At 41.5% G+C, this 288,358-nt stretch overlaps 7 protein-coding genes and 1 long non-coding RNA gene across 16 annotated transcripts; 4 read left to right on the top strand and 4 right to left on the bottom strand.

Moving 5' to 3' along the window:
* Positions 1-62,862: 62,862 nt before the first annotated feature.
* Positions 62,863-67,666, bottom strand: S1PR1 (sphingosine-1-phosphate receptor 1). Of its 2 annotated transcripts, none has more exons than XM_075422223.1 (2): positions 67,591-67,666; positions 62,863-65,578 (listed from the first exon to the last, which is right to left on the bottom strand). In XM_075422223.1, the coding sequence occupies exon 2, from the start codon at positions 65,443-65,445 to the stop codon at positions 64,306-64,308; it is 1,140 nt and encodes a 379-aa protein (XP_075278338.1). In that variant the 5' UTR covers positions 65,446-65,578; positions 67,591-67,666; the 3' UTR covers positions 62,863-64,305. The 2 variants fall into 2 exon arrangements, with proteins under 2 accessions (XP_075278338.1, XP_075278337.1); XM_075422222.1 differs by lacking the exon at positions 67,591-67,666 and adding an exon at positions 66,857-67,007.
* An 8,978-nt stretch (positions 67,667-76,644) lies between these two features.
* LOC104332581 (putative oxidoreductase YtbE) lies at positions 76,645-126,092 on the bottom strand. The gene is given in 12 exon segments (XM_075424093.1): positions 76,645-76,740; positions 78,901-78,960; positions 79,477-79,659; positions 84,751-84,777; positions 84,779-84,843; positions 99,073-99,129; positions 99,132-99,173; positions 108,009-108,128; positions 108,131-108,253; positions 112,471-112,508; positions 125,690-125,904; positions 125,967-126,092. Coding segments are annotated over 12 exon segments (1,152 nt in total).
* Positions 125,803-147,899, top strand: DPH5 (diphthamide biosynthesis 5). Its single transcript, XM_075422221.1, has 8 exons — positions 125,803-125,886; positions 126,040-126,225; positions 128,734-128,858; positions 132,441-132,549; positions 142,560-142,680; positions 144,782-144,821; positions 145,836-145,939; positions 146,856-147,899. Exons 2-8 carry the CDS (start codon positions 126,091-126,093, stop codon positions 147,077-147,079), a joined length of 858 nt encoding a protein of 285 aa, XP_075278336.1. The 5' UTR covers positions 125,803-125,886; positions 126,040-126,090; the 3' UTR covers positions 147,080-147,899.
* Position 147,900: 1 nt separating this feature from the next.
* Positions 147,901-189,326, bottom strand: SLC30A7 (solute carrier family 30 member 7). Of its 2 annotated transcripts, XM_075422212.1 has the most exons (11): positions 188,696-189,324; positions 188,408-188,509; positions 177,019-177,132; positions 175,482-175,569; positions 173,700-173,826; positions 172,642-172,788; positions 171,039-171,089; positions 168,736-168,871; positions 157,118-157,208; positions 155,962-156,111; positions 147,901-153,163 (listed from the first exon to the last, which is right to left on the bottom strand). In XM_075422212.1, exons 1-11 carry the CDS (start codon positions 188,773-188,775, stop codon positions 153,116-153,118), a joined length of 1,134 nt encoding a protein of 377 aa, XP_075278327.1. In that variant the 5' UTR covers positions 188,776-189,324; the 3' UTR covers positions 147,901-153,115. The 2 variants fall into 2 exon arrangements, with proteins under 2 accessions (XP_075278327.1, XP_075278326.1); XM_075422211.1 differs by lacking the exon at positions 147,901-153,163 and having other exon boundaries at positions 154,268-156,111; positions 188,696-189,326.
* EXTL2 (exostosin like glycosyltransferase 2) lies at positions 188,901-197,549 on the top strand. Of its 7 annotated transcripts, XM_075422214.1 has the most exons (6): positions 188,901-189,518; positions 189,932-189,973; positions 191,179-191,248; positions 192,521-192,948; positions 194,357-194,427; positions 195,022-197,549. In XM_075422214.1, the coding sequence occupies exons 2-6, from the start codon at positions 189,940-189,942 to the stop codon at positions 195,511-195,513; spliced, it is 1,095 nt and encodes a 364-aa protein (XP_075278329.1). In that variant the 5' UTR covers positions 188,901-189,518; positions 189,932-189,939; the 3' UTR covers positions 195,514-197,549. The 7 variants fall into 7 exon arrangements, with proteins under 7 accessions (XP_075278329.1, XP_075278330.1, XP_075278335.1 ...); XM_075422215.1 differs by lacking the exon at positions 189,932-189,973 and having other exon boundaries at positions 188,902-189,518; positions 195,022-197,548; XM_075422220.1 differs by lacking the exons at positions 188,901-189,518; positions 189,932-189,973 and adding an exon at positions 189,763-189,786.
* Positions 189,961-201,833, bottom strand: LOC142361565 (uncharacterized). The gene is made up of 3 exons (XR_012764176.1): positions 201,673-201,833; positions 199,110-199,164; positions 189,961-190,220 (listed from the first exon to the last, which is right to left on the bottom strand). It is a non-coding gene; the product is annotated as an uncharacterized LOC142361565 (long non-coding RNA).
* Positions 201,182-270,139, top strand: CDC14A (cell division cycle 14A). The gene is given in 16 exon segments (XM_075422210.1): positions 201,182-201,494; positions 202,028-202,118; positions 212,816-212,891; positions 219,763-219,855; positions 225,914-225,993; positions 232,431-232,497; positions 234,592-234,654; positions 237,802-237,889; positions 250,987-251,217; positions 253,462-253,600; positions 255,850-256,006; positions 258,380-258,492; positions 259,091-259,138; positions 260,799-260,927; positions 262,372-262,629; positions 262,631-270,139. Coding segments are annotated over 16 exon segments (1,812 nt in total). The 5' UTR covers positions 201,182-201,388; the 3' UTR covers positions 262,704-270,139.
* Positions 270,140-275,300: 5,161 nt separating this feature from the next.
* On the top strand, positions 275,301-276,526 carry GPR88 (G protein-coupled receptor 88). Its single transcript, XM_009937999.2, has one exon. It carries the CDS (start codon positions 275,453-275,455, stop codon positions 276,524-276,526), a length of 1,074 nt encoding a protein of 357 aa, XP_009936301.2. The 5' UTR covers positions 275,301-275,452.
* Positions 276,527-288,358: the final 11,832 nt, after the last annotated feature.

Here is a 288,358-nt window from a genome sequence, read left to right as displayed (position 1 = left end):
CATGTGGCCATGGCAGAGCTTCCACAGGCCCATAGAGTCTACGGCTGTGTGCTCTCCTTGCCACATAAAAATTCGATCATAGCATCTGGATGTCTACTGGACACATGCTTTCAGTGCTGCCCCAAATGTATGAATGTCGCCGGATAGCTTCCACCCAGAAGGGGCTAGCCTGGAAACCTGTTGCTCAGCCTCCTCTGCCCATGGCACTACTCGCACATGTGCACAGAGACTGGGGCTGGTTGCTCGCCTTGCCACATCAAACTTAATGGCTGGGGGGTCCCTGCCAGAAACCTCCCACAGCCCTGCTCCGAAAATGGCAACGCCTCAGGATATCTCTTACCAAGAAGGGGCTAGCCTGGAAAGCTGTTGCTCAGCCTCCTCTGCCCATGGCTCTGCTTGCACAGGTGCACAGACAATGGGGCTGCTTGCTTGCTTTACCCCCCTCAACCTTCAAAGATATCATCAGGGTCTCTGCCTTGCGGTTGCAGGAGCTTGCCTTGAAAGTGAAAAGGTCTCCCGACAGCTGCCACACAGAACGGGTTGCCTGGGTAAGTTCTTACTCAGCATCATCTGTCCGTGGCACTACTTTCACTCACACAAAGACTCTAGGGCTGCGCACTTGACTTATCCCCTCAAACTTCAATCATCTCATCTGGGGTTGTGCCCTGCACCTGCAGCAGCCCTGCCCAGAAAGTGCAGAGGTCTCCAGATAAGTCTCACACAGAAGGGGCTGGCCTGGAAAGCTCATTCGCAGCCTCATCTGCCCATTGTAATGCTTCCAGAGGCACAAAGAGTCCGAGGCTGTGCGGGCACCTTTGCACGTCAAACATAGCATCTGGGTATCTGCCGGATGCTTGCAGTCGCTTCTACCCTGTATGTGCGAGCGTCTCCAGATAGCTCCCACAGAGAAGCGGCTAGACTTGAAATCCTTTACTCAGCTTCATCAGCCCATAGCACTACTTTCACATACACAACGATTCTGGGGCTGTGCACTTGCCTTACCCTCGCAAACTTCAATCATCTCATCTGGGTTTGTGCCCTGCACCTGCAACAGCCCTGCCCCATGCCAAGTTTCAGCATCCGTGAAAGGATGGGAACGACTCTCACACGCATTGGTACGATGCACAGTCGGATACTTTTTTCCCCCCGCTTGTGCGGTTATATACATTTACCATATCTGTACACACGATTACGCTTATATTGGATAGGCTACAGAAATAAATCACACACTGTTCACACGCCCCACATTCCCTTATAATTGGTAACTATGCACTAACGCCAATAGCAACAGACTGCCTCCACGTCCTTGAACACATCTTGTTTTTGCTAACCCACACCATGTGCACTATCAGAACTTCCTCAATTGCTATTCTTAGCTGTCTTTTCCAGAAGCCTGTTAAATTATGCTGTTTTGCTTAAGTGGCCTAGTCATGCTAATTCTCAAGCTACATTGACCCCAACATCTCCCCCTTTTTCTTTTCAAAAAAGCTAAGATATCTTATCATTACCTTAAAAACATTTGCTCAATTTGTGTTAGTTGCATCACAAAAATTTTCTTCAGTTACCTCTAGTGCCTTTTGTGTTATGCGTATTATACATGAGACCGACATAATCACTGCCATAATCATTACAACAATAAGCAATAACATTTTGATTAGTGACATTAACCAGCCAGAAATTCCCCATCTGTTTCCTGCTGCATGAAATACTTCTGCAACCCCAATAAATCAGAATGCAGATACAATAGTCTAAAGGCAGAACCGGAAAACTTACCAAACCAGAAGATGCAAAGGCAGTTACTTAGTCCAGACAAATCCATTAGATCACAAAACCCAAATAAATCCATCAGAACACAGAATTACAAACACTATGACAACAAACACATAAAATCACACATTTATGGTCGCGACCACACACAAACACACACACACACACAGGCACACCAAGTTTTCAACATAAATCCAAGTATTACAAAGACTTATGAACAGACAGCAGGCAGGCAACAAAAGTGATACTGGAATAATGCCTTTGTCTTATTAATAGTCCCTGCTCAGAACTTTTTGGTCCAGTGATCAGAGGTTCTCCCCGAGAATCCCTCAGTGCCGGCTGGAGGTCCTGTGATCCCTGGGACTGTGGAGTCCTGGCTGGACGAGAGGGGACATATTTTGGTGCCGTTGAGCAACCCAGGCTTTGTATCAGAGATAGGCCTTGAAAGCAGCGAACACGGAACACTGCTGCAGAAGTAAAGCGTCAAACACGGAATGCTGGCGCAGGGGGACTGCCACGTCGCCGCTTCCTGCCACGTCGCTGCTTCCTGCCACATCGCCGCTTCCTGCCTTGTTGTCGCTTCCGCATGGAGATGACGCTCTGCACCAATCGCAGCGAGTTATAGCAATTTTGCCTATATATGGTTAAGGGTATCTAACCAATCAGAGGTTGTCATTGTTTTGCTATATAAGCCCTGTTTTGCTGACTAATAAAGGAGAACGACCATATTCATATTGAGATTACATCGTTACTTCCGATCCGTCTCCCACTCCAACATGGGACCATTGATGTTCAAGAGCAGGGTCCTACCTGGGTACCCAAACTCTACTACCAGAAATAAGCAAAATAATTCACTCTCCAAAACTTAACCCCAGAGCACTAGAAAGCAGGCACTCATATTGACACTCATCAGATAGTACAGATAACAGCTATACATTGTTAGGATGTAGCGCCTTCAACCATGTGGTTAGCACCTTTGTTAACCCGGCCCACTGTCTTTTTATCACCTCCCCTTCTTCTTCCGTGTTCATTCAAGATGGGTTTGATCCATTTTGCCGGCACCCACTCCGTCTGTCCATTATCTGTAGAAATACAAGCATATCCCCTCCCCCAAGTGAGTAGTTGTACTGGACCTTCCCAAACCCCTTTATCCGGGCGGAATACTGTTACTAACACCACATCATTGTCATAGACATTTTTGTTTATTCCCCTGTGCCGAACAGCTGGGGGGGTCACTATGACCTCCTCTAACATTCAACCAATTCAGGGCAAAAAGGGTTTTGTGTAGACAGTCTATCGGGGATTGCTCTCCCCCCTTTTTTAAAATATTTAAATGATCTTTTAGTAAGCGATGGGAACGCTCAACAATAGCTTGACCGGTGGAGTTGTATGGGATGCCCCATATATGCTTAACACCCCACTGCTGAAGGAAACGGGCCACCACCTGAGACCTGTAGGCTGGGCCATTATCAGTTTTAATTTGTTCAGGTACTCCCAACACAGCAAAGGCTTGCGCCCAATGTCGTTGGGTTGCTTTGGCATTGGTAGAAGTAGCTGCTGTTGCCCAGATGGCAGCCGAACACGTATCGACAGAGACATGGATGTGCTTCAAACGCCCAAACTGGGGGAACTCAGTCACATCGGTTTGCCAAAGTTGTCTGGGCTGTAGACCTCGAGGATTTACACCACCATCCTGTATAGGAGTCAGTCTCGCACAGTCAGGGCAGGCTGCAACAATAGCACGCGCATCTGCTTTAGATAATGAAAACTGTCTGATGGAAAAAATCATGCGCTGCTTGTGCAGCATCAAAGCTCGTGGACAGTTGTACGGGAGTGGCTGTCACTAGTTGGTCCGCACGGTGGTTACCTTCTGTTAGGCCCCCAGCAATGGAAGTATGACTTCTAATATGAGCTACAAATAGTGGTTCTTGCCGCTGTTGAAGCATGTGCCATAACTGAGTTATGGCACTGAACAGCAATGGGTTTTGTATCCTACCGATAAATGCAAAATGTAACCTTTGTACGATACCAACGACATATAGTGAGTCAATCACAATATTAAGAGGTTGTTGAGGCCACCATTTCAATACTTCCACTACTGCTAAAAGTTCCAAAATTTGAGCAGATCCTTCTGCCACAAGGGTGTGCGAGTACCAGTAGCCATGTAGTTGCCTCACAAACCCAGCACGGTTCGATTTGCTGCTCGCATCCGTAAACACTGTCAATGACTCTAGCGGGCAATCAGTCACAATATTCTGTGGCAACAACCGTAAACATGTCTTAAACAATGGGTGATGTGGGTAGTGATGATCTATTACAAACGGTTGGTTCAATACGGCCGTTGCAAATTCATCATTGGTTTGACAAAACTGTGCGACCAATTGGGATGTAAGTGGCATTATCACTTGGTGTGGTACAGCTCCAGCAATAATTTTTGCTCATTGGCATCCTTTATGGATTATAGCCGCAATAGCCTCAATCCTTGTGGTCACAGTTCATTTGAAATGGCTAGGACCGAAAATCTATTCCAGGATGCATAATGGGTCTGATTGTTGCTCCCGCCATTGAGCCAATATCCCAATGATCTCTTCCCAAGAGTCATAGATATATAACTGGATCAGGGAGCCTTCAGGTATCCGGGAGACAGAACCGTGTGAAATCTTCTTCACGATAATTTGAAGTGGTGCCTCTGCTGGTTGTGTTAATTGGCGTGGTTCGTGAGGATCCTTTCCGTCCTGCAATAGTTCATACAGGGGCTGCAAATCCGTATTGGTTATTCCACAAACGTTCCGAATCCATTGAAGGTCTCCCACCAACTGTTTTGGTTTCGGCTGCCGCCGGCAACAAAAGCGCCACGCAGCCGCCCCTCCCCTCGCCGGCGTGCGGAGGAGAATGAAAAGAAAGAGGCAGAAACCAGTGGGTCGGGATAAGGGCAGTTTAACAGAACAGCAAACAGAGGGAAAACAGGAACAACAACGATACAAATAAGGAGAAAACACAACAACGAACCGTCCGGCCCAGACAGCCACTCTCCCGAAACAGGACCAGCGCTGCACGCCCCCAAGCCGCGAGTGCCTTCCCGCCGCGCCGCCCCCCCCCACCGGAAGCCCGCGTGACGTCACATGGTATGGAATACCAGGCTCTGTTTGGCCAGGTGGGGTCAGCCCCCACCCCCCGGCTGTGCCCCTTCCTGGATTCTGGTGAAAATTAACCCTGTTCTGGCCAAACCCAGGACATTATCCACCCCTTATTCCATACCATCTACGTCATGCCCAGGTCCCCCATTGTCCGGTTGATCACCACCACTTCTCCTGTCTCCAGATATCATTCCCTTAGTCTATGGATCATCACTCTAAAGTGTCCCTTGAGTTCATTTAATCCATGACTTCAGGCTCCATCTGTAGTAATGGTCTTCCGTGGCAGGAGAGGTGATGTGTGGTGATGGGCGGTCACTTGCTGCATCCGGAGCTCACGGCTGATGTATCTGGTGCGGCCCGTGCCCACAGTCTGCAGGAGATGTTGATCTTGATGAAGTTGCTGGATGCCAGTTGTTGAAAACCAGGTCCAGTTCCATCATTGCTGTGCTCTGCTAGGTTTTCATCGAAAAAGTCCATCCTTCTTTAATCTGGAGAATTCTTACTATGCTACTACTGGTACAAAATATAACAATTATAACAGTGATAACGGACAGTGACAGGGTTATTTAACAACTAACTTTATACAATTTATTTATGGACTATTCTCGCCCAAAATTAAATCCCCATGAGGTACACATCGGACTTCCCCATCCTTCCGCATTACCCACCAGGTACACCCAGGTCCTTGAGCAAAAGCAATCCCACGGACAGGCTTGCCTTTGCCCGAGGCAGGACTAACCCAAACCGTCTTCCCTAACATGTTCCGCATGTGCACTACAGGGACTTTATCCCCTTCTACGGGGCGCTGAGGTTTTGACTGGGCAGGACCAGCCCGGTTGGTGGACCCTCTGGTGTTAACCAACCAGGTGGCCTTTGCTAAATGGGTATCCCAATTTTTGAAAGTCCCACCCCCCATTGCCCTCAAAGTGGTTTTTAGCAGCCCATTGTAACGTTCGATCTTTCCCGAGGCTGGTGCATGGTAGGGGATGTGATACACCCACTCAATACCGTGTTCTTTGGCCCAGGTGTCTATGAGGCTGTTGCGAAAGTGAGTCCCGTTGTCCGACTCGATTCTTTCAGGAGTGCCATGTCGCCACAGGACTTGTTTTTCCAGGCCCAGGATGGTATTCCGGGCGGTGGCATGGGGCACAGGGTAGGTTTCCAGCCATCCAGTGGTGGCCTCCACCATTGTGAGCACATAGCGCTTGCCTTGGCGGGTTTGTGGCAGTGTGATGTAGTCAATCTGCCAAGCCTCCCCATATTTATATTTTAGCCATCATCCTCCATACCACTGAGGCTTTACCCGCTTCGCTTGCTTGATTGCAGCGCATGTCTCACATTCATGGATAACCTGTGCGATAGTGTCCATGGTCAAGTCCACCCCTCGGTCACGAGCCCATCTGTATGTCGCGTCTCTTCCTTGGTGGCCCGAGGTGTCATGGGCCCACCGAGCTATAAAGAGTTCACCCTTATGTTGCCAGTCCAGATCCACCTGAGCCACTTCAATCTTAGCAGCCTGATCTACCTGGTGGTTGTTTTGATGTTCTTCAGTGGCCCGACTCTTAGGGACGTGGGCGTCCACGTGACGGACTTTTACAGACAACTGCTCTAGCCGGGCAGCAATATCTTGCCACAATGGGGCAGCCCAGGTAGGTTTGCCTCTGCGCTGCCAGTTGTTCTTCTTCCATTGCTGCAGCCCCCCCCACAAGGCATTGGCCACCATCCAAGAGTCAGTGTAAAGATAGAGCACTGGCCACTTCTCTCGACTGGCAATGTCTAAAGCCAGCTGGATGGCTTTCACCTCTGCAAACTGGCTGGACTCACCTTCTCCCTCGGCAGTTTCCGCGACTTGTCGTGTAGGGCTCCATACAGCAGCCTTCCACCTCCGCTGCTTCCCCACAATGCGACAGGACCCATCTGTGAACAGGGCATACTGTTTCTTATCTTCTGGCAGCTGGTTATACAGTGGGGCCTCTTCAGCACATGTCACCTCCTCCTCTGGCAATGCTCCAAAATCTTTGCCTTCTGGCCAGTCCATGATGACCTCCAGAATTCCTGGGCGACTGGGGTTTCCCATTCGGGCGCGCTGGGTGATCAGCGCGACCCACTTACTCCACGTAGCATCGGTGGCATGATGCGTAGAGGGGACCCTCTCTTTGAACATCCAGCCCAGGACCGGCAATCGTGGAGCTAGGAGGAGCTGTGCTTCAGTGCCGACCACTTCTGAAGCAGCTCGAACGCCTTCATATGCTGCCAGAATCTCTTTTTCAGTGGGAGTATAGCGGGCCTCGGATCCTTTGTATCCCCGGCTCCAAAACCCTAGGGGTCGACCTCGAGTCTCCCCTGGTGCTTTCTGCCAGAGACTCCAGGTTGGGCCATTCTCCCCGGCTGCAGTGTAGAGCACGTTTTTAACATCTTGCCCTGACCGGACTGGACCAAGGGCTACAGCATGAACTATCTCCCGTTTAATCTGTTCAAATGCCTGTCGTTGCTCAGGGCCCCATTCAAAATCATTCTTCTTCCGGGTCACGTGGTACAGAGGACTCACAATTTGGCTGTAATTTGGGATGTGCATCCTCCAAAAACCCACAACACCCAGGAAGGCCTGTGCTTCCTTTTTGCTGGTTGGTGGAGACATAGCTGCTATTTTGTTGATGACATCCATTGGGATTTGACGGCGCCCATCCTGCCATTTTATTCCCAAAAACTGGATCTCTTGCGCAGGTCCCTTGACTTTACTTCGCTTAATGGCGAAACCGGCTTTCAGAAGGATCTGAACTATTTTCTCCCCTTTCTCGAAAATCTCCTCCGCTGTGTCGCCCCATATAATGATGTCATCGATGTACTGCAGATGTTCTGGAGCTTCACCCTTTTCCAGTGCAGTCTGGATTAGTCCATGGCAAATGGTGGGACTGTGTTTCCACCCCTGGGGCAGTCGATTCCAGGTGTACTGGATGCCCCTCCAGGTGAAAGCAAACTGTGGCCTGCACTCTGCTGCCAAAGGGATGGAGAAGAATGCATTAGCGATGTCAATTGTAGCATACCACTTGGCTGCCTTTGACTCCAGCTGATATTGAAGTTCTAGCATGTCTGGCACAGCAGCACTCAGCAGTGGTGTGACTTCATTCAGGCCACGGTAGTCTATTGTCAGTCTCCACTCTCCAGTAGATTTTCTCACTGGCCATATGGGACTATTAAAGGGTGAGCGAGTTTTGCTGATCACTCCTTGACTCTCCAGCTGGCGGATCAGCTGATGAATGGGGAGAAGGGAGTCTTGGTTGGTACAATACTGTCGCCGGTGCACCGTTGTGGTTGCGATTGGCACCTGTTGTTCTTCCACCCTCAGCAACCCCACAACGGAAGGATCCTCCGAGAGAGCAGGCAAAATGGACAGTTGTTTAATTTCTTCCGTCTCCACAGCAGCTATGCCAAAAGCCCACCGATACCCCTTTGGGTCCTTGAAATAGCCTCTCCTAAGATAGTCTATCCCAAGGATGCACGGCGCCTCGGGGCCAGTTACAATGGGGTGCTTCTGCCACTCCTGCCCAGTGAGGCTCACTTCAGCCTCCAGTACACTCAGCTCTTGGGACCCCCCTGTCACTCCAGAAATGCAAATGGACTCTGACCCTTTGAACTCTGATGGCATTAAAGTACACTGTGCACCAGTGTCCACTAGAGCTTTATACTCTTGTGGATCTGACGTGCCAGGCCACCGAATCCACACCGTCCAATAGACACGGTTGTCCCTTTCCTCCACCTGGCTGGAGGCAGGGCCCCTCTAATCCTCGTCAGAGAATTTGCTGCTCACCTGCTGTAAAAATGACTTGGAGGTCCCCTCCAGAGGATCGGAATCAAGGTCAAACTGTCTACCTGGTCTGGAGAGTTGGCTTCTGGAAACTGGAGTGGCACTTTTCCTAACAGAATCCCCTTTGGTGATTGTTTTACCTCGCAACTCACGGACTCGTGCCTCTAGACTTGAGGTGGGTTTTCCATCCCACTTCCTCATGTCCTCTCCGTGGTCACGCAGGTAGAACCACAGGGTGCCCCGGGGTGTACAGCCTCTGTATTCCCTCTCCTGAGCAGAGAAACGCCTGCCCCTAATAGCTGAGACACTGGCCCGTACAGGTGGGGAGTAGGACATATTCCTGTCTAGTCGCTTGACCTTCTGGGACAATTTATTTACAGCTGAGACAAGGGAGGAAGAGAGACTTTCCTCATATTGGCGGAGTCTGACAGCCACCTCATCCACTGTTGGTGCCTCTTTACCTTTCCAGTTTACAACTGCCAGTGAGTTGGCATGCGAGGAGGGTGCACTCCGCACAAACTTCCTCCACATGGATTGTGTGCACTGGACTTCATCTGGGTCTGTGGGTACCTGCTCATCGTCTGGTTCATAGTAAACCAGCTCCCGCACAGCTAATTCCCTCAAGTACTGAATACCCCTTTCCATATTGGTCCACTTGCCAGGACAGCATACAAAATCGTCACTGAAGGGGTATCTCTCCCTCACACCTGACAGAAGTCTCCTCCAGAGGCTGAGGACTTGTTCCTTTTTCCCAATGGCCTTGTCAATGCCCCCGTCCCTGGCCAGGGATCCCAGCTGCTTGGCTTCCTTGCCCTCTAACTCCAAGCTGCTGGCCCCATTATCCCAGCACCGCAGCAGCCAGGTGGCAATGTGCTCGCCTGGGTGGTGGCTGAAATCTTTCCGCATGTCTCGCAGCTCACCCAGGGACAGGGACCGGGTGATGATCTCTGTCTCTATCTCCCGTGATGACCCTGGCTCATCATCATCCCTCCCGGAGCGATCTGCTCTCTTTGCATCTTTCTTTAGTTTTACGGGGGCAACTGCTACCTGCACAGGTTGGTCATTGGGCTCAGTCACTGTGCCTGTGGCTGGAGCTGGGGCTGGAGCAGCTGCTGTGCCCGCTGGGGAAATCGAGGCAGACCCTACAGCTGTGGCTGCAGCAGCCGTGGTGCAGGTCGGGGGGGCTGGGACTGCCTGCTGGGCTGGAGGGGCTGCAGGGCCGGCTGGGGGGGCAGCGCCAGCTGCAGTGCCTGCCGCTTCGTTTCCCCCCCTTTCCCCCTTAAGGCACTGAACAGTGTTGAACAGGGCTCGGTAGGCGTGGGCCAGACCCCAGCACGTTGCTGTGATCTGTGTCTCTCTGGAGTTCCCAGGGTGGCAGCACACTTTTTGCAGATACTTTACTAGTTTGTCTGGATCCTGTACTTCCTCAGGGGTGAGTTTAAAAAACACCGGAGGTGCCCACTGCCCTAGGTACTTGCCCATGCTGTCCCACACACCCAGCCACTCACAGCTATCCAGCCCCGGGGCAGGTCTCTGCACGATGTTCTTAACGACTTGCTTAACCCTAAACAAAAACCAAAACCCATTCAGGAGGCATAACAAAAGGAGAGTGCTGCCCTGAGCATCCCACGGGTACTCGAAATTATCAAAAGCCGTTAGAACTGGCCTGAAGGAGAGAGGGGGGGGCGAAAGAGTGGGGGAGGGTATCCCCTTCGGTTTTCCCCACAGACTGGGTTTGATTATTCACAAATTCTAAGACGCAGGATCCGAGGTACGGAAATGACCGCAGTGCCGCATGCAAATACAAGACTAATTTCATGCACAGTGATGTTATCATATCATAAGTCGATATCGTACAGTACAGCAAAATCATCATCTTAATCCTTTTCCCAGTGATGATGAACAGCATGGCAGTAAACACATACTGCAAATAAGGGTTCAAAAACCACACCCATCTAAACAAAGTCAGCAACATTTTTACCGGCGACTATTTAACTAACACAGAAAAATGCCTGTAACAAAATTTAACAAAATCTAAGAAAGCAGTTTTAACACCCGCTGCTCAGCCCTGCCGTTATCCCCGCCCCACGTTGGGCGCCAATTAATGTTTTGGTTTCGGCTGCCGCCGGCAACAAAAGCGCCACGCGGCCGCCCCTCCCCCTGCCGGCGTGCGGAGGAGAATGAAAAGAAAGAGGCAGAAACCGGTGGGTCGGGATAAGGGCAGTTTAACAGAACAGCAAACAGAGGGAAAACAGGAACAACAACGATACAAATAAGGAGAAAACACAACAACGAACCGTCCGGCCCAGACAGCCGCTCTCCCGAAACAGGACCAGCGCTGCGCGCCCCCAAGCCGCGAGTGCCTTCCCGCCGCGCCGCTCCCCCCCCACCGGAACCCCGCGTGACGTCACATGGTATGGAATACCAGGCTCTGTTTGGCCAGGTGGGGTCAGCCCCCACCCCCCGGCTGTGCCCCTTCCTGGATTCCGGTGAAAATTAACCCTGTTCTGGCCAAACCCAGGACACCAACTTTTGGACATCATTAAGGGTTTTGACGTTGTCAGCACGTATAGTCAACTTTTGCGGCCTAATCACAGTTTCAGTTAAAGTCATGCCCAAATATTTCCATGGGGTTTGTCGTTGAATCTTTTCAGGAGCCACCACTAAACCCCAATCTTCCAACATCCCCTTTAATTCAAGAACAATGTCATCTTGGATTGGACATCGTGAGGCCAATAATAAGTCATCCATGTAATGATACAAAATTAGTTCCTGATGAGATCGTTGGAAAGGCTGCAGTGCCAAATCCACATACCATTGGCACATTGTTGGTGAGTTTTTCATACCTTGTGGTAGCACTACCCATTGGTACCGCTTCGTGGGTGATGCTCTGTTAATGGCGGGTACTGTAAATGCAAACTTTTCACAATCATCCGGATGTAACGGGATGGTAAAAAAACATTCCTTCAAATCTAGGATCAGGATATCCCATTGTTCAGGTATCATAGCTGGCGACGGTAGTCCGGGTTGTAGTGGCCCCATATCCTGCATTACTGCATTAAGTGCTCTTAGGTCTTGTAAGAGTCTCCATTTTCCGGACTTTTTCTGAATGGTAAACACAGGAGTATTCCAAAGACTAGTGGACAGGACCAAGTGCCCCAACTTCACTTGTTCATCCACCAATTCTTGGAGATGGGCGAGCTTTTCAGTAGACAGCGGCCATTGGTCCACCCAGATCGGCTTTTTTGTCAACCATGTGAGCTCCAGTGTAGGCCTGGATGCACTCGCTTCAATGGCCGCTGTCAAAAAGGCATCTGAATGACACAACCCCATTGTGATAATACGTCTCTGCCTAATAGCCAAATAGTAGTATTCAAGACATAAGGGCGTGCTTGTGCCAGCAACTTACCATCTTGGTCTACAAAGGTAATGAACTCAGTACTCATTTGTGTCGCTGTTGCACCACTGATTCCTGTCACCATGCCTGACACTACCATCAATGGCCATGACTCTGGCCATTGGGCCCTCGGGATTATAGTAACATCTGCTCCGGAGTCTAACAACATTTTCTGGTCTTTTAGTACAATGCCGTTCGGTCCTTTAATAGTGATCTTTCTTATGGGCTGTTCTGTGGAAAGAGGTTGTACGAATGCCACCAAGGGTGGTCCACTTGAGCCAAAGGTGTCACTTCCCCTATAGTTAGGGTCAGTTAGGGGGACTTGAGCAATAAAAGGAATCAGTTGGGCAACCTTGCTGCCTCGTTTGATGGTTAATGGTGGCGTGAATACCTTTAACATAATCCCTATTGGGCCTGTGAAATCTGCATCAATTACCCTTGGTAGGACAAAAATTCCCTGACTAGATGCAGAGGATCGCCCCACCAACAATGCACTCAGCCCATGACCTAAAGGTCCTGTGGCTACCGAGGGGACGACATGCACCTTACCATCTTCTATAGTGATGTCTTGTCCCACGGCCAGATCGACTCCTGCAGAGCCGCTTGTGGCGGCTCGGAGCTCGTCGAGACAGCCACAGCTGTGGGGAACTTTCTTGTCCTCGCGCCCCCCGTCCTGGCGCTGCTCTGCCCGTTTCCCGACAGGGGGGTACCATCCTTTATAAACTGCGACCTGCATTGAGCTGCTTTATGCCCGAACTTGTCAAATCTATGGCATGTCCCTACAAATTCGTCAGCCACCACCTTTTGCTTCTTGATCTGAGGACAGTTTCTTTTGTAATGGTCTTCCTCTCCGCAAATAAGACAATCAGTTTTTGCTTTAACACCTCGATCCCCTTTCCCCGTTTGCATGGCAGGTCGTAAAACAGTGGCCATAGCAGCCACAGGTATTCTGGCCTTCTCTCTTTCCTCTGCTAAGCGAGGTAATCAGGAACAAGCCTCCACATACCGACTAAGGGTAGACCCACTAGGTAGGGATGTAATTATCTGTTGACATTGAGTGTTGGCATTTTGAAAAGCTAAATCCTTTCCTACTGCACCTTTTGCTTCACTTGGCAGATTTGGTGCCGCATCTAATGCTTCCTTTAATCGGTCTATAAAGTGCATGTACGGCTCATCAGGACCCTGACGAATCTACGTATAAGGTAATACAGGCTTTCCAATCTGTGGTAACTCAGTTAAAGCGACCAGGGCTAAGCTCTGTGACTGTTGCAATATTCGAGGGTGTAGCACTGCTTGAGCCACCCTGTCGTGGAAAGTGCCGGTACCCATGAGCTGGTCTAGTGTAACTACACATAAAGGATCATCGTCACCTAGGTGAAGGTTTTGCATCATTGCAACCTCACATTTATCCCGCCACTTATCCTTCCACAACATACAGGCAGTGGGGGGCAACATCAATTCTAACAAGGCTCGGGCATCAGCTGGCACTAATATCTGATTTTTGAAAAAGGTGGTAACCAGCGTCATAGCTTGCTTGTTATCCAAAACATAGTTCATTACGGTTTTTTGTAACTGACTCACTGTTTTCCAGTCAAAAGGAGCCCATATCCGTTGATTCCCCTGCGTAAACACCGGGAATGCTGTTAAAATGTTTGGTAGTGTTTGTCCTTCAATTACAGCATTTTCTATTACCCCCCTCCATCGTTGTCGCATATTAAAATTAGGGTCGCTTATCGGGGACGTCCCGTCTCCACTCCGACCTCCAGCGGTCACACCACCCCCCTCTGTACCGCCGGGTCCCTGCAGACCACACCCACCGCACGCGCAATCAAGCTTTTGAACACCGGATGCCCCCCCTCCTTGCTCTCTCCACTTCACGCCCCTCTTCCACGCCTCACGTTCATCATCCCCCACCCCCTTACCGTATTTACTGCGTAAATAGTGATCAGCGTCAGCTAAGCTCATTTCCCCGTCTTCCAGCATGAGCCTAACCCAGCGCCGCTGCGAATGCTCTGGTGGTGAGCTTTTGTTAATGCTTCCATTATTTGACCCCCTTGAAATCACCTCCCCCATCCCGTCTGACTCCCCACATATCTGCTGCTCGACCGCTCGCAAACCGTCCGTTATGGCTTGGTGAGCCTTTCGATATGCCTGTTCAATCGTGGTGTTACGGAATCCTTTATCTAGTTGTTGCATCTCGTCCAGCAGCTTTGTCATTTGATCCTGTTGCTTTCTCAATGTGTCCGTAAGTTCACTTTTATGAATCTTTGGGTATAATAGTGATGTTGCTCCTTCGGGCAAGTCAGTATCCATTTCTTGAAAATCAGAGTCCGGGAGTGGCACATTCTCCAGCAGTGGTGGGGCTGTAGGTGGCGCTGGTGCCCAGTCTCCCAGTTCTATACACCGTCTTTCCCAAAACTCAGTTTCACTAGGACGGACGGGATACACGTGGGGCGCCGTACAGGGATCTCGATACTCTCCCGCTGGTTGACTGATTGCATAAACAGCTCTCGCGGCGGCTGCAGCCACAGTAGCATCGTCCTTCATATCGGCAATCATATTTTTAACAGTTCGGAAAACAGGGGCTAATTGCCATGCCTCTTTGTTTCTGACCTGCACAGAGTCCCACAGGTCCATCCCAACTCCGTGCCACGCATCTGGATCGAACGGCTGATCCATTGTTATCAGCTTTCGGCGGCAGCACCACAATAATAGTCCCGATACGTCTCCTTCAGTTAAGTTAGCATTGTTTCGATCCGCCAATTCCAACAGGCTTTTCAGAGCCGTGTTTCCAACACTGATACAGTGGAACCAATGCTGCCGATGTTCATGCCCCCCCCCGGTGTGCCGCGGATCCGCTCCTGCCTTTATTAGGCAGCCCAGCTTACCTCGCCAGCTGGCAGTCCTGTGCCTTTTTTTTTGGCTGCGATAAATCCGTACGGTCACCACAATGCTGAGTTTCAGCATCCATGAAAGGACGGGAACGAGTCTCACATGCATTGGTACGATGCACAGTTGGATCATTTATTCCCCCGCTTGTGCGGTTATATACATTTACCATATCTGTACACACGATTACGCTTATATTGGATAGGCTACGGACATAAATCACACACTGTTCACACGCCCCACATTCCCTTATGATTGGTAACTATGCACTAACGCCAATAGCAACAGACTGCCTCCACGTCCTTGAACACATCTTGTTTTTGCTAACCCACACCATGTGCACTATCAGAACTTCCTCAATTGCTATTCTTAGCTGTCTTTTCCAGCAGCCTGTCAAATTATGCTGTTTTGCTTAAGTGGCCTAGTCGTGCTAATTCTCAAGCTACATCAACCCAAACACCCCAAAAGTGAAAATGTCTCCACACAGCTCCCACACAGTAGGGGCCAGCCTGCAAAGCTTATTCGCAGCCTCCTCTGCCCATTGTAATGCTTCCAGAGGCACAAAGAGTCCGAGGCTGCGCAGGCATCTTTTCACTTCAAACATCAAACATAGCATTTTGTTGTCTGCCAGATGCTTACAGTCGGTGCTACCCTGAATGTGCGAACGTCTCCAGATAGCTCCCACAGAGAAGTGGCTAGCCTGGAAAACTCTTGCTCAGCCTCATATGTCCATGGCACTACTTACATTGGACCACAGATGCTGGAGCTGTGCACTTTCCTTGCCAACTGTAACTTCCAAGAGGCATTTGGGTGTATGCCGGATACTTGCAGCCGGTGCTGCCCTGAAAGTGCGAACATGTTCGCATAGCTCCCACTCCGAAGGGGCTAGCCTGGAAAGCTCAGCCTCGTCTGCCCATGGCACTGCTCGCACAGAGGCACAGACTGGGGCTGCTTGCCTGCCTTGCCACCTCAAACTTCACACCTAGCGTAGGGGTCCCTACAGGGCGCCTCAGGCAGCCCTGCTCCGAAAGTGCGAACGTCCCCAGGTAGTTCCCATGCAGAAGGGGCTAGCCTGGAAAGCTGTTGCTCAGCCTCCTCTGCCCATTGTAATGCTTCCAGAGGCACAAAGAGTCCGAGGCTGTGCGGGCACCTATTCACTTCAAACATCAAACATAGCATCTGGGTATCTGCCGGATGATTGCAGTTGGTGCTACACCGATTGTGTGAACGTCTCCAGACAGCTCCCACAGAGAAGTGGCTAGCCTGGAAAACTCTTGCTCAGCCTCATATGTCCATGGCACTACTTACATTGGACCACTGATGCTGGAGCTGTGTGCTTTCCTTGTCAACTGTTACTTCCAAGAGGCATTTGGGTGTATGCCAGATACTTGGAGCCAGTGCTGTCCTGAAAGTGCGACGTCCCCAGATAGCTCCCATGGAGAAGGGGCTAGCCTGGAAAGCTGTTGCTCAGCCTCATCTGCCCATGGCACTGCTCGCACAGAGGCACAGAGACTGGGGCTGCTTGCTTGCCTTGGCACCTCAAACTTCAAACGTAGTCCGGAGGTCCCTGCCGGGCTCCTTTCACGACCCTGCTCCAAAAATGCGGAAGTCTCCAGATAGCTTGCACCCAGAAGGGGCTAGCCTGGAAAGATCAGCCTCCTCCGTCCATGGCACTGCTCGCACAGAGGCACAGAGACTGGGGCTGCTTGCTTGCCTTGCCACCTCAAACTTCAAACGTAGTCCGGAGGTCCCTGCCGGGCTCCTTTCACGACCCTGCTCCAAAAATGCGGAAGTCTCCAGATAGCTCGCACCCAGAAGGGGCTAGCCTGGAAATATCAGCCTCCTCCGTCCATGGCACTGCTCACACAGAGGCACAGAAACTGGGGCTGCTTGCTTGCCTTTCCACATCAAACTTCAAACCTAGCCTAGGGCTCCTTGCTGGCCGCCTCAGGCAGCCCTGCTTCGAAAATGCAAAAGTCTCCAGATAGCTCGCACCCAGAAGGGGCTAGCCTGGCAAGCTGTTGCTCAGCCTCCTCTGCCCATGGCACTGCTTGCACAGAGGCACAGAGACTGGGGCTGCTTGCTTGCCTTGCCACCTCAAACTTCAAACGTAGCCTGGAGGTCCCTGCCGGGCGCCTCCAGCAGCCCTGCTCCGAAAGTGCGAACATGCCCAGATAGCTCACAGCCAGAAGGGGCTAGCCTGGAAAGCTGTTGCTCAGCCTCATCTGCCCATTGTAATGCTTCCAGAGGCACAAAGAGTCCGAGGCTGTGCGGGCACCTGTTCACTTCAAACATCAAACATTGCATCTGGGTGTCTGCCGGATGCTTGCAGTCGATGCTACCCCAAATGTGCGAACATCTCCAGAGAGCTCCCATACAGAAGGGCCTAGCCTGGATAGATGTTGCTCAGCCTCATCTGCCCATGGCCCTGCTCGCACAGAGGCACAGAGACTGGGGCTGCTTGCTTGTCTTGCCACCTCAAACTTCAAACGTAGCCCGGGGGTCCCTGCTGACCGACTCCAGCAACCCTGCTCCGAAAATGCAAACGTCTCCAGATAGCTCGCAGCCAGAAGGGGCTAGCCTGGAAAGCTGTTGCTCAGCCTCCTCTGCCCATGGCACTGCTCGAACAGAGGCACAGAGACTGGGGCTGCTTGCTTCTCTTGCCACCTCAAACTTCAAACGTAGCCCGGGGGTCCCTGCCTGGGGGACTCCAGCAGCCCTGCTCCAAAAGTGCGAACGTCTCCAGATAGCTCGCAGCCAGAAGGGGCTAGCCTGGAAAGCTGTTGCTCAGCCTCATCTGCCCATGGCCCTGCTCGGACAGAGGCACAGAGACTGGGGCCGCTTGCTTGTCTTGCCACATCATACTTCAAATGTGGCCCAGTGGTCCCTTACGTGCAACATTCCGCAGCCCTGCTCCGAAAGTGCGAACGTCCCCAGATAGCGCCCACCCAGAAGGGGCTAGCCTGGAAAGCTCAGCCTCCTCTGCCCATGGCCCTGCTCGCACAGAGGCACAGAGACTGGGGCTGCTTGCTTGCCATACCCCCCTCAAACTTCAAAGATATCATCAGGGTCTCTGCCTTGCGGTTGCAGGACCTTGCCTTGAAAGTGAAAAGGTCTCCCGACGGCTGCCACACAGAACAGGTTGCCTGGGTAAGCTCTTACTCAGCACCATCTGCCCGTGGCACTACTTTCACTCACACAAAGTCTCTAAGGCTGTGCACTTGCCTTACCCTCGCAAACTTCAATCATCTCATCTGGGTTTGGGCCCTGCACTTGCAACAGCCCTGCCCCAAAAGTGAAAATGTCTCCAGACAGCTCCCACACAGAAGAGGCCAGCCTGCAAAGCTTATTCACAGCCTCCTCTGCCCATTGTAATGCTTCCAGAGGCACAAAGAGTCCGAGGCTGCGTGGGCACCTTTTCACTTCAAATTTCAAACATTGCATCTGGGTATCGGCTGGATGCTTGCAGTTGGTGCTACACCGATTGTGCGAATGTCTCCAGACAGCTCCCACAGAGAAGTGGCTAGCCTGGAAAACTCTTGCTCAGCCTCATATGTCCATGGCACTACTTACATTGGACCACAGATGCTGGAGCTGTGCACTTTCCTTGCCAACTGTAACTTCCAAGAGGCATTTGGGTGTATGCCGGATACTTGCAGCCGGTGCTGCCCTGAAAGTGCGAACATGTTCGCATAGCTCCCACTCCGAAGGGGCTAGCCTGGAAAGCTCAGCCTCGTCTGCCCATGGCACTGCTCGCACAGAGGCACAGACTGGGGCTGCTTGCCTGCCTTGCCACCTCAAACTTCACACCTAGCGTAGGGGTCCCTACAGGGCGCCTCAGGCAGCCCTGCTCCGAAAGTGCGAACGTCCCCAGGTAGTTCCCATGCAGAAGGGGCTAGCCTGGAAAGCTGTTGCTCAGCCTCCTCTGCCCATTGTAATGCTTCCAGAGGCACAAAGAGTCCGAGGCTGTGCGGGCACCTATTCACTTCAAACATCAAACATAGCATCTGGGTATCTGCCGGATGATTGCAGTTGGTGCTACACCGATTGTGTGAACGTCTCCAGACAGCTCCCACAGAGAAGTGGCTAGCCTGGAAAACTCTTGCTCAGCCTCATATGTCCATGGCACTACTTACATTGGACCACTGATGCTGGAGCTGTGTGCTTTCCTTGTCAACTGTTACTTCCAAGAGGCATTTGGGTGTATGCCAGATACTTGGAGCCAGTGCTGTCCTGAAAGTGCGACGTCCCCAGATAGCTCCCATGGAGAAGGGGCTAGCCTGGAAAGCTGTTGCTCAGCCTCATCTGCCCATGGCACTGCTCGCACAGAGGCACAGAGACTGGGGCTGCTTGCTTGCCTTGGCACCTCAAACTTCAAACGTAGTCCGGAGGTCCCTGCCGGGCTCCTTTCACGACCCTGCTCCAAAAATGCGGAAGTCTCCAGATAGCTTGCACCCAGAAGGGGCTAGCCTGGAAAGATCAGCCTCCTCCGTCCATGGCACTGCTCGCACAGAGGCACAGAGACTGGGGCTGCTTGCTTGCCTTGCCACCTCAAACTTCAAACGTAGTCCGGAGGTCCCTGCCGGGCTCCTTTCACGACCCTGCTCCAAAAATGCGGAAGTCTCCAGATAGCTCGCACCCAGAAGGGGCTAGCCTGGAAATATCAGCCTCCTCCGTCCATGGCACTGCTCACACAGAGGCACAGAAACTGGGGCTGCTTGCTTGCCTTTCCACATCAAACTTCAAACCTAGCCTAGGGCTCCTTGCTGGCCGCCTCAGGCAGCCCTGCTTCGAAAATGCAAAAGTCTCCAGATAGCTCGCACCCAGAAGGGGCTAGCCTGGCAAGCTGTTGCTCAGCCTCCTCTGCCCATGGCACTGTTTGCACAGAGGCACAGAGACTGGGGCTGCTTGCTTGCCTTGCCACCTCAAACTTCAAACGTAGCCTGGAGGTCCCTGCCGGGCGCCTCCAGCAGCCCTGCTCCGAAAGTGCGAACATGCCCAGATAGCTCGCAGCCAGAAGGGGCTAGCCTGGAAAGCTGTTGCTCAGCCTCATCTGCCCATTGTAATGCTTCCAGAGGCACAAAGAGTCCGAGGCTGTGCGGGCACCTGTTCACTTCAAACATCAAACATTGCATCTGGGTGTCTGCCGGATGCTTGCAGTCGATGCTACCCCAAATGTGCGAACATCTCCAGAGAGCTCCCATACAGAAGGGCCTAGCCTGGATAGATGTTGCTCAGCCTCATCTGCCCATGGCCCTGCTCGCACAGAGGCACAGAGACTGGGGCTGCTTGCTTGTCTTGCCACCTCAAACTTCAAACGTAGCCCGGGGGTCCCTGCTGACCGACTCCAGCAACCCTGCTCCGAAAATGCAAACGTCTCCAGATAGCTCGCAGCCAGAAGGGGCTAGCCTGGAAAGCTGTTGCTCAGCCTCCTCTGCCCATGGCACTGCTCGAACAGAGGCACAGAGACTGGGGCTGCTTGCTTCTCTTGCCACCTCAAACTTCAAACGTAGCCCGGGGGTCCCTGCCTGGGGGACTCCAGCAGCCCTGCTCCAAAAGTGCGAACGTCTCCAGATAGCTCGCAGCCAGAAGGGGCTAGCCTGGAAAGCTGTTGCTCAGCCTCATCTGCCCATGGCCCTGCTCGGACAGAGGCACAGAGACTGGGGCCGCTTGCTTGTCTTGCCACATCATACTTCAAATGTGGCCCAGTGGTCCCTTACGTGCAACATTCCGCAGCCCTGCTCCGAAAGTGCGAACGTCCCCAGATAGCGCCCACCCAGAAGGGGCTAGCCTGGAAAGCTCAGCCTCCTCTGCCCATGGCCCTGCTCGCACAGAGGCACAGAGACTGGGGCTGCTTGCTTGCCATACCCCCCTCAAACTTCAAAGATATCATCAGGGTCTCTGCCTTGCGGTTGCAGGACCTTGCCTTGAAAGTGAAAAGGTCTCCCGACGGCTGCCACACAGAACAGGTTGCCTGGGTAAGCTCTTACTCAGCACCATCTGCCCGTGGCACTACTTTCACTCACACAAAGTCTCTAAGGCTGTGCACTTGCCTTACCCTCGCAAACTTCAATCATCTCATCTGGGTTTGGGCCCTGCACTTGCAACAGCCCTGCCCCAAAAGTGAAAATGTCTCCAGACAGCTCCCACACAGAAGAGGCCAGCCTGCAAAGCTTATTCACAGCCTCCTCTGCCCATTGTAATGCTTCCAGAGGCACAAAGAGTCCGAGGCTGCGTGGGCACCTTTTCACTTCAAATTTCAAACATTGCATCTGGGTATCGGCTGGATGCTTGCAGTTGGTGCTACACCGATTGTGCGAATGTCTCCAGACAGCTCCCACAGAGAAGTGGCTAGCCTGGAAAACTCTTGCTCAGCCTCATATGTCCATGGCACTACTTACATTGGACCACAGATGCTGGAGCTGTGCACTTTCCTTGCCAACTGTAACTTCCAAGAGGCATTTGGGTGTATGCCGGATACTTGCAGCCGGTGCTGCCCTGAAAGTGCGAACATGTTCGCATAGCTCCCACTCCGAAGGGGCTAGCCTGGAAAGCTCAGCCTCGTCTGCCCATGGCACTGCTCGCACAGAGGCACAGAGACTGGGGCTGCTTGCTTGCCTTGCCACCTCAAACTTCACACCTAGCGTAGGGGTCCCTACAGGGCGCCTCAGGCAGCCCTGCTCCGAAAGTGCGAACGTCCCCAGGTAGTTCCCATGCAGAAGGGGCTAGCCTGGAAAGCTGTTGCTCAGCCTCCTCTGCCCATTGTAATGCTTCCAGAGGCACAAAGAGTCCGAGGCTGTGCGGGCACCTATTCACTTCAAACATCAAACATAGCATCTGGGTATCTGCCGGATGATTGCAGTTGGTGCTACACCGATTGTGTGAACGTCTCCAGACAGCTCCCACAGAGAAGTGGCTAGCCTGGAAAACTCTTGCTCAGCCTCATATGTCCATGGCACTACTTACATTGGACCACTGATGCTGGAGCTGTGTGCTTTCCTTGTCAACTGTTACTTCCAAGAGGCATTTGGGTGTATGCCAGATACTTGGAGCCAGTGCTGTCCTGAAAGTGCGACGTCCCCAGATAGCTCCCATGGAGAAGGGGCTAGCCTGGAAAGCTGTTGCTCAGCCTCATCTGCCCATGGCACTGCTCGCACAGAGGCACAGAGACTGGGGCTGCTTGCTTGCCTTGGCACCTCAAACTTCAAACGTAGTCCGGAGGTCCCTGCCGGGCTCCTTTCACGACCCTGCTCCAAAAATGCGGAAGTCTCCAGATAGCTTGCACCCAGAAGGGGCTAGCCTGGAAAGATCAGCCTCCTCCGTCCATGGCACTGCTCGCACAGAGGCACAGAGACTGGGGCTGCTTGCTTGCCTTGCCACCTCAAACTTCAAACGTAGTCCGGAGGTCCCTGCCGGGCTCCTTTCACGACCCTGCTCCAAAAATGCGGAAGTCTCCAGATAGCTCGCACCCAGAAGGGGCTAGCCTGGAAATATCAGCCTCCTCCGTCCATGGCACTGCTCACACAGAGGCACAGAAACTGGGGCTGCTTGCTTGCCTTTCCACATCAAACTTCAAACCTAGCCTAGGGCTCCTTGCTGGCCGCCTCAGGCAGCCCTGCTTCGAAAATGCAAAAGTCTCCAGATAGCTCGCACCCAGAAGGGGCTAGCCTGGCAAGCTGTTGCTCAGCCTCCTCTGCCCATGGCACTGCTTGCACAGAGGCACAGAGACTGGGGCTGCTTGCTTGCCTTGCCACCTCAAACTTCAAACGTAGCCTGGAGGTCCCTGCCGGGCGCCTCCAGCAGCCCTGCTCCGAAAGTGCGAACATGCCCAGATAGCTCGCAGCTAGAAGGGGCTAGCCTGAAAAGCTGTTGCTCAGCCTCATCTGCCCATTGTAATGCTTCCAGAGGCACAAAGAGTCCGAGGCTGTGCGGGCACCTGTTCACTTCAAACATCAAACATTGCATCTGGGTGTCTGCCGGATGCTTGCAGTCGATGCTACCTCAAATGTGCGAACATCTCCAGAGAGCTCCCATACAGAAGGGCCTAGCCTGGATAGATGTTGCTCAGCCTCATCTGCCCATGGCCCTGCTCGCACAGAGGCACAGAGACTGGGGCTGCTTGCTTGTCTTGCCACCTCAAACTTCAAACGTAGCCCGGGGGTCCCTGCTGACCGACTCCAGCAACCCTGCTCCGAAAATGCAAACGTCTCCAGATAGCTCGCAGCCAGAAGGGGCTAGCCTGGAAAGCTGTTGCTCAGCCTCATCTGCCCATGGCCCTGCTCGGACAGAGGCACAGAGACTGGGGCCGCTTGCTTGTCTTGCCACATCATACTTCAAATGTGGCCCAGTGGTCCCTTACGTGCAACATTCCGCAGCCCTGCTCCGAAAGTGCGAACGTCCCCAGATAGTGCCCACCCAGAAGGGGCTAGCCTGGAAAGCTCAGCCTCCTCTGCCCATGGCTCTGCTCGCACAGAGGCACAGAGACTGGGGCTGCTTGCTTGCCATACCCCCCTCAAACTTCAAAGATATCATCAGGGTCTCTGCCTTGCGGTTGCAGGACCTTGCCTTGAAAGTGAAAAGGTCTCCCGACGGCTGCCACACAGAACAGGTTGCCTGGGTAAGCTCTTACTCAGCACCATCTGCCCGTGGCACTACTTTCACTCACACAAAGTCTCTAAGGCTGTGCACTTGCCTTACCCTCGCAAACTTCAATCATCTCATCTGGGTTTGGGCCCTGCACTTGCAACAGCCCTGCCCCAAAAGTGAAAATGTCTCCAGACAGCTCCCACACAGAAGAGGCCAGCCTGCAAAGCTTATTCACAGCCTCCTCTGTCCATTGTAATGCTTCCAGAGGCACAAAGAGTCCGAGGCTGCATGGGCACCTTTTCACTTCAAATTTCAAACATTGCATCTGGGTATCGGCTGGATGCTTGCAGTTGGTGCTACACCGATTGTGCGAATGTCTCCAGACAGCTCCCACAGAGAAGTGGCTAGCCTGGAAAACTCTTGCTCAGACTCATATGTCCATGGCACTACTTACATTGGACCACTGATGCTGGAGCTGTGGGCTTTCCTTGCCAACTATAACTTCCAAGAGGCATTTGGGTGTATGCCAGATACTTGCAGCTGGTGCTGCGCTGAAAGTGCGAACGTCCCCAGATAGCTCCCACTCCGAAGGGGCTAGCCTGGAAAGCTGTTGCTCAGCCTCCTCTGTCCATGGCACTGCTCGCACAGAGGCACAGAGACTGGGGCTGCTTGCTTGCCTTGCCACCTCAAACTTCAAACGTAGTCCGGAGGTCCCTGCCGGGCTCCTTTCACGACCCTGCTCCAAAAATGCGGAAGTCTCCAGATAGCTCGCACCCAGAAGGGGCTAGCCTGGAAATATCAGCCTCCTCCGTCCATGGCACTGCTCACACAGAGGCACAGAAACTGGGGCTGCTTGCTTGCCTTTCCACATCAAACTTCAAACCTAGCCTAGGGCTCCTTGCTGGCCGCCTCAGGCAGCCCTGCTTCGAAAATGCAAAAGTCTCCAGATAGCTCGCACCCAGAAGGGGCTAGCCTGGCAAGCTGTTGCTCAGCCTCCTCTGCCCATGGCACTGCTTGCACAGAGGCACAGAGACTGGGGCTGCTTGCTTGCCTTGCCACCTCAAACTTCAAACGTAGCCTGGAGGTCCCTGCCGGGCGCCTCCAGCAGCCCTGCTCCGAAAGTGCGAACATGCCCAGATAGCTCACAGCCAGAAGGGGCTAGCCTGGAAAGCTGTTGCTCAGCCTCATCTGCCCATTGTAATGCTTCCAGAGGCACAAAGAGTCCGAGGCTGTGCGGGCACCTGTTCACTTCAAACATCAAACATTGCATCTGGGTGTCTGCCGGATGCTTGCAGTCGATGCTACCCCAAATGTGCGAACATCTCCAGAGAGCTCCCATACAGAAGGGCCTAGCCTGGATAGATGTTGCTCAGCCTCATCTGCCCATGGCCCTGCTCGCACAGAGGCACAGAGACTGGGGCTGCTTGCTTGTCTTGCCACCTCAAACTTCAAACGTAGCCCGGGGGTCCCTGCTGACCGACTCCAGCAACCCTGCTCCGAAAATGCAAACGTCTCCAGATAGCTCGCAGCCAGAAGGGGCTAGCCTGGAAAGCTGTTGCTCAGCCTCCTCTGCCCATGGCACTGCTCGAACAGAGGCACAGAGACTGGGGCTGCTTGCTTCTCTTGCCACCTCAAACTTCAAACGTAGCCCGGGGGTCCCTGCCTGGGGGACTCCAGCAGCCCTGCTCCAAAAGTGCGAACGTCTCCAGATAGCTCGCAGCCAGAAGGGGCTAGCCTGGAAAGCTGTTGCTCAGCCTCATCTGCCCATGGCCCTGCTCGGACAGAGGCACAGAGACTGGGGCCGCTTGCTTGTCTTGCCACATCATACTTCAAATGTGGCCCAGTGGTCCCTTACGTGCAACATTCCGCAGCCCTGCTCCGAAAGTGCGAACGTCCCCAGATAGCGCCCACCCAGAAGGGGCTAGCCTGGAAAGCTCAGCCTCCTCTGCCCATGGCCCTGCTCGCACAGAGGCACAGAGACTGGGGCTGCTTGCTTGCCATACCCCCCTCAAACTTCAAAGATATCATCAGGGTCTCTGCCTTGCGGTTGCAGGACCTTGCCTTGAAAGTGAAAAGGTCTCCCGACGGCTGCCACACAGAACAGGTTGCCTGGGTAAGCTCTTACTCAGCACCATCTGCCCGTGGCACTACTTTCACTCACACAAAGTCTCTAAGGCTGTGCACTTGCCTTACCCTCGCAAACTTCAATCATCTCATCTGGGTTTGGGCCCTGCACTTGCAACAGCCCTGCCCCAAAAGTGAAAATGTCTCCAGACAGCTCCCACACAGAAGAGGCCAGCCTGCAAAGCTTATTCACAGCCTCCTCTGCCCATTGTAATGCTTCCAGAGGCACAAAGAGTCCGAGGCTGCGTGGGCACCTTTTCACTTCAAATTTCAAACATTGCATCTGGGTATCGGCTGGATGCTTGCAGTTGGTGCTACACCGATTGTGCGAATGTCTCCAGACAGCTCCCACAGAGAAGTGGCTAGCCTGGAAAACTCTTGCTCAGCCTCATATGTCCATGGCACTACTTACATTGGACCACAGATGCTGGAGCTGTGCACTTTCCTTGCCAACTGTAACTTCCAAGAGGCATTTGGGTGTATGCCGGATACTTGCAGCCGGTGCTGCCCTGAAAGTGCGAACATGTTCGCATAGCTCCCACTCCGAAGGGGCTAGCCTGGAAAGCTCAGCCTCGTCTGCCCATGGCACTGCTCGCACAGAGGCACAGACTGGGGCTGCTTGCCTGCCTTGCCACCTCAAACTTCACACCTAGCGTAGGGGTCCCTACAGGGCGCCTCAGGCAGCCCTGCTCCGAAAGTGCGAACGTCCCCAGGTAGTTCCCATGCAGAAGGGGCTAGCCTGGAAAGCTGTTGCTCAGCCTCCTCTGCCCATTGTAATGCTTCCAGAGGCACAAAGAGTCCGAGGCTGTGCGGGCACCTATTCACTTCAAACATCAAACATAGCATCTGGGTATCTGCCGGATGATTGCAGTTGGTGCTACACCGATTGTGTGAACGTCTCCAGACAGCTCCCACAGAGAAGTGGCTAGCCTGGAAAACTCTTGCTCAGCCTCATATGTCCATGGCACTACTTACATTGGACCACTGATGCTGGAGCTGTGTGCTTTCCTTGTCAACTGTTACTTCCAAGAGGCATTTGGGTGTATGCCAGATACTTGGAGCCAGTGCTGTCCTGAAAGTGCGACGTCCCCAGATAGCTCCCATGGAGAAGGGGCTAGCCTGGAAAGCTGTTGCTCAGCCTCATCTGCCCATGGCACTGCTCGCACAGAGGCACAGAGACTGGGGCTGCTTGCTTGCCTTGGCACCTCAAACTTCAAACGTAGTCCGGAGGTCCCTGCCGGGCTCCTTTCACGACCCTGCTCCAAAAATGCGGAAGTCTCCAGATAGCTTGCACCCAGAAGGGGCTAGCCTGGAAAGATCAGCCTCCTCCGTCCATGGCACTGCTCGCACAGAGGCACAGAGACTGGGGCTGCTTGCTTGCCTTGCCACCTCAAACTTCAAACGTAGTCCGGAGGTCCCTGCCGGGCTCCTTTCACGACCCTGCTCCAAAAATGCGGAAGTCTCCAGATAGCTCGCACCCAGAAGGGGCTAGCCTGGAAATATCAGCCTCCTCCGTCCATGGCACTGCTCACACAGAGGCACAGAAACTGGGGCTGCTTGCTTGCCTTTCCACATCAAACTTCAAACCTAGCCTAGGGCTCCTTGCTGGCCGCCTCAGGCAGCCCTGCTTCGAAAATGCAAAAGTCTCCAGATAGCTCGCACCCAGAAGGGGCTAGCCTGGCAAGCTGTTGCTCAGCCTCCTCTGCCCATGGCACTGTTTGCACAGAGGCACAGAGACTGGGGCTGCTTGCTTGCCTTGCCACCTCAAACTTCAAACGTAGCCTGGAGGTCCCTGCCGGGCGCCTCCAGCAGCCCTGCTCCGAAAGTGCGAACATGCCCAGATAGCTCGCAGCCAGAAGGGGCTAGCCTGGAAAGCTGTTGCTCAGCCTCATCTGCCCATTGTAATGCTTCCAGAGGCACAAAGAGTCCGAGGCTGTGCGGGCACCTGTTCACTTCAAACATCAAACATTGCATCTGGGTGTCTGCCGGATGCTTGCAGTCGATGCTACCCCAAATGTGCGAACATCTCCAGAGAGCTCCCATACAGAAGGGCCTAGCCTGGATAGATGTTGCTCAGCCTCATCTGCCCATGGCCCTGCTCGCACAGAGGCACAGAGACTGGGGCTGCTTGCTTGTCTTGCCACCTCAAACTTCAAACGTAGCCCGGGGGTCCCTGCTGACCGACTCCAGCAACCCTGCTCCGAAAATGCAAACGTCTCCAGATAGCTCGCAGCCAGAAGGGGCTAGCCTGGAAAGCTGTTGCTCAGCCTCCTCTGCCCATGGCACTGCTCGAACAGAGGCACAGAGACTGGGGCTGCTTGCTTCTCTTGCCACCTCAAACTTCAAACGTAGCCCGGGGGTCCCTGCCTGGGGGACTCCAGCAGCCCTGCTCCAAAAGTGCGAACGTCTCCAGATAGCTCGCAGCCAGAAGGGGCTAGCCTGGAAAGCTGTTGCTCAGCCTCATCTGCCCATGGCCCTGCTCGGACAGAGGCACAGAGACTGGGGCCGCTTGCTTGTCTTGCCACATCATACTTCAAATGTGGCCCAGTGGTCCCTTACGTGCAACATTCCGCAGCCCTGCTCCGAAAGTGCGAACGTCCCCAGATAGCGCCCACCCAGAAGGGGCTAGCCTGGAAAGCTCAGCCTCCTCTGCCCATGGCCCTGCTCGCACAGAGGCACAGAGACTGGGGCTGCTTGCTTGCCATACCCCCCTCAAACTTCAAAGATATCATCAGGGTCTCTGCCTTGCGGTTGCAGGACCTTGCCTTGAAAGTGAAAAGGTCTCCCGACGGCTGCCACACAGAACAGGTTGCCTGGGTAAGCTCTTACTCAGCACCATCTGCCCGTGGCACTACTTTCACTCACACAAAGTCTCTAAGGCTGTGCACTTGCCTTACCCTCGCAAACTTCAATCATCTCATCTGGGTTTGGGCCCTGCACTTGCAACAGCCCTGCCCCAAAAGTGAAAATGTCTCCAGACAGCTCCCACACAGAAGAGGCCAGCCTGCAAAGCTTATTCACAGCCTCCTCTGCCCATTGTAATGCTTCCAGAGGCACAAAGAGTCCGAGGCTGCGTGGGCACCTTTTCACTTCAAATTTCAAACATTGCATCTGGGTATCGGCTGGATGCTTGCAGTTGGTGCTACACCGATTGTGCGAATGTCTCCAGACAGCTCCCACAGAGAAGTGGCTAGCCTGGAAAACTCTTGCTCAGCCTCATATGTCCATGGCACTACTTACATTGGACCACAGATGCTGGAGCTGTGCACTTTCCTTGCCAACTGTAACTTCCAAGAGGCATTTGGGTGTATGCCGGATACTTGCAGCCGGTGCTGCCCTGAAAGTGCGAACATGTTCGCATAGCTCCCACTCCGAAGGGGCTAGCCTGGAAAGCTCAGCCTCGTCTGCCCATGGCACTGCTCGCACAGAGGCACAGAGACTGGGGCTGCTTGCTTGCCTTGCCACCTCAAACTTCACACCTAGCGTAGGGGTCCCTACAGGGCGCCTCAGGCAGCCCTGCTCCGAAAGTGCGAACGTCCCCAGGTAGTTCCCATGCAGAAGGGGCTAGCCTGGAAAGCTGTTGCTCAGCCTCCTCTGCCCATTGTAATGCTTCCAGAGGCACAAAGAGTCCGAGGCTGTGCGGGCACCTATTCACTTCAAACATCAAACATAGCATCTGGGTATCTGCCGGATGATTGCAGTTGGTGCTACACCGATTGTGTGAACGTCTCCAGACAGCTCCCACAGAGAAGTGGCTAGCCTGGAAAACTCTTGCTCAGCCTCATATGTCCATGGCACTACTTACATTGGACCACTGATGCTGGAGCTGTGTGCTTTCCTTGTCAACTGTTACTTCCAAGAGGCATTTGGGTGTATGCCAGATACTTGGAGCCAGTGCTGTCCTGAAAGTGCGACGTCCCCAGATAGCTCCCATGGAGAAGGGGCTAGCCTGGAAAGCTGTTGCTCAGCCTCATCTGCCCATGGCACTGCTCGCACAGAGGCACAGAGACTGGGGCTGCTTGCTTGCCTTGGCACCTCAAACTTCAAACGTAGTCCGGAGGTCCCTGCCGGGCTCCTTTCACGACCCTGCTCCAAAAATGCGGAAGTCTCCAGATAGCTTGCACCCAGAAGGGGCTAGCCTGGAAAGATCAGCCTCCTCCGTCCATGGCACTGCTCGCACAGAGGCACAGAGACTGGGGCTGCTTGCTTGCCTTGCCACCTCAAACTTCAAACGTAGTCCGGAGGTCCCTGCCGGGCTCCTTTCACGACCCTGCTCCAAAAATGCGGAAGTCTCCAGATAGCTCGCACCCAGAAGGGGCTAGCCTGGAAATATCAGCCTCCTCCGTCCATGGCACTGCTCACACAGAGGCACAGAAACTGGGGCTGCTTGCTTGCCTTTCCACATCAAACTTCAAACCTAGCCTAGGGCTCCTTGCTGGCCGCCTCAGGCAGCCCTGCTTCGAAAATGCAAAAGTCTCCAGATAGCTCGCACCCAGAAGGGGCTAGCCTGGCAAGCTGTTGCTCAGCCTCCTCTGCCCATGGCACTGCTTGCACAGAGGCACAGAGACTGGGGCTGCTTGCTTGCCTTGCCACCTCAAACTTCAAACGTAGCCTGGAGGTCCCTGCCGGGCGCCTCCAGCAGCCCTGCTCCGAAAGTGCGAACATGCCCAGATAGCTCGCAGCTAGAAGGGGCTAGCCTGAAAAGCTGTTGCTCAGCCTCATCTGCCCATTGTAATGCTTCCAGAGGCACAAAGAGTCCGAGGCTGTGCGGGCACCTGTTCACTTCAAACATCAAACATTGCATCTGGGTGTCTGCCGGATGCTTGCAGTCGATGCTACCTCAAATGTGCGAACATCTCCAGAGAGCTCCCATACAGAAGGGCCTAGCCTGGATAGATGTTGCTCAGCCTCATCTGCCCATGGCCCTGCTCGCACAGAGGCACAGAGACTGGGGCTGCTTGCTTGTCTTGCCACCTCAAACTTCAAACGTAGCCCGGGGGTCCCTGCTGACCGACTCCAGCAACCCTGCTCCGAAAATGCAAACGTCTCCAGATAGCTCGCAGCCAGAAGGGGCTAGCCTGGAAAGCTGTTGCTCAGCCTCATCTGCCCATGGCCCTGCTCGGACAGAGGCACAGAGACTGGGGCCGCTTGCTTGTCTTGCCACATCATACTTCAAATGTGGCCCAGTGGTCCCTTACGTGCAACATTCCGCAGCCCTGCTCCGAAAGTGCGAACGTCCCCAGATAGTGCCCACCCAGAAGGGGCTAGCCTGGAAAGCTCAGCCTCCTCTGCCCATGGCTCTGCTCGCACAGAGGCACAGAGACTGGGGCTGCTTGCTTGCCATACCCCCCTCAAACTTCAAAGATATCATCAGGGTCTCTGCCTTGCGGTTGCAGGACCTTGCCTTGAAAGTGAAAAGGTCTCCCGACGGCTGCCACACAGAACAGGTTGCCTGGGTAAGCTCTTACTCAGCACCATCTGCCCGTGGCACTACTTTCACTCACACAAAGTCTCTAAGGCTGTGCACTTGCCTTACCCTCGCAAACTTCAATCATCTCATCTGGGTTTGGGCCCTGCACTTGCAACAGCCCTGCCCCAAAAGTGAAAATGTCTCCAGACAGCTCCCACACAGAAGAGGCCAGCCTGCAAAGCTTATTCACAGCCTCCTCTGTCCATTGTAATGCTTCCAGAGGCACAAAGAGTCCGAGGCTGCATGGGCACCTTTTCACTTCAAATTTCAAACATTGCATCTGGGTATCGGCTGGATGCTTGCAGTTGGTGCTACACCGATTGTGCGAATGTCTCCAGACAGCTCCCACAGAGAAGTGGCTAGCCTGGAAAACTCTTGCTCAGACTCATATGTCCATGGCACTACTTACATTGGACCACTGATGCTGGAGCTGTGGGCTTTCCTTGCCAACTATAACTTCCAAGAGGCATTTGGGTGTATGCCAGATACTTGCAGCTGGTGCTGCGCTGAAAGTGCGAACGTCCCCAGATAGCTCCCACTCCGAAGGGGCTAGCCTGGAAAGCTGTTGCTCAGCCTCCTCTGTCCATGGCACTGCTCGCACAGAGGCACAGAGACTGGGACTGCTTACTTGCTTTACCCCCCTCAAACTTCAAAGATATCATCAGGGTCTCTGCCTTGCGGTTGCAGGAGCTTGCCTTGAAAGTGAAAAGGTCTCCCGACAGCTGCCACACAGAACGGGTTGCCTGGGTAAGTTCTTACTCAGCATCATCTGTTCGTGGCACTACTTTCACTCACACAAAGACTCTAGGGCTGCGCACTTGACTTATCCCCTCAAACTTCAATCATCTCATCTGGGGTTGTGCCCTGCACCTGCAGCAGCCCTGCCCAGAAAGTGCAGAGGTCTCCAGATAAGTCTCACACAGAAGGGGCTGGCCTGGAAAGCTCATTCGCAGCCTCATCTGCCCATTGTAATGCTTCCAGAGGCACAAAGAGTCCGAGGCTGTGCGGGCACCTTTGCACGTCAAACATAGCATCTGGGTATCTGCCGGATGCTTGCAGTCGCTTCTACCCTGTATGTGCGAGCGTCTCCAGATAGCTCCCACAGAGAAGCGGCTAGACTTGAAAGTTCTTACTCAGCTTTATCAGCCCATAGCACTACTTTCACATACACAACGATTTTGGGGCTGTGCACTTGCCTTACCCTCGCAAACTTCAATCATCTCATCTGGGTTTGGGCACTGCACTTGCAACAGCCCTGCCCCAAAAGTGAAAATGTCTCCACACAGCTCCCACACAGTAGGGGCCAGCCTGCAAAGCTTATTCGCAGCCTCCTCTGCCCATTGTAATGCTTCCAGAGGCACAAAGGATCAGAGGCTGCGCAGGCATCTTTTCACTTCAAACATCAAACATAGCATTTTGTTGTCTGCCAGATGCTTATAGTTGGTGCTACCCTGACTGTGCGAACGTCTCCAGATAGCTCCCACAGAGAAGTGGCTAGCCTGGAAAACTCTTGCTCAGACTCATATGTCCATGGCACTACTTACATTGGACCACAGATGCTGGAGCTGTGCGCTTTCCTTGCCAACTGTAACTTCCAAGAGGCATTTGGGTGTATGCCGGATACTTGCAGCCAGTGCTGCCCTGAAAGTGCGAACATGTTCGCATAGCTCCCACCCCAAAGGGGCTAGCTTGGAAAGCTCAGCCTCCTCTGCCCATGGCACTGCTCGCACAGAGGCACAGAGACTGGGGCTGCTTGCTTGCCTTGCCACCTCAAACTTCAAACCTAGAGTAGGGGTCCCTACAGGGCGCCTCAGGCAGCCCTGCTCCGAAAGTGCGAACGTCCCCAAGTAGTTCCCATGCAGAAGGGGCTAGCCTGGAAAGCTGTTGCTCAGCCTCCTCTGCCCATTGTAATGCTTCCAGAGGCACAAAGAGTCCGAGGCTGTGCGGGCACCTATTCACTTCAAACATCAAACATAGCATCTGGGTATCTGCCGGATGATTGCAGTTGGTGCTACACCGAATGTGTGAACGTCTCCAGACAGCTCCCACAGAGAAGTGGCTAGCCTGGAAAACTCTTGCTCAGCCTCATATGTCCATGGCACTACTTACATTGGACCACTGATGCTGGAGCTGTGCGCTTTCCTTGTCAACTGTTACTTCCAAGAGGCATTTGGGTGTATGCCAGATACTTGCAGCTGGTGCTGCCCTGAAAGTGCGAACATATAGAGATAGCTGCCACCCAGAAGGTGCTAGCCTGGAAAGCTGTTGCTCAGCCTCCTCTTTGCACGTTCTGGCCAGGGCACAGACCCAGATGAGATGTTTGATGTTCGGGGAAAGGCAACTGCACAGCCCAAGACTCCTTGTCCTCTGCCATGGGCAGAGGAAGCTGAGTAAAAGTTTACCCAGGCTATACACTTCTGTGAGGGAGCTGTCCACAGACATTTTCACTTTCAGGGCAGAGCTTGTCGCAGGTCCAAAGCACAGAGTCAGATGAAACGTTTGAAGTTTGGGGGGGTAAGGCAAGCAAGTACCCCCAGTCTCTTTGTGCCTGTGCGAGCAGAGCCATTGCCAGAGGAGGCTGAGCAAAGCTTTCCAGGCTAGCCCCTTCTGTGTGGGAGCCATCTAGAGATATTTGCACTTCCGGGGCAGGGCTGCAGGAGGCGCCCAGCAGAACCCCCCAGCTATTGTTTCAAGTTTGATGTGGCAAGGCAAGCAAGCAGCCCCAGTCTCTGTGCACCTGTGCGAGCAGGGCCATGGGCAGAGGAGGCTGAGCATACCATACCATGTACCATCATGCCGGGTTTTGGTGGGGGAGCTGTGTGGCGGGAACACACTCGCGGCTTGGCAGCAGACAGCAGCAGGAGCGCCTCTCTGGGTTGTGCAGTTTGTGTTGTGTATTCTCCTCATCTGTATTGTTGTTGTTACTGTTCCCTTTGTTTACTGTTCTGCTAAACTGCCCTTATCTCGACCCACCAGTTTCTGCCTGTTTGTTTCCATTCTCCTCTGCATCCCGGCGGGTGGAGGGGCAGCTGCGTGGTGCTTCTGTTGCCGGCTGCAGCCAAACCATAACATTAAATTTGGTGCCCAAGCGTGGGGTGGGGATAATGCAGGGCTGAGGAGCGGGTGTTGAAAGAGCTTTCTTAGATTTTGTTAAATTCTGTTATACGCATATACGGTGTTAGTTACTCACCGGTAAAAAATGTTTCTGTCTTTGATCAAATGGCTGAATTATTTGAATCCGTACTTGCATTATGTGTTCATTACCATGCTGTTCATCATCACTGGGAAAATGATAAGGATGATGATTTTGCTCTACTGTACGATATCGACTTATGACATGATAACATCACTGTGCATGTAATTAGGTTTGTATTTGCTTGTGGCACTGCGGTCATTTCCATACCTCAGATCCTATGTCTTAGAATTTGTTAAAAATCAAACCCAATCTGTGGGGAAAACAGGAGGGGATATCTTCTCCCACTCTTTCGCCCCCCCTTCTCTCCTTCAGGCTGGACCTAACAGCTTTTGAGAATTTCGAGTACCCGTGGGATGCTCAGGCCAGCACTCTCCTATTGTTATGCCTCCTGAATGGGTTTCAAGTTTTGTTTAGGGTTAAACAAGCAGTTAACAACATCGTGCAGAGACCTGCCCCGGGGCTGGACAGCTCTGAGCGTGGGTGCGTGGGATGGCAAGGGCAAGTAACCAGGGCTGCGGGCACCCCCAGTGTTTCTGAAACCCACTCCTGAGCAAGTGCAGAATCCGGACAAACTAGTAAAATATCTGCAAAAAGTGTGCTGCCACCCTGGGAACTCCAGAGAGACAGAAATCACCGCAACATGCTGGGATATGGCCCACGCCTACCGAGCCATGTTCAACACTGTTCAGTGCCCTAAAGGGGAAAGGGGGGGAAACGAAGCTGTAGGAACTGCAACTGGCGCTGCCCCCCAGCCAGCCCTGCAGTCCCTCCAGCCCAGCAGGCAGTCACAGTCCCCCTGACAGGCACCACAGCTGCCACTGCCATTGTCACCGACAATCTGGGCATAAAACCTCATAACACCAATGTAGTGTTAAAAGGCAGGCATTCTTTATCGCAGTGCTGCATGCACGGGGGATAATTCCACCGAACATGCATACCTCATACCTTTTCCGCGCAGTTTACATAGATCAAAAATATACATATCTATTTTATTCGTGCATATTCAGTGTTATTCTCTTTGGCAATTGGTGTAAACTTTTCTCGCTTCTTACGTAGATTGTTGCGCAGACTCAGTTATCCTCTTCTATTGTTCCTTTTTGAGTAGGTGGTATTACCTGAGTAGGGGGGTCTGTGAGTCGGTGGTCGCGATCTCCCCCTGCTGGAATTACCTTTTGCCCACTAGGCTTGCATTCTTGGCAAACCTGGTCAGTTTCTTCAGTCCGCTTCACAGAACCACACTCCATCATTTCTCATGACATAAACACAATTACCCACTATGGTTAGTGTTACTGGTTACCTAGAGAATAGACCCTCCGTTCCTAGACCTAATGTCCAGGTGGGTCGGGCTGTACCAGGAACGTAGCAGCATTGTTCATGTTTATGGTTAACTGATTCTGTCTCCTTGGTTACATTTCCCCCCTTTGGAAGTTTTGAAATAATAATTTTTTCAATACTTCCATCCTAAATTAAATTATATTTTAGTTATACACTAATTCAATACTCTACTGTCAATAATGATCTTATAACAATTCAATTATCTGCTATCCACTATATGATGATGGGAGCGTCGTGACCGAATCACTTAAATTTTGTCTTTTGGCTACTGTCTGAATAATCATTCGATTGAAGGCCGTTTTATTGGTGAGTTCCTTTTTAAACAATAATAAGTAATATCACTAAAAATACGATTAACAAATGTAGCTCAGTATTAATTAAGGATTTTACCCAGGAACTTAGATTTTACCCCAATCTATTGAAAATTTTGTCAAGCCAATTTTCTTCCAGAGTTCTTTGGATGTATATTAACTGTTCCACTTCTATTGACAGTGGATCCTTACTTCTTGTTTTCACAAGTCAACTTCTGAGCTTCTTGAATTAGCAATACCATTGCTGCCACAGTACGTAAACATCCCGGCCATCCTTTACTCACGTTGTCAAGTTGTTTAGAGAAGTATCCTACTGGTCGCTTCCAGGATCCCAGACGTTGTGTCAGCACTCCAAGGGCCAGATGTTGCCTCTCATGGACAAACGGCTCAAAAGGTTTGGTTAGATCAGTTAAATCCAAGGCAGGGGCCATCATCAATGCCTTCTTAAGTTGAACAATGTTCCTTTTTCCTGGTTCTGTTTCTTCCATATTTCTAATTCTTTTGCCAACTGATTCTCAGATATTGTGGGGCTATTTTTGAATCTTTGTGGAAGTACAGTCCGTGTTAATTGCATCTTTCGTCCTGTAGCAGGGCTCTCCCATTCAAAAGCAAATATACTTTGACTTTGTATATCCAGAGGTATGCAAAAGAAGGCATCCTTTAAATCTAGTACAGTAAACCATTTATGTTCCTCTTCCAGAGATATCAGTAAAGTATAGGGATTGGCTACTACTGGGTGTATATCTTGAACTCTCTGATTTATAGCTCTTAAATCCTGGACTAGTCAATATTCTTTTCCTCCAGATTTCCTTACCGGTAATATAGCAGTGTTATATTCTGACTCGCAATCTACCAAAAGTACATATTCCAAAAATTTCGTGATTAACCCCTCCAATCCTTTTCGAGCCTCCCACTTAATAGGATATTGTTTTTGTCTTGCCGGCTTGGATCCAGGTTTTAAGGTCACTTTTACCGGTTCTGCCAATTTGGATCATCCCAGAACTCCATTTGCCCAAACCAAGGGGATTACTGCATTTTCCACCTCTTCTGGAATTTGTTCCTCCTTAAAAGAATCCCGTAACATAAACACTCTCGCCTCTACGGCTGCTGATTCTGGTATCAATAATTCAATTTCCCCATTTTTAAAAGTTATTTGTGCCTCTAATTTGCTTAATAAATCTCGTTCTAACAAAGGCAACGGACATTCAGGCATATATAGAAAATGGTGAGTTACCCCCTATTTTTTTCCCAATCTAAAGTTCAACAGCTTTAAGAAAGGTTAATTTTCTTGTTGCCCTGTCGCACCAACAACATCTACTGATTTATGACTAAATTTCCCTTTACACGTGTTCAATACTGAGTAAGTGGTCCCTGTATCTACTAAAAGTTCTACTTCCTCATTCCCTAGCTTCTTGGAGAGGGGCTTGGAAGGGAGTTGGTTCAGCCACCCCCCGCCATCCTTCCCCGTGTCCTTCCTGAAACCGGGCTGAATCCCCCTGTCCCCCCTTCCATAGGAGAAGCAGAAGGACTATCAGCCTCCAGGTTTCGATCCTCTTGATCAGCTCCCCATCTCTGGCAAGGTGCAATCATTAACTTAACATTGTCTTCCTCAAGTCCACATTTCAAACACCTTTTACCAATACTACCAGCAGAATAACACTTTTAAAAATCCTCTTCAGATTTCCCTTTGTTTAAAACCATCACCATAGAATCGTGTGGATGTATCCCACACTGCTTTCTGCCACTCCGGATGATTTCTCAGTGTGAAAAACAGATCTGCATATATTATGTCATTTACCTTCCCTTTTACAAAACAACATTAATTGTAAGATAGTGTTATGACGCAGTGCCCCATTCTCTGGCCATCTCTCCCCACCATCCAGAGTATACATCGGCCACCAATGACTGCAGTATTCAATCAATTGCTTCCAAGTCAAAGGATCACCCCCCCCCAGATCCTTCCAATGTTTCAGAATACATCCGAAAGGTGTACCCCTTGGGATGGGCTTTTTACTCAGAAATGTGCCCATCTCCCAAACAACCAGTGGCTGTGATTGTGCACTATATCACAGGCACTAGTCAGAGGGACCCCAACTCTTGTGGGAGCTCCCTCTCGGATCCCAGCTCCCTGCTGGAATCTTGGAGACTTCAACCCCCCCCCCGTTGAAGACCGCCCCCCCTTGGGCCCCACTCCACCGGCTTTCACCGAGCAGAGACTTTCCAACAGAGGTACCTCTTTTAGCCCAACCCTGCGCGGCTTTCACCGCGACTTACAAGCAGGCTTTAACCCACGTTACTTATTAAAAGAATGCCTTAATTAAATTCCAGGGGACTTACTTGGAATCCTTCGGTCCGGGGATCAGAGGTTCTCCTTGAGAATCCCTCGATGCCAGCTGGAGGTCCCATGATCCCGCGGATCCGTCGGTATTCACAAGCAGGTTCCCATCTGGGTCACCAGAAACTGTCACCGAAAATCCAGGAATGAAACCTCGTAACACCAATGTAGTGTTAAAAGGCAGGCATGCTTTATTGCAGTGCTGCATGCACAGGGGACAATTCCACTGAACGTGCATACCTCACACCTTTTCCGCGCAGTTTACATAGATCAAAAATATACATATCTATTTTATTCATGCATATTCAGTGTTATTCTCTTTGGCAATTGGTGTAAACTTTTCTCGCTTCTTACGTAGATTGTTGTGCAGACTCAGTTACCCTCTTCTATTGTTCCTTTTTGAGTAGGTGGTATTACCTGAGTAGGGGGGTCTGTGTCGGTGGTCGCGATCTCCCCCTGCTGGAATTACCTTTTGTCCACTAGGCTTGCATTCTTGGCAAACCTGGTCAGTTTCTTCAGTCCGCTTCACAGAACCACACTCCATCATTTCTCATGACATAAACACAATTACCCACTATGGTTAGTGTTACTGGTTACCTAGAGAATAGACGCTCCATTCCTAGACCTAATGTCCAGGTGGGTCGGGCTGTACCAGGAACGTAGCAGCATTGTTCATGTTTATGGTTAACTGATTCTATCTCCCTGGTTACACCATGGCCGCAGCGGCGGCCCTGGTTGCCCTGGTGGGCATGGCAGCAGCTCCAGCCCCAGCTCCAGCCACAGGCACAGTGACTGAGCCCAATGACCAACCTGTGCCAGTAGCAGTTGCCCCTGTAAAACTAAACAAAGACGCAAACAAAGCAGATCGCTCTGGGAGGGATGACGATGAGCCAGGGTCATTGCGGGAGATAGAGACAGAGATCATCACCCGGTCCCTGTCCCTGGGCGAGCTGCAAGACATGCGGAAAGATTTCAGCCGCCACCCAGGCGAGCACATTGCCACCTGGCTGCTGCGGTGCTGGGATAACGGGGCCAGCAGCTTGGAATTAGAGGGCAAGGAAGCCATGCAGCTGAGATCCCTGGCCAGGGATGGGGGCATTGACAAGGCCATTGGGAAAAAGGAACACGTCCTCAGCCTCTGGAGAAGACTTCTGTCAGCCGTGAGGGAGAGGTACCCCTTCAGTGACAATTTTGTATGCTATCCTGGCAAGTGGACCAATATGGAGAGGAGTATTCAGTACCTGAGGGAATTAGCTGTGCGGGAGCTGGTTTACTATGAACCAGACGATGAGCAGTAACCCACAGACCCAGATGAAGTCCAGTGCACACAATCCATGTGGAGGAAGTTTGTGCGGAGCGCACCATCCTCATATGCCAACTCACTGGCAGTAGTAGACTGGAAAGGTAAAGAGGCATCAACAGTAGATGAGGTGGCTGTCAGACTCCAGCAATATGAGGAACGTCTCTCTTCCTCCCTTGTCTCAGCTGTGGAGAAACTGGTCAAGTGACTCAGAAAGAATATGTCCTACTCCCCACCTGTATGGGCCAGTGTCTCAGCTGTTAGGGGCAGGTGTTTCTCTGCTCAGCAGAGAAGATACAGAGGCTACACACCACAGGGCACCTTGTGGTTTTACCTGTGTGACCACAGAGAGGACATGAGGAAGTGGGATGGAAAACACACCTCAAAGACTAGAGGCACAAGTGCGTGAGCTGCAAGGTAAAACAATCACCAAAGGGGATTCTGTTAGGAAAAATGCTGCTCCAGTTTCACAGAATCACAGAATCACAGAATCTTCAGGGTTGGAAGGGACCTCTGTGGGTCATCTAGTCCAACCCCCCTGCCAAAACAGGGTCACCTACAGCAGGCTGCACCGAACCTTGTCCCCGCGGGTCTTGAATATCTCCAGAGAAGGAGACTCCACAACCTCCCAGGGCAGCCTGTTCCAGTGCTCCGTCACCCTCAGAGTGAAGAAGTTCTTCCTCATGTTCAGACGGAGCTTCCTCTGCTTCAGTTTGTGCCCGTTGCCCCTTGTCCTGTCACTGGGCACCACTGAAAAGAGTCTGGCCCCGTCCTCCTGACACCCACCCTTCAGATATTTATAAGCATGTATAAGGTCCCATCTCAGCCTTCTCTTCTTCAGGCTGAACAAGCCCAGCTCCCTCAGCCTTTCCTTGTAGGAGAGATGCTCCAGTCCCCTCATCATCCTCGTAGCCCTCCGCTGGACTCTCTCCAGTAGTTCCTCATCTTTCTTGAACTGGGGAGCCCAGAACTGGACACAGTACTGCCGATGGGGCCTCACTAGGGCAGAGTAGAGGGGAAGGAGAACCTCCCTCGACCTGCTGGCCACACTCCTCTTGATGCACCCCAGGATCCCATTGGCTTTCTTGGCAACCATGGCACACTGCTGGCTCATGGTTAACCTGTCATCCACCAGGACACCCAGGTCCCTCTCTGCAGAGCTGCTCTCCAGCAGGTCCACCCCAAGCCTGTACTGGTGCATGGGGTTGTTCCTGCCCAGGTGCAGGACCCTGCACTTGCCCTTGTTGAACTTCATCAGGTTCCTCTGCGCCCAACTCTCCAGCCTGTCCAGGTCTCGCTGAATGGCAGCACAGCCTTCCGCTGTATCTACCACTCCTCCCCGTTTTGTGTCATCAGCAAATGTGCTGAGGGTACACTCTGTCTCTTCATCCAGGTCATTGATGAAGAAGTTGAGTAAGACTCAACTGTACTGACCCCTGGGGAACACCACTAGTTACAGGCCTCCAACTAGACTCAGCGCCGCTGATGACAACCCTCTGAGCTCTGCCATTCAGCCAGTTCTCAATCCATCTCACTGACCACTCCTCCAGCCCACACTTCCTGAGCTTCCCTAGGAGGATGTTCTGGGAGACAGTGTCGAAAGCCTTGCTGAAGTCGATGCAGACAACATCCACTGCTCTCCCCTCATCTACCAGTCATGCCATTGTAGACAGCTGTCAGATTGGTCAGGCATGATTTCCCCTTGGTGACTCCATGTCGACTACTCCTGACAACCTTCTTTTCCTCCACTTGCTTAATGATGACCTCTAGAATGAGCTGCTGCATCATCTTTCCCGGGATGGAGGTGAGGCTTCCTGCCCTCCAGCTCCTCAGGGCCTCCGCAACAGCTCTTCCCCTCAGGGCCCTCGGCTGCCCCGATGCCCCTAAAGGCACCCCACCACCACAGCCCCTCGGAGTCTTTCTCCAGGTTCCACAACCCCGTCCCCTCAGGATCTCCCCCCAGCCCGGCAGAGCTGCCCCGTAGCAGCACAGCACTGAAGGAGCTCCATAGGAGCCAGCTAATATGGCGCCTCGGACCCCCCAACATTGCAGCCAGCAACACACGGGCAGGAAAGACGTGGCGGTTCATGGCTGGGATTTCATATTCCCAACTCGGGCTGAAAGACAGCGCTTTCAGAGAAGAGCTGTCCTCTGGGCAGGGAGCGGCCAGGAGCCCCCTGGCCTTCCCCGCGCGCTCAGGTGGCCCCAGCAGATGCTGCTCCCGGGATGAGCTCTAAGATGCAGAGCTGCCGCAGCAGATCCAGGGACTGAGGCGGAGAGAAGGCCACCTCCTCCACGCCCTGCGGAGCTGCTCTAGCAGCCCCAGCAGCCGGGGTCTGGAGGAAGGAGTCCTCTCTGGAGCTCTGAGCCGCAGCAGGGTTTCAGCTGCCAGCTTGGAGACGTGGGGGCTGACGTCATTTGCCGTGCCTTGGAGGGCCTCGCAGATGATCTGGAGCCTCTCGTCCTGCTGACCCCTCACGCGCTGCCCAGCCAGCCCTAGGAACACGCAGCCCCACAAGCCAGCTCTCCAGACCAGGCAGGCAGTTTGATCTTGATTCCAATCCTCTGGAAGGGACCTTCAAGTCATTTTTACAGCAGGCGAGCAGCAAATTCTCTGACCAGGATTAGAGGGGCCCTGCCTCCAGCCAGGTGGAGGAAAGGGCCCTAACCGGGTTTATTGGACAGTGTGGATTCGGTGGCCTGGCACGTCAGATCCACAAGAGTATAAAGCTCTAGTGGACACTGATGCACAGTGTACGTTAATGCCATCAGATTTCAAAGGGTCAGAGTCCATTTGCATTTCTGGAGTGACAGGGGGGTCCCAAGAGCTGAGTGTGTTGGAGGCTGAAGTGAGCCTCACTGGGCAGGAGTGGCAGAAGCACCCCATTGTAACTGGCCCCGAGGTGCCGTGCATCCTTGGGATAGACTATCTTAGGAGAGGGTATTTCAAGCACCCAAAGGGGTATCGGTGAGATTTTGGCATAGCTGCTTTGGAGACGGAAGAAATTAAACGGCTGTCCATTTTGCCTGCTCTCTCGGAGGATCCTTCTTTTGTGGGGTTGCTGAGGGCTGAAGAACAACAGGTGCCAATCGCGACCACAACGGTGCACCAGCGACAGTATTGTACCAACCAAGACTCCCTTCTCCCCATTCATCAGCTGATCCGCCAGCTGGAAAGTCAAGGAGTGATCAGCAAAACTCGCTCACCCTTTAATAGTCCCATATGGCCAGTGAGAAAATCTACTGGAGAGTGGAGACTGACAATAGACTGCCATGGTCTGAATGAAGTCACACCACCGCTGAGTGCTGCCGTGCCAGACATGCTAGAACTTCAATATCAGCTGGAGTCAAAGGTAGGCAAGTGGTACGCTACAATTGACATCGCTAATGCATTCTTCTCCATCCCTTTGGCAGCAGAGTGCAGGCCACAGTTTGCTTTCACCTGGAGGGGCATCCAGTACACCTGGAATCAACTGCCCCAGGGGTGGAAACACAGTCCCACCATTTGCCATGGACTAATCCAGACTGCACTGGAAAAGGGTGAAGCTCCAGAACATCTGCAGTACATCGATGACATCATTGTATGGGGTGACACAGCAGAGGAAGTTTTTGAGAAAGGGGAGAAAATAGTTCAGATCCTTCTGAAAGCCGGTTTCGCCATTAAGCGAAGCAAAGTCAAGGGACCTGCGCAAGAGATCCAGTTTTTAGGAATAAAATGGCAGGATGGGCGCCATCAAATCCCAATGGATGTCGTCAACAAAATAGCAGCTATGTCTCCACCAACCAGCAAAAAGGAAGCACAAGCCTTCTTAGGTGTTGTGGGTTTTTGGAGGATGCACATCCCAAATTACAGCTGGATTGTAAGTCGTCTGTATCACGTGACCCGGAAGAATGATTTTGAATGGGGCCCTGAGCAACGACAGGCATTTGAACAAATTAAATGGGAGATACTTCATGCTGTAGCCCTTGGTCCAGTCCGGTCAGGGCAAGATGTTAAAAACGTGCTCTACACCGCAGCCGGGGAGAATGGCCCAACCTGGAGTCTCTGGCAGAAAGCACCAGGGGAGACTCGAGGTCGACCCCTGGGGTTTTGGAGCCAGGGATATAAAGGATCCGAGGCCCGCTATACTCCCACTGAAAAAGAGATTCTGGCAGCATATGAAGGGATTCGAGCTGCTTCAGAAGTGGTCGGCACTGAAGCACAGCTCCTCCTAGCACCATGATTGCCGGTCCTGGGCTGGATGTTCAAAGAGAGGGTCCCCTCTACGCATCATGCCACCGATGCTACGTGGAGTAAGTGGGTCGCGCTGATCACCCAGCGCGCCCGAATGGGAAACCCCAGTCGCCCAGGAATTCTGGAGGTAATCATGAACTGGCCAGAAGGCAAAGATTTTGGAGCATCACCAGAGCAGGAGGTGACACATGCTGAAGAGGCCCCACTGTATAACCAGCTGCCAGAAGATAAGAAACAGTATGCCCTGTTCACGGATGGGTCCTGTCGCATTGTGGGGAAGCAGCGGAGGTGGAAGGCTGCTGTATGGAGCCCTACACGACAAGTCGCAGAAACTGCAGAAGGAGAAGGTGAGTCAAGCCAGTTTGCAGAGGTGAAAGCCATCCAGCTGGCTTTAGACATTGCCAGTCAAGAGAAGTGGCCAGTGCTCTATCTTTACACCGACTCCTGGATGGTGGCCAATGCCTTGTGGGGGGGGCTGCAGCAATGGAAGAACAACTGGCAGCGCAGAGGCAAACCTACCTGGGCTGCCCCATTGTGGCAAGATATTGCTGCCCATCTGGAGCAGCTGGTTGTAAAAGTTCATCATGTGGACGTCCACGTCCCTAAGAGCCGGGCCAGTGAGGAACATCAAAACAACCACCAGGTAGATCAGGCTGCTAAGATTGAAGTGGCTCAGGTGGATCTGGACTGGCAACATAAGGGTGAACTCTTTATAGCTCGGTGGGCCCATGACACCTCGGGCCACCAAGGAAGAGACGCGACATACAGATGGGCTCGTGACCGAGGGGTGGACTTGATCATGGACACTATCGCACAGGTCATCCATGAATGTGAAACATGCACTGCAATCAAGCAAGCCAAGAGGGTAAAGCCTCAGTGATATGGAGGATGATGGCTAAAATATAAATATGGGGAGGCTTGGCAGATTGACTACATCACACTGCCACAAACCCGCCAAGGCAAGCGCTATGTGCTCACAATGGTGGAGGCCACCACTGGATGGCTGGAAACCTACCCTGTGCCCCATGCCATCGCCCAGAATACCATCCTGGGCCTTGAAAAACAAGTCCTGTGGTGACATGGCACTCCCGAAAGAATCGAGTGAGACAACAGGACTCACTTTCCTAACAGCCTCATAGACACCTGGGCCAAAGAACATGGTATTGAGTGGGTGTATCACATCCCCTACCATGCACCAGCCTCTGAAAAGATCGAACGGTACAATGGGCTGCTAAAAACCACCTTCCTAACAATGGGGGGTGGGACTTTCAAAAACTGGGATACTCATTTAGCAAAGGCCACCTGGTTGGTAGAGGATCCACCAACCGGGCTGGTCCTGCCCAGTCAAACCTCAGCACCCTGTAGAAGGGGATAAAGTCCCTGTAGTGCACATGCGGAACATGTTAGGGAAGACAGTTTGGGTTAGTCCTGCCTCGGGCAAAGGCAAGCCTGTCCGTGGGATTGCTTTTGCTCAAGGATCTGGGTGCACCTGGTGAGTAATGCAGAAGGATGGGGAAGTCCGATGTGTACCTCATGGGGATTTGATTTTGGGTGAGAATAGTCCATAAATAAATTGTATAAAGTTACTTGTTAAATAACCCTGTCACTGTCTGTTATCACTGTTATAATTGTTATGTGTTAGACCAGTGGTATCATAGTAAGAATCACCCAGACTGAAGAAGGATGGACTTTTTGATGAAAACTGGCAGAGCACAGCGATGACGGAACTGGACCTGGTTTTCAACAACTGGCACCCAGCAACTTCATCAAGATCAACATCTCCTGCAGACTGTGGATACAGGCCGCACCGGATACATCAGCCGTGAGCTCCAGATGCAGCAAGTGACCACCCATCACCTCTCCTGCCACGGAAGACCATTACGACAGATGGAGCCCAAAGTCATGTATCAAATGAACTCAATGGACACTTTAGAGTGATGACCCATAGACTAAGGGAATGATATCTGGAGGCAGGAGAAGTGGTGGTGATCACCTGGACAATGGGGGACCTGGGCATGACGTAGATGGTATGGAATAAGGGGTGGATAATGTCCTGGGTTTGGCCAGGACAGGGTTAATTTTCACCGGAATCCAGGAAGGGACACAGCCGGGCAGGCTGACCCAACCTGGCCAAATGGAGCAGGGTATTCCATACCATGTGCTGTCATGCTGGGTTCCGGTGGGGGGGAGCTGGGCGGCGGGAACTCACTCACAGCTCGGGAGCGCGCAGCGGCGATGGTTCAGGAGAGCAGCTCTGTTGTGCGGTCTGTGTTGTTTTGTGTACTCCCCTTTTCTGTATCAGTGTTGTTGCTGTTCCCTTTGTTTGCTGTTCTGTTAAACTGCCCTTATCCCGACCCACCAGTTTCTGCCTGTTTCTTTCCATTCTCCTCTGCACCCCAGCGGTTTCACACAGACGGAGGGGCGGCCGCCTGGCGCTTTTGTTGCCGGCCGCAGCCAAACCATAACAATTAACCAACAAAATGCAATCCAAACCCTATCTTTTTCTCTGCAACCAAGCAAGATATGACTGATGGGTGAAGCTCAGCAGAAGATCTGGGGTCTAGTGGGGATTTATTCCATTAGGAAAATACTGTTTATGATAGCAGTACATTTCTAAGCTATTGACAAGGATGTCTGGGCCAATCAAATTACATAAATAAATCACAACAAGCAGCCAACCTATGACTTGACAATTTTGGACCAAAGTGAGCATATGAGGTTTACAGGCTGATTGTGTCCAAGAGGGGAAGGAAGGAAAATTTTCTTTTAAGTAATGGTGAGTGAGGCAGAAGTCATACCCTTTCAATTAATGATCATCTGACAAAATCTGATGGCACAACATACAACCAAGTATCATTAATCCCAGCCAGTTACGCTCTGTATTTTAACCATTACTGCTGTTCCAAAAGGAAAGTTAAATAAAACCTAGAGGGAAATGGATTTTTGTAATGGCTTATACAGCTTCAGTTGACACAAACCCTGTGCAGCATACTTCTAGAAACTTAACATCTTACAGACAAAACCATAGATGATAAGGATGGATGATATCTGCTAAGCCATCTGTTCTATTTCATTGCCAAGGCAAAACTGCATATTTATTTGACTTTTACATTAGTTTTAAATACTCCGGTGGATGGAGCTTGCACTATTCCCCTAGGGAGGTTGGGCTCACTACAGAATACTTTTCACTGGCAAGGTATTTTTCCTGGTATTCAGCTTAAACCTCCCCTTTTTAATTTCATCGTGCATGTGCATGATCTATCTGTGCATGTGCAAGTTTCCATGTTTCAGTACACAGGGAAAAGAAGCTGTACACATCAAGGACTGTTATGTAAATAGGTTTTAAGAGAGTAAAGAGTGCATACACAGAAGGTCTCGGAGAGAACAGCATCTATTCTCCTACTAGAGAATGTCAAGACAGTGAAGTCTTATGTTTCTCAGGTACTGACTATAATTATTGCAGTGTTATCCAAAATCTCTAGTAGGAGGGGACAGACAACATTTTCAGGACACCAACAGTTTCTTTCATCCATATGATAGCAGCAGCAGCCACTTGTTTCTCGACCAGAAGCTCTGCAGAGACACGGTAGGCAACATGCCTCCAGTTCTCCTCTGTGGAGGATGGAGCCAGGGAGGCTACAGAGACAGAGGAGAGCTGGATGCAGTCTCCCCAGTCATCAGCCAACCTTGACTTAGCATAGACTAACATTGACCCAGTGTCACACTTTCCACCTGATGCTCAGACAGGTTCAGAACCACACAGCAAGCCTAGCATAATTGCTAGTCTGTGTGAAACTCTCAGGCTAGCAGTTTAGTGTACCCTTTTTGTTTTCGTTTCCTAAGATTTCGATTGTTACATGATTCCTTGAATTTGGAGTGCTGGTGGAAGGAGATTGTGTATAGGACTTTGTACTGCTGTGTATCTGTCCTGAGTACATTTTGCTCTCCTCAAAACCGATTCAGATCTGACATCTTTAATGCTTTGCTTCATTATTCGCCTTTAGCATCTTTCTCTATGCATAGGTTGTCCTCCAATGTAAAAGACTGCTTGTTCGGTAATTAGGTTAACAACGGGGTTTTTTTCACTTAATCAGCCTCCTACACCCTTACTAATTTGGAGATCAGGTTAATTGAAGTTAATCGAAGTCAATCCATTACAAAAGTCTATTTTTGCTCTGTTTTTAATAAGAGTTGAAGAACCCTTCTCTGTAGTTAAATCTCATTGAACTTGTAAATCTAAGTAACATTTAAAAGCAACTTGTTCATAATTGGTAACTTTTCTACATAGCTTAAGGTTTGTGTGTTCTGTTTTGTTGGTTTTTTTTTTCCCCAGCAGATGAAGCTGACAAACTTAATTTCAGACAATTTCACTACAAATTGCCCCCTTCACTATTTCTCACTGTTTCCAGTGGGAATATAACTTGTTTTCAAGGAAGACAGTAGCCCATAGCAATACTGAGAAATATCATCAGCAGAGGCATAAAGCTGATACATACATTTTTAACAGTTTACCACTGCATCTAGGTACCATATACAGAGTCTCCATAAAAATGCTGGGAATCTGGGACAATTATTGTCTCTGATGAGATGCCATAAGATTCAGTGGCATATTCTGACTAGAAATAGATTTGAAGTCACAACCCCACAACTCATTTATAAAAACTATTGTCTCAACTTTTCTATTCCCTTTACAAACAAATTTCTCGTAACAGCATCCTCACTTCTGTTCACATCCTCCTCTTTTCCTGACTAGTTCAGAATAGTCTGAATAACAGAAATGTTAAATACTGTAAGTCCAAGAACAGAAGTCTGCAACCATCCCCTATGACAAATGACATTTTATGACCTATCAACTATTTTTAAATCCTTTCACTGCACACATTTGATTTTGTATCACACTGCTTTCTTTACCAAAGTATCACACAGGACCAAGTCATGGACCAAGTCTACCTAATTCCTTGCCCATAGCATTAATAGTACTAGGTTACATGAATCAGGAGAAGGAAAAGTTTAAAAACTCCCGTATCCAACAACTAGTTCAGCAAGCACCCAGCCACGAAAGTGAAATATGGCAGCTGAAGGCAGCTCGCCGTGCCCCACCAGGCAGGCCACCGCTAGGGGGCCGCTGCTGTGCCCCGATTGGCAGCGAAGCCCTCGGCAGCCCGGACCCGAGCACCCTCAGGCTGAACTGCCACTCCCTCGTCACGGGTCTGGAAGTTTGTTTAAAGGCAAAGCGATCACCACTGCCTCTCATATATATAGCTGGAAGTTGGCACAGTGTACTGCGAAGTATCCCAAAACACTTCTGCTCGCACACGGTTCCCTCAGCTCCAGCATCCGACTGGCCCAACGACACAGCATGGCCTCTGCCCCGGCTCTGTTGGGTCACTCCGATGCACGGCTGGAAGTTGAGCCTTCTCGCTCCTCCCTGTCACTGCTGCCATGGTGACAGTTTGTTTGCAACACTATGACCAAAACACCCAAGATCTGTAAGTGATATTAACTTGGAAGTGAACTAATTCATCCAGTAATCACTTATTACCTGATTACACATTACCTAATCACAGGCTCAATAATTAACAGTTCTTTTTGTCTGGGTGTATAAATTGTCCAGTTGGTATGTAGGTAAGGTCAAACTAAACACTGCATCTAGACAGAACTCGGGAGGCATGGGAGGATAAACCAGGGATACAACTGACATGGGCAAGGACCAATGATAACTGCTTAAGGCTCATGGGAATATGAACTTTTAGGGAAGGACCCTTTTCCCCTCTCCACTTCCCTTCTATTTTTCCCCCCAAATCAATGCTGTAAGCATCCTTGCCTGGCAGCTCTCTTCTGCCATACAAAGCAAGCACTTTCTAATGGAAAATGAGAAGCAGAACAGACTAGAAGCAGAGGGGTGAGCACAGGCAGGTGGTGAAGGTGGGAGGAACAGGAAGACCCTGAAGCAGTGGGGTTTTCCAGGGTTCTCACTATTGCTGGATGCTGGAGGAGCCCTCTGCCTAACCTGGTTGCCACAGGGACACTGAGATGTCAGGGAGGCGGTAACAAAGATGAGGGTAGCTGAAATGACTGCGTTGGGCAGGCAGAGACCACACGCGTAGGAAAACACATTCCATTGCCCTCAGCAGTCACAGATGAATGGAGTTTAAAATCAGATTTTGGGGCATAGAACAATGAAGACAGGAAAAGTTCCATTCGTTAAGTTGCCATAAACTGAGCTGACTGAACAAGTTCTCTGAAATCTTTAGAGGTGACAGACTGCAAGCAAAACACCAAATAAGAGAGGTGATTCACTTAGGAAATGCTGTGCTAGTGTTTCAGTAGCAAGTACCAAGAAGAACAAGGTGACCCTTTAAGAGAGCATCTGTACACAAACCCAAATGCAGTCAAGGAACATTTCTTCTGCTTATATTAGAAAACTGTCCCCATTAAGCTACCAGTATTTCTCATTCATCTGAATTGATGCTTATAACAGCTTTAATAAGCTGATGAAAAAGTCTGCAATGTTTGGAACAATTCTGTACACTCTCATCACTACTGTTTGTTAACAGGGGTCATACTCACTAATTTTTAAAGACAGTTCTAAAACTAGTAATATACTATCTTCACATAGATGTTATTTGGTGTGGACAATATTATCTGTTCAAAGCTGTAAGACCTTTTAGTTTATTCTTAAAACACTTATATAGACACTCACATACACATATTATCCAATTAAAGAGAGTCCAGAGGGAAAAAAATAAAAAAAAAAACTCACTGGAAGTCTAAGAAAAAAAAGTATCTTTGAGGAATGATTGGGATCAGTTAGTCTAAAGACTAAGAGAATCACGTGGCAGCCTTCCAGATTTTAAATATATAAGAATTTTCAGCAAGTGCAAATAGAAAACTAACCTCTGTAGGCAGAGTAGAATGAATAAGAAGTGATGGACTTAAATTGCAAAAAAGAGAATTTTAGGGATTTTAGTGGTAAGAATGGCAAAGTGCTAGGACGGATGGCCTGAAGAACTTGCAAGTCTCCACCCACAAAGATTTTCACAAACAAATTAAAAATATTTCTAGGATGACTTTGCATACTCGTTATGATTGAGGGTACAACAATATATTAGATGACTTTTCTGTCATCTTTTTCTGTTACATGATTTTATGTAACAGTAAGATTTTTGTGATATTGCAAGTTTAATAAAATACAAGTTTGTATATCACTTTGACTGATCCTTCATGGAACACAGAGCAGTATTTCCCCTATGTCCAGTCATGTTACAACACCATGGGAACACTCATTTCTTAGGGACTTTTGTCATTTCTCCTTCCATGTCTGGCAGAATCAAGCAAGGCAGAGGCAGGTTCCAAAAACAGTGAAAGAAAAATAGTAGCTAAGTTCCAGGAATCACCTATGTTTAAGAATAAGCAAAAATTCAGTAGACTCAGAAGTTGTTAATCTTGTCTGAAATCTTAGTTTCAAACAAAGATGCTAGCATGTTCTTGGAGATTAAAGGAAAAAAAAAAGTATTTAAGTGGATATTCCCATCATTCACAGGATGTGTGAAGACTTGAGACTGAAGAATTCCACCTGGCACAGAAAGAGGGTGCAGATGCCCTTGACCCGCAGGAAAACCTTCAACTTCACTTCTAACTGCTATTAGGTCAACTATTTAATCGCCTCCAAGGTGTGAGTTGTGACCACCTTGGACTCACTTTTTTTTGTTTGTTTTTTTTAAAGTACACAGAAGGAAAAGCACATCATAGTACTGATCACCCAGACCTTATTAGAAACCACGGTTTCATATGCAAAATACAATAATTTGCCTATTTAAATCCTGTAATTCTGCAGAGAGGTGCACTCTACTTGTGTGGGTAACATGGAACGCTCACCTCAGAGCCTGTCCTGACCAAGCAGCACTCTCTTCTGATCTCCTGTAACTTTCAGCTCCCCAGCAGCCCCCCAACCCCCCCATTCTTCTAGTTTTGATTTTGTGCAAGTTAACTGAGTTAGCAGAGGCTGAGTTCGCTCAGGACTTAATTGTTAGGTACTAGTACTTTCAGAGAAAGTACAGTTTGCAGTGCATGTTCTGTACCATAAATTGGAGCAAACGTTATTTCACAAGATACCTCTATGACTATGACATGAATTCCATTTCATAGAGCAAAGGAAACACTCGCACAGATGCCATCCACTCATTTTGCACTACTCTGGATTCTCCAGAATGAGTGAATGAAACAGTTTATTCTGATGCAGACTTTCTGGGTTTGCTCAAATAAACATTCAACTGTGCCTGGCAGGGTGGGGCTGAAGTTTGGTTTTTCTAAACATTTCATATTGTCATTCTGAAACTTACAGGCATGCTCAACTTTGCAGGATTTCCCTTTCATGCTGGGAGCAACAACTGAGCCAGCATGCAAGGAGCAGCACAGGAAAAATTAAGAAGTGCAACAATCATTCATTTTTCACCACAGTTCCAACACCACTCCCACGCAAACTGATGGTAAATATTTCATTGACAGCAAGAGTTCAGGGTCTAACCCAGAGCCAGCCGCAATATATTAGGCTGTGACCACTGAGAGGGTCAGATGCAGGTCTGGTATAAGTGGGCTGAACTTTTAACAACTTCGATAGAATTTCCACCACCTTTTGCCAGGAACATATTTGATCTGAGCATGGGATCTGCATTAAATGAGTATTGTCTATGCAAAACTCTGCAGTCTCCTTACTGCTTTCTGATGCTTTCTATTCATAGTCCCATTGCTAACTAACTGTTTCATAATAACAAAACTAAGCAAACTTGCCTTTTGGAAACCAACCAGCAGATCCTGTGACAGACCACTGGACAAGGAGTAATGGGAAATGATGCCTAACCTGCTTAAAAAAAAACAAAACAACACAACAAAGCAAAAACTTAAGCAAGACAAAAAGCACAAATTTTCATCCTTCTCCAGAGAGGACAAGCAAACAGTGTAATTTCAGCTTCCCCAGCACTTTAAATATAAAAGCTCTCTGTTGAAATAGAGACAGCAACCACAAACGGAACTGTAGTAATGTCTCTGCAATCAGCACAGCTCTGGGTACATCTGCATGCCTAGGGGCAGATAAATTACGGGTATCTAGGGCTGGCGGGATGCAAGACAGATCAAGTCCAGACACCAGCTAGCCACATTAGCACTGCTGAGACTAGTAAGACACACAAAATATGGTACATTAGCTTAAGCTGCCCTGTGGTTACGCAGCTATCTAGCTTTCAGGCTCAGATAACCAGGTCAAAGCACAGAGATGTGTCTGCACTTGACATACCCTTCCATGTGAAAGGTACATTAAAATCAAACACAAACCTCCAGAAATGTGTAGCTACAAAGAGAAACAAGAAGGGCAGCCTGTTCTTCTGGTCTCCTTTGCTTTTCATCTCACTCTTCCAAACTTCACTTTCCCAAATTCTAATAAATTCATAGGATACTGTGGCAGCATTTTAAAGACGGGTAGGATCAAGACAGATACAAGTCCAAGCCTTTTTCCTAAATCACTCTCAAGGTCACGCTCATTTAACTCAAATGCAAATACACACAGAACCAGGAGTCAAAGGCAAATGACTGCGTTCACATTCTCCTCTCATGTATCATCAGCAACAGAAACTGCTGTCCCTCAACCACTAGTCAAACAGGCCTGACATTTCTTTGTAATGGACACAGCAGTAACATACGACCTGAGTATCATTCTGACAACATGGGAAATCTGTTCATGAATGCCTCATGAATTATGTTCATGCCCATCTCTGTTAGACCAAAACTTTATTCAAATCACAGGACTTGTCTGAGTCTTCCACCACCTCCAACTTTGTCTAAAATGCCATGTCTAACAGCAGGGCTAACAGCAGAGCATTACCAACCTTTTTTGCCACGTGCCAGAGGGTCACAGTCACAAATCCAAGCCAGCCCAGCAGACAGCTACCCTGGGACAGAACCAAGCAGAAACATAAGGCATGTTTGTTTCTGCCTTCATGTAAGTAGTTCATATTTTGACATCCTTCCCACTTCTACAGTACAACAAATTAGAGGGATTACAGTGTCACCTGAATCTGGCAGGTTTTGCAAGCTTTTTAAATTCAATGCAAAGTATGTATCAGACATAAAATGTCACAGGCTTCATTCGTTATGTTATCAAAACTCTGAACATGTTAAAGCCATCATTGTACTATCTCCAAAACCGAGGCAGACATGGATGTGCTTGTCGTACCCATGTAATGCTCAGAGATTACAAGTTTTTTTCGGTTCCTTGGCTCTGAATAGGAGGTCTAATGCATGCAATTGTATCAGTGAAAATCCTACTTCTGATTTGTGGGAACTCCACCACTTTCAGTTTCATTAAATTACTGCCAGATTGTGATCACAATGAGGAAACACAGTTAAGGCATTGCAGTTGATTGATGGACAGGGGGAGAACTCATGCTGGTGGTTAGACTGCCATTATTTTGTGGTTAATATTGTTTCTTTGCTGACTCATTATAACACTGACATTCATTTAGAAGGAAAGGAGAAGGTTTATTAGGTTGATTTCGCTTAACAGAGAGTAGAGGCCACACACAGGGCTAAGGCTGCAAGTGACACATCAAACTGGCTTTAAACACAGCTAAAAATGCTTTGTTATTTTTTTCACTTTTCTCTGAAGTGTGGTTTAGAGCTGTACTAACCTCATTCCGTGCAGTAACACAGTCAAACAGGGCAAAAAGCAATGTCTCCAGCAATACTTACGCTTTCTCCTAAGCAAATTTGTTTGTCTGCAGTCCCTTCTATCCCTGCAAATAAACGTTTTGATGAAATGAACAAGTCTGGAGGAAACTTCTTCAGTAAGAAAAATCAAAACTCTGGTTATTTTATCAACAAAGTACCCGCACAAATGCACACACAATCAACAGAGGCTGGTGTGAAGGCTGCTTGATAACCTGTGTGAGAAAGCTGGGTCACCTGCCTGAATAAGCATGAATTTGTTTTGTAATTCCCAAGGTGTCAAGCTGAGGTGGTACCAACCTGTTCCGTACCTTGTGTCTTTACTACTCTGCTCCTGAAAGGCTGCCCACAGGTGGATAATAGACAATACTCTGCTAAGTTTGGAGGACTACAGTAAAGGCAAGACTGAAGTACAGACTTTATCGAAGATCCGTGCCACAGCTTTTGAACTTGTGCTCCCGAATTTTGTAATTAAACTCCAGCTACCAGGACTTTGTTAGTCAGGGTTTTAATGTTGCATAGCATGATACACTCTCACCGCACTTCAGCAGGGGAAGTATGTTGCAGTCACACATACTTACATGAGCACACAAACACACCACAACTACTGCAGGTTTACACCATTCCCACACAAACACTACAGCCCCCAATACTGCAAGGGGAGAAATCAAGCTAGACCCAAGGTCCTCCTTCCTCTTGGACACAACACCCAAGGAACACTGCCCCATCTCACCCAGCTTCCCTGTGTTGGGCCTCAGCCCTACCTCCTCTCCCTCCTTTCTGACTCAGAGGTGCAGGTTTCCCTCCTAACTGCCCTGCACTCGCCTTTTCTTAGCTCCAGCCTCCCTCCCGGCAGTGCCCATGCTGAGCTACACCCACAGTGTAGCAGGACAGGAGGACTCTCACTGGCAGGCCCTTGGCCATAGTGCCTCGTACAGCCAGCTGCAGTCAGCGCTGCTTCAGCTAAGTACAAATAAAAATAGAGACTTCAACAAAAATCCTTTCATAAACAATCTAAGACCTGCAATGCACTTCTACCAAAAAAAAAACAAAACAAAAACCAACTTCTAGTTGCCTTTACATTGCCCCCAAAGCTTACCCGGGGTTGCTTGTTTGCACTGAGAGAAGCTGCCAGGCGGAGCCGGAGGGCACACGCCCTGCTGCCCCCGCGGCGCGGCCAGGCGGTCCCTCAGGGAGCTGTGACGGCCCCGGCCTCTGCCGAGGACGCGCCTGTCCGCTCAAGCCCGGCGCTTTCCTCACCGCGCGTTAGAGGCTCTGGCTGCTTTTAAGGTCAGCGATTTGGTGCTCCTGGTGAAATAATCAGAATTAAATAGTAGTGTTTAAGTGCTTCCCAACAAAAACACTCTGTGAAGCCCTGGCCTACTTTACGGCTGCTGCGCTTAAATTGTCACCTTTAAGTTTCAGATTTAACACCCATTAACCCACCGTTCACGGGGGCGACCAGCACCTCATGCTAAGACGCTGGTTTAACCTTTCAACACTGCGAACGCCAGCGGGGGGTTATGAGGCGAGGGGCGGGGCTGCAGGCTAGAAGCTGTAGCGGCCCGCCCGCCGGCAGGCAGCAGCACCCGCCCCCGCTTTGCTGCGGGCCCTTTACCGCGCGCGCTTTTCGTTCCTTTACACATTACAAAGATAAAAGTGCTTTTCAGGTTGTTGGTTTTTTTTTGTGGGGTTTGGGGTTCTTTGTTGTTGTTGTTCCTCCGCTGCCGAGCCAGGTGGACTCGGAGGTCCCCTCCCCGTGGGCCTGCCGGCCCTGTGGGACGCGCGGCGCCGACCGCCTGGCCCGGCTGCAGAGGCGGCCGCCGCCCAGCCCCGGCAACAAACCCAGACAAAACATGGCGAGAGGGAAGGCGAGGGGAAGGGTAACGCGGCGCAGGAAGAGCCGGGCCGGGCCGGCAGGAAAACCAGGGAGAGCGCAGGAACAGCACACAGAAAGGGGGCAGAGGGCAGCGGCAGCGTTTCAAGTGCCCTCGAAGAGGGCCTGGGGAAGAAGAGAGTGTGGTTTTCGCCTCAGAATAAGCAATTCCGAGCCGCTCCTAGTTTCTCCGACGGCTGAGTGCCGTCGTTCCCCGAAGGTGGCGTGGCGCGGGCTCTCCCCAGCGCCCCCCGCCGCGGGCAAAAGCCTGTCCAGGGCCATTTTGTGTCGAGGCGGGAGGTGATGGTGGGTGGCGTCGGGTGCCGTAGGAAGGATCTCATGTTGGAATACGGGAGCCGTGCTTCTTAAATGGAATAAAACACATATTCTAAAATACTAAGGTGTTTGGAGTCTTCAGACATCAAAATTCAGGTAAATCCTAATCTGAAATACTTTACATCTTTTAACTGGTTCTGGTTTCTGCAGGCACAGTGTGCTTTTTGTCTGGAGCTTTGCCCAGAGAGGTAGTGGAGGCCCCATCCCTGGAAACATTCAAGACCAGGTTGGACAGGGCTCTGAGCAACCTGATCTAGTTAGTGGTGTCCCTGCTCGCTGCGGGGGGGTTGGACTAGATGACCTCTAGGGGTCCCTTCCAACCCAAAACTTTCTATGATTCTTTTTGTATCACACAGCACACTTCCACAGTGTAGCTGCTAGGCTGAGTATTGTGTTTCCCCATTCTTCTCTCGCTGGTGGGAAAAGACTGCTCGCTGAGCCTTTTATGTTAGTTCATTCTGTTAAAGGGCCTTGCTTTGTTGTCCTCTGAACCCTCTTTAATGCCTCTGCATTTTTCAGCAAGTTTAGTGAAGAGCAGAACTTCACCCTGTGTCATTAGAAAGTCCTGACTAGAACCATTTCCTCTGATGAAGCATTTTAAGTTAAAAGATTAAGTATTCCTTCACTATCACCTCAATCGTGCAGACAAGTTCCTCTCCCTCACACCTATTTTATTTATTAGAAAAATAAACCACAACCACTTTCACGTGGGAAACACAGCCTCTGAGATGAAAGTTAAGCTTAAAGATTTCCTCAAGCAACATTTGCAATATGATAAAGAGCTGATAAAATTCAAAATGTTTTAAAATTCTAAGACAAAAAAATATTTTTGCAACAGAGTTGTAGGCTGCTTTGAAGTAATGTCTCTGTGCCAACACAAAGGATTTGTTCAAAAGGTGCATTGATCAATTAACTATGACTATGAGAAACTACATACCAGCTACAAGCAATTTCTTATCTTGCGCCTAAACGAGCAGTAGAAGTGGGAGTTGTGGTGGAAATAAATAACATCTAAAAGTGCCTGGCATTTGCAAAAAGGCTCACATGTATTGCTTGTGCAACAGGCATCTGGGTGGTCACCAGATTAGAATAAATCATTAGCCCATAGTTGTGTCTTTGCTGAAAGCCAGAAAGATAATGCAGACTTTGGCCATGTTTTTTTTTCTGTAGTAGCACCTCTTCAGAACGTGTTTTTCAGCCAAGATCTCGACCCTTCTTTCAACCATGAGGATAGAGTTGCACATGGTACTAGAAATTATTTTTTCTTCTCCCACCTTACAGTAGCTGTGATACAGCAGCATCCAGCTCGTCAAAGCACAAGGAAATATTGCAAGTAGCTGGGCTATAAATGACCTGGCAGACCACTGCACATATTTAAAATGCCACAGATTCCAGCTTATTGAATAATACCACAAAATTAAAAATGTTCACTTGTAAACATCCTTGTGTATATATTATGTATAAATCTTTGTGGGAAGGTGAGAATTCATAAGACCTTGCCCAGAGTTGCTCCGGAAAGAACTGCAGACCTAAGCATAGAGTTCACAAGTGAAAATTCTCAGCTTTATATCTGTATTACCAGAGGGGATTGCCTCCCTTCATTTCAATTGGAAAATAATAGAATCATAGAGCAGTTTGGGTTGGAAGGGACCTTTAAAGTCATCTAGTCCAACCTCACCTGCAGTGAGCACGGACATCTACCGCTAGATCAGGTTGCTCAGAGCCCTGTCCAAGCTGACCTTGAACATTTCCAAGGATGGGGCATCTACTGCCTTTCTGGGCAACTTCTTCCAGTGTTTCACCACCCTCACTGTAAAAAATTTCTTCCTTATATCCAGTCTAAATCTACCCTTCTTTAGTTTAAAACCACTACCCTTTGTCCTATATCCAACTGTAGTCCAATGCCCTCACCAATCCTGAATTTTCCTTGAAATTTGTTCCCCCGTATACTGTCAGTCACAATCTTGTACCAAATCCAATTTCCACATCATGAAAATTGTTACTGCACTTTCTCTGTAATCATATAAATTCTATTTCTGTTGTGTATAGCAATTCCCCACCTTCACATAATACAATTGTAGGTGCTCGATCTGGGCAAGAATTTGCCTGAGACGATATTCCAGCAATTTATACCAGTGTCCTTCAAAGCCAGTAAGTCTTGGCTTGTGCCAAGTGTATCTATGCTCTAAGAGAGCAAAGCTACCTTTAGCAGACAGCTCAGGTCAGCACCTGAAAGAGTCAGCTGTCAGCTATGATTCAAACCACTGGTTTTAACTGGTTTAAACTGTTTTTTCCCAGGTAGTGATAGTGCTTTCATTGATGATTTCATGGAGACTAGCAGATAATTTTAACCCGGTATTTATACTGTGATTTCCCTCTAGTCTGTGTTTTCCAAATGTTCATTAGTTATCAAAAATTATGCAGTCTGATTTTTGAGCCCACTGTAACTGAGAAGAGTGATTTCAGATAAACACTGCAAAGCTACATACACATGTTAATATTAAATGTGGCTTTGGTCACATGCGTTTCCAATGAACCATTTTGATGTATAGTCATTGTACTATTTTTTTGAAAATGGATCTTGTCCAAGCAATCGTTCACGTAAGCTCAAAATAAATACTGGCCTTTGTATCAGGTTTTCATTATGCTACTACTAAACCAGGCTTGTTGGAAGGTTCACAGAGGGTTGATGAGCTTTGTCAGCTCTGCTTTATTAGGACTTTTCCATGCTGGAGCATTCCTGGGTGTGGCTGATGGGATTTCCTGCGTTTTCATCCTGTGGAGGTAGCACGTAGGGTCTGAGTGCAAGGAAATGGTTCCTGCTTCACTCCTGTTTAAGATTTTTTCGGTAGGGTAAGAGATCTGGCTGCGCAGAGCTTGGCTTGGGGGCTTTGTTTGGAAACTGCTGCATGTGGCAAAACATCTCAGAATTTGTGGATGAGCAGGGGAGACACAAGGAATGTGTCACCCTGTTCTTGCAAGGGAGAGGGTCCTTAACATTGTAATTCTCTTCAGTGGATCACAGAAGTCTACGCTAATTATGTTCCGAACTTCCCCCCAGACAATATATTTTTTAATATCTTAATTTGCATTAGATGCTTGAGTTTCAGATCTCTCTAGACACTTATTTCAGCAGAGATCTTGTAGTGGAACAAGTTAGCTGTACCACATGTTCTTATATCTAGCTTCTGTGTGCAGAGTGAATTTGATTACTGTTAATTATCATAGAAAATCCTGTGGATAGAGTAATAATTGAAGGGACATTTCTTGACCCAATGTGATTTTTGCAGACTGTGTAAAAAGAAATAAGGTTCTATCAGAATAAATTAGGCGATAGAGAATGAGCAAACTCTTTCCGTCTGTAAATGCAAAGATGTATTAGAAAAGTTTGTGAAAGCAGATTATAGGAACTGAATTTAGATTAATTTTGTCTGTTTATTTCTTAAATCCTTGAAGGTTCAGTTGTAGTTGGTTTCATTTTGTTTTCCAAGAAAAACAGTATGGGGAATTCTTGAAATACAATAGATGTTGTCCTGGGGAATTTTAGAACCCCATAAATGGCAAAGTCTGTGCTTTGGGAATTTCCAGCATTTCAGAGCTGAGTAGGTTACACAGCTCTGGTCTACATATCCACATTTTTGGATGCTTTGTTAATGTGACACTTTTTACAACATCTGATAATGCCTCAGACCATACAAAATGCAATCAGTATTGAGATTTCCCAGGCCAAATTAGGAAATGTTACAGTTGGGCAATCCCTGTATTTGTTAGCTGACAGAGTAAGAAAAGGATGGATAACAGTATTTTTACATTTTTGTGTCCCCTAGTTTTGGTCCTGACTGCCTGCATTGTGCAGCAAGGCCAAGGTTAATTTCTCCCAAATTGCCTGCAGGGTATTCTGGCTGCAGCCCCTCTATTACCCAAAGTAACCCTGCTATACCTGGGTTTCACACAGGCATACCTAGTTAGGGAGTTGCCAGAGGAACAGATTTTATGATCCTTTTCCCTCCCTGTTCTTTTCCTTACACTGGAAAAACAACTAGGAAAATGAATATAAATCAAAGGGCTGGGTTACTCTGGAGGATTCAGGCTATTTTATTTCACATAGACATTTGGTATAATACACCTTTTCAGTTCTCAGTTAATTTTCTCTGGCCGTTTGTCACATGGCCAACAACAGGACAAAGCTGCGCACCCGTTTGGTGCATACAGAAGGCAGTCTGGGCCCTGGGAAGGGTGTTTTCTATATTACACACTTCAAAACTGTGCATTACACATCTGGCCTAACTTGCTGGTGTATGGTAATGGTCTTTTTTTTTCCCAGAGGAACCCTTACTTTTATTATTATTATTTTATGACAGTTATTGTTCCCTGTCTGTATCTTGTTTACATGCATAGATGTGGCCTGTCTATGGAGGAAACAGATTTGAGTCATCTCAATCAAGAGCATAGGAAATGCTTCCCATGGCCCAGTGCCCACTCTGGTGTTTGCATTTCTTTTATTGCCTGAAATATGTAGGTCTTTGACTTCCCTACCAAAACTGGGCTCCTGTCACACAGTCACCTCCATAGGGGGAAACAGTCATTTTCCGCAAAGGCCCACAGTGCAATTATATGAGATAGATAAGTGAGGGATATAGAAACAAAGGCAAAGCAAAGGGAAGTGACTCACCTGTGGGCTATCAGCTACGAATACGCGAAGGCCAGTGGTACTCAGGAGGAGCCAGTGACAGAGCCATGCCATGACATAGCTCATCCCTTGTCACACGATCTCAGACCCATGTGGGACCAACAACCTAAATGCCCATAAGGCTTCAAGAGCGGAAGGGCCCTCATCCTTTGGATAAAAAAAAAACCTACAAATTTAGATGTCGCCATACATTATCTTTGTGCCTCACTGGTAGCACGTTGAGGGCTTAACTTAGACTGTCGTGTTTCATATACTCTGCACAGCAGTAACTTTATCCCTGGGATAAAGCAGTGCTTTCCCTCATGACTGTCAGCACCCGGGGTAAACCATCCCTGCCCAAATGAAGGCCTGAGCCAAGACAGACTTTATCTTGTGTGCAAATACAGATTTGACATTTTTTCCAGCCCTGCTCAGGTCACTAATTAAAAGCCTAGGAAGTGAGCACACATGAAATCATTCCTTCTGTACAGGCAGACAGATGGAGAGAAATTCCAGCCTGTTTCCACACTTTTGTCTTTGGGGCATTTTTGGAATTTCCCTCAGGAAGTGAGGTTATGACCTAGAGCCTTCCTTAGTAAGTAGGCTCTCGTTTCCCACAGTAAGCCTTGCATGGCGATGACATACAGTACGAGAAGGTGAGGTTTATCTTCACACTCCAACTGCATCCTGTATGAGCATCATGGAACTTAAAAGTAATACCAAGACGGAAGGGCCGCAAGAGAGGAAATGGAAGTCAAGCCTTTGGAAGAAGTAACACAGTATCTATTCAACTACACTTCCACAGTCTTTGCTGGAGGATGCAACAGAGCTGCAGCGGTTACATAGCTGAGGCCACCATTCTACATTTCATAACTTTCCTTGATGTTCGCAATAAGCTAAGAATTAAACTTATGAATTATATGAATGATATAAGTGAATTATTTCACTTATTCTACTTAGGCAGTTATGGTAAAACTGGCAGGCATCTGTTTTTTCTTCTGTTTGTACTTCATTAGCTGTTGGAGAAGAATCACTACTGTAGAGATTCTTTCAATGGTGTTTCATCAATACAGCATGTGCTGATGAAAAATTACATTCTAGCACTGATTTTGTATTTTACATGATCCTGTAAGTGGCATTATACATCTTAACTCCCTGCAGAATTGGCTTAACTCCAGCATGCACTGAAATTACGGAGTTCTTTCACTGACTTCTGTTGCCAAGAAAGCACACCTGGCATAAAACCCGCACAATAATACAAAACTACTAGTAATCTGATAACAAAATCTTTAAAAAAAAAATCAGTTTATTAATGTTTAGAAGTCAATAAAGCTATGTGCAAATTGAACAATAAAAGTCAGAAACTTTTTAAATACTATTTTTTAAACCAGAAAAAAAAGTTTAATTGCACTGGAAATTTAACTACAAAGGCAGTAAATTTTCTTTACAAAATACCACTTCTAGGAATTGCCAATAACTGTAAATCAGTCAGTTGCTCTCAGCTATCCCAGATATACCACTTTTGTTACAGTAATACTCTAGGCACATGAAGACTCTGGCATCTTATTAACTTATTTACATTGTACACATTCAACCCTATTAGCACAGGTTAGAAAAACAGAGGAGTAAAAATGATGCTGCAGAACAAATACATTCAATTTAATGACAAGTATTTCTTCCGTGAACTGATAAAATACAGACATCTTTGCTGAAATTATAAACATTAATAAAATGTGCCAAAATGTATTGCATTTTGTTATGGAAGTGCATTTATCTATAGTCATTTCACTTAAACTTTCCTTCTATTTTTCTGAAACTCAGGGTACTCTTTTCAGATTTTCCAAACAATCTTCACCTTGGAAAGACTATGAACCTGACACTGAAATGCCTGTTCAGTTTTTAATTCTTCTTACTTAGGCAAAAATCCTGCTGTTGTCAATAGTATCTTATACTATCGATTTACTTTCAGTCATCTTAAAGAGAAATGACCTTTAGTTCTACCTTGCATTTGCCATGATAATGCAGTTTATTCAATGCTGTAGAATAACCAGGCAATCAACATGTTGGGGCCAAAAGCTGCTCTGTGCTACTCCATAAAATCTAATGCAGTCAATGGAATTGTACAGTTGAAAATAACTGCAGAGTCTGGCTTATGGTCTTCAAATGTAATACGGAACAACAGCAAAAATTCACAGCTGTGAAATAAAACCCCAGTAGCTTTGGACTCTGCAAATAAAACCTTATCACTTAACTAAAAACTCTGGAAAGCGATGCCAAATTATGGTTGTATGTGGTCTAAGTTATATTTGTGTTATCTCTTTCCTTGTTATGTGCTAAACAAAACCTTCTGACCAACTACACCAGAGCCACCACTAAACTCAGTACAGAAAGATCTTTGTGTCAGTGGTTTGCTGCAAGTAAAGGAGAAATAACTTCACATTCTTCTCACAGGAAAAAAAAAAAAAAGATTCATTCTCCCTTTCCCTCCTCCCCCTCTCTCTTTCTCTCACACACACCAGGCATCATTTCACCAAGGCATCAGTCTTTCAGAGTTACTAAGGAGATTTCAGGATATGAATGCGCCTGACAATCCTAATCCCGAGCTGCCTCAGTGCAAAGACAAAACATGCTCCAAGGAAAAAGATTTTCTGGCCAGAACGGTCTGTCCCATTTCTTGAACTCCAGCCTCGCAAGTGCACCATTTGCCTCATTAGAACTAATGCTACTTGCTCACTTAGCCAAATGCTGCTGCCGTGAGCAGGAGGCATCTCAGCTCCCTGATTTCAGAGGAAGGCTTTGAAATACACCCATGGTTACTTCTAAGAAGATGAGGTAACATTGCCCGAAGACATGATGGTTTCAGGATGGTCGTCTTCCTCCTTCTGTGGGTGGGAGGAGTTATCAGACTTACTCCGGCTGAACTCCATCCCGCCAATGATCGGCCTCTTGAATTTGGTCCCAGAATCTGCTGGGGGACATTTGCAGCAGCACAGAATCTTGATGAAAGCCCTCCGCATTTCTTTATTTGTCAAGGTGTAGATGATGGGGTTCGTGGCTGAATTGAGCACGGCCAGTACTAAGAAATACTCTGCTTTATAGAGGATTGGGCAGGTCTTCACTTTACACCCCACATCCAGTAAAAGCAGGATGAACAAGGGAGCCCAGCAGGCAATGAAGGCACTCAGGACTATGATCACTGTCTTGAGCAAGGCTAGTGACTTTTCTGAGCTCCTAGTAGCTTTGGTAATGTTTTTCCGAAATGTCAGCCTGCGGCTCCTAGTCCTCACCATGGAGTAGATCCTGCAATAGAGCACGACAATAGATAACAAAAGGCCAGTGAAAACAGTGGTGCAAAAGAGAATATAGTGCTTGTGATAGAGAGGCAGCACAGTGGAGCAGTTGGACAAGAGGCTGATGCAGTTCCAGCCCATGATCGGGAGTCCCCCAAGTATCACGGAGATAAGCCAACAAGCACTGATCAGCAAGAAGGAACGGAAGCTGTTGCTGCCATTGTGGAGTTTCATCTTCAACATGGTGATGTACCTCTCAATGGCAATGGCCAACAAGCTGAACACAGAAGCTGACAAGGCAACAAACATGCTGCCTTCTCTCACAAACCACTGGGAGGGGGTGAGGCTGTAGGTCTTGTGTCCAGATAGCAGGAGGTTGGCAGTGTAAGCCACACCAGCCAGCAAGTCTGAAAGAGCCAAGTTCCCAATGAAATAGTACATGGGTCTGTGAAACTTCTTGGTTTTCCAGATGGTGAGCAAGACAAAAATGTTCTCTAAGATTATAAAGCAGCAAATTATGATAAAAATCACCGACGTCACTTTTATTCCACTGTCCGCATTGTCGTTTAGCTTTCCTGTGTAATTATAATGCTCTTTGATGACATAGTTGACATCAGTGTTGGCGAGGTTGCCGATGACCTTCAGCGGGGTGGTGGTGCTGGAGCTCATGGTGCCCAGCTGGGCGCTGCTTCCCCACACGGTCACCGTATTGTGACACTGAGCGTGAACCTGGTGGCTGCCCCGCAGCTCCTTGGCCCTGAAGCCTGCCCAGCACTGCTGCACAGCCTCAGAAACTGCAGCCCTGAGAACAAGAGACACAAAGCCCAGAGTTAAAAGCAGGAAGGCAAACAATGTAACAGATGATAAATGGTTTAAGATAATCTGCTGGTTTAATTGTACATCAGAGTCACAAACGCAATCACACAGGAATCAGTTTCATTCAGCTATTAAAATATGTTTAAAATATGGTCAGGTGTATTCAATAGGTAAAGCTAGTAAGACAGAGTTCTGTCATGCAGAGCTGAACTCTGAGTAAATTGGAGTTGGCAAGCACCGCATTACTGGACTTCTTTCAAGGCGAAAGATCTCAAAGCTCCCCAGCAATAAATTCTGGCGTATCTTTTTCTTCAGTTGGAAACATACCTTATAATACAACAGCAGATATTTAGGAAAGGAAGGGGCTTGATTTGATTGAACTGCAAATGCATGGAAGCCTGCACAGAAATTACTTGACAGGAGACCTGTGTGCTCCTCCATTAATGAAGTCTGAATACGTTTTTGAAGGGGGCAGCTATGCAACTTACTGATGACATCTTGAACAGCGGTGGATTCACTGATGTATATATAAGCAAGAGATCATCTCAAAGCTATAAACAGGAAAGGGGTGCCCTTGCTAAATAAAAAGAATATGCTTTACAAAACCTGGAGCAGTAAAAAGTTTAGAAAGACAAGAAAAATATGTAAATAAGCTAGATAGCAAACCCATTCTGTGGGTCTGAAACAAAGAATGGCAAAAAAAAAAATACCCTGCATTTGAATAACTCGCATTGCAAGCTTTTGAAATGGGCATGATGAAGGAATACAGACATATAGAGGAACCTCCCTTTACATACAAACGTTTTCTAGTGGACATTTAAAGAGAATTAAAGACGTGAAATCACGCAAGGGAAGAGCAGGCAGAGTTGCTAAATTGCAGCCTAAGGGGGGCAAAGCAGAAGGTGTGAGGCCAGCAGGCACGGCTCCCCGCGCCGCGCCCGAGCTCCGGCCCGCACCGCTCCTGTCCCGCTCCGCGCCCGGGCTCCAGACCGCACCGCTCCTGCTCCGCTTCGGTCTCCAGCGCGCACCGCTCCTGTGCCGCACCTCTCCCCGGCCTCGTCCTGCACCGACTCCGCCGGACGCGGCACCAAGGCGGGCACGGCGGGTCCCGGACAGCCCCCTCGCCTCTTTTGTTTCGGGAGCTCCGGGGGGACGCGCCGAGGGGCGAGCCGCGGCGCTGGTACTTCGCGGCGGACCCAGGCTCCGCAGGGGAGGCCCCGCGGTGCGGAGCAGCGGGGCGCGGCCGCGGCCCTCCAAGCCTTACCTCGCTCAAGCGCGGCGCGGAGCCCACATCGGCCCTGCGCATCCTGCGTGCCCGCGGAGCAACTCCGGTGGCCGGGCCGGGGGCTCGGCGGTTTTGCTGTTCCTGCGGCTGCCTCTCTCCACCCCGTTTCCGATCGCTCCCTGCTAACTCCTCCCTGCCGGCGGCCACGGGGCGGCTCGCGTGAGGGGCCCGGCAGCCCGCAGCGCCCCGCCGGCGGTCGGGGGATCCCCGCCGCGCCGCGCCCCGGCTCGCTCCGAGGCCCTGCCCGCCGCTGTGCCGGGGCGTTTATTAGACCCCACGGGCCTGGGGAAAGAAAGACGGGCCGAAGCGGAAAGCCCAGGAAGGCGTGAGGCAGGGAGCCCTCCCGCGGGACCCATCTCGCCCTGCTCGGCCGCGGGAGACGGCGAGGGGGACGCCCCGGGGGGGCTCCAGCCGTCCCTGCCCGTCTCTGCGCTGGACACCGCCGGCTACCGCCGCGGGCCCCGCGGGAATGCAGGGGCTCGAGTGGGGAAGGTGGTGTCAGCGGGGCCCGACCAGCTCCGAGCGTGGGCCCTGTGCCTCGGGGGTGCCGGTGCGCGCCCCCCCCCCCCCCCCCCCCCCAATCTTTCGTCCCCCTCTGAGTAGGCACAGCGGGGCTAAGGCCAAAGGAAGCATCCCGTGTGCCACCTCAGTCTTGGCTCATGGGGGACGGTGTAAGTAATGCGGGACAGTGTAAGTAATGCTTAAGAGAATACCTGGAAGAGGCTCTTCCCTTTTCCCACTTTACCCAGCTAGGGCCACGGAGCGATGTGGTTGTGTCGCGGCAGGCCCCGCGGCTGTGGCGCTGGGTGCCCCACCAGCCCCGGGGCCGGCGCAGCGGGGAGGCACAAGTCAGGACTGGCCCACGGCTGCCTCGCCTTATGCCACTGTCAAACACAGCCCTGCTTCCACATGCAAAAAACGTCTTTGAGTGTTAGAGGAGGGTGTAAGACACCTACCTGTTTGAAAATATGAAGATAAGTTTTAAATTCACTTTTTAAAACAAAATTAGCAATGACAACTGTTTCAGTTATAACAGTACTATTACATAAAGAGTTTAGGTTTTGTAATTCCTTCTGTCTTCAGACTTTTAAAAGACAAAACATCTCTACTGTACGCTAACCCTGTTGGTAATCTGCTGTTGCGCTTACTGCAGAAATTTTCCTCTTCCTTCATTGCACTGTTTTCTTTAACTCCACTTCAAATTGAAATGCAAAAGAATATCACAGACTGGAGCTCAATATATTAGGTCTTCTAGTTTATAGCATTGCACCAGTCAATTAGCAGTAGCAGTTGTTGGGGGGAAGCAGCTTTCCTCTGAAAGATGGTAAGAGTAACTCTACCCTCAGGAAGAAGGTCCCTCTCTCATTTATGCTAATAGTCAGGCTTCAATTGCTCCACGCCTCTCCCAGAATGACTCAGATAAATTACACTGGCAAACAGACATTTACTCTTCCACCACAAAGCTAGAAACTTGAAAAGATGTTTAGCCTCCTGACAGCCTGGAGGAAAATACAGCCGTTAAATTAAAACTGTCAGAAAAGGCATGTAAGATAAATCATGTCTGAGGTTGACATATGCATCCCCTGCAACTGCCTGACATACCCTAGATATTTCAAGCTCTCCCTCTTATTTAGCCAATTTACAGAAAATACTAAATAGAAGTGCATTCCTTAGGCATTGTCCTCTAGGTAGAATAATTCTTGCACAATTTTAAGCAAGAGGAACATATTAAAGGAACATACTTTAATTAAAGGATAGAATGACTCAGGGTTTCAGTAGTCAGATGCACAGGCTTTGATGTTTATTGGTTGACCAACTGAGAGGGCTCCAACTCAGAGATGTGACATCCAACAAATTATTTGTCAGAGGCTGTGTAAAATACCTGGGCAATTTCAGTTCCACTCCAAACAGTTGGCTATTTGTATCACAAAAAGCATCATTAAAACTAGATGACCACACACATTCATAGCCCTCTTGACATCTCAGCAGAGAGGAAACTGAAATACAGCTTCATTCTTCTGAAATGAAACCAGATCAGATGGATTTGTACTGAAGGCTGTCTAAAAGCTTAGAGATGATAGGTTAACATGGTTCAGCTGCACAGGTTGTAGCCTGCTTAGAAGGGCTGAAATACAGAGGTAAATTCAGGTTGGTGCAGCCAACTCTACCAAAAGTAAGCTAGTAAGTGTTTAGTGAGGTGATTTATACCAGGGTTAGAACTCCATCCCCATCAACAGAACCAGAACTCTTTTCTTCGTGCCTCCCCAACTGCGAAGTCCAGCGTCAAGAAAGCTTGTACTTCTACGAAGTACACTACAGAAATCCAGGGTATATATAGCTCCTTTGAGAACTCGACTCTGGATTTGCCTACAGTCAGAATAAGGAGAAAGGACAATGTTATTCATGTACCATTTCAGAAACAACTAGAATGCAGGCCTCTGTCAAATGCCAGCGGGAGGGCTGTGCACATCAGGACACCTAACTGATACATAACAGCTGCTTGACTGGGGTGAACTGGTTAAAAAAAAGTTTCTGCAACATGTCCACAAGCATAAAGAGCCAGATGCTTTTGTTCACAAGGATCCTAAATACGTATACGCTCTTAGATACTTGAGTTTTTAGGATGAGCAGAAACTCATGTTTTAGGCCATAGCAACAAAAGAATAAAAAAAAAGAGAGACTGCCTGTGACAACCAAAATTCTTATGGAACTTCCTATCAGAACTTAGTGTGGTGGGGATTTCAGAAACCTGGCTAGTCATAGGGCAATTTCCTTACAGGAAAATGCTTTGAAAGAAATTGCAAGCTGGGGTACTCCCAAAGCCCGCATACTAACAAACTGGTGGCTTCTGACACCAGCAGAAGACCATACTCAGTCCTAGCACTGCTGGACAATTCACGATTGCATCAGAGGGGTGTCTGAACATTATCCATCTTTAAAAGATACAGAAAATCCTTGCAAGACAGATTAGCAAAGGATTTTTCTCCAACATATTTCTCTTCTGCATCTTCAAAAATCGTTATCTATATAAGCAAAAAGTTCTTTTGTTCATTTTGATGCAATTTAGGCCACAAACCAGAGCCATTCCTCCCTGATGTGCTAGGTCAAGACAGGAGATCCTTGAAACAGTACCAACAGAACAGATTTGCTCACCAAGAAAGTACCAAGAGTGGCCTGCAGAATCCCCCAAAATTCTCAGAACTAGAAGAAATGTAAAAAACAGCGTAAGAAGTCAGATTCAGTTTTCTGCTGCAATCCTGGAACAAATATTCCATATTTTGAATAATTTTTCAAGATTTACATGCATTGTAGCATGCTCTTATCTATGCCTTTAAGTAACTAATACTTTTCAAAATCTGTAAGGGAAAAAACCCCCGAACTAATTTGTTAAAATGGGTTAAAATGACACCTTAAATGGAAAACATGCAGGCAGAAGAAACTTAGTTATAATATTGTGAGGTAGCTCAGCCCATACTGGGAGAATATGCCAGGAAGTTCTCAGAAAGCAGACAAAATGCTGGAAGTAAGCATTTCTGTATCTGTAAGAAAGCAACACAGAAAAGAGTAAACTAAATTACATTATTAATTTGTTAACATAACAATAAATACAAGCCATTGATATTGATTTTTAATTATGGATTTATATATATTAGGTACTCTCTGAGCACCCAAGACAACAATTCAGATTTATAGTTCAGTTTTAAATGAATTGATGTTTCAGTTGCACCACTTTTGCAGTAGAGAACATTCTGGTTTAAAATCATCCTTTCCACAGGGATAGGTTAGATTAATTAATTTTCTGTTGATACTCATAGTGTTCAAAAATTCCATATCTTCTTCCCTCAGATTAAAATCAAAAACCTGGTTTGGAGAAAAAATAAAGTGATGAGAACATTGTAAAGATTAAAGCACACATATTTATGTTCATTATTAGCATTATATAATTTAGGTGGTCTGTTTTTAAGTGATTGATATTGATAATTAATTAAATGGCCTATTTTTGTTTTAAAAGGCTATTGTAAAAAGTTTGCTGTATTCATTTTTCTGAGAATGTGTACTTTATTTTTAGATCGATAAGCTGAACATAACGCTAGGAAAAGCTTAAGTCCAAGTGCAAAGAATTAAAATAGTTGAGAAAGTGACATGCAATAGTTTTACTGGATTTCAATACACCTAAAACCATAACACACTTTAATATATCTAATCATGATTTATGTTTTTTCATATGTATGAAAACATAGCAGAAATTCTGCAGTAATGAAACTGTATAATGCAGCATTAGAAAACTTTTTGAAGGTTAATTTTTTATTCCAGTGATATAGATCAGTCAACTGAAGTCTCACTGTACATTTTCTGCTAGGCTAAACTAAAGACATTTAATGGACATGATAACTGTACTTCACATCCTATTCTGAAGAAGCAGAAGTCTTAGATGGAAAATCTGCAATTATTTGGCAGGTTAAAGCTATTACTTATCTGTGATACTGGGTGAAGGGGAAAGCAGTAAAATAACTATTTCTGAAAAAAACCCACATCAAAGCAAAAACACCTGTGTAAAGGTACTTATTTCTGGATAATAAAGGCATTCATTACAATGATGCAAATATGAACTATGTGATTAAATAGCTAGTTTCTGTTTCATTAATATAAAGAGTCCATTAAATATATATTTTTCAACATCAGGAAACTGAATTTATACCACAGCGTATGCATGACCTTGACAGCTATGCTTCAGATTAATTTTCCACCACCTTTATACTGCACCCAAAGGAAGTCATTTACTGTAAATTCATCTTGACAATATTATACTTATGGGTATTCAATGGCATGAAACCAGGTCATGAAGAACCATTATGAAAGACTGAATTCATGGAAAAAAGAAAAAACAAAACAGAAGAAAATAACCCAACAATCTCTTGCTTTCCTTGTTACCAGGAAACTGTGAGAGTAATTGTACACTCCCCCTTTCCCTGCTCCAAATTGCACAGCCAGATTATGAACTTAGCAACAGTTTATTATACTGGAATTTTAAAGCCTTATCTAGAAAGTCCTGGAAATCTATTTTGCTGGAGGAAAATAAAATAGAGAAATCATTAACAGGATAATAATGTTGCTAACATACTCTTGAATTTCCTGTTAGTAGTTCAGTTACCGAAAGGTTCTCAAAGGGTACTGGCTAGCAAAGCCACTATTGAATATTCCTCTTCTTGGGCACAGTGATTGAGATTGGATGGATCTGTGCAAAGTTTTTTAGAGAAGCACATCCCATAATGTTGGCCATGCCTACAATGGTTTATAGAAAGATACGTGTTATATCACTGAGAAATAGTATCAGCGTTATTGATTTAAATTAATTTCAGGCTATGTGCTTTTCCCCCCCCCCCCCATTTGGTAGTGGCAAGTTTTGGAGATAGCTCTCGTGCTCTGGTCCCTTAGAAGTCATCACTCTTCTATAATGTCCTGGCAGTTGTAATTAGTCCTATGTGATACTGCAGATGGATAAGCAGCTATTCACAAAGACAAATAGTAAGCCTGCATCATTTATATCATAAATATAACATAGGCTCACTACAACACAGTGTAAATACTCAACATTTTATTTCAAAAGTGCAGACATCTTAATGGATGCTGCAAAACGTGCCTAAAGATTAAGTACAGAAAGACTCCCAGCACAGCAACACAAAAAATTGCCAGGAGGTTGGCTTATCTGTTATTTTTACCCAACGCACTACAGTCAGAAATGAGCTTCAAGGCTGTGGAAGGGGTGTGGCAATGTGGAAAGAGTTAACTGCCTGGATTCAATTAGTGTCAGCAAGAGCTACTCCACCTTTGTCCCCATTTTCAAAAACACAGGGTTAACACCAACTTTCCTGTCAGAACAGTTCAGCACTGCTATCGAAAATCAGCTGGTGTTAACCACAGTGCAAAAAGAGGGGTGAATATTATGCAGTCTGCTTGGCTTAGTGGATTTGTGAACTTACTAGTAGTATAGTTTCTGTATTAAACATGCTAGTCAGAAAAATAATGTCTTGAAAGTTACATTGGGGGACAGGTGTGGTAGAAACACTTCTGCAGCCTGACAAAAAAAAATTTCCTGAAGTATGCACTTTACAAAACCATTCCCATTAAAATGTTCTTAGGTGCCTCTGTCTCCAGTAATATAAAAGATGAAATTCAGAAATAGCCAAGAAAAAGGAGAGAGGAAGCCACTCAGAGTCAGACAGGAAGCTACTCGGCTGCACAGTAAATGGCCTCACCCTTTCCACTGACTTTCAGTTTTTTCTTTCATTATTTGTTTCATGAGAGTTCCCTTCCATTAGGAGTCACAGTGCTCCTGCAAAGGCAGCTGACTGCACTTAGGTAGATAACACTGATAAATTGTATCATTTTAAATAATGGTTTATCTCAACCAGAAAGGAGTGTCCCAATAAGTCACTATCATAAATGACCTACATAACATGGTAAAAAAGTGCCTTCAATTTTCAGGTGTATTCCCTGTTCCTATTGGCAAGATGATAGGTTACACTGATAAAATGGATGCATTGCTGTATCATAAAAATGTTCATTGCAGAAAGGTGAAAAAGTTTTCTCTCTAGAGAAAGCTTGTCTTTCAGAAATATGGACAAGAGGAGGAATTTCAGTCCTGGGGAAGAATATGCATATAATTCCAAGAATTGACTTGAGGGATGAATTCTGAGTTTGAAAAAAAAAAAGAACCCCACCCCCCCCCTTAAAAAATGAGCATCTCTAGGCTGACCGACCAAAGAAGAAATAAAAAATGGAGTTAAACTTCTGATTTTCTATGTTCAGCACTTTTATATCCTTTAGGTCTTCTAGGTTCTGCTTCTATTACAGAACATCACTCCTCACTGCTACCCCTAAATCTCACTACTGTTCACTTTCCAATTTCTTGTTAGTTGTCTTATTTCTTTATACTGTGATCAAAGTTGTTGGTACTTTAGAAATGTTCATTTAGGTAAGGTGATGTGGACTTAATCTGTAGCAGCCTTTGCTTAAAAAGAAAACCATCTGCCACATCTGTAATGTCAATTTAATTGTAGAGAGGAGCATAAAATATGAATCCACTGTCTTTCCCTCCGCAACCTGGTCAGAAGTAAAAAAGAATTTGCTCAATTATTCTAAATTAACTAACATGTTATAAAACTTGTGAATGCCATATTCTAAGGAAGAGGATCCAGTGATATATCCCAAGTACACAAGAGATACCAGGGTTCCAGTCTCTGGGGGCAATTACAGCTTCTAGCAGAAAACAATGGCTATTAGTGATGGCACGATGTGCAAAACTGCACACCACACCTGGGAGAAAGATAGTGTGGGTCAGCTGAGTCCTGGCACTTAAAAAACTTATATTGCCTCAGATTACATTCGACCTAGTACACAGTTAAAATTAAACTCTTCCGCAGTTCTTACGCCACTACCTGGTAGCAAAGGAATTGCTAGGAAAGATTAAAAAAAAACATAAACCCAAACCCAAAAACACACCCACAAAAAAATCCCGAGAAAATTCCTGAACCAACAATAATTAAGTCTGAAGGTAGGCAGGAAAGTATCAGATTAGAACTGTAATGACACAACTGCTCCTTAAGAATGCTTTTTAGTACTACTATTTCTGTCTGATTATTCCTTTCATTACTCATTGTACTGCTTAGACATCATGATCTAGAACAGAGAAAATGGTGGTGAAATCTCTTTGACAGAGGGAAAAATGAACGACATCAATGGAAGGAAGGAAGGAAGCCATCCTCACTGTAGCCTAAAGTCATCTATGTGGGGGATTAGCAAGAAAATCTGGTTTAGTTCTGTTTAGCTCAGAACAGAGGGGTAATCAGTCAGAACTAAGTGCAGAAAAAACAGAGCTGTTCTGACCAACATGGGACTTCTAGCCGTGTAACTAGTCCTAACTGCTATTGTTCTGATAATACTGAAGGTAGAATTTGCTAGCATACATAAAGATTTGGTTCACTTTGTACGTATCGTTTGTGTTGGAAACAGTGTGTTGATGTGACATCTGTTTCTTTAGAGAGAGCTAGAGGTAAAATTCCAACTTCTCTTTTGTAGTTTCTGAGAAAGTCTTCACTGCCAAAAAGCCACATTGAGTGAATACCAGGCACATGATTCACTTCCAGCCCTTGCTCTACGAATTCAGATACACTGTGAAGCAAGGAGTCCTTCAACAGTACAGTAACAGGGTTTTTTCATATTGCTAAGGTAAAGAGAGCCTAAAAATTACCTTAATTTTATAAATAAGCCTTACTTTTTGGAACTACTGAACCCCTACCCCTTATCACAACAGTTAAGCCAGGTACACAGCTGTTCTTGGACACATAAAGTGGTATTCCCAGACACTGAAGTGCCCAAACTACAGGCCACACTTGAAACTCTAGAAAATAACCTTACTTTAGAGATTGTATATCTTTCTTGGAACAATATATTGCACTGATATTAGTAAGAACAGGATTTCATACAATATCTTGTATTTTAAAATGATTTTAAAAATACATTAATGATTCCAGAGACAAATCTAGACAACTTTTGGCAGAAATGTTTAGCAGAAAAAACCAGTCAATTATTCTGGGGACCTGTTATCAGAAAGGTAAGTTTGTCTGTATTTTAGCCAAGCTCTACTTTGAGGACAAACAATGCAGACTAGAAAATATGATTGCTGTAAGTCACTTCTTGATAAAAAGCTAAGGAGCTTTGTTTCATGATATGAATAAAGCAGAACAGCACTGGGAAAACTGCCTCAGGAAGTCCATACACAATATAAATCAGTCAGATTTTCCATACCTTTCTAGACACAGGAACTCCTGAAATATCAAACCAATGCGACTAGAAGTTGAATACTCAGCCGATAAAAGACCCTGCAGACATATTTCTCAAAACAGATCTGTAAACTACATATATCTTTATTTACATCTATCTCTCTTTATACATATTTTATAAAAAAATCTGAGGAACAGTATAGTGTCTTAATGAGATTTCCTTGACAAATCCAAATTGAAAGCTAAATTAATTCTCATTAAAAACTACACAAAACTCACCAGAATTTCCAGTAAAAGACGAGTAATAACAAACATGCCTCTTCGGCTCTTAGAGCTTGCTGCTCAGTGCTTAGCCATGCAGATAGTTTATTTGTACATGGACTTCTCTGGAAAAATTCTATTTTGTTATACCTACATATAATAATATGCATAGAACTCTCTGGGTCAATGCCATTATTATGCAATAATATGCACAAAACTTTTTTTGGTGATTGCTTATTAGAGTGAGATTATGTTTTTGATGGAGATTTGCAGTATATTGTACAGTATAAGTACTGTAATAATAATATTAACATTTTTTTTGCCCAGCTTTCTCTTCTTTGTACATTGTATCCCTCTAAAAGTACTTGAAAAATTATTTAATACTTAACACGTAGGTAGCATTTTTTCTTACATTTTTAAAGAAGGGATATCTCCTCATGCTCTTTGATTAAATGGCCTGATACAGGGTCAGTGGCATAAATATGCCATTTATATGGCTTTGCATAGGCTTCAATGAACTACAGATCAGGATTTCAGATGGAAATGTAAGATTTCTGTACAACAGTATCTTTTGTCTGTTATCAATGTTAAGGATTTTAAGACAGTTATCATTCATCACAGACATTAATCTTACGATTATATTCTTATTGTCACCTTCCCTGAATTTAAATTACATGGTGTGACTCACTGATCACTGACAAAGGAAAAAGCTCAAACCTTCATTCACATGATAAGGCTTGGGTCCCAGGAAACAGGTCTCCCATCATGCATTCTATTCAGAATCTCAACATTGTTTTCTGCTCTTGTAAAATCAAACACGTGTGGGAATGCACATAAAGTTAACATCACAAACACAGAGAATCAGGAGTGTTTCTGTTATATAAACTGACCATGATTCATTTAAATGCGAGGCGTAATTTTTCTGTATTTTTCCTTCTGGAAATTCTTCTTATATTTTGTAATAGACATTAAGCTAACAGGCTCCACTGGGTCCTTTTCTGCTTTTGTGACTCATTTTTATTTGTAGACTCTGTTAAGATGGTATTGTAGCACTCTGGCCTCAGGCAAGGGTTCAAGATAATGGTAGTATCAAAGCTGTTTTTGACAGCACTCTTTATGGTCACTGCCAGAGGTATATGAATACCGTGACTGCATTCCCTCTGGAAACCTGAGCTCATTGTTTCACTTATATCCCAATTTTCAGAGTGTTACAGTTCTTTTCCTCAGAACTTCAGCAGAAGAGAATTATTACAAGGTATCAGGACATTCACAAAGCCAGCATTCTATGATTCTATGAAACCAAAGGCTATATTTATCTTTTCTATGTGTACAAAACACTCGTGGATCAGCTAATACAGAAACAGATACAGTGCTATTGTACCTCAGTACTAACTTGAGTTTGAAAGCAACCACCTGTCTTCCTGTACAGGTTCTTACAGCCACCAACTTCTCCTGTGGTGAGACCTGCTACATGGATGATGGTGTCAGCGTTTTCTTAGCAGCTGTCTTATTCAGACATTATCACTTCAAAACAGAAGTTGCTTAAAGTTGGTCTGTTGTCTTTGTCAGAGCTCCTCCATACTCAGTAAAAAGATCCTGTGGAGCCGGAACTGCTGCCAAATGAGCTCTTCCCCTCTTGCATTATCCAGCATGCACTGTCTGCTGGAATGGCCCTTGTAGTGAAATCTCAGTGCTCAAGCTTTTTAAACCTAAACCAGAGACCAGTCACAGAACTAGAAACAGTATATATTGTATTATATACTGAGGGCTTAATGCGGTCCATGCTTTCACCAGCTTGACTAGAGGTGGTAGAGACTCAGGCCAACACACAGGAATGGGGGAAAGAAAAAAAAGGGGGATGTGACAAACAACATCTGACAACTGTGCCAGTTCTCCCCTTCTCCTCTCCATCGTGTTTTAAGTTTTGCTGCAATGCCTTCCCTCAGTTGTGCGAAATGAATTGGTGGGGCCATAGCATAAACTCTGTAAAAAATAGAATTAATCTGGATTTAAAACATCATAGGGGAAAATAAAATAAAATAAGGAACAATTTTTAACCTGGTTTTGTTCTCTGATCTGGTTCACAATACAGTACCACAAACAGCTGTGCTTGTATCACAGAAGGCAGCATGAATGTCAGAATGAATAGTCAAGGCAGGAGGCCAGGCACAGCCACCAAGAGAAATCCTCATTATATGTACGTTGATTTACATCCATACACACACACAGAGTGATTTAAGTAGCAGACAGAAGTTTCCTATTTTTTTGCAAATTTTCTTCCCGATTTGCCAAACAGTTCATACCCCTATGATGTATCTGGAAGTAACAATAAGGTTCTTGTGGTTTCCTCTCCCCTCCCCCAAAGAAAGCACACTTTCAGATTAGAGAAATATGAAGTATGGAATTAAAAACATTCAGTATGAAAAGGAAATTAAAATTAAAAAAGGGTGGGGGGAATCACGCTGACAATCCTCATTTGTTCCCCACTTTTCTTTGTCCATCCCCTTGACACTGGGACCTTCTCTGCAAGTTGAGTAGAAGGAAGAAGGCAGAGGAAGAGTCAACTCTGGCAGGACTGTGACTCTGGAATATCAGGGATATCCCCAAGAGAGTTTTACAGCTTTCATAAAGTGTTACACATAGCATACAAACTCCTTCCATTGGACTTATGTGCCTATCACAAAAAGGACCTAACCATCACCAGATTAAGATGATGCTACAATCAGACAGGCAATAAATAAAAATGTTAATAATAAAAATCAAGTGTGAAAGTTTTTTCTGTGGGTATAGACACAGTGATTAGCTCTCCAGTTGATTTTTCACATTTGTGAATTTTGGTTCTCTACTGTATTGTAGTAATTCTGCCAATTTTAACTGACTTGCCCCAGTATAAAACGGGTATAGGAAAACTGGCAGGCAAACCTAAGTATTAAAAGCAGTAATTCACATGTTAGACTTGAGTGCATAACCAAATCTTACCTTGCAGTTTTCCTGTATTCTTTCTGCTTTTGTGAATTTTGGAATAGTGACAATCCCATTCTGAAAAACTTAATACTTCTCATCATTAAAATTTACACAGTTTCAAAGAAAATAATCTCTCTTCAAAACATTTCAAGACATTCCTTATGTTTTCTGAAGTTTTAATTTAATTTTTCAAACGACACTGACATTTTTATATGCTTCTTTTAATTGCTGTTACATACACTGCATTAAATTCCAACACAGATTATCTGGTTTATGTCAACTTCATACACTATTTCACTGTTTAGTACTTCATGTTGAGTGACAGAAATTGAATGATGCCTCATACTGCTTGTAACATTTAGTTTGAAAACATCTCTTTTATTGGTGGTTCTTTTTATTCTCTACAATCAGATTATTTGTATATTTAAAATACTGCCATGCTTTGTGTACTACATTCTAAATTTCCAGGACAGCACAGTTAGTTCATGCAATATCAACATACTGAAGGCAAAAATACTTTTTGTATAAACCTAAACTATTTGCATTTTTTTTCCTGAGAGGAGATACATTTTTATTACCATCCTCCATTACCTGTATACTCCAGTGTATGCAAATCTGTGCTGGAGTTCTGTCATATTTCTTCGCCAGCTGAATGACACTAGGATGAGCGAGTGCTTCACCTTTGGCTAAAGGACAGTAGCCTTCAAAAACAGTATCTCTGCTCCTACAATAATACATCAGCTCCTGAGGTCTTTGGAAAGGGTGGTATTCAACCTTAGATAAATAAACTTCTAGTAAAAAACTTGAGAGTACATTTAGCAGATGGCATCATTGATAAATGAAAATATTTTTTCTCTTGTTTTAAAAATACAACATGAGTGAAATCACTGCTTCTGGGAGATAGATGCAAGTTATCAGGTTTAGAAGACATGTGAAGGATATTAATCCACAAGCATTTTGGCATTGATTGGTACAATAGTTTACTATGTATTTTATGCTTCCCCCAGAAGTACAGTGCATGGAGCAGTTGTCTGCCCTACCTGCAGTTGGCCTTGCACTCTCGCTCTGTTCAGTGTTTGAGAAATATAGGCAAATGCATAGTGGAAGTCAGCATCAGGTCATTTGTACTGGGTGATTTGAGACTACCTTCTCTTCCCCAGATCTACTGCCTTTCATGTTTCCTCACTAATGATCTTTGAGTTGCACAGGCAAGGGGAGGGGGCTGGGCAGGGACTGCGTTTGCAACAGACCAACCAGAACAATTTCCTTAGGATGAGGGCCTGACCTTGGAAGCAAAGCCTGTTGGCATGGATTGTGCATGGAAAATCCTGTACTCTGTGTGTGGTGTCACCAACAGCTTATGCAGGGAAGCAATCACGCTGTGGAATGAAGTGTGAAGGAAACGCTTTGTAGGAAGGAAGATCACAAATTGCCAAGAACCAGATAAAAGAGGAAAAGTAACAAGCTACAAAGCCACAGTTGTTGGAAGCAAAAGGAAACAGAAGTTATTGGAAAGTAAAGATCTCAAAAAAGCCATGTATTCTGGCATGTAAAAAAAGCCAAAAGAGAATCTCTGTAATACTCCTTACTATGTTATTTAAATAAGTATTTCATAGTTAATACATCGTAAGAAGCATACCTTCCTCTGCATTCAGATGAAAATAGGTAGCGTTTTATAAAATACATAATCATATGGTGTATTTTTGTGACTAGCCATCACCATTGTTCCAGTGATCTAACTCTTACGCATTTTGAAAAAAATACTTTTCTGAACAATTACCTCAACACATGGAATCTGGAAAATTTCTTCTGCCACAAAGAGGACAAATGAACATTTCCTGTTTCTCATCTTTAGTACATGTTGTCTTTTCAGACAACAATAGTCAGGAACAATAGGCTGGCAGTCATTCAGTATGTGCTAAGAAAAAAACTGTACCCCTCAAAGGCTGGGCTGAGTCAGCCTAAAGCTGCTATGATCTAAATTACAAGGTGGACTTGGGAACAAGGTCCAGGCAGCAGACACATCCATGTCTTCAACCTTGGATGTTTCTTGACCTTTGAGTAGCCTTTGTTTATATGTGTAAGACCAGTGTTTAGGTCATACACTTGTTTGCATCTGAGCTGACTGGAAAATAACCATTGTAACCATGCAAAGCTACAAGGGGAAAAAAGAAAGAGCAAGCAGGGTGTATTACTTGATTGTTACAACAGTAATATGTAATTTTAGTAGATGTTCTTTACACTAAGTGTAATAAATAACATAGCATAGAAAATATTAAATAATGATGTATTTAGGATCAAACGCTGAAAAATCTGCAGTACGCCTATAGGATCAGGTGACTTATTCAGCATTTATTACCAATATAACTGCAAGCAGAATTTACCTGCTGGTCTAGTAAGATTTCTAGGCAGCACAGCTCCAGGTTACACCAGAAATATTTAAGGCAAGAACAGCATGCTGAGATGTCACCTGCCTGCTTCACACGCAGAATACACAGCGACAACTACTTCCCACTGGGGAAGATTATACTTTGTGCCTTTCACTGAATCAAGAGACTCCAAATTCTGTGAACTGAATTTCAGCATATGCAGTTGTGTGTTGGTAGCAGCAAGTATTTTTCTTCTTAAATATAATGCTAAAATAACTAAATGCATAAAATAAGCACTTTTGAATGTATTTTTCTTGTGAAAACTTTCTGGAAGGTTCTAGCAGCATCTGAATGCAAGGGACTAGCATCCTGAGCTAGAAGAGGCATAGGGTGAGTGGCCAGCATGTACTTCCCTTCAAAATAATAATTCCTACTTCCCGGCTTGCCCCACCCTTGCTATTTTAGTCACCAAACTTTTCTCAGGCGAGGGATGCCTGTCATATGGTAGAGGAAGATCTTGATCTTTTCTGGCACTCTACCCTGAGTGATTTGCGTGTAAAAATTGGCATTTGTTTTATTAAACGGTTTGCAGTTCACATGACAGAACTCTTCATAGCTGCTACTTGGTCAGCCACAGTAAGCGCTGTTTTTTACAACAGTCATAGCACAATAGGGAAAAGTTGAGCCTAATAACAATCCTGACACATGGACCTAAAAAGTCATACCTCAGATGATGGAATACAAAAGCCTTACTCTTTCCACTCTGCTGCAGGTTCTTTTCATCTGGTAAAGTTTTCCTGCATCTGGACTTCAGTCAATTTCTTAATGGGCATGCACGGTCTTACAATTATTTTTCTTTATAAAACTGAAATTTAAGTCTAGAAATGTTTTATCTATAGAGGACCAATTCAGGTGAGTTTATATACAAAGTGGTTGTTTCCTAATGTCTCAAAATACTAAAACACCTTTCTACCTTGTACAAATTTACATAATAGACCTCAATATTAATGGCAATATTAACAACATTACTAAATCTCTGACGTCATTACACAGTAATTTGTACTTCTATAAAAGCAGAAAAAATACTGATAAGCGTTCCTACATGGAATTAAGAGAGGAACAGTTTATATTTGGTTTCAGTGTATTGCTTTATGAAATATATATTAATTAAATTCTTATAAAATGTAATTTTTTTTCCTAATGACTAACAGGCATAAGAGCCTTCAAAGAGTCTTCAGAATTCCTTGAGTATAGATCTAAGCTTATTACTGCCAAGTCAATTACAAACTCTGAAATACAAACCTATAACTTCTTCACATGCTAGAATAAAATATTTATCATCATTTTACAGTGTTGGACAGTATTTTTAATAGGAGATTGTAAAAGGTGTTTACTTACTACTAAATATCTTAACAATACTATATTCTTGAAAAGACAGGCCTTTCCTACTTCTTTAAAAGCCATGATGATATTGTTTTTTCCAGGAACCAAGAAGAAAGGCAGTACTTACAACTTCGTTTGTAAAATAGAAGCCTTGCTTACTACCTGGTTTGCAAAGACTATAAAAGTCTAATAAAGAACCTCCTTTGTCCTGCCTTCCTCCTCTTCACAGAAAAAATAACTTCCAATTTTAACATCATAAGAACTGTTGAAATTGTAACACGACCCTAAATTATTTATGCAAATTTACAATAGCTAAGAGGGAAGTGATTTTCCTTCACTTGTTTCTTAAAAATTTAGACATTGTATACAATGATTTTTTGCTAATGTTTTGTATTTGGAAATCAGTTCACTGAAAGAGGACACTGTTATAGGCATATATATAACAAAGATCTTTTGTATTACAAATTCTGGACAGTGAAATAAGAATTCAGTATAGCATTTTCATTCCTAATTTCAATTTAGGAATTCATTAGTTATTTGGTAATGCTTAAGTAATCTCACCATCAGACTCAGTAACTCTCCAACAGTAAGCAAGAAACAGAATAAATACTCTTTTGATGATAACTTGAACTATGGTTTATAAGATTCCCGTAACTCTACAAAGAGTAAATTGATGCTATAACAAAATTGTTCAAAGTGGGGCAGTTTGCAGTGGCACAGATATTTCATTGTTGTTTTAATCTGGAACAACACTGTGCATCACTTTAAAGATAGGACTATCTGAATACAGCAGAGCCACCCTCCAACCGCCCTATATCACTACCATCTCAACTTTTTGTCTCCTCTTTTTCAGCCACAGAAAAACAGATGCTGTCAAATAATATCAAGAAACAACTTTTCGCCATTAATACTACTGACACAATAAGACTGGTAACATTTTGACACTGTAGGTCAGAGGAAATTTCAAAACAAATCCAAAATTACTTTTTTTGCCTTGCAGTGATTTAGTAGGACACTGAAAGGCTATCCTCATTTAACAGACAGTAACAATTTAAGCCAAACTCTAGTAAGACTTTGACGTGTATTTTTGAAAAGGAGACACAATTGAACCTTGGCAAACTCACTGATTCTTAAACAGTCATCAACCTGCCCATCTGGAGACATATTTCATTGGCTTATTTTGAATAACAGAACTTAAATATTTTACATGGTTTTAGGTTAATTTAAAATTACTCATAATTGTCCTTTAGTAACCTCTAGTCTAGTGGACAGCAAAAATCAGGGATGTTAGGTTATGACAGTCACATTCTCAGCAACTTTTTTACGGCTGTTTATGACATTAAACCACAAACAGCTGCCCAAAATCCTCACCACCTGTACAAAGGGGAAAAGCGCACACCTGCACTTCATCCATTCCAGTTCCCAGTTCTATGTTAGCATACACACATTTTCACTGCAGGAGGTGGTAGGAATGGGAGCATGAACTTCCAGCACAGCTGTGGGCAGAAAACTGCAACAAGGGAATAGTTGTCAGAGTCCTAGAAGTCTGCCGGTATGTAGGTGGCCATTTTTTATCTGGCTAGGACAGCAAAAGAATTTTGTCAGGGCTCTCGCAGCACCTTCCTAAATGAGAAGTTCACTGAATTCAATGTGATCTTGAAATATTACTATGATATAAGGCAGGAGCAAGGGAAACAGCACCCTTGCATGCATATGTAATCACCTGAGGCTTTCAGTGTTGTATTTGAACACAGACTCTCTCCAAAGCCTTTCCAGAGATAGTAAATGTCCAGTGCTCCTTGAATTTTATTTCTAAACTGTTTTATCATCAAAAAATGATACACAAACCATTTGTTTGTACCTTAAAACCAGTAGCCTGGGAGAAGCTGGGGAAAAGAAAGGAGGAAGGACTCCCCCACCTACCCCCCACCCCATTTCAGGTCATCTTCCTGAATGGTTTTCAATATGTATATAGAAATGAAAGAAGAAATTGTATGACTAAGGCTAGTTTGGATGTAGTCTTTCAGGCATAGGCGTGGGGAGGAGATTATTAACCGAAAAAACCAAAGCAAAAACTCCAACTCAGGTACTTTAAATATATTTATCCACTCACCCGATTAACCTGTGGAGTAATCACACAAGTCTTCCTTTAGTTGCTCAAGATGACTGATAAGGAAGTTGCTTACGCCAATTGATCTACACAAACCTAATGAGAAACAGAACAAGAAAAACTTTTGGGACAATCCTCACTATTTGGGAGGATTACGAAAAATATCACTTTCAAGAGACAAAATGGTTGTATGCCTCATTTTTACATAGCAAAATACTGCAAAGAAACACAGAAAACCAGCACTGAAATCTAGTTTGACAGCATTATCTGAAAGCTTGGTTCTGTCCCAGTCACACTAGGAAATAATTTTATAATCTAAACACACTGGAAACTCCCCAGTGTATAAAAACTCCAGGCTAAATTCTGGGAATGGGTAATGTAGTATAAGCAAAGAACAATTGGACTCCACTAGAATGAAAAGAAGGAAATGGTGTTCTGAGCAGCTTGCCAAAACTAAAGAAAAGTGGAACATTTGCAGAAGACTAATAAGGTGTGAGCAATAAAACACAAGGACATGCAGCCCAAGTGAACTATGTAGCACTGCTTATATTTCTATTAGATCATTATGAGATGTTATGTAAAACTCAGCATAAAAACTTTAATTAAGTGAGCAGGATATAACAAGAACCAACAAGCTTAAAAATGTAGCTAGATTTCTCAGCTCCTGTTGACATGTAAATAAAGTGGCACATAGGTGATACGAAGGTTATTTTTTTAAATAAGCCTTAAGCGTGCCTGCATGTATATAAATGAAGTGCTGACAGTCCTGAAATTAGAGGTCGTTCTTCAAACATCAGATACGATAAAGCACAACTCCCAATACTGGCCAGCAACCACATCACAACCCTGACTGATCTTTGATAGTTTGGTCCTTATTCTGTGCTAAAACACAGTTAACAGGGAGACCAACTGTGTCAGGCTAGTAGTGGTTTCAGGCTGTAGATTCTGCGGACTATGAATCAGACTTCGTTCTTCAGTATGTGAACTTTGTCTTGATTGACTTGATCTGCATTTCAGTCTGTAACTCTGCAGGTGGAAAGTCTGTCTCAAGGTATGTAAACACAGAAGTCTAATCACTGTTGTTAATACAGTGTTTGTGCTGGCCAATATAATGTATATGCACGTGCTTACCTATATATATATGCACACAAATATCTATAGCAAAAAAAGAGGAATTAAGCCAAAATTTATACTATTATTTTTTTCAGAAAAAAAGGAGTCATTGGGCAATTTCAGCCACTTGATGTCAAAGGAATGATTTCTGGACTGAAATCGCCCTCATTCCACAGTTAGAATCAACACTTTCTTGAGGTCAGCAGGGAACTATGTGGAGCTGCCTTGATTTGAATCTGGAATACAGACACATAAAGAGCATTTATTAATGCAACTGAGAGACATGAATACATTAAAAAGAATAATTTCACTTGAAGCAAAACCTAAACGAAAATGTTGGAGAAAAATGTACTAACCAAGTTCTTATTCCTAAAATGCATATTTTATTTATAAAAAAAACACAAACTTGCAAATAGACTATAAATTGGCATATAAAAAAATGAGCTAGAAGATTACAAAGTATCTTGAATTTGCAGGTTAGATTTAACTGGACACAAAAAAATTAATCTTTTCTAGTCTTCTATGAAATTCTATAAGTGAAGTTACAGTTTATTGCTAATTACTAGGAACAGATCTTTAAAGCCCTGAAAAAAATCATTTTTGCATTAGAAAAGTCACTAATCATATAAATATAGGCAATTTGACTGCTATGTTGCTTTCATGTATTTTAGCAGTACAAGCAGATTAAGGTGCACAGCAGCAAAACCTGCACACATACTATCACTTTTTAATGTGGTTTCTTTTGTACAATACAAAAAGGAGAAAAAAAGACATTAGCAACTAAAATGCTAGACAGCTTCCCCTTACAGAAATTATCAATGTTCAAGATGTATAACATAATTAGGTTATAACCTGCACTACAGCAATTTACATAATTTATATGTAATCTTCCAGAAGGAGCAAAACCTGAGTATCTGACTTCTACTGACAAACAACCCTGGATTGTCAACACTAATAAATTATTATGCCAAAGAAATCAGAAAAGCACTTGCAGTTTTAACACAATGGTGCACCAAAATATTAAACTCTATTGTTGAAAACTAAGGAGTTACAAAAAACATGCTGTATTGCCCTTGAAGAATAAAGCATTTATTTCAGACTGAAATAAAACAGAACTCAATCACAGACATGAAAGATGAAAGGGTTTATTAAACTTGTCCATTTCCACAAAAAGCTTCCCTTTTTTCCTCCTACTGTATACTTTATGATGTTTTGCTTCTAGCATACTTCCATAGGAGACTTTGAAGTCTGTTCCATAGTCCCACTGCATTCACTGGTAAGTTTTCTGTTAGATTTCCCATCAAGAATTTTCAGGTCAGTTCTGTTCTGTCTTCAAAGTTATCTGAGTCACTCAAAATCAATATTATGGGATTGCTGCATCTAGAGTGATGAGAAAGCTAAATTCAAAATTGCCAAGTAAACATTTTCCTATACAACAGAGGAACAATAATTAGAATTTCAACGTTTTTCTGGCAACAACATTTTCTTAACACTTCTTTTTTTTTAATGGACTACAATGAAAACATTTCATTTTCATTAAATCCATATATTTAGTTTTGGTAAAGTTAGAACCCTTTGTTTCAACTTAGAATCATAGAATCGTAGAAATCATAGAACTTCATTCCTTTGTTCTGAGGTACAGTCTAATACATGAAAGTTAAAGTGTTTTGACTTTTCCATGGAATTACAATATAAAATACAATAAATATGAAAACAATTGCATAGCCCAATTGTGTAAAAAAAACTTATTTCAATGCATGGTGGAAACATGAATGCAAAACACTGGACTTTCCTGAAAAAAAAGAATCAATGGATTCTACTCTAGAGCATTACTTCCATCTGCTTGATGAAAGATTAACACACTTGCCCTACATTGTCCAAATCTGGGAAAGACTGCCTGTCATGGTTGTACCATGTGTACAATGCCTGTCATGGCAGCCAGCAACTAAGCATTAGGCAGCTGCTCGCTCACTCCTCCCCTTCCCCCTTCTGGCAGGATGGGGAGGAGAAATGGACAAAAGGGAAAACTTGTTGGTTAAGATAAAGACAGTTTAATAGGACAGTTTAGTAAGACAACAAAGGAAATACTGTAGAGGACGGGGACAAAAGCAGATTGCTGTAATAAACAGAAGAGAAAAACGCTGAAGTAAACAGGACTTGTGGATGTGCTGAAGGAGCCAAGTACATGATGAGTTACAAAACAGCGGTTGTGTACTGACAGCCAGCGCATGGACAGTGCGTGATCAGCAACCTTACTGGCTGACCTGATGTGTGATATGGCTATGGATTGGACAGAAGTAGAATAGAGACCCTCGTGCAAATAGGTGCCTTATCGGGATAGAATGTTCCCAGGGAACTAACATCCCGGTAAAGATGTATAAAGCACTGCTTGCAAAATAAACTTTGTCTCACTTGCACCACAAGCTGAGTCTGTGCCGTCATATGCCACAAAATACTAATACTAATAATGAATATGCAAAACAAACTATATACAATACAATTTTCTCACCACCCAATGACCGCTTTGCAGTCAGTGCCCAAGCAGTGATTGCAGAACCTGGAACTCATGGATTTCATGAATTTCATGAAATTTTTTCCTGAAAAAGACCAACCTCACAGAAAAGTTTGAACTCCTGGAAAGGAGAGGATTCGAACTCACAGAAAAGACAACAACAACCACAACAACAACAACGAGGAGGAGGAGGAGGAGGATTCCTGCCCCCTGGTCAATCCCCATTCATAAACTGAGCATGATGTCTCTGGTAATGGAATATTTGCATGGGCCAGCCTGGGCCAGATCCTGCACATCTGCTTATTAGCAACAGCTGAAAACATCAGTGTATTATCAACACTCTTCTCTTACTAAATCCAAAACACAGCGACTACTGGGAGGAAAATTAACTCTGTCCTAGCCAAAACCAGACACTTCCTTAAAGCAGGAGATTATACAGAATTATTTCCATGTTTACATCTGCTGGATTATTGCCCAAGAATGAGGAATTAGAAAATGATAGATGAGAAAAGGAAAGTCTGGTTAGCTCCCAGGCCTTATCTGACAGACCAACACTTGTGACTATGTATATCAAACAAGATCCATGAAATGATCACATCAGCAGTAGAAATAAAAAAAAAAAATTACATATTGAGAACCTTGCATAAAAGGGTCCTGACTCATTGCCTTTAAACAACTTGGGGAGGATGACACACACACCCCACACACATTTCCTTAGGTTTCCTCTCTCGTGGAGCTCTGACAGAGGTAGGTTCCCCAAAGTTTGTGCCATAACTCTCAAAACCACCAGAATGCTTTTGAAAAGGGTGGGGGGGGGGAAGCATATATTTTCAATTTAGTAACTGTTCAATCTTCTTAAAAATCCCATTTCAGACAATGCAGGCACAATTCATGTCTTAACTGTTATGACAGCAGGTGGTTTTAATGTCTATACTTCTTGTTAGCTTAACCAATTTAACTGGTCCTGAAGTTCAGGTCCTCAGAGATAAAAGTTTGCCACGTGCTAGCTGATAATCCCTCTAGAAAGTACACTCTTAAAACATATACTTATGCTGCTGCCTTATTTACAAAGTCACAGAGCTTTGACTCAGGGAGACAAAGCATCCTCCTTATCTGCTGCTTGAGGAAATGAGTGGTGTGGCCCCTATGAAACAGATTTTGAGAAAGTGCCAGGTGCAATAAACAAAGAGTTTGCAACTCCCCATTAGCTCTCAAAGCTTACTGAGGCTTTGTCCTACTCCTTGCAACCGACTTCACAGGCTTGAAGGAAAACCTGGCAATGATGCTTCTATGCATGCTAAAAAATGACTGACCACAATGGTGGAACATTAATTTTCATGCAGCTTTGAAAAACTATCATGAAACTCCGCAAGACACATTAGAAAACATATTGGCAAAATAACGGTTGATCATTGCGGCAAAAATAATAGTATCTTTTCTGTTTCACCACATTGTATTACTACTGGCTGCTGTGAATCAATACAGCATGCTAATGGACTGGTTAGCAATGTAGTTGCGTATTAAGCTTAAAGCATTTTTCAAGGCATCCTAGAGAATGATTGGGTATTTTTTCCTTTGCTTAGTATAATACCAAATTATGCAAAGTTTGATGGGCACTGTTAGTCTTGCAACAAAAAAGCATAAATATATTGTTTTGGCACCACAATATTGTTTCAGTACAATAGTGAGCCTTATCTTTCTCTAGCACTGCTATGGACTTTTATCAAACTTCTAAACACTCTTTGGAATATTAAATGCACAAAGTTCAGATCAAAAAGTTTTTTTAAATTACAAGACTGGATATTGGGTTTGTGCAGCCCATTTTCCTCCCCCTCCCTGCTGCTCTACACAAGCCAGAGCAAGGGAGAATTCCCACATCCAGTGAACAGTGCCCATTCTGTTATACCTTCTATTCGGGCCACAGAACAAAAACACAAATGAATCCACTTTTTACAAGAGGTCAACTGCAGTAACTGTATCTTTATTAAAGGAGGTTACACAGGTTGGAAAGGTTCACATTCTGAATTCTGACACATACGCTACAAACTTCTCTGTGGGTAAATGGTATTACTCATAGAAACTATACATAGAAACATACCAGCACAGCTTGTTAAATCAGAGCTGTAGGCCGAGTGTGCCCCACGTGCAGATTGCAAGCCAAAGCCTTGATAAATAAAGCAGATGACTCTTAGACAGACCAATAAGCAATTAAGTTCTAATCTACAAAATAACATTTGTTCCCATTTCACAGGCTAAAAACCAGACACCTAAAGTCTAAGTGTCCTAAGACACACAGGAAGACTGTGGCAAAACTGAAAACACAAAAGTCATGCTTCCTCCCCCAAAGGATTTCATAGAATCACAGAATGGTTTGGGTTGGAAGGGACCTTCAAGATCATGTAGTGCAACCCCTGATTTATTTTTATCCTATTCATTACTGCAGTATAGGTGCTTATCTGCCTTATAATTACTTTCCTGCTAGTACAATTCCATGATCATTACTCCTGCTACAAATTACCTGTGAACCACGATTAACTGTGAGGACAACAGGAGAGGAGGCATAAGTAGAAGTCAAATTGCCAACTTCTGCGACTGAAAACTCATTATAAACATTCAGTTTACACAACTCTTAAACAGCTAACTAAATAGCATAATGCATCTTAATGTATTCTGTCTCTTTGACCCTGGCTGCTCATTCTCACTACTTCAATGCAACACTATCTTAATTATGCTGACATATTCTTTTCTTGAGTTGACATTGACCAGATCAGATTAAAAAAAACCAAACACCAAAAAGGTTGTTTGTCTGGTTGTTTTCAAAACCGAATCAATGCCCTTGTACTCTTACGGATTTTCCCTTCTCTTATGCCAGTTTTAAGCATGTAAAATCAGAGCCCCCAGGACCACAACAGAGCCGCCAGGACCCGAACAGAGCTCCCAGGACCCCAACAGAGCCCCCAGGACCCCAACAGAGGCCCCAGGACACCACACATGAACAACACACAGGCTTGAAAAAAGGCTGAAAATACATTCTGCAGCTGCTCACAAACAGCTGGGCAATCAAAACCTGCAAAAGCTACACAGTACAGAATCAATCCCACTGTACCTTAAGTCAATATTGCCACCACATGCTATGTTGTGAGAATGTGATCAAAATTATCAGCAATTCAGCCAAGTACTTAAAGGCTATTAGAGTCTGTACCCTTAAAACTAGCACTTTGGAAGTATTATGGAGAGCACATACTTAGATTCTAGGTAGTTCATCCTCCCTGTAACTATGACGGCACAGTTTCCTGAACTGGGATAGTTTTTGGACTTTGTATCAGAGAGGACAGTGATTCCCAACTGGTATGAATAACAGCAACCTGAATGATGTCAATAAAGAAATACTGATTTACAATAGCTAAAAATCTAGGGCTTAAATTCAACAAATGCAAAACAGATAAATGATGCCTTTTCCTTAAATCATGTACGCTATTTATTGAGACAAAAAGTTATTTTGGACAAGGACTTTCCTTTGAAATGTATTTGAGCATTGCCTTCTTCCCTAGAGTTCTTGTGTTCACACCGGGACCTCCAGGCACTTCTGTGTGGGTACACAAATGTGTACATTTGCTTCAAGTAAGTTAAGCAAAAAAGATTTATCTATTTTTTTGACAAAAAGGATTCACTTGCTAGTAGAAAAAGCACAAACCATACACTGCAATAAATCATGAAACAAAGACAACTGAGGGTTATTTTTACACTTAGAATTACCCATGAATTCCTTAAAAATGTTTTAAAAAAGCAAAACATAACAAATGAGGTTAGACATTCGTGCAAGTTTAGATTTATTCCCAGTTTTACATCTGCACCAAAATTACTTCTATGGTTGTTTCTTATTCTCAAATAAGATCTTGCACAGTATGAAGACTTCTTTATGATCTTTAACATAAATATGTGTAGTAAATTTTTTTTTTGCATACATCTTTAATTGCTGTCTTATCTGATCAACAGGGTGTGGTGCAACCAACATCCTCGCCAACTGCAGCCACACTCAACCCATGAAAACACATCTCTGAACTGTGTTTCTGACAATAACAAGCCCAAGAGACACCTTCATCTGTACAGACAGAATACTATAGATAATGTGAAAAAGATGTGTTAGTAGGAAAATTATTTACTTGCTTTTACTTATTAAAACTGTAGTGCAACTTTAATACAAACATTCACATATAACTTCTACCAACATAAACACTCTTGGAGACAAACATTTTGTGGAGCTGTAACACAAATGTTTTTGAATTGTCAGCTGTTCAACATTTGACAATATAAGCTTAGATTTAAAGTAATTTTTCAGTAGAATAAAAGCAGAATGTGTCATCTAGGAAAGTGTGTACTAGAAATTTGTGCCATCTACACAGAAGCTGCTTTTGGTTTACTGAACCCTCACTCGTACTTTTAAGAGTTGATAGAAAATGGAAGAAGATGATGATTGAAATGATCTATGCCCAAAGATGAAAAGGACAAGAATATTGTTAAGGTTGGTTAGATTTCTTCTCTCATTTGGTATTATGCAAAACATTAACTTTTTGTCAAGAACACAGTGACATGGTTTCAATGCCTGGGCTAAACAATTTCTTTTACTTTATAGGATTGTTTTCAAATCATACACAAAGACAATTAACCTAACATATTAATGGAATAATTGTATTTATTTTGGAAAACATTTATCTATGTTTAACAAAATCGTATGTTAATACATTAAGGAATTTCTGACGCAAGTATGAATATTTCATGTAAGCATAAGCTGCACTGCTGACACTAAAAAGACAAACAGAAAATTTTACTCTTAGTAAAATGGCACTGAGACCCAGTGGGATCTGAATCCAGAAAACCCACCACATTACTACTCTTGCCAACTTCAGGCAAAAGCTGGCTGGAGGCCGTCATTCTTCCCAGCATTTTTAGATGGAGGGACAAGTAATCATGTGCGTGTATGAAAAGCTTGCTGAGATGATGGACTACCCACAATGCCAAAATCAAGGTCATTAAAGAGACTGCATATGGAAAGGGTCATTTTGCTAGGAACATACCAATTACCAGTGAGCATATATAATGACTATTCATGATGTCAAAGCAGCTTGCCACACTGATTTCATCTGCCAGCAGACAAATGCCTATACAACAATGTTGCAGCTGTCAAGGGAATATTTGACTCAATGTATGTATCTTGGAACAGGTTCTGTAAGTGGTCTGGCCTCTGTCCTGAGGTACTGGAGAGGATAATTCCACAAAATGACAATGTATGAGACCACAAAAATTCCAACCATAGCCTTGATATTACAAGAATCCTAGCTGATTTCAGCTATTACAACAGAAAGAACCAGTTATTATACACAAATATCTCACTGACCAAAATTAAGAATTTTTTTCTCCCTTTCCCTCAGCATTGTTTCTCCTGAAACTCTTTAAAGGAAAACGTGTATGCAGGCTGTTGAACAAAAACACATCTCTAATTCTCTGCCCCTCAGCACTGCAGTACAGATAGAGACCTCTGTACTGCGACCTTAAGACAGATGCAGGTACAGCAATGGAGTCACCTGACTCCTGTGAAACAGCTCCAATCAAACTGCAGCAGATTAACAAGTCACAGAAGATAACAAAACAAAACAAAAAAAAGAAACGCTACATTCTCAGGCATAACAGCATTTAAAGAAACTAAGTCTTCAGACTGTAAGGTGTTCCTCAGCTAGCAGAAGTCAGTTTAACAATAAGGTCTTTCCTGCTATGAATAAAGAGCTAACAGCTTGGTCTATCAGAAGTCATCCAGCATTTTTGAATGGGAATTTTTAGTGCAGGTAGTGCCTTTATCCTACACTGTCAGGTACACACTACAATTATAAAAACAGTAAAGAAAGTAATAATTATCCTCCCCCATTAAATTCTTCCCAATTCTCAACATAAAGCAACTGCAATGACTGAATGACTGATAGTGCAAATTGCTGCAGTTCCTCAGGAGCTTTTCCACTAGAAAATCTTCCAATCACTTGGGCTGACTATCAAGACCAGGTGCAGAACTCTGATCCCCAAGCACACATAAGAAGGCACAGTTCCCTCTGGGAGTAATGCTGGGCCTGAATGCATGCAAATCCCAGGGTCTGAAGACTTATAGAAGACAACAAATTGTAAGACAAAATAGAAATCTCTGCACTGAATCCTTTCTTAACCAGCATGTGAATGTCTCATGAACCAAGAAGTGTTATAATTTATTTATATGACAAATAAGTGTTCTGATATACTTTATGATTTGGGGAAAGGTACATACAATTTATAAGTTTTAGTTCATGTTGTGGAATGATACAATTGCTATAGGTTTCTATACCACTGCAAATACTTATTTACCTTTGTTGACCAGGACTGCATGACATTTTTCCCTAGAAAGATATCTAGGGAAACCAGCAAATTTAATGACTGGACTCTGGCTATACAACAGGAATACTAAGTGAACTAAAAGCATAACCTTGCCTTGTTAGTAAGGAAAAGAGGATAGAGGGTAAAAATACACAAATTTCAGGTTAAAGAGGGAAAGATGCTTGTACAACATTCAATGGACTCTAAGAAACACAGTGACGGATTTAGCCAGGAAAAAATAAAAGATGAGCATGTTTAGTGAAAGACTCTGTAGCTCAAGGATAAACCAGAAAGACACAAGACTATGTTCGAGACACAACCCAGAGGGATTAAAACACCCAAAGTGAGTAAAGGTTTTGGGGTGTTTTAACACAGGCAATAAATGTATTAAATCATACTGTTACAGTAAAGGACAACAGTGGCTTCAGAATCCCTATGAGTGTTTTCAGGCATGCTCTCATACCTGTCATGGCTTCCTTCACAAAAAATCTCAAGAAAAATGCCCAGGATTACTGGCAATTTCTTTTAACCTGAAGTGACATCTTGAGATAGCTCCTCAGTTACATTAGCCAGTTGAACAGTGGATTCAAGCACAAGGGTGAGAGTGCAAAATATGAAACCTTCTATCAAGTGTTCCTAGCACCCCAGCCTCGGGTCAGTAACCAGATTCTGTTTAGTTTCCAGAGATATTAAGCGCATTGGATCCAAGCAGTGCCACCCAAAACTTCAGTATGGTATGTAATCAACTGGAGAGGGTAACCAGATCTCTAACAAATACTACTCAGATTCTCATTTTAAATTGTTTGTGTTTCCAGTTCCAATTGTATCAGGACAAGAGATTCTTTTGAAAAATGTTAACCTTAAATTCTTTTTGATGAAATACAAAACCAGTATAGTGGTAAGCCACGGTGGGGATTTTTCAGTGATAGCAAACAATCTTTTTTGTCACCTGAATCTATTATTTTCTATTTAGGAGAATATTCTGATGTTACAGCTCAACTCCAAATCTCCATTTATATATATATATATATAGGAAGCACTACTAAGCAGTCAAGGATTAAGAAACAGTAAACTTAAGGATGCCCACACAGCTACTAGTTTACACACCAATTTCATTGGCACATGCTGCATCCAAGTAACAATAAACCTGCTATTTCTTTTACGTCTGAGATACGAGTTTACTAAAATTGGACTCATTATAATCTGAGGAATTTTGTTTAACTTCTTATGCGAGTCTTCTGCTCCCTAAAATATTTATTTCAATAATTTTGACAAATAATTCAGTTGGTTTTTTTCAACCTGTCACACAGAGTTTTTATTATCTCGGGTCAGAGTCTTACCAACTAGTGTCTGCTGAACCGGACAGGGGCGCAGACCCAGAACCTCTGGTCTCTCCTCGGTTACCTGGATGAGAAGATACTTCAGGCCAGAAGCCCTGCAAGTTGTGCTACTGCAGCCCTGTGTCTCAGCTCTCAGGGGAACCTGGTTTGTAGAGATGACCTAAAAAAAATTCTCTCAAATCTATGAACAGTTGGATTTTATGGCAGTTGCGATTTTTATTGTGTCAACTTGAGACCATTGTGACCCATCTAAAATTCAACACAATCTTAAAAATATCTGCATTAAAGACTTTTACCAGCTTCAGCACTAACACTTTGTTTACCTTCCTCCTAGGGCAATCGGGTAATGACAATAAAAAAAGACTACAAATAATTTACATTATTTTACAATGTTGCTTGCCCCAGGTAAGTGGAATTTTGCAGAATAAATATTAACCTGGATTTAAACTGTAGTTGAAAGAATGAGATTTTCAAATATCTGCACTGAAGTGGTCTGTGAATACAGAGAAGTGATTGAAGAAAATCTTAACTTCACCCAGGCCAAAGACTTAGGTCAATATTGAGTTCTTTTACCATCTCATACATTTCTTGCAGATAAATATGCATTATCAGTTCCACAATACAAACCAATTCTTTTTCTACAGAGAACAATGTTTATTGTCACTGCACTTTCAGACACTCTTCAATGTGGACACAGCTAGTTGCTAAACCCACTGGCAAGTTGAATAATTTCAATATTTCCTTCGTGAATTGACTGTAGAAGCATATTATTAGTTGAAATGATCAATCCTTAAATCAGTTCCTACTATTTTTTTTTCCAGAATAAACATTTCCTAAAAAGAAGCTAACAGGATTGCAAACAGGAACCAATGACTACCTGAATCAATGCAAAGCTCAGAGAAGACAAAGAACTCAGCTGTTTAGTACAGAACCTACAATTTTTCCCCCAATAAGTGAAGATTATTTTTTTTCCTCAAGTAAGAATTTTGACCAAATCCTATATTCAATTCATACCAAGGCTAACATATAACACACAGCAAGTCAAATAAAGGTATGCAAGCATTTAATCTTTAGTGGAAAGTCTAGTGGTTAACCATGCAAACAAATTATTTAACATTTTCCTCAGGAATCGTTACATTTCCATGTCCAGAGTGGTTAAGATTTGAGTGTCATTTCAGTAACACATGGTTATGGTCAGAACATCCAAAGTCTGTATGCCCTAAAGCAAAAATGGGGAGGTTAATGTTCTAAGGCACTTGATTCAACCAGACTAATAAATTTTCCTTCCCCTGTAGATGATCTAACGGAGGTAATTTAGACAACCAGAGCTGGAAAACTTGCGCTGAGCTAAATGAATCATAAGTCTACAGAATGCTTAAATTCAGAAAAAGACTGAGGGTAGCAACATGCAAATTGACAAAACTGTTGAAGAAATGCAACTGCAGGAAAAATAAATATAACATAGGATGTATGTAAAGAGGTACCATGCATAGGAACAAGAAATAAAAGTAATTTTTCCTCTGCCTGTGAGGCCAGTGATGGTATTTCCAGTCTCTTAATGGAAGAGCACTGAATAGCTCACAGTCTCTCCCATTAGCAAGATATAGACAGAAAGAAAGAGTTGTGTAAGACAGGAAAGATCACAAATACAGATGCAAAAGCAGAATAAAGCCAATAGGATAGGAATAATACTAGAAGGTGAAAATACAACCTGCTTTCAGCAAATTAGGATGGCATATCTTGGCACAAATGACAGGTACTAACTCCAGTGCTCATCGGAAAACAAACTTCTTCATGGAAGGATGAAGTACCTTGTAGAATAATCCATCTTTGGATTTAAAAGTCATTGATGCTTTGAAATATTAGGTCAGTGTAGTGTTTCTTTAAAAACTGAATGTTGTAATCCCTTACATGGCAGAAAACACTTTTTGCAACTTCCTTTATGCTTAATACAAAAAGCAAGAATAAAAGATATATAATAATTTACTTCTGTGTTTCCAGAGGCAGACCAAAAGTAACTGAAGGGTTGAAGTGTAAGAGAACAAATTTCTTTATTGCTCTGATAAAACTGGTAGTGGCACACAGCCTGTATTTGCCTTTGTACAACTCTCCTGCTACAATCACTATTTCAGTAACTCTGGGTTAGTGGATAGACTACTTAATCCAAGAACTCTTCTCCCTGTCCATGGAACTTCTCTGAAGCTGTAAATAGGGTGGTCCACATTGCCCAAGAACTGCATGACAGGATCTTCTCTTACGACACTATTTCTATTAGTACTGCATACTTCAGGAACAAAATCCTCCTCTTAAATCTACATGATAAATTTTGATTGGGGCAGTCTACTTGTCCTATTGCTATGAACACAAACTTGAATTTGCAGTGCACCAACAATCAAATTGACAGTTATCAGAACTTGAGATAATAGGTCCCTTTGAAAAATTTTTTTTCCAAAAGTTAGTACCAAAGAATCTGCAGTTGAGTATTTGTTCCTCATCTAGCCATTTTGTTTTATTGACCTTTTCTAAAACACTAATGGATCTATAAAGTACCACAAAAATATGATAATTGGAAAATTACAACATACAATTAAAAAAAATCTAAAGGAAGTAAAACTTTGCATGTTTTATACTTAAAACAGAGGAGGCTATTACAAAGATGTTCTATGGTGGCATATACATTTCAATGTAAACTGTAGATTTCATCAAGAAAGTATGCACACTATCATAATTCTCACAGGCAGAATTTAGCAATGTGTTATTTACAAGCAACATAAAGCTCTCTTATTTAACTTACCAAAATCCTAAGGCTGCAATTTCCAAAGAGATTCATGTAACTCACACACTCAAATCCAACTGAAATATAAGCATCCAGTTCAAATTAAGTTTTTGAAAATCTCTATTAATTCCCCACATCCCAAAATGCACTGTAATTCCTTCTGCCAAGATAGGTTTTCATTATTATATCACCTTTCTCATAGGGCTCCTCCATCGCTCTCCAGGTTTCAGCTCAGACCTCTCAATTTCTTTACCTTGAACATATGCATCAGGCCAGTGTATTAAATAAATAACTAAAAAAGAAACAGAACCAGACTACTCATTAAAGTGTCCAAAAAAGTATGTATCAAACCAGGTGAAAAAGCATTTTTTCCTCCATAATGCCGCCTAACATATTATCCTCAAAATATTTAAGATTACTAGTCCATGATCATTACTGTATACATCCATTTAATTTTAATAAATGAAATCTACAACATTTCATTAACAACTACAGGTAGCAGAAGTTGCCCACGTGCCACAGGTTTAGGTCACCGTAATCAGAATTTCATGATCACATACACACTTCATAAACTTTCAACACATAACAAACCCCATTTAAATCAAAGGGATTTTGGTCACTGGAATTAAGACTGGACTACTGCTGAAGTGCTACAAGTCTTCAAGTTTATGGAAGATAAATATGTTTGGCAGTTCTACAGATATCTTGCACAACCTCAGCAGTGGGTCTGGGATTTTTCTTTCTAAAGAATACCTCCATTTATGAATTTCTGTTGGTAATTTCAGCACATTCTTTGATGCAGTTTTTTTGCTATAGTTTTGTGGCAGCATTTGTGATTTTTTTTAAGCATCTTTTAATGTATTATTTTAAGGGAACAAAATGATGTTTTACTGCATTTTATGAAATGTTAGCACAATTTCAAACACAATTAAGATTTGCTGCCGATGAAATTATCCAAGCAGCTGCTGAAACTGGTTGTGTCAGGAAATCACTTTCTAATGTGTTGTCTCCATGCAAGAAAAGACTACTCTTCTACCGAATGAGAAATTTACATGTATTGGACTCAGAGTTCCAAATCAGATTACCTAAATTTAAAAAATGATAGGATCTATAACTTATGAGTTTGTAGACACTGCTACACGTTCTGAAGGAGAAACATGGGAGATAGTTTGAAAACAATTACATTTCTATTTATATTCTAACTGCAGATTAAACAAGTAACTGCAGGCGTCTTTGCCACATACATTACTCTGACACAAAACAGGAAAAGGGAATAAATGTATGACTGAGATGCGCATCAATCATTGTCTTTGTGCTTTATAATATTCCTTTTCTGGCAGTTCAAATACAGAGCTAAGAAATAAAAACACGCACTCGTTTGCAATGAGCAGACTTTTTTATTCTTTGAATGCATAACACTATTCATTTACACCATTACATTTTTTCTCTTTGTGTAAACACACATCCTTTGTCGTATTTTTTTAATTCACATTTAAGGACTGCACTGATGATTACTATACCACTGGCGTGGTATATTAGCTTTCCACCTCTATAAATGCAAATTCAACCTTGATTTAAGAGGAAAAGGTAACATGAAATTCACTATAATGCACCAGTTCCCATTTGGGTACATCATTGCAACACAAAGAGTATTTTGTTTACACTAAGAACCTAATTAGAACAGTACACAATTTTGTACAGTAAGATACTTTACAGTTGTATCTAGAATAAAAATATTTTGGGTGTATCATAAAAGTCATGAGCTAAATTTGCACTTTCTGATATCAACAACCCATTAGACTTTTAAACACAATTGCTCAGAGAAGCATATATCACTTATATATAATGGCTTGCAGCATCTGGATTTATGTCACATTTAAAGAGAAAGTTCCTCATTCTTTGCCTTCATATACCTAAAATCCACTCCCAATCTAGAAAAGAGTAAAAAAAACACATGCAGTCTTCTTCATCACTGATCTGTGAATAATTACTTCTCTAATTGCTCTGAAGAAATAAGTTGTATTTATTAAGAATAAATACCAATTTCTGTGACATTTAAGTGAAAACTAATGTTGGAATATTGACTAAAGTATCCGTTAAGGTTATGTTCAAAACTCAGGACTACTCTAATTCTGTTACAAAGAAAGTTTCTTTTAAAATTTCCACTGATTTACGTTAGATGCAATCCCAAGGTTTAGCATTAGGATTTGCTAATATCAAGTGTTCATTTTGATCCAAAATTCTATATGCTATTGATGGTACTTACTGCACAGAGACTACCATGTTTTTTTGTTTGTTTGTTTAGATAAAGGAAATGTCATCTATAAATAGGTGTAAGTCACTGGTATCTGATGCCCATCTCTCACAAAAATGGAAGAATTACATATCTTTAATTGCTGCTTGTTATGTTCTCCAAATCAGACTAGTAAGTACTTCTTAACTATGCAGAAACATGTCATATAGCACCAACAAAAAATAATTAATTTCAGCAGATTGTCACCAAAATCTACTTTTCCAAAAGCCTGAATATTCAGTTAGACATCATAATTTGCAAACGTTCACAGAAATAGCTACACCATGGATTTCCACATACAAAGACGCTTTGTACTCAGCCCAAGAAATTAGTCTCAGAACAATGACTTCTAACAGATTTGATAACTGAAAGATCTCTGGCCCTGCATTAGTGTCTGAGACCTCGTCAATGCTGACATGATTAGCTGTTGGTCCTTTAAGTTACAAAGGTGATGTTACCAGGTATGTGATGTCCATATCATCTTGTTATGTTTATTTTAATTTAGGCTTTTTGTTGAAATAAAAATTACTTCACAGCTAGAAATATATTCATTTAGGGCTAGAACGCATCTACTGTACCACAAAGTGCAGTCCTCCTGACTGCAAGAAGTGTTCGCAAAAGATATGGGGCAAAGGTATCTTATGTCAGAGACAGCAAGTAGAATGCTCTTTCTACCAGTCATGCATAAACCACCCCAGCACAGCCAGAAGTGGAAGGAATACAATGTACCTTGCAACGAGCAATAGAGCTGCCACTAGTGAAGTAAACTACGCATTGTTCATTTTAAATTGGGATCTGCGTACTTCTACTGCATCTGTTCAAAAACTTTTCATAATATCTGTAGGCCAATAAAAACAGTAAGGACCTCAGAGACCAAGGTCCACAATTTTATCTTCATTTGTACACACATTCACACTAAACACCCACACAATTTCTTTCCTTAAACTATTTGCTCTCCTGGGGGATTACACAAACACTCTTATTTTCATTTTGAAGGCAAGAAATTAGTTTTAAATTATTTATCAAAATAGCTTAAGGTTTCAGTAATCAAGAAATGTGTAACTATTACTGGAGGTTTTTAAGAACAGCCTATATTTTTATCTGTTGAGAATGATGTAGTTGTGCCTTGTAGCATGGGATAGATTAATGAATACTTTGAGATGTCTAGCAAGCATTTCTTTTTTTAAATAATCTTAACTGAAAACAAAAAACCCTCACTGATTCACAGTATCAGGATGCACTTGAGAAAGAAGAGAGAGACCCAAACACTCACAATCAAATTCTCTATTTACCAGCTTTTTACAGCATCCTTTACACACAATCAAGCTGTAGTGGTGCAGTGGTAAGCAAGGGCCTGAAGTTCATTCAAATGTCAAAACAGTGCTGCAGGAAAACTAAATTTAACGTGTGAGCTGCTTTCACATACACATTTAAAATAGAGTGGCTTATTACTTCCTAGCGGTTGCAGCACCTACAATCAACACAGTTCCTCTTAACTCAAAAGTACATGGACACTTTACACATTTAAAAGCTAACAGCATGTTGTTATGGAATTAAGTTTGCAATTCTATTCAAATTACTAATACGACATTAAAAAAAGTCAAAACTCCAGATAACAAACCTAGTTTTGAAGAACAAGTCCTGGCTCTTCTGAAACCTAAAAGCAAAAGTATATTTGTTCAATGTCTAGCACAGTTACCTTAATGTAATGATTGTATTTTCCCCTCTATTTCTCAACTGTCACTGCACTCAGTATGTACATGGTGTATTTTTCTTTCCTGCCTAACTTTTTTTGTTGTTGTTGTTTATTCTGTTGGAACAAGGATCAAAGTGAAGCAACCTATGTTCTGATTCATACACAATCTGAACTGGGTGCATTATCATCATTCATGTGATTCACCTATTACACTGAATATGCTGATAGAACATTTGTCCAACTCCTGCTGGGGATTGGTGATAGGTTAAATTTGCCTGAACGTGACAGACTCAGAACAGTCAAAAGGAAAATAAAATTCTTTATGAATTCGGTAACCCACAAATCACATTCAAGAAGTTACTTTGGAGGTTTGATCAAAGTCCTCCCGAGTAATGTATTCTGCTACTGCCAAACCTGTTAGGTTTGCTGCCATTTCATACTGGTTTACTGTGACTGCTAGTTGAGGACCACATTTAGAAAATGCAAGGAGCAGCATATCTGTTACAACCACTGCCCACAAACAATACAATTTTCCAGCTTCTCATGGATATATAATCTACCGATTCAAATAAAAATCCTGGAACACTGCTCTCCTAATACCATTTGCTCAAAAAATGTTTATTGAAAAGGTTTCATAATAGTATTTTAAATGTAACACTTTAACTCTTAAAAAGCTGCAACTGCTTTCAGCAGTTCATCTGTTTCAACAGCTGGCATTCTATATACTGCTAATGCACAGAATTATCAATTCCTGTTAAGATTATTTCCCAAGTCTCTAATTCTATCTGCATGGATGGATTGTGTAGCCCATACAGATCCTCAAGAAAATTAACAGGACCCTCCTTAGCACAAAGAGCTTAGCTGCACATTTAGCTGCCAGGGCTCCTACAGATTTTTCTGTTTGCAGCCTTACGAATGACTAATTCTCCCTCCAAAATAAAGGTCTAACATCATAGTTATATTATTCAGGATCTTTCAGTTTTATATATGAACCATGTATCTTCATGGAAATACTGTGAAGCACCACATATTTGGTTAATATATCATGAAACCAGAAATTCTAATTTAGGTATATTTCGTACACCTTTATTTCACATTCCTATTTCACAGAAAAACTGCCAGCTTTAACACATGCTTGTAACTAAAGAATTACTTTTCCTAAATAAGCTTGGACACAAATTGCCCTGTTATTACCAGATCTTTTCTTGCCATGGATTTCATGTCCTCTCTATTGTATAGACTGACCAGTAGAAAATGGACATAAAACGCAGATATGAATGAAAACAGAGCTACAATATCCAAGTTTAGTTCTACAAGCTTATAACCGTATTTTCAAACCACTCTTCTGCATCTGTTACTTTTGTTAGACTTACGACAACCCTCAAAATTTCGAACAAAAAGCTCTTACTCTAAGCATATCCCAGGAACTACAGGCCTGTCAGCCTGACCTTGATACCGGGCAAGATTATGGAGCGGTCCATCTTCAGTGCGCTCACTGGGCATGTGAAGGACAACCAAGGGATCAGGCCCAGCCAGCATGGGTTCAGGAAAGGCAGGTCCTGCTCGACCAACCTGATCTCCTTCTACGACCAGGTGACTCACCTAGGGGATGAGAGAAAGGCTGTGGATGTTGTCTGTCTGGACTAAGGCCTTCAACACTGTTCCCCACAGTATCCTCCTGGAGAAACTAGCTGCCCATGGTTTGGACAGGTGTACTCTTCACTGGATAAAGAACTGGCTGAATGGCTGAACGCAGAGAGTGGTAGTGAATGGAGTTAAATCCAGCTGGCAGCCAGTCACAAGTGGTGTTCTCCAGGGCTCAGTTTTGGGTCCGGTTTGTTTAACATCTTTATCAATGATCTGGATGAGGGGATTGAGTGCTCCTGTTTAACATCTTTATCAATGATCTGGATGAGGGGATTGAGTGCTCCCTCAGGAAGTTTGCAGATGACACCAAGCTGCGCAGGAGTGTCGATCTGCTTGAGGGTAGGAAGGGTCTGCAGAGGGCAGACTGGATCGATGGGCTGAGGCCAACTGTATGAGGTTCAACAAGGCCAAATGCCAGGTCCTGCACTTTGGTCACAACAACCCCATGCAACGCTACAGGCTTGGGGAGGAGTGGCTGGAAAACTGCCCAGCAGAAAAAGACCTGGGGGTGTCAGTTGATATCCAGCTGAACATGAGCCAGCAGTGTGCCCAGGTGGCCAAGAAGGCCAATGGCATCCTGGCTTGTATCAGGCACAGTGTGGCCAGCAGCAGTAGGGAGGTGATTGTGCCCCTGTATTCGGCCCTGGTGAGGCCACACGTGGAGTACCGTGTTCAGTTCTGGGCCCCTCACTACAAGAAAAGACACTGAGTTGCTGGAGCATGTCCAAAGAAGGGCAATGAGGCTGGTGAAGGGTCTAGAGAACAAGTCTTATGAGGAGCAGCTGAGGGAGCTAGGGCTGTTCAGTCTGGAGAAGAGGAAGCTGAGGGGAAACCTTATTGCTCTCTACAGCTACCTGAAAGGAGGTTGTAGTGAGGCAGGTGTTGGTCTCCTTCCCAGGTAACTAGTGACAGGACGAGAGGCAATGGCCTCAAGTTGCATCAGGGGAGGTTTAGATTAGATATTAGGAAAAATTTCTTCACTGAAAGCATGGTCAGACATTGGAACAGGCTGCACAAGGAGGTGGTTGAGTCCCCATCCCTGGAGGTGTTAAAAAAATGTGTAGATGTGGCACTTTGGGATATGGTTTAGTAGGCATGGTGATGGGTTGATGGTTGGACTTGATGATCTTAGAGGTCTTTCCCAACTTATAGTTCTATGATTCCTGAAACACTTGAAAAGTTCATGTTTCAAGACACTGCCACTTTTTTTCTAAAAATCCTTCCAATAGCACCTTCCAGCTGGGTGCTCTCAGAGAGGAAGTATAGGACTCCGTCAGGCACAAGGCCTTCTATGAATCCCATGAAACACATTACGTATTGTACCTCCTTCTAAGGGTCTACTTCACCAACATATATAGCACTAAACATAGAACTCAACCTTATCTCTTTCACATGAGTGCAGATCATACCGTGTTTAACAAAAGTGGTCTGTGGATTTGATCCAACAGAGATTCAAATTAAGCAACCAAAACTGTTACTCTATGTGCCATCCCATCTTTCTTGCAGAGATCACCATCGTCATTGACAGATCAGTGAATTGCATGTGAAGTATTCCCGAAGCCATCACAGTTTACAAATGAGCAAGTTAAAGCAAGCTGAAGCCAGTATTGATGTAGGTCACTATGTCAGATTAAACGGTGGTTCAGGAAGAGCTTTATACATTTTTCAGACATCTCCACATCAGTGGAAGAAAGGTGGGGAAGGATGGAAGCATAAGGTGAGAGCATAAAAAAAAAAGGGGGGGAAAAAAAATCTGCTATAGAGGCAAATTGGACAGGCAGCTGTAATACTCCTTAATTTGTCTTACTAATATGAGCAAAAGGAGTCTCAAAGCTGAACATATCCGACAAACTGAAGTTCTGTTTACACCAGTCCAAGGATCCACTCACATGGTGACAGTATTTTTGCACTTCTTGCTGCCAGGTGTTTTTTCCCTTGTTTCACATATTTCTGCTTAGCAGCAATATGTGAACTGAGTATTTGTGTGAGCACCTACTTTAATCAGTCTACTACCTGAGAAAATAGAAGTGATTTACAGTACTAAAAGGAATTACCAAAAATTATTTCCTGGAAGTGAGTCAAGTTTTCCTCTCATCAACATTCAGCACCAGTGCCACAGCAAGCAAAAGAAAAAGAAAGCAAACACAAAACACAACAACCAGAAAGCAGAGAGGAGGAAAAAAAATGTTATTTCTTAATTTAGAGGAGAAAGTCAGGGCTTGAAATGTTGTTTATGAAAGTCTCCTCGCAGTGACCTGTACATGCACGGGACAGACACAAGGAGATTTTAACTCATTTTACATTATTCTGTACCCGGATACATTTCCACAAAGAAAGGAGCTAAAGATGTGCATACAAATATCTCAGTCTTTAACAGATACATTTTTTTTTTCCCTTCCTCTTGCAATGTACCCAAGCAAAAAAGCCCATGAATACAGCACACAGCTGCCATTAATATTATATGCCATTAATTCTATAAAATCTGTACTTCACAGAAGCTGTTCATTTCCTCATTAAAGTTTATTTCTTGGTAATAGGGGGAACAGGGTGAGCAAAAAGAAGCAAAATGAGCGTTTTCAGGACACTGACAGTTAATGTCTGATGGTTAGGTCAATTATTCCATGATTATCAGCATAAACACTATCTCCACCAGTATAATTATTTTAGATTATTACTTTAAATTCATCTTCCTCTACCTCCACTTTCTTTCATTGCTCCAGCTACGGAAGAAGAAGTAAAAGCATTTTAAAAAGTGTCATGTTTGTTTTTACAAGGTACCTTCTCTCCTATGACCTGTTGCAAAGAATTAATTGGCATCAATATTACAGCTCTTTGCCTGCCTAATAAGGGAATAACAATATCACATCTTTGACTGCGAGAAGTTTATGATCACGGTAAATTTAAGAATGCATAAGTTTAATTCAGTGTTAGTTAGATTTAGTCTTCTAAAGTCTTGTAGATACTTCTAACATTTTCTCCAAACTACATTGCACCAGACAGACCAAATCAAAAGCAGTTATTCAGAATTTTAATAAGTTAATAGACCTACAAAATAAGTTTTAGAAAGGACTCCCACTCCTTGAGATTTAGCAGACCACAGAAGAAATTAGGCATTTTTGTTGCCCTGGTACCAATGAATTATTGTAAAGTTTATTAATCTTTGTTTCATAGGTTTTGGGTGTTTTTAGCAAAATATATAAAACTCGTAGTGGTTCCTCAAACCAATTTAAAAATGAAACGCACCTTTACAAAACATACCTTGATCCATTTTAAAACATTTGCAACAAGGAAAAAGTCTGTGTTCTCAATTACATGCATGTGAACTTTCTAGAGAACAAACAGCACAAGAAATCTACAAATGTGGAAATAAAGGCAAGAATTTGGTTTTTGTGATCTATCTGTACTATATATTTTTTTTTCAGGAATTCATTTATCTTTGCAAATACTCACATGGAAGGTACAATAAATTAGCTATATGTAAAGATTCATGCCAAAATATTCAACACCAAGCCTTTCACATGACTCCAAGCAGGCTTTTTTTGTGTTTTCATAGCCATAATCACTTTGCCACAGATTGGTAGTTATCCAGAGGTCCTCTCGCTTCACAGCACTCTGATGGCTTTTTGGAGGAGAGATTCACAGCCATATCTCTTTGCTGTGTCAATATGACGAATGCCACATTTTTGTAATGTATGGACAGCAGCATCATGGGAATAGCCACCTTGATGGGAAATACCTAAACAAACGAAAACAGCAGTGAATTGTCACCAGTGAATTATGAGGGACATACTTTGTAATTCTTTTTACTTTTTGTTTTTCTTTTTTTGGTATATTGTCACAGAACCTTCTTATTCAATTTTCATTTCCTAATAGAGAAATGGGAACTGACAGATCTCTAAGCTGGGAAAATACATAAAGTGCTAGAACGTTGATGCTGATCACACATAACCCCACCAAAATCAAGTATCAACAGCATTTAACTGTAAAGAATTGATTTCAGAAGTCAGGCTGAAGACCATCAAAGAGAAAACACATATTTCATGGAAAATTAGTATATGGCACTTAATTTTCATATAGGAGCACAACATTTACAGATGAAAATATTAACAATAAGAAATAAAATATAACTTAAAGAGCAATTTACTTTGCAGAAAGCATATCCTGAAACCTTTACTCTGTTAAACTCCTGGTAACTTCAAGATATAAGTGCATTGTACAAACCCAGACCGGGCCATACCACAGGTGCAATTCACATATGTCAAGCTCAGCAATAACCAAAACAATGGAATCCTACACAAGAGTAACAGAATGGGTGTTTTCAGGGAGTTTCAGTAACGAAGTACTGTAACTCACATTACATAGGTGTTCACTGCATGTGTATTTTGCATGTCGAGGGGACGGAAGGAGGAGGAGACTCAGCAGGAAAAGCAAGCAGCAGGAGGACTGTCAGATAAAGAACTGGTTGAGAGCAAGAAGGATGATGTTTCTACTCTACCCTTTCCTGTTCGTTGTTATTCCTGCCATGAGTCCCTCACCCATTCACCCTCACTCACACACCTCCCACCAACAGTATTTTCTACAGTTTGTTGGAGGAAATGCTCAGTCAGTTCCAGTCAGCTACCAAAGCCACCTTCCAAGATGATGACTGGTACTTAAAGGCCCTAGTGCTATAAACAGTAGTTGGCAAGCAAATGGCTACTTCATTAACTTCAGAAGGGCTCTGTGCAGTCCTGACAGTTGACAGCAACAGGATCTTCAGCCACGGCTGAATCTAAATAAATAAAGGACTCCATGTCAAAGAACAATAGAAAGTGAAATTTGTATCTGCTGTTAATTTTCTCTTTCCCTCCAAACAGAATATTTATTTCTACATCAAACACTATCTGCATGTTATGAAATTCACAAACGTATACAGCCACCCAGACTGTCAGAAAAAGGAAACAAATGAAAAAACATCCCACTACCTTAGATTCATCCTTTGAACCTTCCATACCGCAGAGAGAATGCCCACAGGAGTCTGCATGACTCTCACACACATCATAACAACACATGCAAGAATGAGAACTTAGAATAAGTCCTACTTGCATGTAAGGTAAGCCGGGTTCTCCTAAATGCTTATCATTTTTGTTCATTCCCAATCTTAGAAGGAATGACAGTGATACCTCTGTAATCTCACTCAACATTTCAAGTCATTTAAAATAAAATATAATATGGTTTATCAAACACGTACACCTGAGGATTGTGACATTCTGCTGATCACAATGGGACAATCCCCACTTTATGTTCATGACCTACAAAATGTGGAGTATTTAATTCTTGATTTATCTTCACGGATTTTAACGGGATGAAATGATACTATATTCCTATAATTTTGACATGTGTATCATAAGTATTTTACCTTACAAATGTAAACAAAGATTTAATATTTTAAATGACAAAACTTTAAACTTTTTTCTCCATAGCCACTAATTATGATTAATAACTGGCTTAATTTCTGAGTCATCTAGAAATAATGTCCCTACAACTTGTTTTACATCAAAATGCATCAAGCTAGATCAACTTACATTTTCAAAATAGCCATTTCAAAATCTTCATGAATGTTTAAGTATTTTAGATGAACGCAATGCTACTACATTGCAAAGAACATACATGCAATGACTACACTATTCAGACCCTAAAGGAATTTTATTAAAGAATCATATAACTAGCACAGAAAAATTACTATATTTTGTCTTAATAAACCCTTCACTTTTAATAAGCTGGTATTGGTGCCAAATAAATGAGGTTGTACTATTGTGTCTGTTTCTGGCTGAACGGACATTTCTAAGCACAGAATGAATGGAGTTCATTTGGAGGTCTTGCAAATGAACTCAGACTCTTTTCATGCATAATGGATTTCAGTAACAACATCTAGGACAAACAACTTTTTTAAAAAAATTTAACTCTTAAGTTAAAGGGAGAGAGTAGGAAAGAAGGAAAATTCAGATTAATTTTGTTATTGCTCCCCATTCAGTGATGGCACACACATTTGTTTCACAGGAAATAAAGACCAAGGTCAGTCTGGAGGAAATTATCTCCATTTCTATGCCTAAAAATTAACTACAACAGTCCTGATGCACTAAATAATCATTTTAAAAGCTTATTTATGTAATATTATCACTTTGCAAGCCAACTGAATCATGAACAACAGGTTTCTAAATCAATTACGCTACTAACATAGCTTGTGGACTTTTGAAGTTACAGTTTTCTTGTGTTTACTCATGATTAAATATGTTATCATTCATAGATGCAGAAGTGTGACAAAAGAAGGCGGAGTGATTTAAAATTCTATTTTTTTAACATTTTAAATCCGGACTTAGTGTTATTTGAACACCTTAACACTCTTTCATGTTTGGGATTACCCTTTGTTCACAGAGATGTAATTCACACTGTACACGTATATTTAAAGACAAAATCCAATCTCACATTTAAGACTAATATGAACTAGGACCCATTCCATACTCTTACTATTTCTAAAAATATTGAACTAATACATTTTTATTCTAGAATTCTCTGATAAAAAAATGGGAGTTCCTTTTAATAAACAGTAAAATCTAAATAAGTCTGGAAAAAGTCTCCCTACTTTTTAGCTAGTATTTTAACTTGTTTTCCTAGGGGAACAGCACTGTTCTCTCACTGACTGAACTAACCCAAGTCTGACAGAGCCGTAATTATCTGAGATAATTACATTCCTAGAGATGTTGTGAAAATTGGTAGTTGGGAGGGACAAGCACACTGCAGTGGAAATATGGATAGGTTGAAGGACAAATCAATTGAAAACTAGTCTTAAATTAGTTAAGTTGTTCTTTTTGTCATGATTACTCATCACTTTCTTGATATCCTGAAGAACACGGCTATCAAAACTGGGATGAGAAACATGCTCTGGCAATCCATAAAAAGTTTCAAAGATTACTAGGAAGGCAGAACCCTGTTCACAATGCAGTTGCTACGGGGGGGGGGGCGAGACGGACCAAACCGAACCCCCACACAAACCAGCAACTCCCCCCAACCCCTCCAAAATGACAAAATCAACAACACGCCCCCAATCCTCCACCCCCCAAAAAACACAACAAAATGTAAAACAACTAACAAACCAAAACACTACCTCTCCAGTTTTATGCACCATCTCAGCTGTCTCTCAGCCTGATTAAATTTTCTGCTTTCCTTCACAGAAGCTGCAGAACTACAGACAGATATCCAAAGCACCAACAGCTTTTCAGAAGAAAAATCAGGGCTTACTTTCTCTCCCTGCTTTCTCCCTCCTTTTGTGGAGGAGTGTGTCTTCATGTTCTTTGTGAAATGTGAAAGTATTATTTATTTGAATATACAAAAATGTTCTGTGATATGAATAACTTTGGCTACTTGAAATCAATAGATTCACTTATGTTAGAAGAGTTCCTGTTAGTGAAACCACAGCCAGAATATTTAGCGATCATATCACAGATTAATTATCTTCTGACATCACAGTACTCAGTACTAAGTTAAAACAGTTGACAAAAACACACCTACAAAAGTGCCCATTCATTTGCTGGTTTTTTTATCACCAAGTAATTACTTGAGAAAAGAACTCTCAAAAGCAAAATCTCAAACATACTTCTATTAATGTTAACTCATTATATATATATGGTATTGTACACCGTAACCGGTTTGAAATACCTTGTTCTATCAGTTTTATTTCTATTATTTCAACATTACAGCCACATAATGAATTTTATTAATATATTAAAGTTCTTGGTGTCAATATAGTTTGACTTCACTAATTATCTTATGAGCAAATTTGATGATAAAAGATAAAATGTTGCCTATACATACAGCAAATGAACATATAACACATTTTGAGGTTCTCTGCTAATCACAAAACCACATGCCTCTTCTATAGAATTGCTCAAGGACAGGAAATCCTTACTGTCTTACCTCCTCCTTCATATGATACTCTGACAAGCCGATACAGACTGTTAAATGGCCAAACAAGTGTATAGTTTTAGAATTATTCATGAACCTGAATAAATCCTCAGAGGGGGAAAAAACACTAAATTTTAGGCAAGGGATCGGGCAAGAAGAGTTCCCTTTAGCGGCAACAGTTAAATAATTTTACATATTCAGTGTTTTTATTAAAATCAAAAGGAAAAAAAAAAAATCACAGTTGTGTTGAAGTCAACCACCAAACGATCAGAAAGACCTTCTGCGTGAACTTCTCTCCTGGAGCCTTTCTTTCCGTTATGTTCCCCAACACCATCCCTAGAGCTGCTCTCAGACAACCAGATAATGTCACACTAACTTTCTATAACCAAAGCACTGGAATGCAAGTATTCTTACTGCTGTATTTTGGCATAGTTTTTATTGAACAGGGTAAGTTACTCTGAAAATCATATTTAGCATCACATAATAAAGTATTCATAGCATGCCCTCTTCCTTTGTAGAGTGTAGGGCTTTCTTCTGCAGCAAGTGAAATCAACATCAAGCTTGTTATAAAGCTATTATACTCTACAATTTTCATAAGGCTACTACAGAGTATTTCCAGTTATGGGATCCAAATTTAGTCACAATCACTGTTACAAAATAACTTGTACATTTTACTGAGAGTCTAAGAGCGGCATGTAATGTATACATAATGGAGCAGCTGCCCTTGGAGGAATGGAACCTACAGAGATGATGGGTTTCTAGAAGAACTGGTAGGACAATGTCAATGATAACTGAAATGCGCTGAGCAGACTTGTATTATTGTCCTGGGTTTGGCCAGAACAGGGTTAATTTTCACCGGACTCCAGGAAGGGGCACAGCCGGTGGGTGGGAGCTGGCCCCACCTGGCCAAACAGAGCCCGGTATTCCATACCATGTGACGTCACGCGGGGTTCCGGTGGGGGGGGCAGCGCGGCGGGAAGGCACTCGCGGCTTGGGGGCGCGCAGCGCTGGTCCTGTTTTGGGAGAGCGGCTGTCTGGATCGTGCGGTTCGTGGTTGTGTTTTCTCCTTATTTGTATCGTTGTTGTTCCTGTTTTCCCTCTGTTTGCTGTTCTGTTAAACTGCCCTTATCCCGACCCACTGGTTTCTGCCTCTTTCTTTCCATTCTCCTCCGCACGCCGGCGGGGGGAGGGGCGGCCGCGTGGCGCTTTTGTTGCCGGCGGCAGCCGAAACCGAAACAATTATATAACCAATGCTTTGGTCATAACTAAAACAACACACAAGTTTTATCTAAAAGTCATTTAAGGCCATCAAAGCTGTGTAAAAGTTGCAGAACAATTGTATTTTGTGAGATTACAACACAAAAATGCTAGTGCAGTGCTCCAACTCCAATAAACAGGTGCCGACAGAGGTGGTTGTGTACAAACATGGTGCAACATGAGCAAGAGCAGTTGAAGTATGGGCATGAATTTGCTTCTGCAAACCTCAGAGGACAGTAAGGACAACCCTGCCAGCACAGCAGTAAGGCAGGTACTTCCGTACTGTAACAACATAATGGTGTAAGAAGATTCACCACAGAATTCCTGATAGAGGTCTTTGTTGCATTTACACACATTTTATGGCATTTACAGCTGTACTGTGTGGACGTGGTATTTTTATGTTCCTAAGTAATATCACTACGCTAACGAAACATTGTTAATAGACCTGGCCTACGTAAAGTCCAGAGATTACACCACGAGTTTTCTCTTGCCTCTGTAAAAACTATCTGGATTATAGATATTACTTTTTTTTTTAATGTAAATTTTACTTTGGTAGTGTTACTCTTTTTTTGTTGTTGTTACGTAGTGCAAAGGGGTCACTCTGGGACTATTTTTCTCCTATGTGACTCTGTTAGAATAAGCTCATAGAATTCAAGAAAAGTAGGCAAGCATGATTTTAAACTCTGCAGTTCTACTCAGGCAACTCTACACAGGCACCACAGAAAAGAACGGAGATTCCTCCATTCACAGAGCGCCATTACATGTTTATTATGTATCTAAGGAAAGCAAAGCTGGAAGTGCTAGTTTTCTCTCTTCCTGAGAGGAAGGAAGAAATGGCAATGAGCCATTGTTGACAGAAGCACTCTATTCCCTCCATCCCAAAGAGGGTCTGACTGTAAAAGATATTCAGATCATCTACTGTAAAATGACCGTACATCTCTGATCGCTGACCTACCATTTATTTAGTCAGAACTTTAGAAAAGGAGGTATAAAAGCAACTTCTCAGAATGTGTCTTGCAACAAGCCCAGAAAGTCTGCAAGTAGCATCTATCATCCTTGGGATGCTATGGCTCTGATATGGCACCAATTCATTAATGTATTTCTGGCAGCAAAAATATACTATCACCCAAAAAAACGCCAATAGTTTTTCTGTAGGAGTAAAGAGCTTTCCACTGGAAAGTGCCAGCTATTCAAATTATTCAGCTGTTATATTTTTATCACGCAGATAAAATTCTCCACAAAATTTACAGGGAAGGACAACTCTGGAAATTGATCTATACATTTGAAAGGCAATTATGAATGTGTAATCCCCCTAGAAATTTCATCAGCAGAGCAGCATCACACATTTATTTAAATGCCTTTACAGAAAGACTGCCAAATCTTGAAGCCTCTTCTTTCACTCCACACTTTCCCACCGCTGAGAACTATTTCTCATTAACAACCAAATTGGTTTCAGATGCTCTGCTATAAGATGTTACCTTAGAAACCATTTGGTAAAAGACTGTGGCTTCCTTCCATAGAAATCCCAAGCAGTGAAAAGGCAGATTTTCTGGCATAAATCAAATCCAATTTATAAGGTTCACTAAACCTTTTCTCCTCAGAATAATATTTTGTGACTAGATCTTAGCAGTTAATAGTGCACGAAGAATTGCTGGTGTGAACTAGTTTTAAATTATTTTCATTCTATTCCCTTTGTTAACTCAATTGAAATTACTTCCAGTATTTATCATACCTTGACAGAACTTTTAACTTTATAACTAATAAGCATATGTACCATGTACAGCAAATAGACTGAATAAAAATATTAATGTTATTTTCCTCCCCTTTAACACATCTCCTTAAACTACTCTATTTGATAAAGATTACATTAATTGATTAACAACATTAAACATTTGGAAATACTTCACAATAAATGAGACAGACCCATGACAATTTTTTCCTCCTCCAAACAACTTCTACAAAAAAGAATGATCAAAAGGAGAAAAAAAAAAATAAGCCCATACTTTAGTAGGACATTATTGTAATCATTTCTGCTGTGAAAGTTTGACTTAAAAGTTATGTAAATAATTTACAATTAAGCATAATTAGCATACAATTAAGTAGAGGGATAGCAATTTTAAAAAGTGTAGTTGACCATGAGATCAATAATTCAAAAACACGTAGAATATTATACAGATAATATTATGGAAAAAAAATAGAGAACTGCAATTTATAGTGACTTGTAGCTTTCAAGGTGAAAATGTATGTAGAATAACTCATCATTGCAAGATCCTAATTCAAGATGATGTTCAAGCTGATGGCTGATTTTTGACATCATCACAGTGCCCTTTATACCTACCAGACTACTCACAGAATAAGTGCAATTGTGAATCATGACAAGATCCTACTCCTGAATGTCATGTGACACTGCAAGCAAGGTCCGAGACTTGCAGTGTCCCACTGCTAACTAATTACATTAATGAATTTGAAGGACAGCATCAACTCCGTCATCCATAGTGCAAGCTAAAACAATAAGGAATGTTCCTGATCAAATGTCCTCCCCTCCCCCCACTAACAATTTAAAATGTATTTTCCCAAGGTTTCCAAGACAAACAACATTTCTTGTAGCCCCTCCTCTCACTTTGCGCATTCAGCCTTACAACAGTGTATTAGAATGCAAAGCACTTCCATTCGAGTGTCAAGCCTGGGGAACAGAGCTTACAGTTATGAAACTGATGTAAAGCCACAAAGATGGCTTTCCCCTTTCCCTCCCCTCTCTGCCTGTAACGAGGATTTTGTATCACTCTCTGTGCTGGAGGTACTTGGCGTAAATGTAGATTAACCGAACAAAGTTTAGGAATCAGTACCTCCCTCTTCCCCACTTGGAGGCATGAGGAACTACTGCAATTTAGGTTACAGCAGCTTGTGACATCACCATTCAATGCTGCCAAAACTGTGCTAGGGAGCTCTGGCAAAGAAAAAGGGGACGATCATTAAAATCTGCTACAATAAGGTTGAAATATAAAAGTCAGTTTTCTCCCCCCCCCCCCCCCCCCAAGTTTGGTAGCATTTTTCTAAATTACAGAAACATGGTGAAAGAGAAAACTTCAATACACTGCAGCTTGCTTCTCTGTTCATTTCAAACTGTTTACACATAATTTATTCATCTAGTGGGCAATTAAGCTTGTAACATTTAAAAGTATTAATGGCAACAGCAAGTTTAAAAGCACACACATAAAGTGCCTCTGCTTATACTGATAAAGGCTTTAATTATTAAACAGTGATAGAAACCTAAATTCGTTTTTTTATTAGACTTTGTGACGAATGTTTAAAATTCATCCATATCACACCAGCAACAGTGTGATTACCAGAAAGAATCCAGCAATGAGAAAGGAAGCTATCTTTCTGCTATTAAATCACAGTTCATATGAAAATATAAATAAGGTAAAATCTCCAGAAAAAGTATAAAAAGCTGACCTCATAGATTTGTAGGTGTACAAAGAGAACAGAGACAAAGCAGCACTTTCCCCCAGAAAAAGAAATTATTTCTGTACTGTTTACACTCCAATATAAGCAAAAAATTGGCACAGCATTTTGCCCCAAATGCATTTACTAGTACCCTTTAAAACAACATTTGTGCAGCATTTGGTCTTTTTTAAAGAATAAAACACCACCAGACTGGAAGCAGGTGAAGTCAGAAGAAAGCAAGGAAGGTAGGAGCTCAGGAGGTTTAGTCAGGTTAGGAGAAGGTCCTGCTTTGTTCCAGTGTCTACAAATACACAGCCACCTGGGATAGGGCCACACTTTATACATGAGAGAATATCTGGAGGCCCTCAAAACTCAAGTATAACTTCTCAAGGTCAGATCTAGTGAAACGGTGGATGAATCGAGGCAGAAGGATTTATAGATGTGGCATTTTGTTCATCACAAGAGGCTATTACAGAAAGTTGGTAACCATGGGTGAGACGCGAAGTCCCGACAGATCAAAAAAAAAAATAAAATCATTGAGACATAAAACAAAGGGCAGAAATAAACAGCCGATTCTTACTATAGAATAAGATTAATAGGGAGGAGTGCCATAGGTCTCGGTATCAGGACCGCTGTTTCATAAATTTCCTTAACAAGTGAAACCATGAAGAAACAAGAGCCATGAATAAAAAAAAAGGCAGTAACAGTGGAGAATGACAAAAAGTGAAGGCTTGATTCTGCTGCCATTGAATTGAAAAGAAAAACCTTATTTGATTCCAGCCCCAACAGGACTGGGTCTTTTTTAACTACAGCTAAGTTTAAGAATGAATATGAGCAACTCCAGGATTAATAATTAAGAAGCTGGTAACTGGATTAGTAATGCATAATCACAGGAAATGTTAAAATACTTCCACTCAGCATTAAGATTCAAGTCATATGCAGCATTTTGATGAAAAAAACCCAACACAGCCTGATGCAATGAAAGCGGGGCAATCTGACTCTATGTTTTTCTGCAGAAAAATCCCACTTGTTGCGAAAAGAACTGCAAACAATACAAGAAGTCTTGTACGGTTGCAATGCAAATGATGCAATGTCTTAATACAATCAGCGAAGTCAGTAAAAACTTACTTTTATGATTTGTTTACTTAGATAAAACTACAGCTGAATATCAGGAGTCTTATCTATGGAACAAGACAGGAGAGATTTTAATGTTTTCCCTTGAGTATAGAAGGATTCTATGTGTGTCAGCGTGTATTATTTTACCATGTTAGTAGCGCAACTTACTGACAAATGCAGTAAAAATGCAATCTAAGCAAGTTAGTAGTGCCATAAGTTAACCAACATAATATTACTTATTGGGATTGATTTTTACTTACTCCCAGGCTTTGGCTATTTGGCTAGAAGCTGCTCAGAGCAGTACCTGTCTGCTTTCCCGGTTACAGTGCCTAGCATAATGGCACTGTCCACTCTTGAACGATCTTCCATAAAGAACATCATTACTAATAATAAAATACTCACTGTGTATGACATGGGTAAAGCACAATGAGTATAAAGACTTGATTATTTCACTTAGTAATTGCCTGTCCTGAAGCCCCTTGCCAAACAAGCAGCAAATAGTTTTATACTTTAATAGGAGGGGATCATTAGAGAACTTTTTACCTCATCAAGCTCTTGTTAATTCTAACTACCCAACTTTGCAAGAAAACTTTCTATGAATTTTTGGTATCACCAGCATATCCTGTCACAAAATCACATGCTATTTGACCAATTCCTCTGAATTTCATTATTACTGTACATTAAAATACCCAAACTCCCTCTTCTAATGAGAATATAACTATCATATCAAAGGGGTGAAGATAGTTTCACTAGAGAGGGCCAGAACATGCCTTAAGAGATGTCTATAATTGGTGTTTGGGGACCTTTTGTAATAAGGCAATTTTTTTTAATAGAATAAACCATTTAGAGAAGCGTATTGGTAAAGTTCATAAATAAACCAAATACTTTTTACCACTAATAGACTTTATCAAGTTTCCCTCACATCACAAAGCCTTCCAACAAAGAGCAATGCCATGCTGAATTTAATAATTCAGTACACGACCTTGAAAAAGCTTCCTAATATTTCAGTTATAGGAAGAAAAGCTCTTGTACTACCAAATTATATACAAACGCTTTAGAGAGTAGCATTTTTACCCCCTAGACTTTAAAAAAAAAAAAAAGGGACAACTTTCTAAGTGGGGGCTTCCTGCTTAACAGAAGTAAGCATAAACAGTACAACCTGTATGCATTTTTTTTCCAAAGCCTCAAGAGGATGATATTGTGTGTACCACTTTGATAAGTGATCCATTTTTGAGGATGTTGCTTAAGATAGCACCAAGTATCCCATAGTTAAACTAAGACAATGTCAGAATATGTAATTCTCTACTATAGTACAAAGACTCACAAAGTATGCCATTCTCGGATACTTCAAAACAGTATCATTTTATATCAGTTATTTGCCCTGTATTTCTATAACACTAATAAAGTAAGCTACTCTAGCTCTCAGCCCCTATGAAAGGGGTTTCATCACTTGGAAACAACTTGCTTATCTATCTGAGCTGCTTTCCAGTTGACACAAATGGATAGTTGCAACCATCTTAACACAGCATATTTATCTCGCTCTGAAGCTTTTAGAAAGACTATCTAGCAACAGAGGCAACGTGCACATCTGTCCTCCCAAAAGACAATTTTTCATAGATAACAATTATGTCTGCATGTTTAAAAGGATAAGAAATAACAAAGAAATGACCACATCTTAAAACCCACAGAAAATGGCCTTACAGAAGATGTGTCCGTATTGAAGAAAGTTCTCCTCTATAGCTGAGTAAATTTTCTATGCTGCAAACATTAGTTAATACAGTAAGGCTGTAAAAAATGACTACTCTTGTACAAATTAGTGGCATAAGTGGGAACACCTGCTATAAATAACCCATTGTGTTAGGCTGCATATCATGGTATTTATAGCTTGACGACAAATGCAAGTGTGGTGAGTCTTAAGCTTTCCCTTTTCTTAAATCTGCAGTGTTTTGCAGCATATATCAAGGATTTCTTAAAATTACCTGACTAGTTCCTATCTATTACAAGATCCTCAAAAAGGTGCAGACTGTATAAGGAATATGTCAAGTGTTACTCTAGCAAGACAAGAACAGGTAAGTGAAGTCAAAGAACCAAATCCTGCTGTTCATGACACCACTGTAAATCTTCTATGTTGCTGTCCATTTACTGTGGTTTGAGTTCAGGCTTGACAATCAACTACTCAGTACTTACTATTATAACAAAAGGACAACAAGCAGCATGCTATTTGGTAGAGAGTACAAAGGAGGTTTTCTGCCTGTTTACTTTCTTGTCAGCTTATTCTTCCAATCACCTAAGAAATGTATTGCAATCTCAAAAAAAAAAGAAAAGGTGGTTCTGCAGATAGTCTGAAATGCAGTTCAGCATATACCCAAACAATGGACATAAGACAACCGAATCCATTCTCTAAAAAAGACTTCTTACATTTTTTTATTTTTATAAAAGTATCCAAGCAAACTAAATTGGCAAAAAGTATTACAAGTTAAAACAAACACCCTAGCCCCCAAAAAAATACAGCAAAAGGGGGAAAAAAATAGTAATTTTACCCTTTGGTTCATTATATAGGGACTGTGTAAGAGACAACTGCACCAAGTATTCTTAAGATTAATAGATATTAAAATAACAAATTAATACAGTGGGCATACACATACCACATTTTTATGAACATGTGTATGTACATAAACACATGATAAAAGCAGTTACCAACATTTTGTAGAGTTGTTTTTTTTTTTTAATCTTTTGGCTGGTGATGCTGAGTCCCTAGGACTTTTTAACGAGTATGTGTAGCTCAAATGACTTTGAGTACTCCCAAATAAGCATTATAAGCTCTATTCATTCACTTAGTGTTTCTGATTAAAAAAACAGCCCTATTAAAATCAAAGGCCAAATCCGACTGACTTCAGTGCACACTCTCAAATCCACAGCTCCAATTTTGCCCTCCTTTATACTAATGAAAATCCTAAATAATTGCTCTGAAGTCAGCACACACTCATAGGATAAGGATGAAAAGAGCATGAGGGTCATTTTATTTTATAGCTTAGCATGATAATTTTGTGACAACTCGAGTGTCACAGACTAAGAACATAAGTGCCTTGATTTGTACGTTTTTGTAAAATAATGGAAAATCTGGAATATCAAATTGACCCACGATAAAACTGCATCACAAAAGACTGATTGGGAAGCGTATTTACATTTTAGAACGTTATGAAAGAGGCTTCTGGAAAAACAGAAAGAGATGCTCAAACACTGTGCCAAAAGAATCTGAGGCTTTAATCACAAGACAAATTAACTCTTTACTTTTACAAGAAATAAAAACTAGTTCATGTCAACTATATACAAAGAGAAATATTCAAAAAAACCCAGAAAAATCTGGTCAAGTATGCAATGGTCATTGGTAGGTGTATGGTACGTTTGCCTCTGTGGCACACCTTCCAGGCATGCTTTGCTACATCTCCCATTCTGGGAACATTAATGGTCTCTTTAATTGGTTATGCGTACAGCAGGGACAGTGCTCTGACACCACAGAATGACTGGTACTAACCCCCCTCTGCCCACATAGTCCTATGCTGACTTGGAAGAATGACTTTAATCATTGAGTAGTTTGGTTCTTCTGAACTGTTAGCAAATCCAGCAACTAGATGGATTTGCAATTCAGAATAGTATAAAACTGATATTCCTATGTACAACTAAAAGGAGTATTCTCCTGCAAGCCAAGCTCTGGATTATACCAGTTCAGTACAAAAGAAAAACTTCCTCTTTTCTCAGACTGCTGAGGGAAAATAAATTCTTTGCTCACCTTGGGGGGTGGGGAGAGAAAAAATGCTTCTTTCAAAGTTAATGGACATTTTCACGCCTGAGTTCTCATTGCAGGAGTGTATTCTGGTTAGCCTGTAGTCTCATTTTACTAGGACTGAATGCAATAGCTTTCCTGAACTATCACCAGCATTAACTCACACAACTAACACAGTCTTATAAGGACTTCTAATTTTTTCCCCATGTTCACATTTTAGAAAACAAATTCTTTAAGGGTTTAACCAATTCTATTGCAGAACTTCCCACTGCACAATTGTTTATAAAATTAAATGTACATTATAAAAAAGTTAATTTCCCTCTGCATTTTTGTATTTGCAGGCAGATTTTTTCTTCCTAAAACATACTAAAAATGTCATACAAATTTGTGTGAGCAACAGCCAAAAAACTTGCATTTGTTAAACTTCAGTATAATGTCACTAAACCCTGGTTTTCAAAAATTAAAAAAAAAAAATCACACACCAGATTCTGATGCACTGCCAGGGTTTAACAGAATCACAGAATAGCAGAATGTTTGGGTTTGGAAGGGACCTCTGTGGGTCATCTAGTTCAACCCCCCTGCCGAAGCAGGGTCACCTATAGCAGGCTGCACAGGATCTTGTCCAGGCGGGTCTTGAATAACTCCAGAGAAGGAGACTCCACAATATCCCTGGGCAGCCTGTTCCAGTGCTCTGTCACCCTCAGAGGGAAGAAGTTCTTCCTCATGTTCAGATGGAACTTCCTATGCTTCAGTTTGTGCCCATTGCCCCTTGTCCTGTCGCTGGGCACCACTGAAAAGAGTTTGGCCCCATCCTCCTGAAACCCACCCTTAAGATATTTATAAGCATTTATTAGGTCCCCTCTCAGCCTTCTCTTCTTCAGGCTGAACAAGCCCAGCTCCCTCAGCCTTTCCTCATAGGAGAGATGATCCAGTCCCCTCATCATCCTTGTAGCCCTCCGCTGGACTCTCTCCAGTAGCTCCTCATCTTTCTTGAACTGGGGAGCCCAGAACTGGACAGAGTACTCCAGACGGGGCCTCACTAGGGCAGTGTAGAGGGAAAGGAGAACCTCCCTTGACCTACTGGCCACACTCTTCCTAATGCACCCCAGGATCCCATTGGCCTTCTTGGCAGCCAGGGCACACTGCTGGCTCATGGTCAACCTGTCGTCCACCAGGACACCCAGGTCCCCCTCCACAGAGCTGCACTCCAGCAGGTCCGCCCCAAGCCTGTACTGGTTACTGCATTGGGTTGTTCCTCCTCAGGTGCAGGACCCTGCACTTGCCCTTGTTGAACCTCATCAGGTTCCTCTCTGCCCAACTTTCCAGCCTGCCCAGGTCACGCTGAATGGCAGCACAGCCTTCTGGTGTACCCACCACTCCTCCCAGTTTTGTGTCATCAGCAAACTTGCTGAGGGTACACTCTAACTCTTCATCCAGGTCATTGATGAAGAAGTTAAACAAGACTGGGCCCAGTACTGACCCCTGGGGGACACCACTAGTTACTGGCCTCCAACTAGACTCAGCGCCGCTGATGACAACCCTCTGAGTTCTGCCATTCAGCCAGTTCTCAATCCACCTCACTGTCCATTCATCTAGCCACACTTCCTGAGCTTCCCTAGGAGTATGTCATGGGAGACAGTGTTGAAAGCCTTGCTGAAGTCAGGGTAGACAACATCCACGGCTCTCCCCTTGTCTACCCAGCCAGTCATGCCATCGTAGAAAGCTATCAGATTGGTCAAGCATGATTTCCCCTTGGTGAATCCATGCTGACTACTCCTGATAACCTTCTTTTCCTCCACTTGCTTGATGATGACCTCCAGGATAAGCTGCTCCATCACCTTTCCTGGGATGGAGGTGATGCTGACTGGCCTGTAATTCCCTGGGTCCTCTTTCTTGCCCTTTTTGAAGATTGGAGTGACACTGGCCTTTCTCCAGTCCTCGGGCACCTCTCCTGTCCTCCAGGACCTCTCAAAGATGATGGAGAGTGGCTCAGAAATGACATCCGCCATCTCCCTCAGCACTTGTGGGTGCATTCCGTTGGGGCCCATGGATTTGTGGGCGTCCAGATTGCTTAAGCGATCCCTCACACAGTCCTCCTCGACCAAGGGAAAGTCATCCTCTCTGTAGGCTTCCTCTCTTACCTCCGGGGCCTGGGATTCCTGCGGGCCGGCCTTAGCACTGAAGACTGAAGCAAAGAAGGCATTCAGTAACTCCCACCTGCTCTGCATCCTGCCTCACCAGGACACCCACCTCATTCAGCAGTGGCCCCACATTGTCCCTAGCCTTCCATTTGCTACTGATGCACTTGAACAAGCCCTTCTTGTTGTTTTTGACATCCCTTGCCAGATTCAATTCCAGGTGGGCCTTGGCCTTCCTCGTTGCATCCCTGCATGCTCTGACCACATTCCTGTGTTCTTCCCAAGTGGCCTGTCCCTCTTTCCACATTCCATGGACCTTTCTCTTCCACCTGAGCTCCGCTAGAAGCTCCCTGTTCAACCATGCAGGTCTCCTGCCTCCTTTGCTAGATTTCTTTCTCAGAGGGATGCACCACTCCTGAGCGTGGAGGAAGTGACGTTTAAACAACAACTAGCACTCTTGGACCCCCCTGCTGTTGAGAGCACTGGCCCACAGGATTCCTCCAAGTAGGTCCTTGAAGAGGCCAAAGTTAGCCCTCCTGAGGTCCAAGGTTTTGATCCTGCTTATCGCCCTGCTTCCTCCACGCAGGATCCTGAACTCCACCATTTCATGGTTGCTGCAGCCGAGTTTACCTAAAACCTTCACATCCTCCATCATTCCCTCCTTGTTTGTTTGTACAAGGTCCAGCAGAGTGCCTTTCCTTGTTGGTTCCTCCACCACTTGCATCAGAAAGTTATCATCGATGCTCTGCAGGAACCTCCTGGATTGCGCCTGCCTAGCTGTATGGTCTTCCCAGCTGATGTCAGGGTGGTTGAAGTCCCCCATGAGAACCAGACCCTGTGACTGTGAGGCTACTTTCAGCTGCTTGTAGAAGGCCTCATCAACTTCCTCCTCCTGGTCAGGTGGCCTGTAGTACACACCCACAATAATGTCACCTATATGAGCCTGTCCCTTAATTCTAACCCATAAGCTCTCAGCTCATTCCTCATCTGCCCCCAGGCAAAGCTCAATGCATTCCAGTTGCTCCTTCACATACAGAGCAACTCCACCACCTCGCCTTGTTGGCCTGTCTTTCCTAAAGAGTCTGTAGCCATCCATGATGGCACGCCAGTCATGCGAGTGAACAGCATTTGACTTCTTTCAGCATAGACACAGGCCATGTGTTCCAGCAACCCTAAGGCGCAAAGTTCACACAGGCAGCCTGACTCTGACATGAAGCTGAGATTCCTACACAGGCTTTCCCCTGCAACAGGTGCTGCTGACAAAAAAACACTTCCAGTAAGATTAAATCAGGCTTGAAAGTCTGCTTTTAAAAAAAGTCTGCTCCCAAGCCTCATAAAAAACGAAAAAACAAACAAACAAACAAACAAAAAACCAAAAAACCCCAAAAAACCCCACACCAAACCACCGAGTAATACCTTGGAGGAAACGGAAGCAGAGATTGTTTCGGGCAGGCCCATTGCGGGCTCCGCCGCGGGGCGCGGCACTTACCGAGCCCCAGCACCGGGATGCTCTGGCCGCTGGCCAGCGGCAGCGCGGGGCAGCCGCGCGGCCCGGCCCCTCCGCCGCAGCCGCGCGTACCGGCTGTGGCCCGTGCGTTCCTCGCTGCGCCGCGGAGGACTACAACTCCCGGCAGCCCCTGCAGGCGCCTGGCGCCGCAAAGCGCGACGGGCCGTTGGTGGCGGCGGGTGGGTGAATTCGGGGCTCTGGGAGGAGGAAGGGAAGGAGCGCCTTGGCGTGAAGAGGCGGTTGACGGGAGCGGAGAGACGCGGGGCGAGGTCTCGGCGGGGGTGGTGGGGCGTGAGGCGCCCCGACTGATCCGTGTTTCGCTCCCGTGATAGGTGGTGGCGGCGGTGGCACTGGGCCTGGCGGCTGTAGCGGCCTCCACAAACATGCTGTATCTGGTCGGCCTCGGCTTGGGAGATGCCAAGGACATCACAGTGAAGGGGCTGGAGGCGGTGAGGCGGTGCGGCAGGGTGTACCTGGAGGCCTACACGTCCGCCCTCACGGTGGGCAAGGAAGCGCTGGTAGGTCTGGCCGCTGCCGTATCTCTATATGTACGCCTCTCTCGTACGGAGAGCGAGGAGGGCGCTGGGGCTGGTAGGCCAGTAACCCTAGGCGGGGTAACTGTGCAACCTAACCTCTCCAGGCAGGAGAAACTAATGGTATGTGTTCTTGGAAAAAGTATGTACGAGACCTTCACCTACTGTATCTTATAGGAGAAATCATTTTGCTACCTATGAGAAGACTGGAATGAAAATAAATTTTTCTTCCTACAAGTAATGTGTGTATTTTGACGCTAGTTTTCACCTCAAATTCTAACAACACAGCAATCCTGAAATGTTGGAGAACTTGGTCAGAAAAATGTCTGATCTAATTTAAAAACAAATGAATAAAAGACATACCAGAAAAATACAGGTGAAGCCTTGAACTTCTGTGTCAGCCTGAGGTGTTATGGTGCCTACTGGGAATAATTCGAGTGTGTCTGGTTTCCATGTTTCCTTGTGGGATAGGCTGACTCACCATGTTGGGACTTCTAGAACATACACAGTTCAGTCAGAGATAGGCTGTTGAACAGCATGGAGATAAGCTTTTTGTTAGTAAATACACCTTGTGGAAGGAGACAGGAGTAAAAATGTACAAATTATAACTGATGGATTCATGGGTCCTAGAAAGATAAAGTTTATTAATACCAAAAAGGGGCTTACCTACCCAAAGAACAGGGATCTCACCTCCAAATAAGCTGTGTAGTACTATCAGAGATGCTGTCTGAGTCTTGGATGCTGTATAGCCATAATGTACTTGTATACATATCTGTATGTACGTGCAGCACATGAGACTTCTAGCTTGTGGTCAGCGCTGTGTGATTTATAGGCTAGAATATTTGGGGCCATCTCTGGTATATCTGCTGTATTTTGCAATGAAGATATAATATATGTTTTTCTATTTTTTTAATACATTGAAGCAATCTGAATTGAAATTAATCCATTCAAAACAAAGTGGGGTTTTTTTTGTTGCTGTTGGGTAGTTGGAAAATTGCAAAACAGAAATTATTACTTGGGTATTTTTGCTTTGCAAAATCTGCATTTGCTATTAAAAAAAAAAAATGTTCCCAGCACCAAGTGCTTTGCTTTATAGATCAGCTTCTGTTGCTGCTGTACTACTTGCTAATGTGCATCTAGTGTAAGATACCTAATAAAAACAAGTGGGATGTAAAAATTTGTTGTAGTTTGTTTAGTATAGACCTCAGCAGTACTCCAGGGTGGCCATCAGCCATTCTGAATCACAGATGCAAGATTTGCTTATACATTTATTTGGTCCCCTTTCTATCAAATCTGTACAGGTTGCAGTCTGTTTCACAAGGAAAATAATATCCTCATTTTATACAGGTAGAGAAACTTATCCAAAAATGGTGAGAAAGTCATCTTTAGAAAAGGGAACCAAACCCAGTAACTGAGGTCCTGTATCTAGTACTCTAGCTACTGGATGTGTGTTTTTTATGGAAGCACTCCTCCGCTTCTGTACAAGTATGATGATGATTCTCTTGTCAATTCATTATTGTTTGTGGGCAAAGGTGAAACTATCAATGAAGTCACAGGAGAAATCAGAAAAATCTTTCTGGACCATAACTGACTTAATAGTTTTACCAATTTGTTAATATTTGTGATACCACCCAAATTTTCTGAATACTATTTAGAACAAAACCACCTTTTTTTGGTCTATGCCCTGGGAAAAAATCTTTATCTAATCATATAAAGAACATGTGAAATGTATGGTGAAACATGATTTACAGAGACAGATATGTTCAGGATGGTCAGATAACATGTTTCTAGAACTAACGGAAGTTTTATTGCGCATGGAATTGATTCCGGAAATAGGGGTGTTTAAAACATACAAAGAGACACAGTGATTACTGAGCTGCTGAAGAAAAGCAAAGGACACAATCAAAATACACGTTTATGTGTACACAAGGTAAAGTATTTCTTACAGAGAACTGAAGCTGAAGGATTAATATGAAATCATACCTTAGATGTGATGAGTTACAATGTACTAAGGAAAAATCTAAAAACACTAGGTTGTGGTATAGCTAGTGTTGTATTTTTGTCTCATTTGATGTCAGTAGTATAACTAATCTAAGCAGTTAGGCTCAGACTTGTGACAGAGGATGCCTTATGGTAGGATGACCAGGTAAATTAACTAGGCCTAGAGTCCACCCAGGTACCTTTGGTATGCAGGCATGATTGAGCTACTTTTGGAGCAGTTCCTCAACTGGCACAGAAGGCATAAAAAAACAAATCAGTATCAGAATATGTGCTTGACTAATTTTTGTAAACTCGGGAGCTGCTTTATGGGAAGCTCAGGTGTTCTCGCAAGGGGAGGCAGAGTTCTCCAAGACATGGGTCAGACTGCTGGGGACAACAATAAAGTTGGCCTTTCCAGTGTCTGTTGTCTCTGGTCCTGCATAAGCACCCAGAGAGATACAAAACACTCCCAAGCATCTTATTTTGGTGTTTCTTATTAATTTCAATTTCTAGGAAGAGTTTTATGGAAAAGAATTGATTTTGGCTGACCGAGAAACAGTGGAACAAGAAGCAGATAGCATTTTAAAAGAAGCTAATGTCTGTGATGTCGCGTTTCTTGTAGTTGGTGATCCCTTTGGGTAAGTCAAAACAACATTTTAATTATTGCTCTGGCTTGATCACTCTGTATTTTCAATAGGAAGGAGCCATACTGCACTTTTTATTGCTGCTGAAAAGTATAGTCTTCTATCACCAGAAGGACCTCATTCTGTCTTTTCAGTCAGGCATCGTCAGAAGAGCTTTTAGTGTCCAGCTGGTGATTCAAGATTTATATCACACTGTTAGGGGGCACAAGAAAAATCGAATCACTGAATGCCCTATTTGTGAGTGAAAAAATAGAGAGAGTGTATGAAAAAAAGGAGCAGTGTGCACATCTCTCAAAAGTGGATAATTTATGTAAATACAGGTTGAAGGGAATTGGCAAGAGAATATTATATTAAACTAGTACTTATGGGCAGATGATGCTGTATTTCAGAAATATTAATTGTACTTTTAATGCATGTTAACATTAAAATTAGGATTCATGTAGAATGTACAGCCACGTTACCTGTACCATTGTGCTCTGATCCAGTGACAGATATAAGTACATAAGATGAAAAAAACTAACCTACATATATTGAAATGTAATCGCTGCTTGTACGCAATATATTGATCTGCATCAGTTATCATTAGTTTCAGTGTCAAAATACTTCAATTCTGATTAACATACTATGTCATTGTAGAAAACTACCCTTTTTTTGAATGAGTTGCTTCTCTCTACATCTTTATGTTCTTAGCTCTTAGTATTACAGCTAGAACTGCTCCTATGCCCACATAGAGCCCTAAGGATTTAGGGGTTCATGAGGTTGCTAGGAAAGAGCAGTGAATGTTTCTGTCCTAAGAGAAGCCGTATGGGAGAATAGAAGCCATGTGACTGCAGCTGAAGTATATTTGCAGGTAAGAAGAGTACTTGGCAGCCTTAGGAAATCTCAGGTGTTGGTGGTTTAATGGTTAAAGTGATAAAACAAGCTGTGCCCATGTCATTCCTCTCACTGTTGTTCACTGCAAATTTTTGCCTGTGGTAACAGCTATGGATGTGCTAGCAGGAACTTGACAGTTTTAGTAGTATACTGGAAAGCCCACCTTCATCTAGCCTGGTGCTACCATTTGTATTATTACTACCCATAAAACTTAAAATCTGTATCAGTGACAGAAAATGCTAGCATAGCTCTGGGTGCAGAGGGCTAACTCCATGAAGCCTTTGCTGGTATTAGCTGAGTGCTCAGGAGGGCACTTCTGCTTTTACCTAAGGTCATTATGAACAGATGTATTGGGAGAAAATACTGGCTGGAGCAAATTTCAGTGAATAAAGCCAGCTGATCCGTTGGTCAGTATTAGAATAATCACAGTATCCTCCAGTGCTGCTTGTCCTATGTATGTGAAGGCTGTAAAACTATATGCAAGGCTGTAAAACTAGTTCGCTCTTCTCTTAGAGCAGGCATTCAGCGAGACCTGTATAGGCTGGGGAGTTGGGCAGAGAGGAACCTGATGAGGTTCAACAAGGGCAAGTGCAGGGTCCTGCACCTGGGGAGGAACAACCCCATGCACCAGTACAGGCTTGGGGCGGACCTGCTGGAGTGCAGCTCTGTGGAGGGGGACCTGGGTGTCCTGGTGGATGACAGGTTGATCATGAGCCAGCAGTGTGCCCTGGCTGCCAAGAAGGCCAATGGGATCCTGGGGTGCATTAGGAAGAGTGTGGCCAGTAGGTCAAGGGAGGTTCTCCTTTCCCTCTACACTGCCCTAGTGAGGCCCCGTCTGGAGTACTCTGTCCAGTTCTGGGCTCCCCAGTTCAAGAAAGGTGAGGAGCTACTGGAGAGAGTCCAGCGGAGGGCTACAAGGATGATGAGGGGACTGGAGAATCTGTCCTATGAGGAGAGGCTGAGGGAGCTGGGCTTGTTCAGCCTGAAGAAGAGAAGGCTATGAGGGGACCTAATAAATGCTTACAAATATCTGAGGGGTGGGTTTCAGGAGGATGGGGCCAAACTCTTTCAGTGGTGCCCAGCGACAGGACAAGGGGCAACAGGCATGAACTGAAGCATAGGAAGTTCCGTCTGAACATGAGGAAGAACTTCTTCCCTCTGAGGGCGACAGAGCACTGGAACAGGCTGCCCAGAGACATTGTGGAATCTCCTCTGGAGATATTCAAGACCCGCCTGGAAGAGGTCCTGTGCAGCCTGCTGTAGGAGACCCTGCTTCGGCAGGGGGGTTGGACTAGATGACCCACAGAGGTCCCTTCCAACTCCAAACATTCTGTGATTCTGTAAATCACCTTTGCTTATGGAAGTCAGAAGCACAGTTTGTTTACTAATCAAAGTGTTGGTTTAAATCACTTCACTGCATTCTCCTAGGTCTAGGAGCCTGTTTGTGTCAGGGCCTCCGATTTCCCAAGTTCAGATTCCTCATTTTTTTTCCTCCAGTGAAATTGGTTTCTTTTTTAAATGATTGATCTTTACAGCCTTGCTAGCTGCTGCCACATTTGTGTTCCAGTCTGAAGCACCTATTGGCTGATTGGTGCTAGTCAGACATGCAGTGTCAAAATTATCAGACTAAAAATCAGAGAAATTCTTCTAGGGTAACTGAACCAGGCCAGTGTGAAAGCAGTCTTCCTATTTAATTCTTCTGATCGGCATATGCTATTTCTTTCTTTGCTTCCTTCTTTGGAAAGGCTACACAGAAATGTATGGTACTTCCTGGGAATGAGATGGCTAAGGCCATTGTTCAGATTTGATAAATTTAGGCAAGGAGTTAGGTGCGTTTTCATAGTTCAAAAATGGAGTGTCTAGCATGTATCCAAGCATACATGCAAGCAAGATACATATCTGAACATTGTTGCAGTTCAAAGATTTGCTGAATCTATATATACTTACCAGGGGCTCTAATCCCGATTGTAGCAACTGGTGCAAGTATTACTGGGCTTGTAGTTAGCACAAGGTGTTTATGGAGCCAAATTTAGCTCAGTTCTAAGCTTAACTAGAATTTTCTTAATTATTTCAGAATAAACTTGATCACTCAAATTTAGGGATTGTTAATTTGAGTAATTTGGCTGAAATATTATAAAAGCTGATTTAGTCTAAGGATTTTTTTTCTAAATACTGTATGCAGTTTACCTCAGTCTGTTCAAAGTTCTTGTTTGAGCGTGTTGCTTTCCTAGCATGCACTGGTGCAGGTGGCAGAAGGTTTGGCTGTGCAGCAAGTAAGGAGATACTGGAGTTTTGCTGAAGTCTATGCCAAATAGAGTTGACCTTTACAGTTCAACAAATGTCCAATAGACATCTGCAGAACACAAAGGATAAATGGAACTTTCCTTTTCAAGTACTCGCCAAAGCTACTTGAAAAAGTAACAATTGTGTTGGTGTTACAGTTTTAATGATGCTAGAAAGCTGCAAAGAACCGTAACATACTGAGGATGCCTGTATTTTCAGCTAGAGAAGATGACATATGAAAGCCTCATTCGAGTTTTTACTTTCCTGTAACAATTAGTCAAGTTATTGTTGCCCTTTTGGCACCTGTGCATTGCCTGAGTTGTGAAGAGCTTAATTTTACTTTCAAAACAAACGATAATGCTAGTAACACTTGGTCACTTTATCCTTTCAATCTTTAATTCCTTTCTCTTCTTCACACAGGGCCACAACGCACAGTGATTTAGTACTACGTGCAGTAAAATTGGGGATTCCATACAAGGTCATTCATAATGCTTCAATAATGAATGCAGTGGGTTGCTGTGGTTTACAGGTAACATTTTTGTATATATGCTATTCTACAGCTGCTAAACTTAGAATTGGCGAGCTCTTCTACTGCTGTAGCAGTGCATGTTGCAATTTGAAGTTTACAGATCTGTAGCAACTGTGCAATTCTGTTGTCAGAATTTGTTAACACTTCCTTTTCAGCATGCTACAAAGTCCCTTTTGATGAGCACATGTGTGAATTAATAGTGACACTTCTATTCTCCACTCTCGTAACTTCCCTCTGCTGCAGGAGACTTTGATATTTGAGTTATTTTATAGATAAAGCTTTGCTCGTGTTGGCTTCGTTCTACTACTGATGGTCACCTGATAAGTTTATTCTTAAATTAGGTTGCTATCCTGTTGAGAAATGTGCTGGTCTTATCATAAAAGGAATACTTGCACAAGCCTGTCTAGATGTCCAGCTTGTATCATGACTAACTCCAAAATCTTGTATATGATGCATTCTTTCTCTCCAAGGTTGACCTGTCTTCACTTTCTGTCCATCTGCCGAGAGAGGAGGGATTTGCCTAGCCAAGGACTAGAAGAACAAATGATGGGTTTTATGCTTCTTGAAATGGCTAAAGTAGAAAAGGTCTAGTGTCCCCAAAGAAAATGCTGCACTACTTCCTTTTACACATGGATAGTTCTATTATTACTTTTCCTGCATGAAAAATGTTACAGCAGTGTGTGTATCATAACTAATGACATATAAATTAGTTGAAGCTTCCCCTTCTTGTTTTCATTCATTGGAATATACAAGTCATAGAACAACATAGAATTGCCTTCTCAAGGTTCAGAAAGGTTCCCTATGTATGGGAACCCATAAACCAAGCTCCTACTTTACCAAAACTGAAAGCAAGCACAGGAATGTAAGTGTGCTATACACAACAGTTAAGGGTTTGGACAGTAAGTTGTCATCACTGAAGGAGGAGGCATTCCTTCCTAGCTTAACATAAAAGAACACTATTTTTTAAATTTCAACAAACAACTGACACCTTCAAATTTACACTGATGAACTCCAATAGCCTTATTTCAGTGCTGCCCAGCAGCAGAAAATCTATTGCAATAAGTTGGGTATGATCTCTGGCTTGATTGCATCTGAATGGTTTAGAAATACGAGAGCCCCAATCTGGCAGTTCAACAGCACTACACTGACAGCTATTCTGAGATGTGAATGCTAATGCTAAAGGGAATGCTGCATAGGATTCACATTCTTTGTAATTCTTCCCGTGAGCACTTAGTGATACCTGCCTATTGCTATAAGACTTGGGCAAAATTACCTTTTAGGAAGGAAATAGGCTCTTTGGTGTCTAAAATCTACATGTACAGCAGACAGATGGCAGCTGTCGCATGACTGCACTTACTGGGGTGGGTAACACAAGAGTTGAGGCTGGGGCTCACCCTTTTGGCTTCATGGTGCTGCAAAGTTTGCTTCTGCTGTCAAGCTGTTGACGAGTAGTTTCTACTGCCCACTATCTTTTTACTGTTCTTTTATGTTCATTAGGAAGGAAGATGAAAGACTCATATTCCTAAAGAGAATAAGTGATGTAAGTGCTCTGAAAGTTTGCTTCCCCCACAACTCCAGCTAGGCACAGGAAGGAGGAGTATAGAGCTTCTAGGTTAATTGAAAAAAAAGAGCAGAAAACTAACTGGGAACATATCGCAAACAATCCGTAAGGTTTTTCACATATGCGGAGTTTTGGACATTATTTTACTATTTCCTTATCCCATGCTGAAGGGAACAGACCACAAAGGAAATGTGATGTTGTTCACTCTGGCATTAGTCCTCTTTTCCATTCTGGCATGGGAAGGGCTGCCTTCTCATAAGTCAATATTCCTGTTGTTGTATAAAGCATTTTAGGAAATAGTGATCATATTGTATTACTGGATGGACTATAACCAGCTGTGTGTTTAACTCTTCATTGCTCCTTGCAGACATAAACAGCAAGTGAGGGGTATCTTACAAAAAAGCAACCTGTGATTTAATTAGAGTTGGAGTGGAAGTTTATAATTTCTTTCAACAGCCTAAGTTCATGGCTGTCTCCTGCCATCAATTTAGTTTTGGAGTTACTGTGGTTCAAATTGCAAAGTTGCTGTCAAGTATAGCAGGGATTCCTCTTTTGCTTTACCACAGAAAAGGCTTGGCTTTTTTTCTTGTTTTAATCTGATTGTGATGCAAAACCTCTTTCTTTCTTAGTAGAGAAAAACAGGAAACACCTTTATATGCTGTTCTGAAAGCCATGTGCGTAGTGAGCTGTAACTGCTGATTAGGCCCTCAGTAAAATGCAGCTACAGCCCAGTCTGTTCACAAAAGAATATGTCTTTTGTTGTCAGACCAATGCTTCTGTACAGCCAACAACATTCTGGTAGTTCTGCAGTTTTCCTGTAAAGTAGTGAGTTACTGAAGTCAGCAGAGCATTAGCGATGGTTTGTCACCTTCAATTCATAGATACAATTCTTGCCAAATTGTAAAGAAAGGTGAATATCTCTTTTCAAATACCACTTTTTTTTCTTGCTGTCTTGTTAGAACAGAAGCAGTGCAGCTATTTTGAAGGCTGCACAGGTGAAGACTGTGTTTGTATAAAGAACAGAGGTTTTTTTGGTTTTGAAAATTAAAATTTTTTAACTTCTAGAAAGCTCTCACAGATTGATACAATGAGCTATAGTTATTGAAAGCAGAGGATAGTATAATTTAGCAGTCTGTTAGTCTGGGCATAAGGCTCTGTGACTTGCCATGGCTCCCTGTTTTGCACTGTTCTTGCTGTGCTTCACTGTGTCAGATTTTTTTTTTTTTTTTCCCCAAGGCTGAAGAACTGTTTTTCCCTCAAAAACAAATGAGTATGGTGAGAGGTGAGAAGCCGGGAAAAGTGCCTGTGTGTGAGCACCTTTTAGCATGTTCTGTTATATGGAATCTGACACATAGGTACGTTGATCACTGTGACTCCTGTTGTAGCCAGGAACAACCACCAGTGAAGAACGTAATGCAGTTTAGTATCTATGCACACTGCCAGGGAAGTCAGGGAGTGGGGACCGAAGTCTGCAGGGGAAGGCTGAAATTTTCAGAGAGTACTTGTAGTAGGTGGTAACTAGCGAGGCAGTTTAGCTTTTCTCATCAGCAGCTGCGCTGTAGTTCTGTAGCTTTGGAAAGCTTAGTATTTTAGGTAACAGGCTTACCTCTGTTCTACCACTGCTCAGCTACCCCGTGAGCAAGAGATTGCCTTGGCTGTATCTGACTAGGATTCAGCATTGTAAGCTGAGAACAAAGGGAGAGCCTAGCCTGACTTCCATGGCTTTATCTGTACCAACACTCAGTTCAGAACAGGGCCAATTGCTAAGGCTTTTAGCCCTAGCGTAAAGAGGCAGAAAATTCAGGATCTCCAGTTCACACCTTTTTCCTTTCTTCTTAATCTGCGTGACATCTGGCTTAGTTTGGGAAGGTCACAGGCCAGAGTGGTGCTCTCAGGACAGAATTCTCTGACCCAGTTCTGGTAATGTGTCTCTGAGGTAGGAGTATGAATGGTCAGACACTTGAGGAAGACTCTGCATCATACTGACCAGTGAAGGAATGACGCAACTTGAAATGGCTTGAGAAAATGGCATTACTGTGAAAAAAGAGGACTGGGAACTAAAGTGCAAAGCTGTGGGATAAGAAAGAAGACTAAAATGAGCCACTCGTTTCTGCGAGAGTGGTGTTGCTAGTTTTGAAAGCATTTTGGTAGGGCAGCTAGGGAAAAAAACATCTCCTGGCAGAGACCTGCCTTTCTTTTGAGACATACCCACTTTCCACCTGAATAGCTTCACAACAAACATCTGCATGTCCCCTTGCTTCTTTCAGTAACTTGTCTTGATTTTTTTTGTTTGCAGTCCCATTAATTCTTGTAAGACAGTTACAGTTATAAAATAGTTTTGTCTTTTTGCTACTAGCTGATCACTTAAATGCAAAAGCAGTGCTTACTATGTTATTTTTGAGTCTTTCCTGAACAAGTGAATACATATTCAGTATTAAGTAAAAAAACATTACTTATAGGTAAGGAAGCCGAAGGATTCTATCATTACTCACTATGCTTATAGTCAAATAGAAAACTTGTAGTAGCTGCAGGAGCGGAACCTCTAGGTTCCACCCTCTCTCTGTGCCGTAATCTTCAAAAATACCCTTTGGTCTAATAGGAGGGGCTCTACGCAAAATATTTTTTTATTCACTGACAGTTAAAACAAACTGGTTTTGATCACTGGTTGGTTTTCTCACTTGCAACCAGCTTCTGAGCCTTTTAGAAGCTGACATTTGTTTCTCAAAGCAATTAAAGGTTAAATCAGTGGTAGTCACACTATTTGATTACTCACAATTGCTGTTCAGCTTAGTGCCATTTGTCACCAGCAAACATGACCCAGAAACACCCATTTAATTATAATAGATTTTTTTTCTCTATTTAGATATCTTTGTTTCAGATCAGTAACCAAGTGACCAGGGTGGGAAAGAATCATTTGATATTGCTGGGAAGAATATTAGGAGGTTATTAAAGATAAGGTGCTATTACCTTGGAGGGAAAAATCCTGTCCTGTTCAAGTTTGCTTGGAGTTTCTGAGTCTTTGGATAGCTGAATTTTGTTCTGTTTGTGGAGTGGTGTTTTCCAAAGTGCTGATACAGGAGGCAGCCAAGAGAAAAATGTGTTCTTCCCTTCACCTGCTTTTATGTAATTTGTCTCAGCTGTCTCCTGAAGACTGCAGTTATGTGGAGTGGGCTTCCTTCAGCCAAATGTCCTTTTCTTCATAATTCCTTTCTCTCTGGCATGTACTAAGAGGACTGGAGGTTTTGGGGACAGCTGAGACAATCTGTTGGCTTGTAGTACAAAAAGGAGTCATAGCCTCGTGTGTATGAATGGTAAAAACTTTCAATTTTATGTGAAGGTTCTTGTGAGAGGCATTCAAAGTTACCAAAGGTCTGTGGTACTAAATAAGATAGTGTAAAGGGCTAGATCTAGGCTTGTGGTTGTTTCATAGGACCAACTACAAGCAAAAATGAAGATTGACTGATTTTGGCTACCTCTTTGTCAATGATTGTCCTACTTGCTAAGCTGTTCTCTAGCAACAATATATAATATGAAGAACAGTAGGAGCCCTTTAATCTGATGTATATGATCTGGAGGGTTGTTAACTGGTTACGGAAGATAAGGGGAAAAATCTGACTTGTTAGGTTCCTTTTTTGGGGATGAATGTTTCATAGTATCACATCAAAACTCTTATGACAAAGATAAACAAAACATGTCTTAGCTTTCCTCTGTGTGTTCATTGGGATTTATCAAGAGGCAACCTGGGATAATGCAAGGTGCTCTGTAGTCTCCACATTCCATTGAGGAATAGCCTTAGGAGAAAAAGCCTCTTGGTGTCTGTCAGTGGGATGTGACCAGGCTGTGCAGTGTCTTCATTTGCAGAACACACCCGTCCTGTGAGAACTATCTGCAGTGTAATGTGTGACCATCTGAACACAAAACATAGCTGAGTAGTGTTTCAGTCCTACAGGATTTACAGGCATTTGTGTCTGTATACATGTGCCAGGTCTGAAAAATGTGATTATGAAACTCCTTTTTAGCTTCTTCACCTGACATGCATCTAGTTTTGAAGCTGTCTGAAATTTTAGGAAAGGAGTTAGGCTTGTAAATGAAGAATTGCTTTGTCACCATTGCGCTGATAGAGCAGTAATTCTGGGAAAGATGCTGTAAAAATAAATGTCTGTATTTTGAAATGTTTAGTTCTTGGTTTCTCTGCAGCTGATGCCCTACTGCCCTTTAATACTATCTCGCATCTTCTCTCCTGCTTGCTTTAGTACTTTTTAGAGGGGATGAAGGAATCTTCCTTTTTTAATTTCCCTATTTAGTCTCAGCTTGTTCCTTCTTTTTATGCCCTATATTTTTGTGATGATTAGCCACCACATTATTTTAAGTGAGGACTGTTGATCTGGACACCTTCAGGTGTCTGATGTCATTCAAACTGGCTGTTAACAAAGTTGCTCAGTAGTTTCATTGAAATTTCACTTGCATGCAGGCTTTCCAAGCTCAGATCATGGTACAGCACTTTTTCTCTCATAGTTTATTCTGGCCTTCCAATTAGCAATCAGTTCTGTTTGTATAAACAAGTACAATAAGAAATATTAACAGAAGGGTTAAAAGTACTAACTGAAAACAGGCACCTCTGTACCAAAAGTTGTCAGGCGTTCTTTCATATTATGTGTGAAAATAAAATAGGAGGATATAGCTTATTCTGAAGTGATAAAAGTGTGTGTTGAACAGCTTTCCACAGTATTTTGTGAGAGGTAGAAAACTTTAGCAGAGCATTGCCTCGGAGTAGAAAGTTCTGGCTTCCTTTTCTGAGTTCAGCTATTGCATTGCAAAATTTAAGTGGACAAAGCTTAAGCAAATTACTACTTGGGCAGGGGGAAGAGGTATTGCTAAAGACTGAGATCTTTCAAAATGACATTTTGAAATTTTTCTGTGAAGTTTTTGAGCATTAGGGAGAAGGTAAGAAGGTTAGTTTCCAAGCTGAGAGCACAAAATGTCTGTCCAACCATTTCACTGAGCCCCTTTGAAATTCTGGCACTTTTGTGCCTGGGCAGAACGTAGGCACTCTAACAAATCTGATGAATAGCGCACGTGTGATGCTTGAGATGTTTTAGCTTGTACAGAACAGATCTTGCCCACTCCTAAACCCCAGCTGCTTAATGTAGAGTGCAGCACACAGAAGACTGCTGTGAAACTTCATTTGCTGTTGCGTCTCTTCAAGGCTGTGCCAGCAACTGTGCAGCATGATCATTTCACTAAAAATACACAGAGCTCTTCATTGTCATACTAAACTTCTTAACAATCTCAAAGCGTGACATTAATCCTTAGTTGTGTTGTAGTACACCTTGGTTAACAAACACGTGTCACAGTTTTATTCCAATTTCTGGAATTTTGGGGTCCTATTCAGTCTTTTATGGTTGATGGAAATAATCTTTTTTAATTTCAGTGGGTTCTGTCTCTAGTGGACCTGCTGTCCTGTGTAACTCCTGAATCCTTAGGGTAATAGTGGAATTTTTGGTATTTACTGCTCTCTACAGCAAGGCTTTTCTTGAAAGTCTGATACTTCATTCTAGATTTCAGGAGGTAGGAATTAGAACACAGCACAGGAAACTATTAGGAACAAATCAAATCTGCATGAGGTACAGGGAGAGAGTTAAAAATGCAAGTTCTGATACAGTCATGTGTTGCTTCTTTAATGCAGGCTTGCTCTGGTGGAACAGCAGTGCCTAGGTTTGCATAAATGTCACATATCTGCAGAGATAAAATACTGGAGGAGAAAGAAATACTTGTTTGAGTCTCTAGAAGTGCTTGTAAGGTAACTGGTTACAGGTAGTCAAGCACAAGAGTATCCATTTATTGCTTCAGTTCCATAGCATTCATAGGTTGTTGGTGTACCAGAAAGTTTCCAAAGTAGTATTTTCTCCTCTTTAAATTAAAGTAAAAATATGAATGCATTAATGCTAGGAAATCTATTCTTTAGAAGTTTAGTTCGTAGAGGGGTAGAAGTTGCAAAGGCATTTCTAGGAGGTTAATAAGATATACCCCATCCCATCTTGTTGGTGTAGAAGCTACTTCTGTGCTGTCCAGGTGCTGAGGAAACAGGTGTATTTTTGTGAGACTGTAAGTACAGTTTTCCCTTAAATCAATTGTGAAGATATTCTGAAGTTATTTCTACTGAATAGGCAGGCCATTTTAATAAACATTTTATTCTTTTTTGACATTCAGATTGCAATTTTAATGGTAAACAAAGGACAGATTCAGTGAATCTGACTGGCAGTGCTTGCACAAAAAGGATAACTTGCTTAACATCTTGTTGGCAAAGATGATGGAGAGTCTTTGTAATGATCAATGGAAAAGAGAAAAAGAACAATCAGAACAAGTGCTGTAGGATATAAAGCTGAATGCCCAACTTGTTTTTCATATGTGGTAGAGTGGTTTAAAAGATCTGATTCCTAATAGAACGCTTATCAGATAGTAACATTTTGCCCATTTCTGCACATCCTTTTATTTGATAAAAGTTTCTCTCCTTCAGGTTATCAAAATGCCAAGGGGAGTGGGATAAGACTGGAGGTTAATTGAGGCCACTTTCTGTACTGAAGGAGGGCTGCTGCTGTTTGGAAAATGACTGCAGTGGCTTTCAGGTGACAGATGGTAAGCTAGTTAGTTAGGCTGGTGCCAGACATTTCATCAGTTGTTGATGACTGAAGGTATACTACCAATGAGGTTAAAGGTTCACTTGTTCCCGGATACTCTTAACAGCGAAGGGCAGAAAGAGAACCTCCTTGTTCTAATAGTTTTTCTTCAGATTGGGTACAAAATGGAAAGAGTTCTAGCTAGCCACATGAAAAACAGGCAAAACATAGCTTGTTTTTTTTCTTTTTCTAGAACATTGTCTTGAAATAGTTAACAGGTTATATCAGGAGCAATTCACTTGGTTCAACCTGTATTTAGTTTACTGGAAGAACCTTTAGGTTGTGAAATGTACGCTGTGTGTTCTTGTCCTTGAGCTAGAACGAAGTTTTTGAAAGAGGAAATGTTTTCAGCAATATTCCAGGAATCTCTGAATAAACGCTGTTCCTATCAGCATGAATGGTTAAAATCTGAGCTTTTGGTCCTGTGAAAACAAACATGTTTCTGCTTTGATTCAAATTCTGCTCTGCCAGCGTAAAAGAATTAAAACCGCAACCTAAAGCCACAGTAAAATAAGTATGCACAGGAGAATCCCCAGATGGCACAGAGCTGCCAGGGCTGCTTCTACATAGGGTCCTCTTCTCTGCTAACAGCACACACACTGCCTCCCGTAGTGGGCTTGGAAAAGAAGTTTCTCCTTCCAGGTTTACAGAGAAGGGGGGCACGTTAGCCTGTACAGTCGTTGTTTCTTTGGTGGGCTTGAGCAGACAGAATATTGGCAAGCTGTAAAATCCATCTGGGATGGCCTCATTCCAGAGCTTTTTTAGCCAAAATTGATGCATGGTTTTGTTCTTTTTCAAGTTGGTTACAAAAACTTCCAAGCCAAATGCTGCCTTAGTTACATACGACTTTTGCTTTTGCATCACTGGAAATGATTGGCAAAGCTATTGCCTCAAATGTCTTCACCGAGATTAGGGCCTTACAGTAATAAGTAGTGTTAGGATTGAGAGTAAGATCAGTGAGTATGTTAGACATAGAATCTGCTAGCAATATTCTTCTTACCGTATGTGCATAAAAAACATTGCACCTCTTTGCTTTGTGCAGTCTGTCCCTGTCTTCAGATCTTCATATCCACTGTCTCTTTAGACTGTAACTTCTTTTGCGTGATACAGCTTTCGTCTGCAGGAAAGTGCTGGTTTTATGCAAATACTACTGTATCAGTAGAATCAAAACATTGTAAGTATTATGGCATTATTAGAAGTTGCCTAGCCTTAACCAAAATAAGAAATAATAAGTAATAATTTTGGTGCTAATCTTACAAAGTTTTTGCCTTTAAAAGGACTTCAGAATTAAGTAACAACGAATAAGAAGGTAGATTGAAAGTTAATATACATTGGAAGGGTGAATGCAGAGATAGGTAAAAACTTTACAGGTGGTTCATTAGCTGTTCTTTAGTATGCTTTACTGTTTGGAGAGTAAAAGAACAGCAGCACATCTCTATTATGAAGAAGAAAAAATTGTTCACTGATTACGGATTTTGTTAAAAAGAGGGAATGCAAATGAATGCACTAAAACTAGTCAAGAGATCGAGAAGAACAGGGCAACTTTTTTAAAGGAAGCATTATTTTTAATGCAATGTTTTGTTATGTATCTATGAAAGAGCAAACTTAAGCATGTTACAGGAGAGTACTCTCCCTGTGGTATGGAACTTCTTCCTTAACTAGGCTCAGGACTTTTCAGTGTTGCAATTGTTCATGGTTTTCATAGCGTTTTATTGCATGCTCTATTTTTTCTTATTGTGTATGTATGTTACTGCATTTGCTTTGGTTTACAGTTGTACAATTTTGGAGAGACAGTTTCTATAGTTTTCTGGACAGATACATGGAAGCCAGAAAGCTTCTTTGACAAGATCGAGAAGAACAGGCAGAATGGAATGCACACACTGTGCTTACTTGGTAAGCAGCAGCTACCCGAGTTCCTTAGCTAGCATCTTCTACAGCATCCAGAGACAATAGTGATAGGCATGAGATGAAGGCTGTGATTAAACAAATGTTCTTAGCTATGATATGTCTTTGAAAATATACCAAAAATTGGAACGTTAGTGTATGTGTACTTAGAGTCAGTTCAGCCATTGTTCATACTGTGGTGGCCAGGAATTTCTTAATTCCTTTTCAGAAAATCTGTAACAAATTATGCCTTTGTAGAAGTCAAATAAGAACAGGAGGCCCATATTTACTCTAAAGATCACTGTGAATTTAAGCTAGATCTAGCTCAGGATCCAAATCAGATTGCAGTGACTAGCAGCTGTCTTTTATTGATTTAATTAGGTTAGAGCTCAAGACATGTGACTTTCTGGCGAGCTAAATAGTACATTTAACCACATTTCTGTTTTGTAGGGTGATAGTCTTTTTGTCATATCTAAGGATGTTTTGGCAAAAGGTGATTGTCATGTGAGAAGCTTCAGTGCTGTAAAAAATCTTTGCTCATCATGGAGCTGAAACAGAATACCGTTTCTAGCTGACCACTGTCCCCAGGCTGTCCCATGGTGCTGTCTGATCTTTATCCTACCCAGCAGTCCTCAGCTGAAGGACACTTTCTGAGTAACTTTACTAGTCTAGGTAACTCCTTAACGATTATGCAACTGCCTGCATATAAACTATAAGGCACTTGCATATTTGTATATATAGTTATATACCTTTCTGTATGATCTTTCAGACACAGATGGGATCTCTCAGTGCTAAATAAATTAATAGTTTAAGTAAAACCAAACTCTGTGGTAACTGGAGGATCCCTAGCAGGGAACAATTTAAATGTGTAAGCATCACTGCACATCAGACTTCCCAATGCCTTGAAAGTTGGTTGTTTTCAAAACTGGCTAACAATCAGAATTCTGGTAATTTGTTTTAAAGAAAGATGACTTCACAAGTGTTTTAAACAAGGATTATTAGAACTGTAGTATGTTAAAAGAAAGTATTCTTTAGATATTTTGTAGAAATCTCCCTTTTTATTTTTTTTATACAGTAGTGAGAGTAGAAAGTTTGAAACCGTAAAATTGAATTACAAATCTCATGTTTCAGGGACAGTTGTAGTACCTGCATCTAATTGTAATTCACAGCCAAAAACTACCAATTTCCAAATTAATTGTTCCCTGAATACTACTTGGTCATTCTGGTCTGTATATTGGTTGTTTATCCAACTAGACAAGATTACCAGATAAGCAAACATGACATAAAAAGGTAGGTGCCGATAAACTTCTGAATTCAAAGTGACTTCATGGACATACAACCAATTTGGTAAACTGTGTACTAATAATCTTGCAGCTTTGCATTTTAAACCCCTTTCTTCAGAGTCACTTTGGTTTAGGAGTTGATTGTATAACTTAAGCAATACCTTTTTTTAAAATCAAGATTAAAAATCTATCCAGCTTTCACTACGATAATGTTTTATACAGATAACATTTGACTGCCTCTTGGAGAGATTGTAGTCAATTAGTTTCCTAAAATTGTAGATGTGCAGAGTCTTACCTGACCCCTTCTATATTTTATTTTTGCCCCAAGCCTTTTTATTTTCCCCACAACAGAAGGCTGTTCTAAATTTTGATTGGGATAGGAAGGAAGCGCTAACAGAAGTCAGGTTCCTGCATGGCAGTGATGTAATCACTGCCGATCAGCCGTGCAATTTTACCTTTTGGGACCACAAGGTATTCATAATTTAAGAGCAGTCCCAATACCCTGGTGTGCTTAAATATGCTGGCATTTAGCTATCCTATGGTAAATATGCCTGCTATTTGTATACTTAGCAGTATTTTTATTTGTCTATGTTGATCTGAAACCTGTGAGACTCGCCCTATCTTTGGGTGTAAAATCACATGCATAAAATCACAGTACTTTGTGATTAATTAACATATGAAACAGTAGAATGTAATCCACATTGCTTTTTCCTGTAATAGCTAAAAGTGTATAGAATCTGCTAATTAAATTAAGCTTTACCTGCATAGAAAACTTAAGTAGGAAGTTTGTAGGGAACCTGCGTTTTAATACGTGTTTTGTTCTACAGATATTAAAGTGAAGGAGCAGTCTCTGAAGAACCTAATGAAGTGAGTCACTATTTTGAAAATGTAAACACACAATGTATTTACAAAGGGTTTTTTTTGTACAAGGAACAAAGGTGCTTTACTCATAGTCTAATACTGAACTTACCTGCCTTCTCATATACTTCTCAGTGGCCACGGTCTTTTGTTTCTTCCAAGGAATGGAACTTTTTTGTTCATTACAATATGACCTGGTTTTATTTACAGTAACTGAATGAAGTTGCATCATCTCTTGTTCACCTGTTTTTGTGAGAAGTATTAAGTCAGAATGGGGTAAGCTTTCTGCTTGGCAAATGAAGTGTTATTTTACCACTGTTCTGTCCCATCCTAAAATAGATTAATAGCTGAAACAGTGTTCTGAATCCATTCTTGCTTACACTGGCTAGAAACAGTGTGAAGCACCGAATACATACCACCCTTTTTAAACAGCTAAATAAGCAATATAAAGAAAATGCTCTTAAGTTCATTTAACTGTATTCAGAAAAGCTCGTCACATCTTAATCATCTCTCTGCAATCTCTGTGTTTTGACAATGGTGAATATAAATGGTTACTTTATACACGTGCTGTAACTCTGGTCTAAATTAACATTTGTGAATGTTGAGGTTTGTTTATTCTGGATTTTCAAAATAAAATCTGTTTGAATCCACAGTTGGCAAAGAAGGCAGCATTTAATTTAAGAATGTATTTCTAGTCTGTAATCATCTGTCTACAGGGCATTTGACAGAAAAACAGTAGTTTGCCCTTGAATTTAAGTCTAATGCATCTTTTGGGAGTAGCTGCAAAACATGCACATTGCTTCCAGCAGCTGAATTCGCTTTTAGGACTCAAATCATGTCAGCTGGAGGCCCTGCTGTTTCACAGGAGACTTCTGTCTTCCTTAAAAATTCCACTCTTGTCTAAAGAGAGCCTGGGCCTGTTTAAGTTCAATTTGCTGGTCTAGAAGTTTCTTGAAATAAACTGTAAGAACACTAGAGATAATGAAATGGGTTATAAGTGAAATTTCTCTTCTTTCCCTGCAGAGGAAGAAAGATTTATGAGCCGCCCCGCTACATGAGTGTGAATCAAGCTGCAGAACAGCTTCTTGCCATTATCCAAAACAGGAGGCTCCAAGGAGAAGAATCAGGTACTACTACTGCAATGTTCCTATCTGCTACTACACCTCTCAAGTCACACTTACTGATGAGCCTCTGAACTCTACTCCCTTCCTCTTAATCTTAGCATTCTCTTGGTCTGCCATGAAATTGGGCTGCCTTAAATCCTAGTCATGAGATGGATTTGGCAGAGCTTGAACATAGTGTAGTTCACCGAGAACAGATAAACGAGTACTAGTGGCTCCTCAAGGTTTGGTCAAAGCCTCAGCGTGGTAACCCTATACTGTTTCTATCCATCTTTAACTGTGAGCTTCTTTGATCCATTAGAGTTGCAGGAGTTGGAAGAATTCTGAGCATTTTAGATCAGCTGAGCTTCAAAAAAATCTCTGCTGTGTTTTATTTAGACTGGTCACACTCTGCTCTACATGAATAGCAGCACGAATCTACGTTAACCCAACGATACAGAACAGTGATTTTGACCTTCAATTCTTAACACTAATCAAGAGCAAACTGTGAAAGATGTTTATTGAGACTAATGGTGAAATCATAGCACCAATGACTCAGTTGTCACAGACAGTTTTTTTCTACTAGAAATTCATCTAGCTGTGTTCCCCCTTTTAAAAATTTATTCATTAAATACTGTTAAAATGAAAATCCTTTCATTTTACCCTTTATATAGAACGAATCAGAAGCAGCTGTTTCCTCAAAGTGAACACAGTTCCTGAATGAATTTCGTATTCTACTTCTGGTGCCTTTCCTTGTTTATAAACATCCAAAAGTTACACCTTTATTTTCTTTGAAGAACAAGCTTCTTCCAAGGCTACGCCAATGATTTATTAATTTGAGGTTTAAGAAAGCAGTGTTAAGGTTTAAGCATTTAGAGTAATTTTTCCTTTATGATAGGACTGTTAAGTCAATAAATTAAGCATTTAATCTTCTTTCTTACAGAAATTACTGAAAACACAATTTGTGTTGGCCTCGCACGTGTGGGTGCTCCGGATCAGAAGATTGCTTCAGGCACACTGTGTCAGATGTCCAGAGTGGAATTAGGCAGTCCACTTCATTCCTTGATTGTTACAGGCACTATGCATCCTCTGGAATTAGAAATGCTTAAACTTTTTTCTATAGATAGTTCCAGTTTTGAAAATAATGCATTTCAAAGGACTATTTAAATAAAAAAGATACATTTACATTTTTATTCCATCTTTAATTTCATGACAGCATAAAGTTATTCCTGTGAATATTTAGACCTTGCCTAAGTGTAGTTAGATTGTATATTGCTTCAAAAGGCAACACTGCAGGAACACAGACCTGCTTTTACCTGAGGCTACAAACTGCAAGCTGCACCTCCTGGTATCAGCTTTTAATATGCAGACACCTCCAGAAACCTTTAGACCTTAAAAACCCTTTGTCTGATTCGGTTCATTGACATCTGCATCAGTCTTGGGTTGATGACGAGGATAAGTGGTACAAGTAGAGAACTGAAGAAGTGTACCAGGTATCTGTCTGGCATCACTTTTGCTGTAGTACATAAATCAGGCCTACTGCATATATTGTTATATAAGTGCATTTTAGATGTTAAGTTTTGCTTTTCAGCTTTCCAGAAACTTAGTAGCTCTCTCACCTGTAGAAACCATTGGTGTGCAGAACCTGTTAGGCCTGTATCCATCTCTACACTTGGGAGAGCAAATAAAGACAGGTTATGTCTAAACCAAGAAAAACAAGAATTCACACTTCGGACAGTTGGTGACACGGAGGGAGAAGCTGCACAGAATTTCTTATTTCAGAAGGCTGCAACTTAAAGTAGAACTGGATTTCTTCATATGTTAGTGAAGTGCTGGACTCAAACTGCAGCAACCACAATTAACCTCAAGCCAATTCCCAGAAAACAGACTGCAAGAATTCACTTTAAATAAAATCACCTAATAGATGATGGGGGTTGCTATTTCAACTAGTCTTCACAGTATGTATGACAACAAAGCAGACCTGTATGTAAATTTTTTTTTAAACTGAAGATTTATTGGAAAGAAATTTGATCCCATATCTTTTCACCAATATAGGACATTGAACATTTTATATAGACTGTATTCAAGTAGAAAAGGTTACATTAAAAATTTCTAATATTGCACTTGGGACAAGTCATGGCTACGCTACTAACATTAGCATTCCAGAACAAAATCATACATAGTCTTCAGAATTTTAGTGAGCTGCCTTGTGTCATCATTAAGATTTTTTGCAGGTATTTTGATATACTGTACTATTCAACTTAAGCTCATTGCTAAGAGTAATTCCTGTAATTTAAAGGTAAAGGCAAAGCAATATGCTGAATGCAAGCAATATGCTGTATGCTACCAGGAATGATTTTGGCAATTTCTTTATTCACAATATTTTACACTTCAGCCAAAATACTGTAGCAATTCATTTAACTCTTGTACAGGATCCCAGCACACACATGAAAGCCTTTCAATGCACACGGGAAATGAAATACCCAACTCCTTTTACACATTTCTGCCAAATTACCACATAGGCAGGAACCTTTTGTGGCTCATTGAAACAGCCAAGTAGATTAACCAATATTTATTCACAAACAGCAAGACATGTAGTCTTCACATGCCAGGCACAGCAGAAGCGTAACTGGCAGCTTTTCACATTATAGCAGTCTCTGGCCAATGAAGTCCCAACAGGGATGGTCATGGGAGAAATCCAAAAGGGAAACCCGACAAGTTGCAGATAGGGCTTTTCATAGAAGTGTAAAGCAGGAATTAACCACTGAGTCAGTAGTAGGGATCAGAGAAATGGATTATTAAAAACAAAAGGGAAAAGAAAAGAAAAAAATCCCTCTATACTCATTCCCTAACATGCTTAAAAGGGATGGGATAATCGAGAATCATAGCAAGTGGCAGTCTGATGGCTGCTGGGGAAAACAGCACAGGGCCTAATTAGTAACTAAACCTGTTGTGCTGAACTGGTATTTAAAGATCTTGTTACATGAGTATTGATTCGGATTTGTCTTTTATAGAAGCATGAAGGTTTCTGCAGCTGAAATCTGCACTGTGAGAGAAAAGCCATGAACTTCACAATTTGATTGCACAGTGGGTGCAAAGGGTGGAAAACTGCAGTTCAGCAACAGCTTCTCTCCCCTCTTGTATCTTGTTTAGATTCCCAAAACAGGCTTACTTACAGCTGTTAAAAGGAGATACCCTTTCTTTCCTTCACCTTTAAACCCGGCTTGGCTTTTTCAGGAAAAAAATTAAGAATGTTAAGAGTCACTAAGATCCGTTTTATTAGTAGCAGCAGTTTGTTTTTATACAAAAACAGTGTCAGCAGCTCTGACTAATGATGCAATTAAACTTTTGTTTTAGTAAGCAGTATTACATAAAAAGCAGAGTCATTTATTTGGACCAGCACTTCTTGCCTTAGTTTAGCAAATTGCACAAGTAATCTAGCTCTCTGAAGGGGCCCTACTGATGTACGGAACAACTCTATCCATATGTACAGACTTGCAGGATCAGCCTATGGAGGACCAGTCTTCACTGTGCATACTCTTAAGAGTAGTTTTCTTCCACTGTTATTTACCATGACAAACATTTGGGGCATTTTAATATGGACACTGTGGGGCACTTGTTTTATCTTCCTATTTTGCTGTAGGTCCTGTAAAAAATCATGCAGTTTGCAGGCTTAGTCTTTGGGACAACATGGTTTTAAGTTACTGTTTTCAGTCACAGAAAAAAACCCCCCACAGACAGACCAGTAGCCCCATAATAAGCTTCAGCTACATAAAAACATGAGAAAATTGTACTTTGAAAATTTGGTTCAAAATTCAGTACTGGATACCAGGAAGCTGAGTTTTAGCAGATGATCTGCAGACATTCATCTATCTCTGGATGTCGGTCATTCACAGAAATATTTGTTTAAATGATGCGATGCATCTCCAATAAAGTGTAAAAGCATAGTGTTATTAAAAGCTAAGTGTTAAGTAATTAGCAAAACAAAATAATGGAGCTTTGACTCTCAAGATAAGAAAAGCTGCACTTTCAATTGCATGATTTGTACTTTCCTAAAACCTGAGCAAGTATGCCCTCAGTAGATGAAAAAAATAAATGTCACTGTTTACTGACATGGTAGATGTGATTGTCGTTACCTACTGGACATGTTATCTACTGTCTTTTGCAGAGTTTTGTGATGCTTATCATTTTTCAGACAACCTAAAAAAACTTAAAGTCTACTTTGAATCTGGCTTCCCTACACTATCCTCAATTATATTTAATAAACAAATGATCTGTTTCTTACTATAAAAACATCAAGTTGTCCTTAAAAATAGTAAAGTGCTATATTTGTTAGAAAACTCAGACTTGTCCATATGCTTTCAACAGTCAGATAAGTCCTCATAAGCAACAAAAAGATGTCAAAAAATTCTTAAAATCAATATTGATCAATGGTTAATTATAACCAGCTTATAGGTTTCACTCAATTTCCCGTATTTGATGTTTGTAGATCATAGAATCACAGAATGCTTTGGGTTGGAAGGGACCTTTAGATGTTATCTAGCCCAACCCCCCTGCAGTGAGCAGGGACATCTTCAACTAGACCAGGTTGCTCAGAGCCCTGTCCATCCCATGTACATCTTAAAAAAAAAAAACAAAACAAAACCAAAAACCAAAAAACAACAACAAAACAACAACAAACAAACCCAACTGGCACTCAGGCAGATTCTCACTTCAAACAAATTGTAGCAGTTGTGTTTTCATTAAGAAAATAGTGGCCAAGCCCAGTATCTTGGGCAGCACTACAGTATTTTAGCAAGTACAGGAATACTCAGTCCTAAAGCACGCTGGTATAGAAGTGATATAAACCAAAGCCTGCTCTTTGATCATGACACAACTGCAATGAAGTTGGCTGGTGCCCGCCATTAAAATGATATCAGCTGATCTTCTCTAGCCTCAAATAGTAGTAACATGAACTATTAAAAAATAAGAAATCATGCTGTCAAGCAACAAGAAGCAGTCTATATGCAATACAAAACAATGTAAGTAATCTCCACCCTATAAACACAACCATATTTTAATTACCTTTTCTGTGAATATATGCAAAAGGTATTTTAAACTGCAACACTCGTCTGCTCAACAGATTCTTGCACCCTACCCAGCACCGTGTAACTTTCAGATGCCATCCTCCAGTCAGGACCTCCAGGCCTGGGAGAACATCTGCAAGGTGAGATGGGGAGGGAGGCTGGCGGGGAGCCAGGCAGGAGGCCAGAAGACAGAGAAGTGGAACAACGCAGACAGCTGAAAGGGCACTCTGCACCTGCATCCCCCAGAGAAGCCAACAGGATCTGAAACCAGCAGTAGGGATAAAGAAGGATTCGAAGACTGTAAGAGCCTGTAAAGCTTAAGAGCAATACACATGTGGCTTTTTACTGCTATTTTTCTTTACATCCAGTTTTCAGTTCCAAGCACAAGAGTACAAGCCCAAGCTTTGCACAAAATCAACATTCACATTTCCGTATCTCATCTGGAAAATTCAGGAACCACCTATCAATTTGGCAACCATCCTGTTTTCACATGAAAAGAGATCAAAATTCAGATGCTACACAGGAACAACAGAATGAATGCAAGAAACTCTTCATCTCTATCATGAATTCAGCAACATCAGTGGCAAGCAAACCATTTCTGAAAATGAATCTTTGGTACTTTCATGGTGCCTAGCACTTACTACACAGACACTGTGAGCTTCAGAGGGCTTTGATTTCAGTACTACCAAATACCAGGTACCAAAAGAATACTTAAAATCCATTCCAGTCAGTAGCAGCTATGATTTATCAGATAAATGCCTGTCTTGTTTTTCACTCCACAATATTTTGTTTGTACAATGTCCTCTTATAAAATCTTCCATTACTAAGTACTACAGCATAGTGGAATTATCATCTGAAATACCAAGTATAGCAGATTGTCTTTGACAACAATGCTCAGATCTGAAAGTGCAGCATGATTATAAATGCTAGAAAAATATGAGAGACTAATGTTTCGGAAAAAACAACTTACTGCAATGAGAATATTTTTTTTTCCCATGAAAACATACAAGGCTACAGTAAGATAGTAAAAAAATATCAGACTTGTCAACCTTGAAGAAGCATAATCTGAAACAGCATGAACCATGGTCCTTATTTCCATTTCAAATATAACCCACCAGGAACAACTATTTTCAGTATTTAGAAAAGCAAAAGTTATCTCACCAATCACTTCAATAAAACTTACTACAACCTATTAAAATCGAGAAGATTCCAGCTTTCATAAACAATTCAGGGATTTCATTTTTCCCACCATGTAATTTGGAAGATAAAAAACTTCAAGCATTGCTTCCACCACCAGCATCTTCCCTCCACTGCCTGTTGTTTCAGTGACTATGAACATGGGTAGCATCATGTAACATCTCATTACTCTCAACTGTGTGCAGAGACAAAGAACTGAAGTTAAATCTAGTATTTTGACTACAGTAATTTCCAGAAGATATGTGCACCAAAATATCCAGATTGTACTGGAAGCAAGTCTCTTCACTGTTGTGAAGGCTTTGCCTTTTACATTTAGAATTTTTCTGTCTGTTTGGTAAGATGCAAGTACAAAGGAAGTCTAACATCTATAGTTATGCAAGTACACCCCCCCCATCACTAGTAAATAATCAGACTGCATACAAGATATTTGTAAAAGTAATAAACCCCTTTGATGCTCCATATTTATGCTGGCAAATACCTCTCCTGATATAAAAGGCACTTCGAAAACCCAATATGGTTTGGTTCATTAAGTTTGCAAAGTACAAACAATTGTACAAACATACAATTATATTGAAGCATGTCAGCCACTGTGACATTATAACAAGTTTCCATTTGTTGGTAACACTGGTTTCATGGGAATGAGCAGTGGTTTCAGCAGCTTTACTGAAGACATGACAGGGTTTCCAGTACCACAATCTTATTAAGTAAAAAGCCCTCAAAAAATTGAAAGTTTAGGGGCCACAAAAAGACAAGACCCAAAATCCGTAACATTCATTCAATATTTACTCCTTAGAAGTGAACTCCATCCATGGCCCAAGGGCAGAAATCTATTCAGTCAATTCCAGAACAGTGGTAGAGACAGGCTCTGTCTTGAGAAGTATGTTGTTATACCATTACAGTACAGAAAACTTTGGTCCAACAGCACAATTTCAGAAATTCACTACATGGCTGCGACATCAATCTGTATGTAAAGCTGTCTTACTCCTGCCTATGGAAAAGAGAAGGAGAGTTTAAAAAAAACTGTAAAGCCAAAGCAATTTAACTGCCCTGAACACACCAGCTGACACCAGTAAGTTACCTAGCAAAAAAAATTAGTATCTTATTTTTCTGTAACTCATCTTCCACATTTAGCACATCATTCACTGAGATACTGGCAATCTGGAAACCTACAAACTTTGAGAGCACTGTATGCATGCATAGTTCTTCACACAGTCAAGTATACATATGTAATTACATATTCACTTAGCTTTACTACATTACCTTTTCCGATTCATTCTAAGTATCTGTCACACATGAAGCTGCACAAAAACAATTCTTACCGTCTTTTGTACAAGCTTAAAGCAGCTTGCTTTTCAGGAAATTAAGAACTGTCAGTTTAAAATGGAGCTAAGCACAAGAGCATAGCATGGGATTTGTTGATCAAGGCAGTCCTACACTAAAATTTTAGCAAGAAACAACAAGAGCTACAGTGAATTTACATGACATCATAACACACCAAAAAGCTTTTGGTAAAGGTATGTGAATTGTATGAAAGCATTTCTCTCCTCATGAATTCTACTAAACTAGGCTTAGATGGACTTGCTTAGTTTTATCATCATTCAGTATAAAACAGCATTAAAAAAATCACTTATTCATTTTAACCTCAGTGGCAGGCAAGCAACAATGTTGTGATGGTCACTGGTTACGCAATGTGATCTTGAAGCATTAGGCTGAGCACTATCAGATTGTCTTCAACTATCATCAACTCGCTTTTAGTTCAGTTGAGTGGCAAAACCAACTATCGAGTATATTAAGACAATGCGGGCCAATATTACCAAAGAGAAAAATCTCTACTTGCTCCAACTGTTCCTCCATTTATTACCATAGGCCAGTTAAGAAAAATTACAGACCTTGTTCTCCAAAATCGCTTCCTAGACACACAGCTGTTTATACCTGCACAGCTACAAAACAGCTGAAGAGCTAACAACTCGCTTGGAAAATGCAATCCTTTGGAGAATTAAGATGTAAAATTAGTTTTAATGTAAGAGAATGTTCTGTGTAGTCCTTCCCAGAAAATATCCCTTAGTTTCAAACTACACAGTCTGCAGAAGAAGCCATTCAGACTAATTTGCACCTACTCAAGAGCTGTATGTGATAGAGAATCTCAAAATGGACCAAACTTCATGAATAAAGTTTGAATTTAGAATATTTGTAACAACAAATCCTCCTTCCCTAAGTCTCTAACATAAAAACAAGTATGTGTGTTTATATTTATTGGGTTCCCCATGACTGACTACTCTAAAATTCCTTAAACTTCCAGGAGTTTGAAAGAATTCATGCACTCAGGCAGCACATGGTAGGACTGGCTTCAGTGGTGGTTGTCCTCAGAGTCCAGAAACTAAGTATGCAAGATGCACAAAAAATCCAAAACCCTCCAATCTGGAATTTTTAATAATTGTTATAAAACTATAAATAAAAGGGGTGCTTATCAGATGCATAACTGATTCACTAAGCCATCACATACACAAGTTGCCAATGCAGCAGACCAATAGAACATTTAGAACAAGGGAAAGAACATGCACATAAGCACACAATGACTTTCCCCACTGTAGTAAATTTTGAAAGGAACATTTAAGCAAGCACTATTTAAACTGTTGACAGAAGTGTTTTTTATTTGCAGTATCAAATAAATACGATTGGAAGCCCCCTTTCCCCACTGTCCAACTGACTTCTCGAAGTCAGTAATTTATGTATCCCCAAAGTATTACCCTCTATCTGACAAGATTTTGTTATCTAAAACACTGGTTATAAACAGGAATATTTGTCTCCTTTTCAGGCACAGAACTCTTCCATTACTCAAAAGCAGAGAAAGGACATTATGGTAAAATGTAGTAGTTTTTTTCAAATACAGTTCTCTAATGTCAAGAATAAGACCAGGATGTTTGTCTCTGGATGGTATAAAAGCGAGAGTAAGTTTCCAGCTTTATTCTTTGAAGTTCTCTTGCTGGAAAAGAATTTTCTATTTTCTCTTAATAGAATCTAGGTTCTACTTGTAAACCATTCATATCCAGTAACTACACTGGAATAGGCACCAAAAGTGAATTTCATGTTTAATGGTTGAAAGTATAACGAAGCAACAGAAAAATCTTTCTGAAATTTGTAGGATTTTAATCTTAAGGCAAGAACTATCAACTTCTAATAAAATTTCTGTGTTCACAAGAATTCCAGCCCTTTGTATCAGCTACAAGTGCTATCAAATATATCACTATATATATATATATAAAAAAATATAACATATAGGGAAATAAATAGGAACACACTGGCCATATACAACGCAAGAAGTGATGGTTACGTTTTAGCTAGTGATCACCACAGTATTGATGTTACTAAAACACAACAAAATGTGCAAAGACCGTGGAGTTTTAGAGGTATAGAAATGATTGACAAATACAGCATCAGCACAGTGAAAAGGATGTCCAGTCTGTGGTGAGAAGCCCTATCTTGAGGGAAGCCTCATGTACTTTCTGGGCTCTTCATACGTCAATATAGGGTTTCAACTTAATTTGATACACCTCAGACAACTACAGCTGTTATTTCCATTAATTGGCATCAAAAACCTAGTGCAGAGAGGTACAGCAATTCCATCTACACTACTAAGTATTTTGAAATTGTTCTACAAAGCTGGAGCAGAGAAACTACTGATACCAAAACCAGAAACATTTAGTTTTTCCTGATAAGAATTACAATGTCACATCATGTGACAGGCAGTTTACACTTCGAGATGTGAATTCCACTGATGAGATATACCTGAGTGAAAATATTGTGAGTCTGGCTTAGAATCCACCTTCCATCAGCATCAGGAGCTACTAATAATTTCAAAGTGCCTATGTAAACATCAGTACAGAGGGTCCAGAAGTGTGGATCATGTAAACTGTAAACTCCTTGCAACTGCTGCACCTAAAAACACAAGCAAATTTAAATATATATCAGAAAATGTTTATCTGTACTATGTTTTTTTAAAGAAAACATTATAAAAGTCGATGCATTCTTCTAGTTCACTGTGCAATTTGTGATGTTTCACTTAAATTCCTTATTACTATCTCAGTAATTGTAAGGAAGGTGAAAACATACAGATTGCATGTATGTGTCATGATTTTGTACCTTACTGCATTTACATTCTCCATGTATTTTACTGAAACCTTTTCTGAAAACAGTGATGTCCAAGAGAGAAAAGTCACAATTATTACATTTCAGACGGCATTCAATTAAAACAGCAATATTTGCAAGTGCAGGAATTTTCCCATAACAGTTAGAATCTCTGTCAAATTGTTTTAACAGAAATATATTAACATTGCTGTAAATATTATGTGAGGGCTTAGGTTTGTTCTGTCAAAACTCTTCTTTTTCCTCTGTCCAACTTTAGCAAACCCTCAATGTGATGACTACCATCCCGTAACTTCCTGAGGAAAGACAGCATTTCTACAAGTGCTTTGTATATTAACCTCGCAAAGGTGCTTCTAATGTTCAGGTCATGACACAGTAACAGATAAGTTAAACAGGAGTACCGGGAGAGGTCAAATCCAGAGTAATCTATGTACTCTTATAAATACACTTCCAATGTTACTCAACCTCACTTTACCAAGAACCAGATTTTGAGGGAGACAAAAACTGAACAAAACAGAAAAACATTACTCATTTTGTATCAACACAAAGTACTTTGAAAGGAAAAGCTTCAGGATCTATTTTTCTAAACCAACATAGCAAGTTTTAAAACACAAATTGACTTGAAGCTACATACAATTTAGGACTTCAGAAAGTTAAGAATCAAACTGGTACCTCCATCTGCACAACCTAAGGAACCTTTCACAGACATTACTGGAAAAACATCACAAAATATTCATATAGACACAGAGCTCATTCAGTCTGCAGCTTGACCTGAAGCAAAAACGGCTTAAAAGCTCACCCTCTGGTAGCACTGAGGCAGGGCGTTTTCCAGGGAAGGAGGAGTTCGCTGCATCAAAATTCCAATGGATTCTTTCAGAAGTGGAACAATACTGGAAAGAAAAAAGGAAGTTAACTACTATTACATTTTCAAAAAATGCAGAACAAAGAGCAACATAATGTTCCTTAATGCTCTTGAAGAATTTTTCTTTAGTTGTTTCACCAGAAGTTAAGAAAGTTGCCCTGAAAACCTGGTACAGAAAATAAAAGGTTTGACAAAATTGCTATGATGACTTACTAAAGGCAAGATTACTTCTCCAGAGTTTCCACAGCGACAACTGGTGGACAATCACAAAAGATTAAGAGTTTTATCATGGGATTTGAGATGAAACCTCTTAGTGTCTTAAAAGTTATATGACAAAGCAGCTGGTAAGTATAGCTGAAAAGCAAAACCTACTTAAGTGGCAATCACTCACAACCAACCGTAAAAATATGCAACTAAAATGGTTTTTGCTTTTGTGTGTGACTTAAGGCTTTTTTTTTTTTTAATGAACTAAGACAGTAATGGGGACATCAGAAAAGAAAATTAGTATGGACCAGTCCAGCTACAACAAAGTTATTTTGTCAGAAACAGACAGCTTGACATATTCTTGAAGTGAACTAAGTGTAGGGTCTCATCCTCAAGGATTAAACATTTGGAAGCAATTAGAGGTTCCCTCCCAGCCAAATGGTCTTGTTTCACCAGCAAACTAAGATGACACTTAATACCCTTATTTATTTATTTATTTTTTAATAATAAAACCAGGAGACCAGTAAGCTCACACCCTGAAGCTACCACTAAAAATTTATACTCTTGTTAAGTATCCAGTATGGTGATTTTTTGTTTAGGTGTATGTGGCTCAGTAGACCATCCTAACATTTTCAAGAGGATGACAAGTATCTATAGTCCTATAGTGAAACTTAAATAGCAATCTAATTTCAAAAGCATGTAAGTCACCTAACACTCTAGACCAAAAGTGATGATGTATTTCAAAAATTGTAAGCTGAATTTTTGTGTTCAGCACTGGGATCACAACTGGAGTACATATAGAGCGATGGGATAAAAAGCAACCAGAAAACATTTGTAAAAGATTATTGGGCCGTCTGTTAAAGGAAACCTCAGAAGCTTTGTTTAAAATCTCATGAAGCGATGTAGAATGCACTGCATAGACCAGCTGTATATTTGCAGATGGTGAACAGCACAACCTAGCCATTCCTTTACATTTTTAAAGAGATGGTTCCATTTGTATATAGAAGAAGTGCTGGCTGATTGACTGACTGCTCAGCTCACTCTTGGCTAATCCTTAGCCAGGGGTGGGAGGGAGTTAGAGGGTGCAGGACTCTTGTCTAATGAACCTCTGGAAAAACAACCAAACTAAAATTAAGTCTCCTTGCAGGCACACTGCTTATTCCAGCCAAATTCACTGCCTGATGCAGTCCATCACATGGCCTCACATAGTTGCTACCAAGGAATCAGTTCAGAAATAGGAAGAAGCAATTCGGGGCAGGCAGGAGCTGCCTACCTAAACTGGACTTGTCACCAAGACAACTGAACACAAAGCAATACAGTAACTGTCAATCTGTCTAAAGGAAGCTTAACCGGAGTGTCACATTCTACAGACAGTGGATCTACAGAAGTTTAGGGAAAAAAGGTTCTCTTACCAATGGACCCATCTCACTAAATAATGTCCATGTCACAAGCACTACATGAGAGGGAGCTGGAGTTGCCAAAATACTCCATTGCTGAATTTATTTCAGTTTACTCACTATTTAAAATGCAGGTTTGCTTCTTCATAAAAACCTTGAAAGACCAATACACAAGTTCAGGATGTAAACTGAATACAAGATTTTTGAACACTGACTCCATCCCCATAAATTTAATAAGGCCCCTCTAACATATGCATCCAAAGGCTTCAAAATACACACATGTACAGGGTTCATACTTTTTTTCCCAGGGAAAAGACTAAAAGAATGGAGAATGCAGGAGCTTGCCTTTTTAAAAGAACATACCACTAAGAGTAAAAAAAAAAAAATCCATGAAAGAAATCTAACCAAAAAAAGTCTGATTTGCACAACTTCTTTACATGATTTGGTAAAACTGATCTACATTATCTGATGGAATGGAAATTAATTGTGGTGAGACAGCCTATGGAAATTTAAGACTAGCAGGTTGGGCATGTTAACCCATTCCAAAAAAGGATTTGGTCAGCAAAACTGGTTGATTCATTCTGGAACAGGATGCACATTGATAAGAGGAAGTTAAAACCCTGTTAGCTCTTCAGCTGAAGACACATTTAGAATTAATATCTGCTTCATTCTGAAAACCTTGTTGCATAAGAAACTGATCTTTCAAGGTTAAGTCTATGCAATCAGCAGGCTGTGTACAAGCACCAAATACTGCCTCCCCTTGCTAGGCAATGGGGTGCAGTTCTAGCCCAAGATCAACTAGTATACAAAAAGGCGAATGGGGAAAGACACTCCACTCCTAGTATAGGAGATAACAGCTATTCATGTTTTTGTAATGGTTCCACACTAAAGCTTTAAGAGAGAAACCTGCTGTGCAAGTTTTTTGCAATAATGCTGCAGAAGCTATGCTTTTATCCAGACTTCACAAAAAAGCTAAAGCCATGGTGTTTAACTGAAACAGCAACATTTTAAAAGTCCAAAGAATAGAGGCAAATCAGGATGTGGCTTGATATTGTAGGTGAAAGTTGAAGCGTATCCTAGGTCACACCTCCCTCCTCTAATTTAGACACAGTGTTCAGCTACAAATTTATCTTTTGCAAAGCTGAAAAGGCCAAAAGACAGCTGCAGTGATGTGATATCCCCTCACAAATGCTGTTAGAGCACAGAAGCCCATGCACACATCTCTGCATCCAAAGGGACACTATCTTAAGAAGGTAGTATTTTACTGTAAGCCAAACTAACATGACAAACTATAGAATCCAGTGTTCCAATGTCTGAGATTTTCCATTGTTTCATGCATACTATTGAAGTACAAAACCTTTAATTAAAAACCAAAACTCCACACAGCATGCTCTTTTCTCAAACATTAACTAAAAACCAGTATTACTTAATCACCAGGAGGCACTAGAAATATTAGTTCCATCTCATGTGACCAGCAAAAACACTAGAAAAGATGACAATACCAAGCAGGCTGAAAATGTGGTTAGAAAATTTGACCAAGCTTTCTATTTTTTTTTTTTTTTGATTAGTCATTAGTGCAAAATACACATGGCTGTCTCTGCAGCAGCAGCTACTACACTGGTACTTCCTCCTTTTTTATTTACAAAAAGATTACTGAGGAAAACAAATAATGCTGAATTCTTACCAAGTGGAGAGTTTTTTCAGGCATAAGCAGTCTGCAAGCTTTGCTGCTAACGCAGACACAATATTCCAATTGTCTCTGATTACCAAGCCTTGAACCTAAAATATCACAGTCTTTTACAAGACAATGGAATTTGAAAGAGGTGCTAATCCACAATAAGATTCATGGCATAAACATATTCTCTACAAAAGCCATAATAGCAAAAGCAACTAATGTGTGTGGAATGAGTTAGCAGCACATCACACTTTCACATATACTGTTACAGAGGAAGCAAAAGCTGTTCAAACAGATAAAAGCTATTGACATGAAGCCCATAAATCCAAGCCTGCCACCACTACACATGGCTTGATTAACAATGAACAGTGAAAGTATCAGACTCTTAATCAACTTGCATCACATTCAGATAATACTCACACCCATTCCAGTCCCATCCTGTTTATGCCACTGTTTTTGTAGGCATAGCTAGCAAGACTCTGGCATTGTCATGATCTTGGACAGAATGGCTGAAAACAGCTCTGGGGTAAAGAACCCTTCACATAGTAACTGTAGTCAGAGCACAGCAGGAATTCATTTAGTGCTCTCAGCACTATAAAACATAGAGCATACTTGTGATAGATTTTGTGGAAGGTAAACAAACACTGCTAAGACTCAAGACCAGCTATGGTTCTTCAAATACCATAGCTGAAAATCTACAGCCACCATCCACATCTGCAGTGCCAAGATTGTTGGCCTATTTCAGAACTTTAATAAAGTTTTTCAATTAGGCATTGGCAATTTTAATCAGACTGCAGGCTTTGCTCAAGACAAGGATCACAGGTTTAACATTTATTTTTCCAGTTTTAAATTGCCTGTTCTCATAATAATGTAGTAGTTTGATTCTCAAGCAAGGCTGGCAAGTACCATTACTCTGTAAATAAGGGTAGTGCATGCCATTTAGCAATGATGGCTCAAACCAACACCAACAACAAGCATGCAAGTTTGGGAGGAGTTTTGCTATAGAACACATTCCTTCTGAATATTAGTGAATGCAGCACTTCATTTCAAAAAGTAACTTTTTATACTGTTATGCCCCAAACATTATAGGCATATGCCTCAAACGTTACAGGTATGTCCTCCCCAAAAGCTCTTTCATATTATATCATGTTCAAGAGCTCTAGGCTTTATGTAAAAATGATGTAACCCATGGAAGCAGCTTCACTAAATGACTGAAGTAAATTGCCTCATTTCTTTGCCCACTTAATATGTAGTCTGCATAGTCTATCCAATCCAGTATCATATTTAGTCTACAGTGCCTTTCTAGAAACATTTGGCTCTAATAGTGGTTTCAGACAAACTTCTTGCTCTGTACTGGAGCTGCGGCTTTTGCTTGCTGACTAATTTCACACAATAAATGAACATTTAGTTTGAAATATTAAAAGCAGTTTAGAGACTTGAGAAAATGTTTATTGATTCAGGCACATTAAATTACGAGGAAAACACCTTCAAAACAACTTGGAGTGTCAACCTGAACAACTATGAAATAGCCAAGCTTTTTTTAAAAAAAAAAAAGACTTCAAAAAAAATGCTAGTGAAACAGACTCATCTATTTTAAGCATGTCCTGTTTATGCTTTATAATTAAATGGACACTTACATGAGACAGTACAGAAAGTAATCAAAGAAAGATTCATCACATATTAGTGATAGCATCCAGGAATATCCAAGAGCTACAACCTCCCACCCACACCAGCTTCACCCTTCAGAATTGGCCATAGATTTATCATGCAGAGAATTTAAAAGATTACAGGATATAGCCCTCCAGTTGAGAGAACACAAACTACTAAGCCCTCTGCTTATCAAGACTCAACAGATAAATACGTAAATGGGGAAAACACAACTTTCTACAGCAAATAAAAGCATAATGAAATTTCCAAACTGGAAAGTACCCGACTTCATGCCTTTGCTTCTCTATATCATAACAGTAACATAAGGGCTTTTTTGCTTCCTCCAAAAAAACAAATTTTAAAGCATGAGACATAATATATATTAATAATATTCCTGTATAATCCTACTGGAGACAGGCTTTTACTGGGATGTAGGCAGTCACAGTCTACTAAAGGGAAGTGACTGATCTTACCTCTCTAGACTCTAGGAAGAGCTACCAGATTTCTGCTTCCACTAAGCTTAGAAGTGTATTTATTTGTCAGTGAAAACAACCTCAGAAGAATCCCACACCATATTTTCACTGTGCAGCCAGAATGTTCTGCACTAACTGACAAGGAGTTAGGCAGAGAATGTCACCTTAGAGCAGCCTTACTGAAGGATCACACAAGCAACACAGAGCAACTGTGTCAGCAGTTGACAATTTGCACTAATCAGAGATGTTGTCTAGAGGAAGACTCAACCATTTGAATTAAAAGCACTGCTTGACTTCTCTGAAGAGGCATTGCTCAACTCTTCATGCATCTGCACAAGACAAAATAGGTTACAAATTAGAGGCTGTACAGCTTTATATTGCAACCGTAGAGTTCTTCAGTCATCCTATACAGATATTTTTGAGATTTCTTTTGGCAAGTGTTGCCATCATTTCAGAAAACTGAACAGATAAGACCCACTAATAGGAGCTGGCAAGACTCGAGTAAATGAGCGCGAGCTGCCCACAACTGAAGCAAGCAAACACTCAACATAAAAATGAATGAACAGTTATTTCATCTAGACACAAGCAATCCTGGATTAAGAGCAACAATTCCCCTCTCCACTTGCATGCAACTGCTGTGATATTCTACTGGCTTATTAGCTATAGTTCCACGGAAGGAAATAAGGGTTTGTGTTCTGCCTTTATTCCCTCTGTGGATACATAAGTATTCTAGAAAGAATACAGACTTAAAAAAAAAACAACAAAAAAAGAAGCCCTGGATCAAACCCCCGACCCATGCCCCGCACACTCTACAAGTCAAACGCAGACCATTAAGCCATAAGTTGGAGGCGACATGACTGAAGCCAAATCACTACCTGTTTAAGTGGTACATGCACATCTTATTCAGAAAAAAAAAAGCAAATAATAAGCTCCATTAAACCCTCAAACAACCAAAAATTTACCAAGTATTAAACACTAAATTCACCACTTGCACAGTTATTTCTTAATTTTAGTTTGTCTTTCATTTTTTCATGTAACACTTACTTGAAAATTTCCTTGCTAAAAAGCAAGCTATTAAAATGCTCCTCGAAGAGTCTCACGAACCTCTAAAGGCATCTTATCACCATCACCTCATCCAGCTTTTTATCTCAAACTATAAACCGTACATGAAGAATCAAAAACATTACTTTCACAGTTTAAATAAATTAAACTCTATACAGTTTACATATTTGCCTGATAGACTACACAAAATGTTCCATATTTTTAAATTAAGCTATGTTTAATCATCAGTTTCAGGAAAATTATGAAATTGAATTGGATATTTTTTTAAAATTTGACACAAAATTCAGAGAAATAATTATAATCAATTTCAAGAAAATTTCAATACATACACAGTTAAAGAAGCAGCTAGAGTAGAGAACCTGCAAGTGCTTGGTGATGGTCTTGTTAGTCCACTACACTCATTTGTTTATTTCAAGAAAGTAAGAGCAAAATACCATGTGATTTCATAAATACTATCCCACATCCAGTAATGGATACCAAATTCAACATCTGTTATTCTTCCATTTTAATCTAATTACTTTTTTAGATTACTTTGTACTACTTGCATCATAGTATCTATATAGGATATAAAAGCTGCGAGGTGGTTATACAATGGCACCACATTAACACATTACTTCAATCTTCCTATGACAATCTCTGATTAGGCAAAAAAAACATGCCAATATAATCTGTTGAAAAGACAGAACGGTTTCTTACCGGTCTCAGACCCACATACCTAACTACTGTTGCACTATTACCTTTGCTTCTTCTGCACCTATGTCATAGTTTGGCTGTGGCCGGCAACAAAAGGGCCACGCGGCCACTGTGCCGCCCCTCCCCCCTCTGGGGTGGGGAGGAGAACAGAAAGAAACAGGCAGAAACTGGTGGGTCAGGATAAGGGCAGTTTAATAGAACAGCAAACAAAGGGAACAGGAACAACAACAATACTGGTAAGGAGAATACACAACACAAACAGCAGAACATACACAGCCGCTTGCTCTCACCACCCACTGTGCTCCTGAGCCACGACTGCCTTCCCACCACCCAGCTGCCCCCAACCAAAATCCAGCATGACAGCACATGGTATGGAACACCCTGTTCTGTTTGGCCAGGTTGGGTCAGCCCACCCAGCTGTGTTCCCTCCTGACTTCTGGTGAAAATTAACCCTGTCCTGGCCGAACCCAGGACAACCTATTACCACAAGAATTCCTGTTTTAAATACATATGCCCAAAGCTCAGCATCACAAAATAAACCTCGTTTTGTTGAAAATAATTAAAACGTGTTTCTGAATATACTCCAAATAATACCCAGCATACTGCAAGAATACAATCTTTCCCAAATCCCAATAGTGATACTGTCCGAGATTGTCAGCTGATTAAGAAAACTACTTTTTAAAGTTAGCAATACAAAGACTTCTTTCAAAGTACATTATTATACTGTTTACAAGAATGCTTTTTATCGTAAAGAAGACTGCTGCCTCGAATTTACAGCTACAATTCTGTCCTAATTCATCTCTACACAAGCTTGTTTCAGCTGGAAAGTCTACTAGCTACTTCAGACTACACACACATCCAAAGTGATACCATAATCTAGACTAGTCTGAGGATATTTCCCTTAGAGCAGAAAGCCACCAACCAACAAGAGTAAAAATTAATTTACCAGTTTGTATTTTATTGGGAATTTCCAACTTTATGAAAATAATTTGCTTAATGTATACTTTATTTCCTACACAACCAGCAGGATTTCTAGACAGTTACATTCAGAATAGTGTATCCTCGTTATCTGAAAATTAACAGAAAAGATTCAAGTCTGGACTACTCTACCACCATGACTTCAGATTTACACTCATGTAGCCATCTGCGATATTCACAACTGTTTCCTAAGATACCTTTCTGATGATAGAAAAGCACCTGGACTATATGCAAGTCTTAATCCAATACGGTAATTTGGCATTTGAGAACAACTGACAGAAGCCCAGCAATACAACAGCTCAAAGATACACACACATAAAAAGACATTCTCCTAGGAAAAAAGTCTCCCTCCCAAATAACAAGTTGACAGGCAAGAGCAAAAGCATTTCCATACAGATTTTGACATTTCAACTGCTTTATTTTAAAGCCTGAGTACTCAAATACACAGAAGATGATCCACGCCCAAGGTTTTGCTTTCACGAAGAGCTGTTGGTTAACATTAACAGCAGTAAAGAGAGTATTGCCTGCTCTAGTGAATCAGTTAATACATTTAATGTACAACCAGAGGTCAAGCAGCTAATTAAAATAGAAATGGACAATTTCATAAACTTAAAATGTGGAGTCATGCCAAAAAGCTTTGGAAGATCAGCAATAAAATATACTACTATTTAGATTTACACCAGTCAGCTAAAGTAGTCTTGTAAGAAGACAGAGCACCTTGAAGCTTTTACACAACCCTGTTTGAAAGAAGCAAAGCTTTACAGTCCCAGCTAGGGGAAAGTCCCCATACAGCATGAAAACTTTTGGACAACTTTATCAGACTGGCTTTTGCATCTCTGACTCAAAACTATGCTTTCTTCATTACAGACACAAAGAACAGATCCTGATTTTTAAACACACGTGCATGGGTCCACTTGTTGGGGCACATGTGTACTCTTATCCCACTCCACCTTATCAAAGTTGGTTTAACTAGTAAAGGGGACATGAATGGACTACTCCACACAAGTAAAATTGACAAATATTCCTCTGAAACAGCAGACAATTATTTAATCTAAAGCCAAGTCCTGTCCCCTGCCAATCCCAAGTTATTTATCAAGGTTGCAAACAGGCCCGCAGAGGTGGCCAGGAATCCCTGTACTAGATATTGAACACCTGCTTCCTCCCCACCTCAAACCCACATGCACCCTGCGCAGTGTTTGCTCCACTGCTGTGCCAGGATGTGTCAAGTCTACAAGAAATGCAGGCTTGTTTCTACTGACAATGATACAGCTGACTGCACTCAGCATAATGATTCTAGAGATCATTTGTAGCGTCATAGACCAACAAAATTAATGTTACAGGCTGAGGTCTGGTATCAGGTCAAAAGATACATCAAAGGAACTTCTCCAGCATTTTCAGCTTAGAACATGGATCTCAGACAATCCTCCTAACTGTGCTAGAAGACCTATAAACAGCTTTATTATGAAACCACCATTATGGAAGACAGTCTTCTTCCAATCTCTGTACAAATGGAAGAAAAAAGTTCTCATTCACGTGTGTCCTGGTTTTGGTTAAAACAGAACCGATTCTCTTTTAGTGAATCTTCCTTACAGCTAAGTTCTTCTAAGTAACTGCATTTTCCTGAAGCTGGCTGCATATTTTACAGACACTGTCCGCTCCAAAGTTGATAACACCTAATATTTATAGTCTTACTGAGCTAATGGTAGGAAAGGAATGCAGAAAAAGGACTGTTTATAATTATCGTTTATAGCAGCCACAGTCACCGATAGACCTCTTCGGTCCCGGAAGTGAGAAGTCGTGAAGCGTCGCACTAACGGGGAGGGGTGGACAGGACAGGTGACCCAATATTGACCAACATGGTATTCCATGCCATGCACGTCATCCTCAGTTTAAAGCTGGGGGATCACGAGGGTCTCACTCTCTTCGTCCATGGCCACCTTCTGAAGCAGACCCTGCTCGCTGTCCTGCCTGCGAACCTGATCCAGATTCCAATCCATGTATTCCTGAGTCCAGCTCCTGCCTACTGCCGAGGCCAGTCCGGGATTTCCTGGTGCTGCCTGGCAGCTGGTGGCTGGACACCAGTGCCCGAGCACCCAGCTCTGAGAAACTCAGTATTGGCTTTGTATATTTTGCATTATTTCTCTTATTAATAATATTAGTAATATTATTAGTAAAACTTTTTATGTTCAATTTGTAAGTCTCTCTCCTTTTTCCTCCTTTTTCCCTTCCTCTGGTGGGAGGGTGGGGGTTAATAGAAAGCATCTGCCACTCTGCTTATTGCCGCCCTGCTTTAAACAGTGAAAATGTGGTATTTTCTGATCAGCACTCCACACGTGCTTTGCTGTACACAAAGCTAGACCCTTAAAATACAAAGTGTATGGAAGCCTGTGTTTTACTCAGCTGTTATCTCAGCCATACTTTCTTTCCCCTCAGCAGCCTAAACATTTGCTTTCCCGTTCTTTTGAGATTTCAGTAATAGAATTAGTTTGTAGTAATTTGTCCTTTATGAAATTACAGGAGGTTTAAGTCAAAATATTAAGTTTATATTAAAGTGGTAATTTAATAGCAATCTCTAGCACACAGATTTCTGTGAGTATTTAGTGCCTGAAGCATGTTAGCCTACTCTGATGAACAGGGAGATTCACCTCAATAATGCTGCCATGCACATGGTATAAACATGCTATACATGGTAGAAGCATAAGTAGCTGCAGTTAATCAGATGACATTCGCCAATGTTGAAGACACAAAGGTGTTCAGTTGTTAGGTTGTAACTGGAGTTGTGGCACTCTGCCCTATGCCACCATTGAAACTGCTGCCAGAAAAGCCCCAATAACAGCATCACTGAATGAAATGTTTGCTTGTCCAGTCTAATCCAAATAGCTTCACATTTACAGCTTGGTAAGCAACAACCAGAAAAGCCCAGAAGTACTTGAAGCACTTCCATCAGATCTTAAAAAGAATAAGGATGTCTCAGAATACAAAGGAAAAAGCAGTTCTTGCCAGGTGGGGGGGAATTACCACCCTGAATTTATTAAGGACAAGGGCAAATCCTGTGCCAGCAGGCTCAACTCTGCTGCCCTGAAGCCATTCTGTTCCATTTACTGGAGCACATTGGTTTATATAATCATGTACTAAACACATGGAGGAAGCTTTCTACAGTTTGAACCTGAAAGACATTTCTGTAGTATTATGCAAACAGGGGTAAAATACAGAGATTTAAGAGCAAAAGCTGTAGGTGTAAAAAGGAAAAGAAAGATAACTCATTTAAGAGCACACCAGAACAGCTGTACAGAAAAGAGTTAACATATCGCTCTTGGAAGAAAAGCAAACATCGTAATTACCGTAACAAACCTCTTCTTCTGAGCTGTAATTTGTGTGTAACTAGCATCAGAAATACCACCAAATATCAGTGATAGCAATGCTTACCTTACACCTATAAGTAGTGCTATCAGCATTGAACAAATAGGATCTGCTATCATCAGACCATAGTTCTGCATCAATATAGCAGATATGATTACACCAATACTTCCAAGAGTGTCTGCAACAATGTGTAGAAATACACCTGTAAGAGATTAATTGATTTCATTACAACTTGGTATTCTTAAAGCTAATGGAGCATTTCAAGGACAGTTTATGGAGAAAAGAACTAGAAGAACTAGATAACATGATTTATGGTTGTTAAATCTGTGGTCAATTTTTAGTCAAACATGCAGGAAGCGATCACAGGATTTAGACACATTTGTAGAATATAGAGCATTTGAACAATTTGCATTATTTTCTGCACTTAGCAGTAAGGGGTATTTCATGGCATGGCTATCAACTTAAGCAGTGAGTAACAGATATAGCTACATTTTTTTTATTCAATACCAACCCATATTACAGTAAGGAAACTTGTGTTCCCTGATGCCTAAAGACAATATTAAGTACTGTATAAGATGGTAAGACTGTTAACTGAAATAGCCCTGTAAAGCTCTGAAAGACGCTAATGTTTCATTTACAGTATCTTGTAGAAGTTATGTAGCAAAAAAATCCAAGACAAATTATTTTGAGAATTAAACAATACTGCAGACATGAACAACTTCATTTTTATTTTGAAGAATAACACACTACTTTAAAAGACAAAGAAATAAGTGCTTTGTAGCTAGCTAAAATTTGGCCTTTGGAGCTCTCTGCTGGCAATGATGGGAACAGTCATTCAGAAACAGCTTTTTGAATGCAATTGTCCAGACTCAGATAATCTCTCCTCACAAAAACAACACACAACTATAAATCAGCTCTTTAGTGATTGTTCCAAGTCTACATTTGTACTGGGTCTGGCTGGGATTAATTTAATTTTCTTCACAGCAGCCTGTATGGTGCCATGCTTTGGATTTGTGACTGTCGATAACAAGCCAATGTTTTAGCTATTGACAAACAGTGCTTGCACAGTATTAAGGCCTTCCGTTTCTCACTCTGCCCCCACAGCAAGTAGGCTGGGGTGGGCAAGACACTGGGATTGCACACAGACAGGACAGCTGACTCAAACGGACCAGAGGTATATTCCATACCATATAACATCATGCTCAGCAGTAAAACTGATGTGTTGTCTTTCCAAAATAGCTGCTGCTCAGAGACTTCCTGGGCATTGATCTGCTGGTGGGAGGTGGTAAGTGATTGTCTTTGCATCACTTGGGTTTTTCTGGGGGCACTTATTTTTCCCCTTCACTTACTAAACTGTCTTTACCTCAATCCAAGAGTAGTTCTCGCTTTTATCCTTCTAATTCTCTTCCCTGCCTCACTGCAGGAATGAGCAAGCAGCTGCCATGTGCTCAGTTGCACTGGCTAGAGCCAACCCACCACAGTATTGAAAAATTAAAGTAAAATTCTATAAAATTGAGTTATTTTAATATGCTTCAATTAAAAAGTGCCTTTCATGAAATACTGATTTTCAAATATCTTCTACTGAAGTACTGAGTATACATATACATAGTACGGTATACTATAAGCTCTCAAAGAGGTTGACAATGTTCCTCTTCAAGGACTACAAACAAGCCAGAAAATCATCCAGTAACAGAAAACAGCACGTACATTTGGATATGACAAATAATTACAACATGTTAAATTACATAATTTTCTCTCCCTCCAACTTTTGAACACTTCAAAAAAAAAAAAAGCTCAAAACTGACATCTAAATTATCAGTAATTTGTTTATACTAATGCTCAGGAGATCACGGGCTCCAATACTCCTCCAAGCAAGTTAGAGTGAATTACTATCTTGTCTAAACCAACTGTAACAGCTTGATGAAATGCAAATTTTAACCTCAGGTACCCTTTAACAATTATATCAATCTCCATTTTTCAAATACATTATATCTTAATAATACTGTTTTTCACTTTCCAGAGCATACGGTGCAAATAGGCTCCTTAGGTTTCTGCTTTTAACCACTCTTTCACAGATTTTTATTTGATTTTTCAGCATCAGTAACAGTAGCTGAATTCCAGCTTTTGGGATCTCCCTTTCAACCTGTGTTGACACTGCATTAGACTTCAGTGAATGTCTGAACGCCTAGCCATGCACAGGCTATGGCACTGCTGTGTTTACAGGTGGAAGGAGACTTCATAATATAGCTCTGTTAAGAAAAAAGTAGTATTTACCCAGAGTCACCCTCTAAAACAGATGTGTGACAGTCACAGGCAGGCAGGCAGACCATGATAAAACTAATAAGCCACTATACTTATTCTCATCATACCTTGTAAAATCTGTTTGCTGGATCCAGCCATCCCTTCAAGAGAATGGTCATCTGCGAAGACAATTATTAGCATATTAACCTACACAAAGGTGCTCTCTAGTGGTATATTCTGTTACGGTCTTCCTTTCGGAAATATCTTTAACAGACAAGATGCTCACTATGACTAGCTTTTACTCTAGCTATTGGTTTTTAATGCAGCAATTTAGTTAGAAGTCTTAAACACATACTTTTTAAAAAGAAAATACCACTTCACACAATATATTTTATATATATACATACAAAGTTATAGTGATCAACATTTGGTTTTTAATGAAAACAAACTGAGAAACGGGACCTTTCTAGTATTTAGCAAATAAGGCCCTCCTCAAGACTTACAAGCCATACACACAAACAAGAAGAGTAAGGTCAAAGAATTTTGATAACCAGAAATATTTCACTTAAGCAAGCATTTATACCTAATATAAAACAACAAGGATAAGATTTTAAGAATGTAGAACTAAGTCAAAAAGCTCTCTCACTCAAGCAGATTAATGCCTCTGTGGAACACATCATAAAGATATTTTAAGAAAAAATTGTTAAAGGATAGCAAATTACTTCCAGTGAAGATTAATAGTTTATGCAAAAGTTGACTTGAATATCAAATTGAACAAAACATTACGTTCACTGTTCCACTGGGGTGGGGGGCATGGGGAGAGCAAGGAAAAGAAAGGAGGTGGGAACTCCTGCTTTCCAACCAAACTCCAGAAGAACAGTTAGAAAATAAGCACGGATTGTCTACTAAAAATAGCAAGGAAGGGACAAGTAAATATTTTAATAGTTTTTGTCACCTGCAGTGTACAAGTTACCACACTATTCCCCACTCTGAATGTGCACATCTTCAGTCACATCAGATTGTAGTTTATGGCTTAGGTGGGACGGATTGACAACCCTGCGTTAGAGTAAGGCTTTCCTTTGCATTGTTTCAAATAGGTAGTAGCCACACTGTCCCTTCTCCCATAGTGAAGGCTACTGATCACATTTTGCATGGATGTCTTCACAGATTTGTTTGCCTTTATAGAAAAGATTTAGGCATAGCTAAGGTACCAAGTACCTTTTTCATAACCAGCTTTAAAACACATTACAACTACACAAGTATTTGAGATCACAAACCAAGGACCTAAATACCTAAAGTAAAATTGCTTGCTCATTATTTGAGTATCTTGATCTGTAAAATTATTCAAATAGAGAACACTAGCAAAGCAGCTTAACTTTGTCTTTTGACTTCAATAAAAAATTGAAACAGAGCACTTGATAACTAAATTTTATTATTATAACATACATCTGTTTTATCTTTTGCCAACACACAACTTTACAGTGAACATTCAAAAAATGTTGGTAAAGCAAAACATTTAAAAACTAACACTAAACTTACTGCAACTGAAACAGCATTTACCAAAATGAGCCACAAAACATGCCTGTAGCATAGCATACCACACATTCAGTGAAATTGCTTCTACACATGCTCGCACCAAGCTGCCAGCACTGTCTTTTTTTTTTCCAGTAAATCATTAATAGCAAACTTAAATTGAATCAAGATGGCCTATAACATTAACTAAGTACTTACCATGACAATAATCCTGACTGTGAGAGTGTCCATGGCTATGGCCATGACCATGACTATGTCCATGGTGGGCATGTTTATGTCCATGACTGTGACCATGACCTCCATGACCGAGTCCACCATTAAACAGAGAATGGCTGTGTTCATGCCCTATAAATAAATATCACCATCAGTGTATAAATTTATGTGTTAGTATGCTTACATTTGTTTCTAAGCTACTCAAAACCTATTCATCTTTCAGGTCATCTTAAGGTATGGCTTTAAATAAGTTAAGAAAATGAACACAAGCTGTTTGTCATCTAAATCTGTGCTGTGCAGCCATATAAAATATATATCTGGTTTCAGAAGTCAAGAGCTTTTATACATTCCCACTTCTGAGACTAGCTGTGCTACACTTCTAGTACAATTTGAAAAATGTACACATACTTAGATACAAGCACATTAAAAATAGCTGTTTTAAGAAACCAGAAATTTGCTATCACATGAAGAATTCAAGCTTAAACTTCTGCTTAAAGACCAATGACTATGTTCTTCCACCAGTCTATATCAGTTTATATGTTAAGCTGAAAAAGATACCAATTAGCTTTGCAGAAAAAAAAAAGTTTACCATATATTTAGGCAAATCAATTCTGCACTTAAATTCAAAAAACTCTAAGTTGAGAAGCACTTGAAGCTGAATCATCCCATACTTGAAATTTGGTTCAGAAACTGTTTTGTAAATTTTCCAGCCAAGAACCTGCTTAACTCCAACTTAATTCTGTCCAAAAGACGTTTTGCAAATCTCTTCCAGTAAGGTGCAGAAGAGTGCATGTTCCTGAAAGTAGATTCTGGAGTTCTAGGTCTTCCACTGAACGGATATTAACATGAGAAGTACAGTAGTGACATACTAGGGCTAGTGATAAAACATAAGTCAATATTGCAACAAGTCACATACTTTTGGCAAGGACTGCCACTAAAAAGACATTAAAAGTTAATCCTGGGGTTCTCACTGGAGAATTATAAGGTCCTGGAACACAGGGTGCCAAGAAAGGAAACAGTACTGTAAATTACAGACATCCTACCAGAGCCATGTGAATGCCCATGACCTCCATGTTGAAAAACAAATATTCCTATAAGATTTACAATGAATCCTAGTATAGAAACAGGAAGAAGTCTCTCATGATGCACATCAGGAGGCTCAAGTGCTCTCTAAAAAACAAACAAAAAAACCCCAAGAAGCAAATGTAGAGTTTTAAAATTGCTTTACATTATTAAAAGGCACTGAAAAAACTGCTTAGATACAGGAGCATTCTCATACAAATATGCATATAATAAACACATAATTAGAAATTACTCGGGACTTTCAGTTTTTGCAATGGTACACAGACCAGTTCTTACCGTCTGAATTTTATAATTAAAGCTGTGCAAGTATAGTAGAATATTCGGACAGTGTAGGTAACTTTTATCACAAGATTTCATTATGCTTTGAAATGTGGCTCATCATATGACAACATTCAAGTTTGCTGCAATACATGGATTAACCAAGTCATCCAAACAAGTTCCAGGAGACCAGAATGCCATTTCTTCCTTTCTCCTTAGAATGGTGAGGGGATGAGGGGAATGAAAATAAGACTGAGAACAAATTCTGGCATTTTTCAAAACTTTGAAAACCTAGATTTTTTTATTTTTTTTTAATTCTTTGTTATCCTATTTTCATTGGAAGGTTTTTTTCGGTGAGACATTATACGCCTAACACAATTTGCATCTGAAGCTAAGTGTTGAAGAGGGTAAATTACCATTGACAGGAGAAACATTCACCATTTGTCAACAGGGATGAAAAGTACAGACAACAGCAAGACAATGAAACTTTCAGCAGATGTAAAATTTTGAAGTGACAGAGAGAAAAGAAGTCACCATCACAAGCAAAGGGAACACTTAGCATGGGAGCTAAGACCAGCAGGAAAAGAATTATGTTTCAACATTACCCTTGACCCTTCCAGTAGTCGTTTTTAATTTCTCTAGTAAGTTTTGTTGCTGTTTCTAGATTTGGAGTAAAGTTTTCCCCAGTTTGTAGGCAATTTCAGCCCAGTTTGTACTGATTTTGAATTATTTAAAGGATTATCTATGTAGAAGATATGTTCCTGAAAGCTCTTCCCAGTTCTCTATTAATTAAAAATAAAGCACTAGAATGTATTCTGAACTAGAAGTCTAAACAAATTTATAGTGCATGTCCCATTAAAAAGTAAAAGCAGTAATGCAAGTTGATCTGAATCAGTTATAAATTTTACTCTTAATCCTACCTCACTCCAGTGCAGACACCCTTGATTTCTAAATTTTCATCTTGAAATTATCACCTGAACCATCTTATAAAAAAAATTCAAGAAAAGTACCCTTGTAAATGTTAAAGCTATTACTACTTGCCATTTATATCAGACTTCAAGATTTCTAAGATAATGCTCTTTCTTTAATGAGTTAGTCTAGCGTCTTCACAGAAAGTATTTCCATTTCTTATGACTAACTTCTCTCCTCCGAATGGCCTTTCTTTCTTGGACTCATTTGTCCTTTAACAATGAGAAGCAAAGATCTTTCTATGACATAATAACTGGCTGAAAAAAAGGACAGGGTGAATCTCACAGAATTTTTACACACAATCAAAATGCACTATTTAAGAAGTTAGTACAGATACACTGAAAAAGCTGGGTTTCTGTGTCACAAACCAGCAATTTCAGATGCCCTGTTCTCTTTCAGATCACAGATTTTTAGCCAATTATGGACAAAATAAATGTCAATAATTTTATCCCCATTAAATATGTTCTACAAATAGAAATGTGACAATTGAGAGTGCAATTGACTTTATAACGTACCTCAACACCTTCCGAAAAAATGAAGAATGCTGTAAAGATGAGGAATAAACCATTTACAAAACCAGCAAGTACTTCTGCTCGAACATACCTGCAAGAAACAAAAAAGCAACAGCAAATATTACCACCTTAATTTAAATGCTGAAAATTGAAAGTGGAACTTAGAGACTATAGTACAATCTTCTAGTTCTCAAACCACTGTATTACATAAGGATTTGCTAAATGGAAGTGGCAGTACATAAACTACAGATAAGTACATGAAATTGACTATGTTGTATTTTGACAGAAATTAGCTGCTCTAGATGAAAGAAAACTTTCAATACATCAGAATCTTCCCATTTAAGATAATCTCTATTGGAAGTTATGGCATAAATGAGTATTTGGAAGCCACAAAGTAAGATAAGTATGCAAGATGTAATTGAAGTCTGCTCTGTTTAACAAACAGCCATACATTCATTTTCTCCCCCTCTAGTAGGAGAACTTTTAGTAAAAGTTTTAAGTAGAAATTAATTATTTCAGCTACTATTTTTTTCCAATAAAAACCAGCCAGGTTAGAATAACATCTAATTCCAATGTACCAAACATCAGACTTGATAAATTGTGGCTGTTCTCTAATAAATGGAACACCAGCTGTTTCAATGCAGAGCAGTAATTAATAAAGAACCTGCTTTCATTGCAATTAGTTCATGGTACAATCAATTCTTCCTAAATTGATTTCTAGGCACACTGGAGTATCCACCTTAATTAAACAGTGCTTTAACTTTCAAACTACATAATCCATGCTTAGGCAAGTCAGCTGAAGCTAAATGCCAACATTCAGGTCAGTAATGCCATGGGGAATGCAGCAACCCATGTTACAGCTCATTTGCTGTTAATTAATCGGTATCACCAATTAATTATATTGTATCACCAGTATTGTTTTACAGGGCACAACTGCAATGTACAGTGGAACCAAGTGCCCTTGAAACAGAACCAGCTGCAGCAGCTCTATCTGTGAAGGGCAGTATGGGATGACATACCTCAGCCTTGAGGATCTCTGTTAATGGTAGCCACGGCTCTTTAACCCTGCTGGTTCCAAGAAGTGTGGTTTATAATCTCAGGTGCAGCATCACTGAGACTTAGGTCCTTTCCGTTGTAACTTTCTGTTCCAAAGCAGGCACGCGGCACCAGCAGTCTGAGATTCCCTGTAACGTGTCTCACTGCACTGTGAGGACAAACCCATGAAACAGCTGCTCTTGCTTCACCGGTGCCATGAACACAAGACAACGCAGGGCAACTTTCTGCTGTGTAACTTGTTTCCACTAGTATGATCACAGAGATCTTAGAACTGATAAACTTGCTCCCCTAAACCAATGGCTTCACATGTTTACTGTTTCTAGGGGGATATTAACTTAAACGTTTACATAACTCACCTTAAAACCCCACACTTTCAATATAGCTTTTCTTATGTTCTACAAAAGGAGGTTTTGTTCATACAGTGAAAAATTACCACTTAGACATTTACTAAAATACGTTAAGGTAACAGCTTGAAGTTTCTTACCCATATGAGAAAGCATCATTTGACCTCCATTTTGAAATAACTGAAGCTGCTAATCCAGCCAATAGAGCAGTACAGTCAAAAAACATATGAAAAGAATCTGATATTAGGCCTAAACTGGAAAAGAACAGAAAAAAAATGTTATGTTCCATATGCTACATGTTGAGTATTAAGAAACCAACATTTAATCTTTCACATACTAGCAGAACACACTGTGTCTAAGCTTCAGGGCATGGTTTTGCCAGCACAGAGGAGAAACTCACCTGAGATCACCGATACAAATATGATGACAAAACTGCTTTTGTCAGTTTATGGAAGAGGCTTTGGAAGAGTGCTTGGCAAAACGTCCTCCTAGCACATGATCTTGGTGGTAGTGAGGGGTGGTTTCCACTGACACAAACCAAAATCCCTGGAAAGCGGACAAACCCGCAGCCTCAACTCTCACCAACGTAATTCTAGTGGCAGGTATTTCTTCTTGTATTTCAATTAATAGTTTGACCATATGAGCAAATTCAGCTAGAAAAGTGCATACACACAAGTTGCATTAAATACTGACCCCGCATAAGTTTGTAAAAGCAGTATTTCACATCTAGTAAAAAAAAAGGGGGGGGGGGGTGTAAAGCTACTGCTTTTCATTAACATATATATACACTGCATATAATAGATAACTAGTGCATTATACTAAAACTGTTCTGCTGAAGATTACCAATACCACCACAGTGATGGCACTAAGCATTTACAAAAGCAATTATTCTCAAACCCGTTTACAAACTTGATACTTTGGAAGAGTGTTCACACACAGGGAAAACTGGTCAAAAATTCTTTAACATCTGCAGTAAAAAAACTCCAATGAATCAATCAAATTAAAGTTTCACAAAATTTTGAAAAATGTATGCCCGTGACAAAATATTTTAGGCCTGTAAATACTGAAGTCTTCCACTTGTAATTTTAGTTATGTCAAATATTCCAAGACTGTAAAGTCTACTTCAGCATAGCAGTTTTCCTCTCAAGCATCTTATTTCAGAACTAATGCATCATCAGATGAGAATTTGCCTTTGATGTTCATTCACACTTCAGAACTTGACACTTTGTATGAGTAGAGCAGGCTGGAAAAACAGAGTTTCAGTACACAGGGAATTCCAAGATGATATTCTCTTTTGCCTGAAATAAAAGATGGCTATTTAGGAAAGGTATGTACTAGTCAAAAGTACTTAACCAGTATATTGCCTGCTGTCCTGCTTTTATATTTACATCTGTTTTTAGATTTTACCTGAGCAGAGAAGCCAGTCCCTGATGGCACTGCCAACACACGAGACCGGCATTCTTTTTAATTTATTGCTGCTCAGTCTCCAAATTTCCAATCACAAACCTTCAGCCAGCATGTTAGCCTGAATCATAAACACGTATAGAATTTATCCAAGATGCATCTAGTTCTTCTCACTATAACAGACTGATGAGAGAGGGATGAGTAACTACATTACTTCACAGCAAAAAGGAAGGTTTCCAGCATCCTGATCTCTCTTTGAATCACACACATCCAAGGTTAACATACTGTGGTGAAGCTACACTAAATCAAAGGAAGCAACAATAGTACTCCTGAAAGCACAGAGATCTATCAACGATTCTAAAAAATAAAAATGCAGACAAGAGCGCTACATTGCTATGGATGGCTGCTTCTTCATTTGGCTGAGTGTAAAGATTAGCAGTCATTTGCTCCTTTTGCTGGTGATCACCATTACTCTTCTAGTTTGACTGGAACATGTCCACACAGAAATAAAAGCAAACACATACTTGCTCCATCTGTGTTTTCAGCTGTATGGATCCAAGCTAATTCCAGTTCACAAATGACAGAGTGGTATCAGAACAATGATAAGCCACTGCTTGTAAACCCTATCAATCCTCAAATCTTTGCCTTATCAGCTGTAAGGCATTGACTAGAAGACACACACTCCCCTTTCTTTGATGTAGAAGCTGAAGGAAGCAAAGGCTGAAAGACCACTTCTTAAATAGTTTATTTCAATGACCAATGCACAACTATGATCTTGACTGACAAACACAAGTTTAGCATGCTGTTTTACCCTACAAAAGTTCAAAGCAACTTAACTTAGTTCACGAGTCACCCAGTAAGTAGAACTCTCATCAGTTTGTATGTAAATTGGATTTAACACCACACACAAAAGTTGTCAAATTTTACTAAATTGCGAATCATAAACAGGTTCTGTAAGTCTGCAAGGAAGCATATGCACTGAAACAAAACAATTGCTTCATATTTGAAAAGACATTTGGGACTGAGATACTGATGAGCATTTGTTATTACAATTGTCCCAAAAGTTCAATTTTCCCAGTCCTTTGGTTGCCTAAGAACAATTACATACACAACTCAGTTCTTGAAAACTGAAGAACAAAAAGCAATTACTGGTAGTAACAAGTTCCAGAGGACAGCCACCTTTTCATGCTGAAATCAAATACAAAGTTTTATTAGCCAAAGTTTTAACTACTTCACTTTTAGAAACCAAACCGTTTCAGCCTGATTGAAATAAATTTCAAGATTAATATGAAGCGTTTCAGATGAAACACTCAACTGTGGAAGAAGTAGGTCTGGACAAGAGGGGAGAGAACAAAAGTCTTGCCCTCTCTCTATATTTACATAGACACTTTATGGATACATACAGAGGTATACATACATACAACTATAACACATTCAAGGCAGAGGATGATGTCATGATAAATGGCTCTAGCCACCAGAGCAGGAAACAGATGAAGTTGTTCTGAACAAACTTTAAAGGAAGACCAAAGATTTTAGCTGGATGCCTATGAAGCAGCGGAATGGAATTCCCTATTAAATTCTTGAAGGGTGTAAGTGACAGCGTCCCCCTCCCCAAAACCAGGTGACACCCCTATGGAAAAAGGTCATTTTAGGTTTGGTTCTGAGCAATAAGGAAGAATCAGTGGGGAAAAAAACCCACAAAACACACCAAACATTCAGGTAGAAGGTAATTAGGGTGACAATCACCATAAGTTTGTAATGCAAACTAGATTCGAAGGGGGAAGGGGACATCGCCCACCTCACTAGAGATGAGCCCAGGCGTGGCATGCCAGTGTGAGGGGTGAGATCAACAGCCCAGCTCAAAGTGCATCTACACCAATGCACGCAGCATGGGCAATAAACAGGAGGAGCTGGAAGCCATTGTACAGCAGGACAGCTACGAGATATATATATATATATATATATTGCTGTTCAATATATTTATCAATGACTTGGACAGCAACATTGAGTGTACCCTCAGCAAGTCTGCAGATGACACCAACCTGAGTGGTACAGTCGAGACACCAGAAGGACGGGATGCCATCCAGAGGGACCTGGACAAGCTGGAGAGGTGGGCCTGTGTGAATCTCATGAGGTTCAACAAGGCCAAGTGCAAGGTCCTACACCTGGGTCAGGGTAATCCCTGCTATCAATACAGGCTGGGGGATGAAAGGATCGAGAGCAGCCCTGCTGAGAGGGACCTGGGGGTACTGATAGACGAAAAGCTGGACATGAGCCAGCTATGTGCGCTGGCAGCCCAGAGGGCCAACTGTGTCCTGGGCTGCATCAGGAGAAGCGTGGCCAGCAGGTTGAGAGAGGTGATTCTGCCCCTCTACTCTGCTCTGGTGAGACCTCACCTGGAGTACTGTGTTCAGCTCTGGAGCCCTCAGCAAAAGAAGGACATGGAACTGTTGGAGCGGGTCCAAAGGAGGGCTACAAAAATGATCCGAGGGCTGGAGCACCTCTCCTATGAGGACAGGCTGAGAGAGTTGGGCTTGTTCAGCCTGGAGAAGAGAAGGCTGCGGAGAGACCTTACTGCAGCCTTTCAGTACTTAAAGGGAGCCTATAGGAAAGATGGGGACAATCTTTTTAGTAGAGACAGCAGTGACAGGACAAGGGGTAATGGTTTTAAACTAAAACAGGGTAGGTTTAGGCTGGATATAAGGAAGAAATTCTTTACAATGAGGGTTGTGAAACACTGGAACGGGTTGCCCAGAGAGGTAGTGGAGGCCCCATCCCTGGAAACATTCAAGACCAGGTTGGACAGGGCTCTGAGCAACCTGATCTAGTTAGTGGTGTCCCTGCTTGCTGCAGGAGGGTTGGACTAGATGACCTCTAGGGGTCCCTTCCAACCCAAAACTTTCTATGATTCTATGACTTGGTCGCCATCACAGAAGCTTGGTGGGATGACTGTCATGACTGGAGTGCTGCGATGGATGGCTATAAACTCTTTCAAACGGACAGGCGAGGAAAGAGAGGTGGTGGGGTGGCACTGTATGTTAGGGACTGCTTCGATTGTATAGAGCTTGACGATTGTGATGACCAGGTCGAATACTTCTGGGTAAAGATGAGGGGGAAAGCCAACAAGGCAGACATCCTGCTGGGGGTCTGTTCCAGACCACCCAAGCAGGATGAAGAGGTAAATGAAGTTTTTTATAAAAGGCTGGCAGAAGTCTCACAATCACTAGCCCTTGTTCTCATGGGGGACTTTAACTTACCAGACATCTGCTGGAAATACAGCACAGCAGAGAGCAAACAGTCTAGGAGGTTCCTGGAGTGTGTGAAGATAACTTCCTGAGGCAGCTGGTAAGTGAGCCTACCAGGGGAGGTGCCTCACTAGACCTGCTGTTTACTAACAGAGAAGGACTGGGTGGTTGGAGGCTGTCTTGGTCATAGCAACCATGAAATGATGGAGTTCTTGGTTCGTAGTGAAGTTAAGAGGGGGGCCAGCAAAATCACCACCATGGACTTTTGAAGGGTGTCCTGAGTTTGGCCAGGACAGGGTTAATTTTCACCGGACTCCAGGAAGGGGCACAGCCAGGGGGTGGGGGCTGACCCCACCTGGCCAAACAGAGCCCGGTATTCCATACCGTGTGACGTCACGCTGGGTTCCGGTGGGGGGGGGGGGCAGCACGGCGGGAACTCACTCGCGGCTGGGGAGCGCGCAGCGCCGGTCCTGTTCGGGAGAGAGGGTCTGTTGTGCGAGTTTGTGTCGTATTTTCCCCTTAACTGTATCGTTGTTGTTCCTGTTCCCTCTGTTTGCTGTTCTGTTAAACTGCCCTTATCCCGACCCACCGGTTTCTGCCTGTTTCTTTCCATTCTCCTCCGCACCGCGGCAGGGGGAGGGACGGCCGCGTGGCGCTTTCGTTGCCGGCTGCAGCCGAAACTAAAACAGAGGGCAGACTTTGGCCTGTTCAGGACCCTGGTTGAGAGGGTCGCCTGGGAGACAGTCCTGAAGGGAAAAGGGGTCCAGGCAGGCTGAACATTCTTCAAGGAGGAAGTCTTACAGGCACAGGAGCAGGCTGTCCCCATGCGTTGCAGGATGAACCGGTGGGGAAGATGACCATCCTGGCTGAACAGGGAGCTCTTGCTGGGACTTAGGAAAAAAAGGAGGGTCTACCATCTATGGAAGAAAGGGCAGGCGACTCAAGAGGAGTACAGGGGTCTCGTTAGGTCATGCAGAGAGGAAATTAGAAAGGCAAAAGCCCAGCTAGAACTCAGCCTGGCCACTGTTGTAAGGGACCACAAAAAATGTTTTTACAAATACGTCAACCACAAAAAGAGGGCCAATGAGAGTCTCCATCCTTTACTGAACGCGAGGGGGGATATTGTCAACAAGGATGACGAAAAGGCTGAGGTCCTTAATGCCTTCTTTGACTCAGTCTTTAATAGTCAGACTGGTTATTCACAGGATAGTCAGCCCCCACTGCTGGAAGGTAGGGTATGAGCGTGGAACAAACCTCCTAGAATCCAGGAGGAAGCAGTTAATGACCTGCTATGCCACCTGGACACTTACAAGTCTATGGGGCCAGGTGGGATCCACCCAAGAGTACTGAGGGAGCTGGCGGAGGAGCTGGCCAAGCCCCTCTCCATCATCTATCAGCAGTCCTGGCCAACAGGGGAGGTCTCAGATGACTGGAGGATCACCAGCGTAATAACCATCTACAAGAAGGGCCGGAAGGAGGATCCTGGGAACTACAGGCCTGTCAGCCTGACCTTGGTGCCAGGCAAGATTATGGAGCGATTCATCCCGAGTGCACTCACTGGGCATGTGAAGGACAACCAGGGGATCAGGCCCAGCTAGCATGGGTTCAGGAAAGGCAGGTCCTGCTTGACCAACCTGATCTCCTTCTATGACCAGGTGACCCACCTAGGGGATGAAGGTAAGGCTGTGGACGTCATCTACCTGGACTTTTGTAAGGCCTTTGACACTGTTCCCCACAGTATCCTCCTGGAGAAACTAGCTGCCCATGGTTTGGACAGGTGTACTCTTCACTGGATAAAGAACTGGCTGAATGGCTGAACGCAGAGAGTGGTAGTGAATGGAGTTAAATCCAGCTGGCAGCCGGTCACAAGTGGTGTTCCCCAGGGCTCAGTTTTAGGGCCAGTCTTCTTTAACATCTTTATCAATGATCTGGATGAGGGGATTGAGTGCTCCCTCAGGAAGTTTGCAGATGACACCAAGCTGCGCAGGAGTGTCGATCTGCTTGAGGGTAGGAAGGGTCTGCAGAGGGCAGACTGGATCGATGGGCCGAGGCCAACTGTATGAGGTTCAACAAGGCCAAATGCCGGGTCCTGCACTTCGGTCACAACAACCCCATGCAATGCTACAGGCTTGGGGAGGAGTGGCTGGAAAGCTGCCCAGCAGAAAAGGACCTGGGGGTGTCGGTCAATATCCAGCTGAACATGAGCCAGCAGTGTGCCCAGGTGGCCAAGAAGGCCAATGGCATCCTGGCTTGTATCAGGCACAGTGTGGCCAGCAGCAGTAGGGAGGTGATTGTGCCCCTGTACTCGGCCCTGGTGAGGCCACACGTGGAGTACCGTGTTCAGTTCTGGGCCCCTCACTACAAGAAAAGACACTGAGTTGCTGGAGCATGTCCAAAGAAGGGCAATGAGGCTGGTGAAGGGTCTAGAGAACAAGTCTTACGAGGAGTGGCTGAAGGAACTGGGGCTGTTCAGTCTGGAGAAGAGAAGGCTGAGGGGAAACCTTATTGCTCTCCACAGCTACCTGAAAGGAGGTTGTAGTGAGGCAGGTGTTGGTCTCTTCTCCCAGGTAACTAGTGATAGGACAAGAGGCAATGGCCTCAAGTTGCATCAGGGGAGGTTTAGATTAGATATTAGGAAAAATTTCTTCACTGAAAGAGTGATCAGGCATTGGAAAAGGCTGCCCAAGGAGTGGTTGAGTCCCCATCCCTGGAGGTGTTTAAAAAACGTGCAGATGTGGCACTTCAGGATATGATATAGTAGGAATGGTGGTGTTGGGTGGATGGTTGGACTCGATCTTCAAGGTCTTTTCCAACCTATGATTCTATGACATGATTCTATGATTATGAAATGGAAGGAATATGTATGGCTGAACACAGATAGCTACTTTTTTCTGAGGTGTTTGTTTTTTTTATAGAGTCTACTGGGAAAGAGAAGAGTGTATAAAGACTGTTACTGAAACAAAATCCCATACTAGCTCTAGAATCAGAAATCATACAGCAAGTTATCATGGCACTGTGCTCACACCCGCAAATCTCACAGAGGAAAGACTTACCATAGGTGCAACACCAACACAGCTGTGCTACTTTCAAGACCTAAGTTAACATGTCCCAGTAGCCAGAGGTATGTGTATTTATCAATAAGGATCGGTACAGACTGTGTCTGCAAGGCAATTCACCATATGGCATAAACATGCTCTGTATTATAGGTACAGCTAGAAGAGAGTCAACTGCACAAATGACAGGAAGCCTAGTAAGAGGCCAATCTGATTTCATTGAGGCTTTTTTAAAACAACCAGTAAATTAACGAGACCTTAGAAAACTGGGTGCAAAGTGATTGCTAAAGTAAAAAGTGATCCAGTCAACCACTAGCAACATGGGGTGTATGCAAGAACTTCCACTAGAACTGGAACATATCATACAGACTATGATTTAGTAGAAACCGTGTACTCAAACACATTGTGTCTAAATGAGGATGCTTCCATAGTTGATTTAATAACACAAATTTAACATCAAATTACAATAGTATGCACATAACAGTATTTTAAAGCAGAACAGCCCAAGTTTTTACTTTAAACAAGCTCTCAGCTAGCAAAATACCACATCCAGTTCTGTTGTCTGTGCTTCAAGAACATCAACACACCAGAGTATTTTAAGATGATCATATAAATGACAAAACACCTATGTGAGTTCAGGAAACAAGTTACTTGGCAAATAAAAGTTAAGCAGAATGTAAGAAGAATTTAGAACTTGCTGATGAAAATTTCGGGGGCTGAAATCATAGATTTCATTTTGAAATAAGAATATCCTAGTCAAAGAACACACAGCAATCTGTCTTCAATTTAAATGGACAGAAGTATAGTCTTTAGAATTGCAATCAAAAAGAAAATCCTTAGTCTGTGGAAGCCAAGTGAATAATCATCTGAATAATCATGGCAGCCTGTTAGCCTTGTTATTGTACTCTCACTGACATTATCACAGAACGTCAGGGGTTGGAATGGATTTCTGGGGATCGTCTAGTACAACCCCCCTGCCGAAGCAGGGTCTCCTACAGCAGGCTGCACAGGACCTTGTCCAGGCAGGTCTTGAATATCTCCAGAGAAGGAGATTCCACAACCTCTCTGGGCAACCTGTTCCAGTGCTCCATCACCCTCACAGGGAAGAAGTTCTTCCTCATGTTCAGACAGAACTTCCTATGCTTCAATCTGTGCCCATTGCCCCCTGTCCTGTGGCTGGGCACCACTGAAAAGAGTCTGGCCCCATCCTCTTGACACCCATCCTTGAGATATTTATAAACATTTATTAGGTCCCCTCTCAGCCTTCTCCAGGCTAAACAAGCCCAGCTCCCTCAGCCTTTCCTCATAGGACAGATGCTCCAGTCCCCTCATCATCCTCGTAGCCTTCCCCTGGACTCTCTCCAGTAGCTCCTCATCTTTCTTGACCTGGGGAGCCCAGAGCTGGACACAGTACTCCAGACGGGGCATCACTAGGGCAGAGTAGAGGGAGATTAGGACCTCCCTCGACCTACTGGCCACACTCTTCTTAATGCACCCCAGTATACCATCGGCCTTCTTGGCAACCAGGGCACACTGCTGGCTCATGGTTAACCTGTCATCCTACAGGACACCCAGGTCCCTCTCCGCAGAGCTGCTCTCCAGCAGGTCCGCCCTGAGCCTGTACTGGTGCATGGGGTTGTTCCTCCTCAGGTGCAGGACCCTGCACTTGCCCTTGTTGAACTTCATTCACTCTGCCCAACTCTCCAGCCTGTCCAGGTCTCACTGAATGGCAACACAGCCTGACGGTGTATCAGCCACTCCTCCCAGTTTTGTGTCATCAGCAAACTTGCTGAGGGTACACTCTGTCCCTTCATCCAAGTTATTGATGAACAAGTTGAATAAGACTGGGCTGAGTACTGACCCCTGAGGGACACCACTAGTTACAGGCCTCCAACTAAACTCAGTGCCGCTGATGACAACTCTCTGAGCTCTGCCATTCAGCCAGTTCTCAATCCACCTCACTGTCCACTCATCTAGCCCACAATAAAGAACACCAGAGAGAACAGAATTCAAGATCATGCTTCTAACACTTACAACATCAGGCACTGGCCATACTCACGACAGGTCACAGTGGAATAAACAAGTGCTGCAAGATGATACAGAAAATCCCCTTTACAAACGTTCCGTTTCTGCATTTCTTGCATGGAGAGCAAAGGAGCTGTGTTTTTCAAACTCAAGAAATAATTTTGCCTATAGGGCTCCTTGTTTGCTTGTTACATGTTTGTTCTTCCAAGGCATGAACCATCTGTTTTGACTGAAGACATTCCTTGTTAGTCTCTGCTACTCCTCTCTACTAAAGAGATACTTGCTAAGATACTGGTTTGCTCTAGCCCAAAATCCAGGCTTAATGTTAAGATACTTGAAATCAGTGACTTTAAATATAAACAAGAGGTACAACTAATAACTATCCAGCAAATCTGAATTCTTAATCTCTGTAATGATCAAAAATAAGTAAGTGTATTCTGAATTCCAGTAAGCCCAATTCTTCAGTGACAAATTTCTGGCAAGTGCCATTTCAATTTCTCAGTTTAATTCTCATATACACGACTTTTTCTAGTATAGATTTAATCTCTCGTCACACTACCAAAATCATTATTATGCTTAAAAGGAAGACATCAGAACAAGCTCACCTGAACACAAAGCTCTTTATACCTGAACCATTGAGAAAAATCTTTGCATCTTCCACGCTATTAAAAAAAAAATCCATGCTTGAATATCAACGGGCTATGCATACAATAATCCTTACACAACTACAAAGTGAATCAACATTAAAATCAAAACCAAGCACATCCAAGATGGTCGGCACATTGCCAAGATAGCCTGTGCCCAAGACAGCACTGCAGTCTCACTAGTCCTACAGCAGCAATTATTGTAATCAAGGTTAAGGATTTTATAGTACAGTTTGAGAGATTCAGAGAAAAATGATAAATAGCAGGATGCAACTGTTTCCAAACCCACCTTGCTGCATTCATGCAATACTCTTCATTAAGAAACCCAGTAATCTGAATCCATACTACAGCTTTTGATAAAGACTACCTTAAGTTCCATGCAGAAAGACACACTGTTGGGCTTAAACAACATTTCCATACCTGTCCGCTTTGAACTGAAGTATTGACTTAGGGACTGAAATGCCCCCATAAAACAACTCTAAGAAGAATGAAGCATGATGGAGATACTACTACTATTGATTGTTCTCTGCCTATACACCATACAGCAGCACTAAAGTTCTTTTGCATTTCTGCTTATATTTTAATACAGATTTTTCAATAGCCATTAAGTCCCTTATATGTTTTCCACCTTTGTGAATGCATGTGCTACATGAACTACCACTTAGCTATACCTGTTCACGTTAATTACTGTTTCTCGCTCAGAGACAACGACGTTTGGTGCAGTGCTGTTTTTTGCCACCTAGCCGTCAATTTACAAACGTAGCCACACAAAGGATCTCTGGGGCAAGCGGCAGGCACAAAACGGTTACGACCCCTGGGCCCCGTAACTCACGCCAAGGCCAGGCTTTCCCCTCAGAAAAGAGCCGAGCAGCACGGCCGGCAAGACACCAGTTTCCAACCGCGCTCCGCTGCAGCGCACCGAGTCGCGCCCCCAGGCAGGAGCGCCTCCCCGCTGGGATCAGCCCGCAGGGACAGCGGAGCCGGTCGCTACCCCCAAGAGCGCTCCGGTCGCGGGAAGCTCTCCAGCAGCCCGCGACGCTCTGCCGACAGCGGGCCAGGAGGCCGGGCCCCCGAGCGGGAGACGTGGCACCGGCCGCGGCGGCAGGCGCCACTTCCGCCCCGCCGGCCGCCCCGCCCCGCGTCCCCCCGCCCCGGTACCTGTTGCTCCAGATGCCGTAGAGCAGCTCTACGAAGGCGAAGGAGAGGTTGAGGCAGAGGAAGAAGAAGAGATTGCGGGAGGTCTTGTCCGCCAGGATGGACCTGCGCACGGAGCACAAAGCGGGTCACTCGCCGCCGGCGCAGCGGGGGGCAGCAGCGGAAGACCGGACCGCTGGGCGGCCCAGGCGCCTTCGGCATCAGCCTTGCCCAGCCCCTCCGCGGGGGCTTGGCCGCGGCCCCAGTCCCGGCCCCCGCGGCGTCCAGCCCGGCCCGCTCTGGGCCGCTCACCTGAACCAGCCAGACACCTTCCTGAGCAGGTTGAGCTTGGGCGGCTTGTACTCATCATCCTTGATGGAGAGGGGCAACATCTTCCCGGCGCCGAGGCGGCGTGCCTGACCGGCAGGGCAGGCGGGCAGGAAAGGGGAGGGGCGGAGCGGGAGCGCTCGCCCCGCCGCTGGGCCACACACCAGTCACGCTTCCGGCCTACCAGTGCGCGCCTGCGCGCCGCGACGGCACGAGGGGTGGCGAGGGTGTCCCGTGGCGTGCAGGGGGCGAAGCTAGGGCCGGCGGCGGCGGAGGGCGCTGTGCGGCCCGCGCGCTGTCTGGGAGCTGGTCGCACCGGGGCGCGCGCGCTGCCGGCTAAAAAACCAAACCCAACCCCAGGACGCGGATTCTCATCCGTCCCGTGCCAGCTGCTCGCCCGCGTTCTGTTTACGATGCCCAGTGCTCCCAGAGCAGCTGCTGCGGCAAGCCATCGGCACGGAGCGGGGGCGGCGGCCTGGCCCCCTGCGGCCGCACTCGGGCCGCGGTGTGACAGGCAGAGCTGCCGGAGCCGGGCGCGGGCGAACTCCGCGCTCGCGGCAGGACCCTGAACTACAATCCGGGGCCTGGCGGGAGGAAGCGGAGGGACGCCCCACAGGAAGCGGGCGACGGCGGTCCCGGCCCGGCAGCCCCTGAGTCAGCAGAGCGGCCTGCGCGGGCGGGCGGAGCCACGCGGTGCCGTGCCGCCGCGCTCGCTGCTGCTGCTTGTGACGCCTCGGAAGCGCAGCCCAGCGGCGGGCAGCGCCTCACCGCCGGGGAAGCAGGCGGCAGTACTGGCGCCCTCCGGAACGTGAGCGAAACCCCGCGCGAGGGGGCGGCCGGGCTGGCTGTGCGCGGGGGCGGCGTGCTCCGGCCGGGGGGGGGGGGGGCTGCTCGCGGCTGCGTGTCGCTGTTGTGAGGGGCTGCCCACGAATAGGGGGGAACCTGGCCGAGAAGTCTTTTTCTTTGAATGAGAATTAAAATACTGTATTTTGATACGGGGGGGGGGGGGGGGGTTCGTCAATTTTGTGTTGAAGAGGTGTTCTCTACAGGCGGTATTGTAAGATTCTTTTCAAGAGGTAAGTCTTGCGTTGGAATTTCATAACTTAATTGGCAAAGCTGATCGGCACTTTCTTACTGGAAAGTGCCATGATGCTAAAGATTTTGTATAGACGTTTATTTTAAATAAAGAGTGTACTATAATGCTGTCCTTACTTATTACAGCCTATTGCATGCAATTGAGTAAACACAAGAATGTATGGCAAGGTAAGGAATTCTCACTACCACAGGGAACAACATTTATATTTTCATCTTAAGTATTCTTTTAAATTTTAACTAATTAATCGTTACAGTAGTATTGGTAAGTATTGTTGTGTCTAGGTTGCAATTGGGGAAAGAGAATCTAAGGTTCACCCTTTTAAAAGCACATATGGCCAACATATGGTGGGCCTTAGAAATGCTGAGCAGCCACTGCTGCTGATCGTTTTTAGAAGTCAGGCATGATTCTTTACACCTATAAAATGAAATAAAACAAGTGATTAGCTTCTGGAAATAGTTTCAGTGACCTCTTCAGCTTCACAAAATAAGGCAGTGGTAAAATTTGAATTCAAATTTGGGAAGACCTTTATGTGTGGGCATATTCAGATTGGTATACACATAAATTGACAATTCTGTACTTTTAAGAAGTAAGTTTATATAACCGAAACAAATTGCTCTTACAATATTTCACATAGGTTCAATTATTAAGTACAAGTTCTTGCACTCTGCACTTTTATAGTACCATTCCTAAATCAAAAATAAAAACTCCCTTTCTTTCTTCAACTAGTTTTAAAAGAACAAAAATCTTTCCAACATCCTAGGAGACTTCACAGACGCAGGTTTCTTAGGTTGCTGTCCTGTATCTTGTGCATCCTTCCTTTTTGTGCTTACAGTCATATTTGTTTTCCCTTCTGCCAAGCTGCCAAATCACATGGGAAAAACAAAATGCTGTGTCTTAAATCTGTAACACAATTCGTATGGTAAGCTTAGTGGAAGGAGAGTGTGAAGGGGATAGGCCACAAAATAATTTTGTTTGGACCACTTGCCTGACTGTGGTGGCCAACTGTATGTTAGTGCTGCCTGGTAAACAAAGCAACAGACTGTGAGGTTCTGGAGACCTGCTTGTATCTCTCTAGTTCACCCTAAGCATGGAACACACAGACATGGCATTGGCACAAAGCAACAATTTTACAAGCAGAGAAATATGCTGTGCTTTTCTTTCTAACCGGCTGGTGTAATGACTTCTTTCTGGAGTGTTCATTGAAAGGCAGACACAGTTATTCAACTGAGCAATAGGAAAAGGGATTGGATAATTCCCAAGAATGTGTACATTAATCAGTAATTGAGAAGAACATTTACTTGAAAAGGAATGCTGGGTAGCATGTGGGATAACTGTTGATCTTTATTTATAGAATCCCTTTAATTTCCAACAGATTCAAAGATCACAAACAACTGTCCTATAAAAGCAAGAGGGGAAAAACAATCCTACTTGGCAACAATGAGGTAAGTTGAGAGGTTTTTTAGACTAAAACAATTTACATTCATATTTTCAAGTATGGTATATGCACTTTGGGGAAAAAAGATCAAAATGTCTGTGAAAAAAACACAGATACTCTCTCAAAAATTGTTACTAATGGGGCTGTCCTGGATCACTTAATTTGATCTGAATTCCCTGCTGAAAGTCTAGAAATTACTAATGGAGTAAAATAAGTAATATGTATAGATGAGTAACTGTTTACTAGTAAACTTGGAATATTCATCTTGTGTTCCATTCACACTAATCTTGCAAGTAAAGAACAGATGTGGATGATATATTTGAGAGGCAACCTATGGAATGCAGTGGCTGCTGGATTCTGCTGAGTTTACAATTTATAAGTGTCTGGAGAACTGGGAGTGCTGCCTAAGAGGCATGAACGTTGGGGCTACCTTTGTAGGAGCTGCTTTTTAAGAGCTCCTGTTTAGCTCCAAAATCAGGAGGATCCAGAAACCTCTGCCTCATACTAAGGCTGCTCCCCCAGTTAGCTGACACACAGCACCTAGCATCTGACATTTCCAGTTTCTGCTGAGTTCTAGATTGAGCAGACCAGCTGTTACTGATGATTTTGTATTCCCACATTACTCCATTTGGCATGTTCCTTTTGCTTCACCTGTGTTAATAGCCTCAGTTAGTATGATCAGTCGTATTTTCCACATTAATAACCATTATTTAACAGATACACAAATTATGATGACAAAATGTCCAGCACATCAGTGGTAACGATTGTTCCTTCTGTGTATGGTGCCTGAGCAACGGAAGAAGAAAGAGCATTTAACTTCCTCCTTTCTGCCAGAGCTCTTGAGGAGGCACCTTCTCTCCCTTTTGTTTCCCAGCTAAGGCAGATCTCCTGCAATGCTGAAAATCCTGAATCTCTGTACAAATTTGCTTTCTAATTTCACCTGATTGGTTTGGTGAGGTATACAAATGTCTAATCAAAAATGCAGTACTGAGAAAATAAGAGATGATGAACAATCTAGAGTTAAAGAATTACTGTAAACCCATTTTCACAAAACAGTGAAATTCAAAGTTAACCAAAAAAAGTGAAAAGCGAGTAAATGTAGAAACTGAGTACCAGAAGTATCTGTTTTAATAGTTGAAAGTAATTGGCCCAAGTCTTAAAATTCTCTGTATTTATTTCTTAAACAAAAGTACTTAATATTGTGGGAGTTTTGCTTAAGTAAAGGAGAAAGCTTTACATGGGATTAATGACTTTTCCTTTCCTGTTACTTGTTTTTAAGGTATTTTCACTTCTGTAAGCTTCCAGGAAGAGTTATGGGAATCCGCCTACTACGCTTTACTTCTGTGGTGATCATTGTCTTACTTCTTGTGGCAGGTGTTTTAACAGCTTTGCTTCCCACTATCAAAGATGACAAAATGCCCAATTTGAGAAGGGAACCAAAAACCCACAGTCAGTCTGCCTTGGATTCATTTACTCTTATTATGCAGACATATAATAGAACTGACTTACTGCTAAAGCTTTTAAATCATTACCAAGCCATCCCCCAGCTACATAAAGTAATTGTTGTATGGAACAACATTGGTGAGAAGATACCAGAGGAAATGTGGAATTCCCTGGGGCCTCATCCTGTCCCTGTTGTCTTTAAAGTTCAAACTGCAAATCGCATGAGGAACAGACTCCAGAATTTCCCTGAGCTGGAAACAAAAGGTAACCAGCAGTTCATGTTGCTACTACTAATATTATTTTCACACTTAAAATCTGAATGCTAAAAGAGAAATGGCTTGAATGACACTGTGTAACAAATCCATGGATCTGTTGGGCCACTTGATAGAACGGGGGTTATACAGAAGAAACCCATGTTATGACATCAGATCCACACCACCATTAGCAGGCTGTCAATGAAGAGTAAGGAAAAAAAGAGGGATGCCAAATGCATTTCATGGGCTTTTGCAACTGCATCTGTTCTCCATTTCCTTTGTCAGGCAAACTTAGGTAGTTCAGCATCTCTTACCATTATAGTGTAAACTGAAATTCATAGTGCTTGTGTTTGTTGAGTCTCTGCATTAATTTGGACTTCTAATTTGGACTTAAGTCACCTGGTAAAGACTTGATTTAATCCATTCATTGTTAGACCAAGTTCTCAAGCATGTTCTGCTCTTCAGAGAAGCTTCCCTCCCTAGCTGCCTGTCTTTCTATCTCTAATTATGCATCCTTTTTAAGAGTATTTTCCCATCTTTTGGCTATTCATCTAAATATTCTTCCTAAGCTCTTTCCAGGAGAAGCAGAACAATAAGCCCTGATTGTTTCAAGTGGACAAAAAACCTGTATGTTGCATTACAGACCTGACCTTACTCATGATTAGTAAAGGTAATTCTAATTACCAGCCCCTTCCTAATATGCCTTGCTACTCAAAACCCATGACTTCTAGGAAGACACTAGAAACTTCAACTTTCCAAGTGTTCTATTTACTGTAATAGGATTTATGCAGACTATAGACTTAAAAAGCTTTAATGCATCTGGGGTTCTGATCTAAGAATATCTTTCCTTTTCCACTTCCTGATAGTCTTTTGCCTAAAATTTAAGGCCAAGATTCTTCCTTCTGTAGTTAACATATTGAATGTTGCCTATGCAATTTATTAAGCTTGCTTATATAGAACTTGAAAGTAGTGAGGAGTTGGGTAAAATTTTATACTAAGAAACCCATATAAATCTTATACACTGAAGAATGGTATCTAACTTTCTATTTTAGTTGTGTTTTTACACAAGATTAGTAGAATTTTAAGTTGTTTTGCCTAACAAAGTTTTCCAGCACTTACCTGTCCAGCTGTACTACAGGTGATCAAAGGTTGCTGAGTTTTGTTACAACCTGGCAAGTAATCGAAAACTTAGATTTCCTTCCAGTTACCACAAAGCTGCAACCTTGTTTTAGCTTTGAAATTTAAATAGATTTTCTCAGTCTTACTTCCAAGGAGTTACAATTCAGTTCTGCAATTCAGCTTAATGGTTATAGAAATTTCATAGCTAACTTGTCAAATACTGTGCTGCATACTATGCTCATGTATTTAATCTTTGATAAGTTAAAAGTTTGTTTTTCCCCCCCCCCCCCTTCTTTCAGCTGTTTTAATGATGGATGATGATACACTAGTCAGTGCTCATGACCTTGCTTTTGCCTTTTCTGTTTGGCAGGTAATGTGTTGCATCTTTGCAGGCAGTATTTGTGAGTTAAAATTGAGATTAATGGTTTTTAATTAGAGTAATAATATATCACAATGTTTTACCATTGATTTTGTATCTAGAAAGTTAAATTTTTAAAGGATTGAAGCATTGAATAGTAGAAATACAAAATCTTAAATAGTACCTATACCTGTAATTGATAACTTTCAAATTTTTAACTCTTCTTGTACATAAACACTGAAGTTGCTGACAGCTGAATTTATTTAAACTGAGAGTAAGCTGCAAAACAAAAGTGTGGGTTTTTTTTCTCTCAAAGAGAAATTGTCTGTAAATTTTGAGTGCCAAAAATACAGCTGCAAATTGTGGATAGGTGTTTCTTGGCACTACGTCATGTGGAATGAGGCATATTGTGTGAGTTTTGCAAAACTGTATTTAATTGGAACATTTATGCAGATCAAAGGACCATATGCCAACAATTTCATTCTTTTCTGGCAATAATCTTGTGCTGCTCATTTAAAAAAAGTATAAATCTCTCTTATGAAAATACTAAACACATTTCACAGTGTGGGCTTCATTTTGATTTTTAAAATTTCTTTTTCTTTTCAGCAATTTCCAGAGCATATAGTGGGATTTGTTCCTAGAAAGCACATTTCTACTCCTTCAGGTGTATATAGTTATGGCAGCTTCGAATTGCAGAACCCTGGATTTGGAAATGGAGACCAGTATTCTATGGTTCTTATTGGTGCAGCATTTTTTCATAGTGGGTATTTAGAAGACTTTCAAAGACAGCCAGAGGCTGTTTACGCCTTAATAGATGAAACTCAAAATTGTGATGATATTGCCATGAATTTTCTGGTAGCGAAGCATACTGGAAAGCCTTCAGGAGTGTTTGTGAAGCCGGTTGATATAAGAAATTTAGAAAAAGACACTAATAGTGGCTATTCTGGAATGTGGCACCGGGCAGAGCATTTGTTACAGAGATCTTACTGTGTAAATAAACTGGTTAATATTTATGATGGCATGCCTTTAAAATATTCTAATATCATGATTTCTCAGTTTGGTTTTCCTAATTATGCCAATCACAAAAATAAAATGTAAGACAATGAATTTAAGGAGTCAGATGTTAAACAATACTCAGTGAATTGTACTGAGTTCAAGGAAAGAAGAAGGTGTAATTACTGCATCTTGGCCATCCTTATTTGTAGCCTCTGAATTTTTTCCATATGGCTTTTTTTTTCTTTTACTAATTCTCCAATGTAAGTTTTGAGAAAATTTAAATAATATATATGTTTAGCTGTGATAAAATCATCCTCTTTCCTTAAAACATGAAAAGCTATTACAATTAATTAGGCCCGTTCATCAGAAACATGCAAACAAAAATGCACTCCTACCCTTCAGTGCTTATGTTTTGATATTCATTTTTTTTAATATATGTATCTAGTCAAATGAAGTCTAAGCATATTTTTGATAGTTATATGTTGAGATGCTTTCTTGCCTTCCCCCTCCCTTCCTCGTCTCCACCTACCCAGTTTCCAGTGAAAAAGTAAACTGTTGGCCAGGCTTCTAGTCTCTAGTTGAAGTTTGTATATAAGCTATTCTGTGATATTCCTGAAGCTGCTATGAAAGCAAGCCAGAAACTAGTACCTCACCTTAATCTTGGATAGTCCTAAAACCATTGCCTATAGTATCTAGTACTACTGAGATAGTGGTAAATTATCTCTGATACAGCTTTTTTTCCTATTATTACTTTGCTGAGAGTTGCTGAAACACTGCAAGTAGCTGGAAGGTAAAACCTAGCACTTGGAAATGTAAGAAACATGAATACATATATAAGCACCCAGAAGAAATGGATGGGATATTACTTATTAATACTGTCTTTAGTACTTAGTTTTATTTTGATATTTTGCATGTACATTGTTACAAAAATGCGCCCAAGAAAATCCTCACTTTTAAAAAATTCTTATTTACAATTTCTAGTAAGAGCAAGCTGTTCTACATTTATTACGAAGTGTACATTTTGTAATATTACAGATCTACTGTGTTTTTTTAACTACTCTTTCAAATCAGTATTTCCCTTTTGGTTCCTTTTGTCTCTGTTTTTGGTGGCTATGACAACAGAATTAAAATGTCCAATGAATGGGTAAAGCATTATTAAAAAAAAGTATTTTGGTACAGTGATACTTGACAGGACTGGAGTATTGTCAGTATTCGTCTATAGCAAGAAACAGAACTATTGTTAACAGCTTTTGTTAGATTGGGACTCTGTAGTCCTGGAAACATTGTGTTAACATAGACAGGACAGACCTTTTCCACTGCAACTTTTTTGTGGTATGGAGGAAAGAACAAAAGACAGTGATTTTCCTGGATCATGGAGACTAATCAAATCTGGCACCCAAGTAGACTTAGTTTCATCTGCATTAGCTTTTAATTGATTCTTAGTTCAAAGGTGTCTAGGGGTAATCAGTAGCAGCTAATACCTAGTACACAAATAGCATCTGCACAAATGGTGTATAATTTTATGATTTTTTGTAATAAGGTAGCTGAATAAAAAGTGGTTGAAAAATGTGGCAAGTTCTTTACAGCAGGGCTGATTCTGGGTATGAGTCTTTGGGTTTCTTTGAGGGAATGGAGGATTTTTTGCCTTGTTCTATCAGTGTTAAAGGATTTGGTTTCTGTTCAGTGAAGTCTTCCTGGTACTTTTGCAAGATTTAAAGGGCAGAATCTTAACATGGCAATGTAAAGTCTGCTTAATTTTATTGTAATAGTGAAAATTAGATTTTAATTATTGTGCTGTAGTGATAGGTAGTATACAAACAGGTCTATGATCTTTCCAGAAATGAAACTTTCTTAGTGGTAGTTTACTACATTTCATTTACTTAGTGGTCTTCTGCAATATCTGTTCTGTGCAGCTATCAACTAGAATTGTGAAGACTCACAGATGTTGTTTACCTTACTTTTAAAATGTGAAAAGAACTGTCAACTCAGCCAAATTTTGGTATTGGGTTCTTTGTTGGGGGGGAGAAGTTTTGGGTTGGTTTTTTTTGTTGTTCTTCTGTATCAGTGAAAGAAATAATAGAACAAGCTTTTATTATACTGGTAAATTTAATTTGTACCATTGTCAAATAAAATACATAAAACAGATTTGCAATGTATTTATTTTCAGATTATTGACCAAGTTTTTCAGTGTTAGATGTCTCACAGTTTGCATACAGATGAGCAGCACCAAGATTTATTTTTTTAAAAAATGTGTACTTGTTGGCACATATATTTACTTAATTTAGGGAAGGCCCACTCATGAGGAAGAAAAGCCTTCAAAAAACACAGCCTTAAGCAGTCAGGCTTAGATAGGTAGCAAAGAAAATTCAAAGATAAAGACTTCAGCTTTAGCCATAATTCATTATGCTTAGGAACCAAAAGGGGTTGGTTGGTTTGTTTTTTAAAGGCTGGTAACTTTTTATGCCTTGATGGTTATAAAAGTGCCTTAAGATTCTATAATGAAATTTATTACTGAGAATTTATATTTTTAACAAAATAATGTGCATGCAGTGATTTCTTCTGAGAGGTTATCTAGATGTCATTTGGAAATATTGTGGAATCTAAACAGATTCATCCCCACCTCTGAACGTTCTGTAGAAATCAATGTGTATGCAACACAGGATTTTAAAAATGGTATATAAAAGATGTATTTTACAAATGCATGTTCAAAAACTCAGGATATAGTCCTAAAATGATGCAACAGGACTGTAAGAAAATTACTTCTTTACCAACAGTTAAAAAAATGCCACAAGATGTCACTGTAGCCTTACTATTTGATATCAAATGTTAAAAATAATAATTGGAATTGATTATAACAAAATTGTATGAGGTAAAAATATTCTTAAAGCTAGCATTTTACAAGCTGAAATTCATTAGATAATACTAAAAGCTATGAGACATAATATTGGAACTGAAAAAACATGGATGTTATTTTGTACATACTTTTACAGGGAAGAAGAGAAAGATTATTTTAAGTGTTTTCTGTGCTTACAGAGGTTCTAGCTAATTGCCACAAACAAGAACTTGTATGCCACCAAAGCAATATCTGCAATTTTGCAAAAGGTATGTGAGCGGTATACAAACAACATTTGACAGTGGGGCTTCAGTTTCTAGTCATGTTTGCCTCCTAGATTCACCAGCATAGCTAGATGGATTTACAAATAATAGGCTTTAACACAAGCTATGTATCTAGGGATTCTAGATACTGGATAGCTAGCCTGTTGCACTGCTCCGTCTTTGCTTCTGTTGCCCAAGACAGTTAAAGCTAATTTCAGTGTGCTCATACAAACTCCCCTCAAGTAGAGTGCAGCTCAAGACTTAGAAATGTATGTTACATTGGACTGTAGTGAATGTTTGAGTGAAAAAGGGTGTTAAAAAAAATTATTCTGAGAAAATACATTGATATCCCTTTTCTTACACAGGATACATTACCCCTTAAAGAAGTGCTTGTAAATAAAAATATTTGCTTTAATTAAGGGTTAAGTACAAGTGAAAGTCATATAGAAAAATATAGAAGAAGGTAAACACATTGATTTCCATGAAAAACAAGTACCCTCCAGCAACCTTTATTTAATTTGCTGTTACAGAAGACTACAATCTCAATCTTGCAAGCATCTTGTATGGAATTGTACTTACCTACTGAGAATGACGTTTCTTACCTAAGCTCACAGGACCAGGCCCAGAGAGTCATATTTAGGAGTGTCAGTTCTGGAGCTATGAAAAGAAGATGAGGAATGTAAGAACACAAGTAGAAATTATTAGAACCAATACCAGAAACAAGTAACTACAATTGCATGAGAGAAGTATTTTTTTGTAGTACTTCAGCATATTTGTAAGGCTTTAAAGGTTATCCAGTGCTTATGATACAGATTAAAAATTGAGGAGTGGTTTCACACTTGTGTTTAGCCTGATCTGCAGACACACTAGGAAAACATAGTGATAATAATGTGGACCTCAGGGCTGCATATTGCTTTGTATTACAGTGTCTTTTTAAGGTGTTTTAAGGGTGGGTTTTTTTTGCTTTGGGGAAAAATAGCATCTTTGTTTTCTCCTCAAAGTACCTCTCCTTTGCAACCTTGTGTGCCAAGTTTCAGCATCCGTGCAGGGACAGGAACGACTCTCACACATTGATGCAGTGCACAGTCAGTTCACTTTATTGCTCCGCTTGCGTGGTTATATACATTTTTCATATCTGCACACGCGATCACGCTTATTCGGATAGGCTACAGACATAAATCACACGCTGTTCATGCACCCCACATTCCCTTATGATTGGTAACTATGCACTAACGCCAATAGCAACAGACTGCCTCCACGTCCTTGAACACATCTTGTTTTTGCTAACCCACATCATGTGCACTATCAGAACTTTCTCAATTGCTATTCTTAGCTGCCCTTTCCAGTGGCCTGTTCAGTTATACTGTTTTGCTTAAGCGGCCTAGTCATGCTAACTCTCAAGCTACATCAACCCCAACACCTTGTGCTTGTTTAGTTGTAAAAATGAGATGGATGGTCTGCTCTGTTTGGCACTTACTAATTCTTTCCAAGGAGAGGGTGGTAGAAGAAAGGCATTTCTACCACTTTTAAAGTTTCTGTTTCTTTGGCAGTAAGTTAATTGCAGCCCGCAAGCTAAATCAGCTTTTGCAAATGCACCACCAGAAAGTCAACCTTTACCTTTTTTAAAACATTAAGCTAGAAGTAATTTTGTGTATTTTTACGACAGCCTTAGAAGCATACGTGAAACTTCATCACTGGATGACTTCGCAGTACGAGCGAGAGCCCGTGGCTCGAACCCGTGAGCGCAGAGAGCTTCATACGACAGGGGTGCGCGTCGTCCGCGAAGTCGTGCTTCCCTTCAGTGCTGCCCGGCAGATACAACCCCTCGTCTGAGGGACGGAGGGAGGGCCTAGCAGGTGACAGAAACCCTGGCAAGCGGGAAAAGAAGCGCCTGGTGTGGCCGTTGGGCTGGGGGCGCCGCAGCCGGGGCTCAGCTGAGAAAAGCACCGTTCGCCGGGTGCGCCCCGCATCAGCCCTTTCTTCACCAGGCGCCGCTCGCTCACTGGTTAGAGACATAAGAAGGCAGTTTTTGATTGGTGGGTCGGCTTGTCTATCAGGCTAAATGGTGGTCCAGACCCGGCCGGGCCGGGACCCACACGAAGTATCCCAGGTAGGGAAGAGAACTCTGCCGGCGCAGCGCAGCGCTCTGCTTCTTCCCCGAGACGGCCTCCCGCCTAGCCTGCGCGGCTTGCTCACCTCCATCCTGAGCTGGACCTGCACTGCTGAGGTACTACCTCCGACTTAGGTCTGCTTCCCGCCGCCTCAGGCCCTGCGACCTGTACCTCAAGACTCGCCCTGTATCCGTGGGGCGTTTCGCCACGGGCCGCCCTCGGGCGGGGAGAGAGGAGAAAAAAGCGCCGCGGGGCGCGGAGAGGGCCGTGCTCCACCGAGAGGCGAGCGTGAGAGTAAGGCTAGGGCGGAGGGCGGAGCTGTGCCGGGTGCAAGGCCGCTGCCTGGCGGATCAGGGGCGCTGGCGGGCTGCCCGCCCGGTGGTTAGGCGCTGTGAGGCAGAGGGCGGGGCTGCCTGACTGGGGGGGTTGATCATTCGCACGCCTCGGCCCCGGGGCGGGGGAAACAAAGGCTCGGTAACGTAGTTGCTAGAGTGCTGTCGGTCGCCTGGTAACCGCCCGCTGCCTCTTTATCCGGGGGCGTCTCCTGGCTGGGGGCGGGGTGGAGTCGAAGTCCCTGCGGGTGCGTGCCTGCCTGGCGGCTCCTTGGATCTCGAACGAGAAGGAGCTAGTTCTTGTCTCCGCTCCCGTTTCTATGCGGGGTGCGGCAGCGGCGCTCCCAGCACCGTGGCCCCTGGCGGGCGGCCCCTCTGGGCAACGCGTGGCTTCCCAGTGAGGGCGCCCCGGCCCTGCCGGGGCCGCCCGGGAGCGGCATGAGTTCGGAGCCGCCCCGTGCCTCGCTGCTCCGCGCCCTGTTTAAGATGGAGCCGGCGGCAGCTGCCTCCGAAGTGCTGGGGGGAGCCTCGGAGTTCGTGAAAGGTGAGAACGGGCCGGGAAGCACTCCCCGTCCCCTGGCCGCGGGAGTCCCTCTCGCCGGAGCCTCCCTCAAAACAAACCCGCTGGCTTCTTTCCCGTCCTCCCCCGGCTGCGCGGGCTTTGCTGCGTGCCCGGCTCGGCTTCGGAGCCCTTTGCCTTGCGGTTATCGCGAGCTGCCTACCCCTCGGCTGCTGCGGGACACGCCTAAGCAGTTCCTTCCTCTTCTCTTTTCCGGTAAGAAGCGGGGCCGGCACCTGTTGCTGTGTTGCTGTGTTCTGGCTCAGAAATCTCCGCTTTCCTCAGGTCGCTCCCGAGGGGTGCCTGGCCAAACAGCGGGGGGGGGGGGGGTCCTCGTGGGCAGGGCCCGCGGGCGCTCGTGCTCCCGCAGGAGGAAGAGGACCCGCGGTGCCGCTTCCGCCCCCGGGCCGCGGCGGGGCAGGGCCCTGCGGCGCCGACCGGCGGGGTGACGCGCGTGCCGCGGGGAAGCGGCGGTCTGCTCTGTCTGTCCTACGCTGCTGTTCGCATCTGTCTTTCAGATCGCTTGTACTTCGCTACTTTACGAAATAAACCGAAAAGTACCGTAAATACCCACTACTTCTGTACCGATGAGGAACTGATCTATGAAAAGTAAGTGCTGTGTTTTGCATACTCGAAGTGATCACCTGAGATTCTTGCCAACACAGTTTAATACTATATAGAATATTTTTGCCCCATTTAGCTACTTGAGCAAAGCATGAGTATGAAGTTAGCCTGAGTATATTTATACATTAGCTGAAACTAGTTGAACAGGATTGCTATTTAAAAAAACACAAAACCAGCTACAAGAGCAGTCAATGCCTTAGACTGTGGTTGAGCTAGGGGAAGGATATCTGAGCTAAAGTTTGTTTATAAGATGGAGAAGATCTCTTAAGACTAATTACATCTTAAATAGCAGACTGTTGTTTGGTATGAATGGATGAAACAATGGCTTGTTTTAAATGTATTTTCCTGTATAAAGGGTATGAAGCGATCGCCTTTTATACAGAATCATAAGAATACGAAGCTTAAATGTGCATTTGAAGAATATCTTCAACTTTTTGCAGGCGGTTTTGAGATAGCACTTCCTGTTGGCTTTTGTGGCTTTAGAACAGCAGAAAAAGTGAAGTAAAAGCTTCACGTGTTTGGAAGACACTGACAGCTCCTAGAAGGTCAACAGTGATACTTATTATATTTGTGAACACTATTAAAGGACACAAAATTCACTAAACAAACACAGCACAGAGCGATTATATTGGTTAAAAAGCAGTTGCTCTACACTGTGTTCCCAGATCAACTGTTACGGGCCTGATGATGTATCTAGCCACTTCACAAGGGGTTTGCACAGCAACAAGTGAAACAAAAACTGTGGTCTTACTTAAAATATAACTTTATTTCCATATGAGTTGAAGAACTTGGGAGCATCAGCCATTCTTCCCTTCTCAGCTGACTTCAGTACTGCTTCTGTGAAGGTGTAAACCAATCTTCCTTGGTTTCTAGCTTCTTTCTATGCACAGCTTATAGTTTTAGGGTTTCTTTTCCACACATGTATTTTGAGTCTTCATTGTCTTAAGCTGTGTGTCTTCTACTGGAGTCCCCAGTGATTTGTTCCCAAAGTTGACTGTTGTAATTAACTGCCTGGGTTGGGAGTAGGTTCTGTAATGATCCTTAACTAATTCAGGTTAGAAGGGACCTCAGGAATACCCTAGGGCAAGGCTGACCTAATGTTAAACGCAGAATTCAGTTGGAGAAGGTCCTGCACAATTTGTTACATGAATGTGGTCCACTTCCTTTAATGAAAGAAAAATTTTCTAAGATTTCTATGTTATGCTTGACCTGAGGTATTTTGCTTCTAATTCTTAATATGGTTCTAGGAAAGGTGAAGGAGTCTTATGTGGGATTTGATTTTGGGGGTGGAGGGAGAAGTAGTTCTGTGCTCTCTTAGTTACAGATGATTGTACTAACCAAGGACTGTAGTTGGCGTATCTTGTGTGCAGACAGTATTGCATTAAAAAAAAAAAACAACAAAAAAACAAAAAAAACCCCAAAAAACAGTACTGAGACATTTGAGGGGGGAAATATGCTGATATAATGACAAGATAATGGAAGGAAGCACAAAGTTTCCATTATCTTCTAGGGCACATCTAAAGATTTTGGACATGCAACTCATGCTCCATTTTATGAATTGGTAGTTCCTAATCTATTTGGCCTTTTTTGTGCTATATTTGATACAGTAATAATGCTCTCCCATTTGTGCTCTCAAACTAAATTACTAAAACATAATGTGAGGAAGAAATTAAGTGACAGTCAAGAGGTGGTCTGAATGAATTTTGTGCAGTGACCTAACTTCTTACATAACAGTGCTAAACTTTCCCATGATGTTTGTATTGCAGCACTCATCACTATCAGTGTATGCGATATTTGGTAGTAAAGCTATGCCTGATTTTATTTGGTTTTTTTCCTCTCTCTTTTCGCTTTCATCTCCAAGGAAGTTTATATTGTCTCAGGGAAGTAAAAGCAGGTGTCGGTAGGATTAGCATTCTACTTTTTTTTTCAATATCTTTCTGAAATTGGAAAGTTAGAGGCAAAATGAGGAATAGAATGCAAGGCTCTTGGTTCTTCGAGGCTCTTGGTTCTGATTTTACTATAGCTTCTACTTTTCTTATGCTTGTCAGCGAGCTTGACATCAGCCTGTTATGTTTCATATGATGTGCAGCAAAGTGAGGGGGCTGACATCAGGGGTTGTCTGTAAGTAGTAGTGGAGTGTAACTTTAATACACCAGATCAGAGATCTTCTGCTCATTTTCTCAAAAATGCAGTCTTCTTTCTGAGAAAAGTGATTAGAAATATTTGTTACATGATAGCAAAATAAACATTTGGAAATGAGTTTTGAAGTGCTATAGCTCAGAACAGTAGTTTCAAGAGTCTTCATTCAAAATGTCCTGCCTGTGCTGTTCTTGCTGATCAGAATTCCATGGCCATTTCTGCTTTTTAATCAAATGATTTGTTCAGATTGCTACAAGGAGGAGGATAGGAGATGTCTACTTAAGCACAAAATCCTCAGCACCTGTGAGGTTTGCAAGTAGTGTTGTTAATGTGACTGCATATTGACTTAATTTGATTTAGATGCATTGTTCTAGTGACAAGACAAAGATACTTCATTGTGCATGGAAGTAAACTGTTTTTCTTTCGGCTGTTATTCTGTTGAATTTAGTGATAACTCTTCAGGTATGAAGTGTTACAGAAATGTATTTAGCTGACTTTACTGAGGTGTCAGTTTGCTTTCACTGAAGCAATATATGATCTGATAACCTCATGAATATGTAGGTTTGGGGTTGTCTGATTAGAGAACATGTTATTGGATCACATAGTACTTAAAATCTCACTGCCTGGCTTCCCATTTTTCCAACACTCTTGAAGAGACATGAAGAAGTAATACTGTACATTAATAGTATATCCTATTTATTAAACAAAACAGCTGTAGCGCTAGATGATGGAAGTTTTGGTCTGATAAATGCTGACTTATTCTTGCAGTTTGTCACATGATTTATCACTAAACTGTACACGAAGTATGGTTGTGTAATCTTGAGTACTTTAGCCTTCAGTTTTCACTTGAAGTTGTCAACTGTTTTAATGAATTCAGAACACTGTCTTCAGTTATTTAAACATTCATACTTTTAAAAATAATAAAGATAGGCTTAAATGCTTTTAAGAATATCTGAAATGCTAGCTCAGAACTTGCTAGTAAAACTGTCACTATTTTAGTTAAATGTGCTGCAATTTAACCTTGAACCTATTATGCTAGGGAAATGGTATGTAAATTCCTTAGTTGAGGGAACAAGAAAGCTGAATGAATTTATCCAATTATGAATTCTTTTTTGATCTGTTTCTGTAAGATTTTCAGTCTCCTTTTGAAACCTCTCAGGTCCATCCTGAGAAAGTCTGCGCTACTGCTTGTAAGGGAATACACTCTTTAAGGGGAAGACTGTCATTTGGCGAACAGACAGGCCTTGCCTTGGCAAGACCTCAGTTAGTGAGCTGGGCACTGGTAAGAAGCTTTTTATTCTCTAAGAATAGCAGCTTTTGTGTTTCACCTTTCAGTAAACAAGTCTGGGTTGAGCATGCTACACTTTACTGGTTAACTTGGCTTTCACATATTTTTATCAAAGCAACTTCTAATGTCCTTTTTATCTTTGAGTAGTTTTCTCAAACAATTAAAATTAAGATAGTAGGAAACAGTGTGATAAATGATGTAGTCCCAAACAGGGTTTCAATCAAAGGTAACAATTTATTAGGTGAATAGAGGCAAGCAAACAGCGCTGGGTGCGCCGGGAGTCTGTGCTCGACCAAGACGCACACTGTACAGTTCCCGTCTCCGGTTTATATATGGTCTGTTAATACATATTCATATAGAAGGTTCTGGACTTCACACATGCACCCTATAGGCTTATCTTATGTAATACTGTGTGGTTAACAACGAAACTGGTTTAAACTGGGATACCAAGGTGTTTGTCAGGCAATTTTGCAAGATACAGAAACAATGTATATTAACCGCTCTGTTTTCCTTAAGTTTGTGGTTATACAAGGATATGCAAGACAGAAAATCACATCTTATCATGCTGTCCTAGCATTGTTTCATATTGACACGAATCAGATGAATGTATTTCACAAACAGGAATCTCTTACTGATAAATTGTTATGGTAGTTTTCATAAATCTTACCGGTTTTATTCAGTAATTTGTTCTGACTTTGGATCTCTTGTGTAAACAGCTTTTGCAGATCTAGTCTCTGACATCTTGTGAGCAGCTGTAAAAGTAATTAATATGATATTCTCTGTACATCTTATTTTACACTAAAACTTTCTTTCAAGCCATGGTTACTTGCCCATTTCATAGCAATGTTAATGTTAGCTACTACTTTGAGTTCAAGCAGCAGTAGAATAAGATTCTCAAATGCTTAGCTGTGACAATATTAAATGAGTACTGTTTGGACTTCGACTTGGAGGTCTCGTTTCCTTTACTGCATGTGTTTATGCAAAGAAAGTTTCCTGTGGGAAGGGTAAGGGTTAACTTGTTTGTTTTTAGTTTGGCTAAATGCTTCTTTTCTGTGGCTGCCCAGTAACAGTGCTTGCTTAGGAAACCTGAACTTCTGCATCATTCTGTGGCTTATATTATATGAAAGGAAAAAGAAAAATTAAACTTAGCTTTGTTACAACAAACAGAGCTGTCTCTTTCAAATAGAGAACAGGGAGTTCCTTGTTCGCTTCAGTAGCTTTTGAAGACATGAACTTCACTATCAGATGACCAAGATACCTTAGTAAGCTAAAGTCCATGAAAAAAAAATTGGGAGATTTACCAACTTCTAACTTCTGTTAATGTGAATGAAAATACAGAGTGGAAAATCTTCATATCATAATAGCAGCTTTTGTATGTCTAATTCTTACACATGAGTATTAAGAATAGTACTCCAGCTTTATTTTGTTTTCCGTCTTAAAATGAGAGACTTTAAATTCACTGCAAACAAGAAAATCAGAAGATTTAAGAACTGGGAGTGTCAGCTTTTCCTTCAGACACAAACTAGTGAAATAATTTTATATTTGAGACTTTTAAAGTGCTTCCCCTTAACACCTGTGGTGTTCCCTCCAGTCCAACAGTTTCATCAATGTTGTATCCACATTGCTTTACCATATCTGTCTTCACTTCTTTGTAAGGAAGAGATAAAAGCAATTGCAAAAAGTATTGAGGATTTTTTTGCTTGTTTGCAGTAAAAGGGTAACAGGATAAACCAGATCTATTTTCTAGGCTTCAGTTTCATATTGGATGGGAGTGTAGCTTGATATAGAAAACCCCTTATAGGAAACTTGGCCTCTGTTAAGGTGATGGTTTTTTTTGCATAGAGTAGGTCTTTAATGCGACATGAAGATTCTTCTGCTGGGAAACTTTGTGTGAGAGAACCTCTTTACTGATGCTTTGTTCTTGACATCAAGGAGCATTGTATCAAAAATGCTTATATCTGGAATACTGCTTAATCATTTATAGTTTCAATTTATGAGTTCATGTTGGATTTGCCTCATCTGGAGTACTCTGTCCAGTTCTGGGCTCCCCAGTTCAAGAAAGATGAAGAGCTACTGGAGAGAGTCCAGCAGAGGGCTACGAGGATGGTGAGGGGACTGGAGCATCTCTCCTATGAGGAGAGGCTGAGGGAGCTGGGCTTGTTCAGCCTGAAGAAGAGAAGGCTGCGAGGGGACCTAATAAATGCTTATAAATATCTGAAGGGTGGGTGTCAGGAGGATGGGGCCAAGCTCTTTTCAGTAGTGCCCAGCGACAGGACAAGGGGCAATGGGCACAAACTGAAGCATAGGAAGTTCTGTCTGAACATGAGGAAGAACTTCTTCCCTCTGAGGGGTACGGAGCACTGGAACAGGCTGCCCAGGGAGGTTGTGGAGTCTCCTTCTCTGGAGATATTCAAGACTCGTCTGGACAAGGTCCTCTACAGCCTACTGTAAGTGACCCTGCTTCGGCAGAGGGGTTGGACTAGATGACCCACAGAGGTCCCTTCCAACCCCTACCATTCTGTGATTCTGTGCTTTTGAAGAATCAGGATCTTGAGGAGAATTTGGAACACTGAAGGGGAAATGGAGTGATTACCTAGTGTTTTGCATAATTCAGAGCCCTCTGCATTATTCCTAACTTCAGATGCAAGCAGTGGAGTGATATATAATTTCTAAGGTTATATTTGCTATATCATCCTTTGTCTATTCAGAAGTGTGTAATCCCTAAGTAGTATTAAGTGTTAGGGATTGTGTCTCAGCCCAGATAAGAAAACTCTGCACAATTTGCATGTTACTGCAATTGGTGGGGCTAGAGCAGGGACACAGTGCCGTTGAGCATCCCACTTTTGTTCACGTGCTTGAAAAGTAGGAAGGAGGAACTCTCTCTAGGTAATACGAGTTGGAGAAAGAAAACTGAATAGGTAAGACTTCCTGACCAGCAGTTAAGTTGTAGTGAATGTGTTCACTGATCCTCTTAGCTTTCATCCAGAAACTCTGCTGCATGTAAGATGTGTTCAGCTTATGATTTGAAGCATTTATCTGTAGTAGCCAGTTGGGCACTTCTGCAGTAGCTGGTTCTTGTACTGCTTAATGGCTAGATTCAGAGCACATGCAGCAAGGGCCTTACAATGCAGTGACCTGAATGTTCCAGTAATCCGGCCTAGCAAAGGGAGGGAGAAAAGCAAGTGGAGAATGTTTTTCTTACTCTAATTCAGTCTCACTGCTTAATTTTAATAGTAAGCTGGATCTTTGTAAAATGCTGATCCACTATACTTGGCACTGGAGAGGCCGCACCTCGAATGCTGTGTCCACTTCTGGGCCCCTCAGTACAAGGAGAACAAATTTGGTGCTGGAGCTTGTCCGAAGAAGAGCAACGAGGCTGGTGAAGGGTCTAGAGCACAAGTCTTATGAGGAGCGATTGAAGAAATTGGGGTTGTTTAGTCTGGAGAAGAGGAGGCGGAGGGGAGACTTTATCATGCTCTACCTGAAAGGAGGTTGTAGTGAGGTGGGTGTTGGTCTCTTCTCTTAATTAACTAGTGATAGGACAAGAGGAAATGGCCTCAAGTTGCGTCAGGGGAGGTTTAAATTGAATATTAGGAAAAATTTCTTTACTGAAAGGGTGGTCAGGCATTGGAACAGTCTGCCCAGGGAAGTGGTGGAGTCCCCATCCCTGGTGGTGTTCAAAAAATGTAGAAGTGGCACTTCAGGACGTGGTCTAGTAGGCATGGTGGTGTTGGGTTGCTGGTTGGACTTGATGATCTTAGAGGTCTTTTCCAACCTTGATGATTCTATGAAAATTAGTGTGGTTTTGCAGTTAGGAAGCTGTATTGCTGCTGGTTCCTGAAGTTCTTCTGGTTAATCTTACGGTTTGAGTAATTGCAAGCTTGGGGTGCTCCTGTTTTGGCAGAAAAATGACTTTATATGGTTGCTAGTCTTCAAGAAGGCAGGATTCCTAACTAAAGAGTATTTGTGCTCCAATTCTGGTGTACATACTCCAGAAAATTACTGCAATTGGTAAACTGTGCCTCTGTATTAAAGTACAAAACCAATAATTGAGTAAGCTGCCATGCAAGTAATGTCATCCTCTCTGAGCATTATTGCATTGTTAGAACAGATTGGTGGATCTCTCCTATCCTCCCCCCCCCCAATATGGTAATTAGGCTTTGTACCATATTCAGACTATTGGAAATGCCTACAGCCTGGTGAGAATGCATGTGTACCCTCGTGTTCGGTGTAGCAACAACACTGAACTTTCACTGATCTGTCGTGAAGAAAAGAATCCTGAAATTGCTTTTCAGATAGGAGATTCCTATCGTCTGTACCTCTGTTTCTGTATCACAAAGCTGTAAATGAAAGGTAGTATAAAACTACTGCTCTGGTGTATTCGTCGGTGGGGAGAAAGTAGCAGGCGTCTGGAGTAAAGTATAAGTAGTGTAATTTATCTTTGAAAGATAACTTTATACCGTGGCCATAAATAGATTGACTGTGATGTTAATGTGGAGGTTATCAATTAATTTCAAAGTCTGCCAGGCTATATTATTTCTTCACTGACCACAACCAGGCTCCATCCAGTAGTTCAAGATATGAAAGCTGTTTATCATTCTTCTGCTCTACTAGAGTCAGTGGTATTCAAACGCTTAGTAAAAAGTGACTTTAGGATTCAGAAGAGGTGCCCAAGGCCTGAGCTGACTGATGGCATGTTCACTGGCATCCCATGGAACTGCAGTTAGAAACAACTCGTTGCTGTCCTGAAGAGTTGTGGACTACATTTCTTTCACCATTGAATTCCCTGGAAGAATGTAGAGTAACTGCTTGTATGACAGAGTAGACCAACAAGCTCTTTATAGCATCGCCTTTCTAAGTAGATGACTATTCCTATGATACAGTACAGCAAATGCCTTAGAAGTTATCCTGTAAGAACTGATAGGAAGGAGTGGTTCTAGAATTCTATTCTAAGGAGAATGCAGATACAAGAAACCTATGCTACTGCTTCCAGGTAGCATTATGATAGTATTTTTGAAGTAGAGTATTTAAACAGTCATCTAGTATATTCTGCAGTTTTGCTACTTTTTAGTTTACGAAGCATAAGGATAGCAAGTTTCCATGGGATGAGAGGGATGAATAGTTTAAGCTATCATCTCAGTACTTCATTAAAACAAAATATAATTAAATGTAGATTAATACCATACTTGCCTTCTGTTCCTCATATCTGGTTCCCACCTCTGTTGTAAATGACTGTCTCTCTTAACTGGCTTAAGCTTCAGAGGCATTCTGATTTCTTACTGTGTATAAATGCTTATTAAAACATTTATACCCAAAGAAAGTCTATTACCTGTAAGAGATGGAAGCAAAATAATATTGGGTAGCTTGTTATCAGTGGCTATCATATAATAAGATTTTATTTCTTTTATGTTTTTGTCTTCAACTTTTGCCAGATAAAATTCTTTATTCAGATGATGACTTGGTATGTCATTTCTTGCCCATTCCCTGTGAGCTTCTGTAATTAAGCATTATGTCATAATGTTTTGTACTGAAGGTTGAAATTAATCTTAACAAACACTTACGTTGTTATTTGATATTGTAAAGTAGATAGTATTGAAATAGCATTGGTGTGGCAGGCAACTACTTGTCCTAGACAGTGATCAGACTATATAATTGTCTCTTTTTGCACTGGGCTTGGCTTTTTTGTTTGGGAGAATGTGGGGAGGAGGATATTAATGAAGTTATAAGCACCAAAAAGATAGGGCACTCCTACTTCATCATTGTGCCCACTTATAATAGCAGAATGGCTGAAGCTGGAAGGCACCTCTGGAGACTGAGATCATCTAATCCAACCCCTGGGTTCAAAGCAAGGTCAACAAGAGCAGGTTGCTCAGAGCCTTGTACAATTGGGTTGTGACTCTACAGCCTCTCTGAGCAACCTCTTCCCAATGTTTGACTGCGCTCAAAGTAAAAGTTTTCTTCTTACGTTTAACTGGACCATAATTATTTTTTCTTGAAAAATATACCCTCTGCCTTGCAGAAGAAAGCTTTAAAGGTACTACCACCTATTCTATCATCTGGTTTCAGTAAGTTTTCACTCCTTCAAAGCCCAGAAGTCGTGGAATATAGTTACCTGTTTCTTTTGTCCAAGTAGCATGCATTTGGATGCCGATGGCCTGTTTTGTCAATAGGCAAGAAGTGTCCTGTCTCTCTCATCAAAAGACTTAAGGCAGAGGAGATTAAAACAGAGTGAGTTATAGTCCATTCTCACTGTACTTTCTAGCATGTGCATCAACAAATTTTCGTAGACCATCAAGATACAGTCTTCCATGCAGAAAAAGGAAAAATATTGGTGAAAGCTTGTAAATTAAATTTTGAGTAATTTTGCACAATGGGTGGGGAGGGAGAAGGCTCTAGAAGGTGTCATTATAAGTTGCTTGCATAAAGGTTGTATTACTTATAAAGGTGCCTGTATGAGGGGTTAGCTAGAAAGAGCACTGAATCCCTACCAGGAACTTATTTTTTATTGTGTGATAATTTTCCTGTACGACTGTACTAGCTCTTATCCTAGGGACAGTCATTGCTGCTTCAAAGTTAATGGAAATGTTTAAAAATAATCTAGAAGAGAGAAACAAGAACAATCGGAAGACATGAAATAAATACTAAATTGGAAGAACAGCCTAGACACAAGAGGATTGAGGGAACAAAGGGAATCATAACTTTATGCAAAGTGTATATGTAATCTCTAGAGTAGCGGAGGATGGGTTAAAAAGAGATATGCTTAAATTTCAGAGAGAGATCAAGACTGGATGTTATTAAATAAATTTTACTGCCCATAAGAAATTCTATTTAGCTTATTCTTCATAGATGATTTATTCTTATCTTAAGCAGTTGTCACCCTAGAGAACAGTTCTACATCAGCAAGCTTAAAAGAGAGTAGATAATGTGTTGAAGTTCTTCACTGTGTAGTTTTGACCAAAACCAGACTGGATATCATGGGATGAAGAAAAAATTCTGTAGTTAGTGTGTGTATATATAATGGAAAAGGTAATTGTTGGAGCATCTTAAACTGAGGCTACAAATGCCGTCCGATTAAGTGGTGTTATTGTCCCCTTAAATGAATCAATAAAGGACTTATCTGCTGCACCGTCTATCTTGGCTACTCGGTATACTCCAAAAGTTACTGATTTGCAGCTTTAACTATCAACAACATGCATGTTGAAATTTGCTTAGCTCTTTTGTATAAATAACACAGGTTTTGTTCTTTTTCTCTCAGTTTCTTTGGAGATTTTGGACCTTTAAATTTGGCAATGTTATACAGATACTGCTGTAAGCTAAATAAGAAATTAAAGGTAAGCTTTGTTTAAAAACAATGTTCCTATATTTTTGTGTTTTGGAATTCAACTAAAGTGTATTATCCAGTTTGAAAATGGTTGTTAGGCGCTCATTATCTAAATGGTTACTAGTAAGCTTTAAGGTTATTCTTTGTTCTGAATTCTTTTCCTTCTAAAGAATGCAAAAAATGAATATACTCTCATTGTTCCTTAGCAGGTGAGGCATTGAAGGACGTGTTCAAATTTTTTCATAACCTTATAGTTTCAAGACAATAGTAACAAGAAACATTCCAGATATTTCATGGGTTTGTAGCTAATGAAGTGGGTATGCTAGTATGAATAACTGAAAAACGGTTATTAAAAAAACAACCAAATGGAAAAAACCCACACCCATGAACAAGAACAAAACATGGGCCCTGAAATCACACTGTTTAAACTAAATCTTACTCAGTAGAAAGGTTAAAACTTCTGAATCTCCTTCAAATTAGTAAAAGGTTGCTTCCAATAAGTGTTGTGAAAAAGTGTTTTTACACATATAAAAACTGTTCCTTTCTCTGTCTTACTTCTAGAAGTGTCACTCCTTATCAATTAATTTGTAGAAGCTTTCTTATTTTCTTGCTTCCGTATAATGTTTGCGTGATTTGAGGCAATTTTGAGTTGATCTTGAGATAGAAAATTCTAGTATCTTCTTTGGATATCACAGTAGCTTTTTCTTTTGACTGCGAAGTGTTGGTCCTCTCTTTATAAAGTTGTCTAGAATCTGTAAACACAACAGTTAATTCTGAAGGTGACCATGACTGAGTCTTGTTCTAACAACACTGTCCTGTGATAGAACCACAAGCCTGATATGGGTTGACCTGGCCAGAAACTAAACACGTGGCAGCTGTTCACTCACTCCAGTCCCAACCCCAATGGGACAGAAGAGTGAATCAGAACAGCAAAACCAAGAAAAACTTGTGGGTTGTGATAAAGACAGTTTAAGTTGGGGAATAAGAAGAGCGGAGGGACAGCAGGGGGGAACAAAAGTGGTGCAAGGGCGATCACTCACCACCTCCCACCAGCAGACCAATGCCTGGCCAGTCTCCAAGCAACTGCTAATTTAGAAAAAGTCTGTTCCTCAGTGTTACTGCTGAGTATGATGTTACATGTTATATCCTCTAGTCTGTTTGGGTCAGCTGTCCTGACTGTGTGTCATCCCAGCATCTTGCCCACTCCAGCCTACTTGCTGTGGGGGCAGAGCGAGAAACAGAAGGCCTTGATACTGTGCAAGCACTGTTTGGCAATAGCTGAAATATTGGTGTGTTATCAACACAGTTTTAGTCACAAATCTAAAACACAGCATCATGCAGGCTGCTATGGAGAAAACCGAACTTCATCCCAGCCAGACCCAGTACACTGAGCACATACCTGTAGATTTAACCTGGTCCCCAGATGCCTGGGAAAGTGATTTACAGCATGTATAGAAAATTTATCAACTGCAAGAAATTATACAGGTGTCTTATTTCTAAAGTACTAATTAATATCACTTGTGTGCAAATAGCAAGGAGACCCTTCAATAAATGTTACAGATTTAAAATCTTTACAATATGAAATATTAGACCTGCTACTGACAGAAGAGGAAAATGGGACAACAGATGTGGTAACATTGGCCACTGTTAAGAAGATTCCTGTATTGAAAATGACATCATTTTGGGAATAATGTATGCTGTACAAGTGAAATTTATGCAAGTTGATTCATGCTATATGCTGCTTCCAGGGGCATGCTGAGTTTAAGTCAGGTAGTCTTAAGAGGAGACTCTGCAGACTGAGGGGTTTGTAGAGCTGCTGTGACCTTTCTGCAAAAACAGTGCTTCTAGGGAAAATTTACGTTGCTTCTTAATATAGAAAGTTGGTTATAAATAAAAAAAAATCCTCTAGTATTTCTGATTTTGAATACCTGTGTTCATATTGGGAAAACATTGGATTTGCCTTTTCTGTTAATACTAAATGGAGCTTATAAATACATTGTCTTAACAGCCTGTTTTCCAGTGCCACTATCCTATTCAAACACATGACCAATGATGCTCACTCAGTAGGAATCTTTTTACCTTAATTCTGCTGTTTGTGACCTTATATTTGAGTTATTAAAGACTGTGGAGAATGCTTGCTCTGTGAAGTAGTTACTCCAGAAAAGAACCAATAATAAACCTACTATTCTAACTTTCTCTGTGCCTGTGAAAACTAGAGGGATCAGTTCTGTTTTTTCCAGATTCAAACTGAGACTGATCAATTTGAGACCTGAATACAGTCTCATGTGTCACTGTTGAAATGTACCTTCATACTTTCATAGTTGAACTAGAACACTTTCAAACTGGACTCTAGGTACCTAGACTTTCACCCAGAAAATAAGAATACAACTAATAAGTACCACAGGACTTGTTTGGGCTTTTTTAGTGATTCAGTGTTAAACAGGAAGGTCTCTATAATCTATATTCTTGTTATAAGACCGTTATCTGCATCGAATGAGGCAAGCTGCTAGTCATAAATGGCTTGTAATCATGATGATATAAAGACTGTATATTATAATGGAAAAATACATTATAATGTATTTATTGTATTAAATACAATATAAGGGAGCCAAACTGAAACTGAATTGGTAACTCTGAGCCTTGCAGGCTTGATTTAGCAAACCATGATGTCACTTTAATGTAACTTTTTTTTTTTTGAAAACAGCAAGCACTCTCACAGTGCTAGGTGAAGAGTACAGGTAGCCAGGAAGAGGACAGAGAAGTCTCATTCAGATCAGCTGCGGTCTCAGCTGGGAAGAGGTGCTGTTTGTTGCTGCTAGATTACCAGGGGCTAATTCCAAATAGGTTAATGTAAACTAGTAGTACATAATAGAGAAGGGTAACCTAATAGTGCAATCACTTGAAAGTAATACCTGAAATCAAACAGACCTTGTTATGTTTTTGGAATACCACCTGAGTGGTATAGAAGCTTGCTCATGAATGGATTCCAGTTTGGCTGAGTAGCACTGCCTCTGAGGTTAGTACCTGCTAATCTAAGCTTTGCTCTTCTAACAGTTCAAATATGTGCCAGACTGTCCTAATTAGTGGGTAAGTTGGCTTGTAAGACCAAATCCCAGGGCTGAAGCATGCATCTAATGTGTACTGTAGGCCTAGCTACAGAAGACTACTGCTTAGCTTCACTAGTTGAGAATTATGGATTCACGGTTTCTATACTTCTACCCATCAGCTTCTCATTTCTGTGTCCCTGAGAGGATTCCTGAGACCTGAACTTTCTGTCTTAGTGTGTAAGACAGAAGTTCATGACTTGGGACTTACATGCTAGCAAAGCATTGATGCAATGAACAACTGCAGTACCAAAAGTATTGTAATTCTCATATGGCACTGGGGGACATGTAGGCAGCCTGTGATTGGTGTTTCAGAGATGGGGAATGCCGACTGGACTAACGACATGGAGAAAGAGTCCTGTTGGGAACCTGCTGCTTGCATACCATTGCATTAAGGGTAACCGCACCCCATGACCAACAGCAGGAATTCTCTGATCATAGGAAGTAAAAGGCACTGCAGATTATCATTGTCTAGAAATCCAGCCTCTGCTGCGGGATGGTTGCTGTTGCCATACTGCAACACTCTTAGGACCCTGAGGCAATTGGTGCTTAAGCCCAGATGACTTCTGCCGTGATTTGGTATATGCCTGGTTGGATATGTATTGCATGTACTTTTCTTACAGAAAAAGTCTTTAAAAGAAGCGTGGCACAAAAAAAATTATTCACAACACATGATAGTTTTTGCATGGATGTACTGTCTCAAAAGGAATTTAAGACTTATAAGTTTAAAACTTCTATGAATAGGAACAGGAGAAATGGGGGTATAAGATCTCGTTAAAACAAACAAACCCCACAAACTTCCCCTCAAGTCTTTCAGCTATATCTATTTCTGTTTTGGGAGAGGAATTGGACATGGAGGCAGTTTTCTGCTTTTCCCTCCCTTTTTCTTGAGGGGCAGGTGGAGAAGGGGAGGGGTACCAGTTTGAAATGTGCTGATGGCAGAGTGACATTTTAAAGTAAGCTATTATAACTTTATACTGACTGATTTTGAACACAGTAAATAGTTCTATTCTGGAGAGCTGAAGAATTTATTCAGATATCTATTCGCTGAGAAAGTTGGAACTGAAGTCCTCATTATGCTTTACAGGAAAACCTTTCTGACCTTGTTATGTTTGTGATGTTTTGATTGCTGATTGCTATGGAGATGATCTTGACTAGCCTAGTCAACAGCAAGAAAAAATGCTTGGCCATGCTATCTTCCTGCTTGTTCTTTGAATTGTGTTTGGGGAAAAATGCTTGACTAAGCAACTGTGATTCATTTATGAAATAAATATTATTTTCTTCTGTTTATGAAATCAGACTTATTTAAAACTTGCTTTAAAAAAACCTGCTGTGTTTTCTGTGTATATCGCCTTGTACACTCTCAGTAAATTCAGAAGCAGGGGTAATCACAGAAGGAGTATTGCTGAGATAAATGGTACAAGTACAGAATATCAAAGGCAGGAGAGGGGAGGTTCTGGCAGGCCTATCAGCCTATGAAAGTGTATAGAGTTGAGAATTTGGGTGTTAATGTCAAGATATTGCAGTGACATTTCAGCAAACACTTACTGGGAAACTTTATTTTCTGTAACTCATGTGCAAATAAAAACAGTGGGGTTTTTTTATAGGCTTCTGAAAACTAAAATCCTGATGCAATTTTTCTCTGGTTGCTATGCTGTAATTAATTAATTAATGTCAGTTTCTAATTTTGTGTTAAAGATTTAGTCAGGATTAAAAAAAATTAAATATTTTGTATAGCAATATGGTTTATAAGGATTAAACCTTTACATTTTGAAAATGAAGCAATGAAAATTATATATTGTTTTCATTTCAGTGTTCTGGGGACTTTTAAGGTGAGCTGTCACATTTTGGCTACTTCAGGTACAAAAGCATCTCAAAATTGGAATGAGTTGATATACCCATACTATTAAAAAAATCCATTCTGTAAAACGAAATAATAAATCAATAAAACTTCTGGCTAGCTAGCAGAATGTGCTTTTCACAGTTTAAAATAGTATTTCAGGTGAACTGTAAACTATTGCAAAGAACTTGGCTTCAAAGTAAGTAGTAGTCAACAAATTATAATTGAGGTTCTGTCACTGTTGCATAACTGCTGTAATCTTATCCCACCTACACATCATGTGTGGAATTGCAGTTAGAGAACACTAAAATTAAAAAACTGAGGAGGGGGAAGAAAAGAGGAATCGTAAAGTACGGGGATTAATTTTGTCAAGTTTTAATAGTAATTGAATGCTTCACTAATTAAATAACTACTTGTGCTTTGTATGTTTGCATATACGCTGAGGGAGATGTTGCTGTTTCTCTCAAGATACAACCTCTTCCAATCAACAGCAACCAGCTATCTCAGTAATTACAGTCCTGTTTAGATGTACTCAGTTGCATTAACTCTCACTTCTTCTACCTATGGAAGTTGTGGGTAGTAAGACCAGACTGGAATGTACAGTTAAAACTGCTATTAAAGGTGCTATTTCTGTGGGGGGTGAGAGTAAGCAGCTCACTGTGATACATACGTTTGTTTTCTTGTGAGTTTATTGGCTATTTGATTTTTTGCAAGATTTGATTCTGTGGTTAAAGCTGTCCTAAAATTTGCAACAAGATTTAAGACAAGAGTCAATGTTTACAGATTTCTGGAAGCGAAATACAGCTGGCACTTAAATAAATAAATAAATAAATAAAACACAATTCTGCAGCAGATAGCTTATCTCCCATGCTCAAGTGTCATCAGTGCCAAGAGCAGAAAAAGAAGGTAAATTTAAATTGTCAAATTGGAGCTGAAAACCTGAAGTTGGGTAACAGCAGTATTAGTACAAAGGCAGTTTATAAAATGTGCTACTTTTAAAAATTGAAATGCACTTCAAATATGTAGAAACAGAATCCAGTAAGTCTGTTGATGACTTCCTCAAAACTGTAGTAGTACTGTAGAAATCTGTCAGGAAAAAAATAAGTGATAGTTTTGCAGAAAATAACATGTAGCAATTCATGAAGCTAAAAAAAAAAATGCAATAAACTGTCCAACTTGCCATTTTTAAGTGACAATTTTATCTCTCTGACTTGAAGTAGTTTTGCTGCAGTTTGTCATTAATGTTCTTTTCTGGTGCTTGCTGGTTGTGTTTTCAATGGGAGTTTTGTCCACAGGATTCTGACAGAGGCTTCTTTTCTTCCTAAAGAGAGAAAAATTGCAAGTGTTACTAGTTTGTCTCTGCCTTGCCCTTTTTTCAGACTTTTGACTTGTGCAGTCTTTTTTTTTTTTTTAAATAAATTCTTGCTGTTGAAGCTTTCTAAAGACATCTGTCACCCTGTCTCTAATATAGATGGAAGAGTGGTATTTAACTTATAAAATGCCTGTAAGATTGATTGCTTCAGTTTTTCTCTTCTCCATAGAATTGTGTGCTAAAGGGATTTAACATAAAAGAGAGTTTTAGCCTGAAAATTTCGATGTCTTTTAATGTTCATAAGCTATTGTTCACATATTTAAACTTTGAAAAATTGCCAGTATTTTATATTGAACTTTTCAGTTCAACTGCATTTTGTAGGATATTTTCACACAGCAAACTAAGAGATCTGCCCTAATACAGTGACTGTTTCCCTGTACTCGTACCTATAATGTAAGAAGATTGTTCATGGTAGCAGTAATTTTTTCTACTTTAATTTTAAGAATCTCTCTACAATAATGTTTTTTTTACTTATTTTTCAGTTTTGGAGAAGTGACTTTTTAAAGTATTTCTGAAGTGTATTCTTCTCTCAGTAAATATGCTGTCTGTCTGGGTTTTTTAACAGTATTTCAGTTTATCAAGAAAGAAGATAGTGTACTATACAAGTTTTGACCAGCGGAAACGAGCAAATGCGGCATTTTTAATAGGTGCATATGCTGTAAGTATTATTTATTATATGGATACTTCTAACCCCTTCTTTAAGCGACACCTACTATGTGTAAAATAGTATCTCAAGGGATGGTCCTTTAGGGAGATGGGCAGATTGTCATTTGATTCTTCTCCAAGATGTCTTTGAAAATTCTGCTGTAAGAGTTTTAGGGAAGTCCTGTCTTTGGCACTTAACTGCCTTTGCTTTGCTACACAGGGAGTGGCTTTAGCAGAGTATGTGCACGTTTCCCATAGGATACCATTTTCTTGAATGTCAAAAATGCAAACCACATACTTACCTCTAAACCTGGCTGCCTTAGAATCGATTGCTGCTTGTGGCAGTAGTGAGATTCGTACTGGGGAGGAGAAAGCGCTTTTTTTTTTCTTTCACAGCCTTTCTTAAGGTTTCTAGGGCAGAGGCATAGTGACTATTGGATGGATTTCTTTTCTCAGTTAATTTTCACAGCCTACCCAGAATAATGGGAAAATTGAGGTATTTCAGCCTTCTAATATTACAGATAGTATGCAATACACAGGGCTGTCTTAGCCTAATTTATTATGATATCATGTAACTTTTGATAGTCCCAAGCTGACACTTGCAAAGCCACTTGTGTGTCTTCATAGCAGTGTAGCTCAAACTTCAATTTCGCCTTCCTGCCCTACTGTCCAGAATTGAAGCCTACTTGTAGGAAACTCAGAGTCTTTGTGATAACATGTTTTACATTGATGAAGTATTGAAACTAACAAGCTGCTGGTCCTGAGCTGACATCCACAGGGTCAGCTGAGTTCTGGAAGTCTCTGTTAAGTCAGTCTTTACACTGTGTGAAAGCTGGTAGATTTCTTTCAGGCCTGAGGTCATGCTGAAAGAAAAGCTCAATAAATGCAGAGGATAATATTGAAAGAATTTAGGTTGCAGATTCTTGTAATTAAGCAAAATGTTTTACTACAAGTATTAGGATAGTGTGTAAATTCTCTTGAGAAAGAAGGTCTGTTTAAATTTAAAGATGGAAATAAAATTGGGGAGAAGTTCAAATTTTAAAAGTCTTTGGGTTATATTTTTAACCCTTAGGAGTAGACCTGATGAAACAACTTTGCAAGAGGAATAGTAAGAACAAACAAGTTTGTTTATTAAAGTTTTTGACCATACAAGGCTATATTTAATAAAGCTGGAATTAATTTCAAATTTTATGTTTTATATTCTGTTTAAGAAACCTCCAAATTTGATAGTATATCTTTATAAGCTTTACTGTCCCTTCAGATCCAAAATCTGAACCATACCATCTTCATTAATGATTCCCACACTATAGTTTGTAAAGAAGCTTCAGTCATTTTATTCAGACTGCTTTTTCTTTTGTGTTTGCATCATTATATCTCCATTTCTGTATGAAGAAAGATTCGCTTTGTGGTTTAAAGCTGGTCTAATTAAGCCTGTAGTTAGACAACACTCACCTAGCACATATGTAGATTACAGCATCTAAATGCCTTCACTGGATTGCCCTTGTCTGATCCTGCCTTCACCTTCTTCCAATACATCTTAGAAGCCTTGGAAAGGGTAGGAACTGGTATTTTGAAGGGGATGAGATTATCTTTTTATTCCCGTCGTCCAGTCCTTGTTGTTTGACTGTCTCAACTAAATAGCTGTTCTCCGTGCATAAGGGGTTAAAAGGCCCTTATCAGTATTACGTAGACCCGAGGAGAAAGCACTATTGTCCATGAAGAGAACTTCTTGCAAAGCCAGATTGTAGGAACAGAAAGGTACGTAGGTACGTAATGTGCAAGACAGGACTCCAAGCAGAGGACTGATGGCCAAGGAAGATTATGCTATATTTATAGTAAGACTTAAACATGGGAACAGTCTGGTATATTTGGTAGTCCTTATTTGAAGGAGCTGCTCAACAGCTGAAGCTAGGGATAAGGGCATGCACTGGGTGGGGAGGGCTGCAGAAATCACTATAAACAAAGTCGAGAGGGGGAACACATAATATGTGTACCTTAGTGTGACACTGTATGTACTCCATAATGGATATCAGGTGGCGTGTCACGTAAAGAGTTGGTAGCTTATGTGAGCAGTAAGGTAAATGAGTGTGCCACAACTGCATGCACGTTTAACCCTTGCCTAGCCTGTTTTAAGCTGCAGATAGCTCTTAATTGCTGCTAGCATGTATAAGTGATCCACATCTGCATTTGATTCTGTTCTTCTCCTGTCAGACTAGTAGATGTTTTAAGTATCTTTTGATTGTTGAAGTTATTATGTACCAAGACTAATTCTTTATTAATACAGTGTTACCAGTTCAAAAAATTATTTGTTCTCTTGTTGAAAACGCCTTGTAGTCACTTTCCAATTGATCTCAATTTAGTGTAACATTGGAGAACGTTTTGAACAAAGGTATCCAATATGCTACATAAGTATGTAATCCCAGAAGTATTTCTATGGATGTGTATTCCTAAACTTGCAAGTGTTATGGGTGTTCATTCATCATCTTCTATAGTGGTTGATATTAATGGCAATAAATTAATAAAATGAATATTTATTCTTAAAAGTTATTTATGATCTACCTAATAATCTGATTTTTGTTTTTAACTGCAGAAGCTTAGCTTTTATAATTCAGGCATACTAATTTCACACTGAAGAAATAATACTTGCATTTTTTGACTGTTTTACCTGTAAATGCTATGTGTAGTCAGATGCAGTAGATGTACACTCTTGGATTACATGATAGGACAGTTCCTGCCCTGAAGGAATCTAACCGTATTCTTCAGTAAAAGAACTGTATGTAATTGGCAATTTGATCTATTACAGTTTGGATATCCAAATTGTGACAGAAACATATGTACTCTTTGATTTAAGGTCTTCTAGACTTTGTCTTTAATTACATGAGCTTTTTGAGACCAGAAACTCTTATAGCTATAAACTCTACCGATGTGTGTAAGTTAATTGAGAAGGCTGCTTTTATTTGTCCTGGTGTTAAAATATTAAGGGTAAAATGAAACGTGGAAAACAGTGGATCATGTTCTAGGAATAGGTTTCCAGTGGTGATTATGCAACTTAGATTGTTCCATTAAACAACTTGTTAGACATGTTGACCTGAAATACCCTATAGCTATTAAAATATTTTAGTAAGAGAGTTGTAAGTTTAAGCAAAAGTTAAGGCTTAAAACTTTATTTGCAGTAGGTTGCCTGTTTGTAAATTGCATCTCGGGAAGATGTGTTTTCTAAATTTCAGTTTTTACAATAGACTTTCAGTTCATTTGGGCTAATCATGTCTAATTGCTAAATTATTGTCCTTGCTTTTAAGAATTCTGCAAAGATTACTTCTGTCATAAGATTCAGATTAAGAAGAAAAAAAATATTTAAAGTGTTACAAGAACAGAACAGACTTGTCTGATCTTACAGAGAAGTTCAAGGTTCCTCCTAAATGGCCAAGACTCCAATTTGGACTGTTCAGTGATGTCAGAAACAGGGTGCTACTAGGTTTTGCAAAGTCTTATCAGGCACAACAGAGAACATCTTGAAGCTAATATTGCTTTGCTTTTCCCTTCATCTGTTTGGAGACCCTAATTTTAGTTGTTAGGGTTTATAATGTAGTCTTCCACAATAGTTAAATAAAAAAAAATCTTTTAAAATAGTTTTAAAATAGTATTACAAGTACTTTCATGCGTGTCAAAACTAAAGTAGCCTGGTTTGACTAAACTTGTCCCTAGTAGCTTCTGTTGGGGTAGGAAAGGGGCGAGAGGGAGTAGGTTTAATTGCGTTATACTGAAGTGATTACAGGAATGCTCTGCTTGTCGTCAAAGAATGAATTCTTGGAGAAATAGTGAAGGAGAGTGCATTTTCTCCTGTCTGATAACATATGGATGAATTGGTGGCTGGGTCCCTCTTTCCGTATTCTTAAGGTATTTGGTATGCTACTTTTCTGGTTGGAAATCAAGGAACCTCTACCTGGTTGTGTACTCTGCTATCTAGTAAGGTTTGAATTCCCTGTGGGGAAGAAGAGCAGGAGGAACGCTAGTCTGCTTGTACCAGTAACTGCTCCTGTACTTTTAGAGAAACGTGGCAGGGGTAATAGAGAATATATATATAGGACACTTCTTCCTCCTGGTAAATCTAGAGCTTTAATTCTACCCTTGTAGCAGACAAATAGTAGTTATCTCTTGCAATTCTTCAAAGATCAAAACTTGATCGGTGAACCAAAATTTGACTTTTGAGCAGTCCTGGTGAAACATAATGCTTTCATACTGTGGCAAACTCTGAAAATAGATCTGGTGAGCTCTTTTTCCTTGTAGATGGCAAATGAGCTGGCCATATTTCTTTCTCACATTTACTTTAAGTGTGTATTTTGGTAGTAATAGCTTTTATTAGACGTCTGTAATGCCAATAAGGGGGGATAGCTGCTCAGTTCTTAAGTTTCTAATTTTATCACAGCTAATGATTGGGTAATGGTGAACTACTGTGACATGTTCAGTCATGGCGGGTCCTGAGGGAACTGGCAGGTGAAGTTGCTAAGCCACTATCCATCATATTTGAGAAGTAATGGCAGTCTAGTGAAGCTCCCACTGATTGGAAAAGGGGAAACGTAAACCCCATTATTAAAAAGGGAAAAAAGGAAGACTCGGGGAACTGCAGGCCTGTCAATCAGACCTCTGTGCCCAGCAAGATCATGGAGCAGATCCTCCTGGAAACTATGCTAAGGCATGTGGAAAATAAGGTGATTGATGACAGCCAACACAGCTTCACTAAGGTCAAACCGTGCCTGACAAATTTGGTGGCTTTCTATGGTGGGGTTACTGCATTCATGGATATGGGAAGAGCAACTGATGTCATCTACCTGGACTTGTGCAAAGTATTTGACACTGTCCTGCATTACATCCTTGTCTCTAAAATGGACCACTGGGTGGATAAGGAATTGGCTGTTTTGGTCACACTGAAAGAGTTGCAGTCAATGGCTTGATGTCCAGGTGCAGACCAGTGATGAATGATATTCCTCAGGGGTCAGTATTGGGACCGACGCTGTTCAATAGATTTGTCAATGACGTGGACAGTGGGATCGAGTGCACCCTCAGCAAGTTTGCTGACACCACCAAGCTATGTGGTATGGTCAACACACTGGAAGAAAGGGATGCCATCCAGAGGGACCTTGACACAGATCAGAAACTAGCATATGTCTTGTTTAAGAAAATACTTATTAGAATACTTTATATTCAACAGTTAAACGTGTAGAGCTAAAAAGTAGCTGTGTAGGTGCTGGTTGTAAGGTGAGTTGGGGGGAAATGGCTAGGAAAATTGTGTGACTGTTTACAAAACATGTTTGTGCATGTGAAATATGCCACTCCAAACTGGTTGAAATATTTTTTGTAAATAATGCAGTTGCTTAAAATGCATTCCAAGTTAAATTTATTTTAGGACCAGTTTTACTGTACAAATGGGAAGTGAAATGCAACAAGATGTTGTTGTATTCTGATTTCCTACTCAAGTAAGCAAGCTGAGCTGATAGTTTTCAGCGATAACAGAATGAGCCTTTGCTTAGGGAGTTGCATATATGTTATATCAACTCTTTGTTGATCTCATAGTAACAATTCCAGCTTGTTGAATTGGATGCTTTTGTTAGTTAGTAGCTTGATATTGACAATTAGGAATCAAAAAATATTTGTGTTGGAAAATCTTCCATTGAGCTGTGGTGGAGAAATGTTTCCTTTGTCAGCTGCTGTGATAATATTTTGACTCATCTGAAGTTGGACAGAGAACTAGCATAGATGCCTATTTTTCATCTTAGTACAATGTCGAGTCTATCTTAAAGTCTCTCAGTTGCAGCAATATGTGATTTTAAAAAACAAAAATTTAAAGCGGGGAAATTACATGAAACAGAAGTCACAGTTTCTGTTGACTTCTTAATCTTTTATTTTGTGTAGGTATCTCTTTTCTGACCTATAAATGTCATAGGAGTTGGTCATAAAGGAGTATAGTATACATTCTTAAGAGTTTAGTGGGCTGGGGGAAGTGTACTAGTGGTTAATGATGTTTCAGGCTCAGGGCTTATTTTTTTTTTTTCCTCTCCACCCACCGTGTTTAGGTAATATTCTTGAAGAAAACACCAGAAGAAGCTTACAGAACACTTTTGTCTGGATCTAATCCACCGTATCTTCCATTTAGGTATGTGAACATGAGAAATCGGCCTAACTTTTGTGTTTTGGAATTTGCTAAATATAAATTTTTCAAATTGCCTTCCCAGAAAAGGATTTCATATCTGATACAGGTGTTTTATAAAAATGACTGATCTCCAGAAAAATATTTTTTGCTTCTGGTGGCACTTCTTGCTCTGTGTTGGAAGAAAAAAGCCATTTGATTGATTGAAGTTTAAAGTAACATTCCAGTCTTGCAAAATGTCAGGTTTAGAAAATAGTTCTTAGCATGTTTGTGATTTAGAAATTGAAATTATTCTTTATGATGTATTGTATTTTACTGTTTGGAAGCTACTAAAATCCTTTAAATTACCTAGTACCTAAACAGCTAGACTTACATGAATGAAGGGGGTTTTATGCTGTTATGTTTTCTGTTTTACAGAACAAGTACTGATGTTCCACTTATTAAATTGCTTTGCCTTTCTGTTTTCAATGAATCATAGACAATTTCTATCAATCTTTCTTTATTCTCTGTACGAAGGTCATACTGAGACTAGAATCTGAGGAGTTTTAGCTATCATGCCTATCTAATAAGGAGACTTCCAGATTTTTTCATGATACGGACCATGAAATGCCTTTGTACTTTATGAACGAAAATACCTCACACTATTCTTGTGCAAACACTGGCAATAAAAGGCAATTGCAAGAAGGTCAATGTCCTCTTTTTTTAGGGGAGTCAGTGTGTTATAAGTAGTGTTTATTGTCAGCTGATGCATTTGTAAATCTAGACCTACCTTGTCTATATCACAGAATCACAGAATGGTAGGCGTTGGGAGAGACCTCTGTGGGTCATCTAGTCCACCCTCCCTGCCAAAGCAGGGTCACCTAGAGCAGGCTGCACAGGACCTTGTCCATGCGGATCTTGAATATCTCCAGAGCAGGAGAATCCACAACCTCCCTAGGCAGCCTGTTCCAGTGCTCCGTCACCCTCAGAGGGAAGAAGTTCTTCCTCGTGTTCAGACGGAACTTCCTATGCTTCAGTTTGTGCCCATTGCCCCTTGTCCTGTTGCTGGCACCACTGAAAAGAGTCTGGCCCCATCCTCCCGACACCCACCCTTAAGATATTTAAAAGCATTTCTAAGGTCCCCTCTCAGCCTTCTCTTCAGCCTGAACAAGCCTAGCTCCCTCAGCCTTTCCTTATATCAAAATCATCTGTTTCTTTACCCACTCAGCAAAGGAAGATGAGATTATCTCTCTCCTCATAGCTTGTAGAGGAGGAGCCAGATAACAGTATAAACTATTGGGATGATAGATTTGTACATGAAGAGCAGTTTGATTTTGAATCTTAAACCATCAAACACATTTTTGAAAAAGGTATGAAAAGCAGTGATAAATTTTATTGTCAGGGAGTTTATACATTCACTTAGTCATTAGTAGCTCTCTGATGTCCAAGAAGCTTACTGAGCTGTTGATATCCATATTTTTTTTAGCTAATTATAAAAGATATTTGGTACAATGCATTAAAAAAATCAGTTATTTTAAACATGTCAGTGTCTTTTTAACCTCTCTGAATCCTATATAAAATACAGGAGTGATGACCTAAGTTAAACAAAGAATACTGCATAGTTTTCTCCACCTTTTAGATTCTGTGGTTCCCAATCTTCTCCCAGTTTGAAATAATTACATTGGTCCTTTGCATTTACAGAAGGTTCAGCTATTGGAAAATTGCTACAAGAAGTTCTTTGAAGCAAACTGTATTATTCTGAGCACAGAAACTGTGTCAATACATTGTTCTGTATCCTTATCATTTTGGGGAAGCAACAAGTGAAATATTTCCTTGCAACATTTCCCTTCCTTCTGGGGATTACTATGTGGCATGTTAGTGGAGTCTTAAAAAAAAAAAAAAGTCACCACAAAACCTCATTCTTCCTTTCATATCAAATTCTCAATGATTCAACTTTAGCAGGAGTATTAATTTCATGTAAGAGCTTTCAGTGCTAAAGTGACTTAAATCTTTCAGAATCTTAAGCTTAGTTTATTCAAAACTAGCTTAAGAAACAAAACTTTCTTAGTAATAGAGGATGTATAATACCTGAGAATAGCTGTATCTTGTTCACCAATTAAAAATACTTACTGTTTGGAATTACAGTAAATTGATATGTCTTTAGGTTCCTTTCTCCCCTCCCAAAGTAAAGATCAAGGTGTGTAGAAAAGAGGTTCTGACAAAACAAAGAACGTTAGTTGTCAGATCCCAAAACTGTAAGACACAAAACTTGGGAGGAATCGTGTGTTTGCAGAACAGTTTCATAGGATCTTATTTGCTCAAACCAAAGACTACAGACCTTTGCCTTGCAACCAATTCCTTACAATAATGATGATGATAATAGTAGTAATAATAATAAACATGCTATTTCTGCTTGACTGGTAGGGAGTAGTGCAAGTAATTGGCTCTGTGATTACTTGTGAGGCTGACACAAACAGCAATAATAAATGTAATTACATGAAACAGTTTCATTTTAAGTGTTAAATCATTATTCAGAGGAAATCCTCGTGAGTTTAAATTCCAAACTAGAGTAGTTAGCTACTCTGGGATCAGCAAAGGAGGGGTCAGAAAATACAGAAAACAGAAAGATTTTCTGAAGATAGCTTTATATTATATGCAAAGAACGTTTCATATTTCTCAGGGGAGAGAATACTAACTGTAAACATCAAAGCAGGCAATGTCCAGCAAAGGGACTAGAGTCAGTTTTTGCACCCTGGATTGCCAAAATGATATCAAAAGTATAATCTCTTCATCCATCAGCTTCAGGAGAAGAGTGAGCAGTCTTTTGAAACGTAACTCCTCTGCAGTCTTTGTCCATGTGTTTCACGCTCTGGGTTGCTGCAAGATAAATGATTGGCTAAAACTAAAGCCTTCTTGGGAGGCTGTGGATTTTTTTGTGGTGGGTTTTCTGTGATGTGGTTGGGTTTTGGTATGTTCTTGGTTTGGGGTTGTTTTTTTTTAATGCAAAATTTTGGCTATTTTAGAGGATGGGAGGGAGGCAATCTTCTTGAGCAGAGCCTTGCTGTTTCTAGAGGGAATATAGCATTACAAGCTTCTGTTAGAAGAATTAAGTAAAATTTCTTGAGTGTTCTTTCTTATATGACGTGGGACTGGAAAGCACTGAAGTTTCTTTGGGAGCTGCTTTGGACTATGTCAGGTCTTGGCACTGGATTAGAGCCTAAGCAGATTCTGTTACCTGCGGAATAGTTTGTCCTGCTGGGAAAGCAGGCTGTGTAATCTAGCTGTACAGGAGGTGAGACAAAGAGGAGTGAGGAAATAAAATGAAGGGTTCTGACAAGACAGGAGGCTAGATAAGAAATGGGGACTCTGATAGTTAAGGAGGGGATATTTGGGAGTTGAATTCATAGGAAGAGGCTGGAGCAGATATGTAAGGAACTTAAGAATTACTGGGCTGAGAGAAGGGCAAGTAGATCTGATGAGGGCCTGCAGTGGGACAATCTAGATTAGATGAGAATGTGGAAGAAATATTTCATTCTTCTTTCTCTGGTTTTCCAAGGCCTTTAAAACTGTTTTCTTCCACTGTCCATTCTAAGACATTTGAGACATCTCTGATGCAAAATATACCATGATACAGAGGCTCAAGCAAATGAGCCTGTGCTGGAAGAAGTAGCACTGCCTTAGGTGGTATATCTGCTTGGCATCGAGCTATACTGTGAAGAAACAAGTTGGTGCTATGAGAAAGTTTGCACTCCTTCCAAATCTTTAGTGTCTTGAAAAGGACTAAAAAGACTCTTATGTACAATGAAAAACATAACCCAAATGTCGTACCTTTTCCCTCCTATTCTAAGCTCTAAGAAGGAAATAATTTGAAATAGTAATCATTGGTATTCAGTACTTATTGGCTTGAATTTATTCTTGGAGGCTGGAACTTAGATACTATATAACTTCTGTAGTATAGATTATCTCCATTTGAATAGTTTCAAGTGCAAGAGTTCATCAGTGAGCAACTATCAGTTAAGTGTTACAGCTAGACTATTTAACAAATTTGTTAATTTGATATCTGAAGTGTGTTCCATTTGGAAAAAATAGACAACTTTAGGTAGAAGCTGCGGGATTGTCAGATTCTTTGTGGAGTACTGAAGTATGTTTACGTGAAGTGATCACTGGGAAACCGATCTACTTTCATCTAGCTCAGTGACCTCAAAAAGCTTTAATCGGCTTAGATCTTCAGCTGGTATTTCACTTAAAGATAGCCTCAGCAAATATTGTTCAGGGGTACAAAGAAACTGGAATACCCCTCTTAAAAGATACATGGAAATCTTTTTGTTTGGATTTTATTTTTATCATGGAAAAACTAAAGACAAAGCAGGAGGATAAGGCACTACTACTGTTTTTGAGACATTTCTCAAAACAAATCTTGTTTTTGGCTGATTCACTGTCTCTTGGTGATGCTCAAGCCTCTTGAAGATCTTGTACTGTATTTTCTCACTTTCATTTAAGAAAGTGGTGCTAACACCATTTTAAATAGTCATAAAAACCAGATTGCTATTGTGAAACTAAGTTCTAGATTTTTACCTTAAACTACTCTGTGTTGACTTTATATTAAAGAGAAAAAAAACTCAAATATATTTTAGTATTATGGAGATCAATCTCTAGATATGACATGAACTTCAGAGCTAGATTTTAGTTTGTAGCTTTTGGGTTTTGTTTCTTTATTGGCAAGTGCTGGGGAAACAAACTATTTTGTTATTGAAGGTGTTTAGAGCCTTGGTGAAAGGGAAAGCATTATGCAGTATTGAGGTCAGCTACAATAACTGTGAAATTGGATGTGGGATTTGCAGCTCTGTAATGCCAGCTCAGATTCATACTATATCTGCATCTCATAAAAATATTCACATTTTTCTCATTTTGAAAGCAAATAGAATACTATCACATGATAGTTAGTAAAACACTCTTGGAAAATCAAGGTAGTTTATGCATTTGGCTATAAGAGACTGGAAGAATACTGTAATGAAATGTGATCAGCAACAGAAATCAGAGCACCCACACTGTAAAACTGTGCAGGAGATGTCTGTATGTGCTCTGTTCTAGTATTCTGCTATGAAATGAGGCCTTCCTTTCTCTTCTGTGCTTTTTTAAACACAGACTTCCGAGTTGAACAAAAAGGTATAATATTTGAAATCCAAATAGCTTGGTTTCTACTAGTAAAAACACCTATATGTTTTTGTATACACATCAGTAGTCCCAGTAAGTTAAAAATGACTGCTGTCTTGACCATAAGCACATGCATTGGTTTTCTGTAGGACAGAATGCTGACTGTGCACAGTGGACAAAGGAGAAGAGTAAGTTTAAACAGGAATAAGTTTAAACAGGAAGAATGTCAGCAGAGCTCTTTTCTCCTGTCAGAGTACACCTGCTTTAATGGTTAGGTATACAGCAACAGAAATAAGATGTTTGGGGCATGGATGATGTAGGCAATAGACGTTAGCTGCCAGCACCCGTGTGCTAAGAATACTGTACACCTGGAATTGTGAGAGGCTTATCTTGTTCATCTAGGTCAAGTTCAGTGACCTCCCTCCCTCTCTTCACTCGCTTTTATAGCACTTCTTATTAATGGATTAGAGATCGTGGCTTTTTTCCCAGTATTGTTTTTATGTCCTGAAGTATCAGATGCCTTATCAGTTGAAGAAATAGTTATATATGTATAGAAAAAATCAAAATTATATTCTTGTTATAGAAAAATAACATGTAATATAGAACATGTCTGCTACAATCATATCTTCATTCATATTTCTCTATAAATATTTGATTTTGTGGTTTGCATTGTTTTAGGTTTTGTTGTTTCTGTCAGCCCCTTCAGAAAACTCTTACAGCTTTTAAGGATTTTTTCGCTAAGTATCTGTTCCCATTGGGGCCTTTTTTGCTCAGAAGACCTTTTTGTTTGCTAAAATGCTTTTGTGCTAAAATGATCTGTTATTCAACTTTCCTGTGTCAAAAATGTATTTGTAATCTGAAATCAGGCATCAAAATGAGGGCCTGTAAATGAAATCCAAACTAGCAGTATATTTGCCTTTCCTTGTTAGACAGTGTAGCTCAATTAAGACTTCAATAATGGTTAAAGCAAGTTTTGCTTTATTTGCTACTATGCTTACACAACTGAGAGAGGATGGAAAGCTTCCTATTCCAGGACAGCATAAATAATTTGGTAGAGGGCATGTAGTTACATGATGTCAAATAGGCACTTCAAATAATTTGCAGTATCCAACTGCATTTACATTGAGCTACATCTTCGGTAGGAAGTGCTTTAGCAATAGCAAGCTTTTAACAAGATGTCGTCTTCGAACTTTAATTCAGATTTCTCAGAGAGGATTGAATAACTTGAATATACTCTGTTGTGGGTTGTCTTTCCCCTAGTTCAGAAAATAATTCTGTGTATATTAAATTCATTTTTATTAAATCTATAGGGATGCTTCATTTGGGAACTGCACATACAATCTTACAATCTTGGACTGTTTACAGGGAATAAATAAGGTAATAACACTTTTCCTTAGCAAAACAGATTTAAATTGACTTTTTAAATGTGAAGGAAAATACTGTTAAAATACATTAGAAAATCTAGTTTCAAAGCAAAATGTGTGTGAATTAGTACGCTGTCATGAAGCCCAAGTTGGTGAGGACTGTATTTGAGTAGTGACAATGGAAGAATGTTACACTTCTACCTGGCTGGCCTAGCTTTGACAGCTTTCTGAACTTCACCTCTTGAATCCGAATGTGCAAACGCACCAGGCCTGGCTGGGGACAGTTCTTAACAGTGCAAGGCAGTGCACTAGATCTGCTAGTAGAGCATTTATAACCATTGGTAAAAGAGAATAACATAGGCTCATAAAGTCAAGCGAGACAGACACCTAGGTATACTGTGATTTAATCTGAGCAGTTTTTGCATGTACTTGGCCCCAACTTTCCCCAAAAACACTTGGTTCAGTGTTTGACACCAATATTTTCTTTTTAATTGTTTAAAAAGAATGAAGATTAATGTATCTTACTAGTGTTTTGATGTGTCACTTTTAACAGTCCTGGTCCTAGGGAATATTAAGCTCCAGTCTTGCTTTTTTTAAAGTGTTACATCACATCTTAATTGGCAGCCTTGTGTTTTAGTATGTACTTCATACTGTAAGTAAAGATTAAATTTTGTTCATCATTTCCCAGTGATCTTGATGAAGGAGGCAGGCTACATGAACAGTTTTGTACAGACACTATATAGACTATTTGTAGTTCTTAAAAGTATGCCAAAAGAAGTGTTTCTTAAATTGAAAAGAGCGATTAAGCTTAATATTTTTAGTTCTGTGAGGGTGGAAAAGGAGCTGTCAGTTAACAGCAAGACTCTTGATTTGTGTGGCATTCTACGGATCCTGAAGTTCTGTGAAGCAGTTGGTGCAGTCACTGTAATTTGTCTGCAACAAACATCTCAAAAGGACTTTGAGAATCAGCTTTTCCTCCTTTGTTCCCATAAAATGTATTACTGAATTTTTGTCCAGTTCACCTCCAGAGGTAAAAACACTTAGAGCAGAAATCATATGCCTTCATCTAAAGTAAAATCTTAATCTACCTGGGTAAATTTGGTGTTTGTGAGCACATAAATCATATGAATCATGTAATTCAGGGGGCCTACAAACTCTGGAGTACAGCCAGCCAACCATGCTTAAATGAAATACATTTTTCAAAATCAACTACTCAGACAAATCTCTGTATCTTAGGTTTCATGACAGGTCCAATCATTGAGCCTGTGTTGTCTATAACAAAGCTATTTTGGTTTTGTCTTAATAGATGCTCTATATGTAGCAAATAATGGCAGACTGAATGATTATTGTTTTTTAAACTATAGATCTGTGCTATGTTTTTATCACACTTTAATCCCAGAATGTGGTGTATACTTATATTTATCAGAATGTGGTAGATTCAGTATAAATATATGCTGCAGAACTGTCTTCCACTTATTCCTTGGAAGAAATTTAGGCTATGAATTCATTATTCATGGAATCCTGTAATAAATACTGTCTAGCGTAGTCTAGTGAACATCATTCTATCAGTGGAATGTGTATCAAAAACAAAGAATAAAATACAGGTTATACAGAGTACTTTATTCTGTATATGCCATTTTGTCTGGGTATTATGGTGATAAAATCAGAGTATCATATTAAGTATAGGAAATCAATAAACTCTTAATGTTCTATATTTTGTTATGTCCAACTGCATGAAAACGTATTCAGCATGGAAATCATTGAACGAGTGTATGACAAAAAGGGAATTGCTTTTTAACTTGTCATCTGCCTTAGAGAGAAAAACACACGTAGTGGGGTGGGGAGAATCAATTTTATGATTTAAGATATGTCCCATCATAATGTCTTTGAAGGGGAAATAATGAGCCTGATGTGCTTTAGTGACATTGTTGGAGTTTTTGTTGTCTGTGTTGTTAACTTGTGCAAAATGTAGTGTTATCTTAACATAGAGGCTTCAGCAAGCCAAAAGCACAAACATTTTGTGATTTAGTTTTGATTCTCAAACAGTATTACAAATTGAGATTATGTATCATATTTCAGAATAAACTGACACCTTGTTGCCTTCTAGGCCTTGCAGCATGGATTTTTTGACTTTAAGACATTTGATGTGGATGAATATGAACACTATGAGGTTTGTACATTTAATGAGTTGAATGTGTTTGGTTTACCTAAAATGAGTTAGAATATACAATATCCCACAACTTAAAAGATGCTGAAAACACGTTTTAATTCAAGTAAAACCCAGTGTTCATATGTAAGGTATGTATATCCAAACATACGTGCTGTATGTGGAAAAACATGCAGGATGAATATCCTTGCAATTTCAGTGCATCATGTAAGTCTACTCTCATAGCCTTTCTGGCTTTTGGGACCTCTTTAATGCTTTCCCGACCTTCCCCCAGGATACGATCCAAGATATCTCAGCTGACTTGCAGAATCTGTGTTTTCTTTCAACACTTGTTGAGCTGCTTCTTGAGATGCTATTAGTCCCAAATATATTATAAATTTTGTATAGCCACATAGATTAAGCACACAGAAAGTTAACGGATGTCACTCATTGTTCTGCCAGCCTTCTTATGAGTAGATACTCTGAATGACTCTAGGTGCTTCTAGGACTTTGTTCTGTAACATATACTTTATCTGCTAGTAGTAGACAGTTCTCAAGGTGCATTGCTGCAGAGAACCTTTAAAATATGCCCATGCTGCACCTGTGAATTGGGCTGCGTACAGAGGAAATCACAGGCACAGGTGTATATACATCTGGTCCAGAATAGTTGCATGATCTTTGTCTACTGTTTCCCACACTCAAAGGAAGGGAAAGGGTTTTTAGTGAAGTCAGTGACAACCATGCAGTTGTATTGGACCTTGTCTTTGGAACTCCCTGAAGTTCCTGCAATTGCATTGGTTAAGAAGAAAGATACATAAACAAGAGGTGTACTAAACATTTGAATATATGTTAAGCTCTCTTTTTATAATTCTGTTACTTTATTGTAGCCAGTATTCTTTCCCTCATACCTTCTGCAATTTTCAGAAAACTTGGAAATCATGAGAATAAATTTGCCTAGGCTGAATATGTCCATTTGAAAATTTATTATCTTGAGTATTTCCAGTATCAATCAATTTTTAGGGATATTTGCTTTTCTTAAATCTCTGTAACATTTGATGAATAACTGTTTTGTTTCACAAGCAGGAAGATATGGGTGACTCAGTACATATCTGAAATACGTACAGGTACAAGAAATGCTTCATAGATGTTCAAGAAAGAGGGTGAAGCCAGGAGAGGAATAAGCAGTGGAAAAACCTGATTTACAACACAAATCTATGCAGTAGATGTTGGCTACAATAGGCACACTATAACATATATATAGATATTCACAAAACTTAAAACCATTTGTAGAATGACTTCTGTATACTGTAATATTCCATAATGATTAAATTGAGAAATTGGTGTAGCCTTTGCTGAATTACTGAAATTAAATGCACAGTAACTAAAATTTAAAGTATGAAATTGCTGAGGTTTTGCTTACTTTATGTACAAAAGCAAAATGTTTATTCTAAAAACAAATCATGGTTGGGAATTCTTAGGGATCTGTGTATACAGTAGGAGTTAATCTGCCTGAAAAAAGTATTAAAATAATTGACTAAAGCTATCCCATTATCTTGTTCAATGCTTAACGTTATTTCAGTTTGTGAAAAGTATGTATGTGTGATGTTTAAAGTACGCTGCCTGCTGTCTGAGTTTAAGAAGCAAGAACATGGAATCATCTTTAATTTTTTTTGTCCATTTTTTGGTATGTCTTCTATTATTTTACACATCGTGGTCAGCTTTGTATATTTAGACATGCCCTGTGCTGTATTTCTAAAACTTTAAATGTTTCAAGTGTTTTTTGCTGTGTTAGGTCTTCAAATGTGTGATTATGCGGAGAAGTGTTGCATAAGACTTAAAGGGAGCAGGCTAAAGGAAATTCTATTTCACGTTTATTTTTCCTTCATCTTACTACAGTATCAAGGCAGTTAATTCCCCTTGTGTTAGACTAGACGTAAAATACTCAAATTCTCTTTTAATAATAATGTTGTTTGCAGGTCGTGTTGAGTGTATATATATGCATGTATACATATATATCTGTAGTTCAGATTGGTTAAAATGTAAATTATTCACAATAACCCGTACAGATATAAAGAATTACTTAATTCACAAATGAAACTGGTAATACAAATATAAAAATACTTTAAACTATTGAACAGGGCTTCTTCCTTAAAGGGGTAGAAGTGCTACAATGTTGAGATTGTGGTCTGTCATACAAATTTGGGGGAGGGAAGGGTCCTGACTTGGCAGTAAGATCGGTTCTCTAGTCCTTATGCAACCTTGTTAACTTACAGGAGTTTTCACTGTGTGAAGACATTTGGAGCAAGCCTAATGGGCTTAGCTAAGCAAACAGTTGGTGAATTGGTTACAGTAATGTCCATTATGAGAATCTTTTCACTCATTAGGATGTTTTGATTTGTTGAGAGATAAAAACACGAGCTTAATAATGCAGTTGAACGGAGTGCCATATCCTTAAAAGTCATGCTGAGAATAACTGCATTGCCAAATGAAGAATGACCACTCCTCAGTTTAAAAAAAAGAGACACTTTTGAACTTTAATTATGTATTTCCAAAGAAGCTTCCAGTTTTGGCACTGACAGAATTTGCAGAGCCTTTTTGAAGTTTTCGTTTAAAGTGAGCAAGAAATGCATAATGTCACAGTTCTTTTTTTAATTTAGTCTATTTGGTTTATACTTTGCTTCTATGTTTACTGGCTCATTAGAGCTTATGCCAATATGTAAATTTCAGTTTCTACAGGGAAAGGATAATTGTTTTGGAAAGCTAATTGGTTTTTAATTTGTTCTCTGTGAATTGAGTTTTTTAGCCAGTGCCTTACAACGGAAGCATTTTTCCATGTTCTTAGATTAAAGCATACAAGAATGTTGGTGTCTGTCAGTGGTGTTATAAGTAGGGGTCTATAAACACTGAATACTCTAAGGGAGTAGATATAGGATCTTTCTGCTTTTATTGGAAAACTTTAACAAAATTTTTTGTTTCATTTTATGAAGAGATTTCTGAGAAGCAGCTTATGATTAGTTTGTCCCATATAGGTAAGCTGGCTAATTACATTTGAAGTGCTTTGGTTTAATGCAGCAAGAACATAGTAAAAAGTAAAATAAAATCTTGAGTAGTTTTTTAACCTTACATGTACAGATATAAAATGCTTTTATCTTTCTTCTGAAATTTTTATAGAGAGTGGAAAACGGTGACTTCAACTGGATTGTTCCAGGAAAATTTTTAGCATTTAGTGGACCACACCCAAAAAGCAAACTTGAAAATGGTATGGTGTATATTTTAATGCTATTCTGTAATCTTATTTTTTCCAGCATGTTAAACAGTCACAGCAAATGAGCAGAAGATAGTAGATGTTTATAGATTAATTTTCATCTTCAGAAATAATCGTACAGTGAACATTTTACATATGATTGGAGAAATTAATTGCAAGGGGTTTGGAATTTTTCTTTGCTAGAAGAATTCTAATTCTTCTAACAGTCAGTAACTTCAATTCAGTGACAAAGTGCTTGAGGAATTCAGGTCCTTTACATTTCTCCTGGAACCTGACACCTGATAACGATAAGTTTGCAGAATTAAAGGTGAGTTGCATAAAGCAGAGGGGACTGTATTAAGAGTTTTGTAACAAAGACCAGGAAATACTTTAGAAAGAAGCTTGCCTTTACTACTAAAGATTCTTGGGATAATGGGAAGGGCCTATGTGATTCTAATGGAATAAAAAAGAGAAACTTGACCAGCAGAGGGGAAGTGGAGATTTGGTCCAGTTAAAAGAAAAACCGGTCATTTAAAAACTACAATCAGATTTTTGCTGAATTTCACCTTATCCTTTGTGCCATGTCACTTTATGTAAGCATGTTTCCTGAATATCTACAAAATCCAGATGGAAAATATTTAGATTGGTTTGTGTTTCTTTCCCAATCACTGTTACAGTCCTTCCCTGCAAATTTTTTTCAAAAATTATTTTACTTGTTCCATGGAATTTGGAAAACCTGTGTTTTGTTTAAGATGTTTGTAACTGAAAATGACTAACTTAATACTAATGCTTAAAATCCAGTTATGAGGCTACAAATAGGCCTTGCATAGGTAAGTATCAGTACACATTACAAAGCTACATTTTTCTCAAAGTTGTGACTCTGTTTGCATTTACTAATGCATATATGACTTGTGGAAATGCCCCATGTTTTGTGAGGAAGCTTTTGGACTTTATTTGAACAGTGTCGCAAATGAGTGGTTAGGTTGCTTAAATGATCACTCAAAGATTTTGAAAGAAAAGATTTTACTGAAAATACAGAAAATGTGAGCTTACAAAGTTTGTTGGCAAGGTTCGCTCTACTACTTATCAAATGGATGGAATAGAAAATCGAAGGAGGTTTTGAGGGGAAAATGATTTATACAGAGTAAAAGAAAAGTGTAAGGGGTAAGGGAGACCCTTCTGTTGAGTCACCAGGTTCAGAATGGACCCCCTTGCTCTCTAAACTCCTGCTCAGAGAGGAGCCTAGGTGCGGCTGGATCCAGAACCAGCCTTAGACTACAACGGTTTATGTCTAAGGAATATGTTTACCAGCAATTCAGGGTGTGTTCACAGTTTAAAGAGAGATAGAATCACAGGGATTTAGCAGCTATTAATCACTGCTTAACTTAGCATTTACAGAGTGATTAGAAAGAATTTGGTATTACGATCATAGAAATAGCACATTATGTTTTGAATCGATTCACACACATGCAATCATAAAAACTCCCCTCAAGTGCAGTGAAATACTCACTTCAAATCAAATGATTTCTCAGTGGGCGAAGGTTGAGTCTCAAGCTGATCAGCCCAAGTAGTTTGTGAGTTACTCTGAGAAGCATCCCACTCAGGGGAGTTACTGGGCACAGACCGCTGCCGGACCACAAGAGCTCAAAGGGCCTTCCTTGGTACTGCTGTTTATGGGGTCTCAAGATGACTGACTTTAGGCATCAGTAATTTTCCATCCTGGTCACAATCCAAATGATGCAATCCTGATATTTAGACAGCAACTATACAATTCTAGTACTACACAGAATGTACAGTTCTGACATTTACCAGGCAGGTGTGACTCCAGGCATCAAGATTTTCAGGCGCGGTCAGGGAGTGCCTGATTGGCCCAACTCACTGCTCTTGTACAAAGACAAGGAAAGTGCCAACTCGTCCTGATTCAATGCACACCAACTAACTATTCCTGCAGTGCAAGCAAGAATACAATGTGGGCTGGTTCTGGGATCGCCAGGTGTGACAGGGGGCTGCACCACCATGTTCCACCCCGTGACTAAAGTCAATCCATCTCTCCACAGAGCAGCAATGTGGTTGCCTCTTGCCTCTGTGCCTATAAACCTAGTAATACTATATTCCAGTTATAATTTGAGGGAAATTTTTGGTTACCTTAATTATCAAGATTTGTTAAATGTGATTAAGCAAGGTTACATATGTAAGTAGGGTTTTGTAGCAATGTGACTCGTTCAGCTAACTTCTACACTCTAATGTATATGAAAATGTTTAACAGCAAGCGTAATATAACTGGAGTCAACAGGATCACAGTGGGGTGTAACATCTGGTTCAGGATTCCAGTTGCTGTTGGAGACCATCCAAATAAGGTATCCCACCAGTGATGTGCCCCATCTTTCTTCACTCTTTTGATGTCTTGATGTATTTCTTCTGCATCATGGTGGACAGTGATCAGAGTCCTTTAGACATTGTCTCAAATTCATTTCAGCAATTGATGCAGGTCATCACGTTGCAACAATTTCCTCACCAATGTGAGGTTCATCCCAATAGGGGTAGGTGCCAGGTCTTCATGTGATGCATAGTTGGATTGCAGCAATTGATGAGTTGTGATAGGAGCTGAATATATTGTTCAAGTTGCATCCTGCAGTTTTGGTAAAATTACAAATACAGGTGTTTAAGTGGTCATCTATATCTACAGTGGTATTGTCTACAGATCTAGAATCACAAAGAGTTCTCACGCAAATGCATCCATTTCCAATATATACATACAGGTATAGTTTCAGGGGTTTCATCAGGGTGTATTTCAAAGTGACAAATGTTTTGTGTCAAGACAAATGTCTTGGGCTTTGATGGTATTACTTCCACAAATAAATCCCTGTTGTTCCCGCACGACACATGCAGTAACATCAACAGTTTGCCATTTGTTTTCTTTTTGTTGGGCCCATACTCTGTGTTGTAATGGATGGAGTACGATTCCATTGTGATTTAATCCTAACATGATGATTGGGTATAGAGTGTATGTTGGAAGCATTGCTTATTGTTAGAACAAAAGCTGTGGCTTTGCTGTTAGTGGGACTGGATGTGAAATTAACCAGTTGTCACTAAGATTGAAATTCCCTTTCAAATTTAGTTGCATTATCCCAAATTATCTTTCGAATTTTAGCAGGTAGGATGCCTTCTTCACCTTCTCTTATAATTGTTGCCACAGTGGATTATACCCACAGTTGAACCTGAATACAACTGAGAGTGAGACACATTAATTTGGGTCGCATCTAGTACATCCATAATTAATCGGTGAATTTTTCAGTTATTATCTCCCATTGGGGTAAAATATCAGAAAAGAGCCACTGATTAGTTCCTAATGCTGATAGAGAAGATTGTAACGGTTGGTTGAATTTGTAAAAATTACTTGTTACTGAATTTATCTTGTTTGCCAAAACTTCAGCATCTGTGCTGTTTAGCACTCCCAATCCAGTTCCTAAGACACTGGTCACGTCTTTCCTTGGTCGTTCTGGAGAGGTGACGGTTCGTCCATGCAGCCATGCTAACCATCTTGTATAAGATGTTTTCAGGAATGTTGAGTAGGTACGTTAATTGCAGAGATGTTAACCTGCATGGACAATTCCACTTGTTTGAGAGACCATGAGGGATTAAATAGCATTTGTTGTTGCCCTGTGTTTTTATTTAGGTGGAGACCAATGTTGTAGATGTAAGGAGACCATTCAATAGGAGGCTCAGTTGATGGATGTAATCGTTTGACATGAATTGTGAATTGGAAACCTAAGCTGGAGCGAGAGTTGGGGTCTGTCCAAAGACACTTATGAGTGTCGGATGTGGTATAGTAAACTTATACTAGCATTCATGTTTGAAGGGGCAGATATGTGTGTGTTGTTCTCCCCTAATGTAGTGTATGACAATGTATAAATCTGCTGTCATGCATTGGGTGTGATTTTCAATTCGACATCCCACCGAGATGGTATCTCCTTTAGTCCCCTTTAGAGATGGAACTAGTGAATTTTCATTGTCATTTTTAATGTTCCAATCTTGCTATGGAAAGTGATGTTATTATGTAGCACTATTGTGGATAAATTTAGATTAGGTGTAGGGATGTCATGAAGTACATACGCATCATTTCATGGCCACCCCGTGGAGCACAAGTTCCACGTTTGTCGCTCAGTAATCATCAAATTAAACAATAGTTCTACATCATGTTTACCCCAGAGGCAGAGTGCTAGTACAGGCTGTGTAAAAGTGAAAGTGTACCAACAATCGAGTTTTGGTATATTGTATCACGATTTTTCATTGTCTCTGGGTTTGGAAAAATTGGTGTAATATATCCCAATTTCAGTGAGATTGCCATGGGTAGATCCATTGATTATACGATACCCTATTTTTATTTCTTTCCCTGGTGTGGCTTGAAGTGATAGAATTTGGTTGATGCTATTATTATTGCGGAATATTTCTATTCCTTTGTTGCATAGTGTTTCCCATTTCCATTTCTCCTCTAGGTATACCTCATCTCTGTGCATGAGTAAAGTAGCAAGGTTTAAGTGTGTTTTGTCTTCTGGTGGTATCCCAGCACTTCCAGTATGATTTACTAGTGCATGGTCCCAAGGGTCTTGTGTATGGATTGTCCAAGGATTTTGTCTGCACTGGAAGGGTTATACTTATCCCAGTTAAGAGGGGGTACAGGATAAATTCACCTAGTAGTTATTCTGTGCTTTGTACCACTATTATCAGTAGCTTCCCAATTTTCATTAGGGTTAGGATTAATATTTGAACTGAAAGACCACACACTGCTGTCTGGCAAGTGCCAAGTTCGTCTGCTTAAACCATCGAATCCTAAAATGTTTTCATTCTGATCTTTAACTGCAAAGCGAGTAGACGACATACGCTTCTTGCCAGGGAACCATAAATTAACTTTTGCAGTTTGGCAAATAGCACTTGCTCCATTCACTCCAGTAATTTTAACTCATTGCTGTCTGGGACGTATACCCAGCTTCTCAGCATCTTGTTGTGTTACTATTGAAATTTGTGTTCCTGTATCTGTCAGAAATTTTGTCAATTGTTGTCAAGGTCCAACTGGGATTAAAATATCATCATCATGTGTCCATTGATAGGATTCCCCTTGTCAGACAGACCCAATTGTTGTCCAGGCGCTATTTGTTTTTTGATTGAGAAAAGAATGGGCTACCATTCTCTGTTGGAGATGGTAGTAGTGTTTCAGTGTTTGGAATGTTTTCTTTTCCATCTTTTATGAGTCCTAGCCACGGGTAGTGGTTTTTCTACTGCTTCCCAGTCATGCCAGTTGCCACAAACCCATTCATCTGAGAATCTGGGAAATGGATTTATTCCATTTTTTTGGTAAGTAATCAGTGATACTACTTGCCATCCTGCCAACTGTGCCAGTTTGACACAAAGGATTCTTTAGGTTGCTTAAATGAGCACTCAAAGATTTTGAAAGAAAAGATTTTACTGAAGATTTAGAAAACATGAGCTTACAGAGTTTGTTGGCAAGGTTCGCTCTACTACTTCTCAAATGGATGGAATAGAAAATCGAAGGAGTTTTTGAGGGGAAAATGATTTATACAGAGTAAAAGAAAAGTGTAAGGGGTAAGGGAGACCCTTCTGTTGAGTCACCAGGTTCAGAATGGACCCCCTTGCTTTCTAAACTCCTGCTCAGAGAGGAGCCTAGGTGCGGCTGGATCCAGAACTGGCCTTAGACCACAGGAATAAAAATTTTGGAGATAAACTGGTGAATTTGGTCAATGACAGATCTGCTGATTTTTGCAGTAGCTATGTTGTTCCTGTGTTTTGTTTATAAGACTTAATTGTTAATGCAAAAGAATAAACAACTATTTCACATACATACATCCTATAGACATGTTCATGTATACACACTCCCTCAACACCCTTGTCGATGCAGAACATCTGTTTGGTGAAAGTGTCCTTAACAGTTGTAGTGTGGTTCGTCTTTGACTTCCCTCATGCACCCCCCATTTTCATCTAGAGGATCCTTTTGTCTTTCAACTGAATTAAGGCAATGAAGCTTTCTTACTTCACAGTGGAGTGAGAACATTTCCAGTACTACAGATTGTACTTTGACTGTTCTTGTCCACTGTATAGATCACCAATCTGTTTTCCTCTTAAAGCATGTTCTTTTTTTTTGGCCTGCAACTTGATGTTATGGTTTGGCTGCGGCCGGCAATAAAAGCACCACGCGGCTGCCCCTCCCCCCGTTGGGGTGCGGAGGAGAATGGAAAGAAACAGGCAGAAACTGGTGGGTCGGGATAAGAGCAGTTTAACAGAACAGCAAACAAAGGGAACAGCAACAACACTGATACAGAAAAGGGGAGTACACAAAACAACACAGACTGCACAACAGAGCTGCTCTCCCGAACCACCGCCGCTGCGCGCTCCCGAGCAGTGAGTGAGTTCCCGCTGCCCAGCTCCCCCTCACTGGAACCTAGCGTGACAGCACATGGTATGGAATACCCTGCTCTGTTTGGCCAGGTGGGGTCAGCCCACCCGGCTGTGTCCCTTCCTGGATTCTGGTGAAAATTAACCCTGTCCTGGCCAAACCCAGGACATTATCCACCCCTTATTCCATACCATCTACGTCATGCCCAGGTCCCCCATTGTCCAGGTGATCACCACCGCTTCTCCTGTCTCCAGATATCATTCCCTTAGTCTATGAGTCATCACTCTAAAGTGTCTGTTGAGGTCATTTAATCCATGACTTTGGGCTCCATCTGTCGTAATGGTCTTCCGTGGCAGGAGAGGTGATGTGTGGTGAGGGGCGGTCACTTGCTGCATCCGCAGCTCACAGTCTGCAGGAGATGTTGATCTTGATGAAGTTGCTGGGTGCCAGTTGTTGAAAACCAGGTCCAGTTCTGTCATGGCTGTGCTCTGCCAGGTTTCATCAAAAAGTCCATCCTTCTTTAATCTGGACGATTCTTACTATGCTACTACTGGTATAACATATAACAGTTATAACAGTGATAACAGACAGTGACAGGGTTATTTAACAATTAACTTTATACAATTTATTTATGGACTATTCTCACCCAAAATCAAATCCCCATGAGGTACACATCAGACTTCCCCATCGTTCCGCATTGCCCACCAGGTACACCCAGGTGCTTGAGCAAAAGCAATCCCGTGGACGGGCTTGCCTTTGCCCAAGGCAGGACTAACCGAGACTGTCTTCCCTAACATGTTCCGCATGTGCGCTACAGGGACTTTATCCCCTTCTACAGGGTGCTGAGGTTTTGACTGGGCAGGACCAGCCCGGTTGGTGGATCCTCTGGTGTTAACCAACCAGGTGGCCTTTGCTAAATGAGTATCCCAATTTCTGAAAGTCCCACCCCCCATTGCTAGGAAGGTGGTTTTTAGCAGCCCATTGTACCGTTCGATCTTTCCAGAGGCTGGTGCATGGTAGGGGATGTGATACACCCACTCAATACCATGTTCTTTGGCCCAGGTGTCTATGAGGCTGTTAGGAAAGTGAGTCCCGTTGTCCGACTCCATTCTTTCGGGGGTGCCATATCCCTAGAGGACTTGTTTTTCAAGGCCCAGGATGGTATTTCAGGCGGTGGCATAGGGCGCAGGGTAGGTTTCCAGCCATCCGGTGGTGGCCTCCACCATTGTGAGCACATAGCGCTTGCCTTGGAGGGTTTGTGGCAGTGTGATATAGTCAATCTGCCAAGCCTCCCCGTATTTATATTTTAGCCATCGTCATCGATACCACTGAGGCTTTACCCTCTTGGCTTGCTTGATTGCAGTGCATGTTTCACATTCATGGATGACCTGTGCGATGGTGTCCATGGTCAAGTCCACCCCTCGGTCACGAGCCCATCGGTTTGTCATGTCTCTTCCTTGGTGGCCCGAGGTGTCATGGGCCCACTGAGCTATAAACAGTTCACCCTTATGTTGCCAGTCCAGATCCACCTGAGCCACTTCAATCTTAGCAGCCTGATCCACCTGGTGGTTGTTTTGATGTTCTTCAGTGGCCCGACTCTTAGGGACGTGGGCGTCCACGTGACGGACTTTTACAGCCAACTGCTCTAGCCGGGCAGCAATATCTTGCCACAATGGGGCAGCCCAGATAGGTTTGCCTCTGCGCTGCCAGTTGTTCTTCTTCCATTGCTGCAGCCACCCCCACAAGGCATTGGCCACCATCCAGGAGTCGGTGTAAAGATAGAGCACTGGCCACTTCTCTTGACTGGTGATGTCTAAAGCCAGCTGGATGGCTTTCACCTCTGCAAACTGGCTTGACTCACCTTCTCCTTCTGCAGTTTCCGCGACTTGTCGTGTAGGGCTCCATACAGCAGCCTTCCACCTCCGCTGCTTCCCCACAATGCGACAGGACCCATCTGTGAACAGGGCATACTGTTTCTTATCTTCTGGCAGCTGGTTATACAGTGGGGCCTCTTCAGCACGTGTCACCTCCTCCTCTGGTGATGCTCCAAAATCTTTGCCTTCTGGCCAGTCCATGATGACCTCCAGAATTCCTGGGCGACTGGGGTTTCCCATTCGGGCGCGCTGGGTGATCAGCGCGACCCACTTACTCCACGTAGCATCGGTGGCATGATGCGTAGAGGGGACCCTCTCTTTGAACATCCAGCCCAGGACCGGCAATGGCGGTGCTAGGAGGAGCTGTGCTTCAGTGCCGACCACTTCTGAAGCAGCTCCGAACATCTTCATATGCTGCCAGAATCTCTTTTTCAGTGGGAGTATAGCGGGCCTCGGATCCTTTGTATCCCCGGCTCCAGAACCCCAGGGGTTGACCTCGAGTCTCCCCTGGTGCTTTCTGCCAGAGACTCCAGGTTGGGCCATTCTCCCCGGCTGCGGTGTAGAGCACGTTTTTAACATCTTGCCCTGACCGGACTGGGCCAAGGGCTACAGCATGAAGTATCTCCCATTTAATTTGTTCAAATGCCTGTCGTTGCTCAGGGCCCCATTCAAAATCATTCTTCTTCCGGGTCACGTGATACAGACGACTTACAATCCAGCTGTAATTTGGGATGTGCATCCTCCAAAAACCCACAACACCTAAGAAGGCTTGTGCTTCCTTTTTGCTGGCTGGTGGAGACATAGCTGCTATTTTGTTGACGACATCCATTGGGATTTGACGGTGCCCATCCTGCCATTTTATTCCTAAAAACTGGATCTCTTGTGCAGGTCCCTTGACTTTACTTCGCTTAATGGCGAAACCGGCTTTCAGAAGGATCTGAACTATTTTCTCCCCTTTCTCAAAAACTTCCTCTGCTGTGTCACCCCATACAATGATGTCATCAATGTACTGCAGATGTTCTGGAGCTTCACCCTTTTCCAGTGCAGTCTGGATTAGTCCATGGCAAATGGTGGGACTGTGTTTCCACCCCTGGGGCAGTCGATGCCAGGTGTACTGGATGCCCCTCCAGGTGAAAGCAAACTGTGGCCTGCACTCTGCTGCCAAAGGGATGGAGAAGAATGCATTAGCGATGTCAATTGTAGCGTACCACTTGCCTGCCTTTGACTCCAGCTGATATTGAAGTTCTAGCATGTCTGGCACGGCAGCACTCAGCGGTGGTGTGACTTCATTCAGGCCACGCAGTCTATTGTCAGTCTCCACTCTCCAGTAGATTTTCTCACTGGCCATATGGGACTATTAAAGGGTGAGTGAGTTTTGCTGATCACTCCTTGACTCTCCAGCTGGCGGATCAGCTGATGAATGGGGATAAGGGAGTCTTGGTTGGTACGATATTGTCACCGGCGCACCGTTGTGGTCGCGATTGGCACCTGTTGTTCTTCCACCCTCAGCAACCCCACAACGGAAGGATCCTCTGAGAGACCAGGCAAAATGGATAGCTGTTTAATTTATTCCGTCTCCAAAGCAGCTATGCCAAAAGCCTACCGCTACCCCTTTGGGTCCTTGAAATAGCCTCTCCTAAGATAGTCTATACCGAGGATGCACGGCGCCTCGGGGCCAGTTACAATGGGGTGCTTCTGCCACTCCTGCCCAGTGAGGCTCACTTCAGCCTCCAGTACAGTCAGGTCTTGGGACCCCCCTGTCACTCCAGAAATGCAAATGGACTCTGACCCTTTGAAATCTGATGGCATTAATGTACACTGTGCACCAGTGTCCACTAGAGCTTTATACTCTTGTGGATCTGACGTGCCAGGCCACCAAATCCACACCGTCCAATAAACCCAGTTGTCCCTTTCCTCCACCTGGCTGGAGGCAGGGTCCCTCTAATCCTGGTCAGAGAATTTGCTGCTCACCTGCTGTAAAAATGACTTGGAGGTCCCTTCCAGAGGATTGGAATCAAGATCAAACTGTCTGCCTGGTCTGGAGAGCTGGCTGCTGGAAACTGGAGCAGCATTTTTCCTAACAGAATCCCCTTTGGTGATTGTTTTACCTCACAACTCATGTACTCGTGCCTCTAGACTTGAGGTGTGTTTTCCATCCCACTTCCTCATGTCCTCTCCGTGGTCACACAGGTAAAACTACAAGGTGCCCCGTGGTGTGTAGCCTCTGTATCCTCTCTGCTGAGCAGAGGAACACTTGCCCCTAATAGCTGAGATGCTGGTCCGTAAAGGTGGGGAGTAGGACCTACTCTCTTTCATTTCCCGGATCTCCCAGGCCAGTTTCTCCACAGCTGAGACAAGGGAGGAAGACAGACTTTCCTCATATTGCTGGAGTCTGACAGCCACCTCATCCACTGTTGGTGCCTCCTCACCTTTCCAGTCTACTACTGCCAGTGAGTTGGCATATGAGGATGGTGCGCTCCGCACAAACTTCCTCCACATGGATTGTGTGCACTGGACTTCATGTGGGTCTGTGGGTACCTGCTCATCGTCTGGTTCATAGTAAACCAGCTCCCGCACAGCTAATTCCCTCAAGTACTGAATACCCCTTTCCATATTGGTCCACTTGCCAGGATAACATACAAAATCGTCACTGAAGGGGTACCTCTCCCTCACGCCTGACAGAAGTCTTCTCCAGAGGCTGAGGACTTGTTCCTTTTTCCCAATGGCCTTGTCAATGCCCCCTTCCCTGGCCAGGGATCTCAGCTGCTTGGCTTCCTTGCCCTCTAATTCCAAGCTGCTGGCCCCGTTATCCCAGCACCGCAGCAGCCAGGTGACAATGTGTTCACCAGGGTGGTGGCTGAAATCTTTCCGCATGTCTCGCAGCTCGCCCAGGGACAGGGACCGGGTGATGATCTCTGTCTCTATCTCCCGCGATGACCCTGGCTCATCGTCATCCCTCCCGGAGCGATCTGCTCTCTGTGTCTTTCTTTAGTTTTACAGGGGCAACTGCTCCCGTCACAGGTTGGTCATTGGGCTCAGCCACGACGCCTGGAGCTGGGGCTGGAGCAGCTGCCGTGCCCACCAGGGAAACCGAGACAGGCCCTGCAGCTGTGGCAGTGGCAGCTATGGTGCCGGTCGTGGGGGCTGTGACTGCCTGCTGGGCTGGAGGGGCTGCAGGGCCGGCTGGGGGGGCAGCGCCAGTCGCAGTGCCTGCCACTTTGCTTCCCCCCCTTTCAACTTTAAGGCACTGAACAGTGTTGAGCAGAGCTCGGTAGGTGTGGGCCAGACCCCAGCACGTTGCGGTGATTTGTGTCTCTCTGGAGTTCCCAGGGTGGCAGCACACTTTTTGCAGATATTTTGCTAGTTTGTGCGGATCCTGCACTTGTTCAGGGGTGAGTTCAAAAAACACCGGGGGTGTCCACTGCCCTAGACATCTGCCCATGCTGTCTCACACACCCAGCCACTCACAGCTATCCAGCCCCGGGGCAGGTCTCTGCACGATGTTCTTAACTACTTGTTTAACCCTAAACCCATCCAGGAAGTAGAACAGTAGGAGAGTGCTGGCCTGAGCATCCCACGGGTACTCGAAATTCTCAAAAGCCGTTAGGAACAGCCTGAAGGAGGGGGGGGGGGGGGGGCGGGGGGGCGAAAGAGTGGGAGAAGGTATCCCTTCCGGTTTTCCACACAGATTGGGTTTGATTATTAACAAATTCTAAGACATAGGATCCGAGGTATGGAAATTACGACAGTGCCACATGCAAATACAAGCCTAATTTCATGCACAGTGATGTTATCATGTCATAAGTCGATATCATACAGTATAGCAAAATCATCATCCTGGTCCTTTTCCCTGAGGTAATGAACAGCATGGCAGCGAACAGATGTAGCAAATAAGGATTCAAATACCACAACCATCTGATCAAAGTCAGCAACATTTTTTACCGGCAACTATTTAACTAACACAGTAAATGCGTATAACAAAAAAATTAACAAAAATCTAAGAAATCTGTTTCAACACCCGCTGCTCAGCCCTGCCGTTATCCCCGCCCCACGCTTGGGCGCCAAATTTAATGTTGTGGTCTGGCTGCAGCCGTCAACAAAAGCACCACGCAGCTGCCCCTCCCCCCGCCAGGGTGCGAGGAGAATGGAAAGAAACAGGCAGAAACTGGTGGGTCGGGATAAGGGCAGTTTAAGAGAACAGCAAACAAAGGGAACAGCAACAACAACGATACAGATAAGGAGAATACACAACACAAAACAGACCGCACAACATAGCCGCTCTCCCGAACCACCGCCGCTGCGTGCTCCCGAGCCGCGAGTGAGTTCCCGCCGCCCAGCTGCCCCCAACCAAAACCCAGCATGACCGGCACATGGTATGGAATACCCTGCTCTGTTTGGCCAGGTGGGGTCAGCCCACCCGGCTGTGTCCCTTCCTGGATTCCAGTGCAAATTAACCCTGTCCTGGCCGAACCCAGGACACTTGACTACGGATAAACAGCTGTTCTGAAATGCTGATTTCATATTTGTGCCTAGCTTTATGTATAAAACCCTACTTGTGGAGAGGAATGGGCTAAACAGGAGACAGTACAGTGTTTCACATATACGGTGCTTTATTTATTTTCTGATCTTTTTATAATTATAGTGAGGTCTGAATGAGCATTTTGTGGATGAGTCTTTTTATCATTGAGCACGTTTATTCTGAATAAAATATTAAAGCATTTTCAGTTTTAACGTGTTTCCATTCAAAAAAGGTTTTGGGGCAATTTTAACTAGTAGGACTTTGAACTTCATCTATGACATTAAATGATTGCTGCATTATTTTTTTGTAGGTTATCCTCTTCATGCACCTGAAGCCTACTTTCCCTATTTCAAGAAACATAATGTTACATCAATCATAAGATTAAACAAAAAAATTTATGAGGCAAAACGCTTTACAGATGCCGGTTTTGAGCATTATGACCTGTTCTTCATAGATGGAAGCACACCAAGTGACAGTATAGTTCAGAGGTTCCTGAACATCTGTGAAAATGTTGATGGTGCTATTGCTGTACATTGTAAAGGTATGTGCACTTATTTATTTCTCAGACTGAAGTTCAAAATAAGCATAAATCCATAGAGTTTATTCCAGAAATAAAGCATTTAAAAAATAACACTTTCTGGTTGTGAAAGTGATAGTGCTTTGTAATACTTGACTAAATCTATAACAAATATTTATTAATCTCATGTGCATATTAAGTTCTTTCATCCTACATTACTCCTTACAGTAACTGACAAACTGTTGTTCATTACACAGAATGGTAGGGGTTGGAAGGGACCTCTGTGGGTCATCTAGTCCAACCCCCCTGCTGAAGCATTTTTGTGTTTTTTATTAATGTCACTTGAAGGCATGAGTTTTAGTTAACAGAGATTTCTTTTGCATTATGCTTTCATGGCATTATGTTAATTGGCTAGGAAATACAAAAGACTGAAAGGTTTTCCTTGTGCGTTTGGACTGTTCTACATTTTTCTTTGGAGCATGACTTCCACATTTCAAGTTAATGTGAGTTATTATGATGCCAGCATTTCAAACTTGCCTATTTCAGCAAATCATCCAGACAATACACAAAACATGCTTAGTCACGAGTGATTAACAAAGGCTTTGAAGGGTTCAGCTTGATTTATGTTTAGAGTTGTGTAAGGACATTGTGGACATGAAAGTCTTGCTGATCTGAAACAAGAATAGCGCTATTCATTCATAATTTTTCCATGAGCAATAAAGATGCATATCAAAGATAAACAAGTTTATTTGCTAACAAGTTGCTATTGTGGCTAGAACCCATAAATTCTGGCATTAATAGGCTGGATGTCTGCTAATTGACTAAATGAGAGTATAAACTATTGATTAGCAGGAGTAGACTGTTATTCTCCAGGCTAAGTTGCTAAAGGACAATATACTTTTCTAGTGACTTAGATACACACTTGCTAAACTGAAGTATTTTTGGTCTTTCCTCTGACCATTTAATAAGCAAAGCAAAAATCTAATTCTTTTTAGGTTTTTTACACCCTTCTAAATAAATATATACAAAGTTAAATCAACAGTTAACTTGGAGTTAATGTCTTGTCTGTAGTTTTCTAGTATTCTTACTGCAAAAGTATTCCAAGCACAGCTTCCACACTAGAAATTGCATGTCCCAGATGTTACAGAATGGTTTAACGCAAAGGGTTTCTATGGAAAGTTTGTATGTTAGCAGGAACTTACAGAAAAGGACTGAAGTCTCGGTGATATATGCAGTTGATAGATGTTACCTGCCATTTTCAGAGACAATTTTTGTATTCAGATGTATGTTTAGTATAGTACAGCTCTTGGTTATCTATTTGCATGTTGCATTTCTTCTGCATTTAAAAAAAACCCAACCCACCAAAAAAGAAAAAACACAAAACAAAAACCCAAGCCCAAAACTCTCTCTCTAACAATACTTCTGCTTTTAACTGATTGTCTGGAGCTAGTCTTCCAGTATATATTTACGGAACCTCACTATTGGTGAACTTTTACCTTCATCCTTTTACCTGAATTATCTTAACTTTCCAAAAAGTCACAACAAGATTTAGTTATCGGTTAAATGTAAAAAGCTTGTGGTTGTGTGTAGTGTTGTCAGCAAGGATGTCTGGCTGCTTAGAGAGTTCCCATTTAGATAGTTATTGTTCATAAACAATAGCTGCCCATGATGAGACTGTAAATTGCAAATACTGTGTTTGCGGGGAAAATAGGTTTAAATGGGGAGACACTTTAGTAGTAGATAAGACATAGGGCTAGAAAGAGATTAATTCTTGCTCTATACTTAGAGATTTGTCTGATATTAAAAGCTAATTTTTTTGTCTCTCTCTTCTCTTAAAACCTGGATTAGTTTGTGATTTGGGGGGTAATGGGTTAAATTATTTTAAGCTATTGATATGTAAAATTATATGCTGGTCAACATTCATTGCTATTTCATGAAGTTTGTATCTAGCTTGGTCCTGGCACTTTTTAAAATATCAGCCTTTAAAAAAAAAAAAAGTTTGAAGTAGAATTGTGCAAGTGCCAAGAGTGACCCCTGTTGCATGCGTTCTTAAATGCCGTTAACTTTTTATAAGTATGATATTCTTATATCTACAGCTTTGAAATCCAATTATATGATAAACAGAATACTGAATCAGAAATTCCTTCTTCAAATACTGAGGTGGTCAATAACATTGCAAAGAATTCTTCTCATATCCCATACTTTAATCTGATAATTGTGAGATGCTCATGACTTTATATGTGAATGTTGATATTTTTGTTTCTGTAGCTGGCCTGGGGCGAACAGGAACTCTGATTGCCTGTTACATAATGAAACACTACAAGTTCACGCATGCTGAAGCCATTGCTTGGATAAGAATTTGTCGACCAGGCTCTATTATAGGACCCCAGCAACACTTCTTGGAAGAGTATGTATACCTTCTTTGCTACTAACAATCAGCTGCTTTGCTATGTCCTTATCCGTCTTGCACTAATTATAGGACCTACTTTCTGTCTGCTGACATCATACATTACTTCCTGTTGCAATATATTTAAGGTTAGCTAATTTGGGATTGAAATCAAACTTAGTAGCAATTGTCTTCTCAGGAGTGGTACGGATTTTGTCACCTTAAGGGTCAGAGGGTCTTAAGATTCTGCATGTTTATGTTCTGGGGGATTTGGGAGTTAGACAAATGTGTTGGAAGTGTAAAGTCCAGATGTGGACAAAAGATTAAATCAATAATAAGGATTTATTAAAATATTAACATAGAAAGTATAGACATTATATATAGCCTCTGATGACACTCAAAATGAATCTTACAATAATATAATCTTGTAACTGAAGATTAATTATGTGGTGGACAGCTTATGACCTCTGTCAGATTCCTAGCATAATGTATGAAGTATTTATGATTTGGAGCTCATAGTCGTTAGCAAAACAAATGTATGGTTTTAATACAGCTCCTTCTTAAAATTGACTGTATACTTTGGGTTAAGAACATTTCATGTACAGATAACGTGAATGGGTGATTCAAGGTCTAATTCTAACTGGAAATGAATGACAATATTGCATTGGTTCAGCGTTGTAGACTTCAATTTCAGTTTCATAGTGGTTTCTACATTGTGCATTTACTATTAGAATGGTTATGCTTTTTTGTAGACATCCTCCCACCTAATTATGTATCAAATCAGTTTGTTACTATGAATGCAATTAATCTTGAAAGATTTCAAAGTATTTAAATTCAAGCATGTTTTCTTAGGCTGTTTCTGTTAGGTGGAATAAGTGGTGCTCCGTCTCCCCCTGCCCCCTCCTTCTCCCATCTCTTGATGTTTTCTTGGAACATAGTGAAATTTTTCTGGAAGTGCTTATCTTTCCCATCTGTTTCTGAGCAAGTTTAGGCAGTGGGCTCTGACTACTCAGCTCTTAAGCTTTGCATAATATTTTGGTTTGAAACAAAGAAAGGTTCGCTGTGAAAGTATGTTGTGATTGAATTCCTCATTCTTTTTTTTCCTCTGCTCAGTATAGGAATTTAATTTTGTTACAATAATATGCAATAGGGTCTCAGTTGTTGGACGGAAATAGCATGGCAAGTACCTACTCAGCAAACTTCCTTATCGAGGAATAATGCAGTGTCCCCAACAGAAGCCTGCTTAGCCCGTGCACATTGTAGTAGTTAAATTATTTTTTTTCCACCTGTCTGAAGGATATAGTCTTTTGTCCCAAGTTTGGCCGGGACAGAGTTAATTTTCACCAGCAGCCGGGAGGGCACAGAGCCGGGCGGCTGACCCAGGCTAGCCAGGCAGCCGGGTGTTCGGTGCCGTGTGCTGCTGCCGTGCTGGGGCGCGGGGGGGGGCTGGCTGGGGGGGGGACGGGGAGGCGCCGCTCGGGAGCGCGCCAGGCGGTGAGAGCTGCTCGGTATGTTCGCCTGTTCTTATGGGGGGGGGGGGGGGGGGCGGTACTGTTAGCTTCCTTCGCTGTACTGTTAAACTGCCCTTATCCCAACCCACGGGTTTTGCCTTTTTCTTCCGATTCTCCTCCCCGCCCCAGCGGGGGGCGGGGCGATAGAGCGGCCGCGTGGCCCTTGGTTGCCGGCCGGGGCCAGACCACAAAATCTTTCATCCTTCTGAAAACTGACACTAGAGTCATGTTCAGCTTTATGTGACTATCGCCACTTCCACTGTGCAGGTCAAGTGTAGTTTTACTGGACAATACCTGTATATGCAAAACTCCTCCTAATAAGAACTGGGAGAGTGCTGTATCGCTTATTCTACGTATTACATACAGAAAATCATTATTTTATATGAATTTTTAAGTTGTGTTTTAAAAACCTTTAAAATACCACTGCAAATTCCTGTTTAGTTAATCTCTTTTCCTAGTAGGATTTTGTAAAATGAAATTTTAGTACCTGTAGTATTTCTGTGATGCCTACAGACTTGTCCGGTGATTTGGGGGGGGTTGGGGGGGCTTGTTATTGTTGTTGTTTTTAACCATTTACAGTGGTGGGGTTTGTTTTGTTTGTGGGTTTTTTCTGTGATAGACATTCGATTTTTTTTTTCCAGATGAAGATGTGCAGAAGATTCAGATTTTGGCAATCTGTAAAAGTAGCATATTTTCATATTGGTTTTTATGTATATGCAGATTTGTTGTTATGAATTGATTTGGTTTTGTATCCTAAAGGAAGCAGGCAATGTTATGGCTGGAGGGAGATCTCATCCAATCAAAGCAAAAACAACGAGTAGTTGATGGAAACATTAACAGAGTTCTTTGTGGATTGAATGATATTTCAATCACTGACAGCTTGAATAAAGTACAAGACTTGGATCACTACAGGGAGGTAAGAGTTCGTAGGAAAAATTTCAAACAAGAAGAGATGGAGCTGATCTTCTAATAACTAGTTATATATACTTTTTAGATTATTTTTTTAGTCTTATATTAGTACAAGATTGCTTTTTCACAGCAAAACTTTTTTTTATAGGTCATAATTAGAACAAATCACTTAAAAAAAAAAGCTTAAGTTATATTAAAATTGTTATAGGACATTTTGCAGATTTCAAAAGGCTTGCCTTATTTCGAATCATTCTTTCATGGTTTTCAGTTGTTTATTGGAGAACAGAGGGGGAAAAAAAAAAAAGAGTTTTCCTCCTGGCAATCTAGTTATTCCAAGTTTCTAGCTAATAATGCATGAGTGTATAGATGTCTGTCCCTTTATCACAATGTTATGGATGACTGATGTGATGTGTACAGTTAGGGTAAGGACCTTACAGTTATTTATTGGAAGCACAGGCATGGAGTGTGAACTACTTCTGCTTCTGGGCTAGTAAAAATCTTAAACTGTAATTTCCTATGGCATCTGTGAGAAGCAGTTTAGAGGAACTATCCATTTGACTAATCTTAGCTCTGTAATAGCTGAAGAGCTTTTACGTTGCTGACAGAATCCATTACTTGATGTAAAAGATGAAGGATGTAGTGGGCACCTTCAGATAGTTATTAGTATAAATTAAAATAATCGTCTATCATGTGATCTATCATAATTTGGAAGAGCACCTTGAATGCATTTATTTAAAGGTACCATTTCCATTTTGGAAGTTCATTTTGTGGCTTGGAATACATAAAGTTAAATATCTAGAGAGAATATCTGGATAATATAACACTGTAGAGATGATCTTGTATGCCTAAGGTAAAACAGGTGGCACATAGCCATACGGGTAAAAGTAATGTTTCTGAATCTGAGCGACTACTAAAACTTCACTGCTTCCGGTATCCAAGGCAACTTACTTGCAGGTAACTCAACTATTTGTACACTGTGTATCAGCTCACGTACAAATTTACAGTGCTGCTTTTTTCTACTGTAGCCCTCTCTGTAATATATATATTTCATTTTTTTTACAGATGTCATATTAAATCTGTTTAATATTTAGTTTTCAAAACATTTGACTTATCTCTTTATCTCTCTGGATATTCAGTTATATTTCAGGACCTCATTATACTAGGCTCTCTAGAAGTTTTAAACAAAGTAATGTTCTCAATCCCAAAAATGCATAAGGTCTAAGAGTGAGAGGACAGAACAGCTACATGCAGTAACTGTTGGGCAAGTAAAGGCAGTGAAACAAAATTTATCAGCATTGAGGCTGAATGATAGGTAACAATGGCCTGGTATATAATCTTCAATGAAATCTAGCTAAAATATTTGTATTTTCCTATAACAAATGCAACACTTGGACCATCACATTCGATTAACTTCTGTTGTATTACTACTTCTATCAATCTTTCATCTTGGTTAATGGCAGAAACTATTGTTCTGTTTTATGCGGAGCAGTGAGGTCAGCGGGGCACAACAGGAACTTCAGTAATACAAACAAATACTTGATCTGAGGTCAAATATAGCATAATTGGTATAAGTTTTTTTTTCATTTGTCAATTTAAAAATTTTTCTTCTTGTTTTTTTGTAACTTTCATATTTGTTTGCTACTTAAGATACTGTCTACTTAATATGTGGGTCTTAAAGTTTTATTTTGAGGTCAGTAAGAAATTATAAATAGGCATTTAAACTGTGTTGGCATACATTCTTAATACAAATTTACAGTAAATTTGATACAAAATTCCAAGTTTTTAGACTTTAAAATATTTTCTAAAGCTATAAGTAGGATAAAACTCTGAAATCTGTTCATCCTATATTCCCAATTAAGTTTTCATCGGGAATTTTTTTCAAAACCATTTTTCTAGAAGTCATGAGGACTTTTTATTTTTTAAAAAAAGATTAGTAGTTTAGGAAAGTTGATTTTTTAGCTCCTCTTGCAGGACACACAACTGTATCTAAATTTCTTCCTCATCTTGTGCATATGACAGAATTGTGTGTTATTCCTTCCCTTCCACATTGATGATAACTTTAAAAATAGTCATGGAGGAAGGAGTTGGAGTTCAGGTTCTACAAAAACAGACTTTGAAGTAAATAAATATGCACGTTACACTGAAGCATCCTGAACCGACTTTGAGGTCAGATTCTGCAAAAAGCCCCTGTGAATGTGTGTTTGTACAGTGACACGTTTAATTTACTGGAACTATGCAAAGACAGAGGAGTGCATACAGAAGAATGTAGATTAGCCTTTTAAATTATCATCTTTGCAAAGGTGATGTTCGATACCTTGAAACTACACTACTCATAAGGATTTGATGTATTTCCTTGCATGCCTACTTTGTGTTTCCCCAGAATGATTTTGAAGACAAAGCAGGTGTGGAAACTCAGAATGGCATGACGCAGGGAGATAAGCTTAATGCCTTAAAAAGTCGGAGACGACCATGTGCTATGACGGGAGCCCTGAGGTAATTAATTGTACTACCTGAAGTAATTAATTCTGAAGTAATTTGCAATTTTAAATTCAGTCTGTGCTATCAGATCTTTATGGCAAGTAGATGGTCTTGTTTAAGGCAGTGGTACTAATTGTACCACCTTCTGTGGTGCAGATTTCTCTAGGTATGTATCTATTAGCTGCAGATTTGGTTTATTAATTTCTCCTCCCCCTCCTCTCCCTCTTCCTGTTCAGGATACCTACTTACTATGTAGCAGTAAAAGACAAAGTACAAAAATATTTCAAAATTTTCAAATTTATCTGTCTCGTATTTTAAAACTTTTGTCTGAAACAAAATATTCTTCTGTGAACTTAGTTATCTTTCTGCAGTTACTTTTCTGTAGTCCTTATGTAAATTTTGAATTTTTCAGAACCAGTAAAAATGTGGAGTTTGAAAATAAACGTGAAGTACCTCTCTGTTGTTCAACTGTAAATGAAAATAATGATTTTCAATAATTCTTAACTCTTGTTAGTCCTGTACTTTAAAGGCAGTATGAAACATGCAAGTATGCTTTGAGGGAGGGGAAAGGCTTGTTATCCTTTGGTAAAGATTGCTGCTTTGGTTTCTTTAGGCTGCAAGACATGAAACTGCACACCAGCTCAATATCACAACCTTTCAGGTATGAACTTTAAAATTTTAGTTCTAAATGTATACTTCTCAGGTCTTAAATTTTCAGTGTCTTGGATTATACTCACCACATCAATTGATTAGCAATTGTAGACTTCTGAGAAGTGGCAGGTAACAAACCTTTTTAAACGCCTGCAAATAGGGGGGGGGAACCTTAATGGACAGAGAGGGGTACAGCTCTACTTCAGGGATACCTTGAATTCTTCTTAATAAATAATTAGCACATACAAGTAATTTCCTTAGTCACATTTTCTAATAGCTATGCTGTTATGCAATGAAGGATGCATAGTTAACTCATAACCACTTTATCTCTAAAATTAAATACTTGTCTCCAAAGCCTAAATAGGCTACGTATTTCCTGTGTATCACAATTTTTGTCCTGTGTGTTTTAGTAGATGAACTATATGTATTGGTTAGTGGATACAATCAGTACTTTTTTAATAAGATGTACCAGATAAATGTTGAGTATTAGTACCTTTTCATATTTTAATACAGGGTACTCGCTGTACACTGTACTACATGCTTTGTTCAGAACTTTGTGTGGAGCCAATATAGCCAATAGTTTCATCTCACTTTCTAAATGTTTATTTCATTTATGACCTGTACTAATCTCGAATCAGTACTGACGATGTCCCCTGAAAGAAAATGCAGAGTGAAAATTGACTTGATTTTAAGAGTTATAGGAATGGCAGAATTGAGTCTTTTGGTTTTCTAACCATTGCATCCTTTACCCCATTGCATCCAAAATCCAACATGTAACACAAAATATCTGTCATTGGAAAGCATTAATATTGAAAAGAACACATGATCTTCAGTTTTGTGACAGCCTGGATTTTTAAGATGGATTACTCTAGATGTCTAACCTTGGAGATGTCTGCTTACACTTTCCTGGTGTGGAATTAAAGCTATTTCTGCTCAATGTCATTCCTTCTGGGTTTGTAGTTAGAGACTTTTACCCAAGGTCTTTCATCCTTGATGAGCTGATCATGATAATATCCCCTGGTCTAAGGATGGAGAGAATTTCATAGTACTGCAAGGCTCTTCATTTAGTAGTTCTTAACAAACTAGTATGGACAGCTATAATGCTAACATTTTTCAGTAGTCAGTCCTGTGTGCCATACTTACAGCTCATTATAAAAATATGAAGAATTTGGTCATTAAGAGTCCCACCCTAGAAAGAGCTGTATGTTCTGTGCAACTTTGTAAAAATGTTCTTGCTAGAATTTGGAAATGATGATGATGTTCTCAGGAAAGCTACAGTGTTGTTTTTTTCTACTCGTATTTGCTTTATAAGCACAAAAAGTGTTTTTTCTCAAATTTACAATATTTTAAATTTATAATCAAATTTACAGTAAATTTGATACAAGATGGACACTTAACCTTCACAAATTATCAAGGTGAAAAGTAGCCTTTATAGGCTGTATAATATGGTACAGGAGGGGAAAAACTTGGCAGTGGGATATTTGAAGTTTTTTTTAAAAGATGTTTGAAAACAGGCAAACTTTTTGCTGTTGAGTTCTCAATATTCAGACTTGAGAATTCCCACTTTTTAAAATACCAGTCTATGTATTGAAAGACTGTATGTGTTTGAGATGTATATTTCAATTGTTAAAAAAATCTTGCTTTTCACAAAAACTGTGCACTCCTTTTAGACTGAATACTTCAGGTAGTGCAGAAGAATCCATGTCTCCTCTGAAGGCCTCCAAAGTGATGGCAGTTAATTCACCATCTGCAGAAAGAATAAGCAGAATTCCCACATCCTCAGGCTCTAACCTTAAAAGGTTTTTTTCTTCTTCTCATTTTGGTACAAATAGTTACTGTATACTACAGTGGTTTTCAGTACATATGCAGTCTATGAAGCACTTGCTGTTTTTTGGTGTAAGAAGGCTTAAATTTACTTACAAAGTGATTTGCTGTTCCACTAGCCAAACTTTAGTTGCCCGTAGATTTAAAAAACAAACAAAACCCCAAATCTGTACTACTGTTGTGAGAGTTTTCGTGGGATTATATCAAATCAACAACAGTATTATGTTGTTCAGGTTGTTTTTGTGGGTTTTTTTCACTCATCTGAGTTTATAGAAGTTTTGCAAGTATTCCCACAAGTCTGTCACAGAACAGCAGGGGTTGGAAGGGGATCATCTAGTGCAACCTCCCCTGCCAAAGCAGCATCACCTAGCACAGGCTGCACAGGACCTTGTCCAGGCGGGTTTTGAATATCTCCAGAGGAGGAGACTCCACAACCATTCAGCCTGTTCCAGTGGTCTGTCACTGTTAGAGTAAAGAAGTGTTCTTCCTCATGTTCAGGTGGAACTTCGTATGCTTCCGTTTGTGCCCATTGCCCCTTGTCCTGTTGCAGGGCACCACTGAAAAGAGTCTGGCCCCATCCTCTTGACACCCACCCTTGAGATATTTGTAAGCATTTATAAGGTCCCCTATCAGGCTTCTTCATGCTAAACACGCCCAGCTCCCTCAGCCTTTCCTCATAGGACAGATGCTCTGGTCCACTAATCATCTTTGCAGCCCTCCTCTGGGCTCTCTCCAGTAGCTCCTCATCTTTCTTGAACTGGGGAGCCCAGAACTGGACAGAGTACTCCAGATGTGGCCTCACTGTATACGATTAAATATCAGAAGAATACTGAGTAGTAATTAATATAATATTTATGAACCCTTGATTTATTGCTATTTAATTCCAGTATTACTATTATACTAAGTAATTATTGTAAATTTCATTTCGCATCCATAATTGATGCATTTTCAATAACTTCTGGGCACAAATATTTACTTGAAGAAAATAATTAACTTAAAGAGATATTTCAGGACACCCTATTCTTATTCCCAAATTTTATCATATTATCTTGATTACTTGAAGAATTGTATCATGTAACTGATTTCAAGAAACAGAAAAGGAGTTCTTAAACTGCTACATCTACATAAAATACTTGAATGTAGATCAGCCACTGCCTAAACCTTTTAACACAATCTCCTCCATGTGCATATGGTTTGACAGAGGTGAAAGCTAGCCATGGTAGTGCTTGAATAAACAAAGATGGGAAATGCCCCACAAAGAATTCTGGTTTTCATTATTTGAGAGCTATTGCACCCATGTGCAAACACAATTTTAGAGTGATCTGTGTTGTTCACCTAATGTATTCTGAATTGTCTTTTTTGTATTTATCTGTACATACCCTGTGTATATTCCCCCCCCTCCATGTGTTTTTTATTCAGTGTTTCCATAAACTCCAGACTAGCCAGTTCTCTAGGGAACCTGTATGCTGCTTCAGATGATGATGAGAGCAAAATGACATCATCGTCCTCTAGGACAGGTTTTTCTGTAAGCCAAATCTCCAACCACCTGAATGACAGCTCGCAACTGCCCCACAGAAATAACCAGGAACTGAACAACTTGTACAACAGAAACAGCAGTAGTGGCACCAACCTGAGCAGCCAAACCACTTTTCACAGCACCGTGACAGATGAGTACACATCAGCCTTCCTTTATGAACCTTACAACTCCTCCAGCATGGTACCACACTGAATCAATTCCTGTAAGTTCATAGTCACAACAGCACTTTCAGGCATCTCAGCAATGCTTATCTTCCTTGCTTCTGCGAGAAAGCTGTCGCAAAAAATCTTAAACCAGCATAATTCTCTTGACTTCCTTTCATGTTTCTGAACAGCACCTTTGTCTGTTACCTTTTCAAGTAGTTACCATTTCAGCTCTTTTTTTCCATCTCTTTCAAGCATCTAGATCATGGAGGTTTCATGAAAATAAATCACTCCTGAATTTAAACTAACAGTTTTTCTGATTTTTTTTTTTTTTGGACCTTAGGGATTTTTTTATTTCAACTTATCCATAACATAGTTTGTAAGTTTATTATGTACCTTAATCTTCATGCAGTAACAGATTTAAAGAAGCCTTTGTATGTATCATACTAAATGCAAGATACAACATTCTTAAAGATAGGGCTTATTTGAAAGATGAGTCCACTCAACTTGAAACCTAGTCCTCCTTCTAACACCAAATATCAAAAGTATTCTAGAGCAAGATATTTCTGATGGTCTTACCATCTTAGCTTTCATTCCTCAACATCTTTGCTGCCCTGCGCTTATTTTGTGCCCTTTTTCTGTATGAAAGAGTCTGTATAAAGAGGATACACAGATAAATTGATGCAACTTGAAAGTGATTTTATACAAAATGCAGAGAAGATAAACTAGAGAAACTTCAGCTATGAAATCAGAAATAACTTCAAAAATAAACATTTACTACTATAAATCTAAAAACAACTTAAATACCTGGTTTCCAGGTATTTGATAACCTATTAATTATAAAAGTTATTGCAGTGTTTTTAATAGAATATATTACCTATAATTAATTGAACCTGTCAGCCTCTGTTTAGTTGTACTGACACTTCAGATTTTTATTTTTTTAGCTGCTGGAAATAAAATTACCTTTGTATAAAATTAACTTCAGCATATTACACCTTTCTTTTCTGTTTTCTTACTCCTGATAAATTGTTTCAGTATAAAGAAAGTTTCAGCATTACACCTGCTACTGGTTTTGAGTGTGGCGAGTCCCGTCTTAAGACAGCTAATACACCCATTGCATGTAACTAGGATGTCAGCTGAAAAGATCTTTCATGGGTTGTGTCCTCTTTTTCCTGAAGAAGTGGGGGATCTACCCTCTTATTAACAGCTGGTATGTGGCACCACTTACAGTTCAGAAGCCACATGAATTGCACTTTCTGAGGATAGATGACAGTAGGAAATAAATTCTCATTGTTCCATTGTGGAATTAAATTGCATGTATGACTGAAACCTAACTGGTGTATAAAGTACATTGAAAATTAAGTTAGTTGAGGGAACATGATTCTGTGTCCTCATAAACTCAATGGCTACTTCCACTGGAAAAGGATTAGAGTTACTGTGCTAGGATGTGCTTAATGTAAAGCAATTCTTTAAAATACACAGTGCTTTCAGACTCCTTGTTTGAAAGTACACTTAGCTTCTTGTCCACTACAACTTACCTGGAAGTAAACAGTATTCCATGATCTTAGGATCACTGAGTGTTCTGCATTGAGTTTAAATCTGAGTTTAAATTTTACTTTAGACATCAGCAATAACTTGTTTGCAAGGAATTTCTTGAATACTGCCTCATCCTTTCAGATTTTTGAAGTTGTTTTACCCCTAATTTGCCTGTGTTTTTACCTGCTACAGGGGATTGAGGTAAACCATATATAATTTAAGACTTTTCTGAAGTTGGATATAGAAGCCATCCCAATTTTCCTATGAAACCAGTTCTAGAACAAGAGAAGTGTTTTAATGTAAGTAACTAACTTGGTTTCATTCTTCCAGGCATACAGATGAGGAGGTGAAAAGCTGTACAGCAAGCTGAGGATGTTTGAGTTGAGACACATCCATGAGTCTTTCATTTGTTCATGAATTCTGATGGTAGTAGGAAATGAGCCTTTTTAGGTGTTCCAAATCTTTTATCCAGCATGCTTACAGTCTTCAGGGGGACTGACAGAGGCTCCAGTTGAACCAAAGTCAATATACTAACAATGGTGGAGAGCAATCACTCATCTGAATAACTAAGTGGAAAAGTGTCCTTTTTTTTTTTAATATTGTCTCATATTTAATGTATTTGAACAATAATTCTTTGGATGGGCAACCCATTCCCATTCTTTTCTGTTGTACTTTCTCTAAATGATATGCTGCCAGCAGCAATTCTTAGGTTTTTATCCGTGTTCTAGTTACAGCTGCATATTATGCATAAATATGTAAACCTACATGCAGAGCCCAAAGGGGAAGAAATGCCTTATAACAGTAATGTGACTCAGTCATGAAAATAAGCTGACATTGTTCACAGTTGGCCAAAAGTAACAAGAGTACCAAATGATAATATAAACCATTACAGAAAAAAATCAGCACATTTCCTCAAACATTTTATGCACAATTGACTGAGTGCAGTTACTGTGATGTCATGGTGTTGAAGATGAGTAAATTACTTGATCAATTAATCTTTGAATGCTTTCTGTCTGGTAGTGAGCCTCTGACATACTGGCTAATATAGATACATCTTGATGGTGGGATTTTTGTCATTTTGAAGACAGTGTAACTTTACTTGATAATTCCTCCCACTACTTGAATAGTCATGCTTAAAACCATTTCACTTTTGATCTGAAACTTGCTGTATCTATTATGTCACTGTTATAGTCCTTTATTATCTTATTTTCATGTTATGAAGGTATTTCGTGCTAGTCATCTCAACTTGATTGTCTTTTTATAAGCTGTTGGCTCAAAGATCCTTTTGTAAAGTGTTCAAATCCTTTACAGTTTTTGAAAATCCTTTTTCAAAAAGTAAATGCAACAGTCTAATGTTCATCTTTCAGGTGGAGAAAGCTGCTACTTGGTGCTGTCCTGCTTATAAATCCATAGCTTGCATTAGCTTCTTTAACTGTAATGCATTGGGAGCTCATGGGGAAAAAAGATTTCTTGCCATCCAAGATACTGACTTGTATTTTAGTCCAATATCCTGCATTACTTGGGTTTTTTTTTTAATGTGGAACTCTGTATTAGGCTCTATAAAAGAAGCATCCTTCCCCCCCTTCTTAATGGGACCAATTAACCGACCAAGGAAGATTGTTTTGTCTTACCACTTCAACCACTGACATCCAGCTGTTTTGCTTTCGGTGATATTCATCAGTGATCTTAAGCTCATAAGCAAAATGTGGAGTAGCATCAAGCCTTAACACCAGTTCTGGCAGAATTCTGTTAAAAACAGAATTCTGTTTAATGATTTCCACTTCACTGCTTTAGATGCTGAAATTACTTGGAAGTCTTGTCAGACAAATCTTAGTCTTGCTGCAAGAAGTGTTTGTATTACATTGCAGTTTCTTCTAATAGGAGCACATCAGATAATGTACCTGACAGAAGTCTATTACATATACTGGTGGTTATATTTGTTCATTTAATTTATCAAAGAACTCTTGGATGATATGAATTATATTCTTCTTTTTATTAGCAGAATCTCACTTTACCTGAGTTAGATATCAAGTTAACCATGTGTACTTGTATAGGTACTTTATTTTAGAAAATCACCTTATCACTCTTATTTCTCTTTCTAAGTTTCCTAACTGTCAACATAAGTGGTGCAGGAGCATTTTAAGATGGTTAGGACAGTAAATTTTCAGTTCTAATTAATGTTCTTTAATCTCATTAATGAGGACATTGGGAACTTCATTTTTACGCAATGCAAGTACATAATTTTTTTTTTTTTCCCAGTATGGAAGACAAAGTTATTCAATACTCTTTTTTTCTTCTTTTTTTCCTGTTTTGTAATGAAACATTAAAAAAAAATTAATACTATTGTTGCACATTCCATTTAAAACAAACAATATATAACCATGACTGTGACTTCCTGTTGTTGTCAGCCATATATTTTTCCCTAATGGTTTTTGTCCTTTGTCAGTGTAAGCTTATAATCCACTTCCTTTTTATCATGTTTATGCTGTTGTATGCTGATGAACTAGAAGAAAAGCTTGATTTTCAGAGAATAGACAACTTGCCATTCCAGCCAAATAGAGTAAATAGTTTATTTGCAAATTTTACAAATTGGGTGTTTTGATGAAATGATATCTCCGACAATTATAATTTGCAGAAGTATTCTTACTGAGTGTAGTCGCATTTAAGGTACCACAAGAAGATTTTTACTTTGTTCTTACAATAGTTATAAATCCAAATATCACTCTTTAAAATGTATTTTTATTGAAGAGTATGTAACTAGGTAGACTTAAGATGAGTCACCTTTTGCTTCTATAGCTGTCATGGAAACTAGTAAGATGGAAAAATTTCAAAAAATTGAGAAGGGTAGCAGTATTTTAAAATTCATGTACATGATCTCTGTACTTGTAGAATATTTTTTCTTAGTAAGAACTTACCATTAATGAATATAGGACAGCCTTTGCAAAAAGAGAGACAAATACTAGTGCATTTTACCAATCTGTAAATATAGCAGTCTCAAAGGATCACTTCAAGTGTGTATGCATTATCTATAACATATCCTGATTTATTTTAGTGGATCTTGTGTATTCATGGTAATTCTTGCCTGCTGCAACACTCCTGTTGCAACAACGTTTTGGGAGAGTTGATGCACAGTTCAGAAAACTTGAATTACTTTTTGCAGTTACCTGGAAGAAGTGCACGTTCAAGTCCTAACAGGTAGCCCTAAATGCTGTAGGGTTGTTCACTCTTAAAAGTTAACTCACAGCTGACTTGGTCCTGAAGTTGAATGCTTGCGAATACAGTTCTACTGCCTAGATGGATCTGTGGCTTATTTTCTCTTCCAGGAAGCTTTCCGTGCCTCCTGTTGAAGAACAAAAATGGTAGTGATCTAAGCAGTAGCTTCAACATGAACCTCATTAGATATCATTAACTGTAGTGAAGCTGTCCAATTCCTAGTTCCTTGTTTAAATGTCTGATACTTGTGTATAAAATGCCAAGCTTGATACTGCATGGACCACTGTAGGAGTACACATTGAGAATTCTACTCAATTAACTGATTTTATACGCTTATCATTGCAGTTCAGCAGTCAATTTTCTTTGGTTTTTTCCTCCTATTTTTACCTGTGTTTTAAGTAAGATTTTGTTAAATACCAGCATATGACTTGTAAAGGTGGATTGGGGCTTTTTGTTTTTAATAAAGCTTTCAGAATCACAGGCCATACTTTGAGTCACTGCAAACAGGAGTTAGGAATGTAAATTTTAAAACAGAAAACTCCTCAAAATATTTTCAAAAGGAAAAAAAAAGAAAAAAAATCACAATTACAGGCTTTGAAATATTACAGTCAGTCTCTTTGGACACTGTGAAGAGATTTAAGAGCACAAATTACTTAACTGCAAAAGCAAAAAAAACAAATAAACAATCAAAAAAACAACCTTCCCCAGCTACATTTAATTTTTCAAACTCAAAAGCTAGTCTGTATACTTTATAACAGCTCAGTTGTTACGGCTATCACCATGTTTTCAGTAATAAGAACTTTATGTGAAGTCACATGAATTAATCTGGAAAAAAATCTGCTTAGATTTAATTCTTCCCTGTATTCAGAAAAGGCTTTGAAACATTAGGAAGAAATTATTGCTATGTGAACTAGAGCTATGGTGAGGGTGGGAACACACTGAAAAACATATTTTTCAATTTGAAAATAAATAAAATAAAACCTGCCTACCCATCTGCAATGAAAATTAACAAAACACGCTATCTTGTTTCCAAGCAATCTGTGCTGTGTGGATATTTGGGTTTTTATATGTTGCCATTAATTTTTTTCTGTATTTTTGTAACTTTGATTCCTAACAATTTTAATAATTTTAGTGTGAAGTTCAGAATCTTAATTTATGGTTTGTTTGTTTATTTAAATTATGATGTAGAATCCCTGGTTACTACTATCTGCTGAGTAAAGGGCTGCTGTTCATAGTTCTTTGTCAACTAACGCTAGCTGTTTCCAAGATCACCAAAAGTGTACAGAGCTTTCTGGTTATCTTTCATCCGTCCAAGCTTAAAGTAATCTGTTACTTTATATTACAAATATAAATTTATATTTGATAATATCATAAAGTAATACAAACAAAAATATAAAAACCAATCTTCTATATTAGAAATATATTTATATTTTATTACTTATTACATATTATAAGTAAGATAGTATGATTAAATTTCATGCATTTTTTATGTTTGTTAATCAACTTTTTGTTCAGTTTTGAAGTATCCATTTCAAAATACTGCTATAGTTAAGTGTACCCATCTTTCTGATTGTTAAAATACATTTCTGAAAATGAGAAAGCTTTGAGCATCATTAAGAGAGCAGAAGTTTCAAGTGCTCATTAATGAAGGCCTGTTCCTTCTGCCTCACTCTTACACATGTAATAAATAGCTTGACAAATGCTTTCACCACAGCTGATAATCCAGAATGATTATTAGAGAATGGAATGGGGAAAAATAAGCTTCTATGACTGTGTATTCCACGGTGATTCTAAGCCTATGATGAAAAAAATACTTGTTACATCTGTTTAGTTTCATGGTAGAGTATTTTCTATTAAATTATATCCTTCATGTTGAATCCATTTAGTACTAAAAACAGACTCTCTTTAGTCACTGGTATTCAAATCTCTGTATGCTGACAGCACTCTTCAGCCTAGGAGAGAACATCCAGATGGTCTCAAATCTTCAAGATGTGAAAATGTATTTAAAAAACAACTTTAGAAATATACAGTAAGACTTAAGATACAGAAGAAAATTGGTTCTGTGATATTAGTTAGAGCTCTTATATATCTATTATGCACATCTACTCACAGGTTTCACTGTGGATGCCAAAGAGCATTTCTATAGTGACTAGTTACGAGTATTGGGAAAATGGAAGACGACTCCAAGGTTCTGAGGTTTCTTGGGATTCATGTTGTTCTCCAGTAGTTCTCTCTAATTCTGATGAATTGATGCAGTTTTAAAATATGGTTTGGTTTTTTTTATTTGCTGTTTGGTTATAACCATACTAGTACACTGAAGAGTACTCTCAGATAAGACTTTTTATTCATCAGAATGACTTCTTGAACACATCTGTATAGGAGGTAATAAAATGTTTGGATGCTGTCTAACCTGATTATATACTTTATTATAAAACCTTAGACTTCAACAGAACCAGAAATGTAAATGAACAAACCAGATTATGCTTTCCTCTTAATTATAGTGACTGCTTGCTAATCTAGATGAACCATTTGCAGTGCTTAATTTTTATCTGGTTTTAGTAATCATACATAAATTTATTCATGTGCATAATTGTACTGCTGTAGCTTTTTATCTCAGTAGTTAGCTACAACTTATATGTTTCCTATGTCCTTACCCTATGACCATCTAAATTACACTGTATTTTTTACAGTAGCACTTTGAATCTCATTCAGGATAAATGGAAACAATTCCATTACAGTAACAGCAACCCTATGTTTTTCCAACACATTTTTAAGGTATTGTTTTAAGCTGGTGTTTTAAAGGACGTGTAACACTTTCTTCAAGAATCTCTAGAATTTGGTTTGGAAAAGTAAGTGTAGATACAGGAAAGCTGATTTGCTTTACTGTATCCAGTTTTGAGTTTCTTCTGTTTCATTGATCTTTACCTATGCAGAGATTCAGATCACCCTCCAGTTCTCTTTATTTTTCTTCTTCCTGTCCTTACTCGACTACTTAAGTGCAAAATGTATATGATATAGAAGTATAACCTCCCCAGTGAGTTTTAATCAGTTTTTCTTCTCTGCACAGTCCCGTCAGTCTGAGTATGTTCAGCACTAAAGCCTGGCTGTTTTGGTGAAACCTGTTGAGCTCTTCATGAGGGAGAGGAACTTCAGGAAGGAAGGAAGCTGCTCACCCAGAGGAGGAATCTTCAATACAAGACATATTAAAACCTTAACACCCAAGAGGAGACTTCTTAAGAGGCAGAAGTTTCTTGTTAATGACTACTGCAGATGCACTGATGTTAAATTTATGGAAATTATTTTACCCTATGTTATATACAGATTTAAATTTTTAATATTGAGACAGCTTGAATATATTTGTAATGAGTTTCATTAAGACATTTATTAACTTGTGTACAGTGTTAAAATACATATTAAGAGAATATTTTGGTAAGTAATATATATAAAAATTTGTAAAAAAATAGAATATATTTTAATTTAGTGTTCATTTCTTTGCTACAAAAATGTGTATTAAAGAATTTTTATGTGTTTATCAAAGATGATTTTTTTTTATGAACAAGACGTTTTTCTTGTTTTATCAGTCCATCACTATTGCTAAAAGCCTAATGTAATTACTTTTTCACTAATTGGTCTTCTAGTAACTTAATGGAAGTCTAACTAGTGAGAGACTAGTTATCACACTATCAAATGAAAGCACTTGATACATAGTTTGCTTTCCACTTTCAGCTGCTAATGTTTCATAAGGAAACACTATGAAAGAAAAATAAAGGGAAAATATTTGTTGAGGTGTAATGTAACTTACATGTTCCATTGCAAAGAGTAATTTACTGGATTATTCAGTTGTACAATTAACACTTTCTTTCCATTTGTCTTAAAGGAATGTTTTAACTTTTTTCTTTTCAATGTCGAATATTAAATTTTGCTATGCAATATATACTGCAAAAATGAAGGCAGACCAAACTTAAGTTGGTAAGAATGTGTATGTACAACGAATTTGGCAGTGCTGCATACTTACATGTTTTTGACCTACATTTGGCAGTATCTGTAAGTGTACTGAAGTAAACATTGGAATATATGAAATTTTCACTTATCAATTGGATACTTCATAAACTTTTTTATTTGAGAACTGTTGTTAAACATACAGCTAATATAACCTCCTGTATCACAGAATGCTTTTATCAGTAGTAGAGACGCTCATTAACATATAGTTTAATGAGGTGTGATTAGGAATGAGATTCAGAATGAAGTGGCATTACAGTGAAGTAGTAGAGATCACATGTAAAATTTTCAGAACTCCACAAGTGTATAGTAAGCAAAAAAATGTAAGCAGCTGTAAAGACTTGATTTGTCACTAATTTAGAAGACAAAAATAAAACAAATCTATTACCTATGAGTTTTTCTGGTATATATGGAAGCTTGAAAATAAAACTTAGTCGAATTGTCAGTCTTTGTTCCTGAAGACCTGTGAATGTCCTGCATTTGCTTTACAACTGAAGTTAAGATAAAGCGCCACTTAATTTTTTACAAATACGAGATCACAAATTGCTACAGAAAGTTGTACTGAAAGTGTTAATAAGCAATACTAAGAGCAGCTATATAAATTACTGAATAAAATTTACATGCAATAGTGTACTTTTTTCACAACTGTGTATACGTAACACACACACATGATGTAGCATATGTGTGTGTGTATATATACTATATACTGTATATGAATTATAGATTAATGGTAAGGTAATTCTACCTCTTATAAAGAATTTTGTCATGTACTTTGTTATAAATAGTTTCCCTAATAAAATATTGTTTAATTTTGAAATGCATATATATATATACATATACAGCTAATTGATAATAAAATGCCTATATCAGCTAACTTCCTTGTTTCTTGGCTTTTCTTACTTAGATCTTTTGATGTAAACTAATATGGTTAGATCTCTAGTTGAAGAGCAGCTCTTCAAAATCCCCTTCTTTCTTCTAAAGCATGTAATGTATTTATAAATAATATGACATTGCAAAAAGACATTAGTATAACTGATCTCTCTAGCTAACCTTCTCGTATTTGCTTGGTATAACATCAAGTATTTAATCAATGTGTTGATATTATAATGTAAAGGCTGTATTTCAAAATACCATAATTTAAAAGAATTTAAGAAACTTCTTTTTCCTGGACAAGAACCCTTGTTAAAGGTGTAATATACCTTGTCTTTTTTGCATGCGCAGCAGGTTTCTTGGTCTCACTAACAGCAGGGTCTTTGCCTGTAAGAACCCAAAAGATCATGCTTTCATTTAGCTTTTTATCCTTCCTTCAATTAAAAACTAGCCACAAACGGTTCTGACATTAACTCTGCTGCTGATTTTCAGCAAATATGCTTTTTTGCATGATTATTTATCCATGGTGCTTAATATTCCTGTCAGGTAAGTCTGTACTGCAATAGATGATGTGGACAGCATGTAACTGTTACACAGCTGCTCTAGAGGAATGGCGAAGCCAAGAATAGAGTGGATGCTTTAGAAGTTGCCCAAATTCTAGTGACAGTCTAAACCTAAAAACACTTCTGCCACTACATTCAGACAATTAATGGATGTTGATTTGTATGTGTACAGTAAATATAAAGGAATAACAGCTAATTTAAAAGTTTCTAGTATGCAGGCATCAACCTTTCCCTTGGCCTTCTTCTAGACTTAGAATCATAGAATGGTTTGGGTTGGAAGGGACCTTTAAAGGTCATCTAGTCCAACGCGCTTGCAATGAGCAGGGACTTAAATCCTGATTTATTATATGAAATACAGTAAATGTCAGCTAATGTACAACATATTTTTTGTTCTTAAAAATGAACGATAAATATAGCCAGTATTCTGTAACAATCAGCTTCTTAACAACATCAAATTTGGGGACAGTGGAAGGTCAGGGAGGTCTTTAGAACCTTGTAACTTTTAGGAAATACCCTGAAATTTTGTTTCATATCCTCTGTTCACATATCCTTGACCTTCACCATTTCTATTGCTTCATATATAAATATATGTCATTGTTCTGGGAGAACAAGCTGTAGCACATTAGATCTTTAAAAAGAGGTTTGATAAACATGTAAGGATGCATTAACTAAATCTAGAGGTCTCTACTGGGCTTATGATTGTTTAGCTAATGCCTTATGAAACTGTTAATCATCTCTATGCTTTATGAAGCTTTTTGGTTAGGGAGATATTTCTTGTTACAGATTTAGAGAATATTTTTCAATTGCAGTACTGCAGAAAGAGGAGGATTTTAGTTTCTATAATAACTGTTCTCTGCTGACAGCTAAACAATGAAAGGCCTCAAAAGGTTTGACACTTGATTAGATCTACATGGTAAAGTGTGGCAGGCAAAAAATATGGTAATTAAGGGCCTGATCAAATAAATCACTCAGGTGTGTCTTTAACCTTAAGCACCTGAGCAATCTACAGTCTAAAACAGAACATAGATATTCATGTTTGTAACAAATCCACAGAGCAATAGTCCTGTCAATTGCAAACGAGAGCCTTTCTGTCAAATAAAAAATGTGCCATGTTACAACAAAATAATCCATTGACTTACACAAATTAACTTAATTATCTTAAAGAATTTATATTGTAACTATAATTACATCCTAATATTATTTTAGTATTGCCATTTGTTAGCATAGTGAGTTTAACAATATCTAAGAACACCTTATAAAGATATCTTTGGTCAATATACAGGTCATACCTTAGGAGCTGAGATTGCTTACTTCTGTAGCCCACATATAACCCACCTGTGAAAGCAGTTTTTCTCCTGACCTCACCACAAAATCAATCAGCATTACTTTTATGGAAAGCTTCTGAGAGGAAATGTAAGTTCTTTTACTCAGTTTCTTATTAAATCTTGTCCAGGGTAAGGGCAGTTAACATTTTGTCCCTGTTTGAGTAAAGCACTGTAAAGTTCCTTGGAGAATCCCACTACTAACTCCTGTATTCAGGAAGGGACTATTAAGCCCTACTCTTCATCCAGCTTTTAGTCCATCTACAAACCTGTCATTCAGCTCTGTGGGAAGCTGCGTTCTGAATTAATTTGGTGTGAGACCTTTTCAAATGCTACACTGATTCCATTTTAGCTGTGTACTTAACTGACACTGCCATTCACTTCCGGCAGGGTTGGTGAAGCAGGGTTGGTGAAGCAGGGTTTCCTGCAGGCTGAGTTTCATGAAGAAATGTAGAATATGTAGACTGATGACCGTCTTCCTCAAAAAAGGACTGTCAAGGATCTGTGTATCATGTTTGAATGATGTAATTTGGAAAGTATATTGTAATTATAGACCAGTTCTAAAATTAATCTTGCAGAAGCATAGCATGCTTTCTCTTAATAAAAACAAGATCAGAAAAAAGCAGTTTAAATGAATATCTAGCAGAGGAGTTTCTACAGTAAATGGATTGTATTTCAGACAGAAGTGACTGACACCAGTTTGAAAGCTTGCTGCAAATGAAAGTTGTGTAAATGGGTTAGAACCAGGAAACCGGTAAGGCAAAGAGAAAAAGAGTCAGACTGTAGTTGCAGTATTTCTAGAGCATGACAGGGTTTGTTTTTTTTTTTTTTCTTCTTGATTTAACAAGTTGAAAATCTGCTGAATAATTCATGAAGAGTGGAAGGGCTGAATCTTCCTGTAATGATATACAGTGTACATACTGTGGCACAGGAGAAACTGCAAAGCTTTGTATCGGTTGCTGCTGTTTCTGCTGCTGATTGCAAGGTGCTGCTGCTTTTGGCATTGTCACAGCTACAGAATCCTCCGTTGTGCTCTGGGCTGCTAACAGCTATCTGCTCCCTATGGACCCACCTTCACTAGCTACAATCTGTGGGATCCCTTGCTACCTACTCACCTTGGATGCTGCTGTAGTCTGGATTGTTACTGCGACCAGCATTTTCTGGACCTTGCAGCTTGTATGACTGAAACCTGCCTTAGAGTCCCGCAGCTGCACATCCTCCCTTGTGCTTGGTGGGGGACTCCTGCAGCAGCGCCTTGTGACCCAGACAAGCATGGGATTTACAGGGTGAAGTCAAAACTGAACTGCATTCAGCGAGATGCCCAACGCCTCTTCCTGGACTGCTACCTCGCCTCTGCTGCTGCTCTGGGAGGACTCCTCCGGGACCCGCATCTTCCTGTCACTGCTCTATGCAGTCTTGGCTATCTCAGGGACTTTATCCAATGTGATGGTCATCTATTTAGTCTTCTCCTTCAAGAAGCTGCAGACAACTAGTAATGCCTTCATTGTGAACGGCTGCACGGCAGACCTGAGTGTGTGTGCCCTGTGGATGCCCCAGGAGGCTGTGCTGGGGCTGCTGCCTCCCAACTCCTCCTCCCTTCGCTCGGTGGAGTACCAGCTGCTCCGAGGGGGGCTCCTCGGCCTCGGCCTCACCGTCTCCCTGGCCTCTCACCTGCTGGTGGCCTTCAACAGGTACGTGCTCATCACCAAGCTGCCCAGCGTGTACCAGGCCCTTTACCAGCGGAGGCACACGGGCTGCATGATCGGGCTCTCCTGGGCCCTTGCCTTGCTCCTGGTCCCGCTGCTGCCCGGGCTCTGGACCCTGGGCTCTGCCCAGCAGCCGCCCCTGTGGCACACGGACAGCAGCTCTCGCTACACCGCCCTGCTCCTCGCCCTTGCCGTGCTGGGCCAGACCGCGCTGCTGCTCCACTGCTACCTCGGCATCGTGCGGCGGGTGCGGGGCAGCGCCAAGCGGGTCAGCGTCCTCAACTTTCACCTCCTCCACCAGCTGCCCTTCCCCGCCGCCCCGCCGCCGCCCCGCCGCGCCCAGCGCCGCCTCAGCAGCGTCTCCGTCCTGCTGCTCTGCTGCGTCTTCCTCCTGGGCACCCAGCCCCTGGTGTGGGTGAGCCTCCTGGGCTTCTTCCTGCGGCCGGCGCCGCCGGCGCTGCAGGCCGCCAGCTGGCTCCTGCTCTGCTCCCTCTCGGTCCTCAACCCCCTGCTCTACACGTGGCGCAGCGAGGAGTTCCGCCGAGCGGCCCGCTCCGTCCTGCCCCGCGGCGACGGCCCCGCCGCCGCTCCGCGCCCGGCCGCCGGGGCCGGCCCCGCCCCGCCCTGCCCGCAGCTGCCGCGGCGGCGGGGCACGACGGGCAGCGCCGCCGCCGTGCCGCGCTGAGGGGCCGCGGGGGAGGGCGGGAGCCCCGGGCACACGTGGCCCGCACAGCCCACGCCGGGCGGACGGGCAGGAAGAGCCACGTTCCCTCAGGCCGCTGCCCGCCCCCTCCCCGTTAGCGCTCCTCTCTTTATACGTTCGCGTGTTGCTCCTTTCTGACCCCACGCACCTCCTTCTCGCTCCCTCTTTCGCCGCGCTGACTGGCAGCCTGAGGCTCCGGCTGCTTTTCCGGGGCACTGGGACGGGCGCTGGGGTGGGGGTCTCCCGCCCGCCTGCCCGCAGCGCGGCCCTCGCCCCTCGCCCCACCCCAGCCCTGCTTCCGCTCACGGCCGGTGCCGGACTCCGGCCGACAGCGGTGGATTTAGAAATCGGCGATAACTGGTAAATATGGCAACGTATGCAACTGTTGTTATGCTTTAAAGATTTCAATACGAGATAGGCACCTAGACAGCTCTTTCTGAGACTTACTGCAAATTTGGTTTTGTAAAATCTATGTAATTCTTTCAGCATCTGAGACAGTTGTTTGAAGTGAGCTCCCCGAACACATCATTCGTTCATGAAGAGCTGGCAAGTGTCTCATTACGCACACACACAAATCCACCAGGAGCTGCATCCTACCCCTGCCCCCCTTCCCGGTTACCTGATCTCTGTGCTCCATGCAAGACCATCGTCAGCCTTCCCCTGGCAAACTTCTGGATGATGCTGTCTGTGGAAACAGTTAAAAAGAAAAACAGATACACCTTTGTGGTGATCTGGTTCGGATATTTTGTTTTGAAAGCTCTTCATATAAGGCCTGTTTTGACAAAGGCCTCTGCCTGTGGTAATGCACTTGATAAAATACAATGCAATATGGAGACCAGTGTTGTCCATCTAACCTTGTTATCTGTTCAGTTACCAGTTTATTGTGCTTGTATTAAACATATTACTGCTGAAGTGTGATTTCACAGCCTCTGCTAAATATAAAAGGACAGATTCTGTGTCTTGGAAAGGTGACAGCTCCTCGCGCTGAGGGTGGTGAGGGAAACAAACTGCAGTGGGGAGTGCTGCAGCCTCATTTCTCCCAGGAATGGACCTAAAATCCTTGTGTTTCCTTGTCTGTTTCTTGACCACCTCCTTCTTCTTGCCCAACACAGTTGCTGTTGTTCTTACGGTGATGATACTAACCCCTCTGTTTGCCTTTTGACACAGAAGTCTGGAAGAAGGTAGTTGTTTTCTGAATCCATGGGCATTGCTTGTTGAAACAGAGCAGTAGCACCTAAATTGTGCTATCTTGATAAGAAGAATGGACACAATGGAACATGGGAAAGATCTTCACGACAAGAGTTTGTTGCGTTGGGGGTATTAGTACAAGCTTGGCAGCTCTCATGAGGCTGTTTGAATGATGGGACAATAACAAGGAAAAGACAAGCACAATGGGCATAACACAAAAAGCCTTATGGCCGTATTTTATGATGCTCTACACTTTGTTTGCCTTACCTCATGGAGTTTGAGTTTCAATAGAAATTGCTTTAAGAGGAAGGGAAGAATTTCATTTTTTCCCCAAGTCTAGGACCTGTTAGGCATCTGTGATACAATGATGTATCTAAAATCCACATACCAATATTTTATTTTTCTAAATAAAAAAATTCTTCATCATCACACAGAAGATTCTTCTTGAGATTGGGATTTGACAAAGACAAGGAACCAAGCCCTCAAAAGAGAAAAAAAAAGTCTTGACATCCTGAAAATGTATCAACATCTTGAAAACAGCTTTAGCCACTTGCAAGGACCTGTGGAAAAGTAAGAGATCTTCCTAGAGTCTGAGGCATACCAAGAGATTCTTCCGCCATCTTGGAGACAGTGTGAGAGACAGCATGCCACTGAGTGACAGCATCAGAGTGATGGGGAGGGATAGCAAGGAAACATGAACATACAAGATATGCAAGATTTATTTTTATCAACACTGTGCGCATATCTTGGAGAGTAGAGGAGCCACTATATCCTTCTTGTAGTCTCTCATCTTAATCACAGCGACCGTGCTTTTGCTAGCTTTGTGCAGCAAATGGAGAAGGATAACTGTTCCAACCACACCTATACCGATTCTGGAAAATATTCTGGATCACTGCCAAAATGAAGCTAAACCAAGGGCCACCCAGGAGTAAGACCCTGTTCTACTATAAAGTAATCATTAGGCTGGCACCCACAAAAGGATGCACATCGCCACTTTCCACCATGGCTAAAGGAACTGAAAACACTTGGTAAAGCTCAATACTGGGCCCATAAGCAAAAGAACAAACTTTAAACTAAAAAATTAGACAATGTCCCTTCCTGGTTTTGACTATGGAACACGTTAGTCTGGAATTAAAGCAATAAACTGTTTCAGATTTCAATGTCCAGACATCAGATAACTGGAACTTCTGGGCTTCTTCCCTTGTGAAATAGCATGCAAGTTAAATCTGAAATGCCTGTATTTTATATAGACTGCATTTTAAATGCAAACATGTATAAAAAATGCTATCATGTACAAAACTCCAGTCAGCTATCCTTATGCTATGCATTGATTCCAGAGAACAGCTGGAAATCCCTTGGAAAGTTTGATGTAGTTATATCTGACTGTAAATCTTTGACTGTTTTAATATACTCAGGTGACCTAAATAGCATTACACAGAAAATAATTTTAATTTAAAGTAATTGAGAAAGAGTAATTGCCTCAAGATCAGTTTCTCTGAGAAATTACTGCTCAGAAAAGTCCTGTATGCCTTGTTCTACAGCCATATTCTTTGTATTTCCACACTGTAAATACTCCGTGGTAAATTGCAATGGAAGCTCAGCTCAACTTCTCATGGGTCTGTGGTACTGCTGCTTGGTTGAGAAAATTCATCTGACTCTCAGTTTTTGGCATCTATGCCTTACTTTTACATCTGATTCAGACATGTTCACTGATAGTTTAATGGTGACTTTTCTTCAATATGAATTTCTGTCATGCTCAAACAACTAATTTACAGATGGAAGTGATATGTTGCCAATTGTCCTTTAAAATGTCTCAACTAAACAATCTTTCAAGAGGTGTAAATGAAGGTGGTAGGAAATCCTGTCAGCAATTCAAGCGAGGATTGCTTGAGCTGGATTACTCCTTTGCTCTGGTGTTGTGCCAAGCAAGTGGTCTGAGCATGGCCTAGAGCTGCCCTTCCTAGACTGGCTGGTCAGCTGGCTTTACATGTATTAGATGAGGGGCGTGATCTCATTAAAGCATTGGATTTATTATGCAGTACTGCAGGTCAGCTGCGTTGTTCATGTGCAGTAGGTGCCTATTCCTTTTGTATTTTCTCAGGGCTTCTGGAAACAAGAGTCACTAGGAGTTAGTAATAAACTGGATGAATTGTGGCCAGTTGTACTGATGTGGCTATTTGGTGTATTATGGCCTAAGTAAATCTCCCACTCAGTTTGTGGTTTGCCCATGCAGAAATGCATGTGGGACCTCCTTTTTGAAGGTAAAATTGTGATGCCTCAGAATAGCACACTAAGGCAGAAATATAGTTATTTGTGAAAATTGCTTGCAGGGGTTGTTCATGAAGTTATAGTTTGGATTAAATCTTTTAAAGTTGCCCATAATTAAGATAGTTGTAAAAAGCCGTTGGGCTGCTTTGTGGAATCAGGTAGCTACAATAATAGCAGATTCCACCAAAACTGGACAATCATTACCCTGAACAAATATGTGTAATAAAGTACAGGCAGTGAAGTGAAGCTGGAAAAATATGACAAAAGGAGATAAAGGTAGCAGGACAGGGACATGAACAGTGTGATCCTGAGAAACAACACAGAGAGAAGTCTGAAAGCCAAAAGAAGTCTGGGATTATGGTGAAATAAACCATCTCAAATTATTTAATTCTTTATATATGTGAGGAAACAGAATTTTATGTTTGTCTTAATAAATAATAACATGCGATTTTATTCTCAATTTCTTTTCACAAACTGTTCTGTACACCAGTAAATTTTCTTTAACCTCTGGAATCAAAGAAGACTAAACATATGAATTGCATTGTTCTTGTGGAGACTACATTCAACAGCATTACTGGACTTACAAGCAGGCATAACATGTCAGCTAACCTCCAGATTCAGTCAGCCATAAGCACGCTGTGAACTTTTTTTTTCTAACTACCAAATTGATGCTATTTTTAAAAAAAACCCACATACAGATTATTTTCAAATGAAGACATTTAAGCATAGCATTTCATTAAAGAAAAAAGTGACAACATATACTTTAGCTTTCTATTTCATCTTAAATCGCATAACTAGATTATTGCAGTATTCTTTAAATTCAGAAGTCTCTTTCCCAAATGGCAGCAAAAATAGCTTTTCTCGTGACTGTTTAACTTCTAAGAAAGCTACCTTTTTTTGCTCTTTCATGTCAATCCTTCCCATGCACTGTCATCATTTTACCAGGGTAATAGTCTATTTTCTTTCTTTCTTTTTCACTTTCTTCAGTATTTCATGTAATTTCCTTCACTAAGGGATAAGTACTTGATCCTGATAATCAGAGCATGGCTCCTTGAGCAGTGTAAGTTTTGGGAGACAATGGTAAACTAAGACTAAAGAACTGAGGGACAAATCTCAGGTGCTTCAGTTTCTACTTAAGACTAAATAGGTTTTGAAGGTGAGTTTTTCCTGTGTAGAGTAGTGGACAAATGCTGTGTCTATATTTACAGATACTTGCTTTGATTAAGGCTATGTAAAAAACAGGGGTAACAGAAGGCTGGAGAAAAAAAACTTTGTAGCTGAAGAGCTTATTATGATCAAGTTATAAAAAATGACCTCATTACAGAATGCACACACTTATGCAAGTATTCAAACCAATCTATTACCGTGCAAGGTGATCTAATGATCTCTTCTGTCTTGGAAAACATTACCTTAAAGGAAAATAGCTCTGCTTTAAGAATATAGGCCACCTCGTTTGTTTATTGTGGATAAGTTCAGTATAGCAAGGCTTCCTGCACAATCTTTGCCCTACACCTAGTCTGGACAGTTATTAATGAAATTAAAGAACTGGAAACAAAATAGTTCTGAAGAAAAACCACTTGTGGTTGCTTTCTGGTCCGAAGCTTTTGGTTTCTGAGGAAACATAACCACTCTAAGAAGGTTAACTGGTGTTTAGGGCAAACTGTAGGATATCTAACCTGCAACCTCACACCATACTTACCTTAGTATAGAGCCAAGCTTTTGAGAGTTGTTCAGAAGGAAAGCAAAACACAGGAGCTGTGTAGCACCATAGGCTTAATCATGCTGAACTATGCCTTTGTAGGACAACAGGTTGAAATAATGAATAATAAAAATGTGCCTCTGCCAAAATTTTTCAGCATTTTTAAAATGCCTTTTTTTTTCTGTGCTTCTGGGAGATAATCCTCTGCTTCAAAAGTTTTCCTGCTGCTCTAGAGTTGACAGCAGAGGAAAAACGTATTTAGTATTAATTATAAGATATAACAAAGAATAATTCCTATTTTCACTGGACAAAACAAGCCTCTGTGGTTCAAGGACCAAGGTACCAGGAACAAAGACGGAGCTGCTATTATTGAAAAGCTTCACTTAAGACCGAAGTATTCAGGAGCCACCTCACAAAGTGAAACACTTGCTGGTGAAAAATGCCATCATAAAGCCACACTGTGGGTGGTTGTCACATTTGTTGTGTTCTAAATGGGCACACTGATGGTGTTTGCCTGTGATATTGCCATTAGAGAAGGTATTAATATTTGTGAAAAATAACCGTGCAGCTTGGGCTTCTTAGTAAGGCCAAATTTTCATTACTGCGGCGGGACTTGGCCTTTCTGTTCCCTCTCTTCCTGAGAATTCAGAGAACAGCTGAGTAAGGAAAGTGGAAGCGCAGTCCTGGGGCGAGGAACAGCAGAAACTACCATACCTGGAAGAGATGTCTTCAATATCTTGTTATTTTATTCATAGCTTCATGAATCTGCCATCTGAGATGGAAATTTCGTAATAGATGTCTTCACGCTGTTTGGAGTCTTCACCTGTCCTGTGAGAGTCTCAGGGTAGAATTAAAAATATAGAAATGCTTCAGGCAAGAGCTGCATCCATCCTGATCTGTTCTGAAGCTGGTCATGTGATGGAGGTGCAATGTCAGTCTGAAAACAACGAGGTGAGCATTAGTAATGGAAGAAAACTATGAAAGAGAGAGCTTGAGAGACAAGGTTGATGAATTGAGCAATAGCCAGAGTTTTGCAAAGCGTTACACAAACTTTGTTTTATGTTTGTTCCACTGAGGTGTAACAGTGTAATGTCCTCTTTATTTTCTTCTGCCCTTGTTGTCTGCCTTGCCGCAGTGTACCATGGTGCTGGGATAGTTACTTTCTTCTCGCCCTAGAGTTTCTGACACTGACTTTGATGTCATTTCATAAAACACTGTTCCTGTGATTCTTTATAAACTTCACATCTTTCATTCTAAGGCTCAGTGAAATGGATATAGCAGTCTTGTACCTGTGAAGACAGGAGCAGAAAGTTTTGAACAGAGGTAATAACCAGAAATGCTGTGAAGATACATGAGTAGTACTTCTTCATATCTACATTTGAGCATCACGCCTTTGTTTCTTGTTGCATTTCATCTGTTTCTGTCTTCACACATTGGAACAGCTTCATTGCAGGAGTGTCCTTTCCATAAAAAAATCTCTTTCAATTAATCCTTTTTTTATAAAGGTAATGGTAAAATCTTGCAGGATTTAAAACGTGCAGCCATGTTAGCTCCTCCACTGAGCAAAATTGTCCCTCTTTCGTTCAACAGAGCATCTTCCTTTACTCTAGATAAGCTTTTTTCAATTTGTGGCATTATTTCTCTCAGGCTGATTAAATGAGAGAGTTGGTAGACTGCAGCATGGGAAAATAAAAGAACAGCCTCACTACTGCTTCTGTTTGATTTCAAGGCACTTTTCATAGCTTTTGCTATAACTGTCAGCTTTTTTTGTATGGTATTAAAACAAGACAGTAGAACTATCTATCTCTCATATTAAAAAAAAAGGATAAATAGGAACACAAAAATTATTCATTGTGTATGATGAGCAAATGTAAACTCTCTGGATTCCACAGTAGATATCTTGCTTGGCACTTTGCTGTTTATTGTAACTGTTATGTACATGCTAACAGGATTAGGAAAGTCACACACATAATTATCACAAATGGTGGCTCTGAGCTGAATTAAAGGAATGAATTAATTTTCTTCATCATTAAATACTGCTATTGTGCTGTCTACTGATTTTCTATATTATACCTGTCACCTGATAGCAACCACAGTCGTTATGGTAATGTCAAGATTATAATTGTAGTCTCTTCTAGAATGTAGTCAGACTATGCTAAAAAATGTATCTTTGAGGTGATAGTGTCCCATGCTTGGTCTCAGCCCAAACATTTTGAGATTTTTGAGAGGAAAAATATTTTGATTCTGAGTTATTAACATTCAAGGAAAATTATATACTTATGTGTACACATATGTGTATATAATTAAAAAATATGTATCCTTTCAAACTATGGCTTTACTTCGTTTGAAGATAAACAATAATTCATTTGAGATAAACAAAACTTGTCAGAACTTCTTATCCCTTGCTGAACATCCCTTTGGTTGAGTTTGGGAATTTAAGAATATAAAAAATACAGTTATTACTCAAAGATCAAAGCATTCCTGTGAAAGCTTGTTTGGCAGCATGTGTCAGTGTGGTAGATAAGCCCATATCCTTTTGCAGTACAACACATGGTGCCCCGGGCGTTCTGGCTATACCTCTCAAACTCTCTCTCCTGGCAGAGGCTGGTGAGCTCTAATGCCCAGCAGCTGATCTGGGAACCAGAGGCAGGGCTCCCGGGAGGCACATATTTATGAGACTGCAAATTGTGGGTGGCTGGTAGAGAGTGACTTCTCAGAGAATAAAATACATGCTTTTGGAGAGTGATCTGATTTCTGTAGAATGTGAAGGCAGAACTCTGAGAACACATGGTAAGTCATGATCTGGTATCCTCTTCAGATTTTATTACTGTCATTGGTCTATTTTCATTTATATTTGGGAGACAATTGTTCATTTAATTCTAAAGAAAAGAATATTGTGTCATAAATACACAAATGTATAAAACATTTCTCTTCCCAAATGTAAAAATGCTCTAGGGAAACCATATTGAGGAATCTGTGTGAATGCAACTCAGGGAGCAAATAGTTCAAAATAAAAACTGACTACATGTAAAATTAAGGGTCTTGTAACCATTATCTCATTTAGTAACATCTAACACTATAAATATTATGTTAACCTAACAAATAAAATAGCTGACTGTATGTTAATCATATCTGTAATTAGAAAATAATTATGATTACCATAATCAGGATAGAATGGCACATACAAGTTTTGGTCTTTATATGAGATATCTGTAGAAATACTACAGTGTTGTTTTGTTTCCTATTCTCATCACTTACAAAGCACTATACTGAAATACTGCTTTTTATTAATTGATTTTGAGAACAAAGTGGGTGAGATGTAACATATTTTTGGTAACATTTTCACATCAATATTTGCTTTAAAGCACAAGTGTAGAAGGCTGTTTATGTGCCATCCACTCCTAGGCCGGCATAGGCACCTGTTATGTAAATACTTTTGTTCGGATAATCTATGAACAAACTGTTGCCAAGAATGTCCATTAAAATGTTCAGTGAGCACAAGGTTGTCTGCAGATATTAAGCAAGGGTGTCTGATGCTGGTGGATGCTGTTAGCAGTGAGGATAGCAGTGCCTGTATGCTCTTCAGGAACAAGCAGACTGCTAGACTGCAGCCTACGCTTTTACCATGGCCAGCCAGGGATCTGTGTTTTTCTCCCTCAAACAAGCCAGCTGCAGAAGATCACAACTACTGCATCCCTCTAACAGTTGCACGTATATGCCACTTTTACACACTCAGTAGCACATTTATCCTCATATCTGCACAGACTTAAAGTGGTTTATGTGAAAAGGAGTCAGGTCAGTGGAATCTCAATTAGTTTGTTAATTATTTAGGGATTAAGGCCTTATTACACTCTAATCATTAAGAAGAATTTGATGGAAAAACTTTACTTTGCTATTGAGTCTGAAGTGAGTGTTTGAAGACTCATCTGTTTTACTACTGGGCCTTAACAGCAAGAAGTTTGTGTAATGATACCAGTTGATGAGCTGATGCTCATGAGACACAACAGGAAGAACTGCTCCTAGCAGTAAAGAGCACTTCAGAAAGAATTAGAAAGAAAGATGAAGAAAACCAGATTGGATCATGTATAGTTCTGGCTCATCAGAAGCTGCCAAGGATGTGAGCCAGACCTAGAAGTGGAAGAGACTTTATTGGCCCTTCTACTGCAGGCTTTGTTATGAGGTTACACCTTTGTTAAGGGGACTGGATTTGTTGTATGCTTGCATATAGGTAGGTCCTGCATATATTGCAAAAACAAATGAAACCCAGGCGTCTTTGAGCAGGTCTCAGATTCCAGGAGTATACAAGGAAATCTGATACCCCAAAAGGGTTCCTTATTTCACACTGTCTGTTACAAGGAGTTATGGTGGACCATTTCATGTCTGCTTTGCTACTCTCATAAAAACCCCTTTGTTACTAGAGGAAGAGACACAGTCACACCACACCCCTGCCAAGTGAATGAAAAGTAACTTTCTCTGGCATTTTTCCTTTCCTGACACCTCAGGGAATCCTCCAAGTCTTTTAAAATATTGCTCCTTTGAGAGCAGGGATTTTTCTTTAAGAGACAATGCCTTCAGCAATGTGAGAGGATTTAGCCACCTAGCCCTTGATGTCCTGTGAAGTGTGTATTGGTTTTGCATTTCCCAGAGCTTTCACGAATGGACAGGTAGATTGCCTAGAGCACTGGTATGATCTTGATTTTCCATTTTGGACGGAAGCAATAAGACGTATTCCAAAGGAAAACACATACTTTTGTCTCCCATTTTTGAATGGATGATCAAGAAGGAGTTTATTGGGAGGCTCAGTGAGTGGTTTCTTCCCCTTATTCAGCTGTATGTCTAGATAAATAATGAAGACTAGTTTGACAGTTATTTTAACAATAGCTCCTTGGATCTCCTTTTGCTGCATCGCACAATTGTGTTCAACACAGAATTACTGAGGCCAGGAAAAGAGAAGCTAGATGGCACTGTGGTCCAAAGAGATCATAGGCTGCTGGTGAATGAGACGAAGCTGTGTAAGTCATCTGGTCTAAAAAGCCTCTAGAATTTAATAGACATCAGCAAAACCAGGGTCAGAATTCCTGCAGTGAAATTAGGGAGACAACAGGCTTTCCAATGGTAAAATTATTTAGTTTTTGTTTTTTATAACAGTAACAGGCTTAAACTTAAGCATATAGACATGAAAGAGAAGATTATAGATGTAAAGTGGCTTTAAGATTGCCTACACAGATAAAATGGAGAAACAGGTTGCGCATCATTGCCTCAACATAACTTAAACATATTTCTGTTTTTTAAACATACAGTCACATATTTCTGCTCAAATATGTTAATATGTATGGAAATAGATAAGCAATGCACCACATGTGTGCAGTTAAACGAAACCAACACACACATCTTATTTGGTCCAATAAACTACAAGGGAAAAAAATCCACACTGATCCACTCATGAAACTTTTATTTGATGATTTTTTGAGGATGGAGATAAAGGGACTTGCACTGCCAAAGTGTAAATTTTAGAAACACAGCTTACTTGCTAATCTACCCCTGTATGCATTGAATAGGCAGCTGCCATAGATTACCCAGAAAAATGAGCATCATCCAGTAAGTAGTATCATTCCTCCAACTTACATTAAGACATGGCAGATCATAAGCCTTGTCCTTAATTAACGGTGGATTGCTGCTTCATTATTAAACACCAGTCTTTATTTTTTTATTTCTTTTTAACCTTATGGGAATCGTACAGGTTTTTTTCGTTTATGGGGGGACCGTACTCTGTAGTTTGTCATTTGGCTCCAGACTTCTGAGAACTGACTGCAGGCTTCAGCCTGCAAAAGCGCTAAGAAATGTGGTAGTGCTGATACAGTATTTGTATAGCTGTGGGCTTTGCTTTATGCTGCTTCAGCAACGAGGACTGTCCACAGAGTGCTGTCTGACCTAACAGTGTTACTGTTCTTTTCTTTTTTTGCCATTCAAGTACTTTCCCCCTAAAATTCAAGGAAACTCACATTTTCTTTTTTCTGATGATGTGTCAAATCCTTTCAAAGTAGTGTAGATGTTGGCTGAACCTTCTGCAGGTTCTGTCTATAATAGCTAAACTGAATGAAAGCCAAAAAGTTCTCTAACATCTAAGTCAAGGGTCATGTTGTATATGGAGCAAAATACATATATAGTGACAGGAAGCAGAGTTTTCCCTATGTTTTAAATAAACAACAGCAGGTCCAATTTCTAGTTATTGGTGATAGGAAGATCTCTTTGTTTTATCAGATTTCTGTTTCCTGTGACACTCTGTAAGGTACATCTCCTTAGTGTTTGCTGGCATTATTTGTATTTTCTAAATGTGTGGTGCAGCAATTTCTTAAAAATAACTATCAACTTTGTATTTGTTTTCAAGAAAGTGCTGATGCTAAATAAAGTACTAATTTTGGATTGCAGCAACTGCTTTAAAATAAGCACACTCAGCAAGAAATCTAACATGACTGTTTTTTGGATATAGTGTCATAGGTGAACTGAAGAAAGCATGAGTTGAAAAATTCAATGTATTTTAAATCAGTGAGAATGTTTTAAAATAATTGTTCCAAAAATTTTAATTTTTAAAAAATTGCTTACCATACATTGAAACCACTCATTTTACTTCACTATCCTTGGATGAATGTATCCACAAG

The sequence above is a fragment of the Opisthocomus hoazin genome, chromosome 6 (genome assembly GCF_030867145.1).
Source record: "Opisthocomus hoazin isolate bOpiHoa1 chromosome 6, bOpiHoa1.hap1, whole genome shotgun sequence".
Classification (NCBI taxonomy): domain Eukaryota; kingdom Metazoa; phylum Chordata; class Aves; order Opisthocomiformes; family Opisthocomidae; genus Opisthocomus; species Opisthocomus hoazin.
Note: the sequence above shows the minus strand (reverse complement) of the source record. Positions and strands in the feature narration are given on the sequence as shown.

Bases quoted from the DNA above. Each gene is read 5' to 3' on its own strand.
- S1PR1 (XM_075422223.1), bottom strand. From the start codon at position 65,445: ATGAGCTCCAGCACCACCACCCCGCTGAAGGTCATCGGCAACCTCGCC.
- DPH5 (XM_075422221.1), top strand. From the start codon at position 126,091: ATGCTGTATCTGGTCGGCCTCGGCTTGGGAGATGCCAAGGACATCACA. The intron at 144,822-145,835 runs GTGAGTCACTAT...CTTTCCCTGCAG, and splicing joins TCTCTGAAGAACCTAATGAA to AGGAAGAAAGATTTATGAGC. The intron at 145,940-146,855 runs GTACTACTACTG...TCTTTCTTACAG, and splicing joins GCTCCAAGGAGAAGAATCAG to AAATTACTGAAAACACAATT.
- SLC30A7 (XM_075422211.1), bottom strand. From the start codon at position 188,775: ATGTTGCCCCTCTCCATCAAGGATGATGAGTACAAGCCGCCCAAGCTC. The intron at 173,827-175,481 runs GTACGTTATAAA...TTTGTTTTTTAG, and splicing joins TTTTTTCGGAAGGTGTTGAG to AGAGCACTTGAGCCTCCTGA. The intron at 156,112-157,117 runs GTGAGCTTTTAA...TTGTGTTTTTAG, and splicing joins TGCCTCAGTGCTACCAGAGG to GTGCAGCAGTTGCAAGGAGT.
- EXTL2 (XM_075422213.1), top strand. From the start codon at position 189,910: ATGCTGTCCTTACTTATTACAGCCTATTGCATGCAATTGAGTAAACAC. The intron at 189,974-191,178 runs GTAAGGAATTCT...AATTTCCAACAG, and splicing joins ACACAAGAATGTATGGCAAG to ATTCAAAGATCACAAACAAC. The intron at 192,949-194,356 runs GTAACCAGCAGT...CCCTTCTTTCAG, and splicing joins CCCTGAGCTGGAAACAAAAG to CTGTTTTAATGATGGATGAT.
- GPR88 (XM_009937999.2), top strand. From the start codon at position 275,453: ATGCCCAACGCCTCTTCCTGGACTGCTACCTCGCCTCTGCTGCTGCTC.